Source organism: Haliotis cracherodii, unplaced genomic scaffold, assembly GCF_022045235.1.
Source record: "Haliotis cracherodii isolate W230 unplaced genomic scaffold, xgHalCrac1.p SCAF_5, whole genome shotgun sequence".
NCBI lineage: Eukaryota > Metazoa > Mollusca > Gastropoda > Lepetellida > Haliotidae > Haliotis > Haliotis cracherodii.
This window is the reverse complement of record NW_027266308.1, coordinates 14,817,112-15,093,850: the sequence shown is the minus strand read 5'-3', so window position 1 is coordinate 15,093,850 and position 276,739 is coordinate 14,817,112. Positions and strand designations below refer to the sequence as shown.

General features: G+C 40.3%; 12 protein-coding genes across 14 annotated transcripts; 4 read left to right on the top strand and 8 right to left on the bottom strand.

Moving 5' to 3' along the window:
* Window positions 1-45,230: 45,230 nt before the first annotated feature.
* On the bottom strand, window positions 45,231-47,473 carry LOC139443251 (D-aminoacyl-tRNA deacylase 2-like). The gene is made up of 3 exons (XM_071224222.1): window positions 47,316-47,473; window positions 46,753-46,822; window positions 45,231-45,874 (listed from the first exon to the last, which is right to left on the bottom strand). Exons 1-3 carry the CDS (start codon window positions 47,421-47,423, stop codon window positions 45,549-45,551), a joined length of 504 nt encoding a protein of 167 aa, XP_071080323.1. The 5' UTR covers window positions 47,424-47,473; the 3' UTR covers window positions 45,231-45,548.
* An 8,781-nt stretch (window positions 47,474-56,254) lies between these two features.
* Window positions 56,255-73,590, bottom strand: LOC139442714 (transmembrane protein 145-like). The gene is made up of 5 exons (XM_071223593.1): window positions 73,008-73,590; window positions 60,192-60,741; window positions 59,190-59,445; window positions 58,005-58,130; window positions 56,255-57,300 (listed from the first exon to the last, which is right to left on the bottom strand). Exons 1-5 carry the CDS (start codon window positions 73,478-73,480, stop codon window positions 57,119-57,121), a joined length of 1,587 nt encoding a protein of 528 aa, XP_071079694.1. The 5' UTR covers window positions 73,481-73,590; the 3' UTR covers window positions 56,255-57,118.
* Window positions 73,591-86,016: 12,426 nt separating this feature from the next.
* Window positions 86,017-106,242, top strand: LOC139443917 (cysteine-rich motor neuron 1 protein-like). The gene is made up of 17 exons (XM_071224806.1): window positions 86,017-86,199; window positions 87,538-87,669; window positions 89,122-89,253; window positions 90,710-90,841; window positions 92,298-92,429; window positions 93,895-94,026; window positions 95,164-95,259; window positions 96,483-96,572; window positions 98,208-98,303; window positions 98,553-98,648; window positions 99,764-99,859; window positions 100,628-100,723; window positions 101,545-101,637; window positions 102,771-102,860; window positions 103,771-103,890; window positions 104,716-104,832; window positions 106,109-106,242. Exons 1-16 carry the CDS (start codon window positions 86,157-86,159, stop codon window positions 104,805-104,807), a joined length of 1,668 nt encoding a protein of 555 aa, XP_071080907.1. The 5' UTR covers window positions 86,017-86,156; the 3' UTR covers window positions 104,808-104,832; window positions 106,109-106,242.
* LOC139443918 (uncharacterized) lies at window positions 105,262-114,172 on the bottom strand. Its single transcript, XM_071224807.1, has 2 exons — window positions 113,844-114,172; window positions 105,262-108,707 (listed from the first exon to the last, which is right to left on the bottom strand). The coding sequence occupies exons 1-2, from the start codon at window positions 114,120-114,122 to the stop codon at window positions 107,823-107,825; spliced, it is 1,164 nt and encodes a 387-aa protein (XP_071080908.1). The 5' UTR covers window positions 114,123-114,172; the 3' UTR covers window positions 105,262-107,822.
* Window positions 114,173-117,302: 3,130 nt separating this feature from the next.
* On the top strand, window positions 117,303-138,823 carry LOC139443460 (spermatogenesis-defective protein 39 homolog). The gene is made up of 19 exons (XM_071224444.1): window positions 117,303-117,338; window positions 118,420-118,500; window positions 119,119-119,230; window positions 121,230-121,397; window positions 122,775-122,846; window positions 123,866-123,963; window positions 124,444-124,512; window positions 125,056-125,148; window positions 125,290-125,426; window positions 125,754-125,781; window positions 126,928-127,001; window positions 129,518-129,608; window positions 130,074-130,208; window positions 131,032-131,073; window positions 131,959-132,048; window positions 135,455-135,541; window positions 136,390-136,479; window positions 136,871-136,969; window positions 138,614-138,823. Exons 1-19 carry the CDS (start codon window positions 117,321-117,323, stop codon window positions 138,629-138,631), a joined length of 1,602 nt encoding a protein of 533 aa, XP_071080545.1. The 5' UTR covers window positions 117,303-117,320; the 3' UTR covers window positions 138,632-138,823.
* A 2,459-nt stretch (window positions 138,824-141,282) lies between these two features.
* LOC139443547 (mucin-21-like) lies at window positions 141,283-141,843 on the bottom strand. Its single transcript, XM_071224526.1, has one exon. The coding sequence runs from the start codon at window positions 141,841-141,843 to the stop codon at window positions 141,283-141,285; it is 561 nt and encodes a 186-aa protein (XP_071080627.1).
* Window positions 141,844-149,013: 7,170 nt separating this feature from the next.
* On the bottom strand, window positions 149,014-149,946 carry LOC139443546 (uncharacterized). The gene has a single exon (XM_071224525.1). The coding sequence runs from the start codon at window positions 149,944-149,946 to the stop codon at window positions 149,014-149,016; it is 933 nt and encodes a 310-aa protein (XP_071080626.1).
* A 7,615-nt stretch (window positions 149,947-157,561) lies between these two features.
* On the bottom strand, window positions 157,562-173,634 carry LOC139442939 (uncharacterized). Of its 2 annotated transcripts, none has more exons than XM_071223862.1 (11): window positions 173,554-173,634; window positions 171,498-171,590; window positions 169,268-169,364; window positions 168,227-168,337; window positions 166,715-166,815; window positions 165,272-165,501; window positions 162,732-163,871; window positions 162,026-162,110; window positions 160,218-160,266; window positions 159,370-159,470; window positions 157,562-158,527 (listed from the first exon to the last, which is right to left on the bottom strand). In XM_071223862.1, exons 1-11 carry the CDS (start codon window positions 173,593-173,595, stop codon window positions 158,411-158,413), a joined length of 2,166 nt encoding a protein of 721 aa, XP_071079963.1. In that variant the 5' UTR covers window positions 173,596-173,634; the 3' UTR covers window positions 157,562-158,410. The 2 variants fall into 2 exon arrangements, with proteins under 2 accessions (XP_071079963.1, XP_071079964.1); XM_071223863.1 differs by having other exon boundaries at window positions 168,227-168,328.
* A 2,844-nt stretch (window positions 173,635-176,478) lies between these two features.
* LOC139443209 (molecular chaperone MKKS-like) lies at window positions 176,479-186,467 on the top strand. The gene is made up of 7 exons (XM_071224181.1): window positions 176,479-176,597; window positions 177,877-178,215; window positions 180,319-180,543; window positions 180,723-181,741; window positions 182,805-182,989; window positions 183,527-183,637; window positions 184,125-186,467. Exons 4-7 carry the CDS (start codon window positions 180,724-180,726, stop codon window positions 184,587-184,589), a joined length of 1,779 nt encoding a protein of 592 aa, XP_071080282.1. The 5' UTR covers window positions 176,479-176,597; window positions 177,877-178,215; window positions 180,319-180,543; window position 180,723; the 3' UTR covers window positions 184,590-186,467.
* Window positions 186,468-189,306: 2,839 nt separating this feature from the next.
* On the bottom strand, window positions 189,307-196,921 carry LOC139441984 (uncharacterized). The gene is made up of 9 exons (XM_071222732.1): window positions 196,786-196,921; window positions 195,554-195,641; window positions 194,212-194,399; window positions 193,468-193,595; window positions 192,851-193,032; window positions 192,247-192,345; window positions 191,999-192,144; window positions 190,241-191,238; window positions 189,307-189,513 (listed from the first exon to the last, which is right to left on the bottom strand). Exons 1-9 carry the CDS (start codon window positions 196,919-196,921, stop codon window positions 189,307-189,309), a joined length of 2,172 nt encoding a protein of 723 aa, XP_071078833.1.
* Window positions 196,922-204,797: 7,876 nt separating this feature from the next.
* On the bottom strand, window positions 204,798-223,836 carry LOC139442887 (actin-histidine N-methyltransferase-like). 2 transcript variants are annotated; one of them, XM_071223794.1, is made up of 16 exons: window positions 223,747-223,836; window positions 222,218-222,387; window positions 220,836-220,928; window positions 220,228-220,373; window positions 219,388-219,460; window positions 219,022-219,132; window positions 218,486-218,566; window positions 217,710-217,774; window positions 216,654-216,712; window positions 215,395-215,509; window positions 214,997-215,071; window positions 210,966-211,065; window positions 210,681-210,747; window positions 209,175-209,260; window positions 208,687-208,847; window positions 204,798-208,399 (listed from the first exon to the last, which is right to left on the bottom strand). In XM_071223794.1, the coding sequence occupies exons 2-16, from the start codon at window positions 222,360-222,362 to the stop codon at window positions 208,226-208,228; spliced, it is 1,551 nt and encodes a 516-aa protein (XP_071079895.1). In that variant the 5' UTR covers window positions 222,363-222,387; window positions 223,747-223,836; the 3' UTR covers window positions 204,798-208,225. The 2 variants fall into 2 exon arrangements, with proteins under 2 accessions (XP_071079895.1, XP_071079896.1); XM_071223795.1 differs by having other exon boundaries at window positions 223,761-223,836.
* Window positions 223,837-225,729: 1,893 nt separating this feature from the next.
* LOC139442510 (BRISC and BRCA1-A complex member 2-like) lies at window positions 225,730-238,847 on the top strand. Its single transcript, XM_071223324.1, has 11 exons — window positions 225,730-225,880; window positions 226,557-226,633; window positions 229,018-229,115; window positions 230,796-230,987; window positions 233,240-233,317; window positions 233,746-233,846; window positions 234,405-234,504; window positions 234,991-235,061; window positions 236,248-236,330; window positions 237,441-237,591; window positions 237,882-238,847. Exons 1-11 carry the CDS (start codon window positions 225,735-225,737, stop codon window positions 237,943-237,945), a joined length of 1,161 nt encoding a protein of 386 aa, XP_071079425.1. The 5' UTR covers window positions 225,730-225,734; the 3' UTR covers window positions 237,946-238,847.
* Window positions 238,848-276,739: the final 37,892 nt, after the last annotated feature.

Below are 276,739 nucleotides of genomic sequence, written 5' to 3'. Positions count from 1 at the left end.
TATAGCCCGCGGGAAGTACAGCAATACAATCTCGGCCATCTATTAGACATTCCAAAATTTTCTTTTGTTTAGTTTTCAAATGTTGAATCAAGAACTGTGTTAAAGTATTTTTCAAGCGTAGTTTAGAATGAAATCGCCAGTTTGTATCTAGTGCCATATAGCTCGAGCAAGATGCTTTCTGATTGGTTACTGTTGACTTCTTCTGTCACTTCATTGGCCGGTCAGAATTCACTAAAGGTGGTTCTAATGTGATCGTTCAGCAAAATAATGCAACACAAGCCCCGCCCATTCTAGTATCATCCAATGAAGAAACAGTAATCCGTTAGTGGGCGGGCCTAATATGTTTTCGGTTTACGGAATCCATAAAAAAAATAATTGGTTTATAAGCCACCGACATGCCACTGAATCACTTGTAATATATTGACAACTCCAACACTACCCAACTGCCCCATGCTTGTTCAGACTGGATACCTGTTTACGAATTTACCGTTATAGCTCACTGAAAGGACCAGTGAGAGTTATTGTGTGATGGCGCATCGGCAGTATGCCAACCATATAGATGGACGGTCTAACAATGAAAACAAATGTGTTAACGACCGACGTGATGAGGGGAGCTCCGGAAGCATTAAGCATCAAGCGCCGTCGCTTTAACTTGTGGGACACTATATGCAAATATGAATAGAGCATACCGACTTCACGGGTAATTTCTTAACCACCGAACAATTAGTGTATGATGAATATCCCACTTACCGACATAGTAATCTATGGAAGCCTAGGAGGGACACTGTCGCGTTGTCGCATTCATGGTAAACGCTTTGAACCATAACGGCATGCATGTCATGAACATCTTCGTTTAAACTTTCGTCTTTCGAGGGACAAAAGCTAGAGAGAATGGTGTTGATGTGGGACCCTTGTCTTCACATTGCTAGAGAGAATGATGTTGATGTGGAACCCTTGTCTTCACATGGCTAGAGAGAATGGTGTTGATGTGGAACCGTTGTCTTCACATGGCTAGAGAGAATGGTGTTGATGTGGAACCCTTGTCTTCACATCGCCAGAGAGAATGGTGTTGATATGGGCCCTTTGTCTTCACATCGCCAGAGGGAATGGTGTTGATGTGGGACCTTTGTCTTCACACCGCTAGAGAGAATGGTGTTGATGTGGGACCTTTGTCTTCACATCGCTAGAGAGAATGGTGTTGATGTGGAACCCTTGTCTTCACATTGCTAGAGAGAATGGTGTTGATGTGGGACCTTTGTCTTCACATGGCTAGAGAGAATGGTGTTGATGTGGGACCTTTGTCTTCACATGGCTAGAGAGAATGGTGTTGATGTGGGACCCTTGTCTTCACACCGCTAGAGAGAATGATGTTGATTTCGAACCCTTGTCTTCACCTCGCCCCTGGGAAATTATTATGTCGTAAGTTCAACTTTTCCTTGCTAGCGTGACTAGTTGAAACATGACCATCTGAAGATGGTGCGCCAGTCCGACTGTACAGCTAGGACACTGTAATGTCCGTCATCATTGTGATCTTTGATATTTCCACTTACTATTGACATTCCGCTTAGAGGTTTTTTTTAAAATGCCAACGGCGGAAGGGGAGCTGTAAAGTTGGGATTATGGTGATCTGTCGTTGGACTGAAAAGCAAACGGAAGCTGACACCATCTCCACACTAATACCACATGCTGCTCGCAACATCAGGAAGTGGGTCGGCTGAAACACCATCTAAATGTACATGTCTCATATTACTTGTCCATCATCGCCACTGACAACAGCTGGTGGCAGTCTCCGACACAACGGGAACAGGCTTGGTGGTGCCGGCGGCGCGAGAAGCGTGAAAATATCGATATTTGTATAGTTATTTGTGATCTGGTTCATGCGCACTTTATGTAGAGGTTATCACGTCAATGTGTTTTGGGGTATTAAATAACTTGTATCAGGTATAAATAATATGCATTGAGCTCGCCAAGGTTAGCTAAATGTCCATTCTTAATACAGGCCATTACCATCTCAAAACACCTAGCGTTATGAGCTCTTTATCATATATAACGCCATGTGTGTGTGTGTGTGTGTGTGTGTGTGTGTGTGTGTCTGTGTGTGTGTGTCTGTGTGTGTGTGTGTCTAAGTTGTGTTTTAAATTTGTGATTGTATGTGTGTGAATATGTAACGATGCACATTCATGATTGTTTGTGTGTGACTATGTAGCGTTGCACATTGATCATTGGTTGTGTGTGACCGTGTAGTTTTGCACACTGATGATTGGTTGTGTGTGACTGTGTAGTGTTTCACACTGATGATTGTTTGGGTGTGACTGTGAAGTTTTGCACACTGATGATTGGTTGTGTGTGACAATAGCAACAGCGAAAATGTCAAAAACTAAAATGAAAATACAGAAAAAAAAAATTTCTGTATTTTCATTTTAGTTTTTGACATTTTCCCTTTTGTTTTTGACATTTTCATTTTTGTATTTGACATTTTCATTTTAGTTTTTCGACCTTTCCATTTTAGTTTTTCACATGTTAGCTTCACATTTCAGCGATTCAATAGCTACTTGAAGTACATTTTCCATGTTTTCGGTTGTTTTTATATATGATTTATCACATATTTGTTTGACAAATTGTGTTAATTTGGAAAAGGTTACGATAAAAGTAAGTGGAATATCAAAATATTGAAAAAACAGACTACATGTCCCTTATGGGCCAGCATAGTATGAAATGTAAGAGCAGTGGAAATGACAATGACAATAATAATAATCACCTCACCGCAACATTGGCCAAGCTTCCAGGTTGAACACCAGGATGGAACGTGATCTTCACGCGAAAGCTGGTCTTGATGTAATGTCAGATGAAATGTGAAGTGAAAAGTGCGAAGAGACAGGGACTCGCCCGCTCCACTCATATAGTCTTACCAGCTTTCTACACAGTGACGGACCAAATCAGTGTCACTCAAATCAAATCATCACAGAATATTCCACATGTTTCTATAACGTTTGACATCCATCCATGCTATTCGGATGTTTACAGCATCGAGCATCTAAATAAAACAACTTCCTCACCACTGCTTACATTAAATAGAACTACATTCTCGACAAGTAGGCATTGTCCAATGCAATGAGCTTCTACTGAATCTCAGCAGAAACAATGTAATTCAGTTAGAATCATTGTTTAACAATAAACCACACTGCCATACAACACTAATTGCAAATTGACCTGAGTTGTGTGTGATTCTTCAGTACTACGCGTTGACATGATGCTTTGTGTGAGTACCTGCAGTGTTGCACATTGACATGATGGTTTGTGTGAGTACCTGCAGTGTTGCACATTGACATGGTTGTCTGCAAGGCGTTTTTTCAAGATTATGTGACTACAGTAGTTTCACTGTTATTTCATGGATCAAGGACTTCGTATACACACAACCAAGTGTGATCCATATAGTTTTGACATTTCCATATGTATACGAAGCATTTGTGTATTCCCATGCCTGCTGGTTGGGTCAATATTAGGAAGCGAACACCGAGAGTGTGTACATGTGTTGCACTGGTGCACACGCTGGGTATTCCTGCCGTGGAATACAACTCCATACAACTGTCATACAACGGCCACACTCGGGGAGGTTTACGACAGTTTGATCACCTGATTGGCGACGTGTCTGAAACAATCTGCCTTGCCATTCATCATTTAAACGTTTACCCAGTCACATTGATTATGAGATCCGCTTATGCCTACTCCGCTGATGATATTAAATATTCCCTGGGGAGCCCCGCATTTTATCCCTCGGTATACACTTGGTATCCAAAGCTAAATTTACTCCACTGTATTCAAGTCTCGTAGCCAGCATTTATGCTCTTTACAGATGGCTGATGCAAAAATCGAAAGTTCTAAGAACAGTCGCGCATATATCATGCTAGTTGTCGCACGGAAACTGTATTTATAGTCTCTGAAGAAACAATGACTGTTTGATGAGTGGCATCAGAACCATGGAGAATATAAAACAGGCCATGATATCATGGGGCGATCACTTAGGAACAGATGTTTCAACAGAATAATATACGATAGAAATAGTCAATATGGAAATCAAATAATAACGCTGAAACAACCAGTCCTTCTCAACTCGTTTCCGGAATACCCCGCGAGTCGATTGCGGAGCGGTGGTTGGTAGTTGGGGTTGGTGTGAGGGTTGGGGATGGGGTTGGGGTGGTACACGGGATGTGATAAGACCTCATGCATATTCGCGTCTAAATCAGTAGACGTTCCTTGCTATTCAGATTTATGATGAAATCACAACCAATAAACCAACATTTACTCAAACAGATTATTTCGTTTACTTACTTCGCTTTATCTCTGACTTTTAATTCTCCCTGTTTACAACTCATAGTCTAGTGATTACTTTCTAACGATCGGTCCCAAACACGCCCATTAACCCATTTTCACTTTCGCGGTATCGGTATTTTACAAATTTAGATTTTCGTGGTATCGGGCCGACATCCCAATGGTGTCTTCCCATTACTTACTGTTAAGACTACTGCTACAGTCATAATGGGAGTGAACTGCTGTTATAGTAATTGACAGTGTAGCCTAGGAAGATATCGAGATGGGTATCTTTCCAAACCAATGCGGTTTTATTGTTATCGAATAGTGTATGGAGTATTTACTCACCTCCTGGAATGCGAATTAAAATATTTGACAAAAGATGAACCAAAATCGAATTCTGAGATTCGAACCCAAGGCAAACGGATCCTGGCACGACTAAGGGTCGCAACCTTGTACATCGGGTTAGACAACTAGGTCTCTCATTCCCCTATGTACACGAATAAATCATACTACTGAAGACCCCAACGATGCCAAATTCGTTGTTGTGATGAAGTGCGATGGTGCGATGCAGTGTATTGTCTCAATGACCCATGCATGAAGCGACATGTTGACGTTCCTCGTTGATGACAATGGGTAGATGGGTGACAATGAAGCAATAAAGTTAGTAACGTCAAATATCTTATGTTTGTTTGTTGGTTGGTTGGTTTGTTTTAACAGCAATATTCCGCCTTTATGGCGGCTGTCTGTAAACAATCGAGCATCGACCTACGCATAGGGATACGATGACATGCATCAACCAAGTCAGCGACCCTGACCACCGGATCCCGTTAGTCGCATCTTACGACAAGATTGGGTTACTGACGACCAATTCTAACCCGGGCCTTCATGGGTGTGAAATACCCTATGCATATTTAAGGCAATTGTGATAACAAACAATTAATACTTCCCCAAGAATGGGTGTGTTTGTGATTGCAGATATTAAATATACAAGAACAAGAGGTCGCCTGTTTCAGGCTGGAGGTAATCCTCTTTGTGGGTATTTTGTCGGAGAGAGAATATTTCTGTTAATCCTTCAAGACCTACATTGGAAGAGCCAACCAATGTTCCTGGGAAGCATAAAACATTTGTGTCAGAACATCCCGCATGCCCAGTGAACCACTTGTTTTGGGAGAATCCTGTGTAAAATTATTTTTTCAACCATTTCTTGAAACAAGTTATAAAAATCCCAGCACAACTCCAACCTCCATGAATATATAATGTTCGGTCTCTTACAGGTATGACTTAAAGTGTTTCCATGGCCTTGCGAGAGTTCGTTTACAACTGATGTACTGGTATCCCGACAATGGTCCAAAGTGTCCAAGTCCAAGTCTGTCTGTATGGATCGATGCTCACAATATCCATCACTGGTTAACTTGGCCCGCAAATGTTTACACACTGTAGGCTGGCGCAGTAGAGGTTTCAATAGACCTAAAACCAAATACTGTTTAGAATACCAAGTGTAAACAGACAATCTATGTGCGAGGGACGAACATAGGTGATAAATTTCAGATATATCTGTCAATAAAATATGTAAGAGGAGTGGATGAATGTATGATTCGTAAGTGACATACACCGAAACGCTTTCAAGAATCCACAGAATCAATTTAATAGGGCGACGCTATTCCACGATTAACCGTCCGTATCTCCACAAGCGTCATTGTTATTGAGACTGGTGTCATAATTGCAGGTTCTCCCATTCCTCCTGGAATAATAAATACACAACTGCATATTCATCATATACAACTCAGCATCGACCGAAACATCGGTTACTTCATGGTCATTGATCGTGAGAGAGACAGACAGACGGGGACAGACAGACAGAGACAGAGAAAGAGACACAGAGAGAAAGACAGAGACTCACACACAGACACAAAGAGAGAGAGAGAGAGAGAGAGAGATACCGACAGACAGACAGGAAGACAGACAGACACAGACAGAGAGACACACACAGAGTAAGACAGAATCACACAGTGACACAAAGAGAGAAAGAGATACAGACAGAGAGAGAGACAGGCAGACAGACAGACACAAACAGAGACACACAGAGAGAAAGACAGACTCACACAGTGACACAAAGAGGGAGACAGACAGACAGACAGGCAGGCAGACACAGACAGAGACACAGAGAGACACACACAGAGAGAAAGACAGACTCACACAGTGACACAAAGAGGGAGACAGACAGACAGACAGGCAGACAGACACAGACAGAGACACACAGAGACAGAGAGAGAGAAAGACAGAGACTCACACACAGACACAAAGAGAGAGAGAGAAAAAGAGATACAGACAGACAGACAGGCAGACAGACACAGACAGAGACACACAGAGAGACACAGAGAGAGAAAGACAGAGACACACACAGACACAAAGAGAGAGAGAGAGATACAGACAGACAGACACAGACAAAGACACTCAGAGAGACACAGAGAGAGAAAGACAGAGACTCACACAGAGAGAAAGACAGACTCACAGTGACACAAAGAGGGAGACAGACAGACATACAGACAGAGAAAGGGCGAGAAAGAAGAGCTATTCCCACATAAAAAGAGCCCGTATGTATAAGCAAGGCATGTGAGTGTATGAGGATACATTCCTGATATACACACTGGATGTCTTTACTGTCGGTATCATACAATAGGGTTGCTGTGTTCAGTATCATGAAATATTGATCAGTCCTTTACCCTCTCGCCGTCAGTAATTCCGTTGTAATTAAGCTATCAGAATAGCACTACAGGATATTTTTCTGACGACTTTGCAATACATGAGAACAGTTTAAGCCCTTGTTTTCCTCGACATGTTTAAGTGGTGTTAACGCTGATACAAACGCATCTTTGCTTAGAAATGATAATAATTGCTTTGCACATCCTATCATTTTAACGGCCCCGCAAAAGACTGTATACAGATCGTGTTTTACCAAAGAATTACAAAACGTTATCAAAACTTCACTAGACTGAAATTAGTCGCCGAAACACTGCACACGTAAGGTCGAATACACAGCTATGACACACGTATCAAACAACGAGTAACTATTTCTTGTTTGTTTCATATTTAGTCAGCATCAAACATGGGTGAATACTATATTGTGCCCGGCAGTTAAGTGGTTAGCAAAGACGGAGACAAGGAGCAATTGTGAAACGGTGATTGATAAGTACACACAAAGTGTGTTGTTTACGATGATTCGGCATTACAAGCGAACAAAGCCAGCATGCCTTGAATATGTGGTTGTCAAGAGTTCGTGAAGCTGGTTAAGTGCACTTGTTACTGGCAGAACCTCATTCAGAGAGTCCACCACTTTGTTCCCACAGACTGAGGATAAATCTTGTGAATTTGTAGAACTTCACAAACACGAGGCGAATGAGCTGACGCAGCAGACATATCCCCGATAGAGCTCCAGTCTAAATATATCAATCATTCTTCAAAGAGATCCATGTTGTTTGTGGTGGTCGGTTGGAAAACTCAGGTATTCAGAGCGATTCATGTATGTGGCAGTGGATCCTTGTTGTTCGTGGCGGTCTTTGGGATCCGTGTGGTTTGTAGTGGTCAGTGGATCCTTGTATGTTGTAGTCAGTGTATTTTTGTTGTGTGTGGCTGTCAGTGGGATTCTTGTTGTTTGTGGTGATCAGTGGAAATCTTGTTTGTGGCGATCAGTGGAAATCTTGTTTGTGGCGGTTTGTGGGATTCTTGTCATTCGTGGCGGTCAGTGGGATTCTTGTTGTTTGTGGCGGTTTGTGGGATTCTTGTTGTTTGTGGCGGTTTGTGGGATTCTTGTTGTTTGTGGCAGTTTGTGGGATTCTTGTTTGTGGCGGTTTGTGGGATTCTTGTTGTTTATGGTGGGTAGTGGGATTCTTGTTGTTTGTGGCAGTTAGTGGGATTCTTGTTGTTTGTGGCGGTTTGTGGGATTCTTGTTGTTTGTGGCGGTTTGTGGGATTCTTGTTTGTGGCGGTTTGTGGGATTCTTGTTGTTTATGGTGGGTAGTGGGATTCTTGTTGTTTCTGGCGAACGGTGGGATTCTTGTTGTTTGTGGTAGTTAGTGGGATTCTTGTTGTTTGTGGCGGTTTGTGGGATTCTTGTTTGTGGCGATCAGTGGAATTACTGTTATTTGTGGCAGTTTGTGGCATTCTTGTTGTTTGTGGCGGTTTGTGGCATTCTTGTTTGTGGCGGTTTGTGGGATTCTTGTTTGTGGCGGTTTGTTGGATTCTTGTTGTTTATGGTGGGTAGTGGGATTCTTGTTGTTTCTGGCGAACGGTGGGATTCTTGTTGTTTGTGGCAGTTAGTGGGATTCTTGTTGTTTGTGGCGGTTTCTGGGATTCTTGTTGTTTGTGGCGGTTAATGGGATTCTTGTTGTTTATGGCGGTTAATGGGATTCTTGTTGTTTGTGGTGATCAGTGGGATTCTTGTTGTTTGTGGTGGTTTGTGGGATTCTTATTGTTTGTGGTGGTTTGTGGGATTCTTATTGTGGCGGGTAGTGGGATTGTTGTTTGTGGCGATCAGTGGAATTATTGTTGTTTGTTGCGGTTTGTGGCATTCTTGCTGTTTGTGGCGGTTTGTGGGATTCTTGTTGTTTGTGGCAGTCAGTGGAATTACTGTTATTTGTGGCAGTCAGTGGCATTCTTGTTGTTTGTGGCGGTTAATGGGATTCTTGTTGTTTGTGGCGGTTAATGGGATTCTTGTTGTTTGTGGCGGTCAGTGGGATTCTTGTTGTTTGTGGTGGTTTGTGGGATTCTTATTGTTTGTGGTGGTTTGTGGAATTCTTATTGTGGCGGGTAGTGGGATTGTTGTTTGTGGCGATCAGTGGAATTATTGTTGTTTGTTGCGGTTTGTGGCATTCTTGTTGTTTGTGGCGGTCAGTGGGATTCTTGTTGTTTGTGGCAGTCAGTGGGATTTTTGTTGTTTATGGTGGATAGTGGGATTCTTGTTTGTGGCGGTTTGTGGCATTCTTGTTGTTTGTGGCGGTCAGTGGGATTGTTGTTGTTTGTGGCGGTCAGTGGGATTCTAGTTGTTTGTGGCGGGTAGTGGGATTCTTGTTGTTTGTGGTGGTCAGTGGGATTCTTCTTGTTTGTGGCGGTCAGTGGGATTCTTGTTGTTTGTGGCAGTCAGTGAGATTCTTGTTGTTTGTGGCAGTCAGTGGGATTCTTGTTGTTTGTGGCGGCAGTGGGATTCTTGTTGTTTGTGGCGGTCAGTGGGGTTCTTGTTGTTTGTGGCGAACGGTGGGATTCTTGTTGTTTGTGGAGGTCAGTGGGATTCTTGTTTGTTGTGGGTAGTGGGATTCTTGTTGTTTGTGGCAGTCAGTGGGATTCTTGTTGTTTGTGGCGGTCAGTGGGGTTCTTGTTGTTTGTGGCGGTCAGTGGGATTCTTGTTGTTTGTGGCGGTCAGTGGGATTCTTGTTGTTTGTGGCGGTCAGTGGGATTCTTGTTGTTTGTGGCAGTCAGTGGGATTCTTGTTTGTTTGTGGAGGTCAGTGGGATTCTTGTTTGTTGTGGGTAGTGGGATTCTTGTTGTTTGTGGCGGTCAGTGGGATTCTTGTTGTTTGTTGCGGTCAGTGGGATTCTTGTTGTTTGTGGCGGTCAGTGGGATTCTTGTTGTTTGTGGCGGTCAGTGGGATTCTTGTTTGTGGCGGTCAGTGGGATTCTTGTTGTTTATGGCGGTCAGTGGGATTCTTGTTGTTTGTGGAGGTCAGTGGGATTCTTGTTTATTGTGGGTAGTGGGATTCTTGTTGTTTGTGGCAGTCAGTGGGATTCTTGTTGTTTGTGGCGGTCAGTGGGATTCTTGTTGTTTGTGGCGGTCAGTGGGATTCTTGTTGTTTGTTGCGGGTAGTGGGATTCTTGTTGTTTGTGGCGGTCAGTGGGATTCTTGTTGTTTGTGGCGGTCAGTGGGATTCTTGTTGTTTGTGGCGGGTAGTGGGATTCTTGTTGTTTGTGGCGGTCAGTAGGATTCTTGTTGTTTGTGGCAGTCAGTGGGATTCTTGTTGTTTGTGGCAGTCAGTGGGATTCTTGTTGTTTGTGGCAGTCAGTGGGATTCTTGTTTGTGACATTCTTGTTTTTTTGTGGCAGTCAGTGGGATTCTAGTTGTTTGTGGCGGGTAGTGGGATTCTTGTTGTTTGTGGCAGTCAGTGGGATTCTTGTTGTTTGTGGCAGTCAGTGGGATTCTTGTTGTTTGTGGCAGTCAGTGGGATTCTTGTTGTTTGTGGCAGTCAGTGGGATTCTTGTTGTTTGTGGCGGTCAGTGGGATTCTTGTTGTTTGTGGAGGTCAGTGTGATTCTTGTTTGTTGTGGGTAGTGGGATTCTTGTTGTTTGTGGCAGTCAGTGGGATTCTTGTTGTTTGTGGCGGTCAGTGGGATTCTTGTTGTTTGTGGCGGTCAGTGGGATTCTTGTTGTTTGTGGCGGTCAGTGGGATTCTTGTTGTTTGTTGCGGGTAGTGGGATTCTTGTTGTTTGTGGCGGTCAGTGGGATTCTTGTTGTTTGTGGCGGTCAGTGGGATTCTTGTTGTTTGTGGCGGGTAGTGGGATTCTTGTTGTTTGTGGCGGTCAGTGGGATTCTTGTTGTTTGTGGCAGTCAGTGGGATTCTTGTTTGTGACATTCTTGTTTTTTTGTGGCAGTCAGTGGGATTCTAGTTGTTTGTGGCGGGTAGTGGGATTCTTGTTGTTTGTGGCAGTCAGTGGGATTCTTGTTGTTTGTGGCAGTCAGTGGGATTCTTGTTGTTTGTGGCAGTCAGTGGGATTCTTGTTGTTTTTGGCAGTCAGTGGGATTGTTGTTGTTTGTGGCAGTCAGTGGGATTCTTGTTGTTTGTGGCGGGTAGTGGGATTCTTGTTGTTTGTGGTGGTCAGTAGGATTGTTGCTGTTTGTGGCAGTCAGCGGGATTCTTGTTTGTGACATTCTTGTTTTTTTGTGGCAGTCAGTGGGATTCTTGTTGTTTGTGGCAGTCAGTGGGATTCTTGTTGTTTGTGGCGGGTAGTGGGATTCTTGTTGTTTGTGGCGGTCAGTGGGATTCTTGTTGTTTGTGGCAGTCAGTGGGATTCTTGTTGTTTTTGGCAGTCAGTGGGATTGTTGTTGTTTGTGGCAGTCAGTGGGATTCTTGTTGTTTGTGGCGGGTAGTGGGATTCTTGTTGTTTGTGGTGGTCAGTGGGATTGTTGCTGTTTGTGGCAGTCAGCGGGATTCTTGTTTGTGACATTCTTGTTTTTTTGTGGCAGTCAGTGGGATTCTTGTTGTTTGTGGCAGTCAGTGGGATTCTTGTTGTTTGTGGCAGTCAGTGGGATTCTTGTTGTTTGTGGCAGTCAGTGGGATTCTTGTTGTTTGTGGCGGTCAGTGGGATTCTTGTTGTTTGTGGCGGTCAGTGGGATTCTTGTTGTTTGTGGCGGTCAGTGGGATTCTTGTTGTTTGTGGCGGTCAGTGGGATTCTTGTTGTTTGTGGCGGTCAGTGGGATTCTTGTTGTTTGTGGCAGTCAGTGGGATTCTTGTTGTTTGTGGCAGTCAGTGGGATTCTTGTTGTTTGTGGCGGTCAGTGGGATTCTTGTTGTTTGTGGCGGTCAGTGGGATTCTTGTTGTTTGTGGCGGTCAGTGGGATTCTTGTTGTTTGTGGCAGTCAGCGGGATTCTTGTTGTTTGTGGCAGTCAGTGGGATTCTTGTTGTTTGTGGCAGTCAGTGGGATTCTTGTTGTTTGTGGCAGTCAGTGGGATTCTTGTTGTTTGTGGCGGTCAGTGGGATTCTTGTTGTTTGTGGCGGTCAGTGGGATTCTTGTTGTTTGTGGCGGTCAGTGGGATTCTTGTTGTTTGTGGCGGTCAGTGGGATTCTTGTTGTTTGTGGCGGTCAGTGGGATTCTTGTTGTTTGTGGCGGTCAGTGGGATTCTTGTTGTTTGTGGCGGTCAGTGGGATTCTTGTTGTTTGTGGCAGTCAGTGGGATTCTTGTTGTTTGTGGCGGTCAGTGGGATTCTTGTTGTTTGTGGCGGTCAGTGGGATTCTTGTTGTTTGTGGCGGTCAGTGGGATTCTTGTTGTTTGTGGCGGTCAGTGGGATTCTTGTTGTTTGTGGCGGGTAGTGGGATTCTTGTTGTTTGTGGTGGTCAGTAGGATTGTTGCTGTTTGTGGCAGTCAGCGGGATTCTTGTTTGTGACATTCTTGTTTTTTTGTGGCAGTCAGTGGGATTCTTGTTGTTTGTGGCAGTCAGTGGGATTCTTGTTGTTTGTGGCGGGTAGTGGGATTCTTGTTGTTTGTGGCGGTCAGTGGGATTCTTGTTGTTTGTGGCAGTCAGTGGGATTCTTGTTGTTTTTGGCAGTCAGTGGGATTGTTGTTGTTTGTGGCAGTCAGTGGGATTCTTGTTGTTTGTGGCGGGTAGTGGGATTCTTGTTGTTTGTGGTGGTCAGTGGGATTGTTGCTGTTTGTGGCAGTCAGCGGGATTCTTGTTTGTGACATTCTTGTTTTTTTGTGGCAGTCAGTGGGATTCTTGTTGTTTGTGGCGGTCAGTGGGATTCTTGTTGTTTGTGGCGGTCAGTGGGATTCTTGTTGTTTGTGGCGGTCAGTGGGATTCTTGTTGTTTGTGGCGGTCAGTGGGATTCTTGTTGTTTGTGGCAGTCAGTGGGATTCTTGTTGTTTGTGGCAGTCAGTGGGATTCTTGTTGTTTGTGGCAGTCAGTGGGATTCTTGTTGTTTGTGGCGGTCAGTGGGATTCTTGTTGTTTGTGGCGGGTGGTGGGATTCTTGTTGTTTGTGGCGGTCAGTGGGATTCTTGTTGTTTGTGGCGGTCAGTGGGATTCTTGTTGTTTGTGGCGGTCAGTGGGATTCTTGTTGTTTGTGGCGGTCAGTGGGATTCTTGTTGTTTGTGGCGGTCAGTGGGATTCTTGTTGTTTGTGGCGGTCAGTGGGATTCTTGTTGTTTGTGGCGGTCAGTGGGATTCTTGTTGTTTGTGGCGGTCAGTGGGATTCTTGTTGTTTGTGGCAGTCAGTGGGATTGTTGTTGTTTGTGGCAGTCAGTGGGATTCTTGTTGTTTGTGGCGGTCAGTGGGATTCTTGTTGTTTGTGGCGGGTGGTGGGATTCTTGTTGTTTGTGGCGGTCAGTGGGATTCTTGTTGTTTGTGGCGGTCAGTGGGATTCTTGTTGTTTGTGGCGGTCAGTGGGATTCTTGTTGTTTGTGGCGGTCAGTGGGATTCTTGTTGTTTGTGGCGGTCAGTGGGATTCTTGTTGTTTGTGGCGGTCAGTGGGATTCTTGTTGTTTGTGGCGGTCAGTGGGATTCTTGTTGTTTGTGGCGGTCAGTGGGATTCTTGTTGTTTGTGGCAGTCAGTGGGATTGTTGTTGTTTGTGGCAGTCAGTGGGATTCTTGTTGTTTGTGGCGGTCAGTGGGATTCTTGTTGTTTGTGGCGGGTGGTGGGATTCTTGTTGTTTGTGTGAAGCAGCGGGAATCTTGTTGTTTGTGGCGGTCAGTGGGATTCTTGTTGTTTGTGGCGGTCAGTGGGATTCTTGTTGTTTGTGGCAGTCAGTGGGATTGTTGTTGTTTGTGTGAAGCAGCGGGAATCTTGTTGTTTGTGGCGGGTGGTGGGATTCTTGTTGTTTGTGGCGGTCAGTGGGATTCTTGTTGTTTGTGGCAGTCAGTGGGATTCTTGTTGTTTGTGGCGGTCAGTGGGATTCTTGTTGTTTGTGGCGGTCAGTGGGATTCTTGTTGTTTGTGGCGGTCAGTGGGAATCTTGTTGTTTGTGGCGGTCAGTGGGATTCTTGTTGTTTGTGGCGGTCAGTGGGATTCTTGTTGTTTGTGGCAGTCAGTGGGATTGTTGTTGTTTGTGTGAAGCAGCGGGAATCTTGTTGTTTGTGGCGGGTGGTGGGATTCTTGTTGTTTGTGGCGGTCAGTGGGATTCTTGTTGTTTGTGGCAGTCAGTGGGATTCTTGTTGTTTGTGGCGGTCAGTGGGATTCTTGTTGTTTGTGGCGGTCAGTGGGATTCTTGTTGTTTGTGGCGGTCAGTGGGAATCTTGTTGTTTGTGGCGGTCAGTGGGATTCTTGTTGTTTGTGGCGGTCAGTGGGATTCTTGTTGTTTGTGGCAGTCAGTGGGATTCTTGTTGTTTGTGGCGGTCAGTGGGATTCTTGTTGTTTGTGGCGGTCAGTGGGATTCTTGTTGTTTGTGGCAGTCAGTGGGATTCTTGTTGTTTGTGGCGGTCAGTGGGATTCTTGTTGTTTGTGGCGGTCAGTGGGATTCTTGTTGTTTGTGGCAGTCAGTGGGATTGTTGTTGTTTGTGGCAGTCAGTGGGATTCTTGTTGTTTGTGGCGGTCAGTGGGATTCTTGTTGTTTGTGGCAGTCAGTGGGATTCTTGTTGTTTGTGGCGGTCAGTGGGATTCTTGTTGTTTGTGGCGGTCAGTGGGATTCTTGTTGTTTGTGGCGGTCAGTGGGATTCTTGTTGTTTGTGGCGGTCAGTGGGATTCTTGTTGTTTGTGGCGGTCAGTGGGATTCTTGTTGTTTGTGGCAGTCAGTGGGATTGTTGTTGTTTGTGGCAGTCAGTGGGATTCTTGTTGTTTGTGGCGGTCAGTGGGATTCTTGTTGTTTGTGGCGGTCAGTGGGATTCTTGTTGTTTGTGGCAGTCAGTGGGAATCTTGTTGTTTGTGGCGGTCAGTGGGATTCTTGTTGTTTGTGGCGGTCAGTGGGATTCTTGTTGTTTGTGGCGGTCAGTGGGATTCTTGTTTTTTTGTGGCGGGTGGTGGGATTCTTGTTGTTTGTGGCGGTCAGTGGGATTCTTGTTGTTTGTGGCGGTCAGTGGGATTCTTGTTGTTTGTGGCAGTCAGTGGGATTGTTGTTGTTTGTGGCAGTCAGTGGGATTCTTGTTGTTTGTGGCGGTCAGTGGGATTCTTGTTGTTTGTGGCGGTCAGTGGGATTCTTGTTGTTTGTGGCGGGTGGTGGGATTCTTGTTGTTTGTGGCGGGTGGTGGGATTCTTGTTGTTTGTGGCGGTCAGTGGGAATCTTGTTGTTTGTGGCGGTCAGTGGGATTCTTGTTGTTTGTGGCGGTCAGTGGGATTCTTGTTGTTTGTGGCGGTCAGTGGGATTCTTGTTGTTTGTGGCGGTCAGTGGGATTCTTGTTGTTTGTGGCAGTCAGTGGGAATCTTGTTGTTTGTGGCGGTCAGTGGGATTCTTGTTGTTTGTGGCGGTCAGTGGGATTCTTGTTGTTTGTGGCAGTCAGTGGGAATCTTGTTGTTTGTGGCGGTCAGTGGGATTCTTGTTGTTTGTGGCGGGTGGTGGGATTCTTGTTGTTTGTGGCGGGTGGTGGGATTCTTGTTGTTTGTGGCGGTCAGTGGGAATCTTGTTGTTTGTGGCGGTCAGTGGGATTCTTGTTGTTTGTGGCGGTCAGTGGGATTCTTGTTGTTTGTGGCAGTCAGTGGGAATCTTGTTGTTTGTGGCGGTCAGTGGGATTCTTGTTGTTTGTGGCGGTCAGTGGGATTCTTGTTGTTTGTGGCGGTCAGTGGGATTCTTGTTGTTTGTGGCGGGTGGTGGGATTCTTGTTGTTTGTGGCGGTCAGTGGGATTCTTGTTGTTTGTGGCAGTCAGTGGGAATCTTGTTGTTTGTGGCGGTCAGTGGGATTCTTGTTGTTTGTGGCGGTCAGTGGGATTCTTGTTGTTTGTGGCGGTCAGTGGGATTCTTGTTGTTTGTGGCGGTCAGTGGGATTCTTGTTGTTTGTGGCAGTCAGTGGGAATCTTGTTGTTTGTGGCGGTCAGTGGGATTCTTGTTGTTTGTGGCGGTCAGTGGGATTCTTGTTGTTTGTGGCGGTCAGTGGGATTCTTGTTGTTTGTGGCGGTCAGTGGGATTCTTGTTGTTTGTGGCAGTCAGTGGGAATCTTGTTGTTTGTGGCGGTCAGTGGGATTCTTGTTGTTTGTGGCGGTCAGTGGGATTCTTGTTGTTTGTGGCGGTCAGTGGGATTCTTGTTGTTTGTGGCGGGTGGTGGGATTCTTGTTGTTTGTGGCGGTCAGTGGGATTCTTGTTGTTTGTGGCGGTCAGTGGGATTCTTGTTGTTTGTGGCGGTCAGTGGGATTCTTGTTGTTTGTGGCAGTCAGTGGGATTGTTGTTGTTTGTGGCAGTCAGTGGGATTCTTGTTGTTTGTGGCGGTCAGTGGGATTCTTGTTGTTTGTGGCGGTCAGTGGGATTCTTGTTGTTTGTGGCGGTCAGTGGGATTCTTGTTGTTTGTGGCAGTCAGTGGGATTCTTGTTGTTTGTGGCGGTCAGTGGGATTCTTGTTGTTTGTGGCGGTCAGTGGGATTCTTGTTGTTTGTGGCAGTCAGTGGGATTCTTGTTGTTTGTGGCGGTCAGTGGGATTCTTGTTGTTTGTGGCAGTCAGTGGGATTCTTGTTGTTTGTGGCGGTCAGTGGGATTCTTGTTGTTTGTGTGAAGCAGCGGGAATCTTGTAGTTTTTGTAGTTTTCTGAGTAAGTTCCAGGTGAAAAGTAGGCTTCAGAGAACACCCTGACAACCTCGTCACTCGTACTCCAGAGAACACCCTGACAACCTCGTCACTCGTACTCCAGAGAACACCCTGACAACCTCGCCACTGGTACTCCAGAGAACACCCTGACAACCTCGTCACTCGTACTCCAGAGAACACCCTGACAACCTCGTCACTCGTACTCCAGAGAACACCCTGACAACCTCGTCACTCGTACTCCAGAGAACACCCTGACAACCTCACCACTCGTACTCCAGAGAACACCTTGACAACCTCGTCACTCGTACTCCAGAGAACACCCTGACAACCTCGTCACTCGTACTCCAGAGAACACCCTGACAACCTCACCACTCGTACTCCAGAGAACACCTTGACAACCTCGTCACTCGTACTCCAGAGAACACCCTGACAACCTCGTCACTCGTACTCCAGAGAACACCCTGACAACCTCACCACTCGTACTCCAGAGAACACCCTGACAACCTCACCACTCGTACTCCAGAGAACACCTTGACAACCTCGTCACTCTAGCTCCAGAGAACACTCTGACAACCTCGCCCGCTTTGAACAATATTTCAAACATATTTATCAATGTGGCACAGTATATATGTTTCAGCTTATTACATCTTTAAGGAACCCGTGAAGACCCGGGGTAGCATAGGTCTTCAGCAACCCATGCTTGCCATAAAAGGCGACCATGCTTGTCGTAAGAGGCGACTAACGGGATCGGATGGTCAAGCTCACTGACTTAGTTGATGCATGTCATCGTATCCCAATTGCGTGGATCGATGTTCATGATATCAATCACTGGATTGTCTGGTCCAGACTCGATTATTTACAAACCGTCGTCATATAGCTGAAATATTGCCGTGTGTGGCGTTTACCAACAAACCAAACATCTTTGTGGTACATAATCTAATAGCCTAATCCCCCAGTCAGCTCAATGTGAAGTGCCCATATGTTTGGAACAATAAACATTTTTGGAGAAAACCGGATATTACTCTTCTTCAGATCCGCTTTTTCTTCCGAGTGGATGGAGTGTTTTGTCATGCGTGTGGAACGGAATGAGGCTAGAGGTGTTACAGGATACACTGATCAGCTAATTGGCGAGTTGCATACAGAAAATCAATGTGAGTGACAGACATGGAGTTACGTAAACCGTTGATATGATGGCTGTAAGAATAGGCTTCACCACACGCTCGCCACTGGTAATTAGTCTCTATTATGTAAACCCAGGGATTTACACAGGTTTGCAATGTCGATGTCTCAGCTATTTCCATACCTTGGCGGTGGGTCAATGTCTTGAGCTGATCAAGGCAGACAATGGTTTGTGTCAACTGTATCTTTACTGGTTAGACCATATATACTCGCTTTTATACACGCGTGGGGCCGCGTTTTCCCATTCTAAACCAGATGGTAGTAAGTGTCTGGTCTAATTTATGATTAGAAGACTCTTTTTGAATCAAACCATGGTTTAAAAATAATTTAACAGATAAACTGTCTCAATTGTGGTGAAGGCTTAAATACACGGCTGCGCCTATTATTATATAACTCAGCACCCAACGTTTGTTTGTTGATTGACGCCGCACTCCCCAATAGTTCAGCTACAGTATATGTCGTCGATCTGTAAATAATGGTGTCTGGGACAGACAATCCAGTGATTGAAATCAGGAGCATCGATCTACGTAAATGGGACACGATGACGTGCATTAACCAAGTCAGTGAGTCTGACCACCCGATCACGTTAGTCGCCTCTTACTTCAAGCATTGGTTGCTGAAGATCAATTCTAAGCCTGATCTTCACGGGTCAACTCCAAAAGCGAACAAACGAACCATGGTACAGATTGATTTTTCTGTCTTCACTTGATTCGCGAAAAGTGTTCTAAGTTCGATTTGCTTGGTCTAATATCAGCGTGTTGGGTTTATTAATAAACCTGAGTACCGTGAAGGGGGTTGGAGGGAAGCTCATAAGGATTTACTCAAAAGTCAAGACTGTTTTCATTAAAAGAAATTCAGAAATTCGGGGCCAAACCTTTATCATGTACATAACAGATTAAGACGAGACGTATCATATTCTAATTCCTGGCTGCAGTGCCGTGAGGTTAATTTGACTAGGCGTTAGATGTTATTATTACATATATGCATACAGGGTGTGACTGGAGGCAGATTAAGCGACCTATATTTAATACGTGATACATCTATTAGCACTACATGCGTATGTAACCAGCTCCAAACGTGAAGAAAGGATATTTCATGGTATTTGCGCCGTGTGAAGAGTAGCTTGTAAGCATCGTTTTACCAAATATTAAAATGGTCAGTTATTAATCTGGTTGATGTGAGATGCATTTATTATAATGATGCCAGATGTCTACCATTCCATTCTAGCATTAGGCTCTAGTATTCTGGGGTACAAATACTACGTTACAGCATGATAGGTTTGGTCGCTGGCGTCGAATGAAAACCCCTTCTGAAGCACTCAGCGACCTGACCAATACACCCTCCTGTAATAGCCCCATGTGGTTGGGAGTATAGCGTCACGGACTGATGCCAGTGTCATGGTGACGCTTTATGTAACATCGGGATCAGTGATTGTGTTCTATTTAACTATATGCCACCGTGTACAACATATGGCTGTAGTTAATGCTCCTAGCCCGGTGTCCGTGGCAATGGTGATTATCCCAGTGTGCCTGGCGTCCTGTTGTCAGAGACGGGTAACTGGACAAACAGTGTCTGTCAGTATCCTTCGTTACAGAATAAACACATGAGCCTGGACAGGTAGTATGCATGCTATTTCATCGTTACAGTCAGTCAATACCACACCTCCTACCTTTACCATGTGGAGTTACGAATCAGGTTTACCATACACGTAATGAAACAAACTGGTTAGATAACACTGATAGACAGGTCACGATTGTATGTTGATTAACTTTCAATGCCATGGTATTTACACTGATTTCAATGGGGATTCCAGAATATTCCCAGAAATTCGGAATAGGCCCCCAGGAACCCATGCTTATTTTCAGAGCCGACTGAAAATGGGATCAGGTAGACAGGGCATGTGATTTGGATGACTGGGATGATGGCCTGGTCCTGATTACTTAGAGATGGCCGTGATAAGATAGACTGTTGCTGACTGCAGTCGACAAAATGAAATCAAATAACGGTACACCCATTTGTGATGGCTAAAAATTAAAAAAAAATGTAAAAAATTATTCGATGTTGATGTCTTTCATACCTGTATCATAGTTGTGTTTTGGACCTTGGGTGTTTTCAGACTAGTAACGCTTTGATAACGTTTATAACTATATTTTCGTCAAAGCCAATTTTCAAGTGTTTACTTTCTTACAGGTTGTAAGCGCCGTCCTTGCCAAACCGGAAGTTGTTAGGTAACTATCATTTTATTGCTCGACAATGAAAACATTTAATTATCCTAGTTCAATCATTGAATTGCGCAGAACTGTTGCACACCTTCTTCTTGTACAATTTCAAAGTTAATTATCGCTCTAATTTCAGCGACATCGTATACAGAGTTGCGATAATCTGTTTTGTCCACAATAATCTGTTTACAAGAATCAATTCTTTCTGTTATAACGGGTTATGTCCCCGGGACATTAATATAACATTGTTGCAATTAATTTACATAAATGACTAAAATTGTCAAAATAATTATGATATATTGAATATAAATTGACATCATAAGAGATGTTAACCATTTTGGCGACCATCTTGGATTTTCTACCACCAGGTGGTGCTGCTGAGGTGGATCCATATCCAGAAATATTCGGAATAATTCAATGTATAAGTGTGCCAAGTTTGGTGCTTTTAACCCAAAGTGCACAGTTTTGACAAAAATCCAGCTTTAACCGCCCCACTAAACACTGGGGACACGCGCTGCCCGTGCCAAACCGGAAGTTGGTAGGTAACTACCATTTTCTCGTTGGACAGTGAAAAAACGTAATTTCTCCAGAGCACATGAAGCATGACTTCGTGCAAGTTTTGAGCCCTTTGAACTATACTTTACAACAAACACCTGGTCACAAGCAGGGGCACAAGATAATGGCAAAGAATGTTTTTATCCTATTTTCAACGATTGGGTGTTGAGTGGAGTCGAGCATGGTGGATAGATTTGATTGAAGCTCTGACTGATCAATGAGTTAAGGTGCCACAATGATTGATAACTCTCAGTGCCTCCAGTATAGTATCTATGTGGTAGTGGCATAAATGCATCAACATTCCTCTTCCTTCGTTTTCACAGATCACGTTGACTGAAACATCAAGAATCTTGTTATCATATTTACTTGTACACAAGATTGATATCACGTCAACTTATCCATCAAGACCCTTGTTATCATGTTTGCGTGTACACAAGATTGATATCACGTCAACTTATCCACCACAACTCTTGTCCTCATGTTTACTTGTACATCGACACTGTTGATATCACGTCAACTTATCCATCAAGACTCTTGTCATCATGTTTACTTGTACATCGACACTGTTGATATCACGTCAACTTATCCATCAAGACTCTTGTCATCATGAGTACTTGTACATCGACACTGTTGATATCACGTCAACTTATCCACCACAACTCTTGTCATCATGTTTACTTGTACATCGACACTGTTGATATCACGTCAACTTATCCACCACAACTCTTGTCCTCATGTTTACTTATACATCGACACTGTTGATATCACGTCAACTTATCCACCACAACTCTTGTCATCATGTTTACTTGTACATCGACAATGTTGATATCACGTCAACTTATACATCAAGACTTTTGTCATCATGTTTACTTGTACATCGACACTGTTGATATCACGTCAACTTATCCATCAAGACTCTTGTCATCATGTTTACTTGTACATCGACACTGTTGATATCACGTCAACTTATCCACCACAACTCTTGTCATCATGTTCACTTGTACATCGACACTGTTGATATCACGTCAACTTATCCATCAAGACTCTTGTCATCATGTTTACTTGTACATCGACACTGTTGATATCACGTCAACTTATCCATCAAGACTCTTGTTATCATGTTTACTTGTACATCGACACTGTTGATATCACGTCAACTTATCCATCAAGACTCTTTGTGTCATGTTTACTTGTACATCGACACTGTTGATATCACGTCAACTTATCAATCAAGACTCTTGTCATCATGTTTACTTATACATCGACACTGTTGATATCACGTCAACTTATCCACCACAACTCTTGTCATCATGTTTACTTGTACATCGACACTGTTGATATCACGTCAACGTATCCACCACAACTCTTGTCATCATGTTTACTTGTACATCGACACTGTTGATATCACGTCAACTTATCCACCACAACTCTTGTCATCATGTTTACTTGTACATCGACACTGTTGATATCACGTCAACTTATCCATCAAGACCCTTGTTATCATGTTTGCGTGTACACATGATTTATATCACGTCAACTTATCCATCAAGACCCTTTTTATCATGTTTGCGTGTACACAAGATTGATATCACGTCAACTTATGCATCAAGACCCTTGTTATCATGTTTGCGTGTACACAAGATTGATATCACGTCAACTTATCCACCACAACTCTTGTCATCATGTTTACTTGTACATCGACACTGTTGATATCACGTCAACTTATCCATCAAGACTCTTGTCATCATGTTTACTTGTACATCGACACTGTTGATATCACGTCAACTTATCCACCACAACTCTTGTCATCATGTTTACTTGTACATCGACACTGTTGATATCACGTCAACTTATCAATCAAGACCCTTGTTATCATGTTTGCGTGTACACAAGATTTATATCACATCAACTTATCCATCAAGACCCTTGTTATCATGTTTGCGTGTTTACAAGATTGATATCACGTCAACTTATCCATCAAGACCCTTGTTATCATGTTTGCGTGTATACAAGATTGATATCACGTCAACTTATCCATCAAGACCCTTGTTATCATGTTTACTTGTACATCGACACTGTTGATATCACGTCAACTTATCCAACAAGACTCCTGTTATCATGTGTACTTGTACATCGACACGGTTGATATCACGTCAACTGATCCACCACAACTCTTGTCCTCATGTTTACTTGTACATCGACACTGTTGATATCACGTCAACTTATCCACCACAACTCTTGTCATCATGTTTACTTGTACATCGACACTGTTGATATCACGTCAACTTATCCATCAAGACACTTGTTATCATGTTTACTTGTACACAAGATTGATATCACGTCAACTTATCCACCAAGACCCTTGTTATCATGTGTTCTTGTACACATGATTGATATCACGTCAACTTATCCATCAAGAACCTTGTTATCATGTGTACTTGTACACATGATTGTTATCACGTCAACTTATCAATCAAGACCCTTGTTATCATGTTTGCGTGTACACAAGATTTATATCACGTCAACTTATCCATCAAGACCCTTGTTATCATGTTTGCGTGTACACAAGATTGATATCACGTCAACTTATCCACCACAACTCTTGTCCTCATGTTTACTTGTACATCGACACTGTTGATATCACGTCAACTTATCCATCAAGACTCTTGTCATCATGTTTACTTGTACATCGACACTGTTGATATCACGTCAACTTATCCATTAAGACTCTTGTCATCATGAGTACTTGTACATCGACACTGTTGATATCACGTCAACTTATCCACCACAACTCTTGTCATCATGTTTACTTGTACATCGACACTGTTGATATCACGTCAACTTATCCACCACAACTCTTGTCCTCATGTTTACTTATACATCGACACTGTTGATATCACGTCAACTTATCCACCACAACTCTTGTCATCATGTTTACTTGTACATCGACACTGTTGATATCACGTCAACTTATCCATCAAGACTCTTGTCATCATGTTTACTTGTACATCGACACTGTTGATATCACGTCAACTTATCCACCACAACTCTTGTCATCATGTTTACTTGTACATCGACACTGTTGATATCACGTCAACTTATCAATCAAGACCCTTGTTATCATGTTTGCGTGTACACAAGATTTATATCACATCAACTTATCCATCAAGACCCTTGTTATCATGTTTGCGTGTTTACAAGATTGATATCACGTCAACTTATCCATCAAGACCCTTGTTATCATGTTTGCGTGTATACAAGATTGATATTACGTCAACTTATCCATCAAGACCCTTGTTATCATGTTTACTTGTACATCGACACTGTTGATATCACGTCAACTTATCCAACAAGACTCCTGTTATCATGTGTACTTGTACATCGACACGGTTGATATCACGTCAACTGATCCACCACAACTCTTGTCCTCATGTTTACTTGTACATCGACACTGTTGATATCACGTCAACTTATCCACCACAACTCTTGTCATCATGTTTACTTGTACATCGACACTGTTGATATCACGTCAACTTATCCATCAAGACACTTGTTATCATGTTTACTTGTACACAAGATTGATATCACGTCAACTTATCCACCAAGACCCTTGTTATCATGTGTTCTTGTACACATGATTGATATCACGTCAACTTATCCATCAAGAACCTTGTTATCATGTGTACTTGTACACATGATTGTTATCACGTCAACTTATCAATCAAGACCCTTGTTATCATGTTTGCGTGTACACAAGATTTATATCACGTCAACTTATCCATCAAGACCCTTGTTATCATGTTTGCGTGTACACAAGATTGATATCACGTCAACTTATCCACCACAACTCTTGTCCTCATGTTTACTTGTACATCGACACTGTTGATATCACGTCAACTTATCCATCAAGACTCTTGTCATCATGTTTACTTGTACATCGACACTGTTGATATCACGTCAACTTATCCATCAAGACTCTTGTCATCATGAGTACTTGTACATCGACACTGTTGATATCACGTCAACTTATCCACCACAACTCTTGTCATCATGTTTACTTGTACATCGACACTGTTGATATCACGTCAACTTATCCACCACAACTCTTGTCCTCATGTTTACTTATACATCGACACTGTTGATATCACGTCAACTTATCCACCACAACTCTTGTCATCATGTTTACTTGTACATCGACAATGTTGATATCACGTCAACTTATACATCAAGACTTTTGTCATCATGTTTACTTGTACATCGACACTGTTGATATCACGTCAACTTATCCATCAAGACTCTTGTCATCATGTTTACTTGTACATCGACACTGTTGATATCACGTCAACTTATCCACCACAACTCTTGTCATCATGTTCACTTGTACATCGACACTGTTGATATCACGTCAACTTATCCATCAAGACTCTTGTCATCATGTTTACTTGTACATCGACACTGTTGATATCACGTCAACTTATCCATCAAGACTCTTGTTATCATGTTTACTTGTACATCGACACTGTTGATATCACGTCAACTTATCCATCAAGACTCTTTGTGTCATGTTTACTTGTACATCGACACTGTTGATATCACGTCAACTTATCAATCAAGACTCTTGTCATCATGTTTACTTATACATCGACACTGTTGATATCACGTCAACTTATCCATCAAGACTCTTGTCATCATGTTTACTTGTACATCGACACTGTTGATATCACGTCAACTTATCCACCACAACTCTTGTCATCATGTTTACTTGTACATCGACACTGTTGATATCACGTCAACTTATCCATCAAGACTCTTGTCATCATGTTTACTTGTACATCGACACTGTTGATATCACGTCAACTTATCCATCAAGACTCTTGTTATCATGTTTACTTGTACATCGACACTGTTGATATCACGTCAACTTATCCATCAAGACTCTTTGTGTCATGTTTACTTGTACATCGACACTGTTGATATCACGTCAACTTATCAATCAAGACTCTTGTCATCATGTTTACTTATACATCGACACTGTTGATATCACGTCAACTTATCCACCACAACTCTTGTCATCATGTTTACTTGTACATCGACACTGTTGATATCACGTCAACTTATCCACCACAACTCTTGTCATCATGTTTACTTGTACATCGACACTGTTGATATCACGTCAACTTATCCATCAAGACTCTTGTCATCATGTTTACTTATACATCGACACTGTTGATATCACGTCAACTTATCCACCACAACTCTTGTCCTCATGTTTACTTGTACATCGACACTGTTGATATCACGTCAACTTATCCATCAAGACTCTTGTCCTCATGTTTACTTGTACATCGACACTGTTGATATCACGTCAACTTATCCACCACAACTCTTGTCATCATGTTTACTTGTACATCGACACTGTTGATATCACGTCAACTTATCCATCAAGACCCTTGTTATCATGTTTGCGTGTACACATGATTTATATCACGTCAACTTATCCATCAAGACCCTTTTTATCATGTTTGCGTGTACACAAGATTGATATCACGTCAACTTATGCATCAAGACCCTTGTTATCATGTTTGCGTGTACACAAGATTGATATCACGTCAACTTATCCACCACAACTCTTGTCATCATGTTTACTTGTACATCGACACTGTTGATATCACGTCAACTTATCCATCAAGACTCTTGTCATCATGTTTACTTGTACATCGACACTGTTGATATCACGTCAACTTATCCACCACAACTCTTGTCATCATGTTTACTTGTACATCGACACTGTTGATATCACGTCAACTTATCAATCAAGACCCTTGTTATCATGTTTGCGTGTACACAAGATTTATATCACATCAACTTATCCATCAAGACCCTTGTTATCATGTTTGCGTGTACACAAGATTGATATCACGTCAACTTATCCATCAAGACCCTTGTTATCATGTTTGCGTGTATACAAGATTGATATCACGTCAACTTATCCATCAAGACCCTTGTTATCATGTTTACTTGTACATCGACACTGTTGATATCACGTCAACTTATCCAACAAGACTCATGTTATCATGTGTACTTGTACATCGACACGGTTGATATCACGTCAACTGATCCACCACAACTCTTGTCCTCATGTTTACTTGTACATCGACACTGTTGATATCACGTCAACTTATCCACCACAACTCTTGTCATCATGTTTACTTGTACATCGACACTGTTGATATCACGTCAACTTATCCATCAAGACACTTGTTATCATGTTTACTTGTACACAAGATTGATATCACGTCAACTTATCCACCAAGACTCTTGTTATCATGTGTACTTGTACACATGATTGATATCACGTCAACTTATCCATCAAGAACCTTGTTATCATGTTTGCGTGTACACAAGATTTATATCACGTCAACTTATCCATCAAGACCCTTGTTATCATGTTTGCGTGTACACACGATTGATATCACGTCAACTTATCCATCAATACTCTTGTTATCATGTTTGCGTGTACACAAGATTGATATCACGTCAACTTATCCATCAAGACTCTTGTTATCATGTTTACTGGTACATCGACACTGTTGATATCACGTCAACTTATCCATCAAGACTCTTGTTATCATGTGTACTTGTACATCGACACTGTTGATATCACATCAACTTATCCATCAAGACTCTTGTTATCATGTGTACTTGTACATCGACACTGTTGATATCACGTCAACTTATCAATCAAGACTCTTGTCATCATGTTTACTTGTAAATCGACACTGTTGATATCACGTCAACTTATCCACCAAGATTCTTGTTATCATGTGTACTTGTACACATGATTGATATCACGTCAACTCATCCATCAAGAATCTTGTCATCATGTTTACTGGTACACGTGATTGATATCACGTCAACCTATCCACCAAGACTCTTGTTATCATGTTTACTTGAACACAAGATTGATATCACGTCAACTTATCCATCATGACTCTTGACTCATGTTTTCTTTTACATCGAAACTGTTGATATCAATTCAATGTTTCTTATCGAAATTGTTGATATCACGTCTCCAGAAACCCCGATACTGTGAATATCATGTACACTTATACACAAGATCGATAGCAATCTACTTATACATTTCTTGTTTTCATTGTCTACACAAGTCTATAAGACTGTTCTCTAACCAGTCTATAGGACTGTTCTCTAACCAGTCTATAGGACCGTTCTCTAACCAGTCTATAGGACCGTACTCTAACCAGTCTATAGGACTGTCCTCTAACCAATCTATAGGACTGTTCTCTAACCAGTCTATAAGTCTGTTCTCTAACCAGTCTATATGACTGTTCTCTAACCAGTCTATAGGACTGTTCTCTAACCAGTCTATAGGGCTGTATTCTAACCAGTCTATAGGACCGTTCTCTAACCACTCTATAGGACTGTTCTCTAACCAGTCTATAGGACTGTTCTCTAACCAGTCTATAGGGCCGTACTCTAACCAGTCTGTAGGACCGTTCTCTAACCAGTCTATAGGACCGTACTCTAACCAGTCTATAGGACTGTCCTCTAACCAATCTATAGGACTGTTCTCTAACCAGTCTATAAGTCTGTTCTCTAACCAGTCTATATGACTGTTCTCTAACCAGTCTATAGGACTGTTCTCTAACCAGTCTATAGGGCTGTATTCTAACCAGTCTATAGGACCGTTCTCTGACCACTCTATAGGACTGTTCTCTAACCAGTCTATAGGACTGTTCTCTAACCAGTCTATAGGGCTGTATTCTAACCAGCCTCAGCAACTGTCTCAGAGCTGTACACTATTCTATCTTTACTGCACTCTAATCAGTTTTAATAACAGTGACAAGACTTTACCCTAACCTCTAACCAATTTGTAACGGTGACAGGACATTCATGACGTCATTACGTCGACATACCATCTGCAAGTATTATTACATTAAGTATTTAGCGAGGCCATAATTGGCAGCCTTATTAAGTTAAGAAAAGGGAAGTAATTTTGGCGCGCTGCAATTAAGTGTGAATTGGGCTATAAACATCGCCTTGAATCGGATTACAATTCCGTGTCCTCCATCCCGTCTTGGGAGTGGCATCTCATCTGAAGTGTCTCTCGTGATGAAGCGGACTACCATTTACCAAATACCGCCTTTTATCATGTCTGGGTTACTTGTGTTCACAGCAGAAGTCTCCCAACAAACGATACCCAGTAGATTCCAAATAGCATAAGTTATAACCTGGGTTTGTATGCGCGGTCCACACACAGTAGCATTTATTTGGGGAGCAATGATCACAATGAACAGTTTTATAAGTACAAATTCTCAACATTACTTTTAAAAAACCAACCTATTCTTTGGTTGTAGACAAAGTTTTACGCTTTTGTTACTCCTCTGTAGTCTGTTACTTGGCGACACGTTAACTTCTAAGTCTTATCGCTATCTGTTGTCATTCTCCAATTGTGAATTCCAGTGCAAGATTAGCACAGCCACAAGTAAAAATGAAAGTTATCAGTTCATAAGAAAACATAAACATTTTATTCGATAAGAAAAGCCAAATGTGCTTTCTATTCTGCGTTTTACACCGTATATTCTAAGTCTGCAAACCATAGTGTTAGTGGGCAGAAAAATGTGTTATTTTACTCGACTGAAATATCGAGTTTATAGTTCAGATTGAAATAGTACTAAATGCATAACAAATATCGTCTACGGGTGAGAAATAAATAAAGGATGCGTGTCTTTCTTTGACAAATAACACGTGACGTGACAAAATTCACATATTTATGCTTCACGCAATATAAGTCAAACGTTATTGTTTAAAGACACCACTATGTCAGTCAGGCACACTGAAAGTAGTTAAGGGTTATATCGGTTTTATATTTTCAGATACATGTAGATATAGTATTCATCACTAAATCCATAAAATCGTATGTGAAACATGTATCACAGGTGAATGATGGCAGGAACCCTGGCGACACCATATTCCACGTCATCTTTGTTGGCGAAATGTGTTGTGGCGTTACATTGTAATTATGCTAGAGTCATGTCTACCTTCCTGGTACCTTCTTGACAGTGTCCTCAAGTTTTTAATGAATCATCTTCAATATAGTAGACAAACAGCGCCACCTTTCGGCTGTGGTGGTCAGACAACCAGCATCATGCTCTGCTAAATTTTATTTGAAAGGAATCCAAAAGGAGTAAGAAAACATGAGACTTGATCATATTTGTTCCTACAGGCATAGTGAATATCCTTACTATAAAATGAGCACCCTGCTGGTTCTCTGGGCGATGCGAATTGATGTATTTCGCCATCCACGAGGAATTCGTCAAAATCGGCCATATTGGCCCCTACACCTGGCATGCGACGTGGCTTTCTCATGCTGATGTAGGCTTCCGTATCATGGTCAATACACTGGTTTTATCAAGCATTGCATGTGTAAGTACAACTACCTTCCAACTATTTGATGAACATTTACTTTGTGGAGACCGAGATGGTTAGATGAAACTGCTTATGATGTGTTTATGAATGAACTTATACAGGAGCTTCGTACATTAAACAACGAACATGTCACACAAGGACATGAAGGAAATCGGAAGGAATTCGACAGGGCATTGACGTTATTAAAATCGAGAAACAAATTTTGAAAATAGATGTTGAAGCGCTAAATGCACGTCAAGGGGTGTTGGAATCCAGTCTTTCATCTCAGAAGCCAGAGGATCCCTGCCAGATGGAAAAATCTCATCAAAAGGTAAATGATCAGCAAGATTGTGTGGAAAGACAAGAGCAATACACTGATGAAACTAACTAACTATTAATATTTTGAATCAGCATACCAAGGAAGATGACCCACAATTCAAATCTGAAGATATTTCGACAGCCCATAGGCTACGAACGAGTTCTACCACACATGCAAGGGCCAGTTATTGTGAAATTCCATTCTTTTGACAGTAAACTGAGAGCGATTAGCCTCCGACCTGGCCTGAAAGACAGTGGGATTGGCATTGCTAGTGACCTTAGCTTATCACAGAGAAAGACTATTCATGATCTCAGAAGCATCAACAAGAAAGGCTCCCTCGGGAATTGGAAATTGGTAGTTGTTGAACTCGCCCCAGAAGTTACGACAAGTGCCAGGCCACAAGATACCAATAACAGTGCTTCTAATGATAGGGATACAGCTGTATCGAAAGTAAAAGAACCACCTATGACTCGATTCAAGACAGGCAGAGAACAGGGCCCCGTTCCACAAAACGATCTTAGCGCTAAGATGATCGTAACTCCCACTTTAACATAGGCTTACGACAATCAAAGCACTAAGATCGCTTTGTGGAACATGAACCCAGGTTACATTTAACAGCTAAGGATGCGGCCACGGCCAGGATTTCTGTCAATCAGCCAATTACCAAGGGGAATGTCTATTCTGGAATATTTCTGGCATTGTGAACAAACTTACTGACCACAGCTTTCTCACATTTCTTTGATTTCATAGGACGCCCTCTTGCCAAAATGTATGTGGAACGAACATTGATCTCCCAGAATGCTATATTCACACTTTTTAACAAGTCACTATTTGGTACTCACAATGATGTGTTATTTGCGTGTGTCTATATCCATCCTTATGACTCTCCTTGGTATGAAACCAAATCAACAAAATGTGGCATCTCAATGTTACAAGACTTACATGGATCCAATTTCATTGCAGGGATATATAGAGGCAAGAAATAAGTATACATCAGTGTTGAGAGACAACAAACGTAACCCAAATGTTAGATCTTGTAACACTTTGTTAGCGACACAATAGTAAAGCGTTTTGGTTTGTTTTCGAAATGCTTTCACACAGTTAATCACATCGACCCAATATATCGATAACACAATGGTATAATTATTTTATGAATACATTTAACCCGGATGATCAAGTTGACGATGAAGGTATAGATTTAGACAATATTGATGAAGGTTTTGATGGCATAACACCGATTACTGAAGATGCAGTTCAAGAAGCAGTGAAGGGTTTGAAATGTAACATCTGCCGGTACTGACAGGTTAATTGCGAAGTTCTTCCACAGTTCCTTTGGTTTGTTAATGCCATATTTGGTAGTATTATTCAATGCCATATTTGGCAGTATTATTCAATGCCATATTTGGTAGTATCATTCAATGCCATATTTGATTCCACACACTTTCCCGGAGCAATCATTGTTCCATTGCGTAAACAGGAGGATAATTATTCATCTAATAATTACAGAGGTATAACAATTTTAAGCATCTTTAGTAAAATATATGTATCTGGTCTGAATAGACGGTTGACATTTTGGACTAATGCTTCTACTATACTTCTGGAATCACAGGTCGGATTTCGTCAGGAGTACTCCACCATTGACAATATATTCATTTTACAGTATTCCAACGGTATTTATCAAAGAAAAGGGGGAAGTTCATGTTCTATTTGTAGATTTTTCAAAAACTTTTGGTTTGGTTAATAGGTCGAAGTTATGGACAATTTTGAAAAGGAGAAGGGTCACTCCAAAAATGTTAAACTGAATACAAGCTATTTATAATCGGGTACGTTCATGTGTTAAGTCTAATAATATGTATCCGGATATGTTTGATTGAGTTTTTGTGTACGGCTGGGTTGTGTCCTTAGTCCATATCTCTTCTCTATATTTATCTATGAATTAGCACAGGAAAATGAATCCACATGTAAACCTGGTATCCAGTTTCATCCAGAGATGACTGAACTGTTTTTGTTATTGCTTGCGGACGATTTCATATTGATATCTAATACATTTTCTAGTCTACAGAAAAGAATATGCATATTAGAATCATACTGCAATAATAACCAGTTTACAGTTAATTTGGATAAGACTTAAGTGGTTGTTTTTTTAAGAATGGGGGGCATTCTCTCGAGAAGTGAAAAATGGTATTATAGAGGGAAATATTTGGGTATACCAGAAGTAAGGCTTCTCAGGCTAGACATGTTTTGTTGGGCTTATTAAAGATATTACATTGATTTAAACCAATTCCGTTTGAATAATTAATTAGGATATTTGATACTAAAATGATGCCTATTTTACTGTATGGGTCTGAGGTTTGGGGGATGGATAGTGTAGCAACTATAGAAATCATTCACGTGTTTGCTTGTGAAGGCTTTCATGGAGAGATTATCCCAACACCACATTACACAGTATTGGGTGAACTTGGCAGATACCCTTTGTATATGTTTGCATTTAAACGTTCTATAAAATTTTGTTTATCATTATGCAAAATGCTTCAGAAAAATCAATGTTGAGTGATCATTGCTTTAATTGTTATATATTTACATGTATCACATGCTGACCGCAAAAATGGGGTGCCAACCTCTTTTGCTACGCCGAATGCCGATCCCTGTCACGTGGTATTCCGGATGCCGCAGACTGGTATGCTCGATGGCATGAAATGTTTAGCTGGTATTGCAACGCGGATGCCAATATTTCAGTGTTGAATTTGTTTTTCGTCTATATTTCTGCAAAGGGTGACACATCAAAAGGACGTACAGACCTAAGCCTATGAACAACATGGTCAGGCATTCTCTGTGAACATCAGTTTACCCGTACTAGCTGTGTACACTGATATGATTCAAGAGTTACATGAGATACCAAGACACACTATGCAGTATGAGGGGTGGTTTTGGCCCTCAACATTCTCACAGTCTCTATATATCAGACAGTAATAAAATACTGGATGTTTCATGTACATGACTGGATACAAAGAAGCGTTATTAAAATGTTATTGAAATACGTTACATGCAGTGAGTAATCGAGCGTCAGATTGAGTGAAGGGACCAACACTGCTCTACCTCCTATTCACGCTTTACGTCACGTACTGGAACATAGGATGTCTATATGCTTTAATTCAGTCGTTCGGGTTGATGTGGGTGAATTATTCATAACATTCAGCGCACATTGTGTTCATTAAATTTGTTCGGAAAATTAAATTCAACATATTCAATCTTGGGTGACGACGCATTTGGGAATATCAATGTGAGTGAGTTGGGTTTAAGGCCGCTTTGAACAGTATTCCAGTAATATCACGGCGTGTCAATTTAATGTGGGAGGAAAGCTCGAAGTGATGTAGGTCTCAGACGTTTACCAGTTAGTAAAATCCACGAGCACGGGTATGGTGCTGACAAAGCTAGAAACAAAATCGGGGCAAACCGGGATTCGAACACATGATCATAGGTTTCTGACACATCTAAGGGAAGCAACTAAACAATTAAATGTGGTGCTTTAGACGACAGGCCACCCGTGCCATGTGTGAATATCAAAGCCGTCATCTCAATCTCTAAGCTGGTAGATCCACTTTCCAGATAAATGAACGCTATGCATAGACGAGAACTGTCCTTGCACAAAGACACGACTGTATAGAGACACAAGTACAATTCAAGTGTCCTTAGCTCGCAATTAATTTGGAAAAAGGTTCGTGGTTTATCAGACACAACGTTAACCCTCACTTGTATCCAGAATCAAATTGTGGAAAACTTGCACTTGGTATAGAGTTTAGAGTTCCCTAGGTTCTCCAATTTGACTCTTGTGATACCCCCTGCAAGTGTTTGATTACAGAGGATTGGTTTAATGTAATCCTCTTAAAGATTTATATTCCGAGTGAGATTGGTTGTGTTTTCCAAGCTGTAACGGCGACCCGACTCCAGCGCAGCGTCTCATGGGATGCCGGTCTGCTTGGGATTACGGCCGCGCACGTTCAACCTACAAAATACACCTCGGCTGCAACTCTACAAATTGATGAATTCTTTGCACGGAACAAGTTCTGATATAATTACGTAGGGACCTCACTTTCCTCGAGCAACAGCGAACATGCAGTTTTCTGAAGTGTGTCTTTATTGTAATCAGCTGTGAGGCAGGGACCAGACATGCCACATAATGACTTGTACACATCTCTGATCGGCTCATCACGAGGATGCTGGTAGATGTCTCACTTACTTCGGGCACTGGCTGACGCACTCAATAGATTACTTTCTGAGAATACATCAAATATAATTTTAGTAATTGAGCACCGATACTGTTGTGATAAGTAGTATCAGTGAACTGTCGATTAACGTATGATCAGGTTTGAACTTTGTATGTGTCTCTTACATATATGAGTTAACTCCTGGGTTTTGCTCTTCTCTCACACACTTAAACACACACACACGCACGCATGCACACACAGGCGCACACGTGCACATTCACGTCAACGCCAGATAATAAAAAGTCTCGATTATCTGGACGTAAAAGGCAAAATAGCTGTGAAAACTACATGAACACACCAGGTGGTCGCGAAAGGGGTAAGCATGTCCTGCCCTGCCGGTAGCACCCGCCACACACAATTTGCATAAAAAGTAGGTATTTGTTTCTTGTCTGACGCCGCACAGCAGTACTCCTGCCATGATTTCAGTGTTTCATAAGGTTGTTTTTCTCTTGCGGTAAATTGGCAGATGTTATAAAACCACCTGAATGATGACAGTTGCCAGCCTCCAGTAGCTAGCCTTCACTGTCGCGCCATGATGGCTGCGGGGCCGGAAATGACCTGTCAGCTGCTTGATGGTACTTCCGGTACTTTGCGCCACCTAGCGGGGGTTAAATGAAGAAACGAGGACTGATAAGTCATCCGTTTATGATTATACTTAGTACTTAAGGAAAACACACACGCAACTTCTCAAACATATTTATCTTTGCGACGATGTCCAAACCCAGGGGTGACAATACGCTGATGGATCGAATGTCTGCTATTGATGCCTATATTTGTACAACATAATACAAAGCAATCGTTTAGGTAAGCAAAACCATGCCCTCCATTACGAAGGATACTTATAAAAGAGGAACGCATTCCCACCTTTATGTTAGTACATTGAAGTTATCTACGTACGGGAAGGTCACGTCACTACATGTGTCTTTCACCACATTTTGAAGCAGTGTAGCATACTGCCCTCGAAACTATTCACACACAGCACAGGAAAGTTGATGTTTCTGATTCGTTGTGGTGGGACATTACATGCAAGTAGCCTCTCGATACCTTTCATCAAATGATCTGTAGTTATTTGATCACCGCCATGATAGTTTCCTTCTAACAGCATTTTTGTTTGTCTGGGTGTTTTTGTTTAACGCGTCGCTCAGCAATATTCCTAGCTATTTGACGGCGGTTTGTAAATAACAAAGTCTGGACCAACCATCCAGTGATTGACATCATGGGCATCGTGCAATCCACCAAGTCACCGAGCCTGCTCACCCCATCCTCTTAGTCGCCACTTACACGTATAGGTTGCCAACATAACTCCTTAACAGTAAACCCCACGAGCACTGTACATCTAGCGTACAGTATTTGCATCTCGTTCATAAAACCTTTATTTCCCTAAATGGTACAAGGTGATACTTGTTCGTTAAACTGCACTGTTCGTTTTACGTTACAATCGCCACTCGAACAGAGAACTAAAGCTTAACACAGCTTGCTTAAAGCTTGATATTGGACCTATACTATCAGGATAAGGATCGCGTAGCAGAGTATACCATCATTCTTCTGGTGTAGGCTTCCATCTACGCACCGCTCTATTGCAGCTCATATCATAGGCGAGATACGCAGGACGGCCCCTATGTTAGGAAACACGAACGTGTGCCATTTCTCATTCCTCACCCCTCTCCCCTAGCCGAACACCTTCCGAACACCGACGAAAGTTCTTCTCTCACTCCCTTGTTTTGGAAGTGGTCAGTGGTCAGTAATTTGCATACATATTAATTCGCCTAAGAAAAATGGAAAATGACGACCTATGAAATCACTTCGTGTACTTTTTGGCTAAAAAGCTTTCCAACTGCTACGGAACAAAATGGCGGTCTTCATGTGATGACAGTTTATGTCTTAGAGACGATTTCTTGATAGTTTTGACAATAAATACAGTCTTTAAATAGAAGATTATGCAAATGTTGAGCATTATACAAGTGTCGGAAAGAAAACAGTCGAAACTGCCTTCCTTTTTCCATTAAAAAACATAGTGCCCGTGGTGATCGAAGATGACAAATGTCAAAACGTGATAAATTCAGATGACCATAGTGATACTGATGTGCAAACAGAGAATTTCGACATGCAGCCTTGATTTAACCCAGACAAGCCGCCATGAAGTGCGAGGCACAGACATCTTCGGATTTTAAGCAAACGAAAATATTTTTTGAAAAAGTACAGTTTTCAATCTGCATTAGTGCGGGGCTGTATTGGAAAACTTATAACGAAGAACGTTTTTTCTTGACGTTATGCCACAAATATGACAAAAGTGGGAAGATGAATGCATTAAAGACTGGGTCAAAATCTTTTCGTTGGCACGAAATAAAAATCTGCGCAACAGTGTGTAAACTAACATCATCTGTGATCATGAAAAAATGAAATGTCACTGCAGGATCTAACTCAAAACACGTCCCAAACCATATGTACTAGTATTAAATTGCACAAGGTGTGTTCCTACAGCATATCAGTTATCAAAATGGCGATGCGAAAATGGCTGAGAAATGGGAGAATTCAACAAAGCTTTCTGTAATAGCCTCAGCTTCAGAGATCATATTGCTGAAGCTGTATACACTAGCTCTGTGTGCTTTCAGGGTCGATTGTTTGCTTCCTTGTTCTTTAACAGTAATAGTAAAGCTATATGACGGCAGTCTTTAAATAATGGCGTCTGGACCAGAACATCCAATGATAACATCCCACGCAATTGGGATACGATGACATGCCATCAACCAAGTCTCCAAACCTAACCACCCGATCCATTGAGTCACCTCTTAAGACAAGCATGAGTTGCTGAAGACCAATTCTAACCCGGATCTTCACTCGTTGGACATCAGTGAAGACGACGAAGAAGATGACACAAGGGGTGGCTGCAATAGCCTCGAAGAGAATCAGGAAGCCCTTCATCTGCCACCATTAAGGAAAATGTTGATAAAATACATGATATTACCATGGAAGATGGACGACTCACCACATGTCACATAGCCAGTACAGTAGGTATCCATAGAGTTGAGAACATTCTGAGGAATGAACTGTAGCAAGACAAAGGTTTCAGCCAGGTGGGTTCCAAGGCTTCCGAACGCTACAGGTTCATAATCTCTTGTAAGAATGTACGTCTTTTTGAAGCAGACCCACTGATTTTGTTGAACGATTTGTAACCATGGATGAGCCTTCAGTTCACCACTATCAGCCAGAAACTAAACAAGAGTCAAAGCAGTCGAAACAGTTAACATCTCCTCCAAAGAATAAGGAAAGGTCTGTTCCATCAGCTGGCAAGGTGATTACTTCCGTTTCCGGGATTCCAAAGGAATCCTACTGATAGGCAATCACCCGTAAGGTCAGACCATCAATGGCCAACATTATAATAATATGTTTAGGCAATTGCACATGAACACAAATCTATTGTCGCCATGGCTGCAATGCATGATTGGCTCTGAACTCATTAAACATCCTCTGTATTCAAAACTCCATCAATGCAGTTCGTCATAGTTAGTCTTAGAACTTTTCAGCCACCCCTTGAAAAACGTTCAGATATTATATATATGTGCATATATACAGTACATTCAAGAGTTCAATATACATAGTTGCAGAGGTTCACAAGGAGCAGCACACGGGCCAGCAATCCAGACTAGTCGGTATTCAAGCCCCTCTTGGTCGCTTTTCTCCACTATCTCTCCGTAGAGATGCTATGTATAGATGTGGTCGCCCACAACACAGTTCTTATCGGAAATAAACAGAGATCTTAAATGCCACTGGTTGAAATATAATACAGGGAAAATAGTTCCAAGTGAGCAATAACAATTCAATGACATATGACACTTAATTACTTCTGTGTGGACAAAGACTAAGCACAGTGAAGGTGAGTGAGTTTGTTTTTACTGCAGGGTCTAAGCACATTCTCAACAGATGCAAAATTTATTCAGTCTGGACGTATAAATGTAGTCATTCTGTTACGGTTAATTCTGCTGTTACAGCAATACTCGAAAATTGTCACAGTTGTATTCGCATGCTCTCTCAGAGTTGGTTGTATTTTAGTTCCTTCTTGTATTACATATCCTGAAATTATCTGGCCAACATAAATGGAGACATTAAGAAAAGTCTATGAACCAAGAATTCAATTCTCTCTCGAAACAATTCACCTTTTCCACCTGTTCTATGTGCTGCTGCTATAATTTTAATATCAGAATCTAGTATCTTGTCTCCGGAAGCGCATAGATGTTCCCAAACAATGCTGTACAAGAATCCTGGATATGCAAATGTTGAAACCAAGTTGTGTGCAGGTAAACAATCGGAATGTGTATTCATCTTACGAACTCTTTGGCGTCACTTTCTCATCTTACCTTTAAGAATAATCAACCCCCTTCTTACGGAAAGGAAGTACATATGTTTCGCATTGTTGGAGAAAATGTAATTCGCACTTTTCTTTCAGACTATAAGAATTTATTTATATATATTAAAACATATATAAAAATAAAACGTACTGACGTATATTTAATTTGTCACCAAATACGATCAAATATTTGTTGGCCGACATTGACCTTCTCGTGCATTTGGCGTACAGCGAATCAGTTAACGAGCGTGACCTGACCTTTTTGAATAGTGACATTATCGTTTCTCTGTTTGTCTCTTCTTTGTACTTTGTACTTTCTTTGTACTTCTTACAAGTATTGTCAGTCGTTAGTTCAGCGTCCGTTTGTTTGAAATGTCAAAGAAACCATCTTACAAATGAACGCATTTGGTGTTTGTTTGTTGTTTAAAGCCGCACTCAAAAATATTCCAGCTATATGACGGCGGTCTGTACAACTTTGTGTCTGGACCAGACAATCCAGTGATAAATATTGTGATCAACAATCCACGCCGTCAACCAAGTCACCCGAACCATTTGGTCGCCTCTTACGACCAGTATAGGTTGCTGGAGACCAATTCTAACCCGCAGTCCCCATGGTATAACGTGATTTGAACGTAACATATAGCGACATTGACTGTGGTGGTATGCAGACTGGTCTGTGGTCAGGAGACCCAAAACAGGCCGTCCGTAAGAAAACAATTGTTGAAAACCGTCCTATCACCTAAACAGGGAATCTCGCAATATTATAAAGAGGGGGCAAAAGAAACTATACCTCTCAGATGATTCTATCATATATTTGACTTTCAGTTGCAGATATCTTAAGTAACCGACATTGTACAATAACAATTAACTGTCCTGACGCTTTAGTCACCACTTCTACACGGTTAAAATTTCTGAAATATAATTTTATTTAAACTTTTATAAATTTGAAACAAAATCTCATAATACATAACCGCTGATGGGTATCTTAGACATCTATCTTCGAAAATCAGTAAATATGCTTCTTCGGCACAAATTTACATTCAAAACATGGTAGGGGTCATGTGGGTGTAAATTCGTTTCTTACCCCTCTTTATGGGACTAATTTAGTTTTACAGATACTTACCCAGCCTCAGATTACTTTTTACTAATTATTGTTGGAATGCGTGTTAACAGAAATAATCAAATTTAACAACCCTTCTTTCAATTACATAAAATACTTTCTTTTGCCGCTAAGTTTAGTTCAAAACAGACGTCATCAGTCAAAGTTTGGAGCCCATCATTGCATTTCAATCGTTTCCAGTTGGTTTTTTTTATGGTTTTCGGAGGTATAGTTAGGTTTGGGAGGATACATGGTGTTGTTTTTAAGCTAAACTGTTAGTATATCATAAGGACTTCTGGTGAGTCATTGCCCACTAGGTGTGCAAAGTAAACAAACCTCAGGTGCAAGATTGTCTGGTCCAGACTTGATTATTTACAGACGGCCTTCATATTGCTGTAATGTTGCCGAGTATGGCGTTAAACAACCAATGAACCAAACCAACATCACTATTTCAATAATGAATGTCAATATATTTATCCTAAAAGAGCAAACAACTTTTTCACAATATACTTATTTCTCAGAAAAATATTAGTTTGTTCTGGACGAGAGGTCTTATTACTGATTCATGTATTAAAACGAGCATGTAACACAGCACAAGGGAGGTAATGATTTATCATAATTTAAAGTCACGATGCAGTGAGTGAGTGAGTGCGTATGGTTTTACGCTGACCTTAGCAATATTCCAGTATTATGGGCTTCATGAATTGTACAAATGTGGCGAACCGAACCCGGATCTTCAGCGTGACGAGCGTACGCTTTAACCACTAGGCTACCCCACCGCCTCTACGATGCAGACTTCCTATCTATTTTCCTGTGATGTTAGTCGATGAAAAGGCCAAAACAGAGCTATCAAGAGAGAAACTGTGCACATTATTTATTTTTAGTTTTTGTTATTCTGTTTGTTTCTTGTTGGTTTTTTGGGGTTGTTTTTTGTCTTCTTTTTTTTTTGGGGGGGGGGGGGGGCGGTTGGGGTTGGGTTGTGTGTGTGTTTTTTTGGTTTTTGTTGTTGTTTGTTTTGTTTTTGGTTTTTGTTGTTGTTTTTGTTGGCACGCCGTGATGTAACTGGAACACTGTTAAAAGCGGCGTTAAACCCAACTCACTCACTGTTTTTGTTGTTGTTATGTTTGTTTGTTGTTGTTGGGTTGTTTGTTTTTTTGTTGTTGTTTTTTTTTTTTTGGGGGGGGGGGGGGCAAAGTTAATCAGAGGTGAGTGACCAAAACAACCGTCTCTAGGGGAGGGTCTTCCAAAAATATGACAAGCATGTGGGAAGGTCTTTATTACCTCTGACACCTCTCTCTCTCCCCCCCCCCCCCCCCCCCCCCCCCCCACCCCCAACCCCACCGCACACACACACACACCCTCACACACCTCCCTGCAATAGATTACCTGTCCCTTAGTATAGGATCTATCACCAAGGTCAATGATACCATGTGGTCATATGTTCCGACGGCTTCCACGTCATTTCAAAGCATTGTAACTTTTTAGACTCAAGATAACATTAATTGATCACAATGACACATTGACTAAGCAATGCAGAAAGATTCCAGTACGTATTGGGATCGTAATGAACAAGCATTGTAGCGCCACCAGTGGCTATTACGTCTTATGTTCCTTCTATGTCCATCCTACTGACCAATCAGATTCCACCTCTGGTATCACTTGCATTTGCTCCAAACAAAATGGCGGCGCCAAATGTAGACGATCTGATCGATAATTAAGATATCTATTGTAATAACATGGGTCTTACTTCGCGAAGTGTACCAAATCACGTGATTACCTTGATGAAGAACATTAATAGATTTGGAAAATATCAGCATTCTGTTGACGGTACACATGCTTTCAAAATCCTGTCGCGATTTCGATTGGATTATGCAAAGACTCGTTAGGCCAGCCAAAATATAACTCCATAATTCCGGCCTTGATTGGCAATGAAGAAAAATGGATTTTTATTGTCAGATAACTCCCTTGCCTCGGGAAAATGATCCCCCACCAATGATTGCAAGCTTAAAACTATAAACTAATAATATTGAATTTTATAAAACGACAGGCATCAGTCCTAACTAACATGATACATTTACAAAGTTGCGGGCCACTAAGTGTAAGGATCTGGTACCAGAAAAAAAACTGGACCTTAATTTGTTGCCTTGGAAAAGAAAATCTATTTTTTTAATTTCCAGAACATCAAATGCACTAGTTCAGCACTTGCTTCATGTGCATACAAAGGTTCACAATATATGAAACAGTTTATACTCTCATTTCAGCAAACCCAAACAACTAAACATGGGCCCATAACTCCTGTAACATATTAAGTCTTTATGGCTGTTTTCGAACTTCATAACACATTCAAAATGTCATCTATAGTGGTTTCTGAATAATTGGCAGTACTGTGAACCATGTGCAAAACACTAAATTGGGGCCATAACTCTGAAACCATGAATTTGCAATGACGGATTTCAACTTGATCGAAATAGTTCTCCCTTACTTATGTATGCAAAATGTCGTCCCTTTAACATTAGCGTATTCAAGAAAAATCTGTACTTTAAGGGAGTACAGTGCATCAGGTCCCAAAAACCTTAAGGTAAGGGTCATAACTCTGCAAAAATAATTATTTCTGATGCTTCGCAGCTCAAACATCCAATAGTGATATGGTGCAAATACAACAATAAACAAAAACCAGTACTGTGTTCACCTGACCAGCTACATTACACAAAACACGAGATATGTATAGGTTTGGTTGGTTGGTTTATGATGTTTAACGCCGCACCCAGCAATATCCCAGCTATATGACGGCGATAATCGAGTCTGGGACCAGACAATCCAGTGATTAATATCATGAGCATAGATCCACGCAATTGAGTGAGTGAGTGAGTTGGGTTTAACGCCGCTTTTAAACAGTAATTCCAGTTATATCGCGGCGTGTCAGCTTAATGTCGGAGGAAAGCCCGAGGTGATGCAGGTCTCAGACGTTTAATCACTTCAGTGAAACCCACGAGCACGGGTATGGTGCTGACAAACCTAGAAACATAATCGGGGCGAACAATCATAGGCTTCTGGCGTGCCCAAGGGACGCAACTCTGCACAGCGAATCGCAGCGCCCTAGACGACTTGGCCACCCGTGCCCCCTCGACGCAATTGGAATCGATGACATGCATCAACCAAGTCAGCGAGCCTGACCAACCGATCCCGTTAGTCGCCTTTTACGACAAGCATAGTCACCTTTTACGGCACGCATGGTTTACTGAAGAACTGAAGACCTACTGAAGACCTATTCTACCCCGGATCTTCACAGGTCGTATAGGTTTGGTAAAGGTTGGGTGAAATACAATTGACCTTTCTACGGGTCAGTATTCGAGAGATACCAGGGTAAGTCAGTACTGAGCACCTGTATGTTCTGTATCAGTGTACCTGAGAACAGCACTGTTAATCATTTAACAGGGTTTTATTTAGGATTCGAAACTAGGTACCTTTGACAGGTTAATTGGGGACAGAATTGTGATAAAAAAAATTATGTTCTTGTTTTTTGTTTATTCTGAGGTATTTGTAACTTTTGTATTCAAATTGGGAATTTTTACTGTCATTTACTGAAGACTTGGGGCAGTTATTAATGCAGTCAATAATCGAGTCTGGACCAGACATGAGCATCGTTCTACACTATAAGGATACAATGCCATGCATCAACCAACTCAACCTGTCCACCCTATCTCGTTAGTCGCCCTTACGTCAAGCATGGGTTTCAGAAGATCAAGTCTGTTTTATGGACACACCAGATTCATTTAAACCTAGCTAATTAATGACCTGTCTTCTTACTTATGTGAGCAGATAAGAATAGCAGTCTTCATCATGAAAGGAAAAGTCTGAAAGCCTTATCATTTCTTTGCGAATACCTGCTACACTGAGTAGGTCCAATCATTCTCCCAACCAAAGTTGGTTGGTTGGTTGGTTTGTTGTTTAACGCCGCACTCAGCAATATTCCAGCTTTATTACGGCGGTCTGTAAATAATCGAGTCAGGACCAGACAATCCCGTGATTGATATCATGAGCATCGATCCATGCAATTGAGATCGATGACATGCATCAACCAAGTCAGCGAGCCTGACCAACCGATTCCGTTAGTCGCCTTTTACGACAAGAATAGTCGCCTTTTACGGCAAGCATGGGTTGCTGAAGACCTATTCTACCCCGGAATCTTCACGGGTCTCTCCAACCAAAGACGTACATACATACATCTATATGTCTTTTCTCCAACATAGGTGCAGCTTTTCGTTTTGAGAAAAAGTCCATTTACCTTATTGGAAATTGAACTCTTAAAGTCCGTTAACTCCCTTGCCTCGGAAAGATGACCTGACCTGTCTTGAAATTAAGTGTACGAAACAGTATTGTTTTTATTGGGCCAAATACACTGCACTTAAATAAGACATCTACAGTTTGTAACATTCTTGTGTGTTGCTTAACACCGCACTCAGCAATATGACGGCGGTCTGTAAATAATCGTGTCTGAACCAGACAATCCAGTGATTGACCACATGAGCATCGATCTACGCAATTTGGGATATCATACAACTCATCATACTGTCTATATCTCCTGTTGTAATTAGCACTGGATAAGAACAATGAATAACAGAACAAAAACAGTAGCTTCAAGGTGCCATTTATCTACGGCGTCAAGAGTTATCTCCCATACATTAAAGCACCTTCCCGAGACACTATAAAAAAGTCCAGTTTCCACCCTTGCCGAACTAGGCTGGTATTATGGAGTATTATGGTATTTAGGCTGGACTAAGTAGTCAATGTATAGTCCAATCAAATTCGCGCAATGAAATCGAAATCCGGTTCGTAAACTGTTATGCAGAGTTCGGGCGATTGCAGGAATAATTGCAAAGCATGTGCACTGCCTACTCGGCATCAGCAGATATTTTCATAATCTTTTCATGTTTTTAATCATGGTGCTCAAGTGATTTGATGCAATTCACGATGTAAGTCCCATTTTGTCACAATATAGATCTTGATTATCGATCCTATCGTCTTGACTGGGCGCCGCCATTTAGTTTGAAGCAAATGCAAGTGACACGAGAGGTGGAATCTGATTGGTCCATAGGAGAGTCATAACTCGTAATAGCCACTGGTGGCTACGATCAAGTCCAGGAATTCAAGCCTAGTTCCGCAAGGGTGGAAACTGGACTTTTAAAGTCAGTTAACTCTCTTGCCTCGGGAAAATGGCATTATAAGCCAACTCCTCAGTGCAGATATCCCAGTTTACAGCAGTCAACTTTCCATGGTCATTAAGAAAAAAAGGAATGATATCAAGATTTGTTGTCATTCAGTGAGAAAGGGTATTCTATGCACCAACTCATATATTTTCCATAAAAACAACAACAATGTTTTTGTAAATCTAGAACCTGAACTGGCAGTGACTGTCAAAACTCCAGTAAATGTGTATATGGACCGTTGGTATCACATGAAAACACCTGTCTGTTCCCATAGGTACCTGCCTGGACGACACATCCAGCCTCCTGAGAACAAACAGTCTCCTGTAGGGCAGTCCGACACAGAGACACAAAATCTGCGTACAAAGACGCTCCCTCCCCTTTGTCTATGTTTCTATGATACTGCATTCTCTTGCCCTTCAGAGATCCACCAAGTGTAGCCTGTGGAATGATGAGGACGTTCCCTGGGAGCTCCAACACAGAAACACGCTTCCCTTCACCAGTCTCACTCAACTGGGCAGACAGCACACACTTCACTACAACCAACAACGTTTACAATCACTCCACTACAAAACTAAACTTTATTGCAGGCTTTACAAGCCTTATCAGTTGACCTTGTGTACATTTCATTGAAATAAAAATCCTGACATTTAAACACAACACTTAGGTCCATAGGTAGATCCAGAGGTGGGGTCCATGCCCAAATTCATCTTCCTCTGTCAGTCAAATTCAGAGAAGTTTACAGAGCCAATATGCCTTAGAATTCAAGAGCATGGTCAAAATAAAGTCAAAATTGCAAAATATTTTAAAGTAGATTATTTAATAACTACCCACTATTCACTACATATATACCAAATTTCATCACATTTATTAACAAAAAAATTGACTGAGTAATGCCCATAATTAACTTTTTCAATATGGTAGGTGAGATGGACAAATCGAGCATAGTCAAAGTGCAAAGGTGAAAATTATAAAAAGAATGAAAAATGGAACACGCGTTGATTCCCACTACTAATTACACACATACCAATTGTTCCCTACATTTTGACAGATAAATGCTGAGTAGTGGCCATAAAGATGTTTTTAACATGGTGGCCATGTTGAAAATCTGCGGTGGCCCATAGGCCATACACGCCACTGGTGAGAACATTTTTCACTGCATGCCTCTATATTTTATCTGGTTCAATCTTTCAAAGCTCAATCTTACGGATACAATCTCCAACCTGTCAATTGCCAGGACACTGATCTGGAAGTAATTCTGGTCCCACAGATAAAATATACAGGCATACAGTGAAAAATGATTTCACCAGTGGCGGGTATGAGCCACCAGAAAAATCGAATTTGAACCTCTTGAAAAGATTCAGTATTATCATAGGTGAAAACAGTGACTTTGTCTTTCCATTTGATATATTACCCATTTTATCAAGGATATCAGCTGTAGCTCCTTTCAGGAAACACACATACATGACAAGTCCTTTTCCAATCTGAAATATAAAAAAGCCTATATGCTACTAATTACCTGAATACTTGTTATGAATAGTTGTGAACAGTTATGAATACACATGTCTGTAGTATAAAAACTAAGGCATTTATTTAATGTTTCTTTGTTGTTTTGTCTGTCAGCAATATTCCTCAATTTTCAAGTCCTTATTAGTAACTTTTAGACCATGGTTTGCATGTCAGACAACACTGCTAAGACTTGGTTGAAGACTGGCGGAAAGCATGTTATAATCATATGAGTATGTCGCTGCAATATCTTCCTCATCACTAGAAACTGGTGAAGCTGCAAGGCCTACGCCACCCCTACGCAGCTATCACAGAAAACAACATCTACAACTTGGTCCAAATTGCAGTGACTGGCTTTATATCTTTAGGGTGTATGACAGTGTATGTCCTGTTATCACACTATCCCCCTTCCATCCTAATGCTGGATGGACCTCTACAATCAAATTACATGGACACTTGGTTGCCATATACCTCAACATATTTTGCTTCAGTATCCTCTGTGGCAGGTTGAACTTGTAAACGTGCAGATAAACATTGCTGTAAAACAATTCGGGCTTTACTCCCCTGACCACTCGCCATTACACTAGCAGACAGGATAAATGCCAGGAAGGTTCGCGTGGCCTGAAAGACCGTCTGCAACCAAGGGGGGTAACTCTATTTCACGTACATAAAATACACATAGTATTAAAGTCAAACTACAGTTACAAACCACAATCCATATATTGAAATTATTTTGGGTGATATTGTAATACGAAACATCCGAAAGGGGAGAAGGTCGTTACTTGAAGAAAAGCTCAGTCTCAATTGTTCTTATCTCAAGCGACCAAAGATGGCCGCTCCCACTGGGCATGACCGATCACGCCATCCTAACGAAGAAGATGACCCAGTTGAGGCAATGTTGAAGCGAACAGGCTGTGCTGAGTTGCATTATGCTGTTCAGGTGTGTCATGTTCATAACATTTAACTGTCGTGCATTTGTCATGAAAGATAGGTTTTTTACCCCACTGACCACAGCTTTTAGTGGAAACCTTGAATCGTAATATCCAGACATCGAGACATTCCAGTGTCGTAGCTCTATCATGTGTATGTACTGGGTGCTAGTTCACTTCTCTGCTCTCCGACATCCACTGGTCGCGGCAACAATGCAGTTTACAGGGCAGTAATTGAGTCAGGCTGCATCACGCGCTTCTCTGATCTCGCGTGACTCTTTGGTGTTATGTTACTTGTTAGTTTGGGTAGGGATACCCCCCAACTTTGTCCTTTGCTCTTTGATGCTCTTTACTGATCACACACCCCTTTACGATCCTTAGGATTTGTTGTGAGGTTGGGTAGTGGTTTAACTATCTCTTTTTATGATAACAAAAATCCTTACAGTTTCTTGTCAAGTTTCAAGTTTTGCAGAGAAAGTCGTTACTGTGCATGAGCTTAAAGTTAAAGGTAAACGATCAGGGGTTGATGACTTGGTTAACGAGAACTAATATTATTATTTCTGATAGCGCCCATGTTAAAGTTTTGGCTAATTAGATTAACTTTTTAGTCAAGCTTTGGTTCAATCTGGCAACGTGAATTTGATCCTCCACACACCGCTACATGAAAACTGATAAATTAAGTGCTCCCGGATAAGTGCGCTTCTCCCCTGGTCGCCAATATACACATTCACACTTTTTTAATGTTCTAAAAAAGTCTGATGTTGATTTGGTACTGGTGTTCACCATCTTCATTCTTATATAGAACAGATTTGTTTCCCTTTGATCGTTTTTATATCTACAGGCCACTGGTCATACATTGGCATTTTTGTTGTAGGTGACATAATTCATGTCTCTGTGGTATTATAGAGTGGGAAACATGTTAAGGGAGCTGAGCCTGACTAAAGTTCCCTTTCTGCTACATATGCTACTTGATATCTGCACAGCCTTCTCAACTCACACAACATCTTAGATGCTCAATTCTATGCAGTCCTACTCCTGTTTTTGGGATGTGCTTTGCATTAGCACCGTGACAAAAACAGAAGCAAATCAGCCTACTTACATTCAGCGACAAGATGGCATTACCCTCATTGTCAGATGATCAGACACTATCTATGCCAGGAAAGACTTCAGAATTGTGTTGCCCAGCTACATTTTCCACCTCTTTGACCACATCTGTAGTATTGAAAGTTTTGACACCAGCAGAGACAAGTTCCACAGATGCATAATTTTTTTCTCTTCCAGAAATAACTAATTCTTGTGACATCACTCTATTGTTCTAACACCGCCATCATATAGCTTGAATATTGCTGAGTGCAGCTGTTAGAACAAACAACCGATTATTTGTGCTAACTGTGTGTTATTTCCCACGAATAATTTCAGCCAAATAGCTGAAGCTCCCCAGTCATCAACATGAACTATTCCGTTGTCATTGCAAATCGCAGAGTGATTCATTCACTATGTAGATTTTGAACTGCATATGCAACCACCTGTTTCATTTCAACGTAGGTATAGTTGGTTGTGTTTGCACATTAGCTGTTTGTCTGCATTGAATTATTCATGTCAAAAAGGCCTCAAAAGCATGTATTCGTGACTCTTGTGTATTCTTTTTCACAAAAACACACTTTTTTGTTCTTTCATCCTGACAGAAGTTACCTTCATCCCCTTACAGCACCGTCCGCTTGTTTCAACTCGTTTGGTCTTTCCAGGATTAGCTACAACACTCACAGGGTTTAAAGGGGAGGTGTTTACCAAACTCTTTGCATCAGGTGTCCCCATAGCAACTTGTGTCAACAGTTAGCTTTTCCCTTTGAACCTGCTCTACAATATTTATAGTCAAGAAGTGTCCATGCGATTTAAGATACGTATCGTATAGTGAGGCCCCTAAGTATCGTGATACTTATCGTATCGTGACCTTGCTGTATCGTTGCTGTTGATTCTTTACAGGAATGTATGGCAGAGACGAGGGACTGGCGCCAGTGTCAGGATAAGGTGAAAGCTTTTCGCAAGTGCGTCGAGAAGAGCATGCTAAATCAGTTGCCCAAGAGCTGACCATTGCTGGACATGCCGTGCTATGACGTGTTGAACTTTTTCATCCGTCCGTTACAGTTCAACCACAGGACCAAGTGTTCTACTGAGTTTAAAAGTCACAGTTGTATGATGAACATATTTCTGTTTGATATACATGTATCATGTATATTGTATATGTTCAAAATAATGATGGAAATGGGTGTAGGTAATTCTACCAAGGTCAGAGGCTTGCCCATCGTGTAATACTTGTAACAAACAACAGATAGTGACAGATTGTCATGTGGACTACCACCCTCGGGAACATGGAAAGAGCATGCAGAGTCAGGTTAATTTGTGTCAACAGACTGTGATTTATTAAAGTTTTTCTAAATTTTCCGTCCTCATTGAGATTTTTTCCGACACTTTCTTGATAAAGGTGACAAAATTGAATGACATCATGCAGCTGGCTTACAAATCAGAAGAAGCCGAGTTATCTCTAGTCAGTATCTTGGTGACCTTGTGCCATGATGTTGTCAGATGCTTGGGGAGTATCGATTGATTGTGAATATTTGTCACCTTCATCTAAGTAGGTGATAAACATATTTTATTTTCAATGGAGCAGGGTTTTACGGGATGCAGAACATTGCGTCTGATATGCAGTAAAGTTGAGAGTGAACACACATAATCTGTACTCAACAGTTCATGGAATTCACAAGTATGGCTCTATGAATGAGTCAGGGAGTTTGGTTCCCTGCTGCTTCTAGCAATATCACAGCGGGTGAAAAAGGCTCTCCACATTGTGCCCATGTGGGGAATCAAAACCAAGCCTTCGGTGTGACGAGCGAACCCTTTAACCACTAGGCTACCCCACCACCCCTATGACTCTTTGAAATGTTGACCAATTCAGTTGCAGCCATGGTAGCATGCACATAACACTTTTATCTCCATGTCTGATTTTCACGCAAAACAACATTGCAAACATAAGACATTAATAAAACATATATCCCCATGTTATGGGTTTTCGGACACTGAAGTAACATTCATAGTTTTCTCACTAATCACATAAACAACTGTAAAACATCTTATTCACTTATGGGCTAAAAGACAACTTTATCTAAAAACAAGCCATCTTCTGAGTATTTACAATTTCTATGTGACGCCACACTCCGCGTTGTAGTGCAAGTATTCGTGATAAGAAACGTATGATGTCCGAAAACCTATGATACAACGATAGTATTGTCAGGAATAATAGTAAAGGCATATATATATATGATGCTGAAAGCTCTGGTCGAAAACAGGACAATCCGCAAGTGTTGTCCACAAACACAATAATATTTTTCGCAGTATTTTTTAAAAATCTTTGATTATATTTTTACTCTTAAGATGATTTTTCTCCCGAGGACTACTGTTTTAAAACCCGATTTTTCGCGTTTCCGCGGAGATTTCATATCAATGTATATAACAGGGAAGTTCCCACCCATAGTTTGAGAGAGGCTTCAGAAATACTTGACATTATATTTATTGTTGGTACAGTTGTTCCAATTTTATGTCTTGGGCTCCAAAACGTATTACTGTGAGCCCATATGCAGGCAATCTGTACATGATGGAGTCTGCACCAGACAATCTAGAGATCGACATCATAAGCATTGATCTATGCAATTGGAATACAATGACATGCATCAACCAAGACCACCCAATCCCGTTAGTCACCTCTTACAAGCATGAGATGCTGAACAAACTGAAGACCCAGACCTTCATGGGTCTTCTTTGTTTGTTGTTTAACGCCGCACAGAGCAATATTACAACTATGTCAATGATCGACAGGAGCATCAATCTACACAACTGGGATACGATGACATGAACCAACCATGTCAGTGAGCCTGACCACCTGATCCTGTGAGTGGCCTCTTGCAACAAGCATGGGTTGCTGAAGAAGAATTCTAACCACGACCACGAACGAGTGTTCATATATTTGCTATCAAAAGACAAGAGGGTGAGATTTTATTTATCATCCAACATCATTCTTCCAACTTTTTCAGTTTGTAGACAGTAATAAGCAGTGTCATTTGTAAAAAGTACTGCTAACAGCTTCAGTAGCACAGCCATTAGTGATGTCATTTGATTGTGATGTCATGGTAACCAATGACGTCACGATGGTCTGCAAGGCATTGTGATGCAGTTTCATTGCAGCGATATCTACAATGAAGATATTGCTTGATCTCACCCAAGGGAAATCTCCTGTGGGAGCCAGTTTTGGATGATAAATTTGATTGCCATTTTTGTTTATGTACAAAACAATGAAAGGAATGTGTGTATGTAATATTTGATCTATGGTACTATTCAAAACCAAAAAATAATAACTCTCACAAAACCTCCCCATAATTTTATTCAGTCAATATGACATATACATACTTGTAACAAAATGGTACAAATTCATCCAAAAGATGAGTGAGCAAACATACATTTATACCAGTGTTTCAAAACACAACCCCTTTGTACTTTCAACACGTGTCATCACCCACATGTACAGAACATGCTATTGCCAGATCATACAGGGAATAATAGCCAAACAACACTTCCAACTGGTTTGTTGGTTGTTTAACGCCGCTCTCAGCAATATTCCAGCTATATGGCGGAACCCTGTAAATAATCAAGTCTGGACAAGACAATCCAGTGATTGAAATTGTGAGCAACAATCCCTGCCATCAGGATACAATGACACTCAATCAACCAAGTCACAGAGCTTGACCACCGATCCAGTTGGTCACCTCTGATGACCAGCATAGGTTGCTGGGGACCAATTCTAACCCAGAGCCACCATGAGGGATTCCAAATGGTACTTAGTAAACAGTTTCCACAATGAAAGGTGGAGGATTCTATTTGTAAAATTTTAAGAATACACCATGTTCATAGTTGCTCATGCAGCCTTGGATGGCCTGCTTCCTCTTACTATTTGGACAAGAGCAAGTATGTCTTTCCAGACAGGCGATGACATTTTGAATTAATCTTTAAGCTGTATCACATACCAGTGACAACTGAGGACATAACTTGTACTTGTATTTGTATTGCTTGCTTGCTTGCTTAATGCTGTGAGATAAATCTCATAAACTGTGCAACACATACATTGATCTAATATCACTCAAACTGCTTCAGTGTAAAACAGCGACAAAAAGTGCACTTTCGTATATGAGGCCTTTTATTTTGTTTATTGGCTTACGAGAAAGACCGACACCAAAATAAAAAGAATTTTGTCTGACTTTTATAATTAGGGGAAATGGTGAATATGTATAAAAAAACTATATTCTAACAAAAACATCCACAGTTACCTTTCAGTATTTTGCCATGTTAGAACACCTACATTGAATATCAGGCATAAACTTTTGTAAATCAACAAGAAAATACCTAAATAAATATACGGCCTTAGCATGTTCCATTGTGGCCACAACATTCTGCAAACACTTGAGGTACTTGACATAAAGCTAAAGTCGATGAAGCCAAGTGGGAAGTTAAACTATATCTATGTACATATGTAAACAGGTTGGAGAGAAGCAGGAGAAGGTGACAGGAAGGAAATCCATTACTTGAGACCATGTTGCCCCCACTGTCCCTTCTCCAACACAGCAGCAATATAATAACAACAGCTAAAATTAAATATGCATGATATGAAAAATACAACAATAAATCGGTTATCCATTGTAAACATTCTTGTTTGATTCCCTGGAATGATCTGGAGTATAACATACTAATATTTATGAAACATTCTCACTAGGAATAGGATTATTTTTACACAAAAATGTGTTACAATTAATAAAACAGCATGCAGGGCAAAGTTTATCTACCCTTATTTTATGTATACCTGGCACACTGACATGAAAACCCGACAAAAGATGTCATTCTTTATGCTCAGTTTCCCGAGCTGCTGCTTGCAAAACATACAGCACATACTGTTGCTACTGACTTCATGGTGCACACACAGCTATCAAAGGCCTTGAATTTTAGTGTTGGTCTTGCAAAAGACTTAAAAAGGCCTTGAAAATAAACAACATGACTTGAAAAGACTGTGAATTACACCCAAACTATACATCTATCTGAGACTATTTATATACGAAATACAAATATTCTTCTGAATGTCTGCAAACATTTGCAATAATGCTGCATGGTAACAAGTAATTTAGACTTTGTAGCTGATTTTGCACTGTCTTTAGTGTTAAGTTTGTTAATAGTTAAAAAAGCAGCTGTAAAGTTACTATTGTTCACATATGTGTGTTTCATTTTCATTTATGGAGATATACATGTAGAAACTGATGTGTACACTTTGTGTAAATCCAATGTAACTCCATAAATGCAAAAAACATTGAAGTCAATTCTCAAATTCTATACTTCTAATGTTCTACACACCTTACTGGTGCAGTGAGTGGGTGAGTGAGTTGGGTTTAACGCCACTTTTAACATTATTCCAGTTATATCACGGCCTGTCAGCTTAATGTGGGAGTTAAGTCCAAAATGATGCAGGTCTCAGACGTTTACCACTTCAGTGAAACCAACGAGCACATGTATGGTGCTGACAAACCTTGAAAACATAATCAGGCCGAACTGGGATTCGAACCCACAATCATAGGTTTCCGGCGTGCCCAAGGGACGCAACTCTGCACAGCGAATGGCGGCGCCTTAGACGACTTGGCCAACAGTGCCCCCTGCTCACTGGTGCAAGTTAGTGGTGTTTTACAGTGATGCTCTGATATCACCAATACATATACTACTCAAAAGAAGTTAAGGACCACCCCATTGTTTCATATCCCTATAGTTAGTATGTGATGGCACACAAATCCATTTTAATGTCTGGTATGAATTCATGAAATTTTCAAGGAAAAGAAAGAGGTTAAAAGTGAATGAAACTAAAAATCATAGGTTTCTGGCGTGACCAAGAGACGCAACTCTGAACAGCAAATCGCGGCGCCTTAGACGGCTGACCACCCGTGCACCCTATATAGTCACATGAAAAAATCATGTGTTCTTTAACTCCTTTTGAGTAGTATACGTTGATGTTACTATCCACATTCTCTGTGGAGCAGGATGCCTAAAGCTGTAAAACAGAAGTTCTTTTGCATGTTCAGACCAAAGATAAGTTTTCTATTTCTCTTTTCATCGAAATAATTTCCATCCCACACAACCCTGCATAATGATGAGATGGAACGGTCAGGATATATTAGGACTTCTCACTCCTTATTTTCAAGTTGTAAACAAAACAAATATATAAAGAGGACAACTGTCTTTTCTCAAAGAGAGAAACAAAGAAGGTTCTGAGGAATATTCAGTCAAGATATGTATTGATACAATAGTTAACTGAGATCACGGATCAATGATTTCAGCAAGTGAGCATGCATAAAGAGAAATGGGCAAAGTTGTGTATGGTGAGGGTGCTAACCCCTTCTCTCAAAGCATCCAGCATTCCACTTAGTTTGTCTTGGCATCCAATATAAGAACTCTTAGTCAAATCAGTGTACACAGCTGCTAAAGGTAAATTAGAGTGGGATTTCACATGGAATGCATGACCATGTGTGCTCACAAGCTTAGGCTAAAATTTTATTGATGTGTCACTCTTTGCACGAAAATAAATAAGACAAAAATTTAAACAATGAGATACTGGCTTCCAGGTAGCACCTAACAAGGCTCAGCTTTCATTTAAATGTGTAATTGCGATCAGAATCATGAGGTCATGCCACAGTTTTTACATTGAAATGTCACTGGGCTGAAACTTATTCGTTGACTTCATAGAAAGTTGTGAATAATAAGGTATATTAATAAAAAACATTGGCCAATGTTGTTCACTGGCTGTGGAAACTGACGTCGTTGTACATGTTGTATGAATGAATGTTGTTTGAAAGATAAATATCACATTAAGAGAATGCAAATACTTGTTGACTTCTAAAATTGAAATATACTACATGTCACTGTCTGACTTCAACAAGCAATGACTTTTCGGCAAGGGAAAGTGAATTCCTCCATTCCATGAATCTACCATGTAATCATAACACAACTACCGTAATTCCTCAATTAAACGCCCAGCCTCAAATTAATGCTGAGGTCTCGATCAAAAGCCAGGCCTTGATTTATACACAGAGTTCTCCACATTAATATCTTTGTGATTAAACACCTGGAGCAAAGATTGTCTACAAATTTGAATATATGCCCAGGCGTTTAATCAGAGAAATATGGTACCCGGGGTATGGTGTATTCCAAGCAGGAGGCAGTGGTACCTGTCCTTCCATGATATCATGGGACTAGACTGTTCGGGGCACACCTCTATTACTTCCAAGGAATGGACAGCTAATTGTGACGTTTTGATATACACAACCTTGCAATAAAGTTCTTTTTTCAAACATATAATATAACAAGTTTCGTAATGAATATGTCTGACTGCAGGTACAACATGTACAATTGAAGAATGTGTAAATATTAAACAACAAATTTCCACCCAGTAATGACAATGAGAAGGATTCAGATGCTCTGACACAAACCATAAAACATAGTGCCACGGCACTGTAGCTCACCTGGATATGTACGCAACAGTTGTAAATGTTAACACAGACAAACACTGAACAATGCCGGCCACATTGAAAATGAGATCCGTACCTCTCGGACAAATTTAGGTGTCATCACTGGAATGTCCGCTTCTTTGGTCCAGTGGTTTGAGAAAATGTTTACAACAATTGACAGATGACTGATGCTGGATGCCAGACTATCAGGCCACGGCTTAAGCTCAGTTGACTTTCAGTCAGGAGAGCTAACATCTATAGCACAAATTCTACTCAGTGTGACAAGACTCCACACACACGCCACTCTGTTAGACAGCATACTGGAAATAGCGAAATACACAGCAATCACATCACATCATAATAGGTAACTTCACATACGTATCAGGTTAAAACTTCTGAATATATAATGATTTCGATATATATGTGTATATTACATTGGATTATGCTTGTACTGTCTATCTTAACAATATTAAATGACAGATAAAAATATGTCCCATTTGTTTCTTTTGGCATATCACATAGTCTCATCATTCCCATCATTTTACCAAACATGGCAATTCTTGTATCACGATAAATATATTATGCTTTGAATAATGATAATGTTCAAGTAACATGAGCCTTCTTATTAAAAATACTGATGCCAGTATCTATTGTTTTACAGCTATGAAATTTCAAAATAAACAAAACATTATTTTTGTTCATAAAAGGGATTCGTGAACGAAGTGTAGCATGAATGCACCAGTGATCTGCTACAGCTGCAGATCTAAAGTGATGTTTCTTCTGGTTCACCTAGTAGAGTCACATGGTTGACTTTCCCATTTGAGATGTTGCCGTTGCTCTTTTTGTCCTCAACATGTCCAAGGAGTTCATCCCCCTCCTCTTCTTCATCACTCTTCCCTGTTGTTCTTGCAAACAGCGTTGTCTCCTGTATGTCATCCAGCAACCCTGCAACATCAGTTCAACACTATCATGCACTGATCACAAGACAAAATATCTCATTTTAGAATCTGCATCTCATCTTTTCTAATAATGAATCCCAGAAGAAGCTGTGAACTTTATTGCGGGTCTTTAATCTAATCATCATTTACAACTCGCTGACTTGGTTGATGCGTGTCATCATATCTCAATTTCGTAGATTGATGCTAATGATATTAATAACTGGATTGTCTGACCCAGACTCGATTATTTACAGACCGCCGTCATATAGCTGGAATATTGCCGAGTATGGCATTAAACATCAAACAAACAAACAACATCATTTACAAATGTATTCATACGCCACCCTTACACAAACAACAACCTTTTTCAAAGTTGAAATGAAAGAATGTGTTAAGTACACAAATAATTTACAATACTTGTCACCTTAGATACCATTTTTAGCAGAACTCTTGAATTTTAGTAAAAATCATTTTTGCTCTTTAGATTCATTTTGAAATACATAATAAAAAGTTTCTAAATGGGACACTGACATATATTTTAACCTTTAACTCTTTCAACTCAAATACACACAAATTATACCAACAGGTCAACATGTTCAGTTCCAATACACACAGGTCATACCAACAAGGCATCATGTTCAGCTCCAATACACACAGCTGGTACCACATGTATTGTTTCATATTTTCAGCTCCAATACACAGAACACCAACCTGTTATTTCCAGATCATAAGTTTGCAAAGGGACTTCCCCTTTAATCATGTACAACACAGACTTGCTGGGCCAGAACAGGTGAATCAGAACAGCATACGCCAAGACATCTGCCGCATAGGATATACCTGGAGATAAAGAATTAACATAGTTAATGAGATTAAGATTTATGAACATGAATGTGTAACTGTCTCAATTACATTCAAACAGACCGAAAAGCCTCCTTGGACAGTTTAACAATTATACCTTTTACTGATGTTTGGCTCCCAAATTCAGTAGGTCAGTAGGTCAGTAGGTCAGAAAAATAAAAAATAGAAATTCCTGTTTCAAATATTTATTTTATTTTTCTACAAATGTTAAGTAGGTAGGGAAAATATTGAAAATTTTCAACAGGTTTTAAAAACAGTATTTTACATTATTTATTTATATTGATAAGAAAAATAATGATAGGGATGTCACCACATGACAATCTTGAGCTGTTGATGAATTTTTATTTTCCAAAGGGCATAACACCATTGGCTTAGTACTTCCTCTATATCTGGTATATAAATATATATCTGTCTCATTTCAATCAATGTTATTCAAATTTCAGATAAAACTAGAATGTCAACACCAGTAAGAAAAAAGACTAGGATAACATTGTGTATTACAATGTAGGTAATTTTGCCAACAAAGACATTCCATTGATGTTTTAAATGTTCAATCCTGACGTCCCTAGTAAATGAGGTTGTTGTTTTGAAATTATTTCTGGTCAGCAGAACAAGCAATGATAATAAGAGCACTGCTTCTGAATTTTATTCATATTTCTATTTTTGGAAATCAGTAGATTTTTAAAAATGTATGTTTGGTTCAAATGAATTATCTTCTTGTCTTAGAAACAAAAAAAAACTGAATACCAAAGGCACCAGTTCAGCACAAGTGTGACTTGTATTCACAGTTTCACAAAAATACACTGAATTCTTCATGAGTCATGTTCTGGAAAGAAAATATGACTGATGAATGATGTATAATGGATGGAAGCTGTTTCAATACATTTAACAGATACATCAAAACATTTCCTTTGATAACTGTGACACATCCATGCCTCTATTTACATTCACATGAACAAAGAAAGTAATTTATCTCCTCACAACCTGATACCATGTTCAGAAACTTTAGGAAATATTAATTTAACTGCATATACATACTGAGAACGGTTTTGAAGCGCCATAAAGCTGACACCTGCGTTGCAATGAGAGCAAGGACAGGCAGGTAGACAAACCAGACCAGACAGAAAGCACCAAAGTGTTGGAAGAAGTTCAGGCGGTCTGGGTGGACGGCAGAGCGGAAAGTTTGGCGAAGTTCCCACAGAAACCACATCATTATAACCAGACGAAATGCAAGAGTCAGATATCCAGAGTATGTCTGCCATTCATCAAAGTTGGATATGATGTCTACTTCAGTCTGAAACAAACATTGGATATATCTGCTTCTGTCTGAAACACACATCAGATGTCTATATTTGCCCTGAAACACTAATACAGTCTGTGACTTTAGCCACTAGTCTCACTGTCTGTACTTGGAGTCTAGTAAAATGTTGTCAGGTCTTGTAATCTTAACATTAACACTAAGTTTTACTGAAATTGATGCCAAGAGACAGGTACAGGCTAGTAGACTCATACGTTTTGAGCATATCTTTGTCTGCCACTAGTTCACTTAGTATAGAAGAGATAACATAGTCCCATCCTACAAATGATCTACTAGTATCTGAAACTGAAACTTATACAATATAATACCAATAGACTGGGTCACCTAAAAATATAGGTTTTTTGAGCGGCATTTAGAAGTTGGAGTACTAAGTAAGGATAAAATATATGAATTAACAACTTCTTTATTACAATTAGGAGCGACGTTTCAGTAAAGTTGCTGGCTTGATAACCGTGTTAGAACCTACACCGAAATGTCGCTCCTAATTGTAATAAAGAAGTTGTTCATCCATAAATCTTATCCTTACTTAAAAATATAAGGTCATAAAATATAATAGAAACTTACTGTTTTAGTCCACTAGTCCTTATAATGATAACAAATTGCAAAACCCTTAAGAATGGCAAGTTTCTATTAGTCCTTATGATACCTTAACAATTGGGCAGTTTGGAAAGGTCTATAATAGTATAGGACTAGTGCCAATTTCTATTGCTGACAATACTTACTTTGTTCCAGACAAAGAGGACAATATTCAAGACAGTGTAGATTCCCCATAGAGTGAAGAGGACAGTGTTTCTGCTGAGTTTGTCCGTGGTAATCTCCCAGCCTTTAGCAATGAGCAAGAGGAACAGCATAAACAGACACTGACTGAGGACTCGGACAAGGGTGCCAGTGATGCCCAGCCACTCGGCCCCCCACCCATTGAAAGCAAAGATGGTGGTGTCCAGGAGGCTACAGCTGATGCCCACCATCTCCAACAGGAAGCTGACAGTGAAGATCTTTGTTAGGGTGTGTTGTTGTCTACGGAATGCATACAGCCACAACAGAAACAGTAAGCTACACAAAACTATTGCCATCAGGTGGATTTCAAACACATCATGCAGCTCGAAGGAGAACTGGTGTTCAAATGGGTTGAGGTGTTTTGCACTGGGGTCACCATTGACCATCCATATGTCATAGGCAACTATTCCATGTTGAGACCTGTTGTAGCGCCACTGACACCTGGGTTCCTGAACAGTTTCCCGATAACAGGCAACAATACTGACATACCAAAACCTGAAACAGACAAAAAGTTATGACTGGTTAATTGGAACACCAAAAATGAATTGACATATATGATACAATATTTGGTTTTTAAAATCATTTTTAGTTTATGTCCTGTGTTTTCTGTCATCTGATTGCTGGTGTGATTCCCGTGCACCCTTTCGAGTTGAGTTGATTGGTTCAACTGTGTCATATGGCCCTGTGACGCAGGGGTAGCATTATGCAGATGGCTGTTACAATGAATGCTCGTTCCACCCGTGACAATCAGGTCTGGTTGTTGATGAAATATAGTGATAGCTAAATAGACAGATTTTTTATTCATGCACCAATTGTCTTTAAATGTAATATCCAGTTATGTATAACTGTTTAATAATCTCATACAAACTTTGACTGGAGTAGGTCCGATAGTTTTTCAGATATTGTAGTAAACGTCGGTACCTTAAATTACCTTCCAGACTATAATACCCAATGGCTTGGAACTTAATTCACAAGGGGCAGATAAACCATTATTCCTTGTTGCTCGTAATTTAGTCTCTACATACATCAACAGTTAAGAACATGACTGGTTCTATGTTAATGTTAAACACAAGTTAATAATCATGATAATAATGATAAAGTCAAAACAATTCTTTGGTCATAATGTAAGTCACTCAACCAAGCTAGATGCTCTGAGGTTCAGGACGATCACTGCTTGAAAAGGTACTGTTCACTGAACACAGAAACAAGACCATCATCATCACCATCATCATGATCATGTTTATTATCATCTTTCACAATGATTGCAATAATCAGATGCAGATGTATGGACACTGTAAACATCCACCTGTCTACACAGCTGATAAAAAGTAAGTTATCATTATAATAATTATACATGCACACAGTTCCACATTTTGACCTCAATCAATGACCAGAACAAATTTCAGACACCTAGAATACTATTGTGAAGATAATGTACAGCTGCAACATGTGCAATGTGCTCCAGATTGTAAATACAACGTCAGAGTATGCGTAGTCCTGCTGATGTCATTGAATTTATAGATTTGTTCACAGTGGTTCACTGGAGGGAGTTTGCTACACCTGTTACAGTCTACAAAGACACAAACTACACATGCTGCAATATCACTAACACTTATCTATCTACCATTAACCAAACAGATTTAACAAGAATACTCTCCCAGCTGTCTGCCTGAAGCACATATCACCTGTCTCATCGATCAAGCATAAAAGATGTAACAACTATGACAAGTGGGTTACACATGATGTATAGGTCACCTCACATCCATTTGTTCTTTAGCTTTGATACCTTCCATGCAAATACGACATCTAACGTGCTTAACGAATGGAATTTACTTTCTTGTGGCTTCCATGGTGACATAAATGGACAGATGTTATTCTAATGTCATTATTCATGTATACTGATCTAGTGGATATGCTGATAAGCATGATAAGGGATAGAACCTACATGAACCTAGAAAGCCTACTAGCTCGAATAGTGATAACATACATTCATCCCCCAAATGTTCAAAATTCTACCAGCCCTTAGGATACCTTTAACATTAGTGAAGATGGCTCAGACTAGCGGGCTAAGTTCTAATATCTGTCCCTGCTGATACAACCACACTGATGCAAGTCTTTGAGTTTATAGTTCAAAATATAGGCTATGTTACCATGGTTACTGTGACAATGAAGTGATGCTTCAAATATGCCTAAGACTAATTGGTTCATTTCCTTTAAATAATTCATCGTAATATATCAGCTGTACTATTTCTGATCTTGCATGACTATCTTGAATATAGCAAACTGCATATTGCTACGAAAATTATCATGATTATATATAGTTAATCTGGAAGCTACATCAACATGATAAATTTTAATTTTCAAAGAAACATATAGTTTGCTATTTTCATCCAAGAACAGATTATTTTACCTGGAAGCTTCTGGGTCAAAAAGGTCCCCAGCAACCTATGTTGGTGATAAGAGGTGACTAAATAGATCAAGTGATCAGCCTCAGAGACTTAGTTGATTGTCATCATATCCCAATTCCATGGATCAGTGTTCATGTCAATCTCTGGATTGTCTGGTCCAGAATCGATTATTTACAGAGAGTCATCATATAGCTAGAATATTGCTGTGTGTGGCATCAAACAACAAACAACATCAACAAGAACAACACAACACAACACAATACAATGTGTGACGTTACATCTATAGTCACACAGTCCAACAGGCCATGTCTAGCAAGTCTGGAACTTAGCGGAGCTAAAATGCCTTTTGAGCCATAAGAATGAAAAGCATGATAGGTGAATGATCTATCACGTTTCCAATGTACAATCAGCAATATCCAAGCCTTATCACGACAGCCTGTATATTTATATCAGTGGCCTGAGGTTGAGCACGAGGAACTAGATATCACTGCCATTGGCAAAAATTGGCACTGTCAGCCATGTCACACATCATAACCACATGATTCCCAATTAGTCACTCTCACTACAAGCACTAGCATCCTAGAGCTTTATTCTAAAAAGTATCCCCACAATGGCCCAGGTTAAAATGGTCAAGACGGCATGGTAACCTTGGCTACTGACAAACACGCTGAATTGCTGAAAGACAAGTTTCAGTAAGCATGGTAAGAAGACTCAAATTCTATATCTGGGGTAGTGAAATGTGGATTCATAGAGCATTCAGGATTATTGCACCTATAGCGATGTGCACGCACTTGTGTATGTGTGTGGCTGCTGGAACTCTCACTACACGTGCTGGTTTTTGCTAAGCCTATTGAGATACCTTGCCACAGTTTGAACATGGAAAACCACTCAGACACAGTATTCTGACCCAAAGCAGACTAGTTCTTGTTTATCCCCGTATTTTTTTCAGTAAATTTTTGCACTAGACGATGGAGACTGACAAACCAGAGGTAGACACCAGCAACTATCAACATGGTTCGAAGTACCTAACTCAGCATAAACCATCTGACATATCAGTGGTAGACACCAGCAACTATATACATGGTACAAAGTACCAAACTCATCATAAACCATCTGACAAATCAGGGGTAGACACCAGCAACTATATACATGGTACAACGTACATAACTCAGTATAAACCATCTGACAAACCAAGGGCAGACACCAGCAACTATATACATGGTACAAAGTACATAACTCAGTATAAACCATCTGACAAATCAGGGGTAGACACCAGCAACTATAAACATGGTACAAAGTACCTAACTCAGTATAAACCATCTGACAAATCAAGGGCAGACTCCAGCAACTTTAAACAGACTGTTCCATAAATGTCAATCACACCTGAAAGTATGTGCCATTCAGAAAATGAGAGTGTCATATTTCTTGTGTGATCTTGACACACTATACTTAAACATGTTAAACAAATACATTGTTGCAAAAAATATGGTGGAAACAATTGATATTTACCAGATCTAGATATCAATAAGATCTATCGCACCCTTATATGTTTGTGTATGACAACTTTCAGTAGTACCAGGGTGGAGACAATGCATACTTTCACCAGGCCAAACATCTCTTTGTGACCCTGCATGTGCAGTTCTAGGGCTGGGATGAGTCCGAGTTTACCACAAAGGTAACCAACCCCCTATTACTAGACCCTACCCGGGTAGCCACTGTAGGTCTCAATTGTTGTGTACGAATTATCCGAGAGGAATGGTTTTACCAGAACCCTGGCGAAAAGTACTTAGATCATGTAGATACACATATAAAACGATCTGGTCTTGTATACACTGATGTTGTCAGAAGCTTTATATCTTTATTCAAACATATAAAAGTCAGAAGGAATAGATGAAGAGGCAGAAAGAAATGAATATGTGTGACTTGTAGTGTAACCATGGTAACCATTGAGTTATAGTGAATTCTTGTCATTTACCCCAATATCATGTGACTAACCACAGGTCCAGGTAGTCCTGTGGGTACCTGGGTCCCACTCAGTACCCACCTGACCCGAGTTCCCGAGTTACCCGTCCCAGACCTACAGTGAAATGTTTTCATATGTGTTTTTTTCATTCTTTTATCATAAGCCTGACCTCACAAACCCCTACCCCTGTAGCCCTACTCTACAAAAACCAAACACGAGGGATCATGTAAATAGAAAAACACACATAATTTCTTTTTGTCCTTACATTTCACTACTGGTAGTCTTGGACCAGCAGACCCACATCTAAACCAGAAAACAAGTACAATTTTCACCATGGATTTGCCCCAAAAGGTAAAACAATATTAGTATCCCTGAGTCCTTGAACGATTGATATTCAAACAAAAAGCAAGCAAGCATAAATTTATCAGTTAGCCAATGACTATTGGAAATAAAATCAACATGATGAAAAGAATGTTTGATTAGAATATACTATTACAATGCGCATGACACACACTTGTCTTGCTTGTAGTTATGTTTGTCAGTGATGTCCAGAAAGGTCTGCCTCACTGAAAGTACTCCTTGTCATCTACATAAGCTAGCTAGATTAACATAAAACTGTCAACTCTCCTTCACATTCCATTGTGTGCAACAGCTGCAGCTGTCATACACGCATTCATAATCATAGAAATTCAGACACACAGTTTAAAGAGTTTCACTGTTCGACAATGACTTGTACCAGGGTTAATTATTAATATATGGCATCCACTAAACATGCTGAGGTGAATTTATTTGCTTCTATATGTTCTAGGTAAGAAAAACAATGATTGTCCTCAGGACCTTGAGATTTGCAGTGAGTCGTTTGAAATCCCTTTTAGCAATATTCCAACAATATCACAGCGGGTGACACAAGAAATTGGCTTCACATATTGTACCCATGTGGGAATCAAACCCAGGATTTTCGCGTGAAAAGTGAAAGCTTTAACCACTAGGCTAAACATGCTAACCCACCACCCAAGTTACCATGTTCATTTGAATCTTGAGACCCCTCAAACCTTTTAACTTTAGGGTTATGACCTCTAAGAACTAAGAAGTTTTATGAACATTGTTGTCTGAAGCCCCTGTCTAGTAAAGTTTCTTATGGTCTAGTAAGATCAGCTAACCAGTGTGTTATTGTCCATATACTAGGACTAACAACTCCAGAAAATCATGCCTCAATATAAGCTCAGGTTTATAACCTCAAAATGTTTTGTCTCAGACTGGGTTATTGTGATTTGATCCCTGACTGACCAATCAGAATCGAGTAATTTCCAAATTCATTGAAGAATGTATATATTTCATTTGAGTGAGTGAGTTTGGTATTATGCCATTTGAGCAATATTTAAAGGGGCACTGATCTAACGCAATTCCCCGGGACTGGTTGTTGCCTTTGTTATTGTTTTTTCCCAGTGAGTACCCGGATGTAGAGCAGAAATCTAGACTAGCTCGCGACCTCTGTTGCGCCATTCGTAAGCGCATTAGTCACTTTTATGGATACCGGTAGTAATAAGAGCGTATGGTCACATTGATCAACAAAATGAAATACAGTTTTCGAGATAATAAGGAAATGTAGGCATCTTTGTGGGTAGCATCGGTAATCGTGACGAAGTTTTGATAAGTCACTTGCTTGGTAATTTTGCGATTTTCGTTTACACTATTTTGACTTGCAACACAAAGTAAATATTTCACCTGAGCATTGCTTTTTTTGTAGAGTGTATATTTTTTTACTGTCAAAATGTGTATCATATTTATTAAACGTCTAAATATTCAGTTATTTTACAAAGTGACTGAAAAACATTTCCATCTGTATTATTATGATAACGAATTCCAAACATTTTGATGTTTAATGTCATCACCAAGAGACTGAAAATGTTACGTTGATAGTACATTTCTATGTTGTTTGGCTTCTAATCCTACATAATAATCTGTTGTGATGTTTGTAGGCCCTTTTGATCGTCTTAATCAATCTGGACAGATTTTTTAGTCAGAATGACTGAAATATTTACACATTTTAAAAATTGCCTGAGAGAATCACATTTTACAAATTGACGGTAATCTATACACGCTTACAAAGGAAATGACCTGTGAAAACAACGTCTATCGCGCATTGAAGAATTTCCCAACCAAGACGTAGTAAAACAAGAACGAATCGGTTCAAATGAAGGAAAACAAAATGCAAATACCATAATTACAACTTACCAAATTTATGTGTATAAATAGGCAGCTTCCTTATTCGAGGAATGTATCCGTGAATATCCACACAAAGGAATAATATCCCACTCGTCTGCAGCAATACAAAATAACTTATTCGATGTCACGTGTCTCTGTAACTATCAAATATTCTAAAAGATATATATCGTTTCGGGTGTCAAGTCTCAAGGGTCGGCTGAGAAAGGCCACGTGACAACTATTTTCATTACCTGGACGGTTCCTAAAAAATCCATTGAGTTTGATAACAATGAGCAACCAATCAACGCATTATCAGTTAACCCTTTGAACAAATTGTATGTTGTTTTTACATCGGCACTTCACGCCATGATATGAGTGTATTCCCTTTGTTTTAGTAAACCTAGACATGTGAACACTCACTTTTGACATATCCACTGTGCAAGATAACAGCGATTAATCAATCAACGTATTTTCTGTTAATCCTTTGATGAATAGGAACGATCCGTTGATTTACAAAAAAAAGTAAATCAACTGATCATTCATCTCTTGCTGGGCTGCCACGTGCATATTACATAACCTCACTTCAAACCTGGATTTAGATTGAATAATTACCCCAGACACAATAAATGCCAAATGAGAACCTTTGTCAGGTAATCTAAGTGGTGCTACCACTAATTGTACCTGTAATAAATTCATTAACTGAGCATCAAGTGAATGACGACCAATACACAAGTGCAGGGTTATACGAGAAAACGTGTATGACAACAAGGGAGTAGTAATCGTATTACACAATCCGAAATCCGAAAATGCTTTCACTGCATGGATACTTTTTTTAGTATTAAACTATAACCATCTGGGTTTTTTCCAAATGACGACTTCCGATGAGCTCCGCCGTTCTTTTTGTCTGTTTGTTTAGGCTGAAGAAATTTTTTAACATGCGCCCTTTGTCGAATCTTTATAGATCACAGTTAACCAATCAGTGTTTATGCAAAAATGGGTAAAACAAATATTGCCTCCAAGTTTATTTAGCTGTCCTTGCAGACTGTAGGCCAGTCTCTGGTCACGCTCAGTTGCGTTGCGTATCATCCGGGTACTCACGGGGGGAAAAAACAATAACAAAGGCAACAACCAGTCCGGGGAATGGCGTTAGATCAGTGCCCCTTTAAGTTCCATGTGTGTAGCAAGATGTGTGTAGGGATGCCCTAAATGATACAGGTCTTAGATGCACATCAGTTTGGAGAAATCCTTCAAGAATTTGAATCCATGGTAATCAATGTTTCTGTCATGACAAAGGGGTGCAACTCTGTACATAGTATATGCGGTGCCTTAAACATGTTAAAGGACTGGGCCATCCATGCTTCTTTATTTCATTAGAATAAATATAGAAAAACAAAATCGCAGATCATCTGATATTACAACATGTATTTGTCACAAAGTGACGAAAGGTCCCCCGCCTGTATATACACCATATTACCAAATATGAAGACAATCCAGCGATTAGTTCTTGAGATATCGCGGCAACACCGTTTTCCAACTCCAAAAGCAGATTTGCCTGCTGTGGCCTTGAAAATGGGGTCAAGGTCACCAAAAAGGAATGGTGTCTGCGGTGTCTGTATATACACCATAGTTCCAAATATGAAGACAATCCTGTGATTAGTTCTTGAGATATCGCAGCAACACCGTTTTCCAACTCCAAAAGCAGATTTGCCTGCTGTGATCTTGAAAATGAGGTCAAGGTCACCAAAACCGACTGGTGTCTGCGGAGTCTGTATATACACCATAGTTCCAAATATGAAGACAATCCAGTGTTTAGTTCTTGAGATATCGCGGCAACAAGCAGGTGGGACGTACGGACGTACGGTCGTGAATACTATATCCCCCGCTTCGCACTTTCGCGCAGCGGGGGACAAAATGTACAACACTGGAAACTGAAAATAGTGAAACACAATACATTAATAAGTACTGAGTAATTGAAAACACTGTATGTGAAAGTACAATCCACACTGTCACCGAAACTCCATGTACATAAAACAAAAATATCACTACTATGACTACAGCTGGAACTACAGACAATGACAGTACCGAATTCCCAGTTAACATGGTTTAATGTTTAAGGGAAACAACACCCCAACTTTGCAACTATTTAAATATGGATGGGCTTTTTCTTCACAGATTCACGATTTGCTTATTAAAAAATGGATTGATTTAGATAACAATGAGCAGCCAAGCAACATATTATCAGCTAATCCTTTGCACGAAGTACATGTATGTTGTTTTCACATGGACATTTCATGCCCAGATATGGGTGGATTCTGTCTGCTTGAGTAAACCTACACATAAACACTTACTTTTGACACATTTACTGCAGAAGATAACACTCATCCTGCTCATCATGTTGATTAATCAATCAATGTATTATTGGTTAATCCTCTGTTCAATGTTTTTGGTACCACAACTGATCATTCCTTTCATGGTGCGCTGCCATGTTCAAAATACATAACAAGTCATACATTGAGCACATCAAACCCTGGATTCATAACCAATCTTAAATTGAATGATTACAACAAACATACGAAATGTTAAATGGGAACCACTTATTCCTCTGTATCATAGGCACCCTCAGAGGCAGGAATGAGTCTTTGTCAGGTAATCTGAATGGTTCCACCACTATACCAGCAAACCAGCAAAAGAATGAGTATATTTCAGTAAAGAGGCCACAGGCCCATTATACAATATGGATACAGTGGATTACAACAATAGCAGGCACCAGATAATATAAGTGATATACATAGTGAAACAATTGAATTATTGCATACATTTGAAAAACTGTTGTTATTTCTTGAAAGCAAGAAAAATATATTTAGCTCATTTATTAACAAATGATTAATAACATGCTCATTTTTGCAAGACATAAGAGTGCAAAATTTATCAAATGAACGTTGTGAATGGTAATACTAAGGTATAAGACTATTTCACAGATCTGAATAAAATTGACCTTCAATGCAGAAATGATACTCAGCTTCAATAACACGGACTACACAAAATGGACCAATTTTTCGACCTCCTTCAAGCATTAGGTTATGGCTAGAACAACGGAAAGAACTAAGAGCAAATTGATATACTCTAACAGGTATTGATGTTAAATATTTTTCTAATACAATGCATGGTTTAATTTGTGAATACATTTCAAGTTTGGAAAATGTTTTTAATTTACTTAATCCAGTTTGCTGATCTATATCTATACATCTTTGCTTAAAACAAACAATACACATATTTACATTTGGAACATCTTGATGACACCAGACAGAAACAAAACCATATGATGATAATAATTGTTTTACATGAAAAGCCCAACACTCAATACCTTTATCCGCCAAGGACACTTGATAATCATAAACATGTTTCAAAATAGGATTATCAGTTTGAAATATCAATCTAGTCCAATATTTAATAGTTTTCATATATTGGTTTACTTTGAGAGAACAATCTCCCCCCTTGCAACAATATTAGGGGTGCTCCGTCTTAAATGTAAAAGCTGTTTACAGAAATGGAATGTATTTATATCAGATGAAGGATGAAAACCCCAAACTTCAATGCCATACAACAAAATTGGACATCAAATAAATGAGTCAAAACATGAGAAGGTAACTTATGAAAATCAATAATGTTTGTTTTTAGTGACTGCAAAACTCTATTGGTCTGATGTGTTTAAGTTTCCTGTGTATTAAACCATGAGCCAGAGCTTTTAAAATGTACACAAAAGTATTTATACACTGAAACAATTTCAAGTGGACATGTATTTAGAGAAAAGATTTCATATTTCTTTAATCGACCACATTTACAAAATACAATTGCCTTGCTCTTGTCCATGTTGACATTATTAATTTTCAGTTGCCATTTATCACAATATTGGGAAAGTTTATTTAATCTCTTTTGAAGACCAATAACTGTGCTATCTATTACTACAACATCTTCTGCTAAAAGCAGCATAAATAACTGTAGAGTACCTATACTAATACACCATTGCTTATCCTGTTGTAAAAAATCCTTAATGTCATTAATAAAGGATGAAAATATAAATGGTGACAACTGGCAATCCTGTCTAACTCCAATGAACAGTCAAAACATTTAGAGATGCGCATGATTTCACATTTTCATGCCTATTTCTAATTAATCTAAAAACAGAACCAAAGTACATCAGAGCATTATGTGAATCAATAAAGGCACAGTACAGTCTCTCTTTATGTAATCTTTGATATTTATCAACATGATCAATAATAGTTTGAAGTATAAATATATTATCCAGTAATATCCACAGTTTAAAACCCCTTTCTAAAACCTGCTTGTTCAGGGGTAATAACATTTCCATCAGTTGCCCAATTGGTGAGTATAGTACATATAATTTTAGAAGATTTTACCAGATATTTCTAAAAGAGTAATAGGTCTGTAAGTACTAGGGTCATTTACATTACCCTTTTAATGTAGAGAAAGAATGACACCTAAAGTCCACTCATCTGGATAAATACAAGTCAATAAAATTTTATTAAACAAGGATACCAGCATTTCAAAACACATGGGAGGGTCATATTTAAAAAATTCAGTGGGTACACCACTAAACCCTGGGGCTTTTCTGTTTGGCATATCATTAACAGCCTTAAATATTTCATCTAATGTTATTCCAACCCATTATCCATGTTATCATCTACAGTATAGTTAATCAAATCTTCACTAATAGATTCTACAAAATGTTGGACAGCTCTATAAAATTGTTTCACATATTCAGCAGTTCAGCAAAATAAGCGCCTTGGAACAAATGATTGAAATGCAATGACCAAGAAACGGGTGAAATTGAATTATTATTTTTAAAACATCTTTTTTCCAAAACAAGACCAGAACTGTTTACTATTATGCTTTGATACAGCATTGTTAATGTCTGTGATATAACACTGAAACACAGATGTAGATTTCTGTTTACATCGGTGAGGTGAAATTGGGTTTAACGTTGCGTCCAAGATTATTGCACTTACATAGCGACGTGCATGCACATATGTGTGTGTGTGTGTGCCTGCTTGTAATAGTCCGGACTGATGCCGATTTATAGTGCTATCACACTGAGATACCATACCACAGTTTAAGATGAATACCCCACTCAGACACAGTACACTGACTCCGAGCCGACCAGTCCTTGTTTTAGCCCCTTAATGCCGAGCGCAAGACAGGGAAACAACAAGTACCATCTTTTAACATGTTTAATGTCTTTTGGTATGACGCAACCAGGGATCGAACCCCAGGCCTTCCGCTCTCCAGGCAGACTGTTTACATAGGCTTCTGTATGACCTACTATATATATTGATGACTTTATCTTCTTGTTCATTCTATATCCAACAGTCGATAGTACACAATAACCATGCAATGGGAAAATTAGGGTTTTTTTAAGAGTTTCAAATAAATAAATGTTTATTTATTTTTAATATGATAGGTCTACTAACATGACATTATTACATGATTTGATTAAATATCAACATGATCAAGCAATGATAAGTATGAAACAGAAAAATGGGATCCAAATCAATCTTAGTCATCTTATCCTGGCATTCACAAATCGAAACAAGCTTTCACTGCAATATTCACAGTATTCACATATAATATCTTCACCTAGTATTATAGGTCAATAAACATCTCCAATCTCCATCTCAACTGCTACTGGGATCAAGGAACCCATACATAATTGTCAATTGAAACACTGTTTTCTTAAATATTGGCTTCGGTCAACAGATAACAGGATAAGGTAGTCAGGCTCGCTGATTTCGTTGATGTCATCATATCCCAAATGTGTAAATTGATGTTCATAGTGTCAATCACTGGATTTTCTGGTCCAGACTTGATTATTTACAGAATGCCGTCAAATGGCAGGAGTAATGCTGAGTGTGGTTTTAAACATCAAACAAATGATTTGGGGTACGATTTTTTTCGAATTTGCATACACCCTGTACAGATATAGTATCGGTTTATGTAAAACCAGTACCTTGTTTGGCATGTCTACGGCAGACACTCAGAAAAATATGATGGTTCTAAAATCCCAGACAAGTATGTCTGAAGCCAGCAATAAGCCACAAAGTAAGTAGAAAATAATAATACAGCTCCAGATGGTGGTATCATTCATGCAGTATATCATATGTACATACCTTGGTCGTTCTGTGTCCCTTACTTTGTAGGTAAACTGGTACCCAGGCACTACATTCTGTGGGTCGTCTTCATCCGGACATAACATATTATACGGACAAGGTACCCTCCTAAGAAAATCTTGCTGTCCTTTGGGTTTACAGTCAACATCAAAAGCGATAGTGTCTATTTTGTTGAACATTCTTGGACAAGCAGCTTTCCGTGGTAACGTCCGATTTGTGTAAAATTCAATAAAATATTCACTATCAACTACTACAAGCATGAGATCCATGCTTAGACTTGAGTCTGTGGTGATGTTTCCAAAAATATAACCTTGTGTTCGGTCTAAGTCTGGAGATGTGGTTTTCTGAAAACCAAACTTTGCCAGAAACAGGAAAAATCCTTCCGAGTTCCATGTTCCTTTTAAGTGAAGACATGTTGTGTATGGTAATAAAATGCCGATAATAAAAACTAGCTTCACGTATGAAAGTTCCATTTCTGATATGAATCCCTATGTATCAGTTGTTTGTTCATATCTGATGCAGACGCATACTTCTACACATAGAATATATTTCACGCCGGGTTGTCACTGTCAGCTGCGTCCGCCATCTTTACAACCGATGTCATGTGACATCAACTTCCGGATGTATACACTTTTTCTCGCCACACTTGCTTTAAGTCTCTTGTTAATATAATATAGATTGCCTTTAAACGCAAAACACCTTTTCTCAAATTTCTGTTGTTTTTTCTGTGTACGAAAAGCGTGTTCAAGAATTAGAAATCCAAACAAGAAAGGTGTGACATGAGGAGTATATATTTTGAATGCAATTTTTGAAAGTGAGAAAGTAATGTAGATTTTAGCTCACTTTAAATTAGCATGTGTACTATATTCAGTCACAAAGAATGTTGTTTCGTGTGAGATAGACTGCTTCCCCGACCTCTAACAAGTTTCTAACTTATTTTATTCTAACCAAACCATATTACCGTATTCGCCGTAATATAAGATTAGGAGGATGAGAAAACGGGGAGCCGAAAATTGACGGAGAGGGTCACTTATTATAGCCATACATAACGAGTTAAATTGTCAGTGTTTGACAGGTGGTGAATCTTATTTCAAACGTCGGCGAAACTAAACCTTTAGAAAGTTCTTACTACTTGTATATGCAATTATGTGCCCCTTCTACGCGACTGTTTGCTGTAAAACAACATCACCAATTTTGTAATGTCCACGAGGAAATCTATGGATTGTCATGCAAATGTGATGTCTTTGTAGGGGGCGTTTATGAAGGGGACCGACACGTTAAACTACAGGTTGGCTGGGACGCTTTAACGGAGCAAAGCGCTTAATACAGCGATTCGGTAAACTTAAAAAATAATAAAATCAACCCCATTGCTTCTGCATGGTCAGAGATATGCTCACATGAAGCACGGGATTCCGTGACTCGGCGTGAGAAGTGTCACAGAGGGGTCAACAGGTGCATCATAGACCGAACAAAAACAGAGTAAATCTATTTGATAGTGTTGATTTGCAACAATTTGATTGTTAATCCGACCGAAAACTGTTCCAGCCTTTGTATTTCTTTATGCATGAGGATGTTTGCTGGGAAGAATGATTGCAAAGTGGTATTACAGGTAGCTTCACCCAGAACTATAATGTAACCAATTTCATTACTAAAAATATTACATTTGACCACAAAAAATCGTTTCCGATTGTTTCCGAGTGTTTCCGAGTGTTTATCAATTAGATAGCCAGTACTGTGGGTGTAGGAAACGATGTGTGTATCAGTATCTTTCAGAAAATAGTTTTGACTGGACCAAGTCCCGAGTAAAGGTATTCATAGTGCGCTCATTTTTAAGAACGTGGTCTACATACATTATCGTGATATATATGGGCCTGGTCGTTTAATGTAACGTTTACACAATATCAAAGTCTTTTTCATTTGACGAGAGGCCGGTCACGTGACCGCGCAACTAACGTTCATAAACCATATAAACGACACATCTTGACGTTCAAACGTTTTTCATGAGACTGTATTCTTGAAACGACGTAAACACTGGCGGACCATCTTCGTTAAACCCCTTGGAATTCCCTCACACGAATAGATAGGGCTGAGTTTTGTTTCTGACACTTAAATCTTGAAATCAGCAATTTTGCATTCATTTTAAAATGTCCGAGTGTTTGACCGCATGCCCATGGTCGAAGATCCTCGTTACGGGGCATCCCACCGTAACAAATGAAGAAATGTTCACCCAAACTATCGACTCAAACCGAGCCTATAGACCGATGACAGACATATTATCGCCACAAGTTCATTGACAACTTTGGAAATCTCCCCCGTCACGTTGACGGTGTCAGCAATTTTGACTTCTTCTAAATGTAATAATACGACCCTATGTCCCTGTGTATGACCTAGAGATAGATTTTAATAGACACGTCTCATCTAATGACGATATTATTTCAACGGGCAAAAGATGACCACCATAAATACTTTATCGTATCTCCATGTCAGAATGAGGAGATGTGATTGGTCCACGGGATCTTGATAAAATACCTTGTAACACGTCTTGGAGGGAATAAATTTCTCAGCGGGGAAATAAATCTCTTATACCCCGCCACGAGCAAAACAGGCTGCACGTGGATGTCTGACAGACAGAATCAATACCTTAAACCCCGCTTCAAAGCAAAAAGCCGCACGCTTTTTCCGAGTCAGTGGAAGTCACGTGGCATAGCCAGGCTGACCTAAGCTGTTTTCTATCAATTTTGAATTTGTTTGAATTCTGTTACAACGTCATATTTAAAATTAGTTGTAGCAGGATCACGAGGGGTACATGGGGATACAACTGAAAGTATATCATAACCAAAGTCTCAAATGTACTGTAACAGAATAATAGCTGTCCATTTTGCGTGTATGGCGACGTCATGATTTTTGTGACGTCAATAAGATGTGTAAAGGCTATGCATGTCCATCGCGTGCGAGAGGCGTAACCGACACACTGCTGGGAGAGTGCTGGGAAGTCGACATGACGGCTACCTCCGCCCAGATGATCCGATCACGTACACAGAAGTGTCGTTAAGCAACTCTCTCTCTCTCTCTCTCTCTCTCTCTCTCTCTCTCTCTCTCTCTCTCTCTCTCTGTGTATAACATGCCATGCTGATATTCATTATGCGTAGCTAAAATCGATAATATTAAATTGTACATAATACAGTTATATATATTCGGTGTTTTTTTCTCCTTGTATTAATTCGACGTGGATGCATCGACGCCCTTGGTTGTCTCAAGATACCGCCCTGGTCTGAGTTTCCACACCGGACACACTTGTTAATGCACCCTGTATTTAAATTCAGTAGACCTAATACATTATATGTGAACGTCTAGATATACATTATTTTTATAATTATGTTTTTTGTTCATAATTGTATTGCTGCGTGATGGAACGGATCTATACACTTTTCTACATTAATACAGGATTTATACTGCCTACACTCCTCGAGGCAACAGATGCTCATGAATATGTAACGGGGCCAACTTTGCTAGACAACTATACCAAACCGGACAAAGTACTTTCAAATGACATTAATTGTGTCTGCATACATTTCCATAGAATAACGGCTCAGGAATTGTTTTTAAATTTCGTATTTTACAGTTCAAATTTCCTGCCGATAACTCTAGCGAATGGAAAAAGACGGAATATTTCGTCAACATATGGCTTGGCAGTCACATGTCCATTCACAATAACGAAATCAGTTCGCCTATCATATGTGATACCATCACACAAGATGAGACTACCAACCCCCCAACCCCACCCCCCACCCCTGCCCCACCTTGCACTTTCCAATCTTTTGTGCGTATGGTCATCTGTTTGTGTCACACCCTTCACAGGACGTCTTGCTCTTAGGCGGGCTGCACAGAGTCGGTTTTTAAAGATATATGTTAAAAATGGCCTTCATATTTTTTGTACGGAATTTTCTATTGATGCCAGGGGCTGACTTGAATCTATTGCGCAGTGCAATCAATGTAATGAGACGATCTTTCTGATTGGCTAAACATTCGGGAAGCTTGGAATATTGCCAGCCACAATCATACCCACAGGTCGCTATTTTTTGCTCTCATTGAGATACTGTCTTGGGGGCATTTTTAAGCGTGTGCTTAGTTTCAATTGCATTAGTGATTGTGAAAACCACTATAGGCGCACACACTTTGGCTTCAGAGAAATTTCATTGTGATTAAATGTTACGTTCAGATGCAACGCCGCTGTATTGTAATTACGATAGCTATATTCAAACCATGAGTTCCCTTATTTTTTATCGACAGTATATGTTCCAGATGTCGGCACTGGTTTTTCTGTGCTGTACTCGGTGAATTATAATAGAAATATGGTGCATAGCTGACAGTATTATAAGCATTCAGCACGCTTTTCTATATCACTACACTGTAATGTATGTCACTATCATTAGAAGGGGGCACGGGTGGCCCAGTCGTCTAAGGCGCCGCGATTCGCTGTGCAGAGTTGCGTCCCTTGGACACGCCCAAAACCTATGATTGTGGGTTGGAATCCCGGTTCGCCCCGATTATGTTTAAAGGTTTGTCAGTACCATAACCGTGCACGTGGGTTTCACCGAAGTGGTAAACGTCGAAGACCTGCATCACTTCGGGCTTTCCTCCCACTTTAAGCTGACGCGCCGCGATATAACTGGAATACTGTTTAACGCGGCGTTAAACCCAACTCACTCACTATCATTAGCATCCGACAAACTTGTCTATATCACTATACAGTAATGTCACTATCATTAGCATCCAGCATGCTTGTCTATATCACTACCAGGTAATGTCACTATCATTAGCATTCAGCATGCTTGTCTATATCACTATCAGGTAATGTCAATGTCATAAACATCCAGCATGCTTGTCCCTATCGCTATACTGTAATGTCGCTATCATTAGCATCCAGCATGCTTGTCTCTATCACTATACTGTAATGTCACTATCATTAGCACCCAGCATGCTTGTCTATATCACTAGACTGTAATGTCGCTATCATTAGCATTCAGCGTGCTTGTCTATATTACTATACTGTAATGTCACTATCATAAGCATCCAGCATGCTTGTCTATATCACTATAAAGTAATGTCACTTTCATAAGCATCCAACATGCTTGTCTATATCACTATACAGTAATGTCACTATCATCAGCATCCAGCATGCTTGTCCCTATCACTTTACTGTAATGTCACTATCATTAGCATCCAGCATGCTTGTCTATATCACTATACTGTAATGTCACTATCATTAGCATCCAGCATGCTTGTCTATATCACTATACTGTAATGTCGCTATCATAAGCATCCAACATGCTTGTCCCTATTACTATACTGTAATGTCACTATCATTAGCATCCAGCATGCTTGTCTATATCACTATCAAGTAATGTCACTATCATTAGCATCCAGCATGCTTGTCTATATCACTATACTGTAATGTCACTATCATTAGCATCCAACATGCTTGTCCCTATCACTATACTGTAATGTCACTATCATTAGCATCCAGCATGCTTGTCCCTATTACTTTACTGTAATGTCACTATCATTAGAATAAAGCATGCTTGTCCCTATCACTATACTGTAATGTCACTATTATTAGCATCCAGTTATATCAACTGTTTCCACCTGCCTACACCCTGTCCTAGTTACACTAGTATCAGCTGTTTCCACCTCCCTACACCCTGTCCTAGTTGTATCAACTGTTTCCACCTGCCTACACCCTGTCCTAGTAGTATCAACTGTTTCCACCTGCCTACACCCTGTCCTAGTTACACTAGTATCAACTGTTTCCACCTCCCTACACCCTGTCTTGCTGTATCAACTGTTTCCACCTCCCTACACCCTGTCCTAGTTACACTAGTATCAACTGTTTCCACCTCCCTACACCCTGTCCTAGTTGTATCAACTGTTTCCACCTGCCTACACCCTGTCCTAGTTACACTAGTAGTATCAACTGCTTCCACCTGCCTACACCCTGTCCTAGTTTTATCAACTGTTTCCACCTGCCTACACCCTGTCCTAGTTACACTAGTAGTATCAACTGTTTCCACCTGCCTACACCCTGTCCTAGTTGTATCAACTGTTTCCACCTCACTACACCCTATCCTAGTTACACTAGTAGTATCAACTGTTTCCACCTCCCTACACCCTGTCTAGCTGTATCAACTGTTTCCACCTGCCTACACCCTGTCTTGCTGTATCAACTGTTTCCACCTCCCTACACCCTGTCCTAGTTGTATCAACTGTTTCCACCTCACTACACCCTGTCCTAGTTGTATCAACTGTTTCCACCTCCCTACACCCTGTCCTAGTTGTATCAACTGTTTCCACCTCCCTACACCCTGTCCTAGTTGTATCAACTGTTTCCACCTGCCTACACCCTGTCCTAGTTACACTAGTATCAACTGTTTCCACCTCCCTACACCCTGTCTTGCTGTATCAACTGTTTCCACCTCCCTACACCCTGTCCTAGTTACACTAGTATCAACTGTTTCCACCTCCCTACACCCTGTCCTAGTTGTATCAACTGTTTCCACCTGCCTACACCCTATCCTAGTTGTATCAACTGTTTCCACCTGCCTACACCCTGTCCTAGTTTTATCAACTGTTTCCACCTGCCTACACCCTGTCCTAGTTACACTAGTAGTATCAACTGTTTCCACCTGCCTACACCCTGTCCTAGTTGTATCAACTGTTTCCACCTCACTACACCCTATCCTAGTTACACTAGTAGTATCAACTGCTTCCACCTCCCTACACCCTGTCCTAGCTGTATCAACTGTTTCCACCTCCCTACACCCTGTCCTAGTTGTATCAACTGTTTCCACCTCCCTACACCCTGTCCTAGTTGTATCAACTGTTTCCACCTCACTACACCCTGTCCTAGTTGTATCAACTGTTTCCACCTCCCTACACCCTGTCCTAGTTGTATCAACTGTTTCCACCTCCCTACACCCTGTCCTAGTTGTATCAACTGTTTCCGCCTCCCTACACCCTGTCCTAGTTGTATCAACTGTTTCCACCTGCCTACACCCTGTCCTAGTTACACTAGTAGTATCAACTGTTTCCACCTCACTACACCCTGTCCTAGTTACACTAGTATCAACTGTTTCCACCTGCCTACACCCTGTCCTAGTTGTATCAACTGTTTCCACCTACCTACACCCTGTCCTAGTTGTATCAACTGTTTCCACCTCCCTACACCCTGTCCTAGCTGTATCAACTGTTTCCACCTCACTACACCCTGTCCTAGTTGAGTCAACTGTTTCCACCTCCCTACACCCTGTCCTAGTTACACTAGTATCAACTGTTTCCACCTCCCTACACCCTGTCCTAGTTACACTAGTATCAACTGTTTCCACCTGCCTACACCCTGTCCTAGTTGTATCAACTGTTTCCACCTGCCTACACCCTGTCTTGCTGTATCAACTGTTTCCACCTGCCTACACCCTGTCCTAGTTACACTAGTATCAACTGTTTCCACCTCCCTACACCCTGTCCTAGTTGTATCAACTGCTTCCATCTCACTACACCCTGTCCTAGTTGTATCAACTGCTTCCACCTCCCTACACCCTGTCCTAGTTGTATCAACTGTTTCCACCTCCCTACACCCTGTCCTAGTTGTATCAACTGCTTCCACCTCCCTACACCCTGTCCTAGTTGTATCAACTGTTTCCACCTCCCTACATCCTGCCCTAGTTGTATCAACTGTTTCCACCCTCCTACACCCTGTCCTAGTTGTATCAACTGTTTCCACCTCCCTACATCCTGCCCTAGTTGTATCAACTGTTTCCATCTCCCTACACCCTGTCCTAGTTGTATCAACTAGCTAAGTCTTTGTTTCGTGGGATGTTGTAGCTTTCCCCACTGTTCTATATGCTGTTACAACAAATGTCATTACTTATTTCTGTACTTTTACTTTTTATATCCAAAAGGCTACAACCGCCCTTGGTGTTTCTGGCCATTACACATCTCAGGTGTCTTCAGTGCGCCTCAATCAGTAATCGTCAACTTATCTCAGAGTTACAATAAAGTATCCGCACAACTGTACCCGCCTGAGCTATGAATGAACAAAGAATAAATGAATAAAGCTGTGCATAAAGATTAAAATTATTCGCAAGACTATGACAAGAGGGATTATTTCAACTTTCCCTTTCTGTCGAGCAATGTTCCAGCAGCCTCAGCCTTTTTGTGTCAATTGAGGTACAGTCGAGCTCTTTCTACGAACATTTCAACATACCACACTTGTTCTAGAGTTGTTTGGCCTGAATTACAGAGTTCAAGGCCTTTGTAGAGTTTGCTGATGCTATTCCCAATGTGGACTTGTGCCATATGCTCACGTGTTTGTTCAGATGAACATTTGTGCCTTAGCATGTGTTTGCTCATAAGCTCACCTTTACGCGAATATTTGATTCCACAGTATTTGATAGTGATTCCGAAACACACGCTTTTTATTTTGTCGGAATCACGCAATGGACTCTACTTTTAGCAGAGATTTCTTATAATTATGAAAATGTTTTTTGTTGGGAGAGGTGGACACCAAAGGCTTGAGCCGTTTGAATATTGCACAGGCAATAGAGGAAAGTTGACTACTTTTGAGAACCTTTATGCATGGAGCTACACATTAAACAGACGAGGCGGTGTCACTGGTCTCTTTCATTTCTAGTTCAGCTGGGTGAATCAGTGGAAGGGAATTGGCTTATTTGATCTTTATTGAATCTTTTGAAGCATTTGTTTATGAATCACCATATATTAGTTATGATAACAGATGTTCGCAAAAACGAGGGCGTATGCTGAACTGCACTCCCGGTGGCACCCGTCACAAACACATGCAAAGACAAGTCAATTGTTCACTGACATATAAACATACAGTTACATTTATCCATATGTTCCTATACAAAATGCACGTTTCTGCCCATACAGTTTTTAATATATGTGTACACACTTTATTATCACGCCCTTCAATACGTCTACACTTCGTCACAAGTTATATGCGGAGGTGAGGAATACCCTTCCCCTCCCCTGATTCATGTTGCGGTATGGGATACCTTGGTCTCAGCTTTCTATTGGCAGTCACAAGTGTTGGAATCATATGTGATTCACTCACTGGTATCAATGCCCGGAAAGGGTCTGTTTATGACACCAGTAAATGCTGCTATAGTATTGAGAGGTTGATACACATACTAACTGTCAATCTGTTTAAGCAGTCTACCGACATATATTGGTCGCGTAGTGTTAACTACACATATGGAGAGTCATAATAGTTAGTGTGGCCACATAGTTAAGGTTGATAACCATATGAAATGCACTACTATGATTATCCGTAACATATATTAAATCAGCTATCATTGTAATATTTCATATATAACTTAAGTATAGTTTTGTCACAATTATGTATGTGTGTTAGACTCATTGTCTGTGTAAAAATGTAGTACAGTCGTGCCCCGCTTATACGGACTTCAGATATCCGGAAACCTCGGTTCCCGGACGATTTTCATTCAAAACGAAATAATTACTATATAAATTTACCCGTATATCCGGAAATTCAGTTTCCGGAACCGGACGGTCATTTTCATAAACAAAACACTGAAATGCACTGAAAATTGTCTCACTTATCCGGACAGTACACTTCCGCTGGTGGTAATATCTTTGATTCGTGAGAAGTCAATTAACCAGTGACACCGAGTTACGTTTGAGACGAGCTTGTTTATTGTACATGTAATCCCCTTCAATAAATATGGCGTCTGTGGAGGTCAGAGGTCAAAGTTGAACTTCATTACGTATTACGAGAACATTACGAGGCATTGTTTTATATCTAGGGATTAAGATTACCTTGTGTATTTGTGTATTGTAGATAACTACATAACTCACATCAGAACGCACAATTGTTAACCATACAGTTTAAATGGATAGAGAATTGTTACATAAATATGTATATTCCTGTCTGAGCCTATACTATAATCGGATATCTAGTCTCTCCTGGCGGGAAAGTTAAAGAAAAATTACAAGCACTTAAGCATTCAATTTAATTCCCGAAGACAGTTTGATCGAAAGTAATTATAAGAAACGAGTATTTACAACGCATTTCATTTCTATTGTCCAAGGAATGGGGTTACAGGTTAATGACGCTCTCGAAAGTCGTATATGTGACTTTAGGGAGAGACATATATCTAATCTATCTGTATTTTGTAAGGGAAACACAAATGTGTACATGTATAACTTTTGTTGGTATAATGTACATCCATGCAACTTAATGAACATAATTGTGATCCCGAAATCGGGCGAGCACATATTCGGCTTCAATTCCAAATCTAATGACCGAAAAAAATAATTCTTTGGACGTTGCAAACAATACAAACAGTGGCTGATAAAACTGACAATTATTTGTCAATATATGACCTGCTTTTGTTCTCAGTTTTAAGATTCAGTGGGAAGGGGGGAGGGTGTGTGCGTGTGTGTGTGTGTGTGTGTGTGTGTGAACAAAAGGAAAATATGAAAAGTGACTGTCTGTATTCTGTGAATCATTTACTACACTACAAGCAAATATACAAGCTAAACGAGAAAAAAATATCTGTGTACTTTGTAACGTATTTATCTACTACAAGGTGTTTAAAAAATCTAATCATAAAAGGCAAAATAGCGATGAGAATTACAAGAATGGATCACTAAATATCAGCAAAAACCGTTTTATTGAACGGCATTATGGGAAATATCGCTGTCTCGCTCTGTCGCTTTCTCGCTCAAACCCTTTTCTCTAATGACTAAACATAGTCATATGAAAGAATCGGGTGTTCTTTAACTACTTTTGAATAGTATGTACTGTTAACCTTGACATTAACGTTAGAGTTAATTATAAATGCAAAAACATGAGAGCAGACTTCATTTATTAAACTTTGCATTAATGTGTGAGAAATGACTGTGGATAAGACGGCCTCACTGTACACTTTGAATAGCGGAAATCCCAACTTGAATATAAAACCAATCAACTATCTATTTCCACATTACGGTTACTGAGAACAATATGTCACCTAAAAACTAGAAATTACATAATGGACATCCGACAGTATTACCAGTGCTTGGGCGAGGACTTCCACTTTGATGACATCTACTCCGCAAACAGAATAAACATTGATATAAGTGTTGTTTTAGGAAAACACTATTGTTTTTTAGGAAGTACGTACTACTCAGCGCTAATAAGCGGTGTTATTTGCTATTTGTTTTGATAACTTGGCCTGGGGGCGGGGGATCCAATAGCTAAATAGGGCCATAAATCAATCAAATTCTTTTTTTACGCAGAAATACGTGGATTGTTATAAAAGCACCTATGTCTGTACTGTTAAATTATGTTTAAGTAGATAGTGAGAAATTTTCAACATTCCGTCCATATGTATAATTTGAAATGTGACTGGAAAAATCTCAGCTCTCTGTTATGATTAAAACCCACATCAGCCTCCGCCCACTTAGGTCAGGTTTAACAATTCATTAATGTTGTTTTACGTATATACTTTTTATCGTAAAGAAACACATAACACATGCGACCCATATAGTGGCCAAGAGGAAACATTGCTACACCGCGAGAAAGCGAGAAAGCGATAGAGCGAGAAAGCGATGTCCCCTCTCGGTCACCATAGAAATGTTGCTAAAAGCGGCGTAAACCCATTCTCACTCACTCACTCACTCACTCACTCACTCACTCACTCACTTCACCATGTGCATTTTCGAGACTTATAACAACATTAAACGAATATATAAGGCTACACTCAGTGCACTGTGTCAAAATGTTTCAGATGTTATCGGGACATGTTTATTCTAATATTTGATTTTCTAAGGAGATTAAATAAGTATGGTAAACAATTCATCTTGGACCACAGACTTGCTCGTATGTAATTTGCCCTTGAAGTTAAAAAATCACCCTTTTTAATCATATTAGTCATACCTATCTGTTTGATCATATGAAAGATCCACATCTTGCAAGACAGAAGCTAGCCTAGTTGTCCGCCATTTAAACATGTCTAATAATTTTCATTTACACGTAACTTTGATCAGGGTTACAACATTCAAGGCCTTTATAAATCTGTCATAAGGTTTTATGGTAGAACAGTAAAAAGGGCATTTGTAAATTTGACGCATCAGTGGCCACACTTGTGTCCGTTGCAATTCCCCTAATGACTTGTACCATAGGTTCACGTGTTTGTTCAGGTGAACAACTGACTTGTCTTTGCATGTGTTTGTGACCGATGCCACCGGTGGGACAGGATACACTCCCCTTTACACGAACACCTGGTGTCATCACTATTTGATAGTGTTTTATAAACACCTGGTGTCATCACTGTTTGATAGTGTTTTATAAACACCTGGTGTCATCACTGTTTGATAGTGTTTTATAAACACACACTGATATATGCTAGTCGGAACCGTCCAGTGGATTCAGCGTTTAGCATTTCTTATGATTATGGAAATGATTTTGTCGTTGTTATTTTAAAAATTTTCATTTGAGTATGTCACGAGGTCCTCCCTCCTCCTCCTCTTTTGGATGGATATGGCAATCCTATTTAATGACAGGAACTGTCTGTACTTTGTGTTATATGCCCCTGCAGTATGCAGTATGTAAGGGTGCATTATTACCCACTCCTGTCACTGATTGCATAGTTATGTATTTGTTTACATATCCCCCCCCACAATGCATCACTGATACGTTCAACTTTCATTCGGCGACAGCGCCACTTAATATCGGAAATGACCGGAGATTTACGACCAGGCACGGACCTGATTACCGGACAAAATATGACATCACCGGAACAGTAGAGTGACAGGTTATAGAGTTGAATATCGTGTTTCTGGGCGGATTCTCGAGTCATTCAGCACGTTCATTGCCACCAAGGTGAAGGTCAAGTGTATATACTACAGGAAAAACGTTCATGACACCGCTACAAACATTCGATGGATTTTGATTGGCTGACTGAACAATGGCTATTTATCTCTTGTGTTACCAATTTCTGATTTTACAATGTTCTCTGATTTACGACCGTTTGAGTAGGCGTGAAGCCAAAGTATAAATGCCGTGATCTTGGCAAGAGGGTCACAGTGTTCTACCCAGCAGTGTTACAGAGATCTGTACAAGCTGCCAAAATGAAGTCGCTGATATTTCTCGGCGTTTTGGTCATTGGAATTGGTAAGTTGTTTATGACATTGCGAAACGTCGTTAGTACGCAACCCTATAACCGGGAACGCTAGCTTTCTGAGCGCTTGTAGCCTTGCTCCAAGTCGATACATGTATGTACAGTAATTCTATCCTTATAACATAGGGTAAGTAAAATAGACTGCAAGTCTAGACAATTAAGGACGTTAGGGACATTACAGGGGATTACAGGGACATCTTGTTTTTATTATTTATGTAATATAGCAATTATGATTTGAAATAATAATTATTGCCTCGGAGACCTTGGGCTCTTGCTGCCGGAACACTTGCATGTATGCAAAGTAACGTTACTTGCATCCAAGATTCGTTAATCCAGTCGGTTTTAGTGGGAACGGAGTTATTTCATACATTTTGATTGATATCTTTTGTATACAAAAAAACAACAAAAAACAACCTTTTTTTATTTGATAACTGAGATTGTTAGTGGCTGTTGCGTACAATTATTGTCCCCCAGAGGGGGTATGGATGCTCCCTATTTCTGCCACGTTCTAAATCGTAGAAAATGTGTTGTTTTGAATGTTTCGCTAAATTTGTCAGTCATTGCCAATACATGATGAGATTATGTAAATCCTGCTTGGGTCCATGCAGGTATCAAAAGTCCCTAGTATGGTGATCTTCCTTCAGTTGCTGGCGATCTATAGCCAGTGTTATGTTGTATTTTTGAATTATAGTTTATTTTTACATGCTCTCAAACTAGTTTTAAATAAATCTGTGATCTAGTTATTGCTCTGTTCTTCGACGATAGGACGTTACACAGTCAAGAGATATTTGTTCTTGTCTTTCGTCACGAAATGACTGTTTTGCCGATGTGACGTTAAATTGTAACTCACTCACTCACTTTAGTGGGAACGCTACTGTCCGGATTAACGGGGTTTCGCTGTTAGTATTCTCCAATGTTAAAACCATCATAATGTTGTAATTATATTTAGAATTTGACGCATTTTGTGTTTTATGTCACTGATATTTCGCTTTGATTCTAATACGGTTACCCCCCGTTGGGATTCAGGGGTAGAGGACGTTCCAAGCACAAGTTTATCGTCAAGCCTACTATTGAGGATCGATGATGATCGCTGATTCTGCATAATCGTGTCGACGGACTAAATCGCTGGTCATACTTTCAACCAGTGCGGTCGGGTAGCCTAGTGGTTAATGCGTTCGTTCGTCACGCCGAAGACCCGGGTTCAATTCTCAACATGCATCTGTTTCTTGTCAGTGTCGTTTCTGTGAAAATTTCTACACTCTTACCAAGCCGATCGGTTTAAATATCAACTCCATTTTGCAATATTTATTTACTTTCTTGTTTACTTTCAGCCTTAGTGAGTGGACGCTGTGCACCTAGGCCTCATTGTAGGATGGCGTGTCCCTTCGGGTTCGAAAAAGACGGCAAGGGATGTAAACTTTGTAAATGTGTGCAGCCCATTCAGCCAAAGAGACGTCCTCGCGGTTAGTATATACGGAACCCACTCTGTTCAGATAGCATACGCAAGGTTTGAAAGGTTATACAGGACGAAGTGATAGGTTCGATATCAGCCTCATATAGATGATTTAATGATGTATTGTTAGGACTTGAAACATCAGTGATCTATACATAGGCTTGGGTCTATTGGCCATCCTATCAAGTCTTCGACGTTTTGTTAAGCGGCCCGCTCATATTGTATGACATCGGCGGATACAGGAGAGGATTTGGGTTAAGACTCCACCCTTTTAAACATTATGATAACAAATACCTCCGTTTTGTCGAGGACAGACTAGAAATGAACGTCATCGCAAATCACGATCTCCAAAGAACATGTTTCTTACATAACCACGTTAATAACCTCCCGCTGTCGACTCTTGTATAGGTTCGGTTGATCCGAACTTCCAGATAACTCGAAAGTGGTACTGGTGGCTCAGTAGTGTGAGGCAGTTCGCTATGCTGCATTTAGCCTGTCCACGATCCAGTGGTTGGAGTTCGAATCCCATATTCACCTCAATTATGATCCTTGGTTTGTCAACACCAATGTGCTCAACGTCAATGGCCGGCGTCACATAAAACGTATATAATGTCATGTATCTAAGGTACCCTTCAAGTGACGTTAAATTGTAACTCACTCACTCACTCACTCACTTTAGTGTGAACGCTACTGTCCGGATTAACGGGGTTTCGCTGTTAGTATTCTCCAATGTTAAAACCATCATAATGTTGTAATTATATTTAGAATTTGACGCATTTTGTGTTTTATGTCACTGATATTTCGCTTTGATTCTAATACGGTTACCCCCCGTTGGGATTCAGGGGTAGAGGACGTTCCAAGCACAAGTTTATCGTCAAGCCTACTATTGAGGATCGATGATGATCGCTGATTCTGCATAATCGTGTCGACAAACTAAATCACTGGTCATACTATCAAGCAGTGCGGTCGGGTAGCCTAGTGGTTAAAGCGTTCGCTCGTCACGCCGAAGACCCGGGTTCAATTCCCGACATGGGTACAATGTGTGAAGCCCATTTTCTAGTGTCCCCCGCTGGAATATTGCTAAAAGCGGCGTAAAACCAAACTCATTCACTCACGCATGCAGTCAACCACTGGTTTGCCTGACCCGATAATAGCAGGCTGTCGTGATTTAGCTGAAACATTTTATTTGCTGACTACGGCGCACAACACTCGTAAAGTAATAAATGTTTATTTAGGTGATCTAACATCCTTACTTTCATCACCTTGTCATAGAACTTAATAGTGGGTAGAGATCAGTTCAAAACTTCGCCTGTTTTGTTACATATTACAGTTCGGATAGATAAACTGCATCTGTTTCTTGTCAGTGTCGTTTCTGTGAAAATCTCTACACTCTTACCAAGCCGATCGGTTTAAATATCAACTCCATTTCGCAATATTTATTTACTTTCTTGTTTACTTTCAGCCTTAGTGAGTGGACGCTGTGCAACTAGGCCTCATTGTAGGATGGCGTGCCCCTTCGGGTTCGAAAAAGACGGCAAGGGATGTAAACTTTGTAAATGTGTGCAGCCCATTCAGCCAAAAAGACGTCCTCGCGGTTAGTATATACGGAACCCACTCTGTTCAGATAGCATACGCAAGGTTTGAAAGGTTATACAGGACGAAGTGATAGGTTCGATATCAGCCTCATATAGATGATTTAATGATGTATTGTTAGGACTTGAAACATCAGTGATCTATACATAGGCTTGGGACTATTGGCCATCCTATCAAGTCTTCGACGTTTTGTTTAGCGGCCCGCTCATATTGTATGACATCGGCGGATACAGGAGAGGATTTGGGTTAAGACTTCACCCTTTTAAACATTATGATAACAAATACCTCCGTTTTGTCGAGGACAGACTAGAAATGAACGTCATCGCAAATCACGATCTCCAAAGAACATGTTTCTTACATAACCACGTTAATAACTTCCCGCTGTCGACTCTTGTATAGGTTCGGTTGATCCGAACTTCCAGATAACTCGAAAGTGGTACTGGTGGCTCAGTAGTGTGAGGCAGTTCGCTATGCTGCATTTAGCCTGTCCACGATCCAGTGGTTGGAGTTCGAATCCCATATTCACCTCGATTATGATCCTTGGTTTGTCAACACCAATGTGCTCAACGTCAATGGCCGGCGTCACATAAAACGTATATTATGTCATGTATCTAAGGTACCCTTCAAATGACGTTAAATTGTAACTCACTCACTCACTCACTCACTCACTTTAGTGTGAACGCTACTGTCCGGATTAACGGGGTTTCGCTGTTAGTATTCTCCAATGTTAAAACCATCATAATGTTGTAATTATATTTAGAATTTGACGCATTTTGTGTTTTATGTCACTGATATTTCGCTTTTATTCTAATACGGTTACCCCCCGTTGGGATTCAGGGGTACAGGACGTTCAAAGGACAAGTTTATCTTCAAGCCTACTATTGAGGATCGATGATGATCGCTGATTCTGCATAATCGTGTCGACAAACTAAATCACTGGTCATACTATCAAGCAGTGCGGTCGGGTAGCCTAGTGGTTAAAGCGTTCGCTCGTCACGCCGAAGACCGGGGTTCAATTCCCGACATGGGTACAATGTGTGAAGCCCATTTTCTAGTGTCCCCCGCTGGAATATTGCTAAAAGCAGCGTAAAACCAAACTCATTCACTCACGCATACAGTCAACCACTGGTTTGCCTGACCCGATAATAGCAGGCTGTCGTGATTTAGCTGAAACATTTTATTTGCTGACTACGGCGCACAACACTCGTAAAGTAATAAATGTTTATTTAGGTGATCTAACATCCTTACTTTCATCACCTTGTCATAGAACTTAATAGTGGGTAGAGATCAGTTCAAAACTTCGCCTGTTTTGTTACATATTAGAGTTCGGATAGATAAACTGCATCTGTTTCTTGTCAGTGTCGTTTCTGTGAAAATCTCTACACTCTTACCAAGCCGATCGGTTTAAATATCAACTCCATTTCGCAATATTTATTTACTTTCTTGTTTACTTTCAGCCTTAGTGAGTGGACGCTGTGCACCTAGGCCTCATTGTAGGATGGCGTGCCCCTTCGGGTTCGAAAAAGACGGCAAGGGATGTAAACTTTGTAAATGTGTGCAGCCCATTCAGCCAAAAAGACGTCCTCGCGGTTAGTATATACGGAACCCACTCTGTTCAGATAGCATACGCAAGGTTTGAAAGGTTATACAGGGCGTAGTGATAGGTTCGATATCAGCCTCATATAGATGATTTAATGATGTATTGTTAGGACTTGAAACATCAGTGATCTATATATAGGCTTGGGTCTATTGGCCATCCTATCAAGTCTTCGACGTTTTGTTTAGCGGCCCGCTCATATTGTATGACATCGGCGGATACAGGAGAGGATTTGGGTTAAGACTCCACCCTTTTAAACATTATGATAACAAATACCTCCGTTTTGTCGAGGACAGACTAGAAATGAACGTCATCGCAAATCACGATCTCCAAAGAACATGTTTCTTACATAACCACGTTAATAACCTCCCGCTGTCGACTCTTGTATAGGTTCGGTTGATCCGAACTTCCAGATAACTCGAAAGTGGTACTGGTGGCTCAGTAGTGTGAGGCAGTTCGCTATGCTGCATTTAGCCTGTCCACGATCCAGTGGTTGGAGTTCGAATCCCATATTCACCTCGATTATGATCCTTGGTTTGTCAACACCAATGTGCTCAACGTCAATGGCCGGCGTCACATAAAACGTATATAATGTCATGTATCTAAGGTACCCTTCAAATGACGTTAAATTGTAACTCACTCACTCACTCACTCACTCATTTTAGTGTGAACGCTACTGTCCGGATTAACGGGGTTTCGCTGTTAGTATTCTCCAATGTTAAAACCATCATAATGTTGTAATTATATTTAGAATTTGACGCATTTTGTGTTTTATGTCACTGATATTTCGCTTTGATTCTAATACGGTTACCCCCCGTTGGGATTCAGGGGTAGAGGACGTTCCAAGGACAAGTTTATCGTCAAGCCTACTATTGAGGATCGATGATGATCGCTGATTCTGCATAATCGTGTCGACAGACTAAATCACTGGTCATACTATCAAGCAGTGCGGTCGGGTAGCCTAGTGGTTAAAGCGTTCGTTCGTCACGCCGAAGACCCGGGTTCAATTCCCGACATGGGTACAATGTGTGAAGCCCATTTTCTAGTGTCCCCCGCTGGAATATTGCTAAAAGCGGCGTAAAACCAAACTCATTCACTCACGCATACAGTCAACCACTGGTTTGCCTGACCCGATAATAGCAGGCTGTCGTGATTTAGCTGAAACATTTTATTTGCTGACTACGGCGCACAACACTCGTAAAGTAATAAATGTTTATTTAGGTGATCTAACATCCTTACTTTCATCACCTTGTCATAGAACTTAATAGTGGGTAGAGATCAGTTCAAAACTTCGCCTGTTTTGTTACATGTTAGAGTTCGGATAGATAAACTGCATCTGTTTCTTGTCAGTGTTGTTTCTGTGAAAATCTCTACACTCTTACCAAGCCGATCGGTTTAAATATCAACTCCATTTCGCAATATTTATTTACTTTCTTGTTTACTTTCAGCCTTAGTGAGTGGACGCTGTGCACCTAGGCCTCATTGTAGGATGGCGTGTCCCTTCGGGTTCGAAAAAGACGGCAAGGGATGTAAACTTTGTAAATGTGTGCAGCCCATTCAGCCAAAGAGACGTCCTCGCGGTTAGTATATACGGAACCCACTCTGTTCAGATAGCATACGCAAGGTTTGAAAGGTTATACAGGACGAAGTGATAGGTTCGATATCAGCTTCATATAGATGATTTAATGATGTATTGTTAGGACTTGAAACATCAGTGATCTATACATAGGCTTGGGACTATTGGCCATCCTATCAAGTCTTCGACGTTTTGTTTAGCGGCCCGCTCATATTGTATGACATCGGCGGATACAGGAGAGGATTTGGGTTAAGACTCCACCCTTTTAAACATTATGATAACAAATACCTCCGTTTTGTCGAGGACAGACTAGAAATGAACGTCATCGCAAATCACGATCTCCAAAGAACATGTTTCTTACATAACCACATTAATAACCTCCCGCTGTCGACTCTTGTATAGGTTCGGTTGATCCGAACTTCCAGATAACTCGAAAGTGGTACTGGTGGCTCAGTAGTGTGAGGCAGTTCGCTATGCTGCATTTAGCCTGTCCACGATCCAGTGGTTGGAGTTCGAATCCCATATTCACCTCGATTATGATCCTTGGTTTGTCAACACCAATGTGCTCAACGTCAATGGCCGGCGTCACATAAAACGTATATAATGTCATGTATCTAAGGTACCCTTCAAATGACGTTAAATTGTAACTCACTCACTCACTCACTCACTCACTCACTCATTTTAGTGTGAACGCTACTGTCCGGATTAACGGGGTTTCGCTGTTAGTATTCTCCAATGTTAAAACCATCATAATGTTGTAATTATATTTAGAATTTGACGCATTTTGTGTTTTATGTCACTGATATTTCGCTTTGATTCTAATACGGTTATCCCCCGTTGGGATTCAGGGGTAGAGGACGTTCCAAGTACAAGTTTATCGTCAAGCCTACTATTGAGGATCGATGATGATCGCTGATTCTGCATAATCGTGTCGACAGACTAAATCACTGGTCATACTATCAAGCAGTGCGGTCGGGTAGCCTAGTGGTTAAAGCGTTCGTTCGTCACGCCGAAGACCCGGGTTCAATTCCCGACATGGGTACAATGTGTGAAGCCCATTTTCTAGTGTCCCCCGCTGGAATATTGCTAAAAGCGGCGTAAAACCAAACTCATTCACTCACGCATACAGTCAACCACTGGTTTGCCTGACCCGATAATAGCAGGCTGTCGTGATTTAGCTGAAACATTTTATTTGCTGACTACGGCGCACAACACTCGTAAAGTAATAAATGTTTATTTAGGTGATCTAACATCCTTACTTTCATCACCTTGTCATAGAACTTAATAGTGGGTAGAGATCAGTTCAAAACTTCGCCAGTTTTGTTACATATTAGAGTTCGGATATATAAACTGCATCTGTTTCTTGTCAGTGTCGTTTCTGTGAAAATCTCTACACTCTTACCAAGCCGATCGGTTTAAATATCAACTCCATTTTGCAATATTTATTTACTTTCTTGTTTTACCTTCAGCCTTAGTGAGTGGACGCTGTGCAACTAGGCCTCATTGTAGGATGGCGTGCCCCTTCGGGTTCGAAAAAGACGGCAAGGGATGTAAACTTTGTAAATGTGTGCAGCCCATTCAGCCAAAAAGACGTCCTCGCAGTAAGTATATACGGAACCAACTCTGTTCAGATAGCATACGCAAGGTTTGAAAGGTTATACAGGACGTTGTGATAGGTTCGATATCAGCCTCATATAGATGATTTAATGATGTATTGTTAGGACTTGAAACATCAGTGATCTATATATAGGCTTGGGTCTATTGGCCATCCTATCAAGTCTTCGACGTTTTGTTAAGCGGCCCGCTCATATTGTATGACATCGGCGGATACAGGAGAGGATTTGGGTTAAGACTCCACCCTTTTAAACATTATGATAACAAATACCTCCGTTTTGTCGAGGACAGACTAGAAATGAACGTCATCGCAAATCACGATCTCCAAAGAACATGTTTCTTACATAACCACGTTAATAACCTCCCGCTGTCGACTCTTGTATAGGTTCGGTTGATCCGAACTTCCAGATAACTCGAAAGTGGTACTGGTGGCTCAGTAGTGTGAGGCAGTTCGCTATGCTGCATTTAGCCTGTCCACGATCCAGTGGTTGGAGTTCGAATCCCATATTCACCTCGATTATGATCCTTGGTTTGTCAACACCAATTTGCTCAACGTCAATGGCCGGCGTCACATAAAACGTATATAATGTCATGTATCTAAGGTACCCTTCAAGCGACGTTAAAATCCAAGCAATATCACCCCAGCATAGACAGTAGAGTAGTCGTGTTGGTAGTCAAACAAGTCAGCGACCACCTGATCCCGTTAGTCGTCTTTTACGACACGCATAGTCACTTTTTACGGCAAGTATGGGTTGCTGAAGACCTATCCTAACCCGGATCTTCACGGGTACAAACATATCTTCCAAAGTTTCAGTCAACTACCATTTGTTTATTCCCAGCAACATTCCTGGTGTCCCCGCCGTGATATTGCTGCAGCATTGCTAAAAGCGGCGTAAAATCATACTCACTCATTCCCAGAGACGTTTTTAGGTCAAGAGTGTCTCTCAGGGCCCCATAAAACTGTTATGAAACAAAAATGCCTAACGCTATCATGCTGTAGTCCTTACTTGTTTGAAACCTTCATTTGCATTTAACTCCAACCAAGCATTGAACCTCTTGAGGTCCTGCCACATCCTTCCACGTTGAAACTCTTGTATCTACACAACTGACGGGTGTACTTTCAGGACAAGACGTATGCCCACCCAAGGCCATGTGTATGATGAATTGCGCCAATGGATTCGCCACAGATGACAACGGTTGTGACGTGTGCAAGTGTAAAGGTAACATTCTCTCACCCAGCCATGGTTGGTTTGGGTGGGTTGGTTGTTTCACGCCGCACTCAGCAATATTCCAGCTATTTGACGGCGGTAGTAAATAATCGAGTCTGGACCAGACAGTCCAGTGATTAATATCGTGAGCATCGATCCACACAATTGGAATCGATGGCATACATCAACCAAGTCAGCGAGCCTGACCATCCGATCCCGCTAGTCGCCTCATACGACAAGCATAGTCGCCTTTTACGGCAAGCATGGGTTGCTGAAGACCTATTCTACCCTTGATCTTCACGGGTTCCATCCCAAGTTTTCATTCAACAGTTTAATACACTTGGCTGACTGTAGCCTGGGATTGTGCCGGGCCTTGGAGTTTTCGTTAGAGAAAATATTCACTTCATTTCGTAAAGACATATAACTTTTTTTCTCTGGAACGAGAAGTAGAACAATTTTAGATTACTTTAACAACAACCTTATTACAAGGCATCCGTTATGTCATTTTTTAAATGTAACTCAAAATTAAAAAAATTATTATTTTTTTAAATAATCCGAGATTAATAGAAAATGGGTGGGGTGTTCGCAATGGTTTTGTTTCGAATTTTATTAACGCCATCCCTCCGCTCGTGGGTTCACCAAACGACGTAAAATTAAACTCACTCGCTCTAGAATATCCCCTCAAGCTAAGCGGCGTCAAAATGTTAACCCCAACTCACTGGTTACAAACAAAGTATAAATGTTAAAAACGTACGTGTAGATCTTAAAACTTGAAAAAAAAACATTCTTCATATTCATCATAAATCTGGAGGATCTTTCGCGGGGTTGCAGTAAAACATACTCATTATAACTGAGTACAAGACTCCCACAAGTCTCGCTACTGTGAACTCTCTCTCACACACTCACAATATGGGTGCGAGGCGAGCCGAATGACACCACTGGTCGCTGAAACCAGTGATCAACCAGATTGTGAGTGAGTGAGTGAATAGTCTTTACGACGCTTCAAGCAATATTGCAACAATGTCACTGCGTACAGTTCAACATGCAACACATTTTCTCCAGTGATGAATCAAACCCGTGTCTGCAGCATCATGTGGTCGCTTTCGACAGAAAGCAACCAATCTATCTCATTAACATTCTGATATGGCCGTTACACGACAATGTCGCTGTTTGTGTCAGGATTACTATAATCTATCATGTATCACAATGGTACGAAATGCTACTATTTATTGCAGGTGCTAAGTGCCCGGATGTAAAGTGTATGATGAATTGCCCACATGGCTTCCAACGTGATGAGAATGGCTGTGAAAAGTGCAAGTGCGCCGGTAGGTTGTTGTGTCGACTGATAAAATGTGTTTTGTTTTCAAGGGGGATTTTATTTAATAATTTCTGAAAATGACGGCCAGTGTTTTGTTGTTTCTACTTCTTTACAACGGCCTGCTACATGGCGTCACTTGGTTGATCAGAACAGGTATGGGTACCATTGGAAGATAATCCAGTATGTTTTTTCTACATTGTTTACTTATCGTTCTTAACTTCTACAGATTCAGTAAATGCGCTATCGTGTCACTGGATTTTCTGGTCCGTCGTTCTCATGATTGTCTAGTTTGTTCACAGGCCGTCGCGGCATGGCAATAGTACTACTGTGGGGCGTCAGGCAAGAATGCGAATTTATCCTTATCGCGAACACCTGGTGTCGTGACTGATTTTCAGTGATCCATTCCTATCATTTTCACAGCTATTTTGCCGCTGACGCAAAAATTTAATCTGTGTCGGCGGATAATGTGGTGGTTGAACTCTCTGGTCGCCATTTTGCTCAAAGGAATCTGCTTCCGCGGGTGAACGTGCCTGGCTGTTCTCTGTCCATGACGTTTCATACTTCATTATAGTTGAAATGGTTGAAATGATTGACATCAACTCGTCTCCTTTCTTTGCTTTTATAAGTCTTCGGTGTTTTATTCTAATAGTTTCATTGTGTTATGGGTGGGATAATGTTGTTTAACGCCGAAGCCAGCAATATTCCAGCTATGTGAGGGCAGCCTGTCAATATTCGGTCAGACATACCAGTGGTTGATATAATAAGCAGCTTCCCACGCCAGGGTAAGCTGATATGCATTGAACTAGGAGTGCCTGATCAACTATCCAATTCAGTCGGGGATGGTGGGGTAGCCTAGTGGTTAAGGCGTTAGCTCGTCACGTCGCGGACCGGGTTCGATTTCCCACCTGGGTACAATGTGTCAAAACCAACTTCTGGTGTGTCCCGCCGAGATAGGGCTGAAACATTTCTAAAAGCGACGTAAAACTCACTCACTCACTCACTCAAAGCATAATACAAATACCCATCGTGGTGATCCTGATTGTTTGTGAGTGAGTGAGTGGTTTTACGCCACTTTTGCAATATTGCAGCAATATCACGGCGGGGGGCACCTGAAATGGGCTTCACTCATTGTATTCATGTCGGAATTCGAACCCGGGTCTTCGGCTTGACGAGCGAACGCTTTAACCACTAGGCTACCGGTCCGCCTCCTTATTATGCTATGAATTGCAATCCTTCACAGATTAACGACCGCAGGTGTTGGTGAATCAGAACAGTATGTCAATTTTGTCACGGCGTGTAAACGTTAGGGAGAAAGCACAAAGCGACGCAAGTTGCAACCTCAGATCTAAGGGTAGAACTTAGATCCGATATTGCATATCATATATCATATATGATGCTCTCAAGGATTATGATCAGACCACAATCAGCGGATCCTGGTAGGTTAAAGGGGGTATACAAGTTAGGCACATGGCCCTAAAATGTATATTCTGTTCACACGTTTGCGTGATACATTATTTATCATAAATATGTCTGCAGTCAGTGTTTGCATACACATTCCCTGGACATGGTGGAATGAACTGATGCGATAGGCAACCTGGTGCCTTTATTGGACTGTAATTCTTTTAAATATTCTGTTCACCAGCTAAACCAGTGTGCTCCCAAAGGCCAATCTGTAGGATGTCCTGTCCTTTTGGTTTTGAAAAGGACGAAGACGGTTGCGACGTCTGTCGATGTGCAGGTAAATATACAGAAATACGTCACAATTACATATCGTGGAATATACTCTGATTGAGTCATACAGAGCTTATGTGCTTTCGTAACGTAAATAGCACATCTTTGGCGAGTATATTACGTATGTTTGGTTCCTAGTATATCATATTTACCTTACGGAACCTCGCGAGGGTAATAATCTCTTTATCATATCATGTCATTCATAACTGAAAATATAACTTGTAATAATATTAAGCTGAATATCGTCTGTCTCCAGAGAACCCTGCCTGTGCCGAGAAACCTACCTGCAGGATGAGGTGTGAGTTTGGCTTTGAGAGAGACCAGGAGGGATGCGATGTCTGTAAATGCGCAGGTATGTAACTCACAGCACTCGGCACGTCTCTGTACAGTATTATGTAGCTAATTATTAGCCGACTTGACCCGAATGATCATCTCGCATCTACCCAAGGCAAGGGAGTTAACTGACTATAAAGAACTAGGCTGGAATTTTGGAGTTATGTTGGCTGGACTAACGAGTCAATGCATAGTCCTATTAAAATCGCGTATTTAAATCGACATTCGTCTAAACTGCCGTGCAGCTTTCGGTCGATTACATGAGTTGCAACGCAGGTGTACTGCCAACTTGGCGTCCTAATCTTTTCATGTTTTCAATCAAGTTGCTCACATGACTGGATGGTCTTCGCTAATGAAGACCCTTTATATTACAAAATAGATCTGGATTATCGATCAGATCGTCTTGACTGAGCGCCGCCATTTTGTTTGAAGTAATTGAATTGCAAATGATATGAGACGTGGAATCTGATTGGTCAATAGGAGGGACATAACTTGTAATAGCCACTGGTGGCGCTACGATTGAGCCCAGAATTTCCATCGTAGTTCGGCAAGGGTGGAAACTGGACAGTCAATTAACTCTTTTGTTCCGGGAAGATGGTCCTCTCGGCGCTGTTTGGAATCCATATTAGAAACAAAATCAGCCACTTTTACTAGCTCACATGACTATCACCATACACAACACTGTTTTGAGACTTATATGCTCGATTGCAAATTGTATAATCATCTAATTTCTATTTTTAATTTCATAGAGACCTTTGTTTAAAATCGAATCGACTGTTATGTTGCACGAACATGATGTGGAGGGATCGGTCGGATTACAGTTTACACTGCAACTTATGCAGTATCACTACTCCACTGCAAGCCGAGGTTGACTACTGTTGCATATGCGTACTACTGTTCCTAGAATCATCTCCCGGAAAGGGGTTCGCATTGACGGGTTATCCAGATTAACAAGGTCCAGATTGATTATCCAGATTAACAAGATCCAGATTGACGGGTTATCCCTGTACATCAGACTTATCCCGACCACAGATCATTATTGTTCTTAACAACGTTCCAGACCCTGCATCCTTGCAATGAAAATAGGGGCACTTTGACAGATAAAATGATTATATTTGTGTGCGTATGTTGCAGCCAATCCTGCCTGTGCCGAGAAGCCAATCTGCCAGATGATGTGCCCTCACGGCTTCATGAAGGACGAGGAAGGATGTGATTTCTGCAAGTGTGCACGTAAGTTACCAATATCTAGTCTTAAAATGGTGGAAGACTCCTCATTCCAAGATGATACTGAACTTGAGGTGAGGTGAAATTGGGTTTCACGACGCGTCCAAGATTAATGGATTATATAGCGACCTGCATGCACGTGTGTGGCTGCTTGTACTAGTCCCTACTAATGCCGATTTTATCATGCTAGCCAACTGAGATACCATGCTGCAGTATAACATGAATATCCCATACAGACACAGTACTCTGACTCCGAGTCAACCAGTTCTTGTTGTAGCTCCTTATGCCGAGCTCAAGGCAGGGTAAGAACAAGTACCATCTTTAAGCGTCTATTTTGGTACGACACTGCCGGACTTTCCGCTCTCCGTAACACAACTTGGGGGCACAGCTTTGTCCTAATAAACACAGACCTGCATTTAGGTCTGCAGGAGCGCGCTTGTGTATGTGTGAGGTCACGGCATAGTTAGTGTTGTGATTGTTTATATAATCATTCAATAATCCACTCCCAATCAAAAGCCAATTCGCTCCCTGTACATGTTGGCGGAGAGAGGGGCCCTTCTAAGACCCTTCGTGTAAGGGTCGTGGTCGTGGTTTGAGTCTCAGTTTCGCCCTGATTATGATCCTAGGTTTGTCAGCTCCCTGTTTGTCAGCTCCAATGTCTCTGCTCATTATTTTATGTAGTAATCGCTGTAGTACCACTAACATACTTTCTAAGCGTCGTTCAGCCCAGCTCACCCACTGCAGTGTTGTAACATATGTACAATACATCCACAGCCAGTCCCGACTGCCTCAACAGGCCCATGTGCATGATGTTCTGTCCCGATGGCTTCGAGAAGGACGAGGAAGGATGTGACATCTGCAAGTGTGCAGGTGAGCTTCCATGAATGTCATCCACTGAAAACACGTGAAGTCCGAGACTTTGTGACCTTCAAACAGGCACCCTCATCTCCGTAGTACAAAACAAGTACAAGTTCCAGTATAGAAACATAGCGAGGATCATGTTGAAGCTATAAAGTGAATGAAGGTTTCACTGTATCTAGTCATGTAAGGCGCTGCAACTCCCTGTGCATGTTTGCGTCCCTTTGGCGAGCCAGGATTATGTGATCGTAGGTTCGAATCCTAGATACGCTATGGTTTGTCAACACCATTCCCGTGCGCATGAGTATCACCAAAGTGGCAAACGTCTAAGACCTGCATCACAATGGGCTTTCATTAAGCTGCCGTTGTACAACTGAATACTTACACTGACCTGACCCGTGAAGATCCGGGGTAGACTAGGTCTTCAGTAACCCATGCCTGCCGTAAAAGGTGACTATGCTTGTCGTAAAGGGCAACTAACGGGATCGGGTGGTCAGGCTCGCTGACTTGGTTGAAGCATGTCATCGATCCCAATTGCGCGGATCGATGCTCATGATATCAATCACTGGAATGTCTAGTCCAGACTCGATTATTTACAGACCGCCGTCATAGAGCTGGAGTGCAGGGTTAAACAACAAACCAACCAACCAATGAAAGGGAAATAAACACAAGACGCTAGCTCACTCTTTGTAATTATATATCAATCAGATGTTATCCGTCAGTAACGTGATATTCTAGTCCCGGGTAATGCTTATTGTAAATGTGGCAATTAAATAGGAGTATGTGTATTTGACAACATGCCATGTGTTCTCATGTACGACATATACTTTTAGCCTCCAAGTGTCCCCCAAAGGCTATGTGCATGATGAACTGTCCAGAAGGTTTCAAGAAGGATGCTAGTGGTTGTGACACCTGCAGCTGTGCAGGTATGTGTCCCATTTTATTTACAGGTGTCTTTGGATTGGAATATAAATTTCAATGTAACCGTATCGTCAGCATATTTATCCCATAAACTTTGTATAACTATCCCATAAATATGCGGGGCGGTCGGGTAGCCTCGTGGTTAAAGCGTTCGCTCGTCACGCCGAAGACCCGGGTTCGATTCCCATGGGTAAATGTGTGAATCCCAAACTTGTCTCAAATGCAGTTGTGGCCATAATCTGTGACCTTGACACCACTGACGTCGCAGCCAACCATGCAGGTCCGTTCGTTAGACGACCTCGAACTGGTCGTCTAGCACCAATACCTTCAGAGCCTAAACGGTTCCTCACTTTCTGGACTTATATCCCACGCAATCCTGGTATTGCCGTAGAGGGGACTGTAGGCATGGTTCACGTTGGTGACGTAGCCGTATGATTCTGTCGTGTGCTCTTGTAATGAAACGTGGTCGACCAGATCCGGAGAGGTCACGTGTTGTTCCGTGGGTCTCATAACGGTTCCACAGTCTTGTACTGATGCTTGGTGCTACGTGGAAAGACCTGAGAGGTCAAAGATGATTCTCCTGTTTGCAGTCGGCAGATGACGTTATTGTGTTGGACTTCCGTCAGTCGTGACATTTTTTCGCTGTCCACGTGCTGTAGGATTGTAATGGCTTGCATATGAAAACCCAAAGCTTCTACAGCCCAACAAGTGATGTTACACGTGCATGTCATGTTGGTGTGTTTCGGTGCCAGGGTCTCACGTGGTGTTTTGCGATTGTCCGATCTCTTCGCCAAATGTCCGCAGAACCTCATTCTTTCCCAATAAATCAACCCCAATCGATGCAGAAAATGACCAATTCATTTTTTTTTTATCAATTTTGTATGGATGTCAGCAACGATTTTACTCAGTTTGCGTTTCTTGTTTTGCAGAGTATATTCACGGGTGCAAAAGGTTCACGGGACGTCCATGCATGTTTTTGTTTTGCATTCATTGAGTCACAACCCTCTATTATTCATTACACTGAATGAAACTTAGCTCGGTGATTCTACTGTTACAGGGCGATCTGGAGCACCCCAAATCTGTATTTTATAACAAAAAACGAAAGGTAACAAATTCACAGTATGTGCCACTGTTCCAGATTCGTGCCCCCCGAAACCAATGTGCTTCATGATGTGTCCTGATGGCTTTGAGAAGGACGACAACGGGTGTGACACATGCAAGTGTGCTGGTAGGTGTACAGCCTGATCGTGGATTCAAATCCTAGCTGTCCCAGATTATGATCCTGTTTGTAAACACCATAGCCGTGCTCGTTGGTTCCAACAAAGTGTTAAACGCCATTTATCATCCAAAACTGGCTCCCACTGGAGATACCGCTAGGAGATACTGTAGATATCGCTGCAATGAAATTGCATCACAATGCTTTGCAGACCATTGTGACGTCATTGGTTACCCGTTGAAAAAGGTGGGAAAAAATCCTCGGCTAGCCTCGGAGCTTTCCCACTTTTATCAACGAGTGTTATATATTTGATATCAAGAGACACTCGGGTGAGATTCTCCATATCAAGCATACACGTCGTGATAACTGAAACTAAACCAAACTCACTCACTCTTCTTAAAATGTCATCGAGTTCATGGGACTGTCACCTGGCACATGTGCTTAAAACATGCAAACGACGCAAATCTCGTATTCGGACAATGAGATCTATAGGACTTTGTCCCTGATACTAGGAGTTTTGGGACAGTTTTCACGCTTAGCTTTGTTTTTTAAACTAGACACACCATAGGTATGGAATGTTCCACAGCGTGGGATTAGAACTGTCTCTGACAATGAACTCAGACTCTGCAGTTGGCTATGCCGAGTTGCCTTTCTCAGCTGTGTCAGGATCCGGTTCAGATCATTAGATTGTCTGTCAGTACCATTAGGCTGCGCCGAAATGGTAAGTTTTCAATATTTGGAACTTTCCATAGTCAGATGAAAAAATGGTATAACTGAAATACTGTTCAAAGCGGCGTGATAATGATATGCATCAATATGCTGCAGGCCCGAACATGGGTGATCCAGTGTGATAAACCTACCGTTGCCGAACGACATCCAGTTCCCTCACTCACTCATTATCATTTGTTTTGCTTTTCTACAGCTTCTTCCAGTTTGTCCAACAAGTGCTCTCCCATTCAGTGTAACAAGAATTGCCCCTTCGGCTTCCGCAAGGACCACAAGGGATGTGACAAATGCAGGTGCTACTGGCCACAATCGGAGAGTAAGTTGACACATAACATGATTTATACAAGGTAAAGGATCCGCCCGGAGAGCGGAATGTCCGATGTTCGATCCCCGGCCGTGTCATACCAAAAGACGTTAAAAGATGGTACATGTTGTGACCCTGTCTGGTGCTTTGCATTAAGGGGCTAAAACAAGGACTGGTCGGCTCAGAGTTGGTATACTGTGTCCGAGTGGGGTTTTCATGTCAAACTGCGTCATGTTATCTCAGTGAGCTAGCACTATAAAGTCGGCACTAGTCGTACAATCAGCCACACACACACACACACACACATGCACGAACCTCACATGGTTGAGGAAACAAGTATGTATCGGTGAGTTAATTGCACTCCCCCCTTAATACACCTAGCAAACGTACACAGTTGGTAACTTACGTTACCGTTTCATTGTTTGATGCTACTGACAAGGATGAAGAAGCAACCATTTGCTCCATAAGTATGTAATTGCTTTGTACAAAGTATATGAGGGATCGGTACCTGAGTGGGACTTACATGCATTGTTAGTCTACTAAAGTGTTTTATCATTTCGTTTAACGGGAAATGAACACAAGATGCGCAATCACAAGTAATGCGGGCCAGGTAAGAACCTCGGCGTAAACCGATACTTGGAAAAAAACGTGGATAACCTGGATCCGCCTATGCTGTCGGAGAGTAATTCCGAGCGTACATAGCTGTGATGGCGCAGTTACGGTGTTGCGTTTTAACACAGTGTTCATGCCTCGTACCAAGACATTCTCGTTCATACTTTAGTAGAAATCTTCTCTATTGTACTCTTTCTTTCACTTTGTGGCTCCATCTGTTTACAGAGATCTGCCGGGAAGTGAAATGCCGCAGACACTGCCCAAACGGTTACAGGAAGAATCGCCGTGGTTGTGAAACATGCAGATGTCGCTGGTGAACATCCCGGTGTCATGGTTACCAAGGTGTGTAGTCTTTATATAGGTCGTGCCCACCCCAGTAGCTCGTATCTATGCAACTGTACACAATAAAATGAGACAGGACAAAAAACAACAAATGGAAACGACAAATTAGAAAACAAATCATGAAATGGTTGAGCCGCTGCTCCATTGGCAGTAGTGAAGGTCAAGGTCACGATAGGTTTAGGAAAACGGGATAGTGTGGTAACGTTTTCAAAGTGAGTTTTAATAAGGAAATAACGACTTGAAATCCGCTTTACTAGTAGCATTACTGTTGACGTGTATGGGAAACTCAGAATAGTTGCTGTCTACACGGAACATATGGTCGTCAATACCTCATGGTCTTGTGTGGATGTTTGGTGTTGTTTAAGGCCGCACTCAGCAATATTCCTGCTGCATAAAGGCGGTGTGTAAATAATCCAGTCTGGCGAAAAAGTATTTTATTGTATTCGAATGAAGAGGCAATGCCTATCACTCTAAAACAACAATAAATATTCGGATTTAATTTCACCTCCTCAGATTGGGAAAAAATGTGCAAAAAAACTGTAAAAGATCACAACAATAGTTCAATACACAACGATCTTTAACAAACATGCGTCTTCCCGAGGCGAGAGAGTGAACTGACCATAAAAGTCCAGTTTCCACCCTTGCCGAACTAGGCTGGTATTATGGAGTAACATTTTGGCTGGACTAACGAGTCTATGCATAGTCCAATCAAAATCGCGCACCGAAATAGAAATCCGGTTCGTAAACCGTCGTGCAGATTTCGGTCGATTGCAGGATTTGCAAAGCATGTGCACCACCAACTCGTTGTCAGCAGATATTTTCCAAATCTTTACGTGTTTTTAATCAATGTGCACCCGTGATTTGATGCATTTTGCAATGTAAGACCCGTTTTATCACAATATAGATCTTGATTATCGATCAGATCGTCCTGACTGTGCGCCACCATTTTGTGTGAAGCAAACGCTAGTGATACGAGTGGTGGAATCTGATTGGTCCATAGGAGAGGCTTGGAAGGGACATAGCTAATAATAGCCACTGGTGGCGCTACGATCGAGGCCAGCAATTCCAGCCTAGTTCGGCAAGGGTGGAAACTGGACTTTTAAAGTCAGTTTACTCTCTTGCCTCGGGAAGATGACAAACATGTGTACACATCAGAATTAGAATTTACAGTGCTTGAAGCACTCACAGTAAAATGGAATGTAAACGGTAGTACAGAAGTATAATTGATACCCATACCAGCAGCTCGTTGACCCTATGCTTATTTTTTTCCATTCAGGTGGATCCCGAGATTGAAACAAGGCCTATGAGGCGACAACTGCCAAGAACGACAGCACTTAGGGACCCATCACATGAAGTGCTATTGAACAAACAGTATTGAACTTTTATACATACGAAAATAAATCACTTGAAGCGAAATACGTGACTTACGTTGTGCTTATCGTGTGTATGCACAGGAGACGTGAATAGAGAAAAGGTATAAAAATGAATATTTTCAGGTCATTTTTTGTACAAGATACACATTGGCTTTGATAAGGTTATTTCAAGTCGCGAAGCACTTCGTGTAGAATTTTTGGGGGTTATTTTTGTTTCAAAGATTTACACAGTCGAAATCTTGAGATACATCGTTATCCGTAGTTCGAGACAAGCCGTGTGACGATAGACTATAATGTCTTATACAAACAGTTTCATCGTCTCAAAAGAAACATCAATTCAATGGAGTGAGTGAGTTTGGTTTTACGCCGCTTTTAGCAATATTCCAGGAATATCACGGCGGGGGACACCAGAAATGGGCTTCACACATTGTACCCATGTCGGGATTCGAACCCGGGTCTTCGGCGTGACGAGCGAACGCTTTAACCACTAGGCTACCCGACCGCTCCCAATGCAATGGAGTTCGAGTTAGCGAGGTATCACTCTATGCAGTTATACTATCTCATATGCCAGGGCACCAACAGCATACCTCTCAGCAATGACCAATTCATAAAACAATCTATGTAATATTAATGAAAGCGACAAAGAAAATTACACGAATTATCTACGGTGCACTGTACCAATATGACTATATCATAGGCAGGTGTTTATGTATCCACCAGTAGCACCTGTCACAAAAACATGCAAAGACAAGTCAACTATTCACCTAAGAAAACACATGAACAAACGGTACAATTCATAATAGGGAATTGCATCAGATATCTTTTTGTCATTGATGCGTCAATTTAGGAAATGTCCTCCACATACATATATACCATAAAACGTTCTGAAAGTTTTACTGAGGCCTTGATTGTTGTAACCCTGATGAAACAACTTTTGATCGAGAGTCGTATGACGTTTTTTGAAAAATAGGCAGAAAGAGAGGCTATATAAGAAAGTGCAATAATCTTGAATGGGATGTAAGACCCAGTGTCACCCCACCCAACCTCGCCTCGCAGAGAACACTTCGATTGTACCTCAAAGTTGTGGCAGTTGTAGGCTCAAAACGCTGGACCTGCTGAATTATTCCTCGACATAAGGGAAACTTGATGTATACATCATCACAACTGTACACGTGTTTGTCATGCAAAACATACATTGCTTTTTTTTCTATTTGAGGAAATGCATCACCACTCACATATCCAAACGTACTATTTTGTTGGGTCACACAGTAAAGGATGCTGAGTTTCCGATTTCTTGTCGGACGTATATGTCATTTTCACTGTATTCATGGTGTACATATGTCTGAACATCGACCAATAAGGGTCAATTGTAAAAATTCAATGTAGGATATATATGATTGGGAATTTTTAGACATACATACACGTGAAAATGTTGACATCCTCAAAGGGAGTCTTTTCTGACGCGAATCCTATTTCACAGCGATTGATAAAACTGACGCTGAGCAGATCTCGAGCTCTGGACGTGGATGATAATGGGCTGCCATATTAGGCATTATTGTCTTGGACAAGACATGGATGTACAATGATGTACATTACACATCAGTCAATACATATATGTTACCGCTTTACCTCGTTAACTAAAGCAACAGTGTGGTAGTAGGAACACTTCACCATTTCTGCATGTTGATTCGGCTTGAAGAATTCCACTTGTTTGGGAACATCTGAACGGAACAGGTACCTGTGACCCTTGCCCTCGGGATGACCTAACCTGCCGTCACTACCACATCCCCACGTGAACACCCGTCCCGACACACTGACAGCCGAACTGTGTATTCCACCTGACCCAACATGTGCGATTGCCTCGTTCTGGAAAGAGGACGGCGGGATCTTTGTGGGTTCAAACCGGGGTTCTTGGTCCCCAGTTCCGAGTTTACCCTTGTACCCATCCCCCCACGAGTATACCTGCCCGTCCCTGGTGACGGCAAGGGTGTGGCCGTGGTGTTCCCCTACACTACAGCTTATTTCAACCACGTCAACACCTTTGAGGCTATTAACTTTGGTCGGAACTAGGTTATTGCCGAGCGTTTTCTCCTTCAAACCCAGAGCTCCATCTGCACCTTTGCCAAACATGCACACGGCACCGTCTTTGGTAACTGCTCCGCAATGAGCATACCCTGCGTCCATGAAAGCTACGCCTTTGTCACTCAGAACCTCTATTTCTCTTGGGGTGGGGGAGTCTTCCTCTGTGCCGTGTCCCAGAACGCCATGTCGGCCGCACCCCCAGGAGAATGCCTGACCGCTGTCGGTCCACGCTAGAGTGTAGTTGTGACCACAAGAGACGCCAGAGAGTCGACCTGGGGTAAAACTTGGGACAGGGATAGGAGTCAGGATTCCTCGGGGGTCGGGAATGATGCCAGGTACTCCACAAGCTCTCGGGTACCCCCAAGTAAACAGCTGACGGTCCTCTGAGACAGCCGCTCCATGCCATGACCCACAGGAAACCTGAAGGTAAAGAGTAACCCAGCTAACACGCGACGTTGTCGCAACGTTGTGGAAAGGTTGTGGATTGGTAACGTCGTGAAATAACGTTGTCACAACGTTATTATAACGTCAACGTGCAACGTTATTTCACAACGTTATAACAACGTTGCACATTCACGTTGTGAAAACGTTGTGCATCGGACATCGCACAACGTTTTGTAACTACGTTTCTGAAACGTCGGTGAAACGTTATAAAGTTTGCTTCTTGATAGTCATAATGGAATAGAACTGCTTTATCAAAATCAACATGAATTTGTCAGAATGCCAAGGCAGTAATGCATTACCTTTCTGTATATTCGGCATTTGAATTTTCATCTCTTAATACTAAAATTTCCAGAACGTAATTGCGTATCTCTATTACAACGTTAGTATTACGTTACGTTGTAACGTTATTCCACAACGTAACAACAACGTTGCAAATTAACGTTGTGATAACGTTATGCTTTGGACATTACAACACTTTTTGTAAATGATGTTTAGGAAACCACTTGTAGATCTGCCATCTCGTAGTTTTATTTTTTTTTAAACATATATATCTATGAACGAAGTTATCTGTCTACTAAATGTTGTCTAAAGCAAAATTACAGTTTAAAACACATTGGCGCGCATTTTTTGCGGCGTGAGAGCGACTGCTGAAAAGTTTAGCCTGTTGCCTCGTGAAGTGACGTCAAAATGACGTCACATTGTCGCGGAAGATTTGTTATCGCCAGCCATCTTAGTTCAAACTCACTCTGGATATATTACAACCAAGTGATTGTGGAGCAACGGGAACTGGACAGATGATCTGTGAATTCGGATAAGGTAAGTTATTTTTCAAAAGCAGTCTCCGCTTGTTGATATGTTTCTGTACATGCAGATAGTCAAATGATTTAAATGTATCGTATTATTCAGAAGTGGCGGGGTTTAGAATGCAGTTAGCCGGTCACTTTCACTGAGCTGAGCGTCAGTGTTGATAGTAGGCCTAAAATTTGATACACAGAACGTGATGTATATAGAGGTGAAGGAAGCCCATGACTTTTTACCATATCATTATTTTATGGATACAAAGGGTAATTACCAAGGGCAAGCAGTAGGTATATGTTTGACCAGAATTCAGTCTGGCGGCGTTTTGTGGTCGTCATATTATGTTCGGTTTTCGATCGTACGCGTATAAGGTCTGTAGGCCTAAATAGGCCTAACGTATGCATCGCCTACTGACCACTGACAGTTATCCGTGTTATTTCTGAAATCTGAAAGTTTACTTGTACTAATATTCGGACTTTGATTTTTGTGAAACAATGTGGCTCATTCAGGCCATGGGAAAGGATGAGTAGATTTCTCTTATACAGCGAAGAGAGGGAATCAAAACAATGGAAGTATTTTCAGATCGACTCTCTGTAGGCTGCTAGTTATAGCCCTAGTCTAAAGGGCTCAATGATGTTATGAAAAATTGTATTTTCGGGAAGAGACAGAAACATACTTGTTTGTTCCCGAAAAGGCCCAATAAACACTGACTGAAGTAGCCTAAATGTGGATCATATGGTTGTTGGTGCTGTCTATAAAGTTTATTTGAGCAAGGCGCTTATCATGTGTATTTTTAATATTTCCAAAAAAAAAGAATCAATTCATCATTTTCCGATAACTAGATCTGTGTCCGACTCCCTTCTAATGAAAACGAGTCTCGTCGCGCGCTATAACGGGGTGTTTGCGGTATTGTTCTCGCTGGTGATGATAAGCTAGTCGATAATGAAAAGTTAAATATCACCATACATTGTCAGTGATTTGGTCATCGTTTGTTGATTATTAAGGTGAGATAGGTGTAGATCTAGTCAATGTGCACCAATGAAAAATACGATGGAATTGATAGCAACCATATTCGTTCGGTTTTCGATCTCGTATGTTGCCAGGTAGGCTACCATACTACAGAATTATATTTAACGATATTGAACTGTATTATGTTAATAAACGTAGTAAGTATATGATACTTGGTTCTCTGAAACGTTTTGGCAATGAGAGAGAATAAAATGGTGATCGAAAACTGAACGAGTAAGTTCCAGTGCTCGCTACGAAATCGTACTGTAGCTAGATCTATATAAACAGCGCTGCGATGAAGATGTGAGTCGTAATAAGCTGTGAATGCCTGTCTAATATATATGTTCCCGTTTGGATTCCGGTTTAGAAAAGGTCCCCAACAAACCATATTTGTACTAACATGATTGTGTGTCATTGTACTCTGACAGAGGTTGTGAGACGTAGCTCACTATAACAATCACTGGTTTGTCAGACCGGTGTATATGTAAAACCAAATTACATTAGGTGTTTTTTTTATGATGGTACTCATAATTTTGTTACTTATATCTGTAGCCTGAGTTTATTTCCGATCGGACCTTATACATGAAGACTTTAGATTTACAGTTTTCCTAAATTTTAGGCAATTATACAATGTATGTTATCTTTTTGTTTAGACTACAGATCTAAATGTATGCTTATTGAATATAGTTTTAGTTTTGACTTTTGTAATATGTTTTCGTTGCAGCAAGGGGGAAAATGTTACACGACCATTCCAGGAGATAAAATCAAGAATGTTGAATCATTGAGGAACACACCAAATAAACCCTGGGTTGTGAATTATGTTAACGTAAGTACAATTGTTTACGGTTACATTCCATTGTCTATATCCATGTTAATTGGTGGGGTTTTATTGCTTGAAATGAATGCTTAGAATGTAGATCTATTCATATAAATCTATGTTCGTACCACGTTTTGTATTCAACCTGATTCTTGATGTCTCTGAATGAATGTTAAAATTTGTTACCATCAGTCACTTGAATTATACATTATAGTTTGAATATTGATAAAACCTTATCTCCAAATGAATGTTTCTCGTCATATGAAATCTTTCATATACCTGCTCGAGATTTATTAAGCTGTTTGTATTTCAGGGAAGTGGAAGTGAACACCAAAGAAAGAAGATTCTGGCATTCAATAATTTCGAAAAGTGTATACATTTTCTATGATCTAAAAATAATAAAATGTCAACGCAAATGTGTCTTGGAGTTCTTTGTTGAATGGTGACTTCGCATGACTGAAAGTTGAATTATACTATGTGGACTTGATTAGAGACCGACCATTTAATATTCAAGGAGGTGGGGACCTGGAACTTTTCTATGGAGATTACATATGTTTTCGGTCACAGCTACAAAAGCAGATATATGATTTTCTTTAACTCTATGAGCCTGCATCTAGATATATGTCATTTATTTCACCAGTCTGAACCGTAATTATTTTTGTCAAGAATTTTCGGTGACAATATATTTTTTCGATAATATTCCAGGACCCGACCTTCCCCAGAAAATATCACATGGTCAACCCCTTACAATGTCTGCCATTCTTTTTTTTTGTTTCTTTCAGTACAAGCCTAAAGGGTAATGGTGTCTGACTTTGTTATAGTCAAATCATGTATCTAGTTAACAGCTCAGTGGTGTTTTTACATTTTGAACATTGTTAGCGAAACACGATCTAACTCACTGTTAACCGGGCTATTCGACGCCCTGGTTTTAAAATATTGGTAAAAGGTATCTCGAATCATACACATTCACGTGAGTAAAGCATATTCTAAAACATTTCGGGAACAAGTTTTGGGGTTGTTTTTACAACATTTTAGTGTGGAATGGTCACAACCGTATTTCATCCTTGTAACACAAAGTTATTTCACGTCGTTGTGACAACGTCCATGGTAGTACACAGAATAACGTTGTAGGGACGCAATATTATAACATTGCCACAACGTAAAATACAACATAACCACAACGTCATATACAACGTTCCCACAACGTAAAATACAACGTCGTCACAACGTTGTGACGACGTGAATATGACGTAACACAACGTTAGGCCATGACGTTGTGACAACATAAATGGGAGTCCACAGAATAACGTTATATGGACGTAACATCCGCAACGTTACCACAACGTAAACACGACGTTATCACAACGTTCCCACAACGTAAAATACAACGTCATCACAACGTTGTGACGACGTGAATATGACGTAACACAACGTTAGGCCATGACGTTGTGACAACATAAATGGGAGTCCACAGAATAACGTTATATGGACGTAACATCCGCAACGTTGCCACAACGTAAACACAACGTTGTCACGACGTTGTAACAACGTGAAATTGTTAGCTGGGAAGTTAATGTTTGTTTGTTAAACGCCACGCTCAGCACTATTCAAGCTATATGACGGCGGTCTGTAAATAATCGAGTCTGGGTCAGACAATCCACTGATTAACATCATGAACATCGATCTAAGCAACTGGGATACCATGACACAACCAAGTCAGCGAGCCCGACCACCCGATCCGCTATAGTCGCCTCTTACGACAAGCATGGGTTACTGCTACGCTAGTGAGTGAGTAGGTCTGAGGTAATGCAGCTTTGAGCAGTATTTCAGAGATTTTGTGAGAGATCGTTTTCCCAGCATTTACAGGAAAATAAAACTTCAAATGCTCTCACGGTGTATACATACATTTCATTCTATTTATATACACTAATCTAGCTATTTGAAAGGAGAGATGTAAGAACGTTCAAGGGTGCAGTTATAAATGAATATGTGCTCCTGAATATTTGTCGATATTTTGACCAAATAAAATGGGAAATCTGGAATTACGTGTATATACATGCAGTTCACAGCGACAATTCGAACTTTACGCCGCCGTGAACAGCTAGACCAGTATTTTTACTGTATCACAGCGTTAAATCAGCTTAATGTGGGGGAAAAGCCCAACATGTAACGGAAGAGCACGGTATGGTGACGCCAAAACAAAAGGATCAAGCAGGACGATTACTAATACGATTCAAACCTAAGCTTTGATTAGCGGATCCTGGCTAGACTGAGGGAATCAACTCTGAATAACGAATATATTTGACCATATGCAAAAAGGCGTGCCCCTGGAAACTTATGCCTGTTGGCATAGCTTCAGATTTGTTATATATTTTTCAATTTCCAGTCATTTAGCATAATTAACCATGCTCTCAGTTATTATATTAACTTTGGTAATTTGCACAGAAAGACAGGGCGTTAATTTTGTTGTTTTGCAATCAGTAACGTACCTGAACGATTTTAGTATTGTGCGGGAACTTAACAGGCGAAGGAGATAGTTGATCTTCATCATTTCCACTGCCAAGGCGACCATGCTTCCCACATCCGAAACTCATGACCCGGCCATCATCCGTCAAACAGCATGTGTGCAACCCACCGCTTGAAATCTGACTGACGCTCGCTTGGCCAATCACATCCTCGCATTTCAGCAGTTGAGGGGTGTGGGATGTGCTTGCTGTGCCGGTTCCAAGTTGTCCAGCTTTACCAAACCCCCACGTATACACTGCCATGGCTATTCCTAAATAAAGAGGGCTGGGTTTGGTTACGTTAATTTGACATCTCAACGTGGAAGTAAGTAATGTATAATAATAGCGGTTGATTCATAGTCTATCTCAAGCGCTGACAACAAAGGGGCGTAACCGATGTAGTAAATCAATAACCGGACGCTACCAGAAAGTGCTACAGTAGGAATCGCGCACGTTGAGACGCCCAACGCTCACTCCGTATTCGTGCGTGCGTGATTCCCGTGCACCCTTTCGAGTTTTGATTGGTTCAACTGTGTCATATGGCCCTGTGACGCAGGGGTAGCATTATGCAGATGGCTGTTTCAATGAATGCTCGTTCCACCCGTGACGAACAGGTCTGGTTGTTGATGAAATATAGTGATAGCTAAATAGACAGATTTTTTATTCATGCACCGATTGTTTTTAAATGTAATATCCAGTTATGTATGACTGTTTAATAATCTCATACCAACTTTGACTAGAGTAGGTCCGATAGTTTTTTCAGATATTGTAGTAAACGTCGGTACCTTAAATTACCTTCCAGACGTTTACACTGTGTTGAAAAGAATTGTATTACCTTATTTGACGAGTCAGCCGCGCACATTAGGTAATCCTTCAAGACAGTCTCATATTTTCAATTTTCAAGGCGGTACAAACATATTGAAGCTTGGGTCACTTTTCCAATCTTTATCAAATAAACCTTCCCACAGCTTGTCATTAAACATATAGGCATTTCCATGAGACAGATCGGATGAAAGCTTGGAAATAATACTCTTTTGACTGTGTTCATCCCCAATCTTTCCCAATTCTTTTTCGAATTTTTTCAAATCTAAGAAAGTGAAAACATATGCAGGAAGCTGAGCTGTGGGATATATGTCCTCTCGTGTTTATCTCATTGAGTGACAAGGACAAAATTGATATTCACACGGCTGGAAATACAATTTTTTCTACGCTAGGGATGAGAAAAAGAAAAGGGAAATGTTCTGGGGTTTTTTATTTTCTAAATGATCTTAGTCTGAAATCCTTGCTATTAATGAGGCCAACGGAAGGCAGTTCCGGATAAAAACGTTACTTCTCTCGAGTGAAATATCTATTCTACTTGCAGATAAAACAAAGTACTTATAATTTAGATTTATTCACTGAAATAAAATCGTAAGCATGATATAATCGCGTACATATATACATGAATTAGGAGATAAACCCAATGTGTTTGAAAATTAGATTAATGTTAGGCCTAATTGATATATACTGAGTCAAATTAAAAACTTCACATTTTTAAAAGTAATCCCATATATGATATACAACGGACAAATGTATCTGAGAAGGTAATTTTTAATCATTAATGTCCAAAGAAGGATTTTAATTAACGGTGGTAACCATAATTTGTTCCAAGCACCTACGGTATTCGGTAATAACATAAACAGTTTAAATCATAAGTCCCAAGCATGAGAATCTGATGGCACACAAGTTCAGTAGCGTGTATGGCCACCATGTGCGTTGACAACTGCCACACAACGCCTCCGCATGGACCTTGTGATGCTTGTGAACACATGATTGGGAAGACGACGCCATTGTTTCTGCAAAATGGTGCCAAGATCTTGCAAATTCTGTGGTTGGTTCTGGAGAGTGCGCAGACTTCTGCCAAGAGCATCCCAGACGTGTTCGATGGGATTGAGGTCAGGAGACCTTGACGGCCAATCCATGACGTTGACTCCCGCATTCGGAAGGAAATTTCTTGTCAAAATTGCTGTGACGGGTCTGGCATTGTCGTGTTGGAAGATCAAACCGGGTCCATGTGCTGCCATAAAAGGCAGAAGTTCTGGTGCCAGTACCTGGTCGCGGTAAGCAGCAGCGTTGAAATTGCCACGGATGACAAGAAGCCTGGAACGTGCATTGCCACAGAAAGCACCCCACACCATGACACTTCCGCCTCGAAATCCGTCAACTTCCTGTACACAACACTGGGCGTAACGTTCATGACGGCGCCTCCACACCCTCGCCCTACCATCAGCAAATCGAAGATTAAATCGGGATTCATCACTGAAGACGACTTGATTCCAATTCCTCTGAGTCCATCGTAAGTGTCGCTGTGCCCACAATTGACGTTGACGTCTGTGTAATTAAGTCAGAATCGGCCCGCAGTATGGCCGTCGTACTTGAAGGTGAGCAGTTCTCAGACGGTTTCGAACAGTTTGCGCACTCAGTGTATCCCTAAACAGTTCATTTCTGGTTGATGTAGCCGTCAAAAATCGGTTACGTAAGACAATCTGACGATCCTCTGCATGTGACGTCACACGTGGTCGACCTGGTCGAGGGCGATCAGCGGTGGTACCCGTTTGCTGTAGACGCGTCTGTAAATCATAAATAGTCCGTCGACTACAACCCATCGTCCTTGCGACTTCAGCTACGGACATTCCCGTCTACAACATGCCGATGGCACGTTCACGTTGCACATTTGAAAGGCGTGGCATGACAAATGGCCGTAAAGACTTTTGTTTTTTTTGTGTTTTTCTGTTTTTGTTAATGACTGCTAACAAGTATGGCTGAAAACACGTGCGGTATTATGGCCACGTGACCAGTTGCACGTGAAAAAACACTTTTGCCACTATAGTGCTGTGTACATGATTTTTATCGATTCACCTGCACAAAACGGGTGTTATCTGAAGACAATACGTGGCCATAACAATAAGGGCCCACAATGATAACTGGTCAAAATATTAAAATTTTAGGATTGTGAAATTTTTAATTTGGTTCAGTATGTATTCGCTAAATTTCATTTGAAACGGAACGCGTAGTTCGCTGAACGCAGTGAAGCTGTAATAAAATAAGACGCATTTTTTTCTATTTCACGTTGGTTATGTCTAACTTTATTGTGATTTTATTTTATTCACGAACTCATGGTAGGATTTGTAATTTTGTATGTATACGAATGTTTGATAGACAATTTTATTTTGTACACCTAGATATAAATTATGTGAACAAAATCATTTTGAATCGCATAAACATGGTTTAAAACATAAAAAATCAGAACTGTTTCCAATATAAGTTCGTACCTAATGCAGATATGTAAATCTTCATACTATGAATCGAAAGTTATACCAACAGAGGTTAGATGTACCGTGTGAATGTCCCTTAAGAAACTGACTTCGTCCGGCTTTTAAACAAGCCTACTGTCCTCTCCAACAGGCGGCGCTGCAAACGAAAATGGCCGCTACGAGAAAGGTATATTGATGAGGTGATGCAGGAATGCATTGCATACTGCCTTACGAAGAGTCTGTATTTACTCACCCAATAATTAACATGCAGTTAGTACACTTACGTGAAAACGTATGTACCATCTCGCGTTTCAGCTATGCCTGGTTTGTAGGTGAGAGGTGAGCACACCTGCAATCTGCACCACTCCGCACTCTTACGAATCAGGCTAATGATCATAGTACTGACGCGCTCTGGCAAAATCACGCCCGCCTAACAATAGGTATCAGTATGCACTTCAAATGCGTGATTAAATGCTCTGGTAGGGGCGCAACCTCTGTGAGGATTGCGGACCAATACATATAAATTAAGTGCCTAAAGAGGAGCGTTTTAAGTTATTGCCAGAGATCAGGCCTAATGCTATGTGAAACAGTAACTGTAATATACCATATTGTCTCACAACGTCGAAAAGCTTCCGCAGTCCTAGGTATGTGTGAGTTTGTGGATTCCCGTGGATTTAAAACCGTAAAAACAACAAACTTTACAGTTGCCTTAAGGTGAACAAACACAACCGGTCCAAGAACTGACACTGCCATTGTAAACATGGTACATATTCGAACAAAACGTCAAAAGGCTAAGACGCTACGATACACATGCTTTTTACCGAACACCTGCCATGCTACTAATATAGCCCCCTACATTTGTATGGTGTAATATGATTAATCCTCAAAACTGACTATCAAAGTAATTCATAATCATTGAAGATTGGCCATCTAAATAGAAGTTCCATAATGGCGTGTGACATCCTCGTCTGTGACACGCATAGAGGCCACTTTTCAACAAAAACATAGTGTTTAATCTGCAAGTAGAATAGATATTTCACTTGAGAGAAGTAACGTTTTTAGCCGGAACTACCTTCCATTGCCCTCATTAATAGTTAGCCAATGGTAAGGATTTCAGACAAAGATCATGAAGAAAATACTAAACAGTATTTTGGGGGGGAAAGCTCCCAAAACTCAGTTATTTTAGTAAGGCAGCTGAAATTTGTGTCTCAAAATGCATTTTTGATGGATGTACGCACATAAAATCCATGTTATTTATCTGCCTACAGCCATCCGAGGATGCTGATGACTACTGGGGTGATTCCTCAGCAAGGAAAGGTCCAAGTAGGAGAAATATCTTTGACGATGATGTAAGTAAATTGTTCCTTCTTAGTCACAATTAATGCACTTGTTTCACTCAATTCAATCAAGTGGGAATGTCACACAAATTTCATAATGTCATAAGTTCCTTTTGTTCTACTTTGGCACTTGACATTGTAATTACAGTTTGCCTGAAATATGTGAGGTGCAATGAATGAAAGTGTAGCAAGGTGTGGAGTCATCCCACATCCTTGCCTTATCAGCTTGCTTACAAGGTTAAAACCTGCACATATTTGGTCATGTGGATAAGGCATCCGACAATGGATCAAAAAGCACTTGGTTTGAATCCCATCACAGAACATTTAATATGATGATATCCATTCACTTACCGGTATATTCTTCTTAAGGTGTTACCCATATTGATCAGATGGTAACTTTTTGTCATTGTGTGCTCCAGTGGTGTGTATTGTTGCTTTTGATAGCAGTCACTGATTTGTCTAGTCACCGCTCGAGTATTCCCTGGCTGTGGTGATACAACTGGAATATTGCTGGCAGCTGCTTTGAATGACCTTCACTGGCTGTTTGTTCATCAGTGACTAGGTTTAATAGTAAGTCTTTATTTCTGAAATGGTTAGTAGTCTGCTCATGGAACCTGCCTTTATGTTTAGGTTAGTTTTGAAACTGCAAAGAAGATTCTGACAACATCAGAAACTATTGATGATGAAGATGAGGAGGAATTTGACTTGGTCAACTGGCAGGGAGATCCAGTGGTTAGATATAGTAGGTAGCCTTGGTTCTTATTGTCACCATGATAACCAATTCAGAAAAGTGAGATGAATTAGCATTGATCATGTTGATAGACACGATTTGTTTCTGAAAGGTTTGTCATTCCGGGTATAATCCCATGCCACATGTTTTCGAGCCTCGCCTATTGGCCATGCACTTATGAAGTAATCAAAGTAGGCAGTTGCATCTCTTGGGCACGCCAGAAACCTATAATTGTGGGTTCGAATCCCGGTTCGCCCTGATTATGTTTCTAGGTTTGTCAGCACCATACCCGTGCTCGTGGGTTTCACCAAAGTGGTAAACATCTAAGGCCTCCATAACGTTGGGCTTTCCTCCCACGTCGAGCTGACACACCGTGATATAACTGAAATACTGTTTAAACTCACTCACTCACATACCTCAAAACTTACTTTTTAAACGAATGCACATTTTAATCTAAGTTGATCCAATGATAATTATGCTTCAGAACAATTGTATGCTCTAATAACGAATCGGCTTCTATTTTTGATACTTCCTGTATCAGTTTATGTAAAGTTATGTGACTGATATGTTGTGCACCTATTTTTAACTTGACTGTAATGGAGGGGCTCGATATCATGTGACGGTAAGAAGATGGCGCTTGATCGATTCATCCTGCTCAACGGGGCATTACTGGTATAACTATAGAATTAACAAGACATGGTTATTTGGCCATCCAGGTGCTGACAGATATAAATGTTCTGATATGTATGACCTATGTTTAGTGTATTGGCATTGTTATAAGACACATAATCAGAATTACTTCTTAGAGGCTGAAAAACCCATAAAACGAGGATATATGTTTTTTTTGTCATGGAGATGCTGTCATCAACTTCATCCACTAGTCTGAATCCCAAGTCTAATTTTCTGTCATGTACAATCTTTTAATAAAAATCATATATTAACTCTAAAATGAATGAATTGATGTAAAATACCAGTTGGGCCTTGTAGACTATTCGCCATGGATTGGTCATGATGCTTCCCTTCAACATGTTCAAGGAAACAATTGTTAATGTTTCTTGGTTAGATAACATAGATATAGAAAGAGGCTTATATTACAAAGGTAATGTGGATAGTTAACACTTACTTAATTATTTATTACAGAAACACTATATCTCATCAATGTGAAACTGTCTAAACATGTCAACAAATGGTACATGTGGTGTTTGACAGAAGATTATCGCCAAATATATGTTCTTCATTTCTCTAATATTAAGGTAACACAAAGACGGGCACCATGGTACCCTCACCAGCCACTAGTGAGAGTAAGTCTTTGATACTATTTCCTTGAAGAGGTGTAACAATACATGGTGGCTCAGTGCAGTTCATTCATAATGACATATCACTATAGGGTGCGAAAGTGCTTGCGTATCAAAAGCAGGGTTAGAATCTAAGTGGCACAGTTAAAATAAGTTCCCGGTGCAATGAAGGGCCCACTTTAAAATGATATTATTTTTTAGAAAGTACCTTCAATGTGAATATGTTACTTAATATAATATGAAGCCAGTTGCAAATGGGTTTTCACACAACTGAATACAGGGCAAAGGTTGACCGTATGACTATGCTTATTGAACAGAATGATCCATAAAATAAACCAGGGGATTTAGGAATTGAAAAGGGAAAAAATGGCCAACCTTCCAGAGGACAGCTGCTCATTTATCTAGCTCTTGGTGAACTGACATTCAGAGATGGTTCAAAAGTATTCTTCTTGTTGGCGCTCTTAACTTCCAAAAGACATACCATAGTTGTTGTTATTACAATACATTAGATCATTAGGCAATGAATTAAGTCTTTGGTGCATTTATAATGTTTATATATTTTGCACATGCAGTTTGAGGAATGGTTTAAGGAAAGTAGTATCGTTCTTAATATAATAAATCCATGCTTATCCCACTGCATCATGTTACCAAGTATTGTTACACTTTGATGTAATACTGAACGTATTGAAAGAATGGCTTGTTTTTGCTCTGGACAGACAACCACAAATCAGCTTCTAATGCTCCTGATCTCTCAAACCTGGCTGTTCCAATTACCTCCCATGCTGCTCGAACCACCACACTCCCTCCCTCCGCACCATCAGCTTCATATGGAAAATATGATAAACCAGCCAGCATGTCTCACAACCGATCTCAGAGCCTTGGTGGTAAATAATGAATGACCATTATTGCATGTTATGAATTACGGAACAAAGTTAATTTAATCCTGCTTCATTATCATCTGTACTTAACCTGATAACATACAGTGATATACAGTGCTAAGATGAAGCAAGATTTCATATCTCTGTGGTTAATCTGTCATGTTTTATAGTAATATGAAATAATTGAGTATTATTTAACTTCTTTTGAGTAGTATATATATAATTGGTATATAAGACATATTTTGGTTTCCTAACCATACTAACATGTTTAAAGGATGTCTGCTGGTATGTGAAAATGAAGATCAAGTGGTTACAGTGTGTGACAGTGTTGAGTGATTACAGTGTGTGACAATGGTGAGTGATTACAGTGTGTGACAATGTTGAGTGATTACAGTGTGTGACAATGGTGAGTGGTTACAGTGTGTGACAATGGTGAGTGGTTACAGTGTGTGACAATGGTTAGTGGTTACAGTGTGTGACAGTGTTGAGTGATTACAGTGTGTGACAGTGTTGAGTGATTACAGTGTGTGACAGTGTTGAGTGATTACAGTGTGTGACAATGGTGAGTGGTTACAGTGTGTGACAATGGTTAGTGGTTACAGTGTGTGACAATGGTGAGTGATTACAGTGTGTGACAATGGTGAGTGGTTACAGTGTGTGACAGTGTTGAGTGATTACAGTGTGTGACAGTGTTGAATGATTACAGTGTGTGACAGTTCACAACATTCACTAGGGGACCATTTTATATTTAGTGTGGGGTGTTATATATGAATATATACCCCCAAAGTAATTGTTCAAGACATGACCATTTCCCCCCCACCCACCCCAAAAAAAATGATAAGAAATCAAAATCCAAAACAAAATAATTCCACAAACTGTCATTTTAATCAGTTAGCATTGGATAAGACATACAATTGTGCACATAAATATGCATAGTGATTCTGATATTTATTTATGCTAAGATGTAGACATAGTTTATATAGTCATAATATAATGTTCACATTTTGTGTGTTTTAATTACTTATTAAATGTTTGGGCATCTCTCGAGTCCAAAATCTGATAAAAAAAGCTTGATAATGATGTAAATTAGTGCATTGATTGATAAAAAAGAACAAAATCTGTGACTTTTCTGCAATTCTGCAGTAAGTTCAGTTTCTCCAATCTTTTTGTGATCACAGAATTTGTCAAGGACTGAAAATTAATTGTTCAGCTCAACTTTTCAGAGAAAATAGAAGAATTCCTTTGAACAGTGACTGAACCTGTAGAACATGATATGGGCTGTCAGTAACCATGCTAACTGGACAAGCTATTTTTATTGTTCTCATTGCCTTGCTTAATGCAGAGACAACAGCCGTGTTCAATATTGTTATGTCACTATTGCAGGAAATGTTGTCCAGTTTGGGGTGAACAAGGCGCAAATGAGTCGAGGGGTCAGTGATCCAAGTATAGAGGACGGTAAGTGAGTGTTTGAAATACCCCACATGCCTCCTCGTCCATTAGAGACACTGACCACGCTGACTGGACATCAGTGTTGACTATGTGGAAAGATATAGTAATGACAGATGCCACTACTGTACATCTGTACCAATAAGTATTTGCATTTTAACTGATTTTTTTATGGTAACTTTAGGCATAAAAGTTCTTTCGATTATGGTATGAAATTTTTTTTTTGAAGTTATATTATTTGGTAATTATTTACCAAATCACCGGTAGATTCCGAGAAACGTGTGTACAGCTGATTGCTACTTCAGGCTTAGTTTACGAGAAAATTTGCACGGTAATCTTAATCTCTGCATATAAAACAATGCCTGTCAGAACAGGAAATACAATTTAATCGGTAAATGATCATGTCTTGTGTTTTTTTATCTCAACTTTTAAATTAGTATTGAACAAGTTGTATTGTTATGATCTGTTCGTTTCCCAGATTGCTGAAGCGAAACGATGTAATTTTATTCTGCGGAAACAAACACGTTTGTATTTCAAATGTAGGGATTGTGTATGCGCTGGTGACGTGCTTCATTCCGACTGGCTTTATAGATGGGGTATATAAATTAGCATCAATTTTATAGGCTTGTACAGGTGGGTCGTCTTGTACGTGGGTTCGCTTTATAGATGGCTCGTAATTGTTGACCTCCAAAATGACATGCAATGGTTAACCAAGAATGTCTAGATCTATGAATGGTCAACACATTATATTAAAATACACACTGTTTTAGTTTACAATAAAAAATAAAATGGCAATTCCCAGGTTGGGAATCCTTGATTATGATTCTTGGTCTGTCAGTACCATTCCTGGTCTTGTTGGTTTCTCGAAAGTTTGAAACATGTATTGCCTGTAATGATTTCTGCTTAATCGACAATAAACAGATGTGCTGTTTTTAAGACTTAAACAGTTAATGTGGGTAAACTGAGTCTACTACAGGACCCTATAGTTCTCGACCCCAGGTGTGAATGTGGACATGTACATGTTGTAGTTGTTAGAGACGCCTCAACTCCGGGGAAAAAGCAGCCAACATCAGCTTATCTTGATAAACTCCAGAAGGAAATCATCTTCCTGAGGAAAGAACTACAGGTGAGTGATGTCTGATCATACATCTTATCTCATACATCTCCATAGGAAGTCTAGTGTATATGACTCAGCACTCAGAATTGACAGGATGTAAGATATAATAGAAGAACTTTTTTTTTTGCATTCAGAACTCCCCATTTATATTTGTCTTCAATGTATCCACAATATGATAGAAGAGCTTTATTTTTTTCATTCAGAACTCCCCATTTATGTTCATTTTCGATGATACCTGTCTCCTATTTGATACATTGTTTGTCAAAAAAGGGGCAGTATTTTATCATGTTTTATCCTAATGGTTAATGGGATTTTTGTCATGCTGATGCCCATGTACAATTCTCCACATGGATACAATATATAAGCCCCATTCATCATGTTTTCAAGCTTGTGGGAAATAACTAGTAAGCCTTCATACTGTTTCTATTCCTTATGCATGCATTCAGTAAGTCCAGATGGCTCCTAGGATACAGGTTGTGCTTGCTTCAGATTGCCAAGAGGGAGCGGTGGAAGAAGCAGCCAGTGGGTGATACAATCAGGAACATGGTGCTTGGACAGGTACACATAGTCTTCAGCAGGCAACAGGCTTGTGTGATGTCAGTCTCATTAAGATCAAATCTGTTACTCCAACACAATACCTCTCTGTGTCAAGATGTAAAGAACACCTCTATAGGAAGTCACCTTTTCAAGTCTCTATGCCATAGCGCTCAGATTTATCAGGATGTAAAATATTTCCACAACAATAGAATAGAACAGCTATATTTGTTTGCATTCAGAACTCTCCATTTATGTTCATTTTTGAGATACAGAAATCAGATATATCTTGTATGAATGCTCCCCTGACTTGAACTGAGAATTTAGGGGCCTTGGCACAGATTGACTGACTGGAAAGTTCACCTGACGCGATCTCCTATGGAGGTTTCCAGGGAGTGGGTTAAGTCTTTTCTGTGGTTAAATAAAAATAATACTTACTTGTACTGATAAGTTTTGCCTTTTTAGCCTTATTTTGCAGTGTGTCCTAGAAGGTACATCTTCCTTCCATGTTTACTGCAATATTTATCAAGGAAACTAAACTCTATCCTGCCCCCATGCTCTGTTCAGGCCTACACGTTTGAGCTGTACAAGTCCAAAGAAGACAAGCTGGCTCTGCTAGACAAGGCCATAGAGTCACACGACGGGAATGCCATTATCGCTGTGAGTTACCAGGAAAAGTTTTTAGATACATTTATTATCTCTTAAGTTAATAGTTACTTTAACAGGTACCATTTTGTATCATTTTTGTACGTATTTCAACTTATATTCAAATGTCACATCTTATTACCTTTATTGTTACAGGTAATTCTGTTTGTAAAGAAAACCATTAAGGCATCACTATTCAACCTGGAAATGATGAGGCGCCCAGTCGCTATCAACCATTATCTGTCCTACCTAAAGCATCACTATGACTACGCCCAGATGGTCGACTTTCTTGGGTAGGAACCATAATGTGTTACAGTGGGGTTGGAATATGAGAAATGGTTTATGACTCTTTGTGTAGAGACTCTACCAAATCTCATGACTTAATTGCTTCCTACCGGGTAATTGAAACTCAAAGGGTAACCCTCACAGAACTGAATTGTGAAATCAGTAAATGACCACACAAGATCAATGCATCATCAGTAAGTTATGTTTAATGCAGAATCAGCACTAGGCTGACACTTCTCTTGGATTATTGAATCAATCCATTTATGATCATTTATGATCATAGTTTCCATGACATGATGTCAGTGTCCAATGTCTGCCACTATTTCTGATTCTAGTATGCTGGGGAGATCAGAAGAAGCTTCGGTGAGTTGAAATATTTGAAAACAATTACTTGATATAGTTTATATACATGCATGTATATGAAGTGTTTTGCCAGATGCAAACTATTGTGTCCTATATACGCTTGTAGTTAAGTGGGGGCACGGGTGGCTGTGCAGAGTTGCGTCCCTTGGGCGCACCAGAAACCTATGATTGTGGGTTCAAATCCTGGTTTGCCCCGATAATGTTTGTAGGTTTGTCAGCAGCACGTGGGTTTCACCGAAGTAGTAAATGTCTGAGACTTGCATCACTTGGGCTGGAATACTGTTAAAAGCGGCATTAAACCCAACTAACTCACTTAAGTTAAGTATGGGAGGAAATAACATCTACTGTTAGTCCAGTCTGATGCAAATGAGTATGGAATGATTTAAACTAATTAGATTGAAGCATGTGTGTGATTTTTATCTCATATTACTGTTCTCATAAGAAACACAATACATGTTTGGACGATCTATGTCAGATTTTCTTTACTCAGTCACTGCAGCCATGTTTGATTAAAGCACTTGAGCTTCGAGTTGAGTGAAAATTGCACATGCTGAGGACTCATCTGTCACGAAAGTGTAAAATAATGCCTTGATCAAAACACGAGTGCTGAAAATGGTCAGTGACATAACCATGGATCAGTCACATTTTGTTCATATTTCCAAACTAGACGGAATTTAGGCAATTACATCGCAATGACATGTCTATAACAATAGTAACAGCCTAATATTTAATGTAAAAGCTGTAAGCTCAAAATAAACAAGGTCAGTCAATACTTATCAAATTTCCCACTAACACCTTAAATGGTCATATGTTACGTCATATTCCTGTCTGCCCTCAGAAAACTGGGGAGTATGTTCTTGACCTAGTTACTGAACAAGGACATCCCAGCTATAATAAGCGGCATAGTGTTTTTGAACCACCAGTTTGCCAGAGCTGACTTGTCCTTATCTGGTGTTGTCGTTGGGACATTCTTACTTCAGGGTATAACAACATTCACACATTTGTTCAATTTTAATACGGAAGAAAGAGAATGAACCTTCGACGCATTAAAGCATGTTAAATCTTAGGAGTTTAATGCTAAGTTTGTCAATTTCTATAATTATAATAAGGCGTAGATATAATTTTTTTTGCTGATGTCTGTTTCAGATGTTTAAGTACAAAATAGCCTGCCAGTCTAAAGATCCTACAATAAAAATTGCGACCTTAAAGACATGCTACAGGTAAGAAAATTGGACATGTTAAATATATTTGTGTGTATTAAATCTTTCAGTCTTGGTAAACTGTTTGAAAGAGGTGGTTCCGTGGATTAGGTGATCGTGCTGGACAACATGGTGGATTGTTGCTCATGCTACAGACCACTAGTTAGCATGGCCCAGACTCAGTCATTCAAAGTCCTTCATGATTTTGATAGAATATTGTTGACTTAAGCATAACATTTGTTGACCACTTTCTAAAGGGTATTGTGTGTTCATGTTTTCCATTATGGGAGCCGTGCAAATTTACACTTGTCAGGGGGGTACACAAAGCATGTGATCTAGACTACCAGTTGTAGGACTTTCATTTGTGGATGCCTCAGTGGCTGAGCGGGTTAGATCACTGACTTTGCATGCTGGTGATTAGGTGCCTCACTCTGAGAGTGTGGGTTCGAAATCCGGATGGGACTCAACCCCCAAAAGTACTAGAATCTGTAGTTTACTAAGAAAGTGTTATCCCAGTATTTGTTAGACTTTGACTTAGGCTGGAAATGGCAGTAATGAAAACCGTACAATAGTTCTTCACCAAACCTGGTACATAGATAGGTCTAGTGGTGAATTGGTGCTTTTTGATAGTTTTGGATTTATAAGAAGAAATATTGTCAGTTTTTTTGCAACAACTTTTAAAGCTGAAAATGGCAATAATGCTCGTTTCCGGAGCAGAACTTGAAAACTGTATAATGTTTCTTCACCAAACAGTAATAGGCCTAGTGGTGAACTGGTGCCTTTTGATATGTTTGAGATTTTTAGAAGTATTTTTTTTTTTAGTTAGCTTGGCTAACAACTTTGACTAAGTGTTTTATTGTATACTTCAGTGTGAAAGGCTGAGTTTTCTGAAGTTGAGAAAAGTGATATTTTCATTGCAGTGAACATAACTTTTGATATTTCACTGCAGTGAACATAACACGTTGACGGAACTATGTTGGCCTACACGAGACAGCTTGTACACAAACTGTTGATTGACGTCAGTTCAACGTTGACAAGTCATGTAATGACAGATGGTCATTTATGTAGTTAATGCCGATTCTTACCGTTTGTTTATTTTGTTGAAAATGATTTGTATTAAACTGTGAATTTCTCTTCTGATTTGCCAGTCGATACTTTACGTTTCGCAAAGCGCCATTTTGTTACTTGAATTGCGTGTATTCTTTCGCTTCGAACAACCGCCTCATTGATTTGAAATTTATTTTTTGATGAAGTTGATTTTGTATATAATCATATCCAAATTTATGCTAAAGAATTTTAGTGACATCAAATATTTTTGGTTACTTTTGTTTATATTTTTTAAGATTTATCAAAGACGGAACTACATTTTTAGTCGTACTTACAGGGGGTGGAAAACCGTCCATGTGTGTTATGTAGGGATAATTTACGCTTGAAAGTGTTACATTTGTAATGATATAATTTAATCTTCCTGCAGACAACTACACCAAAATTATATAATAAATAGGATATTTCATGTATTGAGTGAAATATCATGTTTCTCTCATCTCGTGACGGATTGACCGAGTGATGGGGGGGAAAGGAGACTGGTGACCAGGCTTGAAGTAAGACTTAGAGGTGACTAAATTCGACCTGGTGACTGGGCTTGCAGTAAGACTTGGAGGTGACTAAATTCGACCTGGTGACCAGGCTTGAAGTAAGACTTAGAGGTGACTAAATTCGACCTGACAACCAGGCTTGCAGTAAGACTTGGGAGGTGACTAAATTCGACCTGGTGACTGGGCTTGCAGTAAGACTTGGAGGTGACTAAATTGGACCTGGTGACTGGGCTTGCAGTAAGACTTGGAGGTGACTAAATTCGACCTGGTGACCAGGCTTGAAGTAAGACTTAGAGGTGACTAAATTCGACCTGACAACCAGGCTTGCAGTAAGACTTGGGAGGTGACTAAATTCGACCTGGTGACTGGGCTTGCAGTAAGACTTGGAGGTGACTAAATTGGACCTGGCAACCAGGCTTGCAGTAAGACTTGGGAGGTGACTAAATTCGACCTGGTGACTGGGCTTGCAGTAAGTCTTGGAGGTGACTAAATTCAACATGGTGACTGGGCTTGCAGTAAGTCTTGGAGGTGACTAAATTCAACCTGGTGACTGGGCTTGCAGTAAGACTTGGAGGTGACTAAATTCGACCTGGTGACTGGGCTTGCAGTAAATCTTAGAGGTGACTAAATTCAACCTGTGTCAATCTCTGTGACTCTGTTGATTGCATGTCATCAGCCCTACTGTCATAGATCATAGCTCATGCTTTCAGTCAGTGGTTAACTGGTTCAGACTCACTATTTACAGGCCTCCTTGATGTGGCTGGGGTATTGCTGTGTTAAATTCACTAACTCAACATGTGGGCAGACAATGATACTAGGGAATATTTGACTTGATGTGAGGTAATCTACAGTTGTCATGTGTTGTAACTATACTGTCCAGTTACAAGACCACAGCTCAAAGGATTGAGCAATGGTGAGAGAAACGTGTTGTTGTGGTTGCAGAGCTCACTTCCAGTCTGAAGTCCAGTTGGGTCGCCAGGCAGCACTACTCCAGGAACAGATAGACCTGCTGGAGAGACAGAGGCCAGTTGAGGTAGGATTACTGATTCCATAGTCAATAGGCCCAAGCCCAAGTATGACTATTAGCTTGTGTGATACGGAAATCGAATTTGCTGTTTCAATCATAGGTGGTTATTGTGATTTGATAATCTCTGATTGACCAGTCAAAATCGAGTTATTTTTAAAATTTGTGGAACAGTACTCAATAACACCCTCAAATCTGAAAATCCATAATGTTTATCTACTTATGTACCTAAGATTCCAGATGGCACTTGTTGTTCTCTGTTGGTGCTTGTCATTAAGGGGAAAACAAGGACTGGTCAGATCGGGGTCAGTACACTGAGTGAGAATCCATGTTAAACTGTTGTATATTTATCATGTTCATGGGATGAACAAATTCCATAATGTCCATTAACCATGGTAAGTTGTACCATATTTCAAAATCACCTATTTTTGATGGAATTATGTGAATGTAAGTCTATTTTTCATTTATGTGCAGGAAAATGATTCCCATGCGGAAGCAACAGGTCAGGTCCAGATTTTCCGCGACTTTCCCCGCCGAGCCACCCTGTTCGGTCAGCCAGTCACAACCACCCTGTACTACTTCTGTCTTTACCACTACGACCTTTCAGAGGTTGGTTGACACAGCATCGTGTACTTCCTGTGTCTTGTGCCCAGTATACTGCATATACTTTGTGTCTTGTGCCAAGTATACTGCATATACTTTGTGTCTTGTGCCCAGTATACTGCATATACTTTGTGTCTTGTGCCCAGTATACTGCATATACTTTGTGTCTTGTGCCCAGTATACTGCATATACTTTGTGTCTTGTGCCCAGTACACTGCATATACTTTGTGTCTTGTGCCAAGTATACTGCATATACTTTGTGTCTTGTGCCAAGTATACTGCATATACTTTGTGTCTTGTGCCCAGTATACTGCATATACTTTGTGTCTTGTGCCAAGTATACTGCATATACTTTGTGTCTTGTGCCCAGTATACTGCATATACTTTGTGTCTTGTGCCCAGTATTCTGCATATACTTTGTGTCTTGTGCCCAGTATACTGCATATACTTTCAGTGTTTGGTGTCAAGTAAACTACATTTACTTTTTTATTGTAATATAAGGAAATTGGGGTTCACAGCTTCAAGACAGTGATATCCTGTGGGTTAAACCGAAGCACAAATTATTTTTTTCCAATATTTTAGTGGCAATCAAATAGTCATGATTATCGTCAAGTACAATAAGGGATTAGGTGAGCTTGGTTTAAAATGCCATTCACATTGCCTGGTCAGATATACTCTCGGCGCCCCAGGCACTGCTGTAGTCAGATTACAGTGTCACACTGGGTTCATGTTTATTCCTTTATAAAAGTAAAAGAAATATTGATGTCAATTCTTTTGTATTAGTTTTGGCATGTTTATTATTGTCAATGAGAAATGTGTGTGGTTTCAGAATTCTTTAGCCAGTCCACAAGCTTTGAAAGCCAGACACAATGTGAGTATAGAAGTCTGTAGTATTTTACAGTTACACATCTAAACTGATGCAGTCTCATTAATATCAGATCTAAGTTCTCGCTGCCGCTAAACAAAGATCTGAGGACATCCCATTTCGGGTCATTGACTGACGACTGAAATGACTAAGAAGAAGTTGACATCAGCGAAATACAAAGCAGCTTTACGGCACTCGTTTCATCCTGGCGACTTCCATTTCAGACTACGCTGTTTTGAAAACTGAAGAAACGAACATTCCGGAATGACTAATATATGGTTGAGATTGTATGGCAATGCTTCCCACGTACTGTGCAACGCCTCCTCCGTTCAAATGTTTATCCCTCGTAAGTGAGAGATAGACCATAATTTTGACGGAATCAGTCGTACGGGCCATAAGTGGGATACACTGTGTTAACGTTTTCAAGGTTGCATGATTAGAAAACACATTCCGACAGTCGCTTTCATTATCTGGTAAGCGGTCGTTCTGACATGACCCGTAATGGGATGTCCTTAGATCTTTGTTTAGCGATAGCGAGAACTAAGATCTGATTTTAATGAGCTTGAAACTGATGCAAACATCATTGTTCACCCAGTGCCAGATAGCTTTCTGTTCCATTCACATGAATATGCAGTATTAATTGTCTTGTTTCAAATACCTTGATCATGTTGATTGATCAAGTAATCTTTGGTTTTACCTAATGGCTTACACATGGGACTATAGTTCAATTGTACTTTGTAATGCAAAACATTTCTTCTTGTTCTTCGATTCTTTTTGTAATATGAAAAAGTTGCTTTAGTTTGTATGCATGTTGTGTGATAGAGGAGTATTTACATTGATCTATTGTGTCAGGGAGATATTCCGTTACACTGAGCTGTGTTGTGTTGGCAGATCTCCGACAAGCAGTTTCTCCACTGTGCACTGGGAGCCAGGGCCAAGATGAGGCGATGGAAGGATATAGAGGTGCTGCTGACTGCCAAGGTAAGTGTGCTACAGTCTTCAGGAACACTGATTTACCGGATGCAAATCCTACATCCTGTATGATAAAATTAAGAAAGAATGCAAAAAAATACAGAGTATCTCCACTGGAGTAGAAAGATACCTAAATGCATATGGATGAATAAATGCTGCTATTTCACAATTTAGGACCACTTAAAAGTAGGTTATGTACATAATAGCTTAGAAAATACTATACACAGTCGAATGCTTCATCATCTTCATGATCCTCAAAAGGTAACAAATTCATTTTTGTTGGGGAACTCCATATTTATTCGTAACTACCGGCCTCTGAGCATACACGATCTTACGTCACTTGTAGTAGAATGCTGTTTTTATGTTTCTACGTTTGTTTTCGGTCTCCACCCGATAAGCTTGTTTTTAAACCTGGGTCCCTGATAATTTTAAACTTTTGAGTTCAATGAAAAGACAATGCCTTTCAGAAAGGGGTCCAATTTAACATACAGTAAACTATGGTTATAACAATCTCAAATGGACCACTAATTTTAGGTAGTTGTAACCATAGTTCGTTATAAGCATATATACAACATCTATTCAGCAAATGGCAGGGACCAAAAATTAAGTTTGTAATATCCGTCAGTTCGTTATAACGTGTTCGTTATAAACATATTTTTCTGTACTTTACATTTGGGATTGCGCTTTCTTAGTAAAGTACAAATTCTAGTACTTTTTAGGAGAGGACACCCACTCTCAGGGAAAGGCACCTACTCACCAGCACACAAAGTTAACAACCTAACCCACTCACCCACCAAGGCTTCCCCAAAAAGTGGGTTAGATCGCTGACTTTGTGTGCAGGTGTTTACCGGTAGGTGCCCTAATGTGAGAGTGTGGGTTCGCATTCCATGTGTGACTCAACCCAAAAAATTTACTGGTACTAGAATGTGTACTTAGAAAATGCAATCCAAAAAATAACATGTTAATCTTTAAACTTATCCTATCTCACACTTTGCATTTCTCCCTTCTTCTTTGATCCTATGTGGGAACGTGCTTGAATCATGTTTCCAGCTTCTGAAAATAAAAATAGCCACCCAAGCCCCCCTGCTTCACCATGGTTACGTCCAAAAGCTAGGTCAGTTATATACCTCTCATGTAGCCGTGCCTGCTTGAACTGACCACGTGTGCGCCTCTACCAATTCATTCTCTTTCTCATTGCCACCGTGTGGCGACGTGTTTGGAAAACATCACAGAATTATTGTCCTTTGCTAGTTTGTTCGAGTTTCTTAAATAGGAAAATATGGGAAAGAAGGACAATCAATGTCCTTGTAAAGAATGCAGATGTACCTATTCCACGTCGGATCCCCACTCAATATGTTGCGACTGTCGGGGACAGTGCACCCTGGGTTCCCGATGTGCGGAATGTCATTCCCTAACTAACTTGGCTTTTAAAGTTTACCTGCAACGTTGTCGTTCGCCGTTTCAAAGTAGGGGATTCCAAAGCTAGTACCAGCTCATCACGCCTTAAAGACAATCCTGTCGAAACGGTAATTTCTGTCACAGACGACACCCTCTCAGACAGCTTCCTTACAGACGACTTGTCCTCTTGCGACCTGTCTACAACTCCACAAGGTATGCAGGTCGATTTGCGCTCGGTCCGTCTGATCAACCCGGGTCCTGCTGTCGTTATACCAGCGACAGATTGCTCCAGTCCTTTCAAAGTCCGGCTCTTGGATTCAGCGAGCTCTGCAGCCCCCCTGGGGGCTAGAGATGCGGTCGTCGATATGACTTCAGCTCGGGTCGTTTTAGGTCGTCACACTTCGGTACAACGTTCACCCTCCAAGACGACTGATTGGCTTTCCCACTCCCACAATCGGCGCTCTCGTTCCATGGATCGGCATTCCCGCTCCCGGGATCGGCATTCTCGTTCACGGGTTCGACGTTCGCGCTCGCAGGATCGGAGTTCTCACTCACATGATCAGCATTCTCGATCGAGTTTCAATGAGCGTCATTGATCCCGCTCCCGATCATCTTTGACTAACGATAGAGCCCGGTCATCCATCGTTGACTACCAGCATAGCCAGTATACCCAATCTCATGCTCTTTCGTTTGAGAAACGTATCGGGATCTTTAACACCGATTGATCGTGAATATTTTTTCCCGCTCACGAGTTCATGTCTTTAGACACTAGACAGTTTTTTTCAAAATTCTGAAACAAATTCAAATTACACTATCTAGAACCAGCTTCCTCGTGCATATCTCACAGTAGTAGTCTATACAGGCTAGAGTATCTGCGGCCCACCATCCAACTGTGGGATAAAATGCAAAGTGTGAGATAGGATAAGTTTAAAAATTTGGAAATTTTAGTATAAATTGTATATTTATGTACTTATCCTATCTCACACGCGATAAGGCCACCCAACAATCCCCGCATCTCATTTACTCTAGCCTAATAAGCTCTGCGAAAGAGAATGAATTGGTAGAGGCGCACATGTGGTCAGTTCAAGCAGGCATGGCGTGCACGAGAGGTACGTAATTGACCTAGCTTTTGGACGTAACCATGGAGATGTAGGGGGGGCTTGGGTGGCTATTTTAAGTTTTAGAAGCTAGAAACATGATTCAAGCACGTTCCCACATAGGATCGAAGAAGAAGGGAGAAATGCAAAGTGTGAGATAGGATAAGTATATTAATATACAATTAATACTAAAATTTCCAATAGTTGGGGTTACATATGAGCCCATGTTGATTAAACTAAATAACCCAGGTAAGGCACTGCTTTTATATCTCAGTGGTGATAGTTGTGTCATTTGTCAGTGCCACACCCTGTCACAAACATTGTGAGTTTACCAGAGTGATGAACCATCTTCACTTTGTCAGCAAAACACCCAAAGTTTCTAAGTAAGCTGACTAATTACATGCTATGGTGTCCTTGGCAAATGAACCTGAAATTATGCTAGGAGTATTTTGTGAATTTTATTATTTAATGGTTAACTACACTATTTAAAAGAAGTTAGTCACGTTATGACAGATAAACTTTTGTCATATGCAAAAAATCATGTGTTCTTTCATTTCTTTTGAGTAGTATATAATAGTACCGTGATCAGTGACTTCATAGAAAACAGTATCAACTTTCATGTTTTGACCTATTAGAAAACTACTGATAATTTGTTTTGTAGTAATATGACAAAGGTGAAATTAAATTCATTTATTGATGTTTCATATAAGATTTCATCCACTGCGTTGACTAACATCCATGATAGTTCCAAGGATCCACTGGTTGTGGAGTCCAACCCCAGATTCACCCTGAGTATAATCCTATATTTGTCGGTAACATAGTGTTGGAAAAGTCTTTTGCCTGATATGCCTGTCAATCATGAAAACTGTTGACTCTCTTGATTGTTAAACTGCTGAATAATTCCTGTGTTACTTCTACAGGGATGGTTTGGAGGAACAAAGTTAAAGGCTGTGATAGGCTTCGACAAGGTATCAGAAATCCTACACAAGAACAAGGCTCCGCATGATGTAGGTATTTATACAGCAGACACAACAAGATTACTATGACAAGGACCTAACAGATCGGGTGGTCTCTCGCTGACTTGGTTGATAATGTGTGAGTGTGCCCTGATGGCATGGTGTGATACTCATAATATCAATCACTTGTTTTTTTTTGTCCAGACCAAGTTATGTACAGGCTGACCTCATGTAGCTGCAATATTGCTGAGTGTGGTGTTAAGCAACAAACAGGATTAAATATATTATATATCCATTATCTCTCCTCTGAAATCCCTGTAGTGATTCCAGGTCAGAAGAGTTCCCTCTCTGCTGGAGGTTGGGTGGTCACTTCCTGGCATTGTACCCTGATCATGTAATTCATTGCTCTTGCCTCCACGCCATTATTTGTGGTCAGTGAGGAAGTAGCTGGAATATTACTGATTGTGGTGTCAAGCAACCTTCACTCATTCTCCTCTGAAACCACAGGGGTAGGTGGGGTAGCCTCATAGTTAAAGCGTTCGCTCTTCACGCCGAAGATCCAGGTTCATTCCTACATGGGTACAATGTGTTTAGCCCATTTCTGGTGTCCCCGGCCGTGATATTGCTGGAATATTGCAAAGAGTGGCATAAAACCATACTCAATCAATCACTCTCACTCACTCACTCTGAAACGACAAGGCTTTTGAAGGTGAAACTCTGCATGAGTGATCCCTATCTCTCTAACAAAATACCTTCAGAATTCTGATCTAATTTTAAACATATGCGCAGTACTCCTGATGCAGACTCCACTGACTCGCATGTCTGTCATTATTGCTCCTCAGTATGTATGAATGTATGAAGGTGAAGTAACGTCATGTGTATGTATTTTTGGTTTTCAGGTTTTAGCAAAGTATGTTGCCTTGATAGAAGATTTAGACCAAAGACTGACTATTGCACACAAAGTGGAATGCCCTAAAGCTGTGATAGATGTAAGTATATGGATGCTTATGGCTATATGGTGGATTATCACATACCCTGACTGTCATCTCGGCTAGTACCTATGCTTGTGATCAAGTGATCACAAATAATGAAATGATAGCACACAAGCATTCAAGTAATTCTCCATGCTGATTGGTCAGTTGAGCGATCGGCCACTGTTCATTGTTGATAGCACTACGATCAAAGTGGTGAATATCGAAGACCTGCATCACTTTCCTCCCATCTTTAGCAGAAGTGCTGTGATATAATGGGAATACTGTTCAAAGTGACGTTAAACCTCCCTCACTCACTCTAACTCACTCACTCCTCGGCTAGGCTTTGAATCTGGAAACATTTCTGTGGCTTCGTTCCTTGTCACTTCTGTCTCCCTCCAACTTTCAGGCTCTGGTAGCGCTGAAGGACCGAGCACAGCTGGAGAAGTACTCCCAGACACTTAGATCCCATGAAGCTCTGTATGCCCAGGATGTTCTGCGGAGCTCGGTAAGTCATTGGACAGAAAATAGTGACATGCCAAACTCAAGATTTGTTATTTCTTTAATAGAGGCAGCCGTATAGCCTACAGTACACCCTCCAGAGTCGGTGATATTCAAAAATAACAGATGATGACAGAAATAAAAGGGGGTATTGAGTGAGGGTAGGATGATAGGATGCTGTGTTGATAATGTCTGTAAGGCTGAAAAAAAATAAAATTGGGTTTTCAGGCAATAGCTTTTGAAAATATTGTGCGGGCGGGCGGGTGGCCTTTTTTTTTTTGTGCGGTTGTGTACAAACTAGTAAGAATCCAAATCTGTATATCGCTGTGTATAAGGGGAGTTTTTCAGAACTAGAATTGGGAGGCTTTCAAGGTGGGGGTGTTGTCTTATACACAGGGTTGAGCAACACAAAGACATTACTGTGAGCACAAAACACCCGAAATACAATTTCAACAAATCCGTACTGAAGTACGCGAATTAATCATATAAATACATGGTCTGGTTATAAAAAGTGTTCATCATATATCTGGACTTATGTTTTTAATCTTTTTTTAAAATTTTATTCAACATTTCATTCAATATTGTTTAAATTCATTTCGGCGAAATCGTATGTGAAGTGATCGGAAGATCGCACAACTCACCGTTATTTACAGCAACCATGGTCATATCAACACTTTGTAATGAACTTTGGTGGATAGATATATCATAAATGCCATACATTGAATCGCTGAAAGTCATATTTATTGTAGTGTGACCATTATACGTCATCATAAAGTTTTCGCAATCGCGGGCGCGGGGGCATCAACGGTGATTGGTCAGATGCTTCCATAAGAAAACATATCCGGCAATGGCGATCAGCTGAACCAAAGTGCTACGCTTATGGTTATTAATTTGTTTCACATGTATAAATAAAGTTGAAACTAACATGATATTGAAATAAATAATTCCTAATTAAATAATAGTTTCAGATACAAGTCTTCCGCTTATTGTATCAAAATTCTTTAAAATTATATTATTGACCGAATCACAGGTAGATTCTGAGAAATGTGTGTAAAGCTGATTGCAACTTCCGGCTCAGTTTATGAGACAAGATGCACGGTAATGTTAATTTCTGCATATAAAACAATGCCAATCAGAACAGGAAATACAATTTAATCGGTAAATCTTCATGTCTAGTGATGTTTTATCTCAAATTTGTTTTGGCCAAGTTTAATTGTTATGATCTGTTCGTTTTCCTGAATTCGCTGAAGGGATACGATGCAAATTTTTTCTGCAGAAGACAAACACTTTTTAATTGCAAATTTAGCGATTGTGTATGCAATGGTGACGTGCTTCATTCCGATTCGCTTCATAGACAGGGTATATAATTTAGCATCGATTTCCCACTTATGTTACACATGTTATTGTAAATCTTAACCTCTGTGTATGAAGCATTGTCCCGCATACAGTCCACAAATACCCTTGAATTTGTATTTGAATACCATCATCATGACTGGTGGATAGACAGCTAATTTAATGTTTTCATTGACCAAATTTGCAAACATAAAAACAAGCACATATGGCGGACTTTATGATGATATGGGGGTGCCTGAGAACCAAGAATCTTTTTTTTTTTAGCCTAAGACTAACAGAAACAATCCTTGCCTTGCAGTCTGTCAAATGGAAGTGATCCAGCTCCAAGCCTGCCTAGTCTACAACCAAATACATTGTACAGAAGTGTTTCTAGCTTTCTAGCTGATGCAGTACACCTACTTCCATGGAGGTACAGGACAAGAGGTTGGCCTCCAGAGAGTCAGGTTCAAGGAGTGGTTACTGATTTGACTTAGACTGAAGTTGTATGTTATAGAATATGTGCCTGTGATTCAGATAGTTGTTAATGAGGAATTCATATTAACATCAAATCATGAGATCTCTCAAAGCTGTTTGAATGATATGTTGTTTTGATTCCATCCCTAAACATGCTCAAAGAAAACAAATGGCATAATTTGTAGAGAAAAAATGAATAAAATCAAAATGACAAATATTGAAATGAAAACTGATGTTGATATGAAGTATATCAACAAACAAAGAATGTGTTAATGCTGTCATAGTCATAATCATCTAAATATTTCCTTATGAGAATAATTTGTTATCTTTCTGTACCTGTAACCATAGGAAGGCTTGGTTAAAATAAAGTTCCTGTTTTTCATAACCTGCCTTCCCCCAAATTTTAGCCCACACCTTTAATATATTTATTTTGATTTAATGCACTCTAAAGAAACAACTTTTTCAACTCAAATTTTATTTTTCCGACTGTTTCCACACAACATACAATTCAGAGTAAGGTTTGTAGGGAAACTCAGGCATAGTCGCCATTGCCTCAAGCCAGTTTCTTTGTTTTGCAAGCCGTCACAAAGCTGCAGAGAGCGTAGCCAAATGGCTAGAATCAAGTTTACTTTTATGGATAAAATCCTGCCTCCCTAAAGTTTGTTTATGCCCAGTAATGCCTCATACAATATCATGACTTCATATTTACAAGGTCAGAAGTTACCAACATGTAGCTGAAGTCTGATTCTGCTTATATTTATGTTGTTTTGTTTCATTTTGAACTTTCTCCTTGATAATGTTAAAAATCATGTTTATCCATGGTTGCCATGGTGACTTATTTGGTAATCAGTGGTCACAATACCATGAATCAGTGTGTAAATATTTTTACAAAGGAAGGTAATGTGTGGTATTCACTATGCACCCCACTAGTAACAGTAATCTGTTGAGTTTAGGACCATGTGCAATGATATATTGAGCATTGTCTGCTATGTATGTATACAATGTATAATATTTATATAAAACCTGTGTTTGGCTAACATCACAGAATATGGAAACTGTACTAGATATGATATTTGGAGATTGTTATAATGTTATATTCATACACATTCCAAAATTTTGAATTGGCATAATCTATTTGTGAAAAGAATTTAAAAACAATCTTCAAATCCACCTCATCCATGAAATGAATTGATAAGAAGGTGAACCAAGGGTCTTGACTCGCCTTCAAGCAAAGCTAACTTACAGTGTTTCCAGGAAACACAGCTTGAATAATCTGCTACTTGAACCACTAGTCCAAAGCCCAAGTCTAGTAAAAGTTTGTTGGTCTTGTAAGCTCAGTAAATGAAAATCTTTGTATTATCATGGGACAATGATTCCAAAAGACAATTTGGGGCTGGTGGACTCAGGCGTTCTTGTGAAATCAAGAAGGGCTCAGTTTGTCATCAATAAGAATTTAAAGCAGTATCCTTAGTGAAAAAAAGTGATAAAATCACAAAAATATTTTCTTTTGTATCCATATCAAATTTGAGGCTAATTATGTGATAATAATTTGTACTGTTGTGTCACTTGCTCTTTCTCAGTTTCCTGAGTTCTGCCTTGGATTGATGAAAGTCAAATATTAATGCTAATTAATAATCAATTTTTCATTTGGTTATTACCAGCTGTGAGCAGTGATGTAATTTGGAATGTCTATATGTGTTGGTTAAATGTTGTGTTGACTGACACCTAGATAGCATAGATACTCAAGTCTTCATGCACCTCTAAGTGAGGCTGTGGACCTTCCTGACTCGCTTTGTCATCCTCTCTCATCAACACTGGACAAATGGAAAATTATTGATTTGGTTTGATCTTGATAATATCTTAATAAAATCTTAATAAAAAGATAAAACTTACCATAAAAACTATGTAGGTAATAACAGCCCCATCTGCGCCAGTTGCTGAGAGGATTTTTGCATTGTAGTAATTTTTAACGTCCACTGTGATGTATTAGCGCCCTGGCTCTCTAAGAGAGGAAGGGACCGTGTTGGTCTGTGAGTTTGGCACTACTATTCCCAGACTGAGCATGAGCAGGGAGCCTAAGTGCTTCTATAAACAAACATATTCTTGGGGTTCAGAACTAGTTTGGAGTTTCTCAGAGGGAGAACTGGGATTAACAGACAGACAAGTTTATTCAATAGAAGGCCAGAGCCCCATAATGTACACATAAAATAGTCATTGCATAGGGCACAGTATTTTACATCATTTAATTTCTGAGCTTAGTATAAAAAAAATATTCACAGAAAAAAATAAAAAGTTTAAAAAAGATTTACTAAAAACATGTACTATCATATGGAGTTATTACTAGCTGTTCGATAACAATGTCAACTAAAAACAATTAATCACTTGGCTTTCTGGTCAAAGACCAAGAAGCTTTCTTCTTAGATAAAAATGATACATAATATACCACTGTATTAATTATTCAAAATATAGATATGATAACTAAAACATAATTAACATTACATTGAATATTGATGATTAAAACAATTTTTTCCAATGTCTTTTTCCCGACTGTTTCTGATTCTTAGCAACTTCTATTTCGTGAATCGTCCTCCTTTTCCCAGGGTCACTGTTGCCAGCAGTTGATGGTCCCACAGGGACATTGCTGGTGGCAGTTGATGGTCCCACAGGGACATTGCTGGTGGCAGTTGATGGTCCCACAAGGACATTGCTGGTGGCAGTTGATGGTCCCACAGTGACATTGCTGGTGGCAGTTGATGGTCCCACAGAGACATTGCTGGTGGCAGTTGATGGTCCCACAGGGACATTGCTGGTGGCAGTTGATGGTCCCACAGGGACATTGCTGGTGGCAGTTGATGGTCCCACAAGGACATTGCTGGTGGCAGTTGATGGTCCCACAGTGACATTGCTGGTGGCAGTTGATGGTCCCACAGTGACATTGCTGGTGGCAGTTGATGGTCCCACAGTGACATTGCTGGTGGCAGTTGATGGTCCCACAGTGACATTGCTGGTGACAGTTGATGGTCCCACAGTGACATTGCTGGTGGCAGTTGATAAATGTTTTGTGGCGTATGCCATCCTTTCATGCTCCTGCAGTTGTTTGACTCAGGCTTACAACAGAAAAGTTGCATCAGCTAACAACAACTAGAATTCAACAAGAAGTTGAGTTAATTATTCCTCTGTACTTATGGTTCTCTAAATCTGTGTGACCAACCTACACAGAGCGTGGTAGCCTGTGAACAGGTAAAACCGCTGATACGTAAGGGGTGAGCACCCCATCATTTGTCAGATCAGAGTTTGGAATCCTCTCTACGCCCATTTTGAAATTCTCTTTCCAATTTCAATGCCATTTCATGCCTTTTCAGCCAAGGCAAAGCTTCGCATTTCAGGCTTAGCATCAAGGCTATTATATTTAGCTGTAGCTAACAAATGGGATTTCTTAACTCAATCATGAAATCAGTAAGTGAACACACAAGGTCGATGAATATCAATAAAATATATATACATGGAGTTTTAGGTTAACAATATAGTCAGCATAATGGGTCAACTAAATAACAGCAATAAGTAACAGGCCCTAAAACTAAAGTTCAGAATTTGGTCACTGATTAATGTCTTGGAAGAGGCCAGTCTCCGTTCTTGAATCCAGAATAGTGTTGGAAGCTGGAAGGAAGCTGGTGTTTCCAAATGAGTTTTCCAACAAAGTTTGGACAGAAACGGTGGTAATATCCTGCCATACCCAGGAGACGGCACACTTCCTTCTTTGTTTGTGGCTTGGGAAAGTTCATGGTGGCTTCCACATTTGCTGTCTAGGTGTGACTCTTCCCTCTGTGACCGTATGACATAATAGAGTCAGCTTGGCATGCCTTCCACAGATCTGCTTGTCAAGCCATCTGTAGTCAAGGCAAGATGGCAACTGGTTACAGACCTGGTGTGATTTGTAAGACTTTTTCTGTTAGGCACCGTATCTTGTGTAACAGGACAGGCTTTGGGCACATTTAGACACCTTATATTTTCATGACTTTGCGTTATAATTCTTTTATCAAGGAGATATTGATGCCGAAAATACTAAAGATTGTGTCTACGGTCCCTCCGTCTGTCCTTTACGACCTCAGTTCGTTGGATGTAGGGAGGTGATTCACGAGAAATTTAATCAAGTTTCAACAGTTTATTACAGAAAATTAAACAAAACGAAAAAAAAACCAACTGTAACAAAATATAAATACGAACTCAACAACAATTACAAATCAATCAATCCTATTCCTAACTAAAATTTACATTATTAAGCCAAAAATCCTACTAGACGAACAAACCCCTAACTAACCCACTTTAATAAATAATCACTACAGCATCCTTAACACCGTCTACAAGGACAAACAAACCACCCTTCCAAACCTGCTAACACAATCGGTCAATGTAGCTACATCACATAGCTTACATTATTTCTGAATTAAATCCACCTGTCCAACCCACCTTTATAACAGTTTACCCATGAATTCTAATGTTGCCACATAATTTAGATCTTTATTGCCGAAAATCACTAGGGATTGGGGAATTGTTTGACCTCCGAACAGGGTAATTTGGTGTGGTCTCCCTCCCCTGTATTGATCTTCCCCATCATGCCAGAAACATGAGAGCATTCGCGATAATCACTTATATGGGTCGTTCTACCAAACTGGGAAACATTGTTCTTCATATATGTCAGAAATGTTTTATGTGTTATTATTAGTTTCATTTCACTGATATTAACTACATATATTTTACTTAATGTTCCTGTATTTTGCAGTGAAGTTCCACTAATGTTTATTATTTTTTTTAACTTTAAATGTCATAGGTCCAATAAAGGTATGTCATAGGTCCAATAAAGGAATGTCATAGGTCCAGTAAAGGAATGTCATAGGTCAAATAAAGGAATGTCATAGGTCCAACAGAGGAATGTCATTACCACAACGCTTAAATAAATGATGAATTGTCAGAAACCAAAAATAATTTGAAATACATAATAGTTAGTAATGTTAAGTACAGTGTGTATATAGTTCAACTAAATTATTATTTTCAATTAATAATACATAGATATCAAAATTTTAACACATGTACCTTGCGTTCAAGCAAAGCATCATCTACAGAAAATGTTGAAATCACCAAAAAGTGCAAGTTTTGATATTCAAGTAAAATTGATACATATCATACTGTGTAAATCAACACATTAACATATGAATGCCTTATTCAACTTCAATAAGGATGATTTTACTAAAGTTTTACCCAAACAACTTCATAACCAAGGTTTTTCAGCCTGTTGTGGTAGTGACATAATGTTACGGTAATGACAAAATACCTCCTCAAGTGTTTGATAAACTTTAATCAACCCATAAAAACATGCTTTTCAAATCAAACACGATGCTAAATTTAATTGGAAAACTGGAAATACTTTAAACAAGTTCTGTTGTTGTAAAGTGATAAGCAAGTAAGATACTTGAATCATATTGCTTTAACAAATTCATTGATGCTACCACATTTACTTCATCTTAGAACTTGAAATTGAAAATGTCACAATCAACTCGTTTCTGTTTCAACAAGTAAATGATGCCATCAATGTTAATATCCACATCATATCACAGTTATTAATCAGGATACTTCTCATCCAGGTATTTCTGACTAGAGACCCACATTTCTTTATCAATCTGGTGATGTCTCTTGGTGACCAAGGTTGGAGGGGCAATGAGAGTGATGAAGTGCTGTACCTCGTACCAGAGGATGTCTTCCAGAAGACCCGGCCAGAAAAACCTGTTATTGCCCACTCAGCTACGAATAGCATCCCGCGCCAGATGGCTATGGACTTCAGTAAGTTGGCCCGCCAACTCTGAAGAGTCGGACTGCCCCTCCCCCACTAGCTCCCGCTGCACCGCAGACAGGTATGCCGAGTGGATGGCAATACAGAGCTGTTAGTATGCATTACGATATTGCTCCTCGAAGTAAACGTAAGCAGCCTTCAACTCCGCCCCGCACATAGGGAAGGGTGGCAACCGCCGGCCCTGCTTAGACTTAGCCAAGCTGGAGGTCGAAAGTCCAAACACACTCCTCCACAACCAAGTCACTGTCCTCTGCCAACGGGTACCTCCTATTAACCTTCCCGAACTTCTTACGGGCACCCGAAAGCAGGGGATCAATGACCACGCCGCACCATCCCCTCCCTCCACTCCTCATCTCTCGACTCCGAGCCGAGCATGCGAGGAATTACGCCTTTGCAAGGAATAAAAAGGGAATATACCACACATAGTTTGGTCAGCCATGTCGTTCAGGTTCAACGTAGTGGTTGAAAGAATTCTGTGAGCTCTTGTCAGCCAGATGACATAAGGAAAAGTGATTTGGGTGAAAGTTGCTCCCCTTGACATGTGTTGCCTGTAGAGGGTGAGGCCCCGTTGGGGTGGTCATATATCATACAAAAACGTTTTTTGTGTGGTAACTTTTTTTATTAAGGAAAATGGTTATAACTATGTCATGTAGATTTTCTTGAGCATTGAAAATGCAATAAGTGCCTCAAGGAGGATTTAATCTGAAAGAGAACTTCAATTCCTCTGAGTTGTTTTCTTTCTTTCCTTTTTTGGTATCTTTCTCTTTCCTTTTCAAGATATTCTTTGTTTCTCTGGATTTTCTTTTAGCTTTGTCATAAATCGTCTACTTCTTTCCTTATTAGTTAACCCCATGGTCTTTTTTTAATAGCTTGGTGTAACGTTTGATTATTTCTCTCAGGTAGAGAATAGCTTCAAATAAGTCAACAACTTGCCTAGCCCAAGTTCTGAAGTAAGGATCCGATCGAGAATACACTTCACTTAGCAAGTCATAAAATTCTTTTTCAGTTGATTCAAGAGACTTATCTAATTTTTCTATATATCTTCTTAAACTCTAATTTTCCACACTCATTCTGAAAAAGATATACTTGCATGTAATTGTTGAATAATATTTTGTTTGGGAAATCTAATTGTTAAATATTAACATTGTTTTTCATACATTCCATTACATTCTCAGTTATTCTTGTAATAGTCTCAATAATTTTCATATAATATAAGTTTGAATCGATATTGCCTTCTTTTAGATCTGTAATAATTTAAACGATAAACAATTAACAATACTTATCGAGAGCAGTTCATCAATTTCAATCTCAAGAAGTCATTACCAAAACGCTTTGTCATTACCAAAACCTACCTTGCTGTTTTGGTAATATTTATCCAAGCTGACGTAGTGAAACTCTGACAGATGACCTACACATAGTGTTCCGAGGCCGGCCTTTGTCTCCCTGGGTTTCATGGCTATAGGCTCTTCTGACCATGTGCTGATAACTGTAATTGTTACTTCTAGGACGTCCTCCACTCCCATCAGCAGCATGAGATTATCTCCCCATGTCCCTTTCTTTAGCATCTTGTCCACGTACTTGTTCCATGTCTTTTTTTCCGGAACCAAGTTCTTCATATGTGTTCTATCAATCTGAAATATATGAGTCATTATAAAAAAATGACAGAATTTGAAGATTGAAAAAAGATAAAATCCAGTCTCTCAAAATGAAAAGTTTACTTTCATATTTGCTTTTAACAACAACTGTAGAGTGTGAAAATAACAAATTGCAATCTTACAACCCTTTGGCACAATATTTTTTAAATGTTTTATCCTGTAGCAGAGGTGGCAAATGTCTTTCCCGTAACAGTTTTAAAATTGGTCAAGATTCTGTTAAACAAGGTTGTTTGATTAGAATAATAACTCTCAGAATCTCTTAAAGTAATGATGTTAAGTTTTAGATAAAAATGGAAATAAGAATAGTTCAAATATGTGAAAAAAATCAACTTGTCATATCATTTCACATATATTGGTTAGGATGTGTAACACATAAATCTCAATGGTTACCAGATGAGCCAACAATACATTCATCTGAATCAGTTATTTGTTAAAGTGGAATGATAACCTTATAAGCTTCATCCTGAATGCTTGTTTCAGTCAGTTTGTCAATTTGAGCTCAAATATTATTGTGTTACAGGAAGGACAGAAAGTGTTACAGGAAGGACACTTTGATAAAATAGTTATGACCTCTCCTCAGATACTAATGTAAACAGTCTTTTCCAGTTACTGTTCTAAAAAGAAAAACATACATATATTCATCATCTCTTAAAATAAACATGAAACTGAATGTGAAAAACTGACATAGCATTTCAAACATCGGAGCTGTTATGGGATAGACAATTTTATCAAAGAACAGACAAAATTTTAAAAGTTCTAGTTTATGCCCTTCAGCATTTCCCAATTTGTAAAACTGAAACATTGTGATGAACACTTAGGCCAACAGTAACAAGAGAGTATAAAGTGAAGCTATTCGTCCAGTGTGAAATGAAATATGTTACAGGATGGACACTTGTGTAAAAAAATAGAAGATAAGCACTGAATTCTCCGTAATATGCCATACCAAAATGCTCTCTGAAGGATTTCACTTCTCCGTGAAAGCATGAGTCAAAATAAGAACCCTCACTGTATAACCATTACATGTATGACTGTACTTGTGTTTGTCAGCTATACTCCTTATTATTTTCAAAGTGCTCTCTTTAAAATAATTTAAAATTTTATTATATTGAATACAATGAACATCACAATATCAATGAAAACTAGAACCATTACATTTGACAACTGTCAATTCTTTGAAACATGTAAAATATGTGCACACACGTTAACAATAAAAGCACTGATGACGAGTGCAGGTACACACGTTTAGTGCAGTTCTCCACTGCTTGTGTCCACACAGTTCATTGCGTATTCCCATATTTGTTGATCAATTTCAAAGTGTGACGACCCAGCAACTTTTGTTGGTTTGGGTATAACTGCAATTATTTGATCATGATTATACCAACACTTATCTACAAGTTTCTTTGGCCAGTAGAAGTGGTTGGCGTATCTCTTTCCAACTTTAAATTCAAAAGTTAAAATTAAAAAAATAATGCCATACTTAGACAACTAAATACATATACAAGTAACATCAATGTCAAGGATTATTTAATCAGTGTTGTTCTTGGGTTTTGAAAACAGGGATCCCTTTGGGCCCCCTGTTCTGAATAAAAGGGACCCTCCCTAAAATAAATTGTGGGGGCCCAATGCTTTGTCATTACATCTTCATAATACATGTGTTTGATGTCCAGTATTGTAGACATGTTAAATGTCAGAATCATTACCCATCAATGTTTCAGTTATTTTCATTTGATCATCTTTGTCATCAAATTGAAAATAAATGTAATTTTGTTTGTTTTATTTCTGTTTGTTATAAACATATTCAGAACATCATACACTGATTTGAAGATGTCAAGTATTTCTCAACAATTAAAGAATTGAACACAATCCATTTTCACCTGCTAAAGAATAGTAGAGCAGTAACATCAGTTTTTCAGTACAAGAACCATAATCATGGCAACAGAAGTTGTCAATAACAGATTAATTCTTTATGAAATTTCACATGAATCTTCTAAATGACAATTGAAAAGCAATTCACAACTGAGCACATGTTCAATAACAGATCAATAGGTAATTACAACACATCTGTAGACAATGGTAGATAAACTATTCTCTAAGCTCATCCAATTTCTTATCAAGAGATTTCACACAAGTGTCTAACAAGGATTCTTTTTCTTTTGCAGCCCTTCTTAGGGCATTTGACTGAGTAATGAAAGAAAGATTCCCTGTCATTTCAGCCTTTTCAGCAAGGCTGTCGGCAGTTCTTTTTAAACTGTCCATGTCATCATTCAGTCTTTTTCTTTTGGCCTTAATGTCACTGACCTCATCAAGGATGTGTTTCCTTTTCTTTTGCTCCTGCTCATCCAGCTTTTCCTTTTTCTGTTTTTCTAGATACATATTGTATTTCTGCCTAGAATGGGAAGCTTTCAACAACAGAGCTTTGTCAACTTTCACATTCATTAAACTCCCACATTCCTAACATGGTCACATATAACTCTTTTGGGAAACTAAACCTTTTTAGACAAGTTCTCAACTTCTAGTTCTTTATTTATTGAAAATCCCCTTTCAACTGCCGCCTGTCCATGGGACATCACAATGATCTTGTGAGTAACACAGGAGGAACTGCCACGTCTCTTGGAGGAGTGACGTAGACACCGTTCCCCCTCTGCTTCCGGATGTAAGTCATCGCCGTTTGGTTGTCCATCTCTAGACGAACCACATGGCTCCGAAGCATATCCTTGAAGCGTTGGCACACCAACCTCACCGCTCTCAGTTCGAGCACATTGATGTGCAGTGAGATCTCTTGCTGGGACCTGATGCTGTGTGATCGTTCAGAACGCCTCCCCAGCCGGAGAGTGATGCGTCTGTTTGAACTGTGAGAGACGGAACGGGAGTGTCGAGGGGGAGCCCCCGGGACAGATTCCCGTCCTCGGTCCACCACTGAAGGTGTGTAATGAGCCATGTCGGGGTCTCGAGCATCGTCTCGAGGTCCTCCGAGTTGGCCCATAACTGGCACAACGCTTGTTGAATGGGTCGCATTCTCAAGTGCGCTCGCCAAACCACATCCACTGTCGCCACCATGTTGTCTAGCAACTGGGGCCAAGTACGAGCAGTGTGCCTGTTGGAGATAAGGAACTGTAAGGTTACGCTCCTGACCTTGGCAAAGCGGTCTCGAGTTAGGGAGACAATCCCTCTCTCTGTGTTGAAATTCGCCCCCAAGAAGGTCAGATTCTGAACTGGGGTCAGATCCGACTTCTTTAGGTTGACTATCCACCCGAGCGTAATCAGAATGTCTAACACCTCTTGTGTAGCCATCTGGCTCATGTGGTGAGATAGTGCTCGTAGTAACCAGTCGTTGAGGTACGGTTGACATAACCGCCCTTTTGATCTGGCCACTTGGTCCGTAGAGATCCCGAAGGGTAGAACCCGGAACTGATAACACCTCCCGTCGAAAGAAAACCTTAGGTATTTCTTCAACTCGGGTTGTATGGGTATGTGGAGGTAGGCGTCTTTGAGGTCTATTGACGTCAGCCATTCCCCTGTCTCTACAGCGGAGATCACTGCGCACAGTGTCTCCATCTTGAAGAACGGTACCTCTATCAATGCGTTCAGCCTTCTCAAGTTGAGAATGGGCCTGAACCCTACGCCTTTTTTGGTGACAAGGAAATACGTTGAGTAATAGCCCTCGTTTTCCTGTTCCATGGGTACTGGTTCTATAGCTGCCTTCTGTAGAAGCGCTATGACCTTGGCCCCTAGTATTTCTGCCTTCTCTCAGGTAGCGGGCACTGGGGTGTGCCTTATCCCTAAGAAGGGAGGCGGAGGGAGGCGGAGGAAGGCTCCATTGAGGCAAGTGGCCCTCCCTGAGTGTGGAATGGACCCAGGGGTTGGATGTTACCTTCTCCCATTCCGACAGGAAGAGAGTAAGGCGGCCGCCGGTAACTCCTCTTGGAGCTGGGACTTGACCTCCTCGAACATGGATGTCATCTGCGACCTCAGGATGAAAGAAATATCAGTCAGATTGACAGAAGGTGCAGGTGTAGGTGACTGATATACGGGAACCCTACTAGCCTGATTCCACGAGTTAAAGTATCAAAAACAATGATGACTACCAAGCGGCGGCCATTACGATTTGAATGGACGTGCCACGTACGCATGGACGCCAATGTTACATCTAACTTAAAGGAAATGCATGGTGTTACGCCTTTGCAGAAAGAAAAGGGAATTTACCACACATACAGTTTGTTCAGCCATGTCTTCAACTGGGATCGTTCAATCGATTGGTTGAACGAAATAAAATCTGAGCTCTCTCATGTACGTCTTGACTTGACAGATGACATGTCGAAAGTGATTTGGGTGTGAGTTGCTCCCCTTGGCATGTGGTGCCAAATAGGGTGAGGCCCTGTTTGGGTGGTCGTACATCATACACAAAAAACGTTGTTTTTTTAGTGTGGTAATATTTTATAAGGAACAAAATAGTTACAACATGTCATGTAGATTTTCTAGAGCCTGGAAAATGCAATAAGTGCCCCAAGGAGGATTTAATCTGAAAGAGAATTGTAGCATTTGGCCTCACAACTGGATCCAGGGCTGACATGGCCTTCAAAAGGGGATTATTGATAGGCATCTTGTACAGGAGAGAATGCTACAATTCACATATGCTTCTATGACATTCTCCATGAATTGGGGGCGGTCGTGTAGCCTAGTGGTGTCCCCCGCCATGATATTGCTGGAATATTGCTAAATGCGGCGTAAAACCAAACTCACTCACTCGCTCTCCATGAATTGGGATGCAGACTTATTACGGCCATACCTTGACAAAACTCTTTTTGTCTGACTTCCAATGAATATATCCTTCATTGGCAAGTGATTGGCTGGTCTGACACTACAACGTTCACAAGTTTTTTTGGTGTGAGTTCTTTCAGTGATTGTGGCTAGATGAAGTTGGGTAGGAATCTGATGGCAAGTTGCTTTTGTTGATCATGAAGCTTGTCCACTCGAGTCTCTCTTGACTGGAACATCACGACATACTTCTCAATTTGACCAGTACATACTATGATACTATTATAACAAGTATTATACTGTTGATGAACCCATTGCTGTTATAATGGAATCCCTTGTTCAACGGGGATCATCCCGCGCTTTTCGATTGACTTTGAACAAAATTCTCAACGAAGCTGAACGAGACGAGTGATAAATCGCTTCCGGGTGTTTGCTCTGCCGCCATGCGGGGAAAACCTTGTTTTGGAGTTTGACTTTGGGGTCATGCATGAATATCAAAAGAGGTCTATTAATGCTTACAGCACATTTGCAGACACTTAGGGTTTGGTGGCAAGTTCTGCACTTGTGGCCTGAAGAATAGAAAGATTATTTGAAAGATAAAATATGAAACAACACCACATATTTATTATTTTGCTGACTTACATTAAAGCAATGCTGTGGGTGCTTGATCTCAAATTGGGAGATACTGGAATAAAACATTTTATGTAAAATCTACTACTAATATTATTTATCATGTTCACCTTCACACTGCTCTAACCCACGAACCCAGTATCTACATTGGGTTTTAAAATTATATGACGGGACACACTGAGGACCCAGATTATATGGAATAGTTTAGACTAGTCTAAGATACAGATATTAATTCCAGGGCAGAGATGTGTGATCTATCTACATGATACGACTATAAGCAAAGGAAAATGTAGATGATGATAGCAGTTAACTCTTTATTGTTTGCACTCACTGCTTACAAGAATTCTCAACGCTAATGTAGCTATTTTTTCCAAGCTGACATAGTGAAACGCTGACAGATGACCTACACATAGTGTTCCGAGGTCGGACTTTGTCTCCCTGGGTTTCATGACTATAGGCTCTTCTGACCATGTGCTGATAACTGTAATTGTTACTTCTGGGACGTCCTCCGCTCCCATCAGCAGCATGAGATTATCTCCCCATGTCCCTTTCTTTAGCATCTTGTCCACGTACTTGTTCCATGTCTTTTTTTCCGGAACCAAGTTCTTCATATGTGTTCCATCAATCTGAAATATATGAGTCATTATAAAAAAATGACAGAATTTGAAGATTGAAAAAAGATAAAATCCAGTCTCTCAAAATGAAAAGTTTACTTTCATATTTGCTTTTAACAACAACTGTAGAGTGTGAAAATAACAAATTGCAATCTTGCAACCCTTTGGCACAATATTTTTTAAATGTTTTATCCTGTAGCAGAGGTGGCAAATGTCTTTCCCGTAACAGTTTTAAAATTGGTCAAGATTCTGTTAAACAAGGTTGTTTGATTAGAATAATAACTCTCAGAATCTCTTAAAGTAATGATGTTCAGTTTTAGATAAAAATGGAAATAAGAATAGTTCAAATATGTGAAAAAAATCAACTTGTCATATCATTTTACATGTATTGGTTAGGATGTGTAACACATAAATCTCAATGGTTACCAGATGAGCCAACAATACATTCACCTGAATCAGTAATTTGTTAAATTGGAATCATAACCTTATAAGCTTCATCCTGAATGCTTGTTTCAGTCAGTTTGTCAATTTTAGTTAATCAATACCAAACCCATTTTTGCTTTTTCTTCAAGATTACACAATATTGATCAAGATCTGGGTGTCAACTAAACTGGTCTGGCTTGTAACTCTTTACAGCTTACAAAATAATGTCAAGATATATGATAAACATCTTTTTCTGATACTTTCAAATATGGTAGTATAAACTTCTAGAGAAGTCAGATTAATGCCCTATACAAAATTATCAGTATAATATAATATAATATAAAAGCTATAACAGTGGAATTAATAAGGACTAAATCTACATGTCATAATTGCATCTACCACACGTACCGTTCGGGGAGTTTCCTGCAGATGGTCAACCACCATGTGCCTAACTTCAAGTGCATTGACCTCTAAATCCTCTGATGATATATCTGTTGGCTGAGTGCAAGAAACATGCAGTCACCACCTCCCTCCTAAGTTGTGTCTAACAGCATAACCTCTCTTGCCAGCCATCAGAATGTTGGGACTTCCTGGGTTTTTTTAACACTTACATCTGACTAAACATACTTTTTCTTAGGATTGGGGATGATAGGCCCTCGAATGGATGAGTCGCACGCCAAGTCTGCCACAGAGGGTCTTCACCATGCCTTTGAATTCACCCCCTTGATCTGTTTGGATAATTTTAGGGGTGCCCCACTGATTGTCTAAATAAATCAGTCAATGATTTTGCCGCTGTTTCTGAAGACTCATCCGTTATTGGGACAAGTCACAGAAATCTGGAAAAGTTATCCAAAATAAACAACATTTTTTCCCATCTTTTTCTTCTGCTACTGCAGACAGGTCCACAATGTCTATCTGGTGTCCCTCCATGGGAGCAACGGAATACAGTGGTTTCAATGGTGCTTTATTGGAAAATATTGGCCGGAGCTTTGTCATCGTTTTACTTTCCTTTAGCCAGTCAAGAATTTGTGATCTCCTTATGCCATGAAAGTACTTTGAATTGATATCATACAACCGTTTTGAGCCAGCACCTTTTGTTTCCTTGCTGAAACTTCTTATGATGTGTTTAATTTCACTCTTTTTGGCAACTATTTTGCTTTTCAAAACAATCCTCTTTTCCTGCGTCCCCGATACAGGGTTTTGCACATCTTCAATTCCAGTTTATACAGGCTGATCTTTTAGTATGCTACTATCTGTAGCTGAGTTCGTTCTTTAACTGGAACATGTGTTCCACTGAGAAGTAGTTCAATGGCTTCATACAATGTCTGTCCTAAGGCTGTTGGAGGCATGATGATTTCTAAAAATATAAAATGTAAATAAGAATTCTTAGTTTTAAGACACCAGCATAAGTTAGTGTAAGGAAATAGGTACATATTACTGTAAAATATGCAAAGGAAACTAAAACAGAAATGTTAGAAAACTATAACAGTAACTTCACAAATATAGAACAAATTAGTTTTGCGAATTCCTTTCAGATTTTTTAGCTAAGGGCCATGTCAACTCTGGGCTCTCTGAACAACTGCTCGCTGGAACTCCTTTGGCTCGAGGGGCGGTCGGGTAGCCTAGTGGTTAAAGCGTTCGCTCGTCACGCCGAAGACCCGGGTTCGATTCCCGACATGGGTACAATGTGTGAAGCCCATTTCTGGTGTCCCCCGCCGTGATATTGCTGGAATATTGCTAAAAGCGGCGTAAAACCATACTCACTCACTCACTCACTCACCCTTTGGCTCGACTGATAGCTTGACCAGCAAAGACTGTGTTGGCATATCTTTCTTTCTCTTGTTTATTAAAGAGTTGCACAGTTGGGTGGCTCATTACGGCATCTGTGACGTAACTGTATATGGTAAGATTGTTGATTGACAGTAAACCAACAGGAAAGTAAGACATTCTGTTGGTTACTGTTACATGAATGCAACATTAGATCTCCACTCTGCTCTTCGGGAGGACCTCCTTTCAAAAGCCCTGATTTGACTACACCTTAAATACTGTTACTTCAGTTTACTTCATACTCAAGTAACAGTATTAAAGGCCGAGTGGGTGGCTGAAAATTGGGTAAATAATGCATGATTAAGAAGTTCAAAACTAAAAGTGACTACCTAAAAGGTGATATTTTCATTTAGAAGATGGAAGTCATATTGGAGATTCTTAGGTTTTGATAAGGAACATCTTACTTCATGGCAGGCAACAGGTCTGAAGAATATGTCATATAAGAATTGTATAAATGTTGGTTATTTTTGTCAATTTTGTAAATAATGATCATATCAAAACACAAAAATTATGTCATGATATCCCATGATGGTGAAGGTTACTGAACTCTTGACAGACACGTGATCAAACAACAATCTCAAATAATGAAGAAAAACTCTTGATATTGAGCGTTTGGCAATGACAAACATTAAGTATATTCATTAAATTTGGGCTAATAATCATAGATTTTCATATTATTGTCGAAAGTACTCACCATCAACAAGTCTTGTTAGCTGTCAGCCATCTTGAACTAGACCCTCGGACACGTAATATACCGAGAGTTATTCCCCCTTACGACCAAGAACAGCTGCTTTAGGGTGATGTGACCGTAATGACATAATCAGTTGGGATATGTTGTTTTCATTTCACAACTTCAAATAATTTTGTTATTTTGCAACCATATTCAAATTGTTGGTTGCTAATTGTTAAACTATGACACAGGGCCACATATAGCCATACTATACTGACTGTACTGATTACTTTTTTAGTGTAATCAGTACAGTCAGTATAGTATGGCTATACGTGGCCCTGCGAACTATGATACCAGTTAACCTAATAAGTGATAATGTTGACTATTTATAATTTTAAGTGCACAAAAATCTTTGTATAAAATCATAAAGTCCCATCAGGGACTTGGGAAAATTGCTACCCCAATGTTGCCATTTGTTTATTTTTTGGCTTTTAACCATGATCTGTCTACAATTTGTTATTCTAAGTTCAGTAAATGACAATCCTATATTTCACAACCAGGAAAATAATGGTTTAACTCATTTTATTTTTGCAATTTTTGGACAAGAAATAGTGGGACCCCGTTTGAGCCACTAGTTGTGAAATCACCCATCTACCTTATGCCAGCTGGCTCCTTCCTATCAAGGGAGGCAACTCTTATTACGTTTTGCTGCCCACTATCAATGTTCTCTGTGACTTTGAATGGTTTCACAGCTGGGTAATATTTTAGAATGTTGGAATATCATTGTTGTATGTTTGTAAGCGTCTGACATCACAAATAAAATTTATCCTACAATATTAACACGTAATTTCCATTATTTTCTTTGTTCGGTGAAAAACCTCTCAGTTTTGTATCAACTGGTAAAGTGGCCTGCAATAAAATTGTGGATCGGATACAGGTGGTTAGTCAAAACGGGCCATTACAGACCTGGACATCAGTATTTTGTCCCTTCTCCCTTGTGTTTACATTTTCAACCGAAGTCGCGGAGATTTGTTTTCTCCTCAACAAGGGGCACAGGTGACCCAGTCGTCTAAGGGGCCGCGATTCGCTGTGCAGAGTTTGGGCATGCCAGAAACCTATGATTGTGGGTTCAAATCCCGTTTTGCCCCAAATATGTTTCTGGGTTTGTCAGCACCATACACTTGCTCATGGGTTTCACCAAATGGAAAACAGATCTGCATCACTTCGGGCTTTCCTCCCACATTAAGCTGACACGCCGTGATATAACTGGAATACTGTATAAAGCGGTGTTAAACACAACTCACTCACTCTCCTAAACAAGTATCCCAGGATATGCACGTGAGCTACAGATCCTATTAGCTCTTTTGTGTTGCAAGTGAACATGGGACACTAATTCTAATGTTGAAGTCGTTTAGTTCAGAAAAACAAAAAGACAAAAAAAAGTAAGTATGTTATCTGAAAGAAAGGAGAACTGTTGATGAACCTGATGGATAAATGGATTTGTAAATGATAAATAAGCAAAACTTTTAATAAGTCTTTGAACATGTTGAAACAGGTGCCACAATAGTAACAAGGATGGGTCCATCATGAACAAGATCTGAGTATCTATTACATAGAATTACCATCTTGTACACAGCCACATTCAGTTGCAGGATATATTACTTACAGCTCTAATTTCTGAATATACAGATATAGAAATAGGCAGTGACACAAAAGTACACGTCCCAATTTTATTATATATTTTCAGCCAAGCCTGCTACGCCGAGCATGTTTCTAATGGATAAGAAGTTTGTGTGTGTGTGTGTGTGTGTGAGAGAGGGTTAGGTCATCCCAAATTGTAGATATTCCAAGATGTAATACCAAGGCGCCATAGTTCAATCCCTTAGAGATGCCAGGATTCCGATGTGAGAAAAATGAATATTTCATACAGTGATATTGAATGATTATATATCTGGATATTGTGAAGTAATTCTTTTTGTCTACACTTCCCAAGATTATTATTGCCTTCATTTTGGATTCTTTTTCTATATTGCTAAAATGAAATACAAGTTTGTTGTTTTCGAATACTTTTTGCTTTATTTCATGTCAATTTGTAAGTTAGGATATATTTATTGCTGTTATGATGTAACAGATGCCATTCCAAATAAATATATTTATATTATCAATGTGTTCTTTACTGTGTCCTGTGTGAGTATTGTTGATGCGGCCATCTTCCCGAGGCAAGGGAAGACTACAAAAGTCCAGTTTCCAACCTTGCTGAACTAGGCTGGACTTTCCAGGCAATATCATTGAGCCACCACTGGCTATTACAAGTTATCTGTGCAATGGTTGCAAAACAAGATCCAACACAAATATTTCAAATTGTTCACTTTACTGGTCATGGTTGACAAAAAACAAGAGCTTAATTATGCTCAAATCTGAGGATATGATAAATAGTTCATTTCATTGATTACAAACACTTTCCTTGCTCAACATGCTCAATGAGAGGGTTCATGTTACACAAGATGACAGAGCAGACAATTCATTCAGCTGAACAGGTATTGATCAGGGAGTCCCAAGGCAAATGATTCACAGAAGCTACAAGACATCACGCAATTATGTAGATGTACCTAACCCTGTCAGTTGTCCACAAGAGTGCCACTCATCAGAGTCTCTACAGTCACACAGAGCGCTTATCCTCATCTGTTGGCCACAAAAGTGCCACTCAGCAGAGTCTCTACAGTCTCAGAGAGAGCTTAACCTCATCTGTTGGCCACAAAGAGTGCTACTCATCAGAGTCGCTAGTCTCACAGAGAGAGCTTAACCTCATCTGTTGGCCACAAGAGTGCCACTCATCAGAGTCGCTAGTCTCACAGAGAGAGCTTAACCTCATCTGTTGGCCACAGGAGTGCCGCTCATCAGAGTCGCTAGTCTCACAGAGAGAGCTTAACCTCATCTGTTGGCCACAAGAGAGCCACTCATCAGAGTCGCTAGTCTCACAGAGAGAGCTTAACCTTATCTGTTGGCCACAAGAGTGCCACTCATCAGAGTCGCTAGTCTCGCAGAGAGTTTAACCCCATCTGTTGGCCACAAGAGTGCCGCTCATCAGAGTCGCTACAGTCTCACAGAGAGAGCTTAACCTCATCAGTTGGCCACAAGAGTGCCGCTCATCAGTCGCTACAGTCTCACAGAGAGAGCTTAACCTCATTTGTTGGCCCTGCAAGAGTGCTGGTGTTTCTACAGACTACTGGATAGCCCCACTCATGAGTGCCTCCGTGTCATCGTAGGTCGTGTGCTTCACCTCCATCAGGATCCGAATCATCATCTCCGGCAGCAGCACCTTCAGGAGGTAGTCCATGTACTGCAACAAGAGGGAGGCATGCTGTGTGTGGAGCTCTCTCATCATTACAGCTATCATATCTAGTGACGGCACATGGCCTAACATGGTGAGGAGCTCTTTCATGCAGTTTCTAATGTATTACAGAAGACACTGTAAACAAAACAATGAAATTGTAGAACAAGAGTTAAGTGAGCTCAAAGCATCCATCTACAAACTTCCTGTTGTTACCACTTCATACTGGGTAGTTGCAACACTTAGCTCTGAATAGGGCACTGGGACGTGTACAAGGACAATAACCTCCTGACAAGAACTGTCACTGTGCAACAATTGATTGGTTATTACAGTGCTGAAAGAGTTCAAATCAGTGTATGGGGAGGAATCTGAAGCCAGGCATTAAAATGAGGTTGTTTACTCCGATACTATACCTCCCTGCATGACAATCTGACAACACCTCCATAGCACAATGTAGGAGGACGCTTCGGGTAAAACCATGTGCCAACTTTTACAGTCCAATCTTGAGCCTCGTTTTGTAAACTTCAGTCCCTACCATCCAAAGCAATATTATAGTGTGGCTATATTTGTTTGCATTCAGAAATCCCTGATATTAACCGTTTCCATGATGCAGAAATCAGATATGCTTGTCTGAATGCTTTCCTTGCTCATACCAAGAATGGAAAAGCCTTAACGCTGATTAGAAAGTTCATCTGATGTGACCTCTTCATGCAGAAAGTATCGTACTGGAGGAAAGATCTGATTTTATGAGATTGTACCTATATATATTTGTGTGACCTGGGCACTATTAATAAAGGAGTTTTAAGTGGTTTGGTTGCATATGACTATACAAATCATTCTGGCGTACATACCTTATGATGGCGTTTACAAAATATTGCCATTAGAGTTTCCATGACAGCATCCTGCTGAGGCTCAGAGAACATCCCAAGGTTTACCTGATAGTTGAGGTTCACTGAAACAAAGCATGACACAATATCTGATTACTGGTACATTCCCACGACTACCAGAACATTGCCACCACTACCAAAACATTGCCATTGCCACCACTACCAGAACATTGCCACCACTACCAGATCATTGCCACCACTACTGGAACATTGCCACCACTACCAGAACATTGCAAACACTACCAGAACATTGCCACCACTACCAGAACATTGCCACCACTACCAGACCATTGCCACCACTACCAAAACATTGACACCACAACTGAAACAATGCCACCACTACCAGACCATTGCCACCACTACCAAAACATTGCCACCACTACCAGGACATTGCCACCACTACCAGGACATTGCCACCACTACCGGAACATTGACACCAGTACTGGAACATTGCCACCACTACCAGATCATTGACACCACTACTGGAACATTGCCACCACTACCAGAACATTGCCACCACTACCAAGCATGTGATAATGGTGTTAGAATCAACACCGAAACGTCGCTCTTAATTGTAATAAACAAGTTGTTCATCCATAAATTCTTATCCTTACTTAGGTTGACAATGTTTTACACTCTGGTGAATTTAGGAGAGCAGGTTTTTAGCTGACAGACAAAACATAACTAAGGCAAACCTGGGATTTAAACAAACGACCAACAGATCCTGGCACAGCTAAGGGATACAACTCTGCCCAGCAAATTGTCTACCTCAAGGGGATATTTACATCTGGCTACATGTCTCGTGTACTTACACCTGGCTATTCCACCTCTCTTGTAGTCTTCATGTCTTCGGCACTGAATCTGCAAGCAAGAGACATATGTTAATACAAATTCCACCCAAGGGTCTTCAGAGACTGGAATCCATTTTTATCAAGTGCCATGTTGCACTCACAAAGATGTTTACATGTGAAGTGTGCCACTGGGCACTCGCACAGATGTTTACGTGTGAAGTGTGCCACAGGGCACTCACACAGATGTTTACGTGTGAAGTGTGCCACAGGGCACTCGCACAGATGTTTACGTGTGAAGTGTGCCACAGGGCACTCACACAGATGTTTACGTGTAAGTGTGCCACAGGGCACTCGCACAGATGTTTACGTGTAAGTGTGCCACAGGGCACTCGCACAGATGTTTACGTGTGAAGTGTGCCACAGGGCACTCGCACAGATGTTTACGTGTAAGTGTGCCACAGGGCACTCGCACAGATGTTTATGTGTAAGTGTGCCACAGGGCACTCGCACAGATGTTTACGTGTAAGTGTGCCACAGGGCACTCGCACAGATGTTTATGTGTAAGTGTGCCACAGGGCACTCACACAGATGTTTATGTGTAAGTGTGCCACAGGGCACTCACACAGATGTTTACGTGTGAAGTGTGCCACAGGGCACTCACACAGATGTTTATGTGTAAGTGTGCCACAGGGAACTCGCACAGATGTTTATGTGTGAAGTGTGCCACAGGGCACTCGCACAGACGTTTATGTGTGAAGTGTGCCACAGGGCACTCACACAGATGTTTACGTGTAAGTGTGCCACAGGGCACTCGCACAGATGTTTATGTGTGAAGTGTGGCACAGGGCACTCGCACAGATGTTTACGTGTAAGTGTGCCACTGGGCACTCACAAGGATGTTTACGTGTGAAGTGTGCCACAGGGCACTCGCACAGATGTTTACATGTGAAGTGTGCCACTGGGCACTCACAAGGATGTTTATGTGTGAAGTGTGCCACTGGGCACTCACAAGGATGTTTACGTGTGAAGTGTGCCACAGGGCACTCGCACAGATGTTTACGTGTAAGTGTGCCACTGGGCACTCACAAGGATGTTTATGTGTGAAGTGTGCCACAGGGCACTCGCACAGATGTTTACGTGTGAAGTGTGCCACAGGGCACTCGCACAGATGTTTATGTGTAAGTGTGCCACTGGGCACTCACAAGGATGTTTATGTGTGAAGTGTGCCACTGGGCACTCACACAGATGTTTACGTGTGAAGTGTGCCACAGGGCACTCGCACAGATGTTTACGTGTAAGTGTGGCACAGGGCACTCACACAGATGTTTACGTGTGAAGTGTGCCACAAGGCACTCACATAGATGTTTACGTGTGAAGTGTGCCACAGGGCACTCACACAGATGTTTACGTGTGAAGTGTGCCACAAGGCACTCACATAGATGTTTACGTGTGAAGTGTGCCACAGGGCACTCGCACAGATGTTTACGTGTAAGTGTGGCACAGGGCACTCACACAGATGTTTACGTGTGAAGTGTGCCACAGGGCACTCACATAGATGTTTACGTGTGAAGTGTGCCACAGGGCACGCATAAAGATGTTTACGTGTGAAGTGTACCACAGGGGCACTCACACAGATGTTTATGTGTGCCCTTTGTACTGAAGTTTGCCAACATGAGGAAATGCTTTTGTACCTCTTCATGTTCATTGAATTTTATTTCCGGATGAGCTAGATAGTTAAGAAAGTGTGCCGCCTCCTTCAACAATTGATAACACCCATCTCACAGTACCCAGTATTCAGCCTCAACACCTCACAGGAAAATGATCATCACCTGGCCTGTGAAGATGGATCGGAGATAGCCCTCACTGGCCAACACCATCATCTGAATGTGGGACTCTCTCAGCTCCGACTCGGTCCTGAAACAAACAGGTGCAACATGGAACAGGCTGCATGGAACACATAACTATTGGTATCTGTGCACGGAACTCGGAACAGACTGCCAGGAACACATAACTATCGGTATCTGTGCACGGCACCTGGAACAGACTGCCAGGAACAGATAACTGTTGGTATCTGTGCACGGAACCTGGAACAGGCTGCGAGAAACACATAACTATTGGTATCTGTGCACGGAACCTGGAACAGACTGCGAGAAACACATAACTATTGGTATCTGAGCACGGAACCTGGAACAGACTGCGAGGAACAGATAACTATTGGTATCTGTGCACGGAACCTGGAACAGGCTGCGAGAAACACATAACTATTGGTATCTGTGCATGGAACCTGGAACAGACTGCGAGAAACACATAACTATTGGTATCTGTGCACGGAACCTGGAACAGGCTGCGAGGAACAGATAACTATTGGTATCTGTGCACGGAACCTGGAACAGACTGCGAGAAACACACAACTATTGGTATCTGTGCACGGAACCTGGAACAGACTGCGAGAAACACATAACTATTAGTATCTGAGCACGGCACCTCGAACAGACTTGTATCTGTGTGGAGCAAGGAGGGAAGCACCCTTTGTACCTGACTCGACTCAGCTCCTGTCTCAGGTCCTCTGTGAGGATCATGGGATGCCTTGGGAGTTCCTCCAGCACCTCGATCAGATCACAGTCGATGGTATCACAGTCAATCACTTCCTTCTCAACTTCTTGGGGACTGTCCTTCTCTTTCATCAACAGTGCCAAGGATTTTCTCCAGCTTCGGTCTCGCTTCTTCAAAGTTATCTGCGGCAAGACTTCACAATCTATTTTATCGGACACACTTCCCTCCGTTTCCACAAATCTGTTTCTCTTGGTACAGCCTTCATCACCATTTCCTTCTGCCACCACTCTTCCTGAGTTCACATCGGGAGTATCGGGGTCAAACTCATGTATAAAACTTGCTGATGGTAAGGTCTCATTCGAACCTACAGTAAGCCTTCTTTGAATGAAATCCATTCTCAAATGTTTAATCCCTGAACCTTTTAATATAGGTTCAGATCTTGAGTGAGGAATGTGATCTGTAACAGACACTTGAACTTGATCACTCTGTAAAGAAATCTCTGGCATCATACAACAATCACTACCCTCCGAGTCATATGTTCCGTCATATTGTAGACGTGTTGGACTACACACAGGCTTACAGATTGCAGAGTCCATCTTCTCCTTTGCAGTATGATATTCAGATTCAGCTTTCTTCAGTTCAGTGATGTTTACTTCATCCTCTGTTTCTTCATCACAGTGTTCCATAAACATGTCCTCCGAGCCATATGACCGGTTACAATGGTTACCTGAATTGATCTGAACATTGTCGTTGTCACCACACACAGATGTCACTTTGCATTTCTTATGGGAATCTTCTGAAAACAAATCCAGGTTTTTGTAACTTTCTGATCTTGTACCCATTTCTATTTCTGAGCAGTCTTTCGGTTCTGTAGCGTTTGCTTTAATTCTGTCAATAATTTCACGTCTTGGATCTGGTTGAGTATTATTATCATCCACAGTTGGACAATCTGCTTCAGGTAAATCTCCGAAGAATGACATTCTGCTGAATTCACTGTCACTTGTAGCATTGGCCTCCAGACTACCTCCAGCACACTCTAAAGGGATTCCTGGCTTCAAAATGTCTTTCAGCGTCTTCATTTTCTTAGCTTTCTTCGACAATTTGGGTCCACTTCGTTTGATTCTGGAAAGAGCAAAAACTATATATATATCCAGAGCTCCAGATAAGCTGCGTATCTGCGTGGATTACGCATCGGAAATGCAGAAATACGCAGTAAAATATAATCCAAGCGTATCAAATACGCAACGAACATTACAGATACGCTACAAAAATAAAACTTGCGCGTATCATCAAAATATTGTGAAGTAACCCTGCGTATTCGATTAGCAAATCAGCAACTTATTTTGAATTATAAACGGGCATACCGTCAACCTTGCCAAACTCCACGATGACAGTTACATCATGATCATTTGCCATCACACTTTCTTGTGGAAGTATCGTGGTATTTTTGAGTCCTATAAAGCTCTCGAACCCACACTACACCAGTTTGCAGGGACTAGATGAATAGTGTTTTTAAATATTTAACTTAAATACCCACATCTGTAAAAACTAGTGGGTAACAGAAATTTGAACACGCAGATTGAATTACTGATACCCAATGATTTTAAAATGCATGGGTAAAATACCCACAACACCAAAAGCTTATCTGGAGCTCTGTATATCACAAAGAAATCAGCCAAGAGACAAAGTATGAAAGGGCCATTACGTGTAAAACAGAATCTGCAGGATTTAAAGAATGAGTAGACTGTAGCAATAGTAGTTTGTTTGCTGTTTAATGCCTCAATCAGCTAACATTCCAGCTATATGACGGTGTCTGTAATTGAGTCTGGACCAGACAATCTAGTGATTGACATCATGAGCACTGATCGACACAATGGGGATTGATGACATGCATCAACCAAGTCAGCAAACCTGACCACCCCATCCCGCAAGTCGGCTTTTACGACAAGCATAGTCACCTTTTACGGCAAGCATGGGTTACTGAAGACCTATTCTACCCCGGATCTTCACGGGTCAGCAATAGTAGTGAATGAGAATTTGATGCTGTAATTCCACACATTTTAGTCCCCAAATTTCAACACTGAATAACAATAAGTTAATGGCGCAGAATATTAACTGATCTGGAAGCCTGCACCCATTCTTCAGTTGCCATGGCTCCCCATCAGTCAGCATTCTGGGGAGACCAGGTCTCCAGCAAATTGTCATATGAGTCAGATACTGACAGATTGCTCAGGTTCATTGACTTTGTGTCATTGTATCCCAATGGTGTTGGATGCTGCTAATAGCATCAGCACTGGATTGTCTGGTCATGACTATTTTTATACCCAAATATTGCTGAGTGTGGCATTACCAACAACCCATGTTTATGACAAGTATGAGATCCTGGGAATCTATATTGACCCTAAAAGGTTTATTCCATTAATTAAACCTATGAAAATAACACAACCTTTCAACCCAGTTTTCTAAAGATCACCCACTGACTAATCCTCAACCCTGATTCCACCTAACATGCAGTAGCATACATGCTTTTTAGTTTTCTCTTGCGTGTGTCGGAGGGCAGGGCTGTGGCCACATCATCCTGGCCTGTGTTGCATGCTGGGGGGGACCTAGCGCCACCTGGTGTTGAAGCGCTGGACTGTGATGACTTGGCTGGTGTGCCGCCAGGGGGGACAACTCTGTGGAAGTAGCTGCTGATGCTGACTTTCTGTGGTTGCTGACTGCTGCTGCACTCCGTCGACATCACAGATAGGATCTGAACAAACCACATCTCACTTAAACAAGGGGCTCCAGGTCACAACTGAATATGGATTAAATCCACATGGTCAGTTCAAGTGATCCAATGTTAAAGAAAACATTTCAGTAGTCCAAATCAAAGGCATTTATTGTTCCTGATGCACAAAACTATCTTGAGTGAAACATCCCACCACCCCCACCATGCCATGAGCCATGCTGTAACTGACCTGGGCCATGCTGTGACTGACCTGGGCCATGCTGTGACTGACCTGGGCCATGCTGTAACTTACCTGGGCCATGCTGTAACTTACCTGGGCCATGCTGTAACTGACCTGGGCCATGCTGTAACTTACCTGGGCCATTCTGTAACTGACCTGGGCCATGCTGTGACTGACCTGGGCCATGCTGTAACTGACCTTGGCCATGCTGTGACTGACCTGGGCCATGCTGTGACTGACCTGGGCCATGCTGTGACTGACCTGGGCCATGCTGTGACTGACATGGGCCATGCTGTAACTGACCTAGGCCATGCTGTAACTGACCTGGGCCATGCTGTAACTGACCTGGGCCATGCTGTGACTGACCTGGGCCATGCTGTAACTGACCTGGGCCATGCTGTAACTGACCACCTGGGCCATTCTGCTGTGACTGACCACCTGGGCCATTCTGCTGTGACTGACCTGGGCCATGCTGTGACTGACCTGGGCCATGCTGTGACTGACATGGGCCATTCTGCTGTGACTGACCTGGGCCATGCTGTAACTGACATGGGCCATTCTGCTGTGACTGACATGGGCCATGCTGTAACTGACCTAGGCCATGCTGTAACTGACCTGGGCCATGCTGTGACTGACCTGGGCCATGCTGTGACTGACCTGGGCCATGCTGTGACTGACCTGGGCCATGCTGTGACTGACCTGGGCCATGCTGTGACTGACCTGGGCCATGATGTAGCTGACCTGGGCCATGCTGTAGCTGACCTGGGCCATGCTGTAACTGACCTGGGCCATGCTGTAACTGACCTGGGCCATGCTGTAACTGACCTGGGCCATGCTGTAACTGACCTGGGCCATGCTGTAACTGACCTGGGCCATGCTGTAACTGACCTGGGCCATGCTGTAGCTTACCTGGGCCATGTTGTAGCTGACCTGGGCCATTCTGTAACTGACCTAGGCCATGCTGTAACTGACCTGGGCCATTCTGTAACTGACCTGGGCCATGCTGTAACTGACCTGGGCCATGCTGCTCTGACTGGACTTCTCCTTCAGTAGACAGCTATACACAACCAGCTTCTCATGGTGCAGACTGAGGCTGCGGTATCCAGACGTCCACGCTGCAGTCACAAGAAACACAAGGGTGTATGACAGGGCTATTTCTGTACTACCAGGGTGTGACAGGGATATGTCTGTATGCTGGGGGGGTGACAGGGCCATGTCTGTATGACCGGGGTGTGACAGGGCTATGTTTGTAAGACCAGGGTGTGACAGGGATATGTCTGTATGACCGGGGTGTGACAGGGCTATGTCTGTATGACCGGGGGTGTGACAGGGCTATGTCTGTATGACCAGGGTGTGACAGGGCTATGTTTGTATGACCAGGGTGTGACAGGGCTATGTCTGTATGACCGGGGTGTGACAGGGCTATGTCTGTATGACCGGGGTGTGACAGGGCTATGTCTGTATGACCGAGGTGTGACAGGCGTATGTCTGTATTACAAGGGTGTGACAGGGATATGTCTGTATCACCAGGGTGTGACAGGGATATGTCTGTATGACCGGGGTGTGACAGGAATATGTCTGTATGACCGGGGTGTGACAGGGCTATGTTTGTATGCTTGGGGTGTGACAGGGATATGTCTGTATGACCGGGGTGTGACAGGGATATGTTTGTATGACCAGGGTGTGACAGGGATATGTCTGTATGACCGGGGTGTGACAGGGATATGTTTGTATGACCGGAGTGTGACAGGAATATGTCTGTATTACCAGGGTGTGACAGGGCTATGTTTGTATGACCGGGGTGTGACAGGGATATGTCTGTATGACCGGGGTGTGACAGGGCTATGTCTGTATGACCGAGGTGTGACAGGCGTATGTCTGTATGACCGGGGTGTGACAGGGCTATGTTTGTATGCTTGGGGTGTGACAGGGATATGTCTGTATGACCGGGGTGTGACAGGGATATGTTTGTATGACCAGGGTGTGACAGGGATATGTCTGTATGACCGGGGTGTGACAGGGATATGTTTGTATGACCGGGGTGTGACAGGAATATGTCTGTATTACCAGGGTGTGACAGGGCTATGTTTGTATGACCGGGGTGTGACAGGGATATGTCTGTATTACCAGGGTGTGACAGGGCTATGTCAGTATGCTGGGGGTGTGACAGGGATATGTCTGTATGACCGGGGTGTGACAGGGATATGTCTGTATTACCAGGGTGTGACAGGGCTATGTCAGTATGCTGGGGGTGTGACAGGGATATGTCTGAATCACCAGGGTGTGACAGGGATATGTCTGTATGACCGGGGTGTGACAGGGCTATGTCAGTATGCTGGGGGTGTGACAGGGATATGTCTGAATCACCAGGGTGTGACAGGGATATGTCTGTATGACCGGGGTGTGACAGGGCTATGTATGATGGGTGTGTGATGGGTGTGCGATGGGGTGTATGACGGGTGTGTGAAAGGTGTATGACGGGTATGTCATGGGTGTACAACGGGTGTATGACAATGACATACTGACCCTGCTGCTCTTCCTCACTATCGCTGGTGTACAGTGGCTGAGATATCGGCAGAAGGCAGGTCTCATATTCCGGCTTAGCTCGAAAATCATATCCAAGGCGGACTGTAGGTCCTGACAGCAGGAACATGTATAAATCATCATCATCATTACAAGGTGGACACTGGTGGAAAAGTCAGTTAACTCCCTTTCCCTGGGCTGATGTTTGGTATATAGTCAGCTGTCTACTTTTATACTCCACTATGTTGTTATGATTTTGTTTGTTGTTTTATGCCGCACTCAGGAATATTCCAGCTATATGACGGCAGTCTGTAAATAATCAAATCTGGACCAGACAATCCAGTGATTGATATCATGAGCATCAATCCACGCAATTGGGATTGATGACATACTTCAACCAAGTCGGCAACCCTGACCACCTGATCCCATTTACGGCAAGCATGGGTTGCTGAAGACCTATTCTAACCCGGATCTTCACGGGTCATGTTGTTATGAAGCTATGCACAGAGTACCTGCCATGCCCGTCATGTAAAGCACCAGTCAATCACTAACTCATGTACAGTAGTAAAGAGAGGACAGCATATGTTGTGGTGTCACATCTTTTGACAAAAATGCAATCTGACAATTATATCCTTAAGACCACAACTTTACCCTTGGCTCAATATCTGGCAGTAAGTTTCGGAGAAGACAAGGCCATTTACACTGATAGCATAAAGTGGGTATAACTTAACCTTTACAATTCACAAAACTCTCAGCTGTTCCAGTAAACATAACAGTCCCATTCCCAATGAGAAGGGTGAGTGAGTGAGTGAGTTTGGTTTAAAGCCGCTTTTAACAGTATTCCAGTAACATTGCGGCGTTAATGAGAAGGGAGTTAGCATTTCGTGCAAAGACGGAAGTAGTCCCCAATATTTCTGAAATTCTTCCACCAGCAATAGGTATCCTGAACCATTTGGACTTCAAATTGTTGCCTTGGCTTTCACTCTGCCAGATTGTAAGCATGCTGGATGTGACAATGGTATGACAACAAACGCCTCAGCCTACCTGTCATGATATTCGACTTGGCCATGTCTTTTTTTATTTCATGTTTTTTCAACTTCACTCTTTCAAAAATTGGTCCCCGCAACAACTGCAAAATCTCCTGAAATATGCAATTATGACATACAGATGCTTCTTACATGTCAAAGGTTAACATAAAACAGGAGCACCTTTAGAATACAGTACCACAACTTCTCGTGAGGATGATCTCTGCCGAAGGTCACATGTCATAAGACAAGCAACCAGTTTTAGTGAGAATCCGTCGGACGCGAACCCGCGACCTTCGGATTATTAGCCTGACAGCTAACCGACTGAGCTACGTCCACACTGTTAAACTTAGTGCAAATCTACCTAGTCATGCCTATGACGTTACGGAACTGAACGAAAAGGGTCGAATAGGTGACGGACACTTACGAAGGTTACGGGTGGGCATGGTGTCTCGTGACTTTAGTCTACGGACACTTACGAATGATCCCGATGCCATTTGGCACACTCGTCACATTCCGTAATCTACAAGATACCGGATGGTGAGGAATGAGCCGATATGCCGCGAACTGAAAACGGCTCCAGGCGTCAGAGGTCAGACGTCGAACTCGTGAGTGCGCATGAATGATATGGTATTTAATAATTCGTCGGGTGATTTTTGTGACAGAAACGTGTGGTAGGAAACACTGTAAGGATGATGTGGATAAAAGTAAGGAACGATGGAGGAATAAGCATGACTAGTGACTACACAACGGTGAGTTCGCTTTTGAATCAGTACTGAAAAATGTAGCCGGTGAAAGTGGCTTGTGTGAATGTTCCGGGACAGTTTCCAGTTGCCAAAATATTCGACACAAAACCATTTCATCCTTTTTACTCGACGTGGGAAGAATATAAGGAGCCTCTATATAATCTATAATAGCCACTAAACGAGTACCTAGCCCCTAACCCTAATGATCGTAAAGGGGTGATTGATCGTAAAGGGGATCCAAGGGTTAAGGATAGACTTAGGGTAATCTAATAGCCACTAAACAGGTTCCTAACCCTAATGATCGTAAAGGGGTGAATTATCGTAAAGGGGATCCAAGGGCTAAGGATAGAGTTCGGGGTAACCTACCCTAACACTGGCGACATTTGGATGTTTTCTGCACCACTAAATATCCCTAACAAACTACATTCTTTTGCATAATAATGAAAATTAATGCACCGAAAAAATAATATGTGTATATTAGATCCCATTTATAACCCTTTTAGCCACTTGAATTACGAGAAAAACGAAATAAAAAATAAATAGAAAATAAAAGTGTTTTCGTAAACTAGCGCTTGCTATAAAATGCGCTGCCGCAGGCTATATTCAGTAAACAAATATTCAAAACTCTCCACAGCGCTTGGCATATTCAATGACATTTCGTGTAGAGAAGATAGATCACTGGAAGGAGCTTATGCACACTCGATGACCCCTGACGTCACAGGACATTGTTTCGCCGGTGTGACTGGCAACAAATTACGTCATAGGGTATGATCACGTGTTTGAAAAGTTTGTGGTACTGTATTCTAAAGGTAGGCCCATAAAAAATTACTTACAATTCAGTGTTTGAAATCAAAGAGGGGCACGGATACATGTACAATATTCATTTGCTATTACTAAAAATTTCATCTTGTACTGACCTTACTAGGTATTTCCTAAACATGCTAAAGCATTGACTGTTTAATGCTGTGTGTTTGTGTGCATGTGAGCATCTGTGTGATGTTTGCATGCATGTGAGTGAGTGAGTGAGTTAGGTTTAACACCGCTATTAACATTATTCCAGTTATATCGCGGCGTGTCTGCTTAATGTGGGAGGAAAGCCCGAAGTGATGCAGGTCTCAGAGTGAAACCCACGAGCACGGGTATGGTGCTGACAAACCTAGAAACCTAATCGGGATTCGAACCCACAATCATAGGTTTCTGGCGTGCCCAAGGGACACAACTCTGCACAGCGATGCATGCATTTGAAACTGCTTCAAGACACTGAAGAAGATGATGAACAATTACATTTCTTTTTCACAAAACTTTATTCAGTGGAAGAAAATGTATTTTCCCAGTATTATATGGGAAGGATATATTGTTTTTCAAAATATGCCAGCCTGCCCCACAAAGGATATCAAATGGTCAGCTCTGACATCAACAAATAAGCATGGAATTTCAAATGTTAAACAGAGTATGAAATGAAAATCATACTCCAATGAAAACAATGAAACTGAATGGCCCTACCTGGAAATGTCTGTCTTCAAAGTGCCAAGACAAGTCGGTATTCTCCGAGGACATTGGGTGCACCTCCACCTGTAGAGCTTTCCATTTCTGCACCTGTTTCCAAAACATGCACAGCTCATTTCACAGTGAGTGAATCAAGTTTGAATCAACACATAATGTGCAACTTTCACCTGCTTCAGGAGTTTAAAAACGAGATTTTAACAAATGTCGAACAGAATACCATTAATCAACATGGAGAGGTGAGATGAAATGGGGTTCGATGTCGCGTTCAAGATTGTTGCACTTATATAGCGACATATATGCATGTGTGTGTGTGTTTGTTTGTGGCTGCTTGTACCAGCCGATCTTATGGTGTTTTATAGTGTAGTTTATCATGCCGCAGTATACTCGGACCCCATGGTACCGCGGCATTCATCGTATCGCGGCATTTGTGATTTCCAGTGGTTCACGCGGGACACGCCTCTTAGCGGCTGTCTATTAATGCAAATCAGTAACCAAGAAGTGCTCACTTCGTAAACAATTTCAATTTCCTCGGAATTTTCCGTCTGCTGTAAGTAAGGAGTTATTAATCCGTTGATACATATTTCTGGCATCTGTTGTAATATTGCCTTACCCCCATCTATCAATGGCCAACGATATAACCCGCAGTTCCCCAAGTAAACTTTCTCTATCGACCTGAACTAGATCCTCTGCATATTCATGGTGACTAATGAGGTAACGGAAGTTACGTAGTCCGCACATTTTTTCCCGCTCTGTGCCCAGAATCTATTGGGAGATGATAAGGGCCATAATGCCAAACTTAGAAATACGTTCTTCACTAGTAACCAAAAGATACATACATACTTTGGGCATACTAGGAGTGCTTTTTTATATATTTATTGTTGACTTTTAACATTTTTCCATTTTGTGACAAATTCTTGTCATCCAATTATTTTTAAACAATCTTAAAATATCATTTCTGATATTTTGATGTTGACTTATAAAAATATTTTTTTCTTTCTTTTCGGTAAATATGCATTGAATACCTATTGCTGATAACACATTTAGAATTTTACTTGTGCTGTCTTTGCACTTGTCTGGACAAATCACTGATGTCTGGCATGATCATACCAAGTGGTTGGTAGAATCAAGTCCTCTTTTTGTCCAATTCGGACCTCAATACACAACTTTTCTCTGTACCGCGATACGACAGAGCTCCAGATAAGCTGCGTATCTGCGTGAAATACGCATAAGAAATGCAGAAATACACAGTAAAATATAATCCAAGCGTATCAAATACGCAACGAACATTACAGATACGCTACAAAAATAAAACTTGTGCGTATCGTCAAAATATTGTGAAGTAACCCTGCGTATTCGATTAGCAAATCAGCAACTTATTTTGAAATTATAAAGGGGCATTCCGTCAACCTTGCCAAACTCCACGATGACAGTTACATCATGATCATTTGCCATCACACATTCTTGTGGAAGTATCGTGGTATTTTTGAGTCCTATAAAGCTCTCGAACCCACACAACACCAGTTTGCAGGGACTAGATGAATAGTGTTTTTAAATATTTAACTTAAATACCCACATGTGTAAAAAACTAGTGGGTAACAGAAATTTGAATACGCAGGTAGAATTACTGATACCCAATGATTTTAAAATGCATGGGTAAAATACCCACAACACCAAAAGCTTATCTGGAGCTCTGTACGATGGAGTTCCCTCCCTTGTCAAACAGAGCGCGAGGCCCGGCTTTTACTCGGAGCTGCTAATGTAAATAACGAACTTTTATCAGTAAAATATGCATTGTTTGATAACATGAATGATATCTGATACAGAGAACACCAATAATCAAAAAGGTTATTGAGTGCATTTTGTTCCGTTCAGCGTACATGACAAGTACCGCGATACCCCGAGGTTGCAGGCTATAACATGAATAACATGAGCTTGTAGTGTCACCAGCTGGTAATGACGGTGCACAATCAGCTATGGTAAGAACGTTACTGTAGGGGGATTCGTTTTCACAAATGTACAGGAAAAATCTCCCTTTTACGTAGTGTAAGCTTACCCTGACATAAGTTGTGAAATATCGCTGTCGTCGCACAGACATTGTTGTCTGTATGCTTGAGTTTGTAACGTGACTTGTTCCCGCGAGAACGCGATCCGGAAGTAGCCGCATCGGATGTGAAAAACCGGACACAGTCGTAAAATTTGAGAAACCGGTGCCGATGTTATTTAACTACCTGTGATACTTGTACCTAGTAAGCTGTATCGAATTATTGTATTATTTCAGTTACCTAGGAAGTCGCCGAGTCAGAACATTTATTCGCCTCGTGTGACAATCGTAGGTTTCTGGGGCCTATTACTTTTCAGTTTTCATAAGCCTTGTAAGTACTGAAATGTTTTTAAAATCAAGTGTACATGTTTTGCTTTCCTGGGGCGTGGCTAAGAGTGAACACAAGTGTAAGGCACCAACTTGGATACCGTAAATATATAAGTAACACAACAAAGTACAAAGTACAAAGTACAACTTACGTACGTTTCTAGTACAGATTAAGTCACTTTATCGCCAGCACACAAAGTCTAACACTAAGCCATCTGGGCTTCCACAAAAATGGAAGTCCGACAGCTTGTAGTCTAGATCATGTACTTTGAGTACCCCTCTGACAAGTGTAAATTGCCACGGCTCCCAAGGTCGAAAGCTATGAACACAATACCTTTTAGAAAGATGTAACAATTGTCATATTTGGGATTACACTTTCTTACTAAAGTACTAATTATAGTACTTTGCGGGGTTGAGTCCCATCCGGGATTCAAACTCTCACTCCCAGAGTGAGGCACCTATTCGCCAGCACACAAAGTCAGCAGATGGGTAACAGGAATGCTTCAGTAGTATAGTGACATCCAGCCACAAAACATACATTTAAAAAAATATGAAGATATATTTTTTTAGAAAATGTAAGTGTCGGCACATGCCCTTTGTTCAGTAATTCAGACAGATCTGAAACATTCTTGTATTTCATTAAAGAGTGACAAAACTTATATAGATTTATCAACAATTTGAACCTGACACCATGGCACGCAGTACATGCAGCGTTTGCAACGGATCCTATTTACTGTAAGCTGTGATTACAAAATAATTGCAGGGGGGGCACGGGTGGTCGAGTCGTCTAAGGCGTCGCGATTCGCTGTGCAGAGTTGCGTCCCTTGGCCACGCCAGAAACCTATGATTGTGGGTTCGAATCCCGGTTCGCCCAGATTATGTTTCTAGGTTTGCCAGCACCATACCCGTGCTCGTGGGTTTCACCGAAGTGGTAAACGTCTGAGACCTGCATCACTTCGGGCTTTCCTCCCACATTAAGCTGACACGCCGTGATATAACTGGAATATTGTTAAAAGCGGCGTTAAACCTCACTCACTCACTCACTACAAAATACAGACGAGCCCCATTGTCTCGAACTCGGATGTGTCGAAACCCCCGTTTAGTCCAACACACAGTCGCGTCCCGGCAAAGTATCACTATGCATGTGTTTACCATTGCTTCAAACAGATGTGTATTTTTTTGCAGTTGTCTCGAACTCAATTTAGCGTAATAAAATAACTATTTCGGTCGTCCCCAGTATTTCGAGACAACGGGGTATGAATGTGATATGGCGGAATGTCCCCGTGGTTAGACATATATTCCGACCGAAAGAAATGTATAAAGTAAGTTTAGAGAGCATAAAGTAAGTTGAAACAGGCATAAACTACATAGACAATAGCATAAAAGTTGAAAGGTTATATATTACCCGCACGCACAAGGCTTAAAGCTCAATTTAACAGGGGATTATGTAGAGGGGAAAATCCTCGTAACTCTCCATCCCCTTAAAATGATGGAGCAGAGGACCCGCAGGGGCCGAGGACCATTATTTTTAAGGAATGGAGAGTTACGAGGATATTCCCCAACTTAAAACAAAACTCATCCCTACATTTACACTTTGACAAAATATTCTGTTGTTGCAATTATTTTAAAAATAAACCAGAACTCTTTATGGACTGTATTTATACTGTGTGAGTCGCCCTTTCGTGATGCACGAGGAATGCGTTGTCTGCCGCTGTTGCACGTGCGTCAAGTTCAGTCGCGAGCTGAAATTTACAAAGCATGGTACACGGCTTTTCACAATATCGTTGGGTTCCAAACTGGTATCTTATCAATCGCTTACACATTGTTAATACATGCTGACGGGAATTATAGAAAATATAGAGCCCCGAACATGGATATATATATTACCTGATTTGTTTTTTTTCTCGCAAGATGTTTATCTAATTGTTGTAAATATGAACATTGTTGCAGGTAAGCTGCTCTAACACAAAATATATACATACTATTTTGAGAGTTTAAGCATGATGCAAAATTATGAAAACATTGAATAGTTAATTTCACACCATTCCTTCATGTGCCACCGAAGCTGAGGTTGACAATTACACGTTCTCAAATCAAACGATGCGGGTTCGAACATCGCAGTCGACACGTTTTAGGAAAAAAATGAAATTATTCACTTGTCAATAAATGTAGAAAAACATTCCGTCCATTCCAAGTGGAAATAAATTCAAATGTTGGTTCAACATAATGTATAGTTGACAAACAACTCTCCATTCTTGACAATTAATGGAGCATTCAAACAATAGAATGACATCACAAATGTGTTTTAAATAACATGCAATTCCAAACTTTACTGCTTCTAAGGAACTTAGGTTTACACCATAGGTAAATATGTCAAATTACAACTGCGAACCCCATTCTGAACGTCTGCGCTAAAGAAATCACGTGTCCATTATGTAAGAATGTGTCCAGGTGTCCAGGCATCTACTGAATAAGTCACAACATAACTACCGCATGAGTATCGTCTAGCACCTTTCGCTTTGCCAACATTGCTGTTGGACGCTAATGGAACAAATATCATAAGGAACATTTATGCTTTGCACCGGCGGAATCGTTTCTGTCCGGATTTTTACCAAGAGGATACGCATTGGAAGGGCAAACTCCATGCCTTAACTTGTATAATACATGGAAATGGTGTTCCCGAGTTAAATATATTTTGTTGCCACATAGCATCGATTTCTTTAGTTGTGGTAAGTTACATAACATAATCAGGTGTCAAGATGAGACGTTTTAGCTTTATGATCATGATGCAACTTGCGTGCAGCTACATATGTGCAGGACAATTGTATTACATAGTGAAGTGAAAGAATAGGCAACTTGTTTAGTGACAGTGAATAACGTTTTACACCCCTTTTAACAATGTTCTAGCAATATCATGGCTAGGAACATCAAATATGGGAGAACCTTTGGAATACAGTGACACAACTTCTCATGAGGACGATTTCTGCCGTAGGTGACACGTCTCAAAGACAAGCAACCAGTTTTTGTGAGAATTCATCAAATGCTGACCTGCTACCTGCTGATTGTTTGTCCGACACCGAACTGACTGAGCTACGTCCACACTGTGAAACTTAGTGCAAATTTACCTGAGACGTTTTGAAACTGAACAGAAATAATCAGATATGTCACGGAGACTCACATAGGTTACGGGTAGGCATGGTGTCTCGTTACTTTGGTCTCTAGACAGTCATGAGTGATCCCAATGCCATTTTGCACAATTGTCCCTTTGTGATCTACAAGATACCTAGTGGTGATTGGAGGAATGTGCCGATATGGTGCTAACGGTTCCAAGTGTCAGACGTTAAATTCACAGATACTCATGAGTGAAAGGATAATGTTGATCATTGTAAGGAACTAGTAAGGCACAGGCGTAGCTGGCATAGGCATAGCTGGCATAGGCGTAGCTGACACAGGCATGTCAGCTGGCCCCAAGGGGATGAGTCGGCTTTGCATCGTCACTGACGAATTGTAGTGAGTGAAATTGGCTTGAGTGGAAATTCCATGACTGTTTCCTGTAGCCAAAACATTTGACATGACTACTACATCCTGCTGAGCCGTATCCCAATTGCATGGATCGATGCTCATGATGTCAATCACTGGATTGTCTTGTCCAGACTTGATTATTTATAGACCGCCGTCATATTGCTAGAATATTGCTGAGTGCGCTGTTAAACAACAAACAAATAAAATGTATTGGTGCCCATGTTGTCAGTTATTGCTTTGCTTGATCCTGACTTCTTTCGCAATCATTGTTGGTAGGCAGTTTGAAATAATGACATGTACTCATGACCAGATACTGTGTATTTTCAGAAATTCATAACAAAATTGTTACCTGTTGCGTTATGCATCCATTTGATATGTTTTCATTGAAAAAAACCTCCTCCAGCTGTACAGGAATGACGGAATATGTCTGATCCAAGTACATGAATTTGTAACGTATGTAACCTCTGTTCTATCTTGTTATTTCAGCTTGGGTGATCATGAACGCCTTCACCGCCTTCTTGCGTCGTAACCGTGTTCTGGTTGTGATGGTGCCTGTTGTCGTCGGAGCTCATCTGGGTTGGTATGCGTTACAGTTCTCCGACATGTATGTTCCAAAAGAAAACAAGGAAATAAAAGTCATGGGACTTGACCTCACAAGAGCAGAAGCGGCAACCAAGAAGTAGTTTGTTAAAATCAGGATTACAGTGCTTATTGTGAACTGGAATCTAAAACTGTGACAGTGGACAAAATCTGTAGATTTATCATCTGCAGGAAGATTCAGTTCTCCTGGGAACACCACCACGACTGAATTATATTATTGAAAAGGTAAGAATGTCATTAAATTTTCCTTTCATTTTTACCAGTTTGTCCAGTTCAGTTCTTCTAATCAACCTTGCACAAGTAGGATGAAGTTTAGCAACATGGAGTTTTTTGGTTTTGGTATGGTTTGTTGTTTAATGCCTGCACTCAGCAATATTCCAGCTATATGTCTGTAAAATAATCGAGTCTGGACCAGACAATCAGCAACATGGACTACATGGATGGGTGACCATGTTTGACAGTTTGACTCCTGAGAGTTTCTAGGCCTTCACTCCTGCAACCACACTGAAGCACATGTTATATGTGGTGTCTCCTGAGGCAGCACTTTCACCTCTGTACCCGGTAGGATGAAATGTTGCTGGTGATTTGGTGCCTCACTCTAAGAGTGCGGGTTCGAATCCCAGATGGGACTCAACCCAAAAATGTATAAGAATTTGTACTTTACTTTAGAAGTGTTATCCCATTTTACCATAATATTTCAGTGTACTACTTAATCCACTTGCCTGAAGCCTGAGTCTAGTGAAATTCTATTTGGTTTTGTGAGCTCAACTAATAGCATTTATGAACATGATGAAGGATTCAAACCTAATCATGCTAATTAGTGCCCTTGGCAGGCATATTGGTGTTTGTCTTTTTTATTCAAAAGTGTATTTTTTTTAAGGTCTCAACAACATAACATATTACTTACTAATATGATTACATTAATTGGAAAATATTTTGTTTCAATTTAGGAATTCTCGATGACAATATCTGTAGATTTTGGGCCAATATTGTTCCTGAGCAGGTGTGGCTAAATCACTGAGCTGATTTGTTTAGGATGACAATGTTACCGGGGATATATTTGATCATGAGAGGAGGTAATTTGAACGGGAACTAAAAAAGTAAACTTTAAGTGTAGGGCAGAGCACGTTCGAGGGTTTTTATGAGATTTAAAACCCAAATCCAAGGGATAAATCTGATGCACGTTATAAACTGAAAAAGAAATTTAAAACTGAGAAGGACCCAGGTACCCACAGGACTACCCAGACCCATGGTTAGTCTTGTGATACATTGTTTAATGATTAAAAATATCTAGAACTCTATGGTTACAGTACAAGTCACAAATGTTTGCATTTCTTTCTGACTAAGCACCATTGTTTCTGACCTTCATAGGTTTGAAAGGGGGCACAGGTGGCCCAGTCGTCTAAGGTGCCGCGTTTCGCTGTGCAGAGTTGCATCCCTTGGGCACGCCAGAAACCTATGATTGTGGGTTCGAATCCCGGTTCGTGCCGATTATGTTTCTAGGTTTGTCAGCACCAAACCTGTGCTCGTGGGTTTCACCGAAGTGGTAAACGTCTGAGGCCTGCATCACTTTGCACTTTCCTCCCACATCAGCTGACACGCCGTGATATAACTGGAATATTGTTAAAAGCGGCGTTAAACCAAACTCACTCACTCACTCATAGGTTTGAATAAAAATAACACTTCAGTCAACTTTAGTGTATGCATGACCAGATCGTTTTATACATATATTTAAATACATTTTGCCAGGGCTACGCTCAAACTATTTCCAATCGGACATTTTGTACCCAACTCTTGAGACCTGTAGTGGGTACCTGGGTAGGGTCAGGTAGCGGGGTGGGTACCCGGTAGTAAATTTGGACTTGGCCAGGCCTACAGTAATACTCTCCATGAACCTTAGGAAACGGGTGTAAAATGTCTGTTGCTTGTGTACGGTACTTAAAGAAAACATTCTTAAAAGTGCCTCTGTAGGCTAGTGGTACACTCACTGGGCTACGAAAGTTGCGTGTTCAATCCGCGGGAATATAAAGAAAACAACTGTCATTTGATTTTACATTTCATTACATTGTGTTCAAATGCGAAATAAATTTCTATACATTCTTATGTTACAGTTTTAATGTAAGTTGTATTTCTAAAAACCTCGGGATATAACATTCTGACTGGGGAACAATAGGATGACATCACAAGAGGTTTATGACGCAGGATAAGGTTCTTTTAGCAAAGAATCTTAGAATATATCACTATTATTGATGCTTAATGCCAAGTTTGAGCTAGTAGACCCAAATGTTTTATGCACAGACTAGCATTGTCTTTCTTATGACATTGCAGAATACAGGCAAAATGAATTCTGAAAAAGTAGCTTGGAGAGGGATGCTGGCCAATGCGTCCATGTGGACTCAACGCAACAAGTTTGTGTCTCTGATTGGTTTGTCCTTCATCATCTACCTGGGGACGTACCCCATCTGGGAAGCCAAGGCCTCCACCTCCGCGGAGAGGGCGTCCTGGAAACATACACCTCAGGAGCCCACAAGATGAACTCCGACAATATTGAAGGTATTTACTGAAGGTCCGAGAAGAGACTTGTATTTCACTGATAACAAGACCAGTAAAGAAGAGTAGTTCATGTTTATTTTTACATTATTAATTGAATGTAATGTTAATATAACATCTTAAAGACCTGAATTTAAGGAAATATGAAAGTCCCAGAGTTATGTATGAGTGTTTGTTCCCAGGATGGCCCAACCTGCAAGCAGACGTGAAAGGCCCTCCACTCAGACTCACCTTGAAGTGGACTGCCTTGAGGACCCAGCCATTAGGACCAGGATTCAGGTCTTCCGGGACCTCCTGGCCTCATGCCAGGGACCTCGTGGCAAGGCCAAGGTCATTCAGAACTCCCTTGGAGGTCATGTCACATGGACAAAATTATCCTTTCGTTTGCTGTCAGTTATGTCAATTTCAACACCAGTTTTAAAGCTCATTACCAGTGCTGTTCAAGGCCATTTACAGAGATTTAAAGATGGCGGACTGTTCACAGCTAATTTGTGTCTTTCTCTGTTGGATAATTCTCTAAAGACAGATGTACACAGGAAACTTTTGATCCAGTTTTATGAAAGGTTTGTGAATGTTATAGATACCTACTTGGGTTCAAGTAAGTGTGCGTGCAAGTTTGAGATAGATGTGTTTAATCTTCAGCAAGTGATGACTCTACTGAGAAGTTTGTGTGGGCCAAAACTTTCGTATATGAGAATTGAAGTGCAAGACAAACTGTTTGCCGTGTTCCTGGATGTGTTCCTGTGTACAATACCATCAGAAAGACAGGACTTCTTTTCGGATCGAGTGCACATACAATGTTTCCCGAACTCTGACATCTTGGAATCCACATGTTTGAAAGGATTGTTGATTGAATGTCCCGAATTATCGTCTGTGAATGAGAAAACCCTTGATGTAACATCTGTACCCAATCAAAAAGGATTTCTTAAGATTAAAGTAGCAGTAGTGCTAGAATCTATGTCAGGGGATTCAGAAGGGCTTGTAGATGCAATGTATGAGACAGAGCATGGTGTTGATGTCGGTGATGTAGTGGTGGAGAGGATGTTGTCGTTGTGCCAGCAGCTCCTGCGTTGCGGTGTCGGACTGCTTCTGTGCCAGAGAGTGATCCATCCGAAGGTCAAGGTGTTTCTCCGACAGGCTGGACTGTTGTTTGTGGACAGGCTAGGATCTTCAACCATCCCCTATCTTCGAGACCTCACAGGTGGGTACAAGGAATGCACATATTGAGTCTCTACTCTTCCAAGCCCATAGGTTTGAAAGGAAAGATAACATTTTTAAGACCATGGGCTTCACTGAAATAAATCTTGGATCGTGTGGTCAGGCTTGCTGACTTGGTTGATGCATGTCATCATATTCCATATCCCTGTCACTGGATTATATGTTCCAGACTCAATTATTTACAGACCGCCATCATATAGCTGGAATAATGCAGAGCAATAAAGAAACAAAACCTCATCAAGCCGATAAAGTGATAACTAGATTACTAGACACCCAAACCAATAGTGTCTCAGTAATGGTAGCCACTGCTGACTGATAACAGACTGAGACCTTGTGCTGCTTTAAATGTCATGTTAACTGTGATGATGTTGACTAGGGCTGCAACGAATACACTATGAGGTGAAAACGATTTGTATCACGAATATAGGGTAACGGATACGAATATTAATTCATGAATACAATTACAAGTCAGCAGTTGATGTATTATTTGTTATATTCAGTGAAACAATAACATAAATTATTTGACGTGGTCTGGTAATTATTGATATATTAAACATTAATATACTGCACTTATCCAGGTACTAGTATCAGCTCAAATGCGACAATGACCAGTGACCACAATACAGTCAAATTAAATATAATAAGAGTGTTGTTTTTGAAGAAGTCTATGCATTTAATATGTTTTAATAAACTTTTATGGATATTTTTAGGTACAGGGTATGTAAATGCACATGATTGCATATTCATAAATATTCGATTGTAGTGGCTACGAATGACGAATTCAATTCATGAATGAATACGGTTCGATTCACCAAATACATGAGTGAATCGTTACAGCCCTAATATTGACGCAGCTTGTCCCTTTCCATAATTCAAACGCCGTGATGTAACTGGAATGTTGCTCAAAGTGGCGTTAAACCCAACTTATTCTCACTCTCTCCACATTTCAACTTGTTTAAAGTTACCAATTGTCTATTTTGGATAAATTTATGTGATGCTACAAAAGAAATCCAACTGATATGTGTAGCAACTGTTGGTTGTCCTAGGTGCTTCTCCCCTGTCAGTTTTGACTGTCAACCCGGAGGAAGGCTGGAGTGGGTTTGGCTGGCTAGATAGTGTCACCCACCAGATCTGGTGTGACAAGAGTTATCTTCACCTGACTCAGGAGAACTCACCAATCGTGACTCTGATACTAAAGAGTTCCGTTGATGAGATGCTACAGGAAGTGAAGGTATGTAGGGTTATTTCACCCAAGATGAGCTTCAGACCCCAACACTAAACACCCCTTACTGCTTATTTAACACCGTACTGATCAACAAATACAAGGCGTATTAGCCTGATAGCAGGGAAGATGCCTTCAAATTGCTTGCTATAAGAATATTGATCATATAACTTTACTTCCAGTACAAAATCATTCTGGAAATCTCCACTCGCTATTTTTGACTGTTTTAGTCTGGACACGACAACACTTGATATTTTGTACTAGTACTTCAATCATTTGCTGCCACTGACAAATACTACACATAACCATGATAACGCTGACTAGCTGTACTATATAGCTGGAATATTGCTGAGTGCAAAACAACAAACAATCAAACAGCTGCCAATCCCCACTAACACATATTGTTTCACTACAGAGATTCTCCACACTCTACAATGGCACAAGCTTTTGACAAATGAATTAGTTAGACGTTCTGGGCACAACCCTTGATACACAATAATGTTTTGTTTACAAAGAAGCCCTTTGAAGTCTGTCTCTCCTCCCCAGGTCCTGGGCCAGACGTCCGTCCACACCCTGCAGCTGCTGCTGGGAGCTCCCCACGTCCTGTCTGGGGGAGGATGCTGGCTCTGCCATGTCGCTGCTTACCTCGTGGCGAAGGTAAGCCACACATTATGTCACAATGACTAAGTGAAGACAACAACATTCCCAGGCAATATTGTGCTACCAAAGAGATCTTCTGGTCAGGATTGGTGGCTTCTTTGAATTTCTGTGGTCTTACCCCGACGACGTGAATTAAACTTACAATATCAATTGGGGGATTATTACGAGCCACTGTTATGTTCCTGGAATATTGCTGAATGCGGCATTAAGCAACAAAGAAAAGAAGCAAGGGAATCAGATTACTTAACAGTTTAGAATCCTAAAAAACTGAGTTCTGTTGTTATTCAATTTTCAATTATGTTTTCTGTATTTTTCTGATTTTGATGTTAATTTTTAGAGATGTCAAAGACAAACATGTTTTTAACATTTTGCTTTTGTCGGTATCCTGTTTATGCTGATTATTGACCCTAAGCATTTTTTCAAAAATTGTAACCAACAAATTGATAACTTTCAAGGCCAAATGAATAATCTTTCTTCCTTACAGGTCCAAGAAGACAAACCAAAGCTTCTAAATGAGTTTGAGTGTACTGAGTCACAGCTGAATGCCGGCCTCGAGACCTTCACCCAGTGTCTTCTGTCTTTGGCCTTGAGGCTGACCTCCGACCTCAGTATTACGACCTCAGGCACAGTTTCCAACTTGACTGATGCTGAATATTGCCATATCTGGAAGTCTCCCAACATCGATGCAAGTAACATACATTCTAAGACTAGTTCCTGTAACTGTGGATTGCTGGACATGGCGAGTGTTGGCAAGTTCGAGTACATTTCTGGACGTGGTCTATGGAAGAAACAGCAGATTGATTGGCACAAGATGGCCAAGGTCCCTGAGGAAGATGCGTTTCCAAGAGTGGTTGATCCTCTGGTAGTCATGAGGAATGCTCTCAAGATGGCTGTTGCTACTGCAAACACTGTCCTCAGCATTTGTCAATACATACATGATGGCGACTAGCACCACTAGTGCTGTGACCATTCACCAAGTATTTGATGCATTGTGAGAATCGTCTAGTGAGCTCACGTATTGATACAAAACATGTGGATATAAGACAAGGGAAGACATTATTATTTTTATGAAAATGAAATTTAGATACTACTCTATCAGATTTATCAAACTATTGTTATATTTACTGGGACAAGTTTACTAAATATGCTTTGCCTGGGTCCCTAGTCATTCTTGCTAATGCTGGAACATTTCCTCTGAGCTTGGCAGATGTTGAACCTTCATGTGGTGTATTGTGACCATAGTCGAGATCCGAAGTGTATCACAACAAGTGTCCTGTTGCAGCCTGAGGCACAAGGGTTGAGGACTCTTGTTAGGTGTACATGGTTGGATGAAGACCTTCCCTACTTTATTCAGCTCCAGTAACTAGGGCGAGGTGGGATAGGGCTTGTTTGGGACCTATAGAATTGGCAAATTACAGTTTGAAAAGTACTTTTAATAATATTTTCATATGACTAACAATTTGTCTTTCTTCTTTCTTACATTACTTTTTGAACTTATTGCATGATTAAATACAGAAATTCTGCAAGTTATGAGTGAAAAGGGCTGCATCTGTGACCCAATATGATATTTATACTGATTTGTTTGTACTGTTTTAACTGCAACAGAATATCAGCTTAGATCAATGACTTTGTGCTATGATATCAAACAAAGCCCTTCTTGAAACCCCCTAAAAGGCTTTTTTCACTTTTAGCCTAAATTGAGCGCTATCGAGATGAAGCTCTGTTTAGATTGTCTAACTAACACAGCTGTGTTATCCTTAATGTAGTTGTAATGATTGTGAAGATCTAGTGTAATGGGTACTGAAATATAGTCTGAATAAATTTGGTTCTGCAACACAGTACATGTATGTGACGTGATATACGACTCGTGGTATGAAGCCCAGTCCTATCTTTCTTTGATGTTTAGCAGATAGGTGGGTCATGAAATATGTTTCATGACGTGGCCCTGGATGTGGGGGTAACACAATTTGTTGTACGGAGTTATGTTCCATAGTTGTACCAGGATGTGCTGATCATATCCATGCCTGTTGTATTCAACTATGTGATAAATTTCAAGGATCTATCATGTTGAGTTTTCCTCCCTCATTATTCTGATGCTCCTTGAATGTGTGTAAAATATGTGACGAGGTTAACTGAAACTTGGTTGGGTTAAGTTCTCTTATAGATCATCAACTAAAAAGATTGGTATGAAATAGTTTCAAAAATGAGTTAGGTGGTTTAGTTTTTCTGAATATATTTTTCATGTGAAGCTAGTGTATCATAAGAGATGCAATGAATACAACTAGATGTAGAATATTTGTATATAATGAAAATGTTAGCCTTCCCAATAGGTTAGTTTTGAAACAGTGTTGATTGTTAAATGAGGGTTTTGATGTGTTAATATTTGCCTAGTACAACATAGCTGCCACCACTTGGTGGAGTGGAATCCCAGTTAACTTAATGAACTCTTGAACACAAGACCGCCTCTGTGGTCTAGTGGTAGTGTCCGCCCAGAGAAAGGAAGGTCTGGGGTTCGATACCCAGCTGCGTCATACCAAAAGACATAAGAGGATGGTACTTACACTGCTGGACGCCGTATAAATGTGATAATCTTGGATTCAATGTTCATCCCCATTTCACCCTGCCTCACATCTTGAACACAATGGTAGTTCTTTGATTTCAAGAACAGACGTAAACATATTGCCACTGCATTGTGTACAGCCTGGACATGGTTGTCAGTTATTGTGTGTATTTTATGGGAATTTGTATGAATTGTGGAATTCAAAGAACACGATTTAATCAAGATTGTGTGATATATGATGTGATGATTAAATATATCAGGTTGAAATGGAGTATGAGTTTGCTTCCCTAAGACATGCCAGGATCCGCTGATTGTGTTTGTTGTTTGAGTTTCACTAAAGAAGTGATGTACACACCTATGCATAGTTGTGAGAAATTGATGAACATGGCTTCAAATCACAGATTCACCCTGTTTCTAAATTGAGCTCTTGAAATGCACTGACCCGTGAAGATCCGGGGTAGACTAGGTCTTCAGCAACCCATGCTTGCCGTAAAAAGCGACTATGCTTGTCGTAAGAGGTGACTAACGGGATGGGGTGGTCAGACTTGTTGACTTGGCGATGCAAGTCACCAATACCGCTGGCTGGACACTGGGGCTAGCTGTTGTGCTCCCCCAAACGGTTGCAGGCAGTTCTGCAACTGATTGGTCTCAACCAATGAATTGTCTGAGCTGTTTATGTGGCAGTTTGGTATGGATTCCGTAGATGCACCAACCGAATATGGTTGACTTATTGACATGTCGTCACACGTGGACAGACGATCCACCCGTGGCAAGTCATGAGTGTTGCCTCCAAAAAGATGATATTGTGTTCAGATGAACATTAAAGTGTTCCTGAATACTATATGAAGCGCAGTTACTTCTTCCCGTTAGTATATGTGTTCCATGTATGTATCGTGCAGATTTCAACTCAAGAAGGGGCGGTCTGGTAGCCTAGTGGTTAAAGCGTTCGCTCGTCACGCCGAAGACCCGGGTTCGATTCCCGACACGGGTACAATGTGTGAAGCCCATTTCTGGTGTCCCGCGCCGTGATATTGCTGGAATATTGCTAAAACCATAATCACTCACTGACTCAACTCAAGAAAGGCAAAACTAGTTGCGTGACCACCTTTCTGTTGGACCATTTTAAAAATGTTTTTTGAAAAACACAAAGGAACTGACTTTGTTTTACAAATATCCCAGTCTCTCAATAACATTTCAGTTCTATAATGTCAAATTGAGGGGTTTATGCCCTAGTGGCCAGACCACACAAGGGAGACTAAATGTGCCAGGGATAACATGAAACATGACTCTATGCTCTGTTCTCTTAACTGACGAGCAAAAGAAATTGTACTAAGATAAAAATTTATTAGAATTTGAATGCAAACACGAAATTATATTTCCAAATCACGATAAACCAATCTGAGAAATTCAACAGACACGGGTGCAACCGAAGCTTGCTTCAGTTCACTGAGTTAGGTGTTACGTGACTTTATTCGTTAAACATGAAAGTGCCCATGCACTGTGATCACTGGGTGCATATGGGTATAACACCATATATTCAATATTCGTGAATGCACGAGAAGTACTTGACAGTAACATGACACGTTTATCGACAGGACAGAGAGAGATTGGACCATTGATATGCTGCTGTAGGGAACCAGACATGACACTGTCGTGGACACCTTTGTTGCACTCGTTGCAATCATGATGGTGGCAATGAGGGCAGGCAGTAGACAGACCCAGAACAGATGGACCACGTGTCGCCGAATCCAGCGAAGATCGTTATTTACGTAGTCTACATTTAAGGAAACGCTTTTTGACTGACGGCGTCAGCATCAACTGCCTCAGGACGGGTCAGACGTTTCACTCTATCCAGACGACTGCGTCAGCCATCTTCCCTAAGCAAGAGGGTTAACTGACGTTAAAAGTCCAGTTTCCACCCTTGTCGAACTAGGCTTGAATTCCTGGGCTCAATCGTAGCGCCACCAGTTGCTATTACCAGTTATGTCACTTCTAAGCCTCTCCAAATTGGCGGCGCCCAGTCAAGACGCTCTGATCGATAATCAAGATCTCTTTTGTATTAAAACGGGTCTTACATCGCGAAGTGCATCGACTCACGTGAGTACCTTGATCAAAAACATGAAAAGATTTAGAAAATATCTGTTGACAACTTGTTGGCGGTACACATGCTTTGCAAATCCTGCAATCGACCGAAATCTGCACGAAAGTTTACGAACCGGATTTCGATTTCGTTGCGCGATTTTGATTTGACTATGCATAGACTCGTTAGTCCAGCCAAATTGTAACTCCATAATACCAGCCTAGCTCGACAAGGGTGGAAACTGGACTTTTATAGCCAGTAACTCTCTTGCCTCGGGAAGATAGCGTCAGCGTGCTATTCGGACACCTTTCTGGCATGTCTGGATCACGTTGACGCCAAAGGTAGCACACCGTACAACGGCAGACAGGAACTGGCAGAGTGTCACGTTTTCTGACGCAGAGTAGGTCCCAGCTCTTCAGAGCAGATGGTAGAGTACACGTGTATCGTCGTCGGGAAGAATTCACGGCTCGATGAGTCCAGGAGGTAGCGTAATGATGTGGTCAGGAAAAGACGGAAATTCTCACAACACAATCTTACATCGACGAAGCATCGCGCCAGGTATGCTGTGCTCAGCCCACGTTTCATCCGCCTCCCCTCTCGTCAATAACGTCAACGTTTTGCACTGATCAGTTTCATCTCCTGACATGTCGCCAACTGAACAACTCTGGGACCACCTTGATAGTCAGGCATGACCAAACCCGTCTGCAAACAGACGTGACTTATGGACAAACCGAGTATTGGACATTGAGGTAGACTGATCATTTCAATTCCATCCATACAATGTGACTAATCCCAACCCTATTGTATTTACAGTGGCCGCCAACTGACATAACCTTTTTGTCCCCGTGATCCTGTATTTTCGCTGCGTTATAACTCTGTAACATTGCCGTCTATTTGCTTAATTCGTGAGTACAACGCTACATTTGGAATATCTTCTTGTCTTTTCGTCAAGCTGCAGGTATGGTTTGGCATACTTTCTTTCGCTGGGTTAGCAGTCACACATGTGTTTTGACATGACACTCAATGTCAAAACCCAGCACGCAGTCTGCTAGAGAGAGGCCTGGAGTCACTGAAACACACGGTGTCTGTGCCTATGTGATGCCTCCGTCGGGACAACATGAAACGCCTGACATGCTGGTGTAGAGCGGGGTTGACGGGCGTGTTGACAGGGTACTGACACGGCCGTCTGTGGACAAACACTGACCCTCCAGGGATAGGCACGTATTGGGGACGCTGCAATGATAGATTTAAATAAATTAACATTTAACAACATAAACTCAAGACTCTAATCGGTTTTAGTGAGTATAGACCTCATGTTACAGCTTCAAATTATTTCACGAGGTTAACTTTGAATAATAACGGACTCCCGTGGGTTACCTGATGTGACGTTAAATTTGCACTCACTCACTCACTCACTCGTGGGCTACCGGATCCCAGTATTTCAAGATTGTAGGAGCTTACTAAAGGGGATTGGTTGGTCAGACGCGTCCGTGTGCCGCGTTCTCATACGTTCAGTCACTGGTTTTCCTGACCCATACCCGACATGTAACATGCCGACGTTATACATGCTGTCTGTGGCGTTAAAGAACATTTACTCACTCGCTTGCAAGATCATAAATAATATTTTACTTAATTGATGTAATTAGGTATTATCGCTCGCTTCTTGTTGCCCGTTTCCCAAAACACAAATGTGTATCATGACACATAATTTAACTAACTTGTAACATAATTCAACCAATTCTGATTGTTTACTGAGAAAACATTATGTGAAATGCATCATAGATATTTAAACACTCAGGACATTTTTTTGGCAAGAAGTAGGTATCCCCATGGAAACCAGTTATGCTCCTCTCCTTCTTGATCTATTTTTTTTGTATATGAATAATAAATATTAATTCTTCTCAGATTGGCAAAATCTAAACACGGGAATGTGTCAACATATAAGTTCCGTTTATATTACCTCAATTTCAAATCTCCTTAATTCTGCCACACGGTTCCTATCTCTTGACAGTGATTGTGTTCCTTCATCACAGAATGTCTTGATCCTGTTCTCGAGGACACACAGGTTAGAGTCACTCGTTTCCCAGTCAAAGTACTCCTCCTCATCACACTCCATCTCAGGCCTCTTGTTCTCATTCTTCTTCCTCACTCCCGAACAAATTACCCTGGACCTCTCCTCCTTCTTGTCCTTCTGAAACTGTTCCATCTCTTCATAAATCCCGACAACCAGATCACGGTTTGGAGCCTCTTCCTTTCTCGACCCCTGCCCAAATTCATACTCGAAGTCACATCTTGTTACTGTCACAGAATCCGCAGCTGTTGGCGGTCTGACAGACGGTGAACCCTTTCCTCCAGACGGTGTAAGAGCAGACGACAGAGGTCTCAAGACCCCTCCATCACCCACAGCAACGCTTGCTGTTGATAAAGGCCTGTAACCTAACAGTTCATTCTCAGCTTCGATGTTGTTCCTCAACTTATCCAAACTTCTTGGCATCTTAGTCCGTTTCTCGCGTGGATCACTGGATCTCTGAAATCGCGAAGCATTTGCGACAATCTTTTTGGCCTTCTCAGCCGAGCGTTGCTTGTAGTATAAAGCATCAGGTAAAAGTGGTTGGATAAGCGGACTTCTATCCTGCAGGAACATGTCTATGAGGTGTATCAACTCCTTGCTCCTGTGGTAATGTTCACCTCTTCTGAGGTAGAGTTCAGGATGTGGCAGCATGTCCTTGAGGACACCCTGAAGCTTCTTGAGGAGCGGTATTTGTGCCCCCGTGGTGGTACACAGTCGGCCGCACACTTTCCGGTACGCCTCCACCTTTAACGTCTCCGCGGTGTGTGGGTTCTTCTTCTGTACCAGACGCTCATAGTTCTTGCCGTTCAGTATGAAGACATCGGTGTTCCCTGTGGAGATGAGAGTCCCAATGTTTGTGTCCAGCTCAAGGCCCATCTCTATATCACCTGGGAGGGAAATGAAAGCGAGTGACCCTTTCACAATATCACTTCAAATAGTACACGGTATATCGTAACGGTTTTTAGGTGTTTCCAGATTTGTTGGAGATTAATTACTGAGTGAGTGAGTCACGTTTTTGTTTTTTGGTGAAACCCACGTTCATGGATATGGTGCTGAATCTTGTACTCATATGATTTGTTTGTTGTTTAACGCCGCACTCTGCAATATTCCAGCTATATGACGGCGGTTTGTTAATAATCGAGTCTGGACCAGACAATCCAGTGACTGACATCATGAGCATCGCAATGAGCAATTGGGTGAGCCTGACCACCCGTCAGTCGCCTTTTACGCCTTTTACAACATAGTAGTCATATGACGTTGGGGACATGCGATTGAGTTAACACATCAGGGTGTTGTGCCTTGTCTACGAATTGTACGCATTTGCAATTCCCGAGATGATTACAATAAATATCATCCTACCAACAATATCTATATCAATGAGTAAGTGAGTATGGTTTTACGCCGCTTTAAGCAATATTACAGCAATATCACGGCGGGGGGACACCAGAAATGGGATTCACTCATTATGTCGGGATATCGAACCCGGGTCTTCGGCGAACGCTTTAACCACTAGACTACCTGGCCGCCCCATATCTATATCACCTGAGAGACAGAGAAACGAGTGAGTGATTGAAATGCCTCCTGTTGTATACTGGAGTATGGAGCTGAAGGACTAATCACCTAATATTACAGGAAAGACCGACCTACCAACAATCTCGTTTTCCTCCACGCAGCACACGTTTACATATCTGGACATGACCCGTCTCTCGGCAGCCGCGTACCCCTCCTTCCGGCGGACTCGGATGTGGTCTGACGTCACACTTTCCTTACTCACTGAACCGTCTGCATTTATACTGCAAAAATCATTAAAATGACATCACAAAACAAGATTGAACTGTACGTATTACTGATGTTACGAATATGAAACCTATGTGATATATCCGTGTAATACCCACGTCTTGTACTGTTTGTATATAGCTGCATTCTGGGGCCTCATGATCTTGGCGTACTGGGTGACGTGCTTTGCCGGCTCCATGACCAGTTTGGCTTGACCGCTGCGGAACAAATATGTACTTTGGTCGGTGAAAATTTGAAGTATCTTGAGCAAACTTAACAATCACGTTAGCAGTGCTAGGATCACGATGTAACCTTTATAAAAACAAAGGATGTATTACATTTGATATAATGGGTGAGAGAGCTGAGTTTAGCGCCTCTTTATCAAGGGGTATATCACGATGTGCCAGCTTAATTTGGAGGGATGTAATGCAATTCTTTGACATTTCCCACTTTGGAGAAACTCAAGCCTTGTGACGAGTTTGGTGCAGACAAACCATGGATCATATTCAGGAAGGGGGTGGGGGGGGGGGGGGGGGGGGTCATTGAGTGGCTGTGGCAGAGAGGTCGGGGGATGTCTCATACCTCATAATGAAGATCAGCCCGTGTAGGGGTGTCCCTGGGTGTCTGTGGCAGAGAGGTAGGGGTCTCTTACCTCATAATGAAGATCAGTCCCGTGGAGGGGTGTCCCTGAGTGGCTGTGGTAGAGGGGTAGGGGTCTCTTACCTCATTATGAAGATCAGCCCCGTGGAGGGGTGTCCCTGAGTGGCTATGACGGAGCCGTAGGGGTGTGTCTCCTTCCTGAGACTCATCTCGCAGAGTCTCCTGAGTCTGGGCGACCAGTTGGAGAAGAGGGGGTACGTGTCCACAAACGACCTCCGCTCTCGGTACTCCTCCTCCTGCTTCGCCTGTTGAAAAGTGAGTTAGTGACTGAGTGGGTGGGTGAGTGAGTGAGTGAGTGAGTGGTAGGGTGGGTGAGTGAGTGAGTGAGTGAGTGAGTGAGTGAGTGGTAGGGTATGTGAGTGAGTGAGTGAGTGGTGGGATGTGTGTTGAGTGAAATTACTGTGGCCTGAACATACTCGAGTCTAGGTCATACGCCCCAGTGTGACTGCTCTCGCATCGACCCATGGCTACGATGACACTCAAATTAGCCAGGTCACGCATCGTAACTACCCGACCCACTGTAGACGTTACTTTGGACAAGTACGGGGTAGTATGGATGTATAATACTCCGGAATTATCCCGCGGGTGACTAACAGAAGTGAATTGTTCGTTGATGACAGAGTCATTCACTGAGCGGTTTTCCTAGAATTCCATCGAGCACATATTCAGGGAAGACTAACCTTGACCGATCTGTTGAAGAGGTCTCTGGAGATGACAAGGAGGTCAGTCTCATAGTCAGTGATGATGGTGGCGTTACGGACAGCATCCTCGCTAATCAGGGCAATCTCACCAAAACTCTTACCTGCATCTGCACCATTGAAAAAATAACTGTAATTTATTCACGGAACCTGCTCTCTTTTCCTGTTTTGTTTTCAGTTAGAAATATCCCGGCTATATCACAGCGGCCTGTAAATACTAGCTGGGATACGATGACAAGCAATCAACCAGGTCTCCAGCCTCTCCACCCGATCTGATTTAGCCACCCTTAAGACAAACAGTATAGTGCTGATACATATTCTAACCCGGGTCGCAACGGTATCCAAATTTAGTATCAAACTGAAGAATTACTCCAGATATACAAACTGCTCGGTAAAAGAAAGTATACACCCATGTTTGATGGAAGCCATCAATTATGCAAACAAGAAATGGTATTTCAGTGGTGATGCATTTGATACGGAAATCATAGGTTGTTTTTACCTTAACTTTGCTGCGTTTTCAGCCAAGTAACGTTTTGATAACGTTTCTACTGTTTTGGTCAAACCCAATTTTCAAGTGTGTACTTTCTGTTGCCCGACATTTACTCCAAATCCCATTAGAGTTACTCCACGCTATCGATGTCTTACTGTAAACACTAAAATAAATTCCTTAACAGGGCCGGTAATCAAATGCCCATTATTAGTCCTTCTGTATCTGTTGTGACGTACCAAAGTGCATTATGAACTTCCCATATGTTGTCCGGTCTAAAGGTTTCCTTCGCTTTCCCTGTGTGCCGAGGATGACATCCTGGCCGACGTCCTCGTCTTTCACTGGGCTAAGGTGATAGGGATCGTCGTCGTCAGATCGGATCGTGTCGATGTAGACGGAGGTACGACCGGACAACATGATGAAGAAACTGTTGGAGAAAGTCACGTGTTGACATGCAGTGCTGACAGCTGGTGCCACGTACAGCTTTATATTTACCGTATCCTGATTCAACTCCATCTGGTCATGAACCCGGTTTAATCTTGTCATGCTCGATGTTGTCTAGCAGTGATTGTCTTTCCAGTCTTTCCGGCGACTATCACAAGCCATATTCTACTCTAAATAGCCATATTTCTGCTTTAACTAGTCATATTTCTACTCTCACAAGCCACATTTCGACTTTAACCAGCCATATGTTTACTCTCACAAGCCATATCCTTAGTCTCACAAGCCATATTTTTACTTTAACTAGCCATATTTCTACTCTCACATGCCATATTTCTACTCTGACAAGCCACATTTCTACTTTAGATAGCCAAGTTTCTACTCCCACAAGCCATATTTCTACTTATACCAGCCATATTTTTACTCTCACAAGCTATAACTCTACTCTAACTAGTCATATTTCTACTTTATCCGTATTCTACTCTAATTTCATTATTTTGTTGGTCTGAACGAGTCTGAACGAGTCTGAACGATCCACACCGTCGTGGTAGACTGACATGCCATCAACTATGTCACCGACCGGCCACATGATCCACTAAGACGACTCTTGTGGACAGCAATAGAGAGCTGGCACCTGTCGACTCTATCTAGCCATGTTCCGACTCTGTCCGATCATCTTTAGATATCATATCTAGTCATACTTTATACCGGTCTTCGTGTTCGTGTACACGTCCCCGCTCGATCTGTACGTGTGTGGGGACCACTTCCGTGGTCTAGAGGATAGAGGTCTGCCTGGAGAGCGGAAGGTCGGTGGTTCGATTCCCTGACCGCGTCATACCGAAAAACGTTAACAAATATGGCATTTGTAGTTAACCTGTCTGGCGTTCGGCATCACGAGAATACAACAAGGACTAGCCAGTATAATGTGTCACAGTGGGATATCCACGATAAACTGCGGTAAATCAGTGGGATAGCATAATGAAACCAGCATTAGTCTGGACTAGAACACGCGATTCCACCCCACCCACCCACGCACGTGAAATGAACGCCGCTATATAAAATCAATAATCTTGAACGCGACGTTAAGCCACATTCCACCTCACCCCACTATGTACGTGCATTACAGGAGCGTTGTCTCACCTGTCGCCCTTGTCGCCCTGTCTGATGAGGACGTCGTCCACGGTGGAGTGCCGGTAGCTGCAGTTCCTGATCACATCCTTCAGCACAACTGGAAACACATGGACCAAGTTGTTCAGAAAGCTCATCAGTAAATGAATATTGTTTTACTTCCCAAGTCAGAAGTACCCAGTTATTGCTTGTAAGTAATTGTCTATATTTTATTTAACATCGCACTCAACAATAGTCCAGCTATATGACAGACATAACAGGTGTTAATACTACAAGCAACATCCATTCGGTCTGGGCGCGATGGAAGTCACCGAGATCAAGGTAGTCGCCTCGTACTAGCACTGATGTAGAGGGGAATATCCGAGCTGAAATTTACAATACATGGTACACGGCTCTTCATAATTTCGTTGGTTCCTAAACATTGCTGCAGATAACCTGCTCTTACACAAATTATTTTGAGCTTTTAAGCATTATGCAAAATTATGAAAATATTTAATAGCAAATTTCACACGATTCTTTCATGTGCCGCCGTAGCTGAGGTTGACAATTCAAACATCTCAAATCAAACGATGAGGGTTCGAAACCCGCAGGCGACACATGTTTTCGGAAAGAAATTGAAATTATTTACGTGACAATAAATGTAAAAAATAGTTCCGTCCTTATGAGGAATGGAGCGTTCAAACAATAGAATGACGTCACAGATGTGTTCTAACGCCGGGGACGTTTCCTAACCCGGACTCCCCAAGCGACTGTACATGATTCAGGGAGTCTCGGCAGCGTAGGTCACAATCCACGACGACAGGTGAGACGACATATACAACAAACAGGGACACATTGTGTAGCCACCCAATCCTCACTAGTCGACACTTACGATAAGCATGGGAACTGGGGACATATCCTGCCCAGGTATCCACACGTGGAAACACAACCAGAACAAACTGGTGTAAGGAAAGGGATAGAGTGAGTGAGTGTGGCTTTACGCCGCTTTTAGCAATATTCCAGCAATATCACGGCGGGGGACACCAGAAATGGGCTTCACACATTGTACGGGAATCGAACCCGGGCCTTCGGCGTGACGAGCGAACGCTTTAACTACTAGGTTACCCGACCGGAAAGAGATAGAAACCTGTAAACATATTCGGGATATATTTTTCACAATTGCTCTGGATTTCATTACAATAATTGATGGGTTTTTTTCGCTTTTGTAAACTGAAAATTATCACTGAAGGGAAAAGAAATCATACCTGTATTAAGTCCTTGAAGAAGCTCGCTTTTTTTACGTAACCATGGTAACACCATATCTATGTCCCTCTCTCCTCTCTGCTGGCATCCCTTGCTGATCAAGCTCACGACACGCTCCTGCAGTTTGACGAATGGCATTTTAGATCTAAGTTCACTAAAAAATAATTTCTTGTGACTAGTAAAATTTCCCCTCTGATACCGTGTTTCTCTGTGTTATTTCCCTGTAAGTATGTTCCAGTGTGAAATCCAAGATGCCTTAACTTCAACAAAACATGTTCATTTCCTTGACGCCCCTACAAGTTGAACATGCACCTTGGTTCCAGCACACCCCTACCATATCTCTAGCGTGTGTAACTGACATTTCCCGATGGGACAGACAGGGGTCTATGACGTCTCCTTGCTTGCGACACTATTGCAAATATTAGCATACGAAAGGACTGGCCTATTGTGTTGGTGGCAAGGGTGCCAGATTGTTTTTCATCAAATTTCCCCTGTGTACAAGGGCGGCAAATTGATCTGCCCCGATGATTAGTTAACCACAACAGTTTCAGGAAAACCCTGTTGGTTGGCATAACGTGTTTATTGAAAGTACACTAGCTGTCCTTTTATTGTATATTCTCTGCCATGAGTTTACACTAAACGGGTCTTGATAAGAAGTAATTAACTTTCACAAGGTGTGATCCTTGTAGCACCTCTTTTCATCTGTATAGAAGTCAAAACATGCTGACTCAAGATTCGCTGATCGTGGGTTCGAATCCAAGACTGAAGGAAGATTATTCCATCAAAGATGAGGGGGAACTGTGCCGTTATAGCTGATAATCTGGTCAAAGCGCACCCTCACTTATCCAGGGTATTGTAGTTCAGATTCCATCAGGATAAATCCCCTGGGTCCATTTGCTTCGTTTTGAGTTCGATTCAGTGACAGAGAGCCGTCCAATAAAAATTCAGCGCAGTGCGAGATATTTTGTTAGTGACAAACTATATTTTGTTACTGCTTCAAGACATGAAATTATTCTCTGAAAGGATTATTCCTTGACATCCTGTGAACCATTTAGTTCAGTTAAGAAAACAATTCTGATATTTCCGGAACAAATAAAATGTGTGAGTTAAAATGTAACGTCGCATCAGCAATGTTTCAGCTGAATAACGACACAATTGAAAGAACCTTTGAAACCAAAGCTCGCTCAATCTGAGAAAATTATAACATAGTCTAAAAAGGGTTAACCGCCCTGACACCATGTCAGTCGAAGAGTCTACCCTTTCGGTGTTAAGTTTAATGTAGCTACTCTATATAATACACTCGTATTGATGTTGTCTTATGAAAGTGTACTCGCCATGACCATGTTTATTCTCATAGGTTACAGCTGGACTTTCTCTAACCTTTAGCCATTGTATCATTCCGCCTGACCTGGGGTCAATGCAAGTGTCCCCAGTAGAGCGAGGCCCTTTCAACGTTGCAATGAGATCGTGATAATGAACTATAGACGTAAGCCGCGTGTGTCGTATTTACAGGTAGCTTCACAATATCTTATTGTGTGAGACATGAGTGCTCTCTGAATGTTCGCTCTTCAAGGTATCACGTTAATGAACTGTACTGTTGTTTGTAATAGGTGTATACATGTAGACATAAATAGGAGATATCTCTCAAATCTGCGATTATAGATGCTGCCGTGGGAAATAGCTGTTATTGGGATATCAGAGAACTACTCGTTTGTGAGACCTTCGTAAGAATGTCAGCGCAGACAAAAGCTTCAGTAGACGGTATTTCTTTTATAAATATCACAGAGAGAAAGAGGGGAGAAGAGAGGAGAGGGGGAGAATTAGAGGGGTTTGTGTGTGTGTGTGTGGGGGGGGGGGGGGGGGGGGGGAGACAGAGAGAGAGACGGAGAGAGAGAGAGAGAGACATGCAGGGAAACGGAGTGAGACAGACACAGACAGACAGACAGACAGACAGAGACAGACAGACAGACAAACGGAGCCAGAGAGAGAGAGAGAGAAAAAGAGAAAAAAAGAAGCAAAAAACTAAAGAATATTTTTTAGAAAATCGTGTATTCACATCACGTTTAGGTTCGCATCATTCGAGATATATGAATGTGAAAAGAAGAAGCTTTCATGCCTTAAAAAGTTCAACGTTTATCGCACTGTATCAATGATTAACTATTGTACGTCACTCTCTGTTCTGATCGAACTTACATATGTACCCCAAAGACGACCGTTCCCCACAACACAGCTGTTAAACCCCATAACAATGATCATAAGTCTGTTTAAATGTTTCGCACAAAAGCGCATCTTGGCAATGATGTGTGTGCGTTTAAGACCAAAAAATATCTTCAAGAAAGAGATTTGAAGAATAAATCAACTCACTGAAATAGTTCCATGCAGGAGTTTTGGTAACCCAGGCCTCATGCTCAAAGTGTTCTATACTAAGCATCGGTGAATACTTTAGGACTATATCAATAAGAAAAATATCGATAATGAATTCCTAATGTACTATCATAATGCTCAGCCTCGTGGTGCAATCTGCAACCCACACATTGCCATTGCCCATTGCCCATTGTAGCGCAGAGGGGAGATTGGGGCCCGTCAAGGTCTCATTCAAGAATTGCCGATAGTGAAGCCAAGGATAATGTTTGATCGAATACCAGTCATCTAGGCTTAATGTTATGTGTTCAAGAGCATGTAGGTTACCAAATACCATTAGACCGCTGCTTGACACGAGTCGAAAGAATAGCAAGCTTTGACACTTGGCATTGGCTTAATTAAAAATGGGGATTTCGTTTACAAAATATTACAAAGGTGTTTTTACATACGTCAGAGAGTGTTTTTACGCCGCAAGATTCATGTTATTACATCGAGGGAGACCATTAATGGGCTTAAAGCATGATTCCAATATGGGGAATCGAACAGGGTGTTCGGCGTGAAGAACAAACACTTTACCCACTAGACTAGCCAACCAATAGTTTTGATGACAGATGAAAATTAAATTGTATAGATATTATTAACATTTATTGCTATTAATTTCATGTTATCCATATAAAGTTGTTATACATGAAAAGGTGAAGTTTTATGAGGGATTTGCAAGATATGTATTTTTGTAATATGATGAGTTGTTATCATAACATGAATCCTTAGCCTGGTACAGCGAGTGGTATCTTGATCGAAGAATAACGTTTCGTGTTGCTTTTCTGGCTGTCGATCAATTTTGTGTGATACGGGGGCACAACTTACCGAGTCGTCAAAGGCGCCGCAATTCGCTGTACAGAGTTGCGTCCCTTTAGCGTGCCAGGGTCCGACATGTATGAGAGTAGGCTAAAATCCCAGATTCGCTGTGACTTTGTTGCTTGGTTTGTCAGCACCATGCCTATGCTCGTGCTAAACTTCTAAGACCTGCATATGTATACTGATGGAAAAGAATAAGGGAAGACTAAGTTTTAGACACAGCAAGATGACCCGTTGGAAACAATACACATACACACATCTCAGCATTTGATTCTGACATGTGTTGAATTTGTATTCGCGCTATTTCAAACGTACCCGCAGTAAAGCTAATTTCCCTATATTTTTCATTGTTTCCTTATTCGTTTCCATCAGTATGTATAACCGTATAGAAATATCAAAGGTAGTTTTTATTTTTATTTAAAAACGCGCTAGCAAGTCTAGGACGATCGATGACAGCGTAATGACTGGCAAGACTTTTATGCACAGGTGCCAAGCAGACTTTGATGTCTGTAGGCAAAACAATCGATATATGTCGCAGATCTACAACGGATGCTTGCACAAAAAATAATATTTCTCATAAATATTCATATAGCTTACTACAGCACAAGCCACTCAGCTAACAATACAATGGATTTAGCGACATTCATAAGCAACCAGCATTGAAGGGGCGTCGATACGCTCAGCATGCAGGCAAGGATTATGGTTTGAATGAGTGAGTGAGTGGGTGAGTGTTCTTTAACAAAGCTGCTTTTAATCATATTCTGTACCAGACAAACCAGTGGTCGACAGTATGAGCAAATATCCATGATGTGCAAAGACACACCATCAGGCAGGTGACACGTGTTGACCACCCTCCCGCTCTTCAGTTGATTCTTACAAGCATAGGGTACAAGGGTACTGGGGATCGATTCTGTCCCACGCTTGAAGCATGACGTAGGACCAAATATACTCTGAATAATTACAACTACTAAGCAGCTAAATAATGACACGTCATCACCACATGCATTTATGCATTGGAAGTATGATTGATTAATAAACTGTAAGCTCACATTGTCCCCTTCACCAAAACGAGCAGCTTCCTACACTGCTGGGACTATCAATATCTTCACTGAATACGTAATGAACCATGGCCTGTGAAGGATTAAAATTCCTTATTTTTTAAGAGGACCAAACTTATCATAGACATCCTCTTTCATTTGCCTATTGATACTTTAACATTTAAATCTCTCACTGGGTAAAATTTAAATGAGAATTGTGGGTTATTCATTGATTTTATAAAATACAATTCAATGAGTCTCTCGTCTGACCTGTGGGACCAAAATTCAAATGCAAGCTTTTGATATTTCAGACTTTGTCAACCCATCCATCAGGAGGCTCACGCCCTGTCACAGCCAGAGGCAGAATTGCGCTGAAACTATAGGAAGGACAAGCTGTTGGTTTTACCACTGCTAAGGAGCCTTGTTTTCAATCTGTTGACCGTTAGAAGCACAATTCAACAATACAATAGCTTTCTACAGAATGGATCTCTCATCAGTTACAGAATCTTTTGCCTTTAAAACCACCACTTGAGAACATCCATTCCATCTGATTCTATATAGATAACCTGGACTCCTCCGTGGGCGAGTGCAGGGAGCGTCTGCCCGGAGTGCAGGTCGTTGCATGTTTCTCTCCCCAGCCGCGTCAAACTTAAGGATGTTAAAAGATGGTACTTGTTGTTACCCTGCCTGGCGCTCCTCATTAAGGGGATAAAACAATGATTAATTGGCTCTGAATCATTATATTCTGTAGCCGAGTTGATTATCCACGTTTGAAGATGGTACTTGTTGTTACACTGCCTGGTGCTTGGCATTAAGTGAGTGAGTGTGGCTGTATGCCGCGTTTAACAGTATCACGGCGGGGGACACCAGAAACGAGCTTCACACATTGCACACATGTGGGCAACCCGAGTCTTCGCTTTAACCACTAGGCTACCCCACCGCCCCTCGCGGCATTAAGGAGATGAAATATAGACTAGCCAGCATCAGGTTTTCACAGGAGGCAGAAATCATGCATATCGGCCTAAGTTTCATCCTAAATTCTCACGATACTCTTGATTATATTTGTTTTCATATTTGACACAACATATTATTGTCAGTACCGTTTCCTGCAATAACATTACAGGGGCTGTAACAGAAATTGTTCCTATCTTCATTATGACGTATCCTAATTCATAGAATACTCGTTGACTAGGACCATGACTATTACTTCTGAACTCTTCAAGGCTGAAGTAAAGGGTGCCGTTGTACAGAACAACCCTAGCAACTACGACTGTCGGAAGTCTATGTTTAAGGGAGTTACGATCACTTGAGCCCTACGGTCGCTTTGTACAACAGCACCCAGCTCTTTATTGCTCAAATGCTGAGAGGCCTCAGGCTTGTAGCACAAATCTGTGAGAACAAAGTGGTACTCGTCTTCTACAAGTGTAAATTACACATTATACACAGTTTACATTCCATCGGGATTTTGGTTTATTTCTTCCTGCTTCACTACTCAGTGCATGTGACCAGCATCTTAATCTGGAAAGTGCAGTGTTCTATATTAATACTGGGTTTACAATGACTTCACATCGATATCTTGTGACTAACAGTTGAACCTATACATGACTCTCAAAGAGTTTACAGAGTTATGACAGAGATATACGAGGGACGTTCAATAAGTTTTGCAACTTCAATATAAGACCAAGTCGCAGAATATCTTTTGCACTTTTATTTTTCAATATAATCTCCATTCACCTTAATACACTTATTCCATTTGTCCTTCAAGCATTTAATACCCCTTTTATAGAAATCTCGCTGACTTGGTTGATGCATGTTGTCTTCCAAATGCGTAGATCGATGCTCATGAATGCCAGTCACTGGATTGTCTGGTCCAGACTCGATTATTTACAGACCGACGACATGTAGTTGTAATATTGCTGAGTGCTGCGTTAAACAAACAACAAATCATTCTGAAGAAGGATATTATGGAGACCCTCTAAACATCTGGGAACAATATGTATCATGGATGCTCATGAGAACAGTCTGCTGCAAGAAATATACTCTTCAAAAAAAGAAACTTGACATAGATGTTAAACCACTTTTTGCCAAATATCTAAAATAATTACATTAATTGAGAACCAAATAAGTCAAACAGAAAGATGATGTGTCTATAATTCGCGAAAACACACGCAAAGCACATAAACGTAGCGTTTGGGGATCAATTTTACAGCTTCATCCAAACGCAACCGCCTGTAAAAAAAGTGCAGCACAGGATCCTGCATTTAGGCATGCAGGCCCCCCTGCTGAATGGGTATAAAAATCCACATCAACGGCTGTTCAAACAGTCCTTATAACGGCAGTAGAGGCGGTGACAGAATGCCAAGACTGAATGCAGCTCAACGGAACAACGCCATTTGGAGATTACAAGCTGGAGCAACTCAGCAAGAAGTGGCCAGGCACTTTGGCGTATCCAGACAGACAATCTCCGCGCTGTGGACCCGATACAACAACACCAACAGAGTTGACGACAGACCAAGGGTGACAATCCAAGCACAAGATCGATACATCCGGCTGCGACACCTCCGAGGCGGCACTACCACAGCCACGTCTACAACCACACAGATCCCTGGGGTACGCAGAATATCAGATCAAACGGTACGCAACAGACTGAGGGAGGCTGGACTTCTTGCACGAAGACCTGTTCGACGTCATGTATTGACCCCACGTCATCTGGCGGACCGTCTGCTTTGGTGCCAACAGAGGGTTAGATCGGCACGTGCAAGGTGGAGAAATGTACTGTTTACTGACGAGTCTCGTTTCCTACTCACACGTACTGATGGGCGCGCACGTGTCTACAGACGTCGGGGTAAACGTTACGCCCCCAACCGTATGCAGCTGGCTGTCCCATTTGGCGGCGGGAGTGTCATGGTATGGGCCGGAATTCATCACGGTGGTAGGACGCCTCTCGTGCATGTGGCAGGTGCATTGACAGATCCTACAGCCTTGCGTTCTTCCTCACGTCAACGTTCATGGCGGACAGTTCCAGCAGGACAGCGCACGTGTTTGTCAGGACTTCTTACACCACAACAACATCCAGACATTACCTTGGCCAAGCCCGGTCACCAGATCTGTCCCCGATTGAGCATGTGGGACGAGTTGGATCGACGCGTTTGCAGAAGGAATCCACCGCCCCAAACACTTCTGGCACATCTTGATGCACTTCAGCATGAATGGCAGCACATCCAACAGCGTGCTATTGACAACTTGATTGCATCTATGGGTCGTCGGTGTCAAGCGGTGATTGATGCACGTGTGGTGGGCACAACCGATACTGACATTTCTGTACCCCTGTGACATTAACTGTATCGTGTACGTGTGTCTGTCTAGGTGATCTTCAAACAGTGTTTCAATTGTGGTTTCTGTGTCCTATTTTGAAACAATCGCATTATATTACATTTTGAAAGTCAGTGTTAAGTTTCTTTTTTTGAAGAGTATATGTTGAGGCAGCCACTTCAGTTTCTTGAAATTTAAAGTCAATTAAGTTGTAGCCAGAGACATGTCATAGAAATAAGCTCTTGATACGAGAGGTGGCTGAGCCTAACTACGAAGAATGTACAGAAGTAAATCCTTAACAGTTTGCATGTATCAAGTACAGTGCATTCCAAATACACACCCAGCAGCATGGGTCTGCAGGCATTGAAGGAATGATACATTGTGGTACTTTCATGTAAACCAATTCAAAACAAATAACAGCATCTGTATAGTATCTTTTTATTATTTTTATGGAGAAAGATATGTAACATTTTCTGTTGCTATGCACATATTACATATGAGAACAATAAACACTCCCTGCATAGCAGTTCAGGTGGTGATGAAACTAGCATACTGAGTGGTGTTTCAGCTGAGGTAGCCAGCATCTCAAGTACACATTAACAAGTGTGTCACAATTCACTGATGTATGTCAATTTACACCTAATCGTAAGACACATGACATGCCTACCAATGTATCAATTCATAGTCTACCATCACATTGTAGAATCCTGTATTCTGATTGGTCTGCCAGAAATATCGAATTTAGCATGATTCTGCTGCATTACTGCACAAGAAAATATTTATCCAGAAGCACTTCTTTCACAAACCTGCCTGATTAACAGCTTCAAATACTGATCTTACTTCTTAAACGAAGCAAAATATGTTGCAGTTTCTACATTATTTACAGCCTCTGTGGCAATATCACAGGGACAACTTGACGGATTTTAAACTTTGATTCAATGGTTGAAAATTTTGAAACCTCATAGATATGAAATTTAAAGATATTGCATCTACATTCAAAACATCTAAATTGAAAACACATAAGGTTTATCTTCTAATTTTTCAATTCTGTATCAATTTTCAAAAGGTTCTATTAACCAGGTTTTGCAGGAATCCTGGCAGATGACTATGTGAGTTAGTGTTTGCTTAATGTCTGTTACAAAACAAACACCAAAGATGCTTGCATTATACCCGGTACTCTAAGAATTTTTAACAAGCATAAAGTAATCAGTAATGCAACTTAAACACTAAACACCTCGTGTCAGCCTGGTCAAATGTAACATTTAAAAATCTCTTTAAAAATAACAATCTGATCTAAGCATTGCAATATGTAGCGAAACATGACATAGGCATGTCATGACCTCTACAATATTCAACACAATAAATGACCATACATACATGACATAAGCACTACCCCACAAACAAAAGAGTTCTATTTGATCTGACATGTATAAGGTTAAATACGGTAACACCCTCAACATGACACCAACATGACAAGCTAGCCTCTGAAGCAAAAGCACTGGGGAAAATAATCTTTTTTGAGGGGTATTTTAACTACATTGGCAATAATGTAGGACAGTCAGTACGTGTGAATTGGCTCAAACTGTATTTGAGGTGACTTGAAACCATAGACATACCTGAAATAGTCGTCTGTTCCACTCAGGATGGTTTCATGTTCTTTATAACAGCTACAAATTGCAAATGGAACCACTTTGGCTTCTTGTTAAGAGGTGACTAACCAATGAGGTACGACAAGTCATGGATCGTTTCTTCAGAGTGAATGAATGGTGTATCCGCGACCCATGGGCAACTGACTAATAGCTTTCATTCAAGACAATGGATACTTTGTAATTCCTAGTTAAGAGTTGGTTGTTCCCTATGTTACAGATTAGCAATTTTAAGAATGAAATTATGAAGAAAGTATATGGAAAATCAACCTACAGAAAACTTTGTGACAGTCATGGAATTTGTGAGCTCACCAACAATGGACGTATATACATTATGGTTGTCATCAATGAAGCAATATGATGTCATATTGCTTCAACTGATCAATATGTTCAGAAGCATTAGTGTGAGTGAGTGAGTGAGGATGGCTTTACGCCGCTTTTAGCAATATTCAAGCAATATCACGGCGGGGGACACCAGAAAAGGGTTTCACACATTGTACCCATGTTGGGAATCGAACCCGGGCCCTTGACGTGACGAGCGAAGCTTTAACCACTAGGCTACCCGACCGGCCCTGAGAAGCACTAAAATGCATGTGCTAATATTGGAAAGTATTTTCATTCGATCTTCCTGCCCTTATGCTTATGGGTGTATTTGGCAACATACTACCTGTACATTGCAATGATAAGGTCTCATAGAGCTTGTGTTTTTCTTACATTTTAATGATGTTCTTACAGCATTGAAACTAAGCCACAAGAAACGTAGATGTCACTGTTTGGTTTACAAGTAATTTCTAAACTACAGAAGTGGTTTTCATCCCCAAACTCAACATAATAAATTATCAAACAACAAATGAAATACACAACACAATGATATGATGTTTGGCTGAAAAACATAGCAAAGATACCACTGCATGAAATCCAAATGAGCTGAACAAGATGTTTATAATTGCAGATCTAAAAACTAAAATGTACAAACAAATGAAGACAAGACACATGAGATATTTCATCACTGGATTTTCTACAAAATATGTTAAGACTTGGAACCCAGCTCAACTTGGATCATAATAATAACAAGAAACGTCATATACACTACTATTGCTCACTCCCATGTTGATAATCTAGAAAATAACAATACAACCACATATACTACTCAAAACAAGTTAAGGAACACCCACAATTGGAAGGCTGTGTGTTGCAATACCCACCAGCCATCAGAGTTCACTCCAGTCATAGGATAAAATCATGTGTTCTTTAACTTCTTTTTAGTAGTATATCCTTGGGCCCTGTTAATTCCTTAAAAAACAACCAAGTCACAGAATCTGAAAATTTTATCCAATTTAGTCTCCGCCTGGGGCCCTATTCTAACCTGGCTTCCCTCATGGATGTGTCTGTTGGAAATAGTGGCCCCTATGCTCAAGCCTGGATAAATAATGGCAGTATTTGTCCAGCAAGGTTTATGACGCTAGTGAGGCCTGGGGTGCCATGGCTGATTTATCAAGTGCCTAATGGAAACAAACCTATTTCAGTCTTGGTTAACCCCAGCAATGCTAACATTGTTCGTGTTTTCTGTCCAGTAAAAACTGTGTACTGACTGCAGAGGAGGAGGGCTGGCGGCAGGTTTCAGACACTCCTCAACATGTTTATCATGAAATAAATATATTCAAACATTTTATGCAATGATATGGTCACGACAAAACCTGATACCATGAATCCACGGGAAAACTGGTGTGTTCTTGCTTAGCTTATCGTGCTCCATGTTGATACACAAATGCACTTGATACCCACCTTCCCAACTCTTATGAACTCTCCACAATGCACAGTGCATGTCCTTCATGGTCCATACGATCCAAGTCTTGTCCTTCATGCTCCATACGATACAAGTCTTGTCCTTCATGGTCCATACGATCCAAGTCTTGTCCTTCATGGTCCATACGATCCAAGTCTTGTCCTGCATGGTCCATATGATCCAAGTCTTGTCCCGCATGGTCCATATGATCCAAGTCTTGTCCCGCATGGTCCATATGATCCAAGTCTTGTCCCGCATGGTCCATATGATCCAAGTCTTGTCCCGCATGGTCCATATGATCCAAGTCTTGTCCCGCATGGTCCATATGATCCAAGTCTTGTCCCGCATGGTCCATATGATCCAAGTCTCGTCCTGCATGGTCCATATGGCCCACGTCCATCTCACTCGTCCGAGGCACACAGTGGCAGCGTGAAACACCCTGCTAGCTCCCGTTCTGCTGCTGCTGCTGCTGCTGCTGCTGCTGCTGACTGCCGGCCTTCCTCTGTGCGGCGTAGTCCACTGTGGTCTGCAGAATCTTCTTCTCACAAGTCCTGAGTTGGAGAGCGAGAAGCAGTGCCGGGGACAAGTCCGATTTCTTCAACTGTTCCTCATCAGCCTGAGGGATATCAACACACATGTGACATATTAACAGTGTGCATAACTGTGTCTTAACTCAGGGATTCTCCAGAATGCCAAACTAAGTGACCAATGCAGGCAATCATGGAAAGAAATGATTAATTTGCTCAAATTGGTCAATAGAATACAAGTTAACTGTACAAAGCCACACCATCGGTTAATACTATGAAATATGAATTGGGAAAATACCATCTTTGAGTGGCCAATCAGATCACTCATATTTACAACCAGTAATGATAAGTTGCCCAGACAGCTGGTAGCTCTCACCTCCAGTGTGGTTGGGTAGGCTTTGAGCAAGAGGGCCGCCCTGGTCTGCAGGAAGGTCCACACCTTCTGTTCATTCTCCTCCGTCACGGGCGCCTCGAGGTCCTTCAGCTGCTCCAATCCCTCCTGACTCGTATCACTGCTGAACTTGGACTTCAGAGGACCTGCCACCCAACACAGTGTTATTCTAGTTGTGACTAGGTGTTTAACCCAACAGGACCAAAGGAAATTTGGTCACTCAAAAAAGTTATCGAAGTCATTTTTTTAAAAAGGCTAGTCAGGTTATATGATGTACTCGTCAGAATCTCCAATGCCTCTAGCAACCTTGTAATACATTTGCCTATTGAGAATGACTTAAAAACAGCAAAACCCAGGCTACTAGGTATGTTAACAACACAGTCATACGCACATCTGGGATATGACCTTGACCCTCAGTCATAAAGAGTCTGACTGAAACTGTTTGCAAGTCATTTCGGAAGTGAAAGACTTACCTTCTTCCATGTTGAAGACTCTAAGGAATGCCAGCAGATCTCCATCAACAGGGTTATCACCCACATGTAGGAAGAACGCTCTGGACCTGAAGTCACAACAGCAGCATCATCACCATTCTTATCATCACAGCCAGCATCATCAACATAACCATCTTCATCCTGACCACCACCATCACCACCATCCTTGTCATCACCACCCTTGTCATCACCAGCCTTATCACCATCCTTGTCATCACCAGCCTTATCACCATCCTTGTCATCACCAGCCTAATCACCATCCTTGTCATCACCAGCCTTATCACAATCCTTGTCATCACCAGCCTTATCACAATCCTTGTCATCACCAGCCTTATCACCATCCTTGTCATCACCAGCCTAATCACCATCCTTGTCATCACCATCCTTGTCATCACCAGCCTTATCACCATCCTTGTCATCACCAGCCTAATCACCATCCTTGTCATCACCAGCCTTATCACCATCCTTGTCATCACCAGCCTAATCACCATCCTTATCACCACCATCCTTATCATCACCATCCTTATCATCACCATCCTTTTCACCACCATCCTTATTATCCCCCACCTTATCACCATCATCCTTATCACCATCATCCTTTTCACCATCCTTATCATCACCATCCTTGTCATCACCATCCTTGTCATCACCATCCTTGTCAGTTACCATCATCAGTTACCATTATCACCATCCTTATCAACACCCTCATCATAACCATCCTTATCATCACCACCATCCTTATCATCACCCTCCTTATCATAACCTTCCTTATCATCACCACCATCATTATCATCACCATCCTTATCACCACCCTCCTTATCATCACCCTCCTTATCATAACCATCCTTATCATCACCACCACCATCATTATCATCACCACCCTCCTTATGACCACCCTCCTTATCATCATAACCATCCTTATCATCACCACCATCCGTATCATCAGCATCCTTATCACATCCCATTATCACCATCCTTATCACCACCATCTTTATTATCACTATCCTTAACACCACCATCGTAATCACCACCATCGTAATCACCACCATCATTATCATCACCATCCTTATCACCACCATCGTAATCACCATCCTTATCATCACCACCATCATTATCATCACCATCCTTATCACCACCATCATCATCACACTCATCCTTATCATCACCACCATCATCATTGCAAACATATTGCAGTTTACATCATCATTGTGATCCTAAACTCATGCACAAAGCAACCACAATTAGATTACAGTCCCCATTATATGGTCTTATGACAGTATTGACTGACAAACTGCCACTTATGTTTCTCCATAACTTTAAACTTTCAGAATCTGAACAACAATGGTCGTGTATGAGCCAGCCTTGACCTTGACAGTGATCACAAGTTGCCAAGTTCACTGTAGTGAATAATACAGAAATTCAGTTTATTCATGAGTCAAATATCACAAATACTGTATGAGTATGGTGTTTTATAAAATGTCAACTTACGGCTGCAGCCCAATCCGGCTGAGGACTTCGGCCTTGGCTGCGAAAAGAGGGTCCCCCTTGCTGATACCTAAACAATGCTCCAAATCTATATTTCTTGATCCAAACATTGTATTTCTAAACATGAGATACGACAGCAGATATGTTACAGATATTACCCAGCTGAGAAGTTTTATTTCAAGTGAATGAAGATTCACATTACAGATGGCCAATATTCAAGAAGGTTTCACATCAATATGATCAATATGAGCTAAAAAGAGACTATTTTCACTGTAGCAAGGGACTCACCTAATTTCAGACACAGGCGATCATGTTCATTCTCTGGGTACACGAATCCATTGTGTACAAGGAACTCTGCATTGGATCGAGCACCATAGAAAATGAAGATCTGGGAAACAAATGAATGCAACCCATAAACAATCACGTGGATGAGGGGATGATGGTTACAGTGCAAGGAAACGATTTTGAGAGAATTTAAGCGCATGTTGAAAGTGCAAAGGTCAGAATAAGGTCAAAATCTAAAACATCACGAAAAATGGAACATGTGTATTGAGCTCCACAACTAACCCCACTTTCATACCAGTTTTCATTACATTTTGAACAAACCTGACTAATGGTCAGTAATAAGCTTTTCAATATGGTGGCTTGATTATGAACCTCTTGGAGAAATTAAAAATATGAAGATTCAGCTTTTTTGGTCTGTGATTTCTGAGTTGATGCTTACAGTGGGAGGAAATGCATTATAAGAGAATATAAGAGCATCCTCGAAGTGATAAAAATACTGCAATAAGAGGATCATATATATTGAGTCCCACTACTAACAACAAAGATACTAAATTTCACACATTGTAAAAAGGAAATGGCTATCTCATGGCAATAAACAGGTTTTTCAATAGGGCTGCCATAGCAGCCGTATTGAAATAATCTTTTTACATCACATTATATCACCAAACTACTACCTGTAAACCTACCCATCACAAGCTAAAACTAATAAAATCCTAGACATTTTTATATTTGTATACATATCCTGCTTTACTTCTTAATGCATTTACTGTCTGTCCTGGACAGAGAAAGAGCTTGTGTGAGGTCTTGCTGAAATCTGAACTTGGTCTTCTGGTCTTCTAGACAAAAGGGGCACAACAACGCTTAGGGCTCTTTGTAGATGGAGCAGGTGTGAAAATGTAACCTGTCTGGAGACGGGTGGCGACGATTGCTGTGAGGGTGGATCAGCAGGTTTGGCCAATCTGGGAGTTTGAGTCGGTTGATGGCAGACACCCATTTGAAATCCACAAACCCGCCCCTCACAGGCCACCAAGGTGCCATCAACTTCTGGCTGGTGGCAAACAGGTCGAAGTTGGGGTAGCTGATGTGTCGACACACAAGATCGAAGGTATCCTGATGGAGTTTCCACTCTGTCCGTGAGAACGTGCCAAAATCCAGGACTGTGCTGGACCAGAACATGTAGGCCTGTTTGCAAGAACCAGAACATCTGTTGAAGGAAGGAGTGAGTCGTCCCCTGATGGCGCAGGCACGGTAAGGTTGTCGGTGGAGATGACGAGTGGAGTGTACCTGAGGCACCACATTGTTGATGTGCCTAGAGCGCTGTGTGTCAGACCACAGCCCTGTGGTTGTCTTGTCCGTGTCGTTGAGATGTGAGCTGAAATGATTCGTGAGGTGAAGGGGTACAGCAACAGGTAGGCCCTGGCCTCTCATGTAAGGTGCCAGGAACTGTTGGATTGGGTGCAAGTGTATTGACTTCAGCTCGTCACATCCTGGGCTGATGTGAGCAATCCCAGGAGCACTTGACACTGACAAAGTGTAACTGGCCGTTGGAGGTCAGGTAGCAGATGTCAGATTAGGCTGTCTACAAGACTGTAAAGTTGGAGAGTCCGCAATACTAGGGTATCTGATCGTGTCATGTCTTGATGATACGTGGAAAATTGTGTTTGCTAGCGAACCAAAGCCAAATCCCATTGAGACAAAATAAACCTGCTCCGCAACCGATCGCCGAGGCATCGATGCAACAGTTAGTGGGAAGTGGAAACTGTTTCCTGTAGATAAAGCTAACTTCCTGGAAAACTTTGGCCTGAAAGATCACACCTTAAGAAGTAAGGTGATCATTTCCCCTTCCTGGATGTTGCACAAGCACTCCCATTCTTATAGCGAGGTGACGATGAGGCGTGGTGTTGGTATCGGCATAGGTCTACCGCAGTTAGTGACTCGGTCACATTGATGCACATCGACAGGCGTCTGGTCGAGTGGTTGCAGCATTATGTACAAGTAAGCATGCAAACCAATCTGTACAAATACACAGCACAGCTGCCATTAGGACAGTTGACCTAATTCTAGTCAGAGGTGTTTACAGTCAGAGCGTTTTTGATAAGTGACATGTAAATCACCAGGCGCAGTAATCTGGAATCTCGCATATTGTTCAAGCTCCACGCAGCCCCTGTGAATTGTGTGGTTGACAGACAAGGGTGTTTCCAAGTTCTGTGTAGAATGTGTGATGTGGCCAGCGTGAAGGGGCACGTTTATCACCATGTAAAGTGTGACATCTGTGGCTGTGTTGTGAACGATGATCCCGAGGTGGTAGAGAAGATTCTGTCAAAGGTCGAATAGGGTGTGAACTGGTGATCTTCAACTTTTGGTGCAGATCATGTCTTCCAGAAGCCACAGGAAGGAAATTCTTCGAGAAAACTATCGCCCTCTCCGTGGAATCGTTCAGCCAAAGTTGATTAGACAGGGAGAATTGGCAAGGAACTTTCACAGAATCCACACCATGAGGCCAGGTGCTGTCAAGGGCTTGAGGAAAATGTTGGAACTCTGATGTATGAAAGCCAATCACACGTCCCGCGACCGCTCTGATCTCCGGTGGTCTCCTAAGCCTGTAGAATCAGAGTATGTAAGCATAAGGAGATCGTGTTATGGCTAACTTCTGTCTACGAGGTCATCCCAGGTGTGTGCTATGTCCGCCACTTCCAAATCGAAAATGGAGAAATCATACTTCTTCAACCGAAGAATCTTGAACACCTACGATAGAGACAATTTCACAAATTCTACGTCTTCATTCTTTAGCACGGGGCCTGGCGGAATTGGGGTAGGCTTGGACCAATAATGTCTCCTTCATCCATGCCGGGTGAGCTGATTAGGCGCCAGCTGGAAGGGCGGGATGCGAATCGCAGGGGCGCCATATAGCTGCTGGCGCCGACACTGATGACAAGTGGTTTGCTTGTGGGAAGGCAGATCTTTGGGTTGTTGGCACCATGGGTGGTCATAGAAACCCGGAGGCGTCGAGCGCCGCCAGAGCCGCGTAGCTGCTAAGGAGCAAAGGTCAAGATCCCGGAGGTGCCAGTGCTGGCGTCAATGTTTATGACAGGTGGTATGATTGTGTGAAGGCCGATTTCTAGGTCGTTGGCACCAAGGGTGACACGAGCGCCAGGGTGGTCATCAACGTGTAGATAGGCATAGTCGTCAGTGTGGTCATTGGCAATTGGAGTACAGTTGTCTCAGGAGTAGATATGAATGTAGATAGTAAAGATGCAGTGGAGGCCGATCTAAGGGGTAGACGCTGGTAGGGGCTTCCAGCCCGAAGAAGGTGGAGTAGCCAAGCCAAATGGAGATGAAGCAGTCTCAGAGGACTAAGACGTCTTCCAAGTTGCTCGTCTACAAGCTTGCGGTGAACAGCACTTCCGAGGGACCCTCAGGCTGTGGGAGATAGGGGTATGCAAAAGCTACATTTGTAGCTGTCGAACATTTATCGGAGCAGTCCAGACACAAGGGGTGGGGGTCCCAGCCAGACATGTTAGTGTGGTACTGGTTAATGGGACATAAATCTGCAATGAAGCAGGTGGTGTAATCACCATGCGTTGCCACCATGATTGTGTGTGTGTGTGTAATATTCTAAATCCCAGAACACAGTGGTTACAGGATCGGATTACGCAAAGAGAGGTGAATAAAACACTTTAATGGGAGCTGTGTGATGGGATTAGCCACACAACCAGTTGGAACAACTTCTTCTTCAGCAAGACCTCACACAGCTCTTCTTTCTATCAAGAATAAGCAGTAAATGCCATTAAGAAGTAATGCAGGATAAGGTAAAAAACAAAAAAACAAAAGCACAAGTGATTTTTATCTAATTATTAACTGGATGTATTCCAGTAAAATGATTGTTGAGGGGTACATATCTAGTGTTCTTTTGAATAAAATTTGTAATATATTTTACATAATAATATTTGTAAGAATTTGTGTCAGACTATGTTAATGGTTCTACCAAAATCGAAACAGTGGCAGTTTCATGTGTGTCCACAAACACCTCTCACCTGTTCTTCGGCTTTGAACTCTCTCAGAGTGTAGCATTCACTACAGTCCTTCTCCACACTGTAGTCGGCTGTGAACTGAAACAACAAACAACACTACAGCCGTCTACTGGTGTCTGGTGCTACAAGCCCACCCACCATATTTACCCTTAGCATATTAGAAGATATAAAATGAGTGAGTGAGTTGGGTTTCATGCCAGTTTTTTTGCATAACGAAACAGTTTTACAAAAATCAACCCAAAAAACATTATCAGAGCTAATCTTGGATTCAAACCCATGATCATAAGTTTCAGACAAGTCTAAGTGACCCAATGCTGCATAGTGACTTGCATCATCTCAGACACATGGACCACCCATCCCCCTAACAGCAACAGAAGCAGGAGGATCAGATCTGTACTCACGTAGCCATTAGAGTGATTGCACATGTCCCAGTAGGGGATGAGACCAAACGTTGCCTGAGATCCATCCTTGGTAGGTATCTGGTTCTGCCTTGTCATCACAGTAGATACTGCCCACCTGAAGCCAGCAACCATCAAACTCTTATCACCAGAGTCTAGGCAGCACCACTGCTGCACACTTCAATGACTGATTGACAATGGATACTTTCATTGTTTAACGCTGCATTCAGCAATATTCCAGCTGTATGCAGGTGGCGTGTAAACATGGTAAACAATCAAGTCTGCACCAGACAATCCAGTGACTGATATCATGAGTATCGATCACTGCAATTGGGATATGACGACATGCATCAACCGAATCACCGAGTTGTGACACTCCTTACAACAAGCATGGGTTGGTGAGGATCTACATTTTACCTGGAATCCCATGGGTTGATTGGCCATGGTTGCCAATAGAAAGCTTTAAATCATGCACTGTATATATTGTTTACTTGGGTAGATTTATCATCGATGGCCTTTATTTACCATGGTCTCTGGTAAGAAGAAAGAACAAAAAGAGACACTTGTTGAGCTTTAATCATAAATTAAAAAGAATGGTACTGAATTTCTAGTACAATGAACTAAAAGAATGATTACACATTCAGGCCATTCAAATAGGTATATACATTGAGGAATTGTACTCCCCAGCAAGTCTACAGGGTGGGAGTAATTTTGCTTACAGCAGTTGGCAGTGGCCATAGCACAGAGTACATTGATAAAGGGAGAAAACTCCTGTGTGTTATGTCATGGAACCATATTCTACAATACATACTTTCTAGGGTAGAATAATTCATCACTGATTATCCATCAGAAACTGGAAATGGTCCACAGTTTTCCAGCCAGGTGGTCAATGTTGCACATATCAACCACTTTAGCAGAGTTAATTTTAGTTGCTGAAATTGAATTGGCCTTTTGGACACCAAATTGGGGTCATTTTAAAAAAAAGTTGAGGTACCAAAGCAACTTATCAGTAACTGCTAGGCTTGTAGCAGAGCTATAACTGTAAGTCAGTGAGTGACTGAGTCTGGTTTAACGCCGCTTTTAAAAGTATTCCACTTATATCGCGACTTGTCAACTTCATGTGGGAGGAAAGCCCGAAGTGATGCAGGTCTCAGACGTTTACCACTTCGGTGAAACCCACGAGCACGGGTATGGTGCTGACAAAACTAGAAACATAATCGGGGCACACCGGGAAAGTAAAGGAGAGAAAGATAGGTGCTTACCTATATTCATCAAATGTGAAGCAGTCTTTTATAGGTAGATTACTAGCTTTGGGGTTTTTCTGAAATCAAAGAAGAATCTGTATAGAAAAACCTGCAGGGAATAAGACAAGAAAACCATATTGGCTCCACAGACAAGTGTCTTTATAGTTTGATTCCTAGCATTTGGTTTTTGACAAGTGTAGGTCAAATCTTAGACCTGTTAGAAGTAACAAGAAGATTAAAATTTGTTAAGATTTGTTTGTTGTTTGTTTGTTGTTTAACGACTCACTCTGCAATATTTCAGCAGTGGTTTTTAAAAAATCGAGTCTGGACCAGACAATCCAATGAGCAACAATCCATGATGCTGATGACAAAATGTACCAGATCACAGAGCCTGACTACTTGATCCATTAAAATAAATATATAAGAAAAACAATATTTAAAGAAAAAACAAAATTTACACTTTACCCTGAGGTTGATGTTGTGTGTGCCCTGAAACTACTGACTGATAGATGTTTGGTTTTGAATGACACCACTGAAAGGCAACTACCGTATTCAACGTAATAAGCGCCCAGGGTGCTCTCAAAATTAGAAATAAGGGGCTCTTATTAGAATATTATTTTGGTGAAAATAACAGTTGAAAGATCGTAAATTTCGTGGTTAATGCTGACACCTGAAATGTTTATATACGACAGACATATTTTTCCAGAATTTAATTGCTAATAATTAAGGGCGATATAACACACGAGTGCGTTCTATACACGAATAAATAAGTCTTGGTACATTGATCAAATGGAAGGGATGCTAATTGGGATTGTTCACTAGCCAATATCGCTGTGGGCGCTTATTAGAACATGTTAGAATAGGTCGCTTATTAAGTCAAATACTGTACGTTCCATGGTCTGGACAGAGTAATTAGTGCTATGTGTGAAACAGCAAAACTGTCTCCACATGATTGGCGAAATCATGAACAACTAAATTGATACACATCTGAAAGTTTGATTTCACACGCAAAATGAGCTTTGAATGGCCAGAATCCAACTTGAAATGATATCAACTGTAACCATGGTATCCTACCTGTAGCAGCCGATAGAAGTAGGCGTACTGTCGGGAAATGTTGCGGTACTGGTTGAGGGAATCCCCTGAAATACACAGCCATACATTTCAAGGTATCAGGTCATTGTCATTATCAGAATCAGAAACTACTCAGTACCTTACAGAATATTTAATTCACACTTCTGGAAAGTGATGACAATCCCAACACACGGCATCACATACATAGAGGATATCACAGGAGTGTTTATGTCATACTACGTTTACAGCACGAGTGTGTAAATACTGGAAATTAGGCACGAGTGTTGTTTATTTCCGAAGAAGGTGTCTACATACAGAGACAAATTTTAGTGTTTACCCATGAGGTTAGCAAGTCACAACAGCAGCGGAACCACAATTTGTCGAATTATGTCAACAATCTTCAGCTATGGCGTAGTTTCTAGTGTGACGTCATTCCGACCTCTCATCCAAATAAGATTTGGATGACGTCAACAGTGCCATCCGGATGACGGAAACAATACACTGTTGATTCGCGACGTGATATGACCCTAGGGCACACAAGATTTTTATGAACACTGATATATTTGCCCTTGTAGGCAATAAAATGACTAATGTCGCTTCATGTCACAGTCAGCAATATTTCTGGAAAATAATCAAGTCTAGTCAGTCAAACCTAGAAACATAAGCAGGGTGAATCAGGATTCGAACCCACAATTTTAGGTGTCTGGCATGCCTAAGGGACGACGCAACTCTACACAGCAAACAGCACTCGTGCCCCCAAGAGGAGAAAAGCGACCTACCCAATGCTGGGGAACCCTTGAAATGCTGGATTTCATCCTGGCTGAAGTACAGAGGAGTCGTGTAACTTGTCGGCATGATGTCTGAAATGCAGAATACCACAGTAACCCCATATGTCAAGTAGAATACTACAGCAGCTACACTAGTGTCATTGGGTCACATAAGGAGAATGTTAACAATGGTACAAGGTATAATATCCTTTTTCTTTATTATGAAAAATATCCCAACTTAAAGTTAATGTCAAACAAATACCTACATTGTGAACAAATGAGTTGGGTTTCATGCCCCTCTGACCTATATTTCACGTACATCAGGACTTATTAGCTGACATGGTAGAACAGCAAAAAGTGGAACAGGTCATATAAGTTTCCATTTTGGTGAAACCCATAATCCTGGCTATGGTGCTCACCAAACATTGATCATAATCAAAGTGAATTTGGGTTTCAAAATCCAATCAGCAGATCCTGGATATGCTAAGGAAGACAACTCTGCACAATTAACTACCTACACTTGGCTACCTCCTGATACAACAACTGACCTATGTACGGCTTCCACAGTGAGTCTGGCGTCCACTTCTCACACAGCAGGTGCAGAGCTAGAGTGATGTTGGGCATAGCCTGGAGAATCTTGTCCTCGCTGATCAGGTTTCCTACACAATGATGCAGCCATGTTAAAATATGCAATATGCAATTGCAAACATTGAGGATGATATCTACACACTTGGCTCTCTCATTCAAGGGACTTACACAAAGACATTTTCTTATACAGCATTCTGCATATGAAATGCGATTGAAACCTTTTCATCACAAAACAACAGATCATCTTGTATCTAGGTCTACAGTTTATTTTGTCAGATGGATGCTACTCAACAAGAGTACAGTAAGCAATGGTAAGTGCTTCGTACCAAGGGCTGATTTCTTGGCTGAATCCACCGTCAACATCAGCTTCCTCGGGATAGACAGGAACAGCTCCGACTCCTGCACATGAACAGATATTGTAATATAGAAGACAGAAAATACCAGATGCAACTCAAGAGATGATAAACAGAGAGCCACTCACCAATGCCTGGAACAGATAGACAACCTGCTCAAAAATAATTTGGTCAGTTGTGATGGTGACTTTGGTGATACTTACCATGGTATAGATAATACACAGTGTTCCAAATACCATGAATACACAGGGAATCGAACGAGGGCCTTTGGCATGATGAGCGAACGCTTTAACCACCAGGCTACTCTACCACTAGAAATTCAGAATGAGGGACTAGGGGTGTTTATCACATGTACAATGTCTATCCTAATGATGGGGGGTTCCTAGATTCAACCACTCCAGCACACACCAAACAAATCTAAAACTGAATAACATTTCCTTGTCTTAACTAATATCACATTTCTTATCAGCACTATTCTAAAATGTAATAAGCAGTGAGGTGTAAGGGAGGTGAGGTGAAATGGGGTTCAATGTTGTGTTAAAGATTATTGCACTCATATAGCGATGTCGTTTGTGTGGCTTCTTGTACTAATGATGGTTTTACAGCGCCAGTCCACCAAGATATCATTCTGCAATTTAGGATATCCACCAAGCGGATCAATCCTTGTTTTATCCCCTTAATGCAGAGTGCCAGGCAGGGTTACAAGTACCATCTTTTAACAGTGTTTCTTGTATGACATGGCCAGGGATCGAAGCACCGACCTCTATACACTGGAACAGTGAGGCAGTCCAGCAGAGTAAATAAAAAGCACACCTTGAGATCTCTCTTTGCTTTCAGTCCATGTCCCAAATCTCGATATTGCACAATCTCTGCCGACGTTGTGTCCACGCCATTGTTAGTTAACCATTCCAGGAATGCTGGGAAACACTGGTCTCGGTTCTTTTCTGTTGGGGCTATGGCTGCAACAGTTGGAGACATGTAGCACTTAGTCAGGATAACTTGTGCAGTGTAGATGTTGAAAACAAGATGGGCACACTACATGACAACATTCAAGAAACTTGACACTTGTTTCTTTGATAGGCATTTAGAAGTTGGTGTACTAAGTAAGGATAAGAATTTATGGATGAACAACTTCTTTATTACAATTAAGAGCGATGTTTCGGTGTAGGTTCTATCACCGTTATCAAGCAAGTGATTTACAGAGTGTGGTTGACAAGTACATACACAAGTAGGAGGCAATGTTTATACAGTAGAGTATATATTGTTATACTGGAGTAGAGAAGTCTGCTATGTATACACAAGGGTAGTGATGTTAGCCATTGGGGACACAAATTACCATGAACACTGACACCGATGGCAGAGAGAAAAGGGGTGCACATATTTCCTCTGCATAGGATCATATCAGCACTGATGTGGAGTACCTGATTGTATTTTTCTGATTTTCTCGACAAGTCCATGTATTTCTGGGTAGTCGTCCCACTCCTTCGACCCCGTGGCTGGTGGCTTGGAGCAGACTGCAAAGAAACATTACAACAGGCCATTAACTATCTCGTTCTTTGTGTCTGTGCATGCCCGGAATGAGTAAAGTTAGTCGAGTTCATCTTCTGGCGTCCTTGTCAACTTTATCAACAGTCCATTTGTCAATGCATACAATCTGTATAAACTGTGTCACTTCCAGGTCCTACTTGCACAAAGCCATCTTAGCGCTAAGATGATCGTAACTCCCATACTTTAACATACACAAGCTTACAATAGTCATAGCGCTAAGATCGCTTGGTGCAAGTGGGCCCAGTGAAAGCTTGTTAGTCCAGGCCCTATCAGACTGGAGACTTGACTTTCTTGATGATTCCTGGTGTTAATATCTATATTCATGATATGATATATACATGCTAAACAGGTTATTATAGGGCAGTTTTCACATCATGCACCATATCAGCCAGAGACCCCCATGTCAACCAGAGACTCCTATATCAGCCAGAGGGCAGAAGACCAGAGGGCTCATATGGGAGTCGAGGGTTGATATTGGATTTAATATGAAAACTGCCAAATTAAAAACTCTTTATCATATACCATAACATTAACTTATTACAACTATCTATTTGACAGTGAATGCAATACATTTTCCCCATGTTTGGAAGATATTGTCATGGGGAAGCTCAGCTAAGCAGATGATGCACCAAAGGATGTAACTCTCTAATTTCTTAGCATCAGGGCTGATCACCCATTCAAAATCATTGACAAGCCAGGCAGGGGGTGTAATATGGGTCTGGTTATTAAACTCCCTGTGACATGACTGTCTCTATGGTGGTTCTACCACACATACAAAGTGCCTCATATCACTCATATTTATATGATAATACATGCTAATACCTGATACATATATGTCATGTGACCAGCCTCTTATCAAATGGAAAAGCTGTATATTGTGTGGTCAACTTAAGCTTAAAAACTTACATACATAAATATATATATATATATAACTAAAACATGATACACATGATATATCATCAACGTAATATTACTATGTATACAATGTACCATGATTCGTCATTTGCAAGGTTTATATTTCCATATGTTTTCCCATGGAAGAATACCATCCAGAAAAAAAGGGTTTCATTGTACATGATAATAATTTATACAAATAGATGAAATCCTGTAGATGCTGAATGATGTGTTTGAAGTAACGATTTTGTTGGGTCTTTTAGCTTGCTTATTGCTTAGTGTACTGAAAAATATATAAAAGAGAAAAAGACTTAACCCTGTTTAAAATTATACAAAGTCTGTTTGTTCATTTGCGACTTACTATCAAGAAGCTGGTTCACAAGCTCTGTGACATCTCTCTTGGCTGCTTTGGGCAGGGCTTGGGTTTGACTGGCTCCCTCTGTGCTGGCTGCATTCTCTTTGGCTGCCTGCTTTCCACCACCCCCTTTTCTGCTTTTCTTCCCCATTTTGTTGTTTAGTAAATTACTACTTCTGCAGAAATCGTAATTTGAGAAATACTATTTGTTGAATTTGTCACACATTAACATCAACATGATAACAATAAATGTAAATTTGTTTGCTTGTTTCTTAACATCACACTCATTGAGGTTAGAGCCATATGATGGTAGACATCTGCAAATAATAGAGTCTATCAAAACAATTGAGGAATTTATCCAGAATTCCAAACAAAGTGCCCTTCGCACTTGGTTTGTCTGGTCCAAACTTGATTATTTACAGGCCGCCATCACATAACTGGGATCCTGCTGAGTGCGGCGTTAAACAACAAACCAACAAACAAAACAATCCATAAATTGGGGAAATTTGTAATGCCAATTTGGGAAATTGTACAGATATTTGTTGCAGATTTAAGGACGAATTGCAGATTTTGAGAGGGTTTAGATAAATCTCTACAATCCAGTGGATGACACCATAAGCATTGAATAACACAGTTTTGATATGATTACATGCAATCATCCAAGTCATTGAGACTGACCACCCGATTCCAATTACAATTTAACATACACAGATCTGTTGTTATTCTCAGCCTTGGATTGGTTGTTGGTTTCTTGTTTAATGCTGCACTCAGCAATATTCCAGCTGTATGACGGCGGTCTGTACATAATCGAGTCTGGACCAGACAATCCAGTGATTGATATCATGAGCATCGATCCACGCAATTGGGATACAATGACATGCATCAACTAAGTTTGCGAGCCAGATCACCGGATCTTGAGGGTCGCCTCTTACGACAAGCAAAGTCGCCTTTTACAGCAAGCATGGGTTGACGACCTATTGTTCATGGGTCTCAGCCTGGAATGATAGGTCTATAATACGGTAACAAAAATCCTGGGATAGACATGGCCACATGTCTGTTAGTCCAATACTGGTGGAAGTCTTCCAGGACTAGTTGATTTTCCCTAAAATCTATCTTTTTACTAGAACTACTAGTCTGTGATGAGGTGCGGACCGGTTGGATTTGACCGATGGGGTCGACTACGTAAAATCAGTGAAGTCATATCATGTTCAACATATTCAACTAAGTTTGCAACATTTTGTTCCTAGATGTGTTAAATATTGAGAACATGACAAAGTAACAGACTTAGGATTTCTAGGCAAGCGCAAAGGCTAGAATGACATTACAGCAAATACAAGTGTATTTCAAAAACATACGACCACCAATTTAACTGTTTTTCCTATTCTTCATCATTCATGTTCTGAATGGTTCCAATATTTGGTGCTTCACGTAAGAAATTTGTTGCAAAACATCAGCTAAGCCGACAAAATTCTCCACAGAAACCCTAGCACAATAAAAAATACGGATTATCACAGTACAGAAACGCAGGAAAATACCTGTCAATGAATACCTGACTGCAGACAACCCTTCTGAAGTTTACAAGCCGATTTCCTCAGAAGGACTTGACATGTGAACACCACAACACGTCATCAGTTTGTGTGCACAACGGTAGCTATCAAATTTCTGAATGATATTTCTCTGAACGTTTTCAGGTTAAAAATTAAGAAGTCACTATGTAGTTGTACCAAGTCATGTCCAACAAATAATCTACTTTAAAAAGATATGTGTATTTGAAAGTGTTGTAGATACATCAAAATTATGATCGATGTTTTTTGAAACTTTAGGATGTGTGAAAAGAAAATTCTTCCAAGACTCAGTTACCTCCCCTATAAATATATAAAATAATAAATATAAATTTTCCGAGATCAGCTGTGGACATTCCGCCCCAACTATATAGTTTTAGCAATTAAATAAACTGCTTTTATAACGAATCAAATAAGACTTGGCACAAATATTGCCATGTTCGTGTTTTGAATGGTGATTAGCATTGGGATACATATACACATCACATGGTCCAGTTTCCACTTCAACTTTTAAGAAAATTAACGAAGGCGTACTTGATTCGCTAAACTGGTTCCACTCTTGTACGCGACGCAAGCTCAGTCCATTAGCCTGTTTTTTTATATATATATTTATTTCTTATCAAAGTTTAAGAATTCACTTATGTACTACTTATAACGTCGATGCGAAGAAGCCACTCTATCTAATCTATAACAACATAGGGGCCACAACATATTTCAACATCCTTTTGATCTTTTATGCTGTTTTCTATGCATGATATTCGGCCGTATTTTGGATATTATTAAATTCATTTTTTTCATTCACTATCTGAACGCCTTATGTAAGTTTTATCTCTAATCTTTTCAAATAAGTTTCCGAAATGCAGTATTACAGAATGTATCGATTTCCCCTACCATCTGTTCTATGGTGCCCCCGTGGTTATTTTCCACCATATATATATAGGTCCCTGTCAGTCGGCCTGTAATTTTACAAATGTCCCCTGTAGTGAAATGCGGTAACACAGCCAATGCCGCATTTGGGTCTGCCCACATTACGTAATATTAGCTCCTGTATCACTCGGATCCACTCGGCCTTTTTCGCTACCTGCGTTATGCTGGACTGAGTGCCAGTCGTGTGGCTCCTGTGTGCAAGGCCAATCATTTGATCATGTTAGCCATCTCGAGTGAGTAAACGGATCTACAGGAAGCGCACTTTGAATCATCATCATCATCATCACCACCATCATCATCATCATCATCGTCATCGTCGTCGTCATCATCATCATCGTGGTCGTCATTTCTGCAGAATGTCACAGACACTCGTCACTTACTTTAATAAACTCAAGGAATCCGCAACTCTCTAATCACCTATGTCACGACTTGCCCCAAGTAGATATTTCCTTCCTCTTATGGTCGTACTGTACGTAAGCTCAACTTTGTCTTGTTATAATAAATGATTATGAGAAGAAGACAAAACACGGACACGGACTGAAATAGATTTGAAAACGAAACTACCATTGCCACAGGTTTAGTGAAGAGCTTGATTTAGATGTTCCCTGGGCTTCTTTAGATTATGAAGTCAGATGGGTCGGAAACAGGACACAAACGGCGTCCTCCAGGCCTTGATACAAGTTAGGGTGCCAATCTTCTGAACCAATATTTCAGCGATCAAAACTATAACACACATTCAGCACCAACGATTATATTGTGTTCATTCCTTTGCTGCTGAGTATCTGTAAACATAAATTAGTAGGTAAGACGAAATCAATATTTTATTGATTTATACTGACCAGGGTCCTTTTCCAAAAATCAACATTAGGTCCAGGACATCCGTATTCTAACTAACTGACTTGAAACGACCGTAGTGCTATCGCTTGGGTGATCTCAGGGATTTTAAGGCCGCTTTCCTCACGTCTTTTCTAGGCAATGGATACGGTTGCCCAGTCAGTTCCTCGCTCAGACAATCAAGTGCGCCCGACCAGTAAATGGAAGTAAAGATGGTTCAGGAGGCTGAGAAGGAAATACTGTCATGTATTTCACCGCGGATCAGGCATATGATAGAAGCTTTGATGCTTGAAGGAAAAGTTGGTGTGTGTTTCGGCAAAGTTCGAGTGATTGACACACTGACAAGGTAACTAGTTAAGATTTCAGCCAACGTCAAACATGATTTTTATTTTAAATTTAATATTCATGTCGCACGAATCTGAAATTTCGTTGAGACAGTTCAGCAGTTGCCATAATATTCATAAGACAGAGTTTTATCCCTGTATAACACGTACAATGCTTGCTGAACTATTTCACTATAACCTTTGGACATATTTCCGTATCAACACGATCACCTGTCAAAAGACACGTGAGTGAGCGAGTGAGTTAAGTTTTAGTCACATTGGCAATATTTCAGCCATATCGTGACCAAAAGACCCGTGAAGAATCCGGGGTAGAATAGGTTTTCAGCAACCCGTTCTTGCCGTAAAAAGCGACTATGCTTGTCGTAAAAGGCGACTAATAGGATCAGGTGGTCAGGCTCCCTGACTTCGTTTATACATGTCATCGATCCCAATTGCGTTGATCGATGTTCATGCTGTCAATCACTGGATTGTCTGGTTCAGACTCGATTATTATACGGACCGGGGTCATATAGCTGGAATATTGCTGAGAGTGGCGTTAACCACAACAAACACACTTGTCAAAAATTTATTTACTATCTAGAAGAACTGTCTTGAGCAAATGACTTGCATTATTGTAACAAGATAATTTTCTGACAACAGTTGAAAAATTCATATATAATGACAGTCTCTTTCTTTCAGTTGTGCCTCGGTTCACACGTACCCCAACTGCGACAGGTTCAAGCTTATCATACCATATGCTGGCCAGTCTATCACCTGCAAGTGTCTAGTTTGAATTAATTATAATGATTGAAGCAACTTTTTTACATTTTCATTTGCAAGAGATGGTGGGGAAATGAAATTAAAGCAAACAGTTTACACTGAAAGGGAAACAACACTCTTCTCAGTATTCCCGTTTACCGTTAAATTACCATTTTTTTACCGGTAAAATTAGGCTTGGACGGGTAATTCATGTGACTGCCAGTCCCTGTGGACTTGCAAATAGAGTACCTAATAAATCTTTGTTGTTGAACAAAACATCAGCAACACTCATATAAGTATATCTTTCGACCAAACTTAGCTTGTTTGTCACCATCAGGGTTTACCTTTGTCAATTTTAGTGCAAGGAAATATCATTTTGCCTTGCTTCAAGGTTAAATATTTAATTTTAGCGACTTAGTCTCGAAATATTCAAAAAAGGAGAAATTCGAGATTGGACTTTGTGTGAATGAAGTGTAGATCTAACTAAGTTACTTCAGAGATAACGTCATTGTATTAAACATGATGATGAAAGAATTAAAACCAAATAATTTTCATACGTTTTTTTTATTTGTTGAAAGCTGGGACTGACAAAAATTAGTGGGGACTGGTAATTTTTAGAGTTTCCAGTCCACCAGGACTGGCAGTTTCAAAAGCCAGCGGGAACACTGCTTCTACAGGCTGTCTGGGGCTCATTATCTGTAGTGAGTGTGTTTGGTGGCTAACACATCTGAGCGTGACAAGAAACTGGGCTACCATCTGTAAGGAAAGGAAATAAACTTTGAGGCAACATCTAAACTCGTTTCTGAATACTGATTGAATACTGAAGATTTTGATATCACAAAGAGCATGTGTTAATTAATTTCTTTAACCTAAACAAACAGACAAAGACAACAGAAATACCCCTAATGGTATAGTTTGATAAAAAAAGTATCCTCATGTAGTAGGGCATGGAGTCATCCCACAGATGACATCCTTACTTTGTCAGCTTGCTGACGGGGTTAACCTCCTTGGTCATGTGGACAAGGCGTCCGACCTCTGATCAGAAGGTCCGTGGTTCAAATTCCATCACGGGACTCAGAAATTTTATGGCCGCTACACTCGCAGTGAAAGCATGTTCGGGTTTCTGTGTGCGTGGATGATAAGATGACTGAGATTGATGTAGATCCCCTTTCTGTGTTTCATAAGTTGATATTTAATCATGTTATGTAAATAATGTCATGTCAATAGTCCTATAATAGTAAAAATAGTCATTTGATTTATTTGAGGCTGTAAATTAAACCTAATGTTCTCTTGTCTTGGTTATTGTATACTATCAACTATCAGATGTGGAAAGAACAAGATGATAAAGTCATAAATATGATTAGTGATAGAACCACTCAGATTACCTTACAAAGAGTATGCGAAATCACTCAATGTTCATCCAATGGGATATTATTTCTTTATGTGCATATTGATGGATACATTCCTCGAACAAGGTAACAGCCGAATATATTATACATATAATTTTTGTCGGTTGTATTTATGATATTTGCATTTTGTTTTGATTCATTTGCTGTTGCAAGACCCACTGAATGCCTCAACAGTGTCTGGTCAAATTGTTCCATACAAAAACATCTGGCAATAGTAATCAGTTGTAACAAAGTGCTACGCTTCTGGATATTATTATTTTGAATATATATAGTAGAAGCTGCAACTAAAATGACGCAATATTGGAATATATTATTTCTGATAAAATTATAGATTCAGATACTATTCTTCCGATCACTGCATAAGAAATCTTCAAAGTTATATTTTTGGGTATTTATGAACTGAATCATTTGTAGCAAATGTGCGTACATCTGTTTTCTATTTCTGGCTTAATTTATGGGAAAATACACACGGCAATCTTAATATCTGCATAAAAACAATGCCTATCAGAACCAAAAATACAATTTAAATAATCAATCATCATGTCTAATAGTAATTTATCTAAAATTACACATTTTTATAGGCCAAATTTGTTATGACTCGTTCATTTACATGAATTCACTGTAGGGAGATGATGTAATTTTTCACTGTGCATAATACAATTCTTCGATCCTGTGATATCTGTCGCTTTGCGCAGCGCATAGCAAAGAGCTTTGGACAAAGGTATTGAAAGCCAGTCAAAATTGTATTTTGAATCCGTGAAGAAAAGCCCATTGATATGTGAGTACTTTGTGTTGTCTCCCTTTCACAACAATGTGTTGTCTTGTAGTTGGCAGTGAGTTGTGATGATTGTCTGTATCAAATGTGTTACAGGACACCCTGTCCCACGGATCTCTCCGACTTTCTAAGACTGATCCTGTAGAGTTAACGATGGTGATATGGGTGAGAGACATGTAATCATGCAGGTGTAGTGAGAGCAGTGTTGTTGTTTTAGGGGAGGTCCTGTTTGACTGCAACCACCCGAAGGATCCTCCAGATTTCATATTTGGACCTGATGATGATGAGTTTTGTCCAAGTTTAGAAGATCTACACGTATGTTTACAACATTCCTACGTTGTTTATGTTAACATGACCAATGCAGCTTTGAACAGTTGTCATGTCAGTTTAGTATGGGAGGAAGCCCCAAGTAATGCAGCTCACAGATGTTGGCACTTTGTGAAACACTCTAGAAAGGGTACCATGCCAACAAACCAAGGACCATATTTCGGGCAAATCTGAGGTTTAAACCCTTGGCCAGCAGAGCTTAGCACAAGCTCCTCACAGCAATATCCTGTTCGTGGAGCTCTCTATACTATCGCTGGCACCAGTCAAAACTCCCCACAGTGATAGATGATCACAACCATGGTTGGAGTTTAACTCACAACCGAATGACCATTATGTTTACAAACACGTGACAACTGTTGTGTCACCGAATACACTTATTATTTTCTTTGCTTGTCAATTTGAATTTCTATTTCATTAAATCTATCATGTAATTGATATAGTAAGAATGTAAGGGAGAAGTTAGTTGATTTTCCGACAGTCTGCAATCTCGAACCAATCTGATTATACAAACAACAAAGTAAATTCATCTGGATACATGGTCAGTCGTAAACCCTTGCAAAATAAACTATGATGGCATTCCCAAAGATAAACAAAAGTATGAACGTTAGTACATTTGGGGTTAGAGGGCAAATTTCAAGATTCTTGTAATGGCCGCGCCCACACTGGTGGCAGCGAAGCTACTGGGAGCGTAACGAAGGAGTCACGCGCTGGGAAGGAGCTTGAGTTTGGCATGGCTAAGGGACACAACTCTGAACAGCGAGTTGCTAAGACACTGACCACTTGGCCACTTGTGCTCGGCATGTTCCTGATGATTTTCCAGTAATGGTATACTTCCTAGATAGCAGCACTGACATGGTCAAGCCTGAACAAAGCAGCGGTGTAACCTGGTTTTGATGGCTGGTTGAGCGTTTACACATATCAGCACAATTCAAGCCAATCATGTCAAGTTTATCAGTGATAGGAGCAAATTGAATTGGCCAGTTCTATGTGTCATTAAGGTGATTGAATGGAACAGATGGTCGGGTACAGTGACTTGATTGATTATGTGTCATCGTTTTCTGATGGAGTGGTTCGTTCCTTATGATATCAATCACTGATTGTCTGGCCCAGACTCGATTATTTGCACGCTGCCATAATGTTGTAGACTATTGCTGAGTCCAGTGTTTAACAAACAGACAAACATAAGCAATCTATGCTCAACTTCAAAGCTTTGGAAGAAAACTGGCAGCCATGCCTCCTTGGCTGAAATATTGGCAGGCAGTGAAGGTGTCATGGGAGGAAAATGAAGGTGCTTCCTTTGTAATGTCACATGCATGCATATGTATTTGCGTAAAATACGCTTGTTCTATTACCACATTATGTTTAGCTTGTCAAAACATGTCGAAACAGAATGTAAAATGTGAAATCATCTCTATGCATTGTCACTCTGTCTGTAGAGAAACATGGGGACAACTGGTTCTACTTTCGTTTCATTACTGTAATACTTGTTTTGCAAATACCAAACACTGACTGTTTTTTGTTGTGTATATGACATTTACAATTTACACTAAGCAGTTGTTTTATTGACATTTTACTTTAATCTTTTACGATACAAATTTGATGTTTATGACATTTTTTGTGGTTGTATTAGACCCCTCTCAAAGGTATTGCATCCTGATATTTTGCCAGTGTTTGCGTGACTGGGACTATGATGACTCGCGGTCGCTGGTGGAGGTGGTGGCGGAACTGCTGGAGAAGTATCGCCACCATCAGCAGACACTTGTAGAGAGGAACTCACGACTCAGCTTTGACTTCAACTCGCTCGTACTGCAGGAAGAAATCACACCAGCAGATGTAGAGATCATGTTTTCTAAGAACGAGGTAAAGTATTTGTACATAATTGGTGTGTTTGTTCGGGACCGACTATTTGATATTTGAGAGGGCAGGGTAGGAGGCCAGGGATTTTATTGAAAAAAATAAATTGTCCCAGAAAATTCTCTGCCACAAAAATGACATAGTTGCAAGGTGTGTTAGCTTGTGGAACTTCTTATCCAGGTTATGATCATGACTTTGAGTTAACAGTCCATCCCCATCAGTGTCAATGGAACAGTCTATTCCGATCCGTGTCAGTCGGTTGACTTGATGGAACAGTCTATCCCGATCCGTGTCAGTCAGATGACTTAATGGAACAGTCTATCCCGATCAGTGTCAGTCGGTTGACTTGATGGAACAGTCTATCCTGATCAGTGTCAGTCAGATGACTTGATGGAACAGCCTATCCCGATCAGTGTCAATGGGATAACTTAATGGAACAGTCTATCCTGATCAGTGTCAGTCAGATGACTTGATGGAACAGCCTATCCTGATCAGTGTCAATGGGATAACTTAATGGAACAGTCTATCTCGATCAGTGTCAGTCAGATGACTTGATGGAACAGCCTATCCCGATCAGTGTCAATGGGATAACTTAATGGAACAGCCTATCCCAATCAGTGTCAGTCGGATGACTTGATGGAACAGCCTATCCTGATCAGTGTCAGTCGCATGACTTGATGGAACAGTCCATCCCCATCAGTGTCAATGGGATAACTTAATGGAACAGTCTATCCTGATCAGTGTCAGTCAGATGACTTGATGGAACCGCCGATCCCGATCAGTGTCAATGGGATAACTTCATGGAACAGTCTATCCTGATCAGTGGCAGTCAGATGACTTGATGGAACAGCCTATCCCGATCAGTGTCAGTCGGATGACTTGATGGAACAGTCTATCCCCATCCGTGTCAGTCGGATGACTTAATGGAACAGTCTATCTCGATCAGTGTCAGTCGGATGACTTGATGGAACTGTCTATCCCGATCAGTGTCAGTCGGATGACTTGATGGAACAGTCTATCCCGATCAGTGTCAGTCAGTTGACTTGATGGAACGGTCTATCCCAATCAGTGTCAGTCGGATGACTTGACGGAACAGTCTATTCCGATCAGTGTCAGTCGGTTGACTTGATGGAACAGTCTATTCCGATCAGTGTCAGTCGGTTGACTTGATGGAACAGTCTATCCCGATCCGTGTCAGTCGAGGACTTAATGGAACAGTCTATCCCGATCAGTGTCAGTCGGTTGACTTGATGGAACAGTCTATCCCGATCCGTGTCAGTCGGATGACTTGATGGAACAGTCTATCCCAATCAGTGTCAGTTGGATGACTTGATGGAACTGTCTATCCCGATCAGTGTCAATGGGATGACTTGATGGAACAGTCTATCCCGATCAGTGTCAGTTGGATGACTTGATGGAACAGTCTATCCCGATCAGTGTCAGTCGGATGACTTAATGGAAGAGTCTATCCCGATCAGTGACAGTCTGATGACTTGATGGAACAGTCTATCCCGATCAGTGTCAGTCGTTTGACTTGATGGAACAGTCTATCCTGATCAGTGTCAGTCAGATGACTTGATGGAACAGTCTATCCTGATCAGTGTCAGTCGGATGACTTGATGGAACAGTCTATCCCGATCAGTGTCAGTCGGATGACTTGATGGAACAGTCTATCCCGATCAGTGTCAGTCGGATGACTTGATGGAACAGTCTATCCTGATCAGTGTCAGTCGGATGACTTGATGGAACAGTCTATTCCGATCAGTGTCAGTCGGTTGACTTGATGGAACAGTCTATTCCGATCCGTGTCAGTCGGATGACTTGATGGAACAGTCTATCCCGATCCGTGTCAGTCGGATGACTTAATGGAACAGTCTATCCCGATCAGTGTCAGTCGGTTGACTTGATGGAACAGTCTATCCCGATCAGTGTCAGTCGGATGACTTGATGGAACTGTCTATCCCGATCAGTGTCAATGGGATGACTTGATGGAACAGTCTATCCCGATCAGTGTCAGTTGGATGACTTGATGGAACAGTCTATCCCGATCCGTGTCAGTCGGATGACTTGATGGAACAGTCTATCCTGATCAGTGTCAGTCGGATGACTTGATGGAACAGTCTATCCTTATCAGTGTCAGTCAGATGACTTGATGGAACAGTCTATCCCGATCAGTGTCAGTCGGATGACTTAATGGAAGCTCTTGTATTATGGATTTGTAGTTACCAAATTAATTCACTGTTTTTTTACCTTTCTAGCATGGCAAGATGGGGTGTGTGAAGTTCCTTGTGAAGATGTCCATAGATTTCTCAAAGATTCCAGCATATCTAACTAAGGTAGCTATCAGATAAATATGTAATGTGATAATAATTTGTTTGAATTTTACACTGATATTTTTTTTTTTTTTAAATAAATGTTTGTCCATATACTTGTATATGAGTTTCTGTCATTTGGCATATAGCTTTTGTCAGTGACCACCCCTCTCAGTGAGTGAGTGAGTGAGTGAGTTATATTTTACACTGCTTTTAGCAATATTCCAGCAATATCACGGCGTGGGACACCAGAAATGGGCTTCACCCAGTGAACCATGTCGGGAATTGAAGGGGAAGGTCACACTCGGTGACTTGGTTGATTGCATGCCGTCGTAACACAACAGCATGGACCGTTGCTCATTATATCAATTATTTGAAATGTATGTACATTTGAGTATATTTATATTTATTTGTATATATTAGTTTATCTATAGGTATGTTTGTTTTTTCAGGACAATCCGGGAGAAGATTCAGCAATGTTGTTGTTAAGTCTTCCATCTCCAGAGAGTTCACGAGTCACACCTCAACTTTTTTTGTCACCCAAAGTAGAACAGTAGGTGTCCTATAAGTATATTAACTGTATTAGGAAATGTGTAAAATATTTGAGAGTATGGTGAACGGCAAACAGTAGACAGTGCAAATGAAACTGAATGGCAAAATTTAGTAGTGTCCGTTACTGTCTTGTATATAAGACCCACCAGCGACACTGAACTACAAGTACTTACTACACACAGTCATGGTTAATCACAAATAATGGTTACCATGGTTACCTAAAGGAAATAAACTCCTGAAATCTTTAACGAATAAACCCACTGCACGAGGGGCCCTCGTTCCGCTATCAGTTTAAAGCTGGTAGTAGTACTAGCATTGGTGAAGCTTCTGCTAAATCAGTAATCTGTTACTTGTTATTCCTAGTAAGGGCACAGGTGACCCAGTCGTCTAAGGCGCCTCCATTCACTGTGCTGAGTTGCGTCCCTTGGACACGCCAGAAACCTATGATTGTGGGTTCGAATCCTGGTTCGCCCCGCTGTGATATAACTGGAATACAGTTAAAAGCGGTGTTAAACCCAACTCACTCACTCTTATTCCTACTCTTTTGACATGATTGCAGTGCCCTTGGTGGATCCTCCAGCCTTCGAATACCCAATTTTGTGGCAGGAACGCCTTTAGGGGACTATGTGCATAAAGTATGTCAGCTATTGAAAAATAAGGTGAGCAATGTACAGGTATCCTTAAGCTTAATGTACATCAACAATACAAAGGTCTCCTCATGAGGCACTGGATCCACTGACTAAAAATCAGGAACATGGAAGACCAATAAATTTACTTATTGTTTTGCATTATTATATAAATATCCTACTACAACTGCTTCAGTGAGTAGCATTGACAATACATATTTACACATCAAAGTGACCATATAGCTAGCTCACCGCAGGGCTTCGATGACAGCACGTGGAGCCCTACAACCAATGTAAACATAGAATAAGTACGCAAATGGAAATAGTTTTGCATGATTTAGGACACACACACACACACACACACACACACACACACACACACACACACACACACAGAGAGAGAGCTATTTCAGTGCAGAACATTCTCCACACCTCACCACTTTAGAAAATACTCAAACTTGATTGTTTAATCAGGGGTTTGAATTTGGGTGTAATTCTTCCTCATTGGATGGTTTACAGGTGGATATTGTAATACAAGGTCATGACAAGAAGAAGGAATACCTGGCTTCATTCTTAAGTCTCTATGGCAGGTAAGACTGAATGTGGTCGAAGTCTCTTGTACAGTTCTTACAGGGACGACCATACAAAAATAAACAACAGCACAGGGAAAACACTTCTAGCTGACTTCAATAGTTTTGAGATGATGGAGGTATAAGCATAAACAGTGTGCACACTGAAGCACAGCAGATTTAGCAAAGAGTTTGTTTAGGTTATTTATTTTATACTCCATAAACAAGGACATATTGAAGTCAATTCTTATAAGTAAATACGTCAACAATTATAGCTTCACAGATAGCTTTTTGAATTAAACTGTAGACTGTAGACAACAGTTCGAAATCAGTCACATTATTCAGTGCAATAATGCAACACAAGCCCCACCCATTCTGTTTTCTGCTAATCAGGAAATGGCAGTTTGTTAGTGGGCGTGGCCTAATTCTTTTTTGTTTATGGAAACTTACAATGCAAAAAGGTTGCTTGGTTAGCCAGTCAAGTTCACTATAACAAGTTCCCACTTCACCGATTCTATTTGTGAGATGTGTAACAAGTGCAGTCATTAGCTGTTGGTTTGTAGAATAATATATGATATATTTAGAAAGTAGATACGTGTACATTGACAGCATTTCGTTTTACAAGTACTCTACAGTAATACCTACACACTGCAACATGCCTTATGTGTGTTATTTAGTTATACTCCTATTGGACCATGCTTGTATTTGAAAATATGAAATATATGTTGATTTGGTCTAGGGCTGGGACGGGTAACTCGGGTACTCGGGTCATGTGGGTACTGAGTAGGATGTGGGTACCCATAGGACTACCTGGGCCAGCTGGTTAGACATGTGATATATTGTTTAATGACAAAAATTGTCTGAAACTCCATGGTAACACTACAAGTCACAAATGTTTGCATTTCTTTCTGACTAGGCACCCATTCCTTCTGACTTATATATGTTGGAATAAAGATAAAACTTCAGTAAACTTCAGTGTATTCTTGACCAGATCGTTTTCTATGTGTATCTTAATATATTTTCCCAGGGCTATGGTCAAACTATTCCTATTTGGACATTTTGTACCTATCTCTTGATACCTACAGCAGGTACCCGGGTAGTAAATTTGGACTCGTCCCAGCGCTAATTTGGGCTGAAGTTCAATTGTAATGGCAAATTAGATAATTGTCCCTGACCTAAGCCTTTTCTCCTTGTTCGTGTGTTTCAGATCGGTTCTTGAATATGACATGGAGAACTTTAATAAGATGTCGTACCTGTTTGAGTGGAATGATTTCTTCTTTGTCATCATTAGTAAGTAGTAGTACTTGTTCAGGAATATGTAGTAGTACATTAGTATTAAGAGATATCCGTTGTCTGTATAAGCAGTATTGGAATTTCAGCATGAAAATCAACCATGATGTTAAGTATTGAAGAATGAGGGGTCCCAAGATTCACAATCTGTAGAAGTAAGTCTGAAGGATGCCAGGAGCCCTCTCTCACGAAGTGTATGAAGGACTCCCTGTGCATTCTGTTGCATAGCCGCATTTGGGCGGTCGGGTAGCCTAGTGGTTAAAGTGTTCGCTCGTCACACCAAAGATCCTGGTTCGATTCCCAACATGGGTACAATGTGTGAAGCCCATTTCTGGTGTCCCCCCACCCTGACATTGCTGGCATATTGCTTTAAGCTGCGTAAAACAATACTCAGTCACTCACTCATAGCAGCATTTGAAATGAAGCCCTTAATTCAAGGAGTCCTTGTTATAACCATCATGTTAAAAGTAGACACACAGCATAGACACAATTGTCAACTCAACTATTTGGCATGAAGGTTTCATACTCAAGATTTGATTAAAAAAAATTGTTTACCACATATTGCAAAAATTCATTCAGAAAAATATCAAACTTTTAGTGATTATTATGTAGCAAGTGGTATTTCTCTTAGTTATTATCTAATTTCTGCAACATTCCATTGATAAAGTCATGATCTACCATGGCAATGATCTAATTGTATATACCCTATTTGACGTAATAAGCTCCCCACTCTAAAAAGCACCTACAGCGATATTTGCTAATATGTTGGCTAGTAAACAATCCCAGTAAGCACCCCTTCCGATTGATCAGTGGACACAAGAGTTATTTATTCGTACATAATACGCACTCATGTGTTAAATGCACCATTAAGTACAGGCATTTATATTCTGGAAAATATATCTGTCGTGTATAATACACACAGACTTTTCTTTTGTATCATATGAGGCTGTCAGCATGAACCGCAACATTAATGATCTTTCAACTTTTTCCATTTTTGAGAGCGGCCTTGGCACTTATTACGTTGGATACGGTACGTATTATGTATGAAACAAGGAAGATATGAGAATATCCATGTGCAGCATGGTAACAAGTTGCTTGTGTGTATTTCAGTCGAGATGCCACTTTTCTTCCCCAAAGAGCAGCCAGTGTTCACATTTCAGTCTATATACCATGAACACAAGGGCAAGCCGTACACGGAGTCCTATAACGACTACCCTTACAGCCCCCGCTGGAGCGGGACGGAGATGGCTGAGCGGGCAAGGTGAGGTGCTGGTAGTCACGAGTTCAGCTGAGCTATCCTAGCTTCGACTTTCTACTTTCTTGCTTTACTGAGGCAGAAAAAAAGTTAAATGAAAAGACTTTGAGATTATTTTTGCAATTTAAAGGACATTATATGCTGAAGACCCTGGATCTGGAAAATATTTTAGAAAATGCTGTGAAAGTTTTCAGATATTTTCACATGAATGAAAACTAGCATTTGTTAATATCTATACAAGCATGTTGTGGACCAAGACGAGCCTAAATGTATACCTGAGCATTGGTTTTTTTCAGATCTTTTGTTCTTGACACAGTTGGAATCTTCCAGAGAACATCAGTGCAAAATGGACAGTTCTGAGATTGCCATAATTTAAAAAAAACCAGAGGAACTGGGCCCTGTGACATCCCAAAGTAGTCTACCCTCCGTGGCTCCAACACACAAGACTGGAAGATTCTATCTTATGTATCACTGGCTGCTTGAGCTGAGTTGAAGTGCCTGGTTGTATGGGTGTGAGGGTGTGTGGGGGCGTGTGGGAAAGAGATGTGTCAACTGGATGTTGACATATTCAGTTATTCACTTATCCACTGATGAACAAAATGATTCTTGCAGTGTCAACAGCAACCCCTGAGAGAATGTCTCTCTTTCTTGTAACAAGTTCTCACTCATTGCAGTCCGTGAATGAGATATACGTATATCATATGAGCTATCAGATACACTTGTTCGCAAATGATCAAATTTGGATCAGTTGTGAATTTTTTGTACTTTTGTATTTTAGTTCTACCTAATAACAAAAACACCAGGAAGGACTCCTTGCTGTGACAGAAGGTCTGTTCGTGCCAGTAAAACTCTAAGTAACATCAGGGGCCATGGGGTAGCCTATTGGTTAAAGCATTTGCTCTTCACGCCATAGGCCATGGATTCAATGTGTGAAGCCCATTTCTGATGTGCCCTGTCATATTGCTACACTTGCTTAAAACCGTGGTCACACACCAAGTAACATTGGTCAGACAATCCCAACCATTTGTTCCAGAATGATCTATTACAATAAATGATTCCCCTGTACCAAGTCCCACAAAGTGGTTGTAGGTGAGGCTTTCTGAATCATTAGGTGTACAGAACTGACTACCACAGCTAAAAACTGTTATTTGAAAATATAGATGATGTTTGACACAGATATACTGTCACTCTGGACTCCAATGAAGTCATGTGTCGATGAAAAATTTACTTTTTATGTCAAGTATGTATTGTATGGACCTTAATAAAAAGTGAAGACTCAGTATTAAGTGCATTTTGTCCTGTTGAAATGAATGAATGAATTTTTTGTGAGGAGATAGTTTGATATGCCCTGAAAAGTCCAGAGCCTGAACAGCCGATCCATTTTGTCACCTCTTTGGGAACTTTTTTAACTACAGAGAAAAGTGTCTCACAAGGGATTTGAAAGAGGCATACTTTCAATCAAAAACAGCATTTGTTTCATTTTCTGTTGAATTTGAAAGTGATGTTTTACAGCAATGATGAAACATATCAATTAAGGTCTGAGCAAATATAAAACATCATCGTCAGAGAATAATCATTCTCAACGATCTGCCGAAACAAATTCCATTGTGGGTAAAAGACAAAGTAGTGGTGAAAATTATATAAAATTGGACCACTGAAAATCAGTTATCAATGAATGGTCAAGCCAGCTTCCAACATCTAAACAGGCAGTCGTGTAGCCTGGTGGTCAATCCCAGACCGTGAAGATCCGGGGTAGAATAGACCTTCAGCAACCAATGCTTGCCATAACAGGCGACTATGCTTGTTGTAAGACGCAACTCAGGGATCGGGTTATAAGGCTGATCAGGCTCGCTGACTTGTTTGATGTGTGTCATTGATCCCAATTGTGTGGGTCGATGCTCATGATATTAACTACTGGATTGTCTGGTCCAGACTCGATTATTTACACACTGCTGTCAAAAAGCTGCAATATTGCTGAGTGCGGTGTTATAAAACAAATATACAAGACAAACAAATAAAAGAAGACGTGGAAGACTCGCGTTTGATTCCCGACATGGGTACAATGTGTGAAGGCTATTTCTGCTATCCCCCGCCGTGATATTGCTGGAATATTGCTAAAAGCAGAGTAAAACCATACTCACTCACTCCAGCACTAAACATTCTGGATTTAAGAACGGAGAAGAGCCTTTTTCAAGACATTGGACATACACATTTCAGGATATTCGTAAATGCACATACACATTTCAGGATATTCGTAAATGCACTTAGGTAAATTATTGGGCCTGCCGCTTTTTGCTGCTGCCATTTATTTGGCCCATTGTATTGTCTTTTTTTATTGTAATCCCATATCTGTGTATTTAGTGATCATTCTTTGATTGTGGTCATTTACAGATTTAGCATGTAGTTCTGTACCTATCGATTCCTTTGTTAACCATTGTGTGTCAATTTGGAAATCGCTTTGTAACAATCATCTTCCCCAGGCAAGAGCGTCTTTTAGTCTATTTATCAAAGTCTAGTCAGGAAGATACGTTACCATATTTTCAATAGAAACATACATGCCGACATTGAGCTTGCTCCGTCTGGTTATTTCAAAGAATCTTGATCGAAGAACATGGTCAAATACGCAAAGGTCAAATCAAGGTGAAAAGTTAAAATATCGCGAATCTCTTGATTAAATTCTGGTGCCATGACTGGTGGGAACATGCATAGGAAGTTTCAGCTTCGTTGGTCCAGTGTTTCTTATGATATGATGTTTACATAGGAATAATGCATTTTGAATGAATTATAGTTTAAACCGTAAAAATCAATTTGAGATCAAAAGTTAAATTATAGCGAACATCTCGAACTAATTCAGCTTCTTTGGTCCAGTGTTTACTGGGTTTTCAATATCGCTACTAGGAGGCCATATTGAAATGCGGATTCGAGTCTGTTCAACAATTTCAGGTGTCACTATTGTTGAGAACAAATAGGTGAAAAGGGAGAATCAACATCGGCAATCAGTATTGTGACTTGTTATTGCATTCATTTCCCAATGAATGAAAAAGATTAAGCCACGCCCATCGGACTACTTTTATTACTACGGAATGTCGGGGAATTCCAGTATTACAGTCGAAGGAATTCCCTTTCTGCTCACGTGTATCGTCATGCAAAGGACAGCGAAATTCATGCATATTCATTGTCCAAACAACTCCTGAGACCGAAGGCCGAGAAGGAATAAAACAGCAAACGTGCAGGCAGGCTACGAGGATTCATACAGTTTGCACATCGGTTTTTCGATTCATACCCCAATATACCGAAAATAGTACACAGTCAATTCTTATTTACACATGACATAGCCATGACTATACACCCAACGCAATCTCTCATTATCTTCACGTCAACCGTGATATCCCGAGGATAAATTCCGCAGTAAAATCACGCACGATTTGGTTGGTTGGCTGGTTTGTTGTTTAACGCCGCACTCAGCAATATTCCATCTATATATGACGGCGGTCTGTAAAATAATCGAGTCTGGACCAGATAATCCAGTGATTGACATCATGAGCATCGATCCACGCAATTGGGATCGATGACGTATCAACCAAGTCAGCGAGCCTGACCACCCGACAAGCATAGTCGCCTTTTACGGCAAGTATGGGTTTCTGAAGGCTTATTCTACCCCGGAATCTTCACGGGTCACATCACGCACGACTTCACTTATACAAAAGCGAGATGACATATTTGAATACGACAATAACAACAAGTGACATCACGCACGACTTCACTTATTGTTATTGTCGCATTCAAATATGTCATCTCGTTTTGTATATTAGTGTATATACTTGTATTTGAGCTATCCTTGCAGAGGCAATGACGTTACTTTAGACTGCCAGGCGTCTTCACATTGGATGACGTCACGTGTTGACGTGATCATCGAGTAATATACATATTAGGTTAGCGTAAATATGACGGATTTAGAGCAAGTGTATGATAAATGGAATGTTAATACTGGCTTGAGCCCAGTAGGGATTTCGGGGAAGAATAGGGCTCCGTATTCCAGTGAAACTCGGTTGTTCAGGCTGGTTGAGTTGGCTGATACTACATGTACGTGTTGCTGCTGCTATAGTCACCAAGTGTGAACATGACTCGCTGTGGGGTTGTGATCGGTTTTATTCAGATTTATGCAGTGATGTGAGGTAGAAATGAAGAAATGTGGAAATGACACTTGTTACCATTTACATGCTGATCCAAGATCACATTGCATGACAGGAGAGCCTTTGAAGTGACATGGCAGCCACACGAGATGGTATATCATTTCTGGATCCAGGTTTTATATTTGTAGTTCTGAATTGTAGACAAGTATCGATGGCTGAGGCACGATTCACTTAAGGGGAAGTGTACACGCAAAAATCACTGACTGAAGAAACTAGCACAAGCACTGGCTAAATGCTTAGTGGCAACTTGTTAGTGCACTGGTTGACTGTTTCAAAAGCACAGTTCTCTTGTTGTCTTAGGTGAGGTGAAATTGGGTTTAACGTTGCGTCCAAGATTATTGCACTTATATAGCGACGTGCATGTACACGTGTGTGTTTGTGTGGCTGCTTGTACTAGTCTGGAATGATGCCAATTTATAGTGCTAGCACACTGAGATACCATGTCGCAGTTTAACACGAATACCCCACTCAGACACAGTATACTGACTCCGAGCCGACCAGTCCTTGTTTTAGCCCCTTGATGCCGAGCGCCAGATAGGGTAACAACAAGTACCATCTTTAAACGTATTTTGGTATGACGCGGCCGGGGATCGAACCCCGGACCTTCCGTTCTCCGGCGGACGCTCTACCACTAGACCACGGAGGCGCACTCTTGTTGTCGGAAGCACTGTACCTCATAAGACACACTAATATTTTATGACTTGTAGCTCTGCATGAGAATAAACACAATTTGCACACAATGAAAATGGATCTCAACACCAGGAATTTCTTCTGACACCGGTGGGGCAGGATACTCTAACCTTGGTATCATCACTATTTGATAGCGATTCATTAACACATGCTCATGATTAAGTCAGAATCATACAATCGACTCTGTTTTTTGCCAGAGATTTCTTATGAATATGGAAAGGGTTTTGTCGCTTTTATTTTCTTCCATATTATCATTAAGGGACCTGAAAATAAAACAATTTATAAGATAAATTTGTCAAAATAAAATGTACACTGACGAAGTGATTGTAAAAGTAGGTGGTAGTCATCAGCTGTGCAAGGCATGTCATGCTTACCTTCGGCCTAACTGGGTGCCTAAATACAAATGTCATCAGTTAACTGTGTACAAACAGTATCAGATCTATACTTTCATATAGAGTGAGTGAGTGAGTGAGTTTGGTTTTACGCCGCTTTTAGCAATATTCCAGCTATATCACGGCGGGGGACACCAGAAATGGGCTTCACACATTGTACCCATGTCGGGATTCGAACCCGGGTCTTCGGCGTGACGAGCGAACGCTTTAACCACAAGGCTATACTTTCATATAGATGGTTCATGGTTCTGGACAGCGACTGTAAACCATGATTGACTGAGGCTCTTCTGGGGACCTGTACTTTCTGAGCATCAGTGTATGGTATGACTTGGCTCAAAACTACATATTTGAAAAATACAACATAGAAACATAACACTTTTGTCACCTATATCTCACTATCGCAAAATAAAAAAAATGGTAACTTGATTCATTTCATGTATCAATGTACTGTAAAAATTGTACATGTATGTAAATTGCATCAAACATGAAATATAAGGCCCATGATTTTGTAAGAGACTGGATATTTTGTCAGCTACAAACCAGCAAAATCTGATATCTTTTTAGATAAAAAGTATGAGGCCTAAATAAAAACCAAAACAACATGTTACAATTATGTATTTTTGTGGCTTTTTACTTCAACAGTCTGAATCATAATGATTATACATGATCATTTAAAGATGACGACCTCCACCCCGTCCCCACGTACACCCAGAATATTAAAGAGTTTATATGATTTGTTTTACTGTGTTATTATGAAGTTTATTAATTACCGAAATGAGATTATTTGTTTCAATTCCAGGCATGAATGGCTGTAAAACTAAAAACACATGGAAATTACGTAACACAACTTACTCCACCAGCATGAATTAGCTGCATGCTGCAATGATGAGCTGATGACGGAGTAGCGACATAACCATGCAGGAAGTGAACATGTGAACGAGACAACATCGCGGATATTCATAATTATCAAGTGAGTATGGTTTTACGCCGCTTGTAGCAATATTCCAGCAATATCACGGCGGGGGACACCTGAAATGGGCTTCACACATTGTACCCATGTAGGGAATCGAACCCGTGTCTTCGGCGTGACGAGCGAACGATTATCAAGTGAAACTATGAACAAATATCACCGCACTCTTGCTAAACCACATTTCTTAAATACTACTATGGTTAGATTGTATCTGTTTAATAACTAAACAGCAAACTTACCTGAACTACTTCAACTTTACGGCATTTGTTTGATGATTTGTCTTGATGAGAGTGTTGTCCCTTTAGCCCGTTTCCATATAAGGATCGTAAACCATCCGCTTCCGGCCAGTTTCAGAACCAGCAGGTATAACCTCTCGCGGAACACGACAGCAACTCGACAAGAGTCAGTATGCGCAACACACATGAACGAATAAGTGCAATTCATATAACGAACCCATCCAACCATCATCGCGAAACTTACAGTACAGTATCCATGCATTGTTGTCTTCTCAGTCGCAATTTTGGAAAAGACATAATTTAGAGTAATTGTGCTTAGCGTTGTGTTTTGAACAGCACGGCACCGAACAAAACAATAGGCTGCGCATCTGAGAAGGTAGAACCACACACCTGTACGTACCTACACCACGTTAAACGAGTCTAATAAAGTCTTATGACGTCATTTCTTTATCAATTGGCACCAATGACGTCATATCACAAGGGACATGGTGTGTCTATTATAGAAATAGGATTCTCTGTAATTATGAAAAATATGAACCATTTTCATGAATAAAATATAGTAGATACTTGTGATATTTGTATTGTTTTGCCTCTGAAACTACTAGGTAAATACTTTTCATGATGAAAAAGCACAAGAAAAATATAACAAATGTTATATTTGGGATATAGAGAATCTCACCCCAGGATCTTTTGATAGCAAATATATCAACACGAGTTGATAAAAGTGGAAACACTTCGAGGCTTGCCGACATACACATTGTGCAAATCATCCCCTATCTTACCATGTCATGAATGTACGTATACTCCTATGTATTTTACTCCTGAATATCAGATTTTTTCACTGTAATGTATAAACATGCACACGACATATATCTTACTTTTATTAACTCTCGCAAAAAGCATAACACAAACATCCTAAGAGTGTTCGATCTTTACGAATTAATACACTATATACCCATCAAGAAGTGGCATAACATTTTTAAGAAGTATCAATTAGAGAATAATTTGATTTACTTTATTTCTTGCTTTTTTAAAGTAAGATTTACTTTATTATTACCACTGTGTCCAGAAGTGACCAAGTTTGCTATTTTTAAGAGAAAAGTTTCAATATTATTTACACACATCACATCCTCAACATCTCCAGGGATCGCATGTCAGGGCACATGTATACCGAAATGTAGCTCTGGAGATCGAGGAGACATATATCACCACCTCGTATATTTTTGACAGGTTTTCCAGAATATCTTGTTACACCTTTATAGTTAAACTAAATTATGTTCCCATCTGCTCCTATATATTGTATATCATTCTCATCATATATCACGGGTAGCCCAGTCGTCTAAGACGCCGCAATTCACTGAGCAAAGTAGCGTCCCTTTGGTACGCCAGCGTTGCAGGACTCAAACGTTTACAACTTTGTTGAAACCCACGAGTATGGAGCTGACAAACCAACAAACATAATCGGGGCGAACCGAGTTTTGAACTCACGATCATAGGTTTCTGGCGTGCCCAATGGACGCAACTCTGCACAGCCAATTGTGGCGCCTAGGATTTGTTTGTTTGTCTTTTATATAACTCCGCACTCATCAATATTCAAGCTATATGACCGCGGTATGTAAGAAATCCAGTCTGGACCAGACAATCAAATGATTGACATCATGAGCATCGATCCACGCAATAGGGATCGATGACATGCGTCAACCAAGTCAGCGAGCCTAACCACTCGATCCCGTTAGTCCCCTCTTACGGCAAGCATAGTCGCCTTTTACGGCAAGCATGGGTTGCTGAAGACCTATTCTACCCCGGATCTTCACGGGTCCAACCAATTTGGATACGATGACATGCATCAACCAAGTCAGCGAGCCTGACCACCCGATCCCGTTAGTCGCCTCTTACGACAAGCATAGCCGCCTTTTACGGCAATTCACAGGTTGTACCCATGTCGGGAATCGAACCCGGGCATTCTGCGTGTCGACCAAACGCTTAAACCTCCACAAGGCTACCCCACCCCTCCTCCTTCCCCCTCCAATCATTATCATCTGAACCATTGGATACTTGAAACCGAACTGGAATATAGTGCTGAACCCAGCAATTTGGTCTCTTTAAAATTGGCTCACAATTATATACATTCTAAGGGAGCGACTATATGAATTTCGTTGATAGGTATCTTTGACATCTTATCTTGAAAATCAGTGAATTTGCTCTTTTCGGCATGAATTAATAACATTTCAAACATGTCAGGGGTCATGTGGTTGCAAGTTCATTTCCTACCCTAATCTTCATCGAACCAATATATCTTTACACAAAATTACTTTTCACAAACTGTTGCAGCAATGAGTGATGGTTAAATAGACATAATCAAACTTAACAACAGTGCTTTCAAAAATTAATAAAAACAAACTCGGTATACCCTCCTTTGACCCTAATACGTTTTTGCTCGTGTGGTACTTTATACATATTGTTCATAATTCTTTGATCATTTTTTTAATATAATGATCATTATGATTAAAATGTTAAGGCGCTTGTCAACTCTAGATCGACCATCTACTGTATTACATTTCCATCCTATTATGATGAATACCGTTAAAAATTACCATTTATTATAACAAAATCATTTGCGAAATTTGAAACAAAATCCAAGCCATATTTCGGAGAGGGCTCTTTATGGTATACCCATGTGGTGAATTGGTGTGACGAGTCAACTCTTTAACCTCGCTAGACAAACCCCATCGCCAATGGCTTTGCCAGTTAAGATTTTCTGTATAAACAAATGTCAAATCAGGTTAGAAGTGTTGTATATTTCATGCAGGTGTTCACCAGAATAGTCACGTGATGTAATGGTTCCGAGTTTAGCCAATCGGGAAAGACTTCCGTTGCACGAATTTTTCCTGCGCGCAACCCAGACTCCATTGATCGAAGCAGACGACGCTTACTTTATCAAATGCACCGGTGCATGTTAAATTAATTTCGACAATTAAGCTGTTTAGAATTCACTTAAAAACGAGATTAGAATGGGCTTAGACCCCTATTTCTCATGTGTATATTATTCACGCGTTACTTTGAACGCTGCGTTTAAAACTTCGGTATGTCATGTGCATTATGAAGACTTTTCACGAAGAAACATGTTTCAGCTTGATGTTTGCACTCTGGCGAGGACGTTGAACAATACGACATGGTAAGTGCAGCAATATGTAATTAAACAATCTGTTGGTGAACATATAATTATGTAAACGAATAATCACTGTGGCTGTAACGATTCGCAGATGATGTGATGTTATATTCGATACATAACTAAGAGCGTTTCTTTGTGTGTGTGTGTGTGTGTGTGTGTGTGTGTGTGTGCGGGCGCGTGCGTGCGTGTGAAGGGCGGTAGGGGAGATTGTCCCATGTCGTCAATGAATGAAGCATATTATTTAATGTAATAATACAGCATGTACATAAAACATATTGATTCTAAATTCTGTTTATGGTCTTACACCTAGGTCGTTGGTATTTTCAACTTGACCAATTACACAATGAAAATTATATTGCATTTCACCCAATTTGGGTACAAAACCCGGATTTTCATCAGGTGAGCGAACGTTTTAAAATCATTTCTCCAAACAACACCGGTGATGTAAACAAGTGAAAACAGTTTCGTTGACGTCATAACGGCTTCCTCAACACAATTATACAGTGTTAATACATTTTCTTTTAGATAATGAATGAATGAATGAGTATGATTTTTACGTCAATATTAGCAATATTTCAGCAATATCACGGCGGGGGACACCAGAAATGGGCTTCACACATTGTACCCATGTCGGGATTCGAACCCGCGCGTGCACACTATACACACACCGAATTATTTCTTTCAATACATTTTCACAAGGAGAAATTTGTCCAACGCTTCCACACATTGGCCAACAACATGTGCACACATACAGAGTAATTGCTGCGAAATGACCGTTTTAAATTTTCATTGCAACTATATCTTGTCCAGCTCCGTTATGAAAGGTGTAGTAACATCATCACATGCTGTTTTCTTTGTGAAACCTGCAAACTGTTGGTTTAATATAAATAAAACTTTATTAATTTGAAATTGCCGAGAATACTGTCGATGCATTAAATGGCCTGAAGAGTAAAGCTAGATTGTTTTTATATTTTGATGTATAGAGCTCGAACAGAACTTACTGGTTGTGATATAAAGATCAGTTGTCAAGGTCATCGGTTGTTTTGTAGTTTGTACATTGATCACTGTGGTGTTTAGTTGCAGAGTTTAGATCTGCAATGGCTCTGTGAATTCTTAAACTTATTTTGTCTAAATGGGTCGAGTAAGAAAGAAATGTGCCATTTAGTAATACTTTTAGTGTGAAGGGATTTATGTCCAAATAGATTTACAATTTGGAATATAAATTTTGAAATTAGATGCTATTTTACATTAATTTTTTGATCCTCTTGCTAAGTTTAAGAGTTTTAGAGTTGGCGAGGGTAGATAATATGTCAGATAGTAATGTGTTGAGGGAGGTTCCAGTTCTTATTCTCATTATTTAAGAATGGACTTTCACTTTGTGTGAGTTCATTGAAGAATGAATATTCATTGAGTGTGGTCCAAACTGAATGAACGTCGGGGCTCGACTGGCGCCAGCAATGGCGGCGGGTATGGTGGCTGCATGGGGTATGTTCCCTTGTTTTAGGTGAACAATTAACTTGCCTCTACATGTGTTTGTGACGGGTGCCACAGGTGGTACAGGATACGCTCACCTTTTTGCGAACACCTGGTATCATCACTATTCTGGAGTGCTTTATAAACACATGATCATGCCATAGTCGGAATCGTACAATCGACTCTGCTTTTAGCAGAGAATTTTTTGAATGTGGTAAGGATATTGTCGCTTTTACTTATTTGAAGAAGAATAGGGGTGGGGCTTTGTTGGATTCTGGTAGGTTCGGAGATGGAGACTTTAGTGGTGGAGGTTGAAAGTAGTTGGAGAGTCCGACGTTGTGCTGAAGTTGATGACGGGATGGTGCTGTCACTGTCGCTGATAGTACTTGCTACGGCCGATTATACCATGAAATAATGTGAATGAATGAATTATAATGAGTGCGTCTTTTAATGTTTTGGCTCCAGCTCAGATGCGTGAAACCCTATCATGATCAGTTCGTCTCGTATGTTTTAGCTTCAGTTGTGACATACCACTTCCTACAATAACGAGTTAGTCTGAGTATTAGTTCCATTTAAGACGCGCCACCTCCTATTACAATGAGTTATACTTTTAATGTTTTAGCTCAAGTTGAGATCCATCTAGATCTCTTCGACGATGCATATATAGACATTATCGTTTCCAATTTTATGGTTATTAAAATTAATTGGTCTTTTAATGTGTCAGTATCAGTTGAGGTGCCCCATTTTTTAGCCCCCGCTAGGACGCATTACTTCTATAAAAAAAAATTATTAATGAGCTAGATTTTTTACGAAACGATCGTAACCTTAAAATTATGGTAAAGTTATCGTAAGGAATTCGTAGGCTATCGTAACCTATTTTCGAAACTATCGTAGCCCTAAGATATCGTAAGATTGTCATAAATCTAAGATAGTCCCATACCTGTCTTAAGGTTATGTTATCTTCATCCAAGATGGCGGCATACTTTGTCATAGATATTTTTCTAACAAATAATCTGCTTCACGTTCAAGATTGACCTTTCATTTTGTTAAACTGTGTGATTCAAATTGACACTTCGAAAAAATACGGAGAACGCATCGAAGATATCATGTTAGAAATGTTCTTCATCGCGACAGCGATCCACATAACTATGGAGTCGATAGCTCACAATATACATGTATTTCTATCCGAGTCCATGCTGAAGAGGTTTGAAACAACATACCTTTTCGATAATTTGGGAAGGATTAAAACAGAAGGTGTCGGCAGGCTCTATAGTAATGACTGTGACCTGATTGATAACTCAGGGGCAGCTAATCTTATTGATTTAACAAGGAAATAAGGAAATACATGTGATCAAATATACTTATAGTATATTTGTATAAAGAATATATTTAATGTTAATTTCTAGCAAAAGTAATTGTGTTTGGTTTCGTTTTCAAAACAACCCCTAGGTTATCTATGTTTCTGAAAGACAAATATTTGATAAGTGATTAAGTATTGTGTATTGAATAATTGCATTCTTTAAAAACTGGTGATTAACGGCATAGATATATTCCATTAACTATAGCAATTTATTGATATTTTGAGAGCAAAAGTTAAGCTCATATATTCGTATCGTATTTTCGAGAATGGCGATTTGAAATACAAAGTAAAAAGTGGGTTCCCATGCTCATTTGGGTTTAGAATGTCGTAAAGAAGTAACATATTTTGAACTTTGTCCAAAATTCACTTGCCTCTATATTTTCTCAGAAAATGTTTATTGAATGAAATTTACTGATCAATAATCTTTGAATTTTGCATTCAATGGACCAAATTTAAAATAATAATTGATGTTGGCCTTTTTAAAATTTAAGTGTACATTTACCCGTTTTATATTCAAATATACATGTAGATACTTGAGACCATTCAAACAATAATATCATTGTAAAGGATAGGATCACCGGACAAATACTATTGATTGACCCTCAGCAATGCTGTCAGACAAGCCAAGCGTCATCGAACTACGTTCTGGAATAGATTTTACACATTGACAATGTAGATATTTCGCTTCTCAGCCAGATTTAAATCAAATCAGACAAATCAGTTTATTATTAGCTCTACTTAATTGAAAAGGATAGAAAAGGCCTACATTATATAATGTTTACGTTAACTTGTGGCGTGTTCCATGAGACAACATAAGTTGACAATTCCTAACTTATCTCCCTTTGTGAACGAAACTTGGTGTCACTTTCAAACTTTGATAAGAATTATGGATCTAGACAGGTTTAAAAAAATAACATAATCTAAATACAAATAGCTTGATATTGTATTTGAGTCCTTTGTTTAATTGTGAAATATATTGGATATGTAAATAACAAAAAAACTTACATTGTCATTGTAACTCGCCCGTGGGTGCGCTGCTTCCTGAACAATTTTTGTTTTGAGTGTCTCCAGGTATAATGTTGTTATAGTGCACAAACTTGCTTTATAATTCACATCAAAATATAAAAATAATATTCAAAATTTATAAAATTAACTCACGTATCTTTACAGTCAAATCTCGGACATCTCACATAAATGGCAGTAACTCACTTAGGTTGTAAAAGCATGCCGCGAGACATAATTTAGACAATAGATGTCCATTCACATCACAGTCACCGGCTGCGTGTCAATTCCAGATTGACACGCTGACCAATGACGGTAATCCCCCTGACAGGTCGGCGGTCAGTCTAAAATGCCGACGGCTCAACTAAACGCCAGCCTTTGTTTTTTTTTATTACCTTTATCCACTATGGCTAGGCATTAGTTAGGTAATCTATGAGAATATTGTATAAACCAGGAACAACACACAAAAACACAATGCCACCTTTATTGCAAAAACAATAAAGTATTATTTCAAATCTTAACCACTCAGAGTTAGCTGTATGTCCGCCTGCTATATAAACCGATGCAGTGTGACCCAAGGTCACATTGTATCTGGAATAAAGCTCGGAACTACAGCTATCTCTGATGTCATCTTTTATTAGGAATTTCCATATTTTATTTTAAGGTAAGACATTTTATGTGTTGTTTCTGATATGTGAACTAGACTTATGTTACATGTATTTTATGTTATTTGTGTAGAATTGTGTTGTGTATATACTCCTTCTTTAATGTACAAATAAGATCTTTTTAAAAATCACAATGGACAAGTCATTTTATTAAAGATTTCTCTATAGTGCGCACATAATATATTTGTTCAAAATAACGATTCATTCGCTAAAAGAATATATGTGAAAGTAACTGAAATGGTATTTGTTAATTACAATATTCTAGTTTATCTATTGTTTCTGCATAAGTTAATAATCTTTCAGGTAATTCAGGAAGAAAGTTCTTTTTGTGTAACAGTCTTTGTGTAACATTGTGAACAAAAGTAACATTATATTTCACGACTCTCTTTGCTAATCAAGCATCGTAAGTCAGCATTATTCATTGTAACTTTCCATGTACACTTTAGTGTGTCATGTTTATATGCAAAAATACTCATTTTAGAGTTCTGCATAAAAATAACATATTGTACCTTTATATTATGGTAAAGACGGTAATACACCGACAATGTTACCGTATTGTATATATAGTAAGGTCCACATTATAGTGACATATACAATTCAGCTGACAGTTAAAATTAAATATAATGACGCTGTACTTTACCGTGTAAGCGTGTGTGTCCTGTATGAAATAAATCCTGGTATGGTTTTAAATATTAAGTACAAGTTTTTGAGTATTAAATGTTTATAGACTTATCTAAGCTGTAAGCATTATGTCATATTGATAAGAAATTATCCCGATGCTATGGTACTGAAATCTTACATTGTCCCTTTCGCATGTCTCTGCAAACTAGAACGCACACTTCATGTGAAATGGCACTCTATCATAACAGCAAAGATGAAATTAAATCACACTGTAATTTTAGGTTCCTACTGCATGAGCAGAAATCACAACTCATTGAAATAACACCTTCCAAATTACTCGTTTATAACACGCCCCTTCTTACATTAACATGTCCTGAAGGTCAAAAGATCATTTCAGGTTGCACATTTTGCATGATTAGTCTACCATGTTTATGTTCAGTCACCACAGCAAATATGTTATTTCCTTCACATTTAGGAACCTGTCAAAATATGTCTCATCAGAATGTCACCTACCTTCACCCGGTCAATTTAGCTTTGTTACAGCATTTCTTTGAAGACTCTGCTTTAGAGACTATTGCTGGTAATACCTTATATAATAAACCTATAAGTGTTCAAATCCCTGATTTTCATTTATATCAAAATAAATTTGACAATGTTATAGCTAATGATCATAAGGATCATCTTAATCTTAAACGTATGGCAAAGAGAGTTAAAAATAATGAAGTTATCTTTCAGGGCTTAACAGAATCTCTTTTAGATGGTAAAATACATATCAAACCGTCTTATTTTTCCTTACAATTCCTTATGCCTATTGTGACAGCAGTTTTGTGTGCCCTTGCTCTTCTAGGAATGGTGTGGATGTATCTTAAAATAAGGTCCTTATCTGCCACTGTGTTAGTCCTCCAGGCAGCTGCTCCAGTAAAAGCTAACCCCTTACCTGCCTTTGAATACCATTATCCCACTCCATCGCCCCCTACCTCTTATCAAAATCTTCTAAGTTCTATGTATGATCACATACCCATGATTCTAATTTCTATATCTTTCATTATGTTGCTTATCATTCTTTATAAGATATTTAAGAAGAAATCTAGTCACACTGTTCTTTACTTAGAAATCACAACCGGTTCTATGTGTGAACTTGTCCCTATCATGTCATTGTCACTATGTCCATCATACTGGGACATCCAACCCCCTACGATTATCAAAAATATATATGTTTCCAAGTATTTCGCGCCTTCCCTAAATCTCGTTTGGCCTTATTTTAAAATTACCAATAAATAAACCCAGCAAACCCTTCGAACACCCCAGTCCCTTAGAATCAATCCATTTATGGCCCGCCGTATCAACCAGATTATCTCTCAACCTTTTGCCACAAACATCCTCATCGCTCATCAGGGTTTGTATGAGGTCCTTCCTATGGAGGACTACCTTCATCATTAATGTAATTGAATATGTTCCTTGCATTTGAAATTTTTACAGGTGAGAACTTCATCAAGATGGTTCAAGACAAAAATTGTCTCTTTATATGTATTTTTGTGAACAATATTCTCATAGATCATTATTTTTGCTTTTGAGGACAAAAGCTTCTCGAGACAGAGGGGTATTGTTATAGTGCACAAACTTGCTTTATAATTCACATCAAAATATAAAAATAATATTCAAAATTTATAAAATTAACTCACGTATCTTTACAGTCAAATCTCGGACATCTCACATAAATGGCAGTAACTCACTTAGGTTGTAAAAGCATGCCGCGAGACATAATTTAGACAATAGATGTCCATTCACATCACAGTCACCGGCTGCGTGTCAATTCCAGATTGACACGCTGACCAATGACGGTAATCCCCCTGACAGGTCGGCGGTCAGTCTAAAATGCCGACGGCTCAACTAAACGCCAGCCTTTGTTTTTTTTTATTACCTTTATCCACTATGGCTAGGCATTAGTTAGGTAATCTATGAGAATATTGTATAAACCAGGAACAACACACAAAAACACAATGCCACCTTTATTGCAAAAACAATAAAGTATTATTTCAAATCTTAACCACTCAGAGTTAGCTGTATGTCCGCCTGCTATATAGAGTTAGGTTGTAAAAGCATGCCGCGAGACATAATTTAGACAATAGATGTCCATTCACATCACAGTCACCGGCTGCGTGTCAATTCCAGATTGACACGCTGACCAATGACGGTAATCCCCCTGACAGGTCGGCGGTCAGTCTAAAATGCCGACGGCTCAACTAAACGCCAGCCTTTGTTTTTTTTTATTACCTTTATCCACTATGGCTAGGCATTAGTTAGGTAATCTATGAGAATATTGTATAAACCAGGAACAACACACAAAAACACAATGCCACCTTTATTGTTATAGTGCACAAACTTGCTTTATAATTCACATCAAAATATAAAAATAATATTCAAAATTTATAAAATTAACTCACGTATCTTTACAGTCAAATCTCGGACATCTCACATAAATGGCAGTAACTCACTTAGGTTGTAAAAGCATGCAGCGAGACATAATTTAGACAATAGATGTCCATTCACATCACAGTCACCGGCTGCGTGTCAATTCCAGATTGACACGCTGACCAATGACGGTAATCCCCCTGACAGGTCGGCGGTCAGTCTAAAATGCCGACGGCTCAACTAAACGCCAGCCTTTGTTTTTTTTTATTACCTTTATCCACTATGGCTAGGCATTAGTTAGGTAATCTATGAGAATATTGTATAAACCAGGAACAACACACAAAAACACAATGCCACCTTTATTGCAAAAACAATAAAGTATTATTTCAAATCTTAACCACTCAGAGTTAGCTGTATGTCCGCCTGCTATATAAACCGATGCAGTGTGACCCAAGGTCACATTGTATCTGGAATAAAGCTCGGAACTACAGCTATCTCTGATGTCATCTTTTATTAGGAATTTCCATATTTTATTTTAAGGTAAGACATTTTATGTGTTGTTTCTGATATGTGAACTAGACTTATGTTACATGTATTTTATGTTATTTGTGTAGAATTGTGTTGTGTATATACTCCTTCTTTAATGTACAAATAAGATCTTTTTAAAAATCACAATGGACAAGTCATTTTATTAAAGATTTCTCTATAGTGCGCACATAATATATTTGTTCAAAATAACGATTCATTCGCTAAAAGAATATATGTGAAAGTAACTGAAATGGTATTTGTTAATTACAATATTCTAGTTTATCTATTGTTTCTGCATAAGTTAATAATCTTTCAGGTAATTCAGGAAGAAAGTTCTTTTTGTGTAACAGTCTTTGTGTAACATTGTGAACAAAAGTAACATTATATTTCACGACTCTCTTTGCTAATCAAGCATCGTAAGTCAGCATTATTCATTGTAACTTTCCATGTACACTTTAGTGTGTCATGTTTATATGCAAAAATACTCATTTTAGAGTTCTGCATAAAAATAACATATTGTACCTTTATATTATGGTAAAGACGGTAATACACCGACAATGTTACCGTATTGTATATATAGTAAGGTCCACATTATAGTGACATATACAATTCAGCTGACAGTTAAAATTAAATATAATGACGCTGTACTTTACCGTGTAAGCGTGTGTGTCCTGTATGAAATAAATCCTGGTATGGTTTTAAATATTAAGTACAAGTTTTTGAGTATTAAATGTTTATAGACTTATCTAAGCTGTAAGCATTATGTCATATTGATAAGAAATTATTGTGATGCTGTTTATGATGTGAATTGTTGTTTGACACATTGTATCTGGAATAAAGCTCGGAACTACAGCTATCTCTGATGTCATCTTTTATTAGGAATTTCCATATTTTATTTTAAGGTATTTTAGTCACGTGAACAGCACTTGTTCAACGTTTCTCTTTAAACTTGACTTTTGACATAAACACAAAAACTATCAGTATTGTCAAACTGACCCTGCATACATCACCTTACATCAGGCCTGAACACGCATCCGAAATGTTGAAAGCCTACCATTCGATCATAGGTCTCATCATTGTCATTAAGAATAACGTCCCTAATTACTTTCGTCCTTGCCTTTGTACGCGATGTGTTTCCATAAAGCTCTGCTCTCTCGCGAGAGAATCATTAGAAGGGAAAAAAGTGAAGTATCTTGTTTGCATATTATTTCAGTTCTAATAACTATTATGTGGTAACATTACACTTATATATTATAACATGTATTGGCTTTGAAAAATGCCTTTGCACAGCACAGCGTTCGCTCGTCACGCCGAAGATCCGGGTTCGATCATATTTCTGTTGTCCCCCGCCGTGATATTGCTGGAATATCGTAAAAGCGGCGTAAACCATACTCACTCATGTAAATGTATCTGATCTTAAACTTGAGATATTTTATCTTTGAACATAAGTTGTTAAGATTAATCGTATCTAAGATCGCTTCGAAAATCTATACCGTGGTCTCAGCCCCAGTTGTGACGCGCCACTTCATTTAATGTAATTCAGCAATATTTAGCTAAATGGTGTTATTGGCCCGCCCGATAAATCTACCTTAACTTATAATCTTATTTTTAATTCCAAGCATATCAAAGTACTAGTATCCTGGGTACATCAGGTGTTCACTATCATCCATTCATACACACACCCGCATTCAACTTTACAGAGTCACACTAAGTTACAATCATAATATAATTATACACTCTGTGACTCTGTAATAATTTAACACCCTTCACTTTATGATACGCAACAAACACAACGATAACACGTCATACAGTATATTACATCATTTCAAAAACACTCCCTTTGCCATCTTGTAACTGCTACGGTACGCGATTATACTTTCATAACAATTAGTCCTCGTAGTTACTAGTAGATCAGTACTAGATTTAGCAATGCCATAAGGAAAGCATCGTTAGCTCACAAGCTAGTTAGACAGCAGCCTGCAGCCAAGAAAACCACAACGGGGGGAAGTGCAGCAGTCGCTTCAACAAGTAACAACTCGGAGCTACTCAGTACGGGTATGTTGTCGCTAGGAGCAGGTGTAGATGCAACAGTAAATATTAATCCAGACTTACTTGTATCAAACCTACCACCGGTTCAATCAACTGGTACGCACCCTACTTCAAATAATGAGGTACAGCGCGCGTTAGCTGTTTTATCACAGTTCGCGGCTCGCATTCGGGTAGCAATCGACACCAAATTCCCTTAGCGCCTTGTTCCTTGCTTACTCACAGCACTTCTGCTCAATTTGACAATAGCCCACTGCATTCAGCACATAATGCAATTTTGGCGCCACTACCGCGCGACCCGCTCGGTCTCACAACGCTGTAGAGCCTCATGGTGCCTGGTAAGATATCAGTAATTCCGTAATAACACTGGACAAAATATCATCCATTCCAAAAAATCCAAAACTTGGAAATACCACCATTCCAATTGGAAATATGACCATTCCAATATTTGGAAAGGTCATATTTCCAATATTTCCAATTTGGATTTGTTTGGATTTGTTTGGAAATGTTTGGATACAACATGTCATAATCATATCTGTTAAAAGTTGTACAACTTTTGACCTTATGTGAGATTAGTAATGACATGAAAGTAAATAATTAAGAGTATTTTGGCACTATGTACCACGAAAAGACCAAATCATGAACAAATTTAACTAAAAGAAATTCTGTCATTTAAAGTGGCTACTCTTTATATTTAATTTCTTATCTTCCTTGTCTATAATTATATGACATTGACTTTGAACTTTGAACAATTAAACAAATATTTTGTTTTCCCATACCGCCTTACGGTTGTCGTAGAACAAAGACCGTTTCGAGAATATAGAGGGCCTCATTATTATAATTTGAACTAATATACATATGTACATAATAGTACTAGGTATAAATGAATTTTGATAAGTGTTCGTACAAGAATATGAACTTCGAATTATCTCGGAATTATGCGCAACACATAGGGCTGAAAATTTTATAATTGTTCTGGAACTATCTGACGGTAATTCAAAACAGGGAACAAGATTTTGTCAAATGAATCATCTAGCCAGGAATGCAACGATTTAAATGCTGACAAAATGAATAAACATATCTGGAACAGAGTAGACTGTTCATGTGGACAATTATATGCTACGTCTATTGCCAATGAAGTTTATCACCCCATGTTATAGCATTTGCTTCATATAAAAGATAGAAACCAAATAAATGGGACAATTAGTTGTTATGAATTAGCTTTACCTCTGTGACATATCACACAACTAAATGTGAATATGTTTATCAAATAATCAATTACAGTAATTAACCTAGTGTCCTTATTTATACACAATTTAATTATGTATTGGGGTACAATATATAATACACATATACACGGAATGATTTCTTATTTTGTCAATTTAATCATAACCAAAATCATACAAATCAAAGTGTGAAAGTAGTGACTAACTTTATGATCAAGGGTATAAATACTCAATTGTATCTATTAATCCTAATAGTATAACAATAAACCCTGTGTATATACTGAGCATATTTAGATACATCCGGATCTACGACCGCAGCCATATAATCAATCAAGGAAAGTATATTAGATTGAATTACAAATGTGCTATCACTTAAACAAAATTTTCCGTTATACACGTAAGCCTAAACCTGGGAGAAATAAAGTTCAGTTCTGTTCTGAAGACGCCGTCATGATTAGTTGGCGCCAGTCTAGACTGTCCGATCAACGTGAATATACAAACCGTTACTTGACCAGTTGATGACACCTGTCAAACTCAAAGTGCCCCTGGTCCTCCACCCACCATGTGTAATACTTTAGCGTACTTGATTGTTTAATTTGCAGTTATATCACTGTTAGGCTGAGTGATGAGAGAATACATTTTGTTGTTTTTGTTAACGATCGTTTCCATTTTCAACGTGGTAACCTTATAAGTGACTAACTTTTTTATCATGATGAAATGAAACATATTAAAATAATCAGAGGGACTGACAGTCGCATTTTTCGCATAAATGTCATGCTCGCATTCATTTCATGATTTACTGAAGATAGATTTGAACATTTCTGAGCAACGATCATGTTTGGGTAAGGGAAGTAATCTTGTCTCCGCTTGCAATTGGATTCAGTTCCGAGATCGCAGCTTGACTGTTCGGCACGGCCGAAAGGCGGCATCCATGTTGTTCACGCTCCGCTGATCACGGGGCCTCATTTGTCTGTATTCTGCTTATGAGCCGGGATGCGCATGAAACACGGGTGTCAAAACGAATATATTTACCAATTATACGTACGGTCAATTAGCCAGTCCAAGAGTCAATACCCTGGTTCTACCACCTTTAGGTGTAATTACGTCGCATGCCCCTGGTTCACGGTTCGTCTGATCTCCCGTCATAAAACCACGATGTTTATTTACCTGGAGCCTCCGACAGCGCCGACTTCCTGTGTACATGTACGTACATGGCAATAAATGGTTTGACAGTTGTTTGACGGAATCAATCAATAATTATTGACACGGTGATGTAATTCAAATTTGTCACTATTCACAACTCCTATTTTTATTTTTCTATTGTTCAGCTGTATTTTCGACCAGTTTTATATGTATAAAAAATCTTCTCTTGTATTTATAAACCAAACCTAATAACATTATATAAGAACAATTGTGTTTTTAAACCCTAAGTTTTCTATTAAAACAACCATGCAAGTAAGATTTCAGCCGTAATATTACTTTAGTCACTCCACAGATTACACATCTTATATGCTGCAAACGCAGCGAATGTAATGCTACAACGTCACAGCTGCCTCGTTAATTAAGGGCTGGAATGTTTTTGTGAAGGCAGTTAGAGCAGACGAATTTCCCCCCTCGCTGTATAAAGGCGGTCGCTAACCATATATGTGTATTTTTACTGTTTTTGGCTTGATTTGATTGTCCTTTGGTGAAAACAAATGTTCAATTGTGAAAGCAAAACCCTTTTCCCCTGAACGTTAAAAGACAGCTGACTTTGTTTTTGTCTGAAATATCAACATTTGGAGTCGTTTTTATATTCGGAAATCCATATTATGGTTAATATTTATAATATAATATGGACAATGGTAAAATTCATTATCACAGTTTAAGTGCTATTCACAAATGTATGTAAATCTACTTCGTGATGAATGAAGCATGGCAATAAATGTATGCATCTGATTCTTCATTTGTTCTGTATTCTTTGATGTGAATGAGTTTCGTTAATGATGATCACTCTCACAGATTATTTGATAAGAGGATAGGACTTTAACTGGAGAATAGTTATGAAAAATATATAATCAGGACTTGGAAATCATAGTTGATTTTAAAATATATGCTTTTGACAGTAGTACGTCCTGACATCATAATATTATGTTGTAAACAACTTATCTTATCTTATGTTAAGTAAAACAATTATTGATAACTTCCTGAATTCCAATTGTTCAATGAACAGAATTATTCACAGCTCTGGCGTGAGACAACAATAAATTAGATGTTACCAAAGATTGTCCATTTTATGATCTTAGGCACATGTCGGCGCACTTACATGTGAGCCGTCTGGACGACTGTCTGTTTTGTAATTAAATGGCAGCTGCCATCCAGCCGAATACTTAATCTTGAGACCTATTACACTGCAAACTCGAAAACGTCGTTTTTTCCGTATATGGTCAATGGACGGAAAAACGACTAAAAATTCATTAAAATTGATTAATTAGTGAGCGTCTAGAAAGTGTGCAGAAAATGGTCGAGTTTTTCAAGCGTAAAATGGACGGAAAAACGATGCTTTTTGCTCCGCCTTGTACAGCTGTTAATGGCCAATCAGCTGGCGCTGGTCCCCCGACGCACGTGATTCCCAAGGCTTCCTTTCGAAAGCTTTAGGTTTCGTATTTCTGGCATGCCTTGCTCTAGTATCTGTCGCGCGCAGTGCAGCGAGATTTGCTGATAAGCCAGTTTTAGGATATGCAACATGTTACTGAAATTCAGGCACGCGCCAAGAAGTCAAACCAAACAATGTTACCAAGTTTATTGTGGTAACATATCCCTCGGCTATGAACAGTTACCCCTATCGAATAATGGGTTGTGTTTCATTGGGTTATAATAATCAGGGATGTGAAATCTCCGCGGAAACGCGGAAAATCGCGTTTTTTAAAAAGGTAGTCCTCGGAAAAAATCATCTTCCGCGTAAAAATTTAATTAAAAAATTAAAAAAAACACTCCGAAAAATATGATCGAAAACTGGACATTTGGCGCGGATTGTCCTGTTTTCGATCGGGGCTTTCACCAGCATAGGTTTTCGGACATCATACGTTTTTTGTCACGAATACTTGCACTATAACGTGGGGTGTGGCGTCACACAGAAATTGTAAATACTCAGAGTCAGCTGATGGCTTGTTTTTAAGATAAAGTTGTCTTTTAGCCTGTAAGTGAATGAGATGTTTTACAGTTGTTCATGTGATAAGCATGCCCCCAGACCCCCCTAGACTTTTTCTCTTATTTCGGGAAAACCTGCTCACATCCCTGAATAATAACAAAAAATTTAATGTGAAGTTTACAAGATATACGGCTAGGACGAGAGGTCGGTCACATGACGTTCTTCACGTGACTGTATTCTTGAAATGGCGTAAACACTGACTACTTCCACATTCCTGGGGAAAACCCTTGGAATTCACTGGTACGAATTCATACAGAAGCGTGGTTGCATGCATACCCTCGCTACAACCCATCCCAGAGAAAAAAACAAACGAAAAAAACATCCAAACTATCGTAGTGACAATCAACAGCAATCTATGAATTTACCTTAGTATCTATTTGACACATCTTTACAATCACCTTTCAACGATCGGCTAATAGATCAGTGATGACAAAGGCTTGAAATAGCCACAGGTTAATTAACAACTTCGGAAATATCTCCCGTCACGTTTATCGTGTCGGCCATTTTGACGTATTGTACTTGATGTAAATGTATTACGACGCTCTGTCATTGTAATTGACTTACTGAGGTAATCCTCATCTAATGAGGATATTGTTTGGAATATATTTCTTGTAAACATACTAAAACATGGGTGGGGGGGTGGGGGGGGGGGGGGAACTATTTTATTCCGGGATGGCCTATTAAAGTTAGCAGTAAGTCAAGGCACCATGCGTGTATATGATCTGTTATTATATGTGTTTAAATTACGGTTTGGGGCGTTAATAAAATACACTGACGCACTATTCAAATCAATTGGATAATTGAATATGCTTTCTTTTACATATTACATAACAGCACTGCACAACATTTGAACAGTTGCAGTAACACACTACGGTAATCGCATTAAACACCATTTTCAACTGTACAGTAATTCAGTATTTCAGTTATATCACGGTGTACAGACTGATGTGGGTGGGATTAAAATCCGAATTGGTTCAGGCCATCCAACGGGTGTTCGGGAAAAGGTGAGCGTATCCTGCCACACAAGTGGCACCCGTCACAACACATGCAAGGACAAGTCAATTGTTCACCTGAACAAAGCACGGAAACACACAGTGATGCCCGTCCTCACTTTTACCGAGCATGTAAATTATATTGTCCGTCAAAAACATGGACGAGTATAAACAATATGTTCATTCACGTAATGCATGTCATACATTTTGACAAAATGTATTGACTCGGAGTATTATTGTTAATCACAGCGTATAGAATCGGCATGCAGTTGAACTCATCACCCATCCTATCATTGATAATCCTTCTTGAAGATCTATGAAATCAGAAGCTGCAACGCTTTATCTTTTAATTGGCATGTCAGACTTCTATTTCATAACTCAGTTTTATTTGCACGGATCACGGAAGGGACATTGTCGCGTTGTCGCATTGACGCCCTTACAAAAACAAGCAAAACGTGTCAAAATTAACAAAAGCGCGACAATTGGCCATTTGTCGCATTGTCGCGTGTTTGCATTGTCGCTCTTTGAATAATCCTTTTCTTTATTTTACAAAAGGGCGACGATGCCGTAACGCGACATTTTCAAGGTCAAAATATGTCTCGTTGTCGCATTGTCGCCCCATCACAAATGTGTATAAAAGGCGTAAAGTTTAGTTAATGCTACAGTTAGGAAGCGGTAACCAAGTTACATCTGTCGTAGAAGTTCAACCTGATACATGTAAGTCTTGAAATGAAAACACAAGTCCGTCCGCGAGTCCATAACGTTTTATTGTGAGCTCTTCTCTAAAAGTGCTTAGTGTTCGACTCCCAGTTCCAAACACGTAGTACCTCATCAACAATCCACATACCTCTAGTGCAGTGGTCTTCCAGAAGATCTTACTCTTGACCGCATTAGACAACTGACGAGTGCACGCCTGACCTGTGACCTCGTTGCAACCCTCATGAGGTGTTTGCCGAAGGGAGAGGGGTAGGAAATGTGTGCTCCAGCCCAGCGCGGAGCTCCCGACACACTGTATACTGAATGTTGTATACAGTATATTGCAGTTGATATACTGTATACTGCATGTGATACTTATTAGCGGAAATGTTACAACTTTCAAGATTCAAGATTCAATTTGCATTTATTTCATATACAACAGACCGCCGTAATATATCACTGGAATACTGCTGAGAGCGGCGTTAAAACAATTTGTTTTCATAATGGGGCGCTGCAGTCATTTAAAATAGAACCGTAAACATATGTAGTACCAACTCACTCACTCTGTTTCGAATATGCAGCAGAAAATATATTATTAACCAGGTCTTTGGGAAGAGATATCAGATTTTTATAAGCAGTCACATAGGGATGATAAAGGACCCCTCGCTGATTAGGTTCTTGTTTACTTAAGAGCAGAGTTGGCCATGTTAGTTGATATAACCAAAATCCAGGAGCTCCGGAGGGGGGCAATCTGGTCTTGTTAGTGTATGGTATGAGCTGTGGCGTTGACCCAAGAGAATAATGTAAAAAATGAGCTCGAGACCAACTCAAATCTATAACGATTGGGAAAGTCTAGATTTCCACAGCCCTAGTCTGAAATTAAGAATTGGTCTAGGCTCCATTTTAATTGTATTATGTTCATTTTGTAGACATGGATGGACCAACCAGGAGAGAAATTGATGGAATATTAATATCACATGTTACCACTGATCCAGTTAAATTCATCACACAATAATATATTAGTATTTGACATTACGGCATTTGATTATAAGGGCATGATCATGTAAATGTTCACTGTAGTAATGTAAACACCAGTCAACTTTATTATAATTTTTATTATAGTGTAGCGCGGCATCAACGATTACTTTATGATATCCTCACTTGTCATCGATGTATTGACATCGAACAATGGACGACAATTCGAAATTCTTATAAATAGCTTCAATAGGGACAGCATGGAGAACTGGGACAGCCTGAATCAGTGTAATCGGATATGTTGTGGAGTTTCGGTTTGGGGCTGTTTGCTGAATAGAACAAGGGCTCACGAACAAGGGCACAATGTAGAGATTAAATCATTACCACCCCTCTTTATATCAGATATGTTATTGTGATTTGAAATCTCTTTTGGATAATTGCGAGTTATGTATACTCTGTATTCTTTCGTCATGGTAGCATATATATTTTCTATGTTGCTTTTTGAATTATCCACAAATAATGATAACTACAATGTAAACCTCTCTTTGGAGATATACAATAATACTACTGAAGGGCATATCTGAAAAATGGGACTTATCGACAAATATTTCTTTCTTAAATACTACCCGTTACAGGCATTCTGATCTTTATATTATACTTTGTACAGTTTAATAAATAATGGCAAATTGTGTATCTTTCTACATTTTCAATTAATTATAATTTCTGCAATAAAACCTTAGCATCAGATAGTGATATAAACGAATATGATCTATACTGTGATAAATGAATTATCAATTTCGTATTATGAATTAGATAAACAGAAATATGATAGTAAAACAAATTATTTTAATCTGTTCGTGTGAGTAGGTAACGAGAGATCTAGGCAACTCATTAACGTATCCATTTGTGAAAAATGAAATTATATTAAAAGTTTAGGGTGTTGAACATGTACATTGAATGACAGGGAAGAAAGTAACGCAATAATTAAATTATGAATCAAATTATGTTATAAATATAACAGAATATATAGAAATATAAGTTTAAATTCTCATTGTTGGAAGGTGTTTAATAATAGATTTTGTTTGTTTGTTGTTTAACGCCGCACTCAGCAATATACCAGCTATATGACAGTGGTTCGTAAATAATCCAGTCTGGACCAGACAATCCAGCTATTGACATCAAGAGCACCGATCTACGCAATTGGGATACGACGACATGCATCAACCAAGTCAGCGAGCCTGACCACCCGATTACGTTAGTCGCCTTAGTACAAGCATGGGTTGTTGAAGGCCTATTCTAACCCGGATCTTCACGGGTATTTTTTCAATAATAAGGTACAATGAAATGCTGTATATGTCCATAATAAGTGTGTATAAGTAAATGGATAATATATCCATACACGCCAATTAAATGGCTACATATGGTTCTTTGATTAACTCTTTTACAAGTCAATATTTCAAGACATGTATTTGATATTCATAATAACTCCACAATAGCTACACAATGGCGACAAAACGGTACCAGCATCACAGATATCTATATAATTACTTTTAAGTTAAATCATGTATCTAAATAGTAAATTAGAAGGATTAAAAATATACACTTCCGACATTTTTCGGGTTTTTTTTTCGTTTGGAGAGAGGAGTAGCACTGGTGAATAGGTTATATGCGCATGTAAGCGTCGATCTACAATATCCTTTGTGCAAAATACATATATACTGATGAATTAACGTAGTAATACTACGCAAATATATGCCCAGATGTATACATAAGTTTCATCTCGTGATCTTTATTCGTGCTTTTAGCTCTTTTTCTACATTAGATTATGGGGTGTTACATCACACCAGAAAGCCAGGTCCAAATTCTAGTCATAATTTCATGGTCCGTCTTGTATGTTGGAAACCAATATCGCAACATGGCTGAATATTGCTAAACGTGGTATTTACCCGATTACTCACATAATTATTCCATTTTCTTCGTGCACGTTCTACAATCATCTACGATCACTATCTATAAGGAGGTATATCTATATTCATCCAAATGTACATACATATATGTCCACATACATATGTATTAAGCAAGTCCCACATTCTTCCTTAAAAGATAAATGCTAAGCATTTCCTCTGTATGTATTTATATATGTAAAAATCGTTTTTATGACTACAGTGATTTTTGCAAGGCTACTCTCATAAATGTCATGACGCATTTGAGGCCAGGGTTCTTCTATACTCGCATTAATGTGCTGACTTATTATTGCGTTAATTTCATGATTTACAGTATGCATGAAGAACATTTCACGTGAGACCGTGCGACTATTTTTTTATATTTAGCTAGCTCAAACGATCTATTGGTTTGATTTATTGTTATGGTATCCACAAAATAAGTAGGATCCGTTTTTTCCGTTTTTGTTGTTCATTGTGTAACGCCGCACGTAGCAATATTCCAGTTATATGACGGTTGTCTGTAAATAATCGAGTCTGGACCAGACAATCCAGTGATTGATATCACGACCACCGATCCACGCAATTGAGATACGATGACATGCATCAACCAAGTCAGCGAGCCTGACCACCCGATCCCTTTAGTCGCCTCTTACGACAAGCATAGTCGCCTATAACGGCAAGCATGGGTTGCTGTAAATCTATTCTTAACCGGATCTTCAAAGGTCAAGTGGGATTCAACTGATATGTTAAGATGAAATAAAACTGAATTATATGTGCTGTTTACATATCAAAGTTTGCCAAATTGTTACAAAATGTTTGGCCACAGCAAGGCTACGTATTCACAACTTATTGTGGTAGGCACAGTATAACTCATGAGTCCTCCTTGTGAGTCACCTGCTTGGTAATATGGGACGGGAAAACTGCAGGGGTGAGGGCAGTTAAGTTGATGGTACAGACAGATAACAGAGATGATTTTACAAATGTGAAACCTCATTCACAAAGGAAGAGGCGAAAGCTGAAACTTGGTGAGATTTACAGAACAAAGGCAGTTATTTCTAGTTACTGACTCTCGAGGATACACTTAATAAAAAGTCGTGTGTGCGACACGGCCACCAGTCACTAAATTTGGGTCACAATCTTTCTGTCTTCTTTCATTTGTCATCTGAAATACCATCCCTTCGTGTACTTGTGCTTCCTGCTCAAGTTACCAAACACATCCTGTTTACGTACACCTGCAAGATATATATTACGCCGAGGAGAATTTACAATTATACGTTGATATGTCTAACTGCTGGCCTGGTACGCGATGTCATATTTCTTATCGCCAGGGATCACAGGTGTGATACCTGTCTCCCCCAAGGAGACGTCTGATTAAACTCTTTGCTTCGTCAATGCTTCGTCTAGCCCAAACCGGTAACTGGTACCACTAGCAACGATACAATGGCGTACAAAGACTTACAATGAGTCAAGCATCCGTCACTCGATTTCCATTTTGATTGATTGTTTGATTGATAGATTGATAGAGAGTGAGTGAGTGAGTGAGTGAGAGTGCCTGTTTCACTGGTATGTCCAGATCAGGGTACGGGTCACCGGCTTAGCGTCACCGATCTAGATATATCTATGCAGGAATAGGTCATCCATGCGGTGTTCCCGCATCGCCGTCACCATCATTATCATCACCACCGGTATCGTTATCACAGGTATATACGGTACTCCACACAGAGATTAACGAAGGGCATCTATTTGATCAGGGGTTAGTTAAATATCTATAACAGCTGTGTGTCAGTGCAGAAAAATACCAAGTCGGGCAGCTGTGAACACGGTTCTTCAGCATCGGACATCAGCTGTCCTTGACACGCACATTTCAGCGTATTTGAATGGATTTAACAACAAGTAAGGTCATCTTGAGCGGGACGGTTTTCGTAGGCAATAGATGGATTAGCATATGAACTATGATTCTCTTTAGGTAGAAAAAGATCCACGATGTTCGACCTGGTAGAAGTGTGTAATCAAACCGCACAGCATTGGTCTTTGATTGACTGTGGCGTCAAAACAAACTCATTCATGTACTTGATCTGAATGTTCATCTTAATTGTTATGGATAGTCACGGAGCAGGGTGTCATTAGATAAAAATGAAGTAATAATAGGATTACCAGAAAAACGGGGTATAACACCCAAGCCAATAACCTCCCCTCAGGAACACCAGAGTAAGTCAGTACAAGATTGAAAACTGCCCCATAAGTATCTATGACAGGCTAGTCGGGTATTGCTACTTGTATATATGAAAACAAAGTTTTTAAAATTAATAGCAAAACTGATGAAAGTCACCAATAAACGTGTATAAGTGTTATATCGTCACTGCAAAAATAATGAGTGTTGTCTTTAGTATTAACATTCAAATACGTGATATCTGTATTAGCGATATTGTCTACGTTCCACCGGTGAGTAAGCTTTAGGCTTACTATCTCGTAGTATAAATGTTGCAAGAAATTGTATTTCTGAAGACATCACGATACAGTTTTTTACGATGCATCACGTCTGCACCAGCGCTTGATAACAGCCTTGTGTTTGGGTGTTTCAGTAGTTTAAATTGCTGTTCTTGATGTTGTTGAATAAACTTTGATACTATGAACAATATAAGGTTATATGAGAGTATGACTTTAGAATGGTAACATTCGTTAATGTATATCTGATATAAATATATATATATAATAGGATGACATAAATAGAACAATGACTAGTACGTCCAGATTAGTGTATAGGCAACATTTAAAAGTAGATGAAAGAACACAATCGTCCGGAATACAGTGTATAATTCTGGTGCACTTCCATGTGACTCTTCAATCTAAATGGAGTTACTTGTTTCTTTAAAAACTATACAGTTTTAGAGACTAAGCATTAGTCTGAATAGATATCATCAGTTTGGAATTTGAAACTAATCTGTTTACAGTAACAGAACACTGTTTAAGTGTCATGTACAAATGAGAAAGTGGAATCCCGTCAATTAGGCGGACGAACCTTAAAACTATTAATAAACATTAAAATAAGCAATATCTGGAAAATGTATATGCATATACTATCTGGCAATAAACACCAAGATCACCTTCTACAAAAATAAGTTTTAAAAGCAGGTTGATATTCTTTTGCGTATTTGACGAGTATATAACTTTCGAAAGTATAAATCCTTTTCCTATACTCCTATACTCGCTTTCCTAATTATTTTGACTAAAATTATTACCGTTATCATTGTATTTGTTAATGGGAAATACGCGCCGATCAAGTACGTGCCATAAATTAAAGCGATATTGTACGATTCCGAACTCATCACGAGACTGTGTTTATGAATCACTGTTAAATAGTGGTGACATATAGTGGAAACAATACGCGAAATCGCGCATGCACAGAACGGAAAATTTGGACAAGGCATTAAGCAATCCGCATGCGCAGAACGATTGATTTCAGTACTTCCGCTAAGCGCTTCGAGTACAGCGTCAAACTCGGGCCTGTAATCTAACACGCGAGAACATACCAATGAAATCTGAGAAGTAGGAATACCGGTAGACGCTGTTGCTTGATTGACAATGCCAATCAAGAAAGGGAGGAGCTTGATGATATCGTTCTCTCCCAGTAAATTCCGATGTCAAATAACGACGTTATTTGGACGGAAAAACGATGGTTTGAAGCGTCCAAATAACGTCGTTTTTCCGTCCAATGACCATATACGGAAAAAACGACGTTTTCGTTTTTGCAGTGTTAGTTGTCTCATAATTAACCAAAACATAAGCCCAAGAAACCAAACTCTAGCTCGCAAACACCCCTTACTCACCCCAATATCCCAAAGAATAACTAACTACCTCAATGAACACCAAACTCAAAATCTTAAACAAAACTGCAAAAAATCAAATATCTTCACCCCTAAACTCAAAATACCCAAAATAGACACAACGCTAGCTAACCAAATAAATAAACAAACCGACCCAAACATAGCTAAAACCACCACAATTGCATACATACATGAAAATTGGCAAAATGGGTGTCACATACACACTGACGGATCTTCAGACCCGATCTCCAACCACACAGGCTTCGGAGTCCATACCACACAACCAGTTATATCCACACAATCTTACCGACTCCCTAACAACCAATCTATATTCACGGCCGAACTTATTGGCATGGCCTCAGCCCTGCATAACCAACAATCTAAAAACAACAATAAAATCCTAATTCTCACCGACTCCCTTAGTGGACTACAAGCCCGCCAAAACAAAAATACCAAAAAACGACCTAAATTAATAAACCAAATACTTAAAAGCTCCAACGACCTAACAAAAGCAGGCGAACAAATAACCTTCTTGTAGATCCCCGCCCACGTAGGAATTTACGGCAACGAAAGCGCCGATAAAGCAGCTAAATTATCCCTTAAAATACCAGAAATAAGCCTAAACCTACCCATCTCAAAATCAGAAATTAAAAGTGTAAACAAACAAAAAATAACCAAAAAATGGCATAATCAATATCAAAACTCAAATAGCCAAATCAAAAAAGTGCTCAGAAAACCACTAGCCAAACCTAAAATCCTACACCCCTCTAAAAAAATTGACAGATTAATTACAAAACTCCAAACAGGACACACGAACCTAAATAACCACCTAAAAAAACTTAAAAGACACACCACAGGCAACAGATAAAGCAGCAAAATTATCCCTTTAACTCCCAGAAATAAGCTTAAACTTACCCAGCTCAAAATCAGAAATCAAAAGTCTCACTAAACAAAAAATCAACAAAAAAATGGCAAAATATATACCAAAACTTAAATAGCCAAATCAGGAAAGTACTCAAAAAAAACCTAAATAAACCAAAAATACTACACCCATCCAAAATAATCGACAGAATAATTACTAAACTACAAACAGGCCTCACCAAACTAAATAATCATCATAAAATAGCTAATCTACACACAACAGGAAACTGCCCACATTCCAAACAACAAGAAACACCAGAACACGTACTCATTCACTGCACACACTACCAAACACACCGAACAACACTACAGACCACCCTAAATCTTAAAACCGGACTTACACTAGAATCAATCCTAAATCCATAAAATAAATTAGAAAAATTCAAAGCCTTAGGTTTATACCTAATTAAAACAGGACTAATTAGTCGCATTTAAACCCCAAATAAAATAATAAAACCAAAACTACCTTATCTAACAACCACCCAACACACACAGCTCCCTTAGTTCGTGCCCCACCCACTCTTGGCATTTCAAAATTACTATATAAGCAACCCCTAAAGCCCCTAATTCATAGTCTTTTTATTGTTCAAATTACTGATGAAACATATTTTAACTTGTTCCTTCTAACCATATTTCCAAACCATTCCAAACCATTCCAAGTCATTCCAAACATTTCCAGTGTTGGAAATATGTTTGGAAATGTTGCCATTCCAATTTGGGATTTTTTGGAAAGATCGATCTTTCGAAGCTTTGGAAAGTTTGGAATGAGCGATCTTTCCAAAGCATTCCAACGTTCATTCCAAATTGGAATGGACGCTATTTGGTCTTGTGTAAATGTGAAAACGGCTTGCCATACGGCCAGGCACCATCCTCGTCTCAGCATGTATTTCGAACTTGGCTGCCTCACTAAGACCTTTGCTCAAAATATACTTATATGGTCAGTCCTTGAAATACAACTTTTTCTTTCATATTGTTTTATAAATACGACTTTAGAAGTGTATTTTACTCCCAGGTATGTACATGATAGTGTATTTCCAGTACTGTTTTCAATTTCATCCCATTCTACAAAAGGAAAAGTTTGAAATAGATAATGATCGTTGGTGAATGAAAGTAATGGAATTATTTGTCATATATTCTTGGTATTGAACTTCGAAAATATAACTAACACAATATTTAATATTAATGGTTTTCAGTTATTATGTCTTTCCTTTTGGCCCAGCTAAACTACAGCTTGGAGGGAACATACACAATTTAAAATTGTGGAAAAACAACCACAAGAACGCATTCATTTCGCTCTTAGACAACATTTTTCATTTACAAATTCTCTTTCTTACTAAGGATGCAAAACAAAGTAATTATAACTAATTATCTGTCACTGATCGAAGTATTTGATAATTTATATAATGCACAGTGAAAACAAAACAAAATGATAACTATTTAAAACATCAAAACGAAACCACAGTTAGTCTACACTGAAATAGTTTTGTCATTCAGAAATCTATTATGAATTTACCTATATATTGCGTGTAGATCTAATGTTATATTTACTGTTTATGATTCTAATATATGCGACTAAAAATTAAAAAGGTTGTTTAATATTGGGTCCATTTTGACAGCTTTCTCGCTGTACAACATTCCATTCTCTTACTGAACTAAATGCATATTATTTTCTTGGAATATCAAACCTTTAAACAGCTATGAAAAGCACATTCGTCAACATACCAAAAATAGAAAACGGCCCCCACAATTCTAACAGTGTTAGTCTAGTGATAAAACGGTCTCATTCACTCGTCGGTCGCCGTGATAATCTTCCACATCGTGATGTACTAGTCTACTTTCTAGTTATGTCAAAAAGAATATATCATTATTTTGAAACTGAAACCGCGTGTATCCATTATACGACCACAACATTAGATCAGCTGTCACAATACGCGAGGTCAAATCACGCGCACCTGTCCGGACGACAAAATCACAGCTGCGGGAATTCACCGACCGTCTATTTAGCCTACACAAATACAGTTGAAGATTGTAACGTCATTGAATGGACAAAAATAAAGCGTTTACTCACTGCTGACATTTCAGATAACATATCAAATAAGAGTTGAAGACTTGCAAAAGATTATCATACGTTAATCGAGAGTAGAGTCTAAATCAATAATTTGTAAATTTAATATTACTTGGACCTATTATCCATGGCAGAATGTTGGAAATACGAGCAATCGTCCCAGCTAACACGAAAATGTTATAAAAACATCCCTAAAACATTTCACGGAATGTTCTGGAAATGTTTTAAAAAATATTTTAATCACGTGAATTTGTATGGTTCCAGAAACGTTTTAGAAACATTTTCCAGAAATATTTGGTCATTACGTTTCTAAAATGTTTTTGTGAAATATTCAAGAAATGCTTTTAAAAAATGTTTTATTCACGTGATTTTGTATGGTTCCAGAAACGTTTTAGTAACATTTTCCAGAAATATTTGGTCATAACGTTTCTAAAATGTTTTTAAAATGTTCTATTCACCGGATTTTGTATGGTTCCAGAAATGTTTTAGAAACATTTTTGTAAACATTTGATTATAACGTTTCTAAAATGTTGTTGTAAAATATTCCCGAAATGTTTTTAAATAATGTTCTATTCACGTGAATTTGTATGGTTCAAGAAATGTTTTAAGAAACATTTTTTTAAACATTTGATTTCAATGTTCATGATTTTGCAAAACATGTTGGAAATGTTTGTTAAAATGTTTTAATTACGTGAATTTGTATAGGTCAAGAAATGTTTCAGAAACATTTTGTTATGCTGTTTTGAAAGCATCTTCATATTAAGAATATGATCAATGTAATAATGTTTTGAAATGGTTATCCTAAAATGGTTTGAAAACATTATTACGATATAGTTATAAATATTTTATGAACATAATTATAACAGCTTAACAAAGAACAATTTACACCCCTATGAAGACATTTGATTAAACCAGCCCATTGCTAAATACTGGCTGCCAATGTTTAAATGCAGAACACAAACTAACTGTGACCCTTAGTCATGTTAGGAGTGGTCCTTCCCTGTACAAAGCCAGCAGATGTGGTGCACAGGCATGGCATTATGCCATGAGCAAGGGTTCAAATCCCACATTGCCCTTATTGTGATTAAAACAGTGCTTGGTTTCTGTTAGTCACCTGCATCACTTTGTACTTTCCTCCCACCTGTACATTAATGTGATACCCCATTATCTACTAGCAATATACAAACTATTTGTTTGTGCATACACCAGACTAAGAAAGGAAGACGTCATCAACAGTCATTTAAAAAAATCAACAGCACAAAATTCAAGACATAATTCAGTGAAGATTTTTTATAAATTTTATTAATATATTTTATTTTAATATAAGAATTATTCAGAGTCTTGTTCGTTCATTTGTTGGCGTTGTCCATGTTTCTGAAAGGAAAAAATGTAGAGTAATTCTCTAAAGTTATATAATGTCATTTGATTCGGGTTTTTTGTGTGTGTGTTCTTGATTAAGTAAGCAGTCTCTGGAGTATTTATTGTTGCCGTTTGTATTTATGAGAATAAATTCTTAATTTATGCACACTGTAACTGGAGGGTTTGGTGGAGCAGCATAAAACATATGACACACTCCAATTTATTCTAAATATATTTATAAATTTGAACATTATGCATAATACTGAAGTTAAATGTCAAAAATTTGGTGTATTCAAAACAAAAATCCATCATCCATGTTCAGAGCATAAAAATTCAATACTTGCATTCATAGCATTAAAAAAGGCTGACCAGTATACCAACAGCTGGACTTTTGAGCTTACCTTCACATGGTTGCTGCCACCCGGCTTGTTGGGTGCATTACGCAAGACCTCTAGCATTTCAGCTCTGATCTCCCTAAATGCTAGGGTCTTGTGTGATGCCTTCCTGGCTGATGCTAAAACAAAAATGTTAAATATTGTAAGTATGTGAAAAAAAATTTATTATGGAATTCGTACACTCAAATAAAATATACTTTGGGACAGGTCATTTATTATAGTGGCCTGGGAGGGTGACTTGAAAAAATGAGCATGCGAAAGATGAGTATGGGTGCAAATCTTCTCACTTAAGGATTGAAGTTGCATTTGTTTAGGTTCATCGGCTGAAGAAGACAGTAATTCAAGAAGACAGTAAGGCAAATTCCATGATTCACTAATGAACGTCAACAAATGCAACTTCAATCCTTATACTGACAGATACATAAATAAAAACAAAACAATCCAAGGCATAGTATACATAGGTTATCACGCAAGTGTGTGTGGGAATGGTAAATATCCTGCATTAGGAATAAACATTGTATTTAGTGTTTATTCCTAATAAAGGATATTTACCATCCCCACACACACAAGCGTCATAACCTCTTTATCATATAATGTCATTCTTTAATTCTGTGCTTCAAAATCACTTTCCCTCTCTCACAAACATTACCTAAACATTGCGAGTTCTCCTGGAATGCGCGCATTAATATTTGTTACATCATAGGGTACGTTGGACAGTGACAGCAACTGAATTCTGTTTCTTATCCAGTGGCGAAGCAACATATACGCAAAACAACAATTATTTTTAATTGCCTTTCGGGGCAATCCATCGGTCTGTCTGCTAGAGTAACTGCCCTTTGTCAAAGGGAAGCTACTCTAACCCTAGTCTATGAGACGTCATGGCCACGTTCAGACGCTTTTGACAGTCGGTCTGTCCTGTCATAACGTTAAGAAATGTAGTCAGATGTACACACAGCGAAAAAACAAAACAAGGTAACAATTCAAACATATTTCGGCCAAATCCAACTATTATAATTTGTGGAAAAAGTTTCAAGCCGTAGAGATCTACAAGCACAGATATGGCTACTGATCCCGCTTGGCTAGGCCTAGTGCCCTCGCAAAATTGTTTCGAAAATTATATCTCCAAAGTTGCCAAAACTTATAAAATGCCTTAGCCACGTCACAGGTAGACACTGATTTTAAGTATATTCAACTGTTCATTTGATAATGATAGCAGTTATCTCTATTGTTCATCCACATTCCCGATGGTTAATTCTGACTCGATTGCCGAATGACAATGGCGACGCCATGTTTGTTTATAAACAGTGAAAGTAGTCCTACTTGACCTTTGATATTTGCATCTCTATCCGCATATGACCCCAACGGATATCGTTTTTACCCGTTGGCTTTATCCTGCCGAGAAACCTACCCATTATATGATAAAGCCGGTCCCTCTGTATGCACATTTGCAAACAACTAAACTTGATTTGTGGAATACGACTTAGATTTGGGAATTGTTAAGATGGGCATTAGGATAATCTAGCGTTTTCCCACACACAAAACAATCCGGTACGATGACCCTACCACGGAAACAATTTACTGTCATTGCTGGGTGACAGTCATTTGGGGGGTCAAAATGGACCAGGAGCAGTGCTCTCAGCCAGACCAGACTAAAACTGATTCGTGCAAGTGGAATACAACATAGAGTAGGGGATTGTAAAGTTGATCGTAAGTGCCAATCTGTGCAAGTGCAAGTGCTCTGTGCAAGTGGGCTGAGCATATTTACCAAAGTCTAGATGGCAGCTCAGTAACATTGTTGCAGAAAAATG

Coding starts and splice junctions, on each gene's coding strand:
- LOC139442510 (XM_071223324.1), top strand. CDS start 225,735: ATGGAAGTAAAGATGGTTCAGGAGGCTGAGAAGGAAATACTGTCATGT. Junction 225,881..226,556: donor GTGATTGACACACTGACAAG/GTAACTAGTTAA, acceptor TCTTTCTTTCAG/TTGTGCCTCGGTTCACACGT. Junction 229,116..230,795: donor CAAGTTTAGAAGATCTACAC/GTATGTTTACAA, acceptor ATATTTTGCCAG/TGTTTGCGTGACTGGGACTA.
- LOC139443546 (XM_071224525.1), bottom strand. CDS start 149,946: ATGGAACAGGAAAACGAGGGCTATTACTCAACGTATTTCCTTGTCACC.
- LOC139443460 (XM_071224444.1), top strand. Junction 132,049..135,454: donor AGGTGCTGCTGACTGCCAAG/GTAAGTGTGCTA, acceptor TTACTTCTACAG/GGATGGTTTGGAGGAACAAA. Junction 136,480..136,870: donor GCCCTAAAGCTGTGATAGAT/GTAAGTATATGG, acceptor TCCAACTTTCAG/GCTCTGGTAGCGCTGAAGGA.
- LOC139441984 (XM_071222732.1), bottom strand. CDS start 196,921: ATGCCATTCGTCAAACTGCAGGAGCGTGTCGTGAGCTTGATCAGCAAG. Junction 193,033..193,467: donor TCTTCAACAGATCGGTCAAG/GTTAGTCTTCCC, acceptor ACTTTTCAACAG/GCGAAGCAGGAGGAGGAGTA. Junction 192,346..192,850: donor GGGCTGATCTTCATAATGAG/GTAAGAGACCCC, acceptor TTTGTTCCGCAG/CGGTCAAGCCAAACTGGTCA.
- LOC139442939 (XM_071223862.1), bottom strand. CDS start 173,595: ATGTCTGTGCGACGACAGCGATATTTCACAACTTATGTCAGG. Junction 165,502..166,714: donor GTCAGAGCAGCATGGCCCAG/GTCAGTTACAGC, acceptor TGGTTTGTTCAG/ATCCTATCTGTGATGTCGAC. Junction 160,267..162,025: donor GATCCATCTTCACAGGCCAG/GTGATGATCATT, acceptor TCTTGCTTGCAG/ATTCAGTGCCGAAGACATGA.
- LOC139443917 (XM_071224806.1), top strand. CDS start 86,157: ATGAAGTCGCTGATATTTCTCGGCGTTTTGGTCATTGGAATTG. Junction 94,027..95,163: donor GCCAAAAAGACGTCCTCGCA/GTAAGTATATAC, acceptor GTGTACTTTCAG/GACAAGACGTATGCCCACCC. Junction 96,573..98,207: donor TGAAAAGTGCAAGTGCGCCG/GTAGGTTGTTGT, acceptor TCTGTTCACCAG/CTAAACCAGTGTGCTCCCAA.
- LOC139443209 (XM_071224181.1), top strand. CDS start 180,724: ATGGCCCAACCTGCAAGCAGACGTGAAAGGCCCTCCACTCAGACTCAC. Junction 181,742..182,804: donor CTATCTTCGAGACCTCACAG/GTGGGTACAAGG, acceptor TGGTTGTCCTAG/GTGCTTCTCCCCTGTCAGTT. Junction 182,990..183,526: donor AGATGCTACAGGAAGTGAAG/GTATGTAGGGTT, acceptor TCTCCTCCCCAG/GTCCTGGGCCAGACGTCCGT.
- LOC139442887 (XM_071223794.1), bottom strand. CDS start 222,362: ATGGGGAAGAAAAGCAGAAAAGGGGGTGGTGGAAAGCAGGCAGCCAAA. Junction 219,461..220,227: donor AAGCAAAGAGAGATCTCAAG/GTGTGCTTTTTA, acceptor GTTCATGTGCAG/GAGTCGGAGCTGTTCCTGTC. Junction 218,567..219,021: donor ACTGTGGAAGCCGTACATAG/GTCAGTTGTTGT, acceptor TCTGCATTTCAG/ACATCATGCCGACAAGTTAC.
- LOC139443918 (XM_071224807.1), bottom strand. CDS start 114,122: ATGGCAGTGTATACGTGGGGGTTTGGTAAAGCTGGACAACTTGGAACC. Junction 108,708..113,843: donor ACAATACTAAAATCGTTCAG/GTACGTTACTGA, acceptor CTTTACCTTCAG/GTTTCCTGTGGGTCATGGCA.
- LOC139443251 (XM_071224222.1), bottom strand. CDS start 47,423: ATGGCGAGTGGTCAGGGGAGTAAAGCCCGAATTGTTTTACAGCAATGT. Junction 46,823..47,315: donor CTGAAGCAAAATATGTTGAG/GTATATGGCAAC, acceptor TTTATATTTCAG/ATTGGAAAAGGACTTGTCAT. Junction 45,875..46,752: donor TGATATCCTTGATAAAATGG/GTAATATATCAA, acceptor TGTTGGTTGTAG/TGAAGTGTGTGCTGTCTGCC.
- LOC139442714 (XM_071223593.1), bottom strand. CDS start 73,480: ATGGAACTTTCATACGTGAAGCTAGTTTTTATTATCGGCATTTTATTA. Junction 60,742..73,007: donor AGGGACACAGAACGACCAAG/GTATGTACATAT, acceptor TGTCTGTTTCAG/GTTTTGGTATGTCAGTATTG. Junction 58,131..59,189: donor GCGCTTCAAAACCGTTCTCA/GTATGTATATGC, acceptor CTTTATCTCCAG/GTATATCCTATGCGGCAGAT.
- LOC139443547 (XM_071224526.1), bottom strand. CDS start 141,843: ATGGCATACGCCACAAAACATTTATCAACTGCCACCAGCAATGTCACT.